General features: G+C 40.0%; 13 protein-coding genes and 3 long non-coding RNA genes across 27 annotated transcripts; 9 read left to right on the top strand and 7 right to left on the bottom strand.

Moving 5' to 3' along the window:
* Positions 1-15,064: 15,064 nt before the first annotated feature.
* On the top strand, positions 15,065-39,168 carry adgre5b.1 (adhesion G protein-coupled receptor E5b, duplicate 1). The gene is made up of 17 exons (XM_028018090.1): positions 15,065-15,588; positions 25,089-25,163; positions 25,421-25,567; positions 25,646-25,783; positions 26,810-26,941; positions 27,514-27,551; positions 27,759-27,869; positions 29,156-29,309; positions 29,389-29,508; positions 29,583-29,776; positions 30,590-30,757; positions 31,434-31,628; positions 32,117-32,334; positions 32,762-32,920; positions 34,937-35,105; positions 35,320-35,421; positions 36,318-39,168. Exons 1-17 carry the CDS (start codon positions 15,558-15,560, stop codon positions 36,357-36,359), a joined length of 2,193 nt encoding a protein of 730 aa, XP_027873891.1. The 5' UTR covers positions 15,065-15,557; the 3' UTR covers positions 36,360-39,168.
* Positions 39,169-44,106: 4,938 nt separating this feature from the next.
* Positions 44,107-45,135, bottom strand: LOC114144175 (uncharacterized). Its single transcript, XR_003595424.1, has 2 exons — positions 44,695-45,135; positions 44,107-44,616 (listed from the first exon to the last, which is right to left on the bottom strand). It is a non-coding gene; the product is annotated as an uncharacterized LOC114144175 (long non-coding RNA).
* Positions 45,136-46,280: 1,145 nt separating this feature from the next.
* Positions 46,281-56,764, top strand: LOC114144171 (long-chain fatty acid transport protein 1-like). Of its 2 annotated transcripts, XM_028016706.1 has the most exons (14): positions 46,281-46,469; positions 46,568-46,740; positions 46,827-46,965; positions 47,053-47,308; positions 48,518-48,685; positions 49,188-49,257; positions 51,563-51,654; positions 53,085-53,194; positions 53,309-53,518; positions 54,333-54,459; positions 54,577-54,714; positions 56,024-56,188; positions 56,261-56,407; positions 56,491-56,764. In XM_028016706.1, the coding sequence occupies exons 2-14, from the start codon at positions 46,571-46,573 to the stop codon at positions 56,646-56,648; spliced, it is 1,950 nt and encodes a 649-aa protein (XP_027872507.1). In that variant the 5' UTR covers positions 46,281-46,469; positions 46,568-46,570; the 3' UTR covers positions 56,649-56,764. The 2 variants fall into 2 exon arrangements, with proteins under 2 accessions (XP_027872507.1, XP_027872508.1); XM_028016707.1 differs by lacking the exon at positions 48,518-48,685 and having other exon boundaries at positions 46,282-46,469.
* Positions 56,690-77,344, bottom strand: LOC114144173 (tripartite motif-containing protein 35-like). Of its 2 annotated transcripts, XM_028016710.1 has the most exons (7): positions 73,549-77,344; positions 60,927-61,022; positions 60,610-60,837; positions 60,493-60,515; positions 60,275-60,393; positions 59,980-60,182; positions 56,690-58,116 (listed from the first exon to the last, which is right to left on the bottom strand). In XM_028016710.1, the coding sequence occupies exons 1-7, from the start codon at positions 73,771-73,773 to the stop codon at positions 57,520-57,522; spliced, it is 1,491 nt and encodes a 496-aa protein (XP_027872511.1). In that variant the 5' UTR covers positions 73,774-77,344; the 3' UTR covers positions 56,690-57,519. The 2 variants fall into 2 exon arrangements, with proteins under 2 accessions (XP_027872511.1, XP_027872512.1); XM_028016711.1 differs by lacking the exon at positions 60,927-61,022.
* Positions 57,716-60,495, top strand: LOC114144174 (uncharacterized). The gene is made up of 2 exons (XR_003595423.1): positions 57,716-57,825; positions 60,028-60,495. It is a non-coding gene; the product is annotated as an uncharacterized LOC114144174 (long non-coding RNA).
* A 2,827-nt stretch (positions 77,345-80,171) lies between the features above and the next one.
* Positions 80,172-99,932, top strand: LOC114144172 (procollagen galactosyltransferase 1). Its single transcript, XM_028016708.1, has 12 exons — positions 80,172-80,389; positions 84,871-84,981; positions 85,067-85,184; positions 85,927-86,061; positions 90,213-90,417; positions 90,517-90,636; positions 92,654-92,730; positions 92,820-92,926; positions 94,780-94,912; positions 96,048-96,175; positions 97,855-98,061; positions 98,142-99,932. Exons 1-12 carry the CDS (start codon positions 80,172-80,174, stop codon positions 98,410-98,412), a joined length of 1,830 nt encoding a protein of 609 aa, XP_027872509.1. The 3' UTR covers positions 98,413-99,932.
* A 3,560-nt stretch (positions 99,933-103,492) lies between these two features.
* LOC114144601 (uncharacterized) lies at positions 103,493-118,513 on the bottom strand. Its single transcript, XM_028017621.1, has 22 exons — positions 117,089-118,513; positions 116,838-117,000; positions 116,546-116,738; positions 116,170-116,271; positions 115,969-116,052; positions 115,587-115,658; positions 115,328-115,417; positions 114,649-114,720; positions 114,390-114,479; positions 113,711-113,782; positions 113,452-113,541; positions 112,773-112,844; positions 112,514-112,603; positions 111,830-111,901; positions 111,571-111,660; positions 110,886-110,957; positions 107,450-107,555; positions 107,008-107,069; positions 104,850-106,917; positions 104,414-104,614; positions 104,286-104,333; positions 103,493-103,745 (listed from the first exon to the last, which is right to left on the bottom strand). Exons 1-22 carry the CDS (start codon positions 117,192-117,194, stop codon positions 103,501-103,503), a joined length of 4,260 nt encoding a protein of 1,419 aa, XP_027873422.1. The 5' UTR covers positions 117,195-118,513; the 3' UTR covers positions 103,493-103,500.
* Positions 118,514-118,522: 9 nt separating this feature from the next.
* Positions 118,523-123,021, top strand: LOC114144671 (nucleoredoxin-like protein 1). Its single transcript, XM_028017747.1, has 4 exons — positions 118,523-119,232; positions 120,459-120,723; positions 120,832-120,921; positions 121,317-123,021. The coding sequence occupies exons 2-4, from the start codon at positions 120,488-120,490 to the stop codon at positions 121,687-121,689; spliced, it is 699 nt and encodes a 232-aa protein (XP_027873548.1). The 5' UTR covers positions 118,523-119,232; positions 120,459-120,487; the 3' UTR covers positions 121,690-123,021.
* Positions 123,022-123,115: 94 nt separating this feature from the next.
* On the top strand, positions 123,116-126,940 carry nxnl1 (nucleoredoxin like 1). Its single transcript, XM_028017748.1, has 4 exons — positions 123,116-123,384; positions 124,439-124,686; positions 126,278-126,367; positions 126,440-126,940. Exons 2-4 carry the CDS (start codon positions 124,451-124,453, stop codon positions 126,807-126,809), a joined length of 696 nt encoding a protein of 231 aa, XP_027873549.1. The 5' UTR covers positions 123,116-123,384; positions 124,439-124,450; the 3' UTR covers positions 126,810-126,940.
* A 4,023-nt stretch (positions 126,941-130,963) lies between these two features.
* On the top strand, positions 130,964-191,595 carry LOC114144595 (adhesion G protein-coupled receptor L1). Of its 6 annotated transcripts, XM_028017608.1 has the most exons (27): positions 130,964-131,124; positions 131,247-132,084; positions 158,521-158,640; positions 163,612-163,825; positions 165,980-166,089; positions 166,974-166,988; positions 168,292-168,499; positions 169,680-169,944; positions 170,027-170,366; positions 171,487-171,765; positions 174,029-174,132; positions 174,313-174,498; positions 174,595-174,633; positions 175,950-176,130; positions 176,245-176,367; positions 177,243-177,460; positions 177,590-177,763; positions 178,888-179,100; positions 179,187-179,407; positions 180,089-180,155; positions 181,042-181,130; positions 182,617-182,785; positions 182,870-183,019; positions 183,093-183,189; positions 183,283-183,393; positions 184,441-184,464; positions 185,420-187,395. In XM_028017608.1, exons 3-27 carry the CDS (start codon positions 158,571-158,573, stop codon positions 187,393-187,395), a joined length of 5,643 nt encoding a protein of 1,880 aa, XP_027873409.1. In that variant the 5' UTR covers positions 130,964-131,124; positions 131,247-132,084; positions 158,521-158,570. The 6 variants fall into 6 exon arrangements, with proteins under 6 accessions (XP_027873409.1, XP_027873411.1, XP_027873413.1 ...); XM_028017610.1 differs by having other exon boundaries at positions 130,964-131,508; XM_028017611.1 differs by having other exon boundaries at positions 130,965-132,084; positions 184,444-184,464; positions 185,420-191,595.
* A 1,120-nt stretch (positions 191,596-192,715) lies between these two features.
* On the bottom strand, positions 192,716-202,061 carry LOC114144655 (phospholipid phosphatase 3-like). Its single transcript, XM_028017720.1, has 6 exons — positions 201,686-202,061; positions 196,826-196,983; positions 196,379-196,665; positions 195,511-195,568; positions 193,586-193,762; positions 192,716-193,463 (listed from the first exon to the last, which is right to left on the bottom strand). The coding sequence occupies exons 1-6, from the start codon at positions 201,885-201,887 to the stop codon at positions 193,365-193,367; spliced, it is 981 nt and encodes a 326-aa protein (XP_027873521.1). The 5' UTR covers positions 201,888-202,061; the 3' UTR covers positions 192,716-193,364.
* A 3,861-nt stretch (positions 202,062-205,922) lies between these two features.
* Positions 205,923-208,055, bottom strand: LOC114144693 (uncharacterized). Its single transcript, XR_003595524.1, has 2 exons — positions 207,836-208,055; positions 205,923-206,075 (listed from the first exon to the last, which is right to left on the bottom strand). It is a non-coding gene; the product is annotated as an uncharacterized LOC114144693 (long non-coding RNA).
* A 6,980-nt stretch (positions 208,056-215,035) lies between these two features.
* LOC114144674 (uncharacterized) lies at positions 215,036-217,876 on the top strand. Its single transcript, XM_028017750.1, has 3 exons — positions 215,036-215,574; positions 215,702-215,735; positions 216,783-217,876. Exons 1-3 carry the CDS (start codon positions 215,341-215,343, stop codon positions 217,166-217,168), a joined length of 654 nt encoding a protein of 217 aa, XP_027873551.1. The 5' UTR covers positions 215,036-215,340; the 3' UTR covers positions 217,169-217,876.
* Positions 217,877-224,393: 6,517 nt separating this feature from the next.
* LOC114144667 (uncharacterized) lies at positions 224,394-227,555 on the bottom strand. Its single transcript, XM_028017742.1, has 7 exons — positions 227,068-227,555; positions 226,524-226,773; positions 225,745-225,813; positions 225,614-225,647; positions 225,402-225,458; positions 224,913-225,138; positions 224,394-224,782 (listed from the first exon to the last, which is right to left on the bottom strand). The coding sequence occupies exons 2-7, from the start codon at positions 226,719-226,721 to the stop codon at positions 224,602-224,604; spliced, it is 765 nt and encodes a 254-aa protein (XP_027873543.1). The 5' UTR covers positions 226,722-226,773; positions 227,068-227,555; the 3' UTR covers positions 224,394-224,601.
* A 4,491-nt stretch (positions 227,556-232,046) lies between these two features.
* tmed1b (transmembrane p24 trafficking protein 1b) lies at positions 232,047-241,083 on the top strand. Its single transcript, XM_028017746.1, has 6 exons — positions 232,047-232,336; positions 236,270-236,367; positions 236,493-236,682; positions 239,412-239,579; positions 240,266-240,364; positions 240,503-241,083. The coding sequence occupies exons 1-5, from the start codon at positions 232,139-232,141 to the stop codon at positions 240,314-240,316; spliced, it is 705 nt and encodes a 234-aa protein (XP_027873547.1). The 5' UTR covers positions 232,047-232,138; the 3' UTR covers positions 240,317-240,364; positions 240,503-241,083.
* Positions 241,084-241,731: 648 nt separating this feature from the next.
* Positions 241,732-265,564, bottom strand: dnm2b (dynamin 2b). Of its 5 annotated transcripts, none has more exons than XM_028017637.1 (20): positions 265,097-265,563; positions 261,670-261,743; positions 260,990-261,139; positions 260,695-260,898; positions 259,806-259,904; positions 259,536-259,696; positions 258,111-258,253; positions 257,893-258,028; positions 257,651-257,718; positions 256,157-256,295; positions 252,540-252,626; positions 252,368-252,438; positions 250,926-250,980; positions 249,278-249,388; positions 249,090-249,199; positions 248,889-249,000; positions 248,585-248,752; positions 247,514-247,740; positions 246,648-246,884; positions 241,732-242,429 (listed from the first exon to the last, which is right to left on the bottom strand). In XM_028017637.1, the coding sequence occupies exons 1-20, from the start codon at positions 265,255-265,257 to the stop codon at positions 242,390-242,392; spliced, it is 2,553 nt and encodes an 850-aa protein (XP_027873438.1). In that variant the 5' UTR covers positions 265,258-265,563; the 3' UTR covers positions 241,732-242,389. The 5 variants fall into 5 exon arrangements, with proteins under 5 accessions (XP_027873438.1, XP_027873437.1, XP_027873433.1 ...); XM_028017636.1 differs by lacking the exons at positions 241,732-242,429; positions 256,157-256,295 and adding exons at positions 244,352-245,216; positions 253,722-253,860 and having other exon boundaries at positions 265,097-265,564; XM_028017632.1 differs by lacking the exon at positions 241,732-242,429 and adding an exon at positions 244,352-245,219.
* Positions 265,565-267,548: the final 1,984 nt, after the last annotated feature.

The following is a 267,548-nucleotide window of genomic DNA, read 5'->3' as shown; positions in this document are numbered from 1 at the left end:
ATAATAAAACCTTTTATTCTCTCTCCATCTACATTCACAACGTGCAGTTGTGCTCACCAATAAAAATACGAAGAGTAAAATAAAGCTGCCAAAATGTGATTAAAAACTATAAACAAAAGTATTGATCCTATCACGCTGGTATCGAACCAATATCAACACTGAAGATTGGAATAAATCCAGGGATTTAATATTTTGTGCAGACAAATCAGTTCCTTAAATGTGATTTAAGTTTTTTTTTAATTATTATTATTATTTTTGTTTTACCTGCGGGGCCTGCTGTGAAGAAAACTATGCCTCCAGATGACGACCAAGTGAGGAGATGTGCGCACGCACTCACCCGGTTTGTCACACCTTCACAAACATCGCAAACGTTTATTCGGCTGCAAGATTCACCAGCAGCGCACACCTTTCACAGAATAACACCTTTCACAGAATAACAACATGCTGCCGAAGAGGTAACGTGTTGTTAGAACTCTTTGCCTTCCTGAGATTTATTATCGCCAAGATCTTTGTTTCTGATTTTGAAGAGGGCCACGACATTCATGAACTCTGTCCAACTTGTTCATTCAGGAAGGAACCAATGGGGTAGGAGCTTCCTCAGGAAGTGACAGGTGGGGGGCGCGCTCGAGCCCTGTTGCTATTGGTTACCACCTGTTGAGCACTTCATCGGAACAACAGGGACGGATGAAGGTAGGCTGATGTGTCCTGCGTCGGCTGCAGAGCCCTGATGAATGCCAGAGCAGAACACCTCGGCTCTGGCTGGGCTCATTTGTGTCGGGGAAAATGTTCCTGTTCCTACCTCGTGCTACAGGAAGCGGCAGCAATATGTCCGTCAAGCTAATTAAAAATAAAAAAAATAAAAAAAATCCTTTCATGTAAATGAGGTGATTTATTGAGAATGCAAGGGGCCGGTAATTCCTGCTTTCCCCGGGGGGGAGGAAAGGCCTTCAATGGGAGAAATTCCTGCATGTAGGTCTGTTACATTTGGAGAAAAAAAAAAAAAAAAATCAAAACTTTCTGTCTCTAATGTAAACAATCTCTAACCCTATAGTGACTCTGCAGAACCCACATCTGCATACGTTTTCTCTGATTGCTGTTGAGGTTTCAAAGCTTGAGCCTTTCTGTCTCCTCTGTTAACACCTTTTTTTTTTCTCTTCTCATTTTTAGACACAACATAGATTAAAAAAAATTTAGATGCAGGTGGCCTTTTAGTTTGTAAAACTGCAGACTATCATGTTCAAATTGGACCTTAGATTACAGAGATATGTATTCTGTGACCCAATACATTTTGACTATTAACCAATAACCCGCCTACAAAATACACTTAGATTTCAAGATATTGTGTGTCCTTGAACAGAAACTGTGACGTGAAAACCAGAGTACTGCACATCGTAGCATCCTGTTATTGTGAACGAGGCGCCGCTCTGAAACCGCTTTGGTTTAAAAATGCTCTATAGCATCTAAATATACATGTCCAAACCTGGCCAGTCGTAAGCATGCCAAAAATATCTATTTTGAAGTCAAAGCAGGAACATGGTTTTACAAAAAGATCATGCTAAACTGAACATGACTTAATTTAGATCATTTAGAAAGCAAGTAATTTTAAATTGTTGCTCCTTTCTATTTCTAGCCATGTGTAGTCCAGCTTGGGTTTGATTATAGATTATGGTGAATGTGGTGTATAAGCTGTTAATACAGAATCAGAATTAGGAGGAAAAGTTGATTTGACTGGCTTTGACTTTTTATGTAGCAGTGGTTGTTGTTACTAGACAGGCTGTTCCTGGAAACTGCTGATTTGACCAGATATTCTGGTTTACAGAGCATGGTTCTAAAATAAGAAATATCCAGTGGACTACAGTTGTGTGGAGGAAGATGCCTTCTTGATGTCAGAGGTCAGACAGGAAAGGCAGACTGGTTTGAGGCAACAGCAGCTCAAGTAGCCACTTTTTACAATCAGTGTATCAAGGAGCATCATCTCTGAATGCCCAATCTTGAAGAACATGCGCTACAGCATCAGAAGACCACACTGTGAGCCACTTCTGTTAGCTAAGAACAAAAAACAAAGGTCATGTGGTCAGGGCCGGACCAAGGCATAAGCAAACTAAGCAGCCGCTTAGGGGCCCCCTCAGTGGAACAGATTTTTTTTTAGTAATAATTTCTATGTCATTATAATATCAAAAACACACAATTTCACCATGAAGTGATTTGTTTTTACAATAATATATATTTGATAATGTATGTAGAAATTATTATTTTATTGATAAAAAGAAAAATAAATTGCTCTTGGGGGCCCCTGGTGGTCGCGGTAGGTACCGCAGCTTCGCGGTAACATGAGCTGCAGCGTGCAGAGCCTCCAAACGTCCAGAGCTCCGGTCAGAAGACAAGTTAGCAAAACAATGTCTCAAAAATGGACTTATCCTTCAGGGAGGGAGAAAAGAAAGAGGAAAAAAAAAAAAAAAGCCAAGATAAAGGTTTGTTTTAATATGCCTTCATATGTTTATAAAAAAAGAATTGTGAAGCTGCTAATAGAAAATTAGCTTTATATACTGAACCTTGAACGGTTCAGTTCAATAGCCAAACATTTAAGCCAACGTCTTTGTGTGAAACTGAGTTTTAACTTTAAATCAGTTGATTCTCTTGCTTGGCTCTTTATACTTCTGAGTTTCTTTGGCTTAAAAAAAAACAAAAACGGCGTGTTTGATAACGTTTGATAAGAATAACTAAAACTTCTCAATGTTTGACACTGTCTAGCAAAATGTTTTCCATCAGGCTACACGGATACTGCATTAATATATCAATGAGCTGCTCTAAGCTGTACTTGGTGACATGTTGTTTGCTGCTGAGCATTTATGTATCAAAAACAATATTTTACATCAACATATAATGTATGTGGAACTTCTGTTAAAATCATTTGAAGGCTCAGAGTCAACCCGGTACCGGTACCGGTCCACATTCTCAGTGGAGAAAGACTCACCTGGTGTAAATTACATTTTTAGCTATTGGAGTAACGCTTAAGAGAAAGTTATTTAATCAAAGAATGTCATAAATATGTGTGTAGAGCTGCACCGATTGCAGTTTTTTGGCCGATGCCCAGTTACTGATCTTAAGAGAACCTGACCTGCCGATTTTGATTTTGGTTGATATAAATTTTTTTTGTCTGAAATGTCGCTAAATATAGCAAGAAAGTCGATTCAGACATGACCTGGTGGGCCAGTCTGTCAGTCAAACGTCTCACTATAGAGCAGAAGAGAACAGAGGCTGATTTTTAAACCTTTGCTGAGGAAAATAAGATCAGTGGCTAAGATTGGCTTCACATGTAAGTATCGGCCGATTACGATCCCCCAAAATTAAGGACATCAGCGCCCAGAAATCAAATGTAAATGTATTGTATATTATACATGCATAGGATATAGTGTAAACAGCACCATCAGAGATGCAATAAGTTTATAACAGTGTGCGAATGATCTAATTGTCTAACTCTTGATTCCAGCCGATCCATATTGTTAGCAGAAATAGAGGGCCCCAAAACCAAATTTCGCTTTAGGCCCCATGGAGGCTTGGGCTGGCCCTGCATGTGGTTGCAGAACAATCACATTCACTTACAGCTTTCATACACGACACAGACCACCAGGGGGCACCTTTTTGTCACGCCCTAAGCATATAGGTGAGACCACTACACCTTTCTGCAAACAGCCTCCTCTGCGGACAATGACTTTGCAATTTCCGTCCAAGAGTTTTTAGCCATGTAGCAATCTTTGTAGGTATTTTGTGAAGAATCGTACAAACCTACATAATTCCTCACTGCGTCTGACAAAGGTTCCTCAAAGGTTTTCATGTCGCTTGCATGTACAAAAGTAGTAATAGATTGTAGGAGCAGACTTAGCCTGGTAAAAACCAGCCTCAGGTTCTATGCTTTGCTTCCAACAGAGGATGTGGACCTTCAGCTTGCAGGTTACCGGACATTACCCGCACTGTAAACAACCATCCTCCACTGCCCATCCAACCAGAGCCGAGCCAAGCAGACAGGAATGGTCTGTTTTTGTTACGTCAATATTTGGAAGCGTGGCCAACACGTACTGAGCAGTTTGGTTCACTTTTAGCACTGCCATTGCTAAAACTACAGACAGAATTGAATTGAAGTGAAATTTCAACATTGCTATCTGAGTGCATTTCTGTACAACAAACTTGTGGCCAATCACCCAAATAGTTCAACCCAAGCTGGAGTCGAGAAAGGGAGCAGGACACCTCCCTGTGAACAAGATGACACAACTTTTGTCAGCAAGGGGCGATTTCAACACTTCCGATGAAGTTTGGGAGAGCCTTTATTGAGACAGGCTTGCCCCAAATTGGACTATAATAGATTGGGAAAATGTTAAATGGCCCTATGAGTATTGATTCCAGCTAAAATTTGGTGTAAATGACATAAAAGCATCCGGCCTTGTATTAATAGTTCAGGCTGATGGGGTAATGAGTATGTAAGATACTCTCCATCTTCATTTACGACCACAGTGTAACTATTTTGTGGATCGGTACTTCCAGTACAGTACGGTATGATGTTCCGAAGCTGCCCTATTGAACAGAGTAAAAGAGTTCACTGCACTTTACTTCCATAAAGTAGAGATATCTTATAGGGTGCGGTGGACATAAAACTTACAGCAGCCATAAACCCCAAAGCGACATCCGCACGGCGAATTACTATGCTAGGTGAGGGAGGTGGTTTTTCTTCAACATTGACAAGAAAGCTGGTCAGAGTTGACTTGAAGATGAGTTCATATACATAACTACACATTTTGTTCACTACTTCAGTTATCGTCAGATCCTTTGCCTCATTGTGGTTTTATGCCCAGCAAAACTCCAGCTCTGGCAAGTTTCAAAAACAAATAAAGTCCCTAAAAAAATGTAATACTGCCCAGCTTAATGCAAACTTCAAGTTTGATGGACTTGCCAATGGAGAGTGTGCACAGCAGCTGCAGCATCAATTGCAAGGTTTGACACTTTGCTGCACCTGCTTTTCCAGTTCTCAGTTGAGGCTGTTACACATCTTCTTCTCACAGAGTTGCAAAGGAAGCTGAGAAATGTCTGTTTTGCATGGCGTTACTCTAGGTTGTGTTGCACAGTCTCTCTTCATGCAAACTCACAAGAGATACATGCTTGTTTGAGATAGCTGTGTAAAGTTTTACCAGGAGAACACGGCGCAGATTGGTGTGAATAACTGGGATCGAAATGATGGAACCAGTTTCATGTGAAATAAATGTAAAGGTATTCGGCATGTTTTTTTTAAAGGCAACATTAACACAAGCCATTTTCAGGATCCCCTATAATTACTTCTGCTTCACTTCGAACTCATAAACCACACACACACACAAAACGGGCCTGTCCTCAGTTTGTGTTATGTACCCACTGTACAGATGCTTTCACTACCCGTCTCTTCTTCCTGTGCTAAAGAACATCAGCGACAAAAAAAAAATCATGCTTTTAAAAACTTTTGAAACTCTTGCAGATTAAATTAAGCAATCCACCAGAGCTGAAACCGCAGCTGCGAGTGCGCGTACGCCTCGGCACATGTGGCGTCACAGAAAAGTCACTTGAGGTTTGGCGGGGAGCGGCGTACGCTCCGGGATAAAAATACAGGGTATAAAAGCATCAGCATGAGGGAGGCACACACACCATACGTGGCTGACGCAGCCCTACACACGTCTTCTCGCTTGCTAACTGCAAATTAATGTTTGTGCGTCGTTTGTAAAGCAGAAGCACACCTCAAGTATTTAGCAACGTTTGTGTTCGCACTGTGGCAGTGAAAAGAGAAGTAAACGAAACGGTCATTTGGATTGCTCTGACCATTGCACATAATGTTGTACAATTAGTAAACACACACACCCGTCAGACATATCATCTGCGCTGAAATTTTGTACATTTCAACTGAAACAGAGAAAACAACCAATGTGAGCAACACCTAAAACACCCAGCTTTCTCTTCTTTTTTCCCCCCCTCTTACTGTTTTGAATAAAAAAGAAAGTGAATAAAGTTAAATGCCTTAAAGGGGCAGCATGCTGTATTTTAAAGGCAGATAGTGATATTTCATAAGAGTGCTATAAGATTGCTGAATATGTCAAACGCAACTTCAAAGAAATTTGACTTTACAATTTAACGCCTTGAAATTGGGTCTCCGTCTCTTTAAGAAGCTCCTGCTCTTCCCAACATTCGGCCTTCAGCACCTCATGGTAATGTTTCTCCAGGCCGTTTGCTGGTGTTGAACTAAGAAGTCGTTTCTATGACTAGCTCAGCCGACTTTCCACGAGGTGTTTACTAATTTCTGCTGCCGCTAGTCTGGACGCTCAAAAACGTTGATTTTGCATATAACACCTCGTCACTTTAATAGCTTTAAAATACAGTATCTTAGAAAGATTTTTCATATAGCTCAAACTTTTGCCTGTTTTTTCAAGTTAAAAATTCCACCTCAATGCATTGCATTTGTGTATAACTTGGTGGTGCGTCATTCTGAAATGGGAGGAAATGAATGTGAGGATTTCAGACAGCGATCTGCTTCGACATCCCTAAATTATGTCCTCAGAGGTTTGTTAGAGAACATTGGTGAGCAAACACCATCGTGCAGACCAATGGACACAGCAGAGCGCTCGTGTGAATCATGTCGCCATGACAACTAACTATAAATCTAATATTTATGTGGGTGGCAACAAGAAAACCATAGCTGTAAAAAAGCCAGTAGAAGTCAAATGTGCAAAAATGTAGGAGAAAAGACTGTTGTGGTCCAAGGAGACCAAATCTGGACTTTTTTGCTCAACATGAAAAATACAGGTGTGGTTAGAAACTGATACCTCATGGCAATACACGGTGGTGGCAGCATCGTACCGTGGTAACATGTTTCTTTCACTGGTGGGAGCTGTTTGCGGTTGCAACGTGACAAAATGGGAAAATGTTGACCGAAGTATTCACAGCGCTTCACTTTTCTCACGTTACAGCATTGTTCAGAATTGTACTACTGTCTTTCCTTTGAAGTCTACACATGAATATCGTACAATGACAATGTGGAGAAAAAAGACTTAGAGATTTGCGCGAATGTATTAAAAACAGAAAACCAAGAAATCACAAAGAAATCCAAAACTTTTCTTCCACTTTGTCATAATGTGGAGATTTTTGTATGTAGAATTTTGAGGAAAGAGATTCATTTAGTACGATTCAGAATAAGACTGTAATGTAAAATGTGGAAGAAGAACACTTTGCCGCTTGGCGCCGCACACATAGGTACGGCGATGGCGCTGAAGCGAAAAATATGAGACAGAGAAGAGGACACAGGAAACGAAGGAGGATGTGGTTGCTGAAAGGGGGTTTTGGGGCTTGCCAGCTTTGACTCTCCTGCACCTCATGGAGGGAACATTAAATAACACATCTGTGTGTTGTTTTCAGGATGCCAGTAGCAACTGAATATGAGTGATTACGATCCACTTGATGTGTTTCCATATGGAAAGATGGGAGTGTGCGTCCTGCCAGCTTCAGGGCTCGGGTATTTTTCTACATCTGCTACCGGAGTTTTTCCACGGTGCTGCTGTGATGCAACGTTTTTTGAAGCAACTTGCAGACTGCCAAAGAGCCCTGCGTTAATCATTAAGTAGAGTGCGAAGAGTAAATATTGAATTCTTCTTTAAAGAATTATCGAGCAGCTGGAGAAAATGTGCTTTTCCCCTTGATGGTTGAGACTGAAAGCACACATGAGCCACAGCCAGATTTCAAATCTATCTTTAAGAACAGGAACTATAAATAACGTGGCCTGTCCGTAAACTCTCTATCTAACAGCAAAAGAAACCAATGAAATCTTTTGTGAGATCATAACGTTTTAAAAAATACATCATTTTTTTGTCCTTTTGGGTGTCATTGAGGTTATCCGGAAAACCATGGCTGCTGGGTTTGCACAGCTGCCATGGCAACTTGTACAATGTTACCAAAGTGTCTGATGTAAACACAGGCAACACGAGCCTTGGGATAAATAAAAACTGTGAAATCTACACCGCCGAACAACTTAATGATACAAACATAGATTATGTCAGCTCAGGATCGTGGCTCAGCAAGTTTCGGTTCTGCGCCAGCTAGCTGTCGTGTCACATGAGTGGAAAGCAGCTGAAGGTTCATGTTTTGGAAATTCAAGATGAATATTGTGGAAAAATGTACCAAGAGCCTAATCCAGTGATTTATGGTTGCAAATGAAGAATTTCTCTTGAAGTACGGGAGAAAAAAAATTAATTTTAATTTAGCTTTTTTATATCTCTGGAGGAGCTTTGGAGCCTTCATCTCCTATTTTTCCCCTATAATCTCCTGAAAGTTTTCAAGATTGGATGCCTAAATGTCCACTTTTAACGAAATCTACCGATTTACAAGTTTAATAAGAAAAACCTCTCCAGATAAGGTGCTGATGTTAATTTAAAAAAACAGCAACCTGAGGAATTAGGGGTCAGATCAAACAGCTTAAGCAAATCACTTTCTCACGTCTGAATTGTTGCCGTGCCATAAACAGGCACACACAACAGACGTTTGTCCGTTTGGCTCCTGAGAAACTGTTTAGAGGTTTCAGACACTGATTAAATAACAGAGCTGTCCAGATCTTCCTCCTCCACACGCTAATCTACAGTAACCAGCTCTGTTTTTCAGTATCTGGGAAAAATCAAGCACGGGGTTCCTTCACATATTTCATGTGAAAATACCACACTTTCATGGATTTCACTTTCCAGAGCTACCAGTCTAGTCTGTTCACCCTAAAATACCAGAAAATATACTTACTTAGTACTTAAAGAATATAAAAATATTTGTTTTGTGAAATGTTTTGTGTAAGGCATTCTTGTTTCAAGAAGCAGATGGCGCTGTAAGGGTGTTTTCACACTTGATAGTCCTGTAGACTCTGCTTGACTGAGGACCAAAAAGGCAACATTTGTTAAATTTTCATCTGGTGCTGTTTGCTTTCACGCTGCATTGTGTCCAACAATCCAAATTCATGGAAAAACCTGCTCCCCCACTCGCTTGTGTGGCGCTGCACCGAGAACCACTGAAAGAAATGACACAAAAACCTCAGAAGAAGACACGAAAATATGGAGTAGCGCCAGAGTTTAGTGGTTGTAGGATCTCTCTTTTGCCTTTGGTAAAAGACCTGAAGACATTTCTTGCGAGACATGTGCATTGATTTTTTTTCTGTATTTACCCAGAATGCCCTGCGCAATAGTCCACTTCCTGCTTCTGCAGAGTTCATCCAGCCAGACCAAGACCTTGGTTTGTCGGTGGACAAGAGTCCACTTTTTTGGTCTGCATGCAGTTGAACTAAAAGATCTGATGATTTTATGACTATAGTAAATAATGAGAAAAAAAGAAGAAAAAAAAAAGTCTTTGGGACGCCCCCAAAAACGTTGCGGCCCTGGGCTACTGCCCCTTTACGCCCTTTCCAAGAGCCTGTCCCAGGCTGCATAGCTTTCTTTTCTTGGGTCACTTTAGATTAGCTCACTGCTAAGCTGGTCCGGTGAATCACAGTAGCAAAGCCACACTTTCAGTTTCTACCGTCTTAATCAAGTGACACGGCGTCACGCTGTCACATGCAAATCACATTAAAAGGTACGTGGAGGGCTGCCCACACAAACTCCTGAAAACCGCTCACACTGCTACTTGTATAAATAACATTCTCCCTCTGACAGATCACATTTTTCCCACACAGCCCCTCCGTTCAGATGACGGATGATCACATTGCACAGACGTCAGTTAAAAGCATGTGGGATTAATGCTTACTGGCGAGAACGCTGGAGACTCACACACACGCACACGTACACACACACACTGGATAGATCTGTCCATATGGAAACATATGAAGCCCATAAGAGAGCAGATGCAGACTTAGATCCAGACAGTCATTAAAACTCAGGCACAAACAAATCTAAACAGGTGAAAGTCGCCTACATGCAGATATACGAATACACACACACACACACACACACGCACGCATATATACATACACACATACACACGTAGTGTGTGGTGCGTCTGCTTCTTGTTTATCGAAGATGCTGAAGCAACATAAACTCTTCCTCTTCCTGCCGGCAAGTGTGGATGATTTGTGTGTCTCCATGTGTCTCTCCGTTTGTCTCAGTGTGTCTGGCTCTCTGTCTGCACTAAAACGATGACAGGGAGTCAAGATGATGCTTCTGGAGGCCAAGACAGCATGAGACCATGTGAAACTAAAGGAGGGGTCAGGGGACAGAGGGAGACGACGAAATCTGGTCACATCAGTGTCCTTTCATTGAGTCCGAAAGCCTGCAACCGGCTCGACTCGAAAAAAAAAGCGAACCAGCTGCACCAGACCGATACTCTAATCTGCGACTTCCTTACACGCTTCAGAGATTGTTTATGAACACAGCACAGAAACCATGGCAACGGCAACCTATTTCCTCTCTAACAAGTGTTGGGGGGGGGGGGGGGGGGGGGGGGGGGAATGGTACATGTCATGATCTGAGTCCACACATCCTTATCTCGCTTTTAGTTGTTTACAGTATCTTCAAGCATTTTTGTCCTCCTCACACATGGCTAGGCATGTTTATGACTCTTCAAGTAGGATTGTGCGTCGGCAGATAGTTTGCAACAATCAAACAGCTTTAAAAGGCCCCACCTGTTAAAGGAGATATGGACAGTTTACCATGCGCAGTAGATTGTTTTACTTCCTGAACCCAAACCAAACGGAGGTTTGGTTATAAGTTATAGAGGTTTCAGTCTCTCCTGTCAGTTTTGTGAGCAGGGAACATCTGAAGTAGGAAGCAGGGAAAAGGGCAGCTACTTTAGATTTGGTTTGACTTTCTGCAGGCGACTGTAACAAGAGAATGTCAAACAAACAGGTCAATAAACCGCAGTCATCTGGGACTATTGATCAGCTTCTGGAAAGATTGTTTGATAGAGGAGCCAAAGTATCTCTTTCGCAAAGGCCAGACATCTGGTGATTGTTTTACCATTTAATAACAAACAATAATTCACCCGGTTTTAAATGCTGTGGCGGTGTTTTGATCTGACTTTGCCTCCACTTCTTTTCCAAACCAGACTTATTTCTCGTGATTCTTTCTCATCACAGTCGACATTTCCGTCAAATTTTTTTTATTTTATTTTTATATAAAAAGTTTAAAAAAAGATCAAGTTCATTAAAAAAAAAAATTAAGTTATCGGATAAAGTAAACAGCAAATTTCAATGTACTTTTGTTTTTACACCAATGCAGAGTTGTGCAAGATTATGACGCGGAAGGAAAACCACTCTAATCTAAACAAGTTAGACGAATAGTAAATAGAGTTCGCATGTGCATAACTTTGAAAGCCTGATAGACCGTTAATGTAAAGTACTCCATCATGGAGACTAAGTAACCGCTATCTGAGGACTGAAAACACAAGTGCAAACTTTCAAAGACAACGTGCCTGTCAAGAAAATTGTTCCTCAGAGAACCAATCAAGAGTTTCATGTAACTCAACCTCATCCGTGTTGGAACAATCCAGTCAAAGTACAGTGCCAAATGCAAATGAAAATCTATGTGAAGACTTGAATGTTCACAGAAGCTCGTCATTCAGTCTGACTGAGCTTCAGCTATTTTGCAAACAAATGTCAAGCAAATGTCAAGTCTATGGATGTGGGATTTTATTTAGGTATATCAGGGCAAATGGAGTTGAATACAGTTTTGCTGTTTTATTTGCACAATGTTAAAAATTGGGTATCAATTCGGCACCTGCGTAAACTCAGTGAACTCAATCTCGATGAAGTTAGTGGATGCAATGCGGAACAACTTCCACTGCCATGCTTTTCGCAAGGCACTGCAAAAACAAAAACCCAATATAAATTCACTTTATTTTTTTCCATTTGTCTTTCCCATGTCAATAAGCTAATTAGCTTAACATTAACTCACTTACTGATGACATGGAAGCCCAGTTTACTCTAACCAGCATTCTGTTGTGGGAAAAGAAACGATTGGAAACAATCCCGAGGCATATTTTCTATTTTTATTTTCAAAAATTGAAAATGTGGCTGGCTGTGATTTGCCTCAGACGTGCCAGACTGTCCTGGATGGGAGCCCAGCAACAGAAACAAAGCTGTTGCTGTAGTTCTCCTATTGTCGTGTAATTTCATTTACACACATTAAAACCGGCCTCGCCTGTTTTTCTGTTTGGTTATCAGTGATCGAACCAAAGGGGAAACAAAGGGAAACTATGTGGAGTTAGTGTGACGTAGTCTGATCCACGTAAACACTCAATTGATTCTGGATAAATGCTCATTTGACATACATGACTATTTCAAAAGGGAGCAAAACTGTAAAGATTTATGAGCAAAATCCCCAAATCTGGTCTAATCACTTAGTATTAACCGTTTTCTTCCTTTGATAAATGCTCCTATATGTTGATGCTAGACTTCAGAAGCACAGCGGTGAGCGGCTAGCTTAGCTTTATTTTTGTATTTCATACTGCGGTTCATGTTTTCAGGTGGTGACAAATTGAATTTGCAGCAGGGCTGCTTATAAAATTACAACCATGTGTTCTGGTGCCTGTGTGTTGTTCGCCGATGGTCTTGTGTTTGTGTTGATTTTGAGATTAAAGTGATTAAAGTGGCCAAGTAGGAGATGAGGAGGAGACGAGTATTATAGCTAATACTTTTTTAACAGTTTGGTGTGATACAGGTTATGCATCTAAGCCTCCTCACAGTGTTTTTGATAAAAACCAGTTGTTTTTCTTCTTCTACTTCTGGTTTGACTCACAGTCTTTGTGTTTTAGATTCCAGATCTTTCACAGATATTTTATCTGTGCATGTGTCACCGTGGGTGCAGGCCATGTAGACATCAACAACTATCTTCAAAATGATCTGACCTACATGTGTCTCGGCAAACCCGTACAGTCTTTTAACGGTACATACTTTACTCACACTTTTCTCATGACTGGACAACGAACCATGAAATGGGCCTTAGTATTAAAGCCTTGAATCTCCCCTGGGTTGTGTTATGTGTGTGTGTTATGACTGCCGGTGTTGTTTATGCCAACTATATCCGCCGATGATGGGATAAGTTGCCTGACTAGTAGCCTACAGTTTAGAGGAGAGTGAGAACCAAAAACCTCTTTCCTCCTTTAGAAAATAAAATGCTGTTATTTTCACCAGTGAAACTCAAACCAACCACTAACGACTGCATGCCCTTCTGCGTCGCAACTTCCCAAAGTATTTTACTGCACAGCTTTCAGCCATTGCTGCGTCTCAGAAAAAGAGATACAGTTTGGTAGAAGCAGATTCTACAGCCACAGCCCAGAGGCCTTCTGCGCAGTAGACCGGTTTAGAAGAACTTGTGTTGCCTGCGGAGGATCCTGACCGCAACACAACAGAACACATTTGGGATGAATTAGAGCAGAGACTGTAAGCCAGGCATTTAAATACCACTACAGGAGAACTTCCTGTCCATACCGGTTACCTTCTACAGTGAAGTTTTTGAACAAACCTGTGTAAAATGAGCTATAACAACATTTGATTTCCCTTTGAGATTAGTGAAGTATTTTTGAATTGAGTTGAAATGAGCTTCCTGTTTCTGTGCGGCATATTGTATGACAGCGCAAAGGTAATTTGTGTCTCAAGTCTAAAACATCTGAATCAAATGACTGTAGGAGTTATTTCAGTCCTGCTAATGACCTAATTATATGAGTCAGTGATGCAGAGACACAGTGAAATGTTGCAGAGACAACAGCCCTCAAGGATGGAGGTTTTACACCTGCTATATAGAGTTATTTTAATCCTTTTGTACAGATCCTGACAACGAGTACTTCTAATCGTGATAGGAATTTAGGACTTCAAATGGGACGCCATCAATGACATCAGTGGCGTAACGTTCTCCAGCTGAACAGAAACAAAACTTTACCTTTGGAACGACCAAAGAGTCAGCACACGGCTTCAGTTATTACAGCTAGGAACAAGAGATCAGGTCTGAAATCTGAATGTGGCGATGAACTCACACCCGAACCTTCAGAGTCACATGAACACGGTTACAAAGTCGGCCTCCTATCACTTGAAGGACATTTCCAGCGTTGAAGCAAGATCTAGAGATACTCATACACGTGTTTAATTTTTGCTGAATTGATCACTGCAACAGCGTCTTCACAGATCTGCTTAAAAGGTCAATAAATCACTGAACAGCTAAGCACCAAAATGCATTAACCAGAACCAAACTTGGAGAAGCAGCATTCAGCTTCTGTGCTCCTCTAATCTGGAACAAACATCCAGAAAACTACAAAACACTTGAGTTCCCCAGCTGTTCAGAGCTGCCTTTGATTAGCAGTACCGGTAAGTGGAACATGGGCCAACATTTTTCACATTTCATTTCATGTATTTGCTTGATGATTTGGATGATGGGATTCGACAAAATGTCATATTTACTGCTTGTTTCGTAATCGGTCGCTGTTGTATGTTTTTAATGCTGTAAAGCGCTTTTACCAAAACATGCTTTACAAATAAACTTGACTAGGTGCTTGTAAGGCTAGAGGCCGGTTTTGCTGTTCTTGAGCTACTTTTAAAGTACCAGAGTTGGAATGATTTGCAAGTTTTCGCGGGACATCCAAGTTTTGTTACCACATCACGCCGTGTCGTCTTATCCACCCAGCTGCCCTTCTCTAATCTACACCAGAGAAACCTCGCAGAGGTCAACCCCTACATCCGCCTGCAGCCGGCTTTCTTTGTGACCCGGCACTGGAAAATGGGTGAAGAGCTGAATGCTGCCGAGGGAAAGAAGGGAAAAAGCAGAGAGGGGGGAGGGAGGAGAAGTAGAGTAGAAGTCAGAGGAGAATGTGAGCGGATATTAGAGTACTTACTGGCAATTCTCAAACTCTCAAGCAGCTGTTTAGATTAAGTGTTAGTCATCATGCTCTTTTTCAATTTCTGTCCACCCCCACAACATCCTCCCACCCTTCTTCTTGTTTTTTTTTTTGAGGGGGGGTGGGCTGTGAATAGCTCCTGAAATAGAGGCCACTGGAGCAGCAGAGGATATTGTGATAGCATGTGTGTGTGTGTGTGTGTGTGTGTGCAACGTGATACGACGAGTGTGAGAAACTTGTTCACCAGGAGAGGATTTGGAGTGAAAGACGAAGAGATCGGGACAGAGCGTTGTTGAGGCACACAAGTCCGCAGAGATTAGAGAAAAAGAGGCAGAAAAAAACAGAGCGAGAGAGAGAGAGAGAGAGAAGGGGTGGGGAATCACAAAGGAGGCAGAGAGAAAGAGAGAGAGAGAGAGAGAGAGGTGTGTACTCAGACTGAAAGTCTGAATTAGTAAGAAAGAAAGCTGGTGACTGTTCCCTGTTTTTAGTGCCTTATTAGTAACTCCCTTCTTAAAGGACAGGGTTTATGTTTCTTCAGTTCCTCTGTTTTTGGATTTTCCACGACCCTCGGATTACAAATCGACCCAAAAGCTTTTGTGAGAGGATCCAGTCTTTGCGTTTGGTCTTTGAGTTGAAGCTCATTGATATTTTGTGCAGATCTGAACGAAATCTCCTGTGTGGATCTATTTATTGCCTCTGACATGGGGTTTGGCAAGGGGCTGCTGATTTTGGGTGAGTCTTTCAATGAGGTTTGTGTGTCTTAATGTCCCCGTCTGTGCGCATGGAGAAACCAAAACTAAAGACAGTTTACAAAATGATCTAATACTTTAGTCACGTACCTTTATGTTTTCTTTGCAAACCTTTCCTATAAAAATCGAATCACACAATTAGAAAGCAACTCTTTAAATTAAAATAAGAGTTTAAAGAGGATAAATGGGACTTTGTAGAACTCGACAAGAATAACGCCTCACAGTTTTAATTGCGTCCGGCTCTTTTCAGGTTTTGAGTTGTGAACTGTCACGAAATTGTTGCCAAAGTGACCTTCTGCAGTCAGAGGTGCTTTTTAGGCAAAGTGGATCTTTAAGGCTTTGTTAGAGTTGTGGTTGTGGATGAGGTTCAAGCTGTGAAAATCGTGGCTAATCTGAATAAACCACAGCTGCTGAACTTTTTGATCACTAGTATAAAGATGTTTTTTTGGGTTTTTTTTTTAGGTGAATCTCACATAGAAAAGATGAGATGTAACCAAGGCTGTTTAGCCGGTTGTGTATCTACGTATCTTTATCTCTTTACAGATATAAAAACATATAGTGTGTGTTAGTTAGAAGAGCGTAACTTCAGAAGTACCAGATATTATATTGTTTTCAAAGGATAGAATTACAGTGATTGTGCAGATTTTGTTGGCCGAATCATTTTCTTAAAGTTGCTAAGTTACAATCTGGTGACTGTCGAGGTCATTGCTCTCCGATGAAATCATCCCATTAAAAAAAAACATTTTGAGAAGATCTGAGCTTTGTGGCACGGTGTCTCTATCACACAAAAGACGCACAGCGATCTTACAACAATGTATTTGATAAGCACTGGCGCTCAGATAGTCTGTGGTGTTTAAAACAAAATTACAAATGGTACTAATTGGCCCAAAGTATAGCTGGAAAATATTCCCTGTACCATGATGCCACCACCACCAGCCTGACCCTTTGATGCACAGTCTGATGGATCCATGCTGTCATGTTGTTTAACTCTTTATTTCAGTTTGTACAGTTCAAAGCAGAACATTAAATGAGATCTTTTGTTGGAGCTCTTTTCCAAAGACAGAAGTATACTTTAATCATCTCCGGTTGAAAAGATTCACTTTCATTTGTAAAGATGCCGTCATTTTTCCCATCACACACATTTTTTATAGTCTCTGTTTCTATTCGGTTACGGCTGGTGATTTCAAACTAACATTTGTAATTTTCTTAGCAATCAACATTAAAATACACAGAGTCTAGCTTTGAGCTTTGAAATCGTCAGCAAACGTTTCGAAGGGACTTCCCTTTTAACAATTTTCTCAATCTCGTTAAAGATCATTTCTGACCATAACATGGCAACGTTGCTGCAGAAATCGAGACTGCTTGGAACAGGCAACATTTTTCCCGTCTTATAGTGTCCAACTATTGTGAGCCCTTATAAAATATGGTCTCAGATTTCTGCTCCTAGCTGAAGGAAGTGGCACCGGCTGTTGTTTTATTATATACCTTGGTCGTAATAAGTGGTAATTTAAGCTGCTGTTGCCTTTCTGTCATCTTCAGCCAGTTTTCCTTTTCCTCCCCGACCTCGAACATCAACAAGGAAAGAAAAGGCCGCGCGCGAAAATCCCCAGAGATCATCAGTTTCTGAAGTTCTAAGACCAGCATGTCGGGAATAAAAACTGTAACACATTTAAAGTCACTCAAATCCCTTTTCTTCTGCCTTTTTGATGCTCGGTTTGGGTTTCAGAAAGTTGCCTTTGAAATGTCTAGAGCAGGGGTCTGCAGCCTACGGCTCCTGGGCCGCAACTGGACTTTCCACACTGAATCTTAGTAACTTTGGCAAAAAGCAATAAATGACCAAAAAATATAGTATTTAAAATTTGTATTTGTATTTTTATTTTTACGCTTTTCTGATGGAAAAAATTGACTAAATATCCACAAAAGAATAAATTCAAAACAACCAGTAATCATTTTTTTTAGGTCTTTTTCTTTTTGGTCATTAAGTTGGAAACTGCGTGCTTTTTCAGAATCAGAATCAGTTTTGCAGGTAAAGATCGTGAGACCAAACAGGAATTAACGTAACTTTTTAACACTCACAGTTTATAGACATTTGTAAGGATTTTTTAAATACAAAGGTCAACATCCCATAGAAGAAACTTTATCCACCCACGTTATTGGGACAAATGCTAAATTTAAAAACATAAATGATGGTTCCTTAAACACAACGACACATTTTTTTTTAGTAGATATTTATAAATAAAATTATAAGCAGTCATTGTGTTTCCATCAGATTATGTAACATTTGCTGCCCTAATCAAGTTTTATTTAGCTGGACTGAAGACAAAATGGACAAAGGTCTCCCTGGATGCCTTAGTCATTTGGCTCCAGTCAGTTCATCCCTTCACCATTTTGTGCACCTATTCACCCAATGCAGCGCCACTCCTTTCATTTCCACTTGCATCTTTTATGAGTAAGCCAACCAGTTCATACACATGTGAAATAATACGTTTATTTCTAATTTTAGAGATAAATTGCTATAAAAATGCTGAATCTCAGGTAGAATTTAATCCAATCTTGAAATATTTGATGAAAACTTTATATTACCAATTCGTTACAATCCTGATCCTCGTCTGAAGTCGCTGACCTACGAAATATGACAAATTGTGAATCTGATTTACCACAAGCAGCTAAAAAGGACAGGCAGTGAATGCATACACCTTCATATGTTTTTGTAGGTGTTTTCATCTCGTAAAGTCACAATACGAGTCCCGTTTTCTTTGTTTTTACTGCTGGTGAAACAAATCAGAAGCTAATCGCGGCTGTGGGGTCAACTATTTCCTGTGGAGGCTTAATTCAGAAAATAGAGAGAACAGAAACTTTTTGGAGCTGCTTGTTACTGGACTCTGTGTGAAATGTTCATTGTGGTTTGTGTCTGCCTGCTGACAGCACTGACACTGTCAGGAGATTGAAATGACATCACTCTTCCACGTGATGATTTTTTTCATACGTTTGTACATTTTGTCGTGTGAAAATATTTTGTCACTGCACAATTTAAAAACCACAGAGGAAGACCAGTTGGATAGTTCATCATTTTGTCTCTTTATCCCACTGGGTTGGCTTATAGTTAACTTGTATTGTATAAATAAACTGAATTTAAAAGAAGTCGCCGCTTCACCTTCGTGTCTGATTTCAATGCAATGGATTCGACTTCTTCAGTACAAGCGACGTTATCCAAACTTTTGAGAAATATACGAGCTTTTCTTTTTGCCGTGATTGATGTTTCTTAGTCAGATAAAACTCAGACTAAGCCTGACAAAATGTTTTGAGAGAAACGCTGATTTCAGGCAGCTGTGTTTTCTGTCAGGAGTCTGTTTTCCGGAGACTCGGTAGCCATAGCATGCTGACTCATGTTCGTGAATCACCCAGCGTTATCTTAGTCCGCTTTCATTCCAACTGAGATCTTCCCCGTCAAGAGTGGTTTGCGCATCTGTGCTGCACGGATCAGATCTTGATGAGGTCTGCCGACACTTATTCATACACGCATGACACCCATGAATGTAGGGCCAAATATATCTTTGTGCTCAATTTCCACCGAGGCACCACATAATTTATTACGATGACACGGACGATTGAGGCACAATCGGCCTCTTTTCAAATGTCTTCAGAAACGTCCCGCCTTCTTTTCAGCGCGGTCATCTCGGCAGCTTCGTCTCAGCCTTGAAAAGATCATTTTCTCTTGGAATGGTTGTCAAGCGTCCGGCATGCCTCACTTCCCAGGTTAAATGAGACAAGCCCCCGTGTTTGCTTTGGAGCAACAGTGAACACAGGGGGAGGCTTTGTTCGTGCTCAACGCGGATATATAAAGTTACAAGACAAAATTTTGAAGATGCAAGGCATAGAAGTCACAAAGCTGTCTTTATGACCACCATTTGCAAAATTTCCACCTTCACCATATAATGGAGTAAATGATTTTAATAGTACTTTGAATTCCGGATGGAAATTTTTTCCTAAATGCTGAAGAACGCTGTAAAGTTTTCACACACTACAATCAAAGTCAAGTCAGGTTTGTGTCGCTCATTTCAGCAACGAGGCAATTCAAAGTGCTTTATACCTGGAAACTATGAAAAAAAAACAACATTAAATTTTGTCAAATGCCACCTTCAAAATCGAATATACATCAAATATGTTGATTAAAGTTCCAGATACTAAGAATCAAAAGCAGCTTTTAACAAGTGGGATTACAGCTGTGATGTAAATGAACTCAGTGTTTCGGCTTGCTGGCATGTTAGCCCCTCTAATCCCGGAAATGTTCTTCAGGTGATGGAAGGCCGGCTTTGTAATTGCCTTTATGTGTCTTTGAAGGTTCAGGTCAGGTTTTTGCACACATCAGATCAAAGAGATCATAAAACTCAAAGGGTTGAGGTGGATCCCATGACATCCTTTATCATGGGATCCACCTCACATGGTTTTATGCAACATCATCAGAGCACCAAATGTCATCGTGAAACTGATGAATGATGATGGTAAGAAAAAAAAGCCAAATCAGGTATCAAGGCTTTTAAATACATTTAGACTTTCAATTTCAGAACCGAGTTGTGCAGAGATATGAAGAAACCTGACACCCGAAGGACCTCGGTTTAACATCTTTTGGACTTGTAGCGGGAAGCCATATTGAATGTTTTTGTTTTTTATGAGTCAGCTAAGCAGAAAGGGGACCAAAATGCACGACTTTTATCCGTGCATCTTCCAGATGCTGAAGACGACAAAAAGGCGCATTCTTTACTCCTCCTCTTCTTGAGCTAAAGAGTTTGAGAGATTATCAGCAAAATGTGAGCTGACAACATAATACGTAAAAAGAAACACAACAGTAAACACGTCCGAGGTAGGTCATAAATTATACACTACAAAAAGCAAGCCACAGTTAGACCACATACCTCTACCTCTATTGCCTCTGCAATATTTGTACACAAGCCTCAACGGCAGATATTTATATGCATAGTTAGCATTTATAATTATTTATTGAAGGCTGTGAAAATGTTACAGCTGTAAGACAAGCTTGTCTGAGTAAATAAGGTACAATAAACAGTGTAATGCATGAAATAATAACTAATAGACGATGTTTACAATTTTTTTTTTTTCAGCCAAAAACACCAGAATCATGCAGCTAAGATTTAAAGATGCAATGATTGTACCCCTGCGATACGTTATGGGAAATACTGGGAATAAAATCATAAAAACAAAAACCCCAAAGAAATTAAATTGGCATCCGAGCTCTGAACACATTCTGCCCTTGTTCCCATCTGCAGACCATTTCACCACATAATCAAGCCCAGACACAGTTTTTCTCACTCTGGCTCAGTGAAACGCTGTCTGGTCCGCCTCTGGCTGACATTACGGGATCCCAGCGCTGTCACACTGCAACAGAAGGCTCATTGTGAACAAAAGGAGGGAAACGCAGCGAAAGGACCTTGGAATGTGAGCCGGAGCTCCGTCTTTAAGCAGTTTCATTCACTCCCGAGTCATGGAAATGTGACCGGCGTTGGTCTGATTCGAGGGGCGGTTCGCTGTTCGGTGTGTCACGGCTGACGTTTGTCTAGAAACACGGAGGAGAAAAAAAGTCAAGTTTATTTTTTTGCTGTTTATGTAAATGTGCATTCATTTCCAGGACTGGTTAATTATTAACATCAGATGAAGATGGGGCGAGGTTGAAGGTCATAAAATGCGGTTCGTTCCCATTGCTGGCACTTTTGTCAAAAACTGTGTGGTGACCAATTTTCCAGTCTGCTCCACAGTCCCGGTCCAGTACATTTAGTGCAACATACTAGATGTGTCTTCTACAGCTTGAAATAATCTCGAGTTCTATCTTTATTGGAATGAAATGAGTTGAAAGCAAGAATCATTGTGTTTGTGCATTTCTGTACACATGGCATGGTTTTCATTTCCTTGAGGACTGATGATAAGTCAGCCTGGGGTTTTTATGTGGTTCAAGGTCAAGTTGATCTGTGGCTTTTTTTTCTTTTCAGTTTCTCTTCTAGATTTTACTAAGTTCCTCCCTCTCTCTTTTTCTCTCTCTCTCTTTTTTGGCAGCGCTAATTAAAGGTGGGAGGGAAGCTTATTTTTAGCGAAACGTCTTCCTGTTTGCAGGTTTCAAAGGCAGACGAAAACAATGAATTTAATCGCATTCTGAAAAAGTTTGGATCTTGCAACAGGTCGTGCATGGTGCTCGGTGTTTCAGATCGCCAAGCAAATCTTAGTGTCCGAAAATGGTAGCCAGAGTAATTACAATAACGTGTATATTTATGCTGCTTTCAAGAAATCGAAAAACTGCAAACAACAGCAGAGTTGTAAACACAAATGATTGAGTTTGTTGCGGCTGCTGGGAGGAAGGATCTGCAGTAACGCTCCTTTGTGCGACTGGGATGCCGCAGTCTGTCAGTGAAGCAGCTGGCCTTCTTGGCTACAGCATGAAAACCTCATGTTCCAATGCTCTGTTTCAATTCAATGCGGTTTTACTTATTGAGTGCCAATTCACAACAAATGTCTTCTCAAAGAATTGTAAATCAAGTCGCTGAAAACATAGCAACATGAGGAAATTATTTTCTTTGCTGCACCTCTACAGAATGGCTATTGGATTTGACGTTAGCGTCTCGGTTGCCAAGCATCTATCAAAACTCCTTATTGTTGTGGGTCGTACGCCTACGACTGCAGCTTCTCTTGTGTCCTAGCAACGGTATCATTGTTGTTTTTACTGCCATGTTTACCTTTAGGACAGTTTTCTCCTCATGGCGTTACTTATGATCAACAATGATTTTCAGCTCTGGACTTTCCTGTGGAGACCGTTTTGAACCGGTCTCTCGTTCTTTCTCATTGTCGAGCCTTTAACATTTTCAATAACTATGAGGCAAGTGAGGTCTGCAGAGCCGTTGATGCTCTGTCCTAACCTCCTGGGTGAGTCATGGATCTGCTCTTTTCACAACTCCTGGGAAGGTTCATCACTGCTCCATGTTTCCTCCATTTGCAGATTATTTCTCTCGCTGTGACTTGTTGGAGTCCGAAAGCATCAAAATGACTTCTTCACCCTCTCCAGACTGATTTTTTAAAACTTTTTTTGACACGATAAATTGCCTCCTGAGATCTTTTAGCCTACTTCATGTTACCAAACATGTTCTATAAAACTTATATATTGATTCTTCTGCCTGCTTTTCTTGTAATCAGGACTCCAATGACTTTTTACTCTACTAATAATCATCAGACATGGTCAGATATAACCCACAATTGCTGCTCTCCTGGTAAATTAAAGACAAAACTTCATCATTTACTCAAGTCTGTCATGGCATTGTGTGACAGAAATATAATGTTTGAGACGGTTTCCACCAGTTTGCTCTGTTTGTGTTTGTCCCTCAGCATTTCTTTCTCACTCTCTCTCACCCCATTTCTTACTCTATCATTGTAACAACTCCTGATGTTTCATCAGTTCCTCTTTCCCAGCATTCATGTTGAGAGAATTTATTATGCGAGACGTTTGGCTAGAAAATCTGCAGTTTCTGTAGGCTCTATTCAGCTTAAACCTTTGCTGTCAGACCCCGGCGTAAGTTAAAAACCAGCGTCGCAGAAATCATGGATTTAATCAGTTTATCGGTTCTATCAGACATATCAGACAATTGATTACATTTGAAATGTAATCAATTATGGAACTTGACTTAATGCTTTGTTTTGATTATTGATTCTATATTGCATTGTGTTTCTGTGTTTGTAATGATGTAAAGCACTTTGAAATGTCTTGCTGCTGAAATGTGCTATACAAATAAAATTTGTTTGATTGATTGATTGATCAGTTCACGGCTAGGCTCTGATTCGCTGTTCGAGAGCACACACTGTGCTTCTTTTTAATTTTGACCTGACGAGGAGACAGCACGTTTCTGTTTCTTATCTTACAGCTTTGCTAAATGAAAATGTAGAAGGAGACTTCTAACGTTTTCAAATTTTTATCAATTCCTAAATTAACCAACATTTATAACCACAAATCCTCCTCCTTTTTTTTTTGTTTTTCAACATTTACTCTTTATTTTTTACATCTGCATTAACCCACCAGTAACCTGCATGTAATTCTGCTTAGATTTTTTGTTTCAAATCATAAAATGCATAATTTATTTGATTCAAAACTGCATGCACATAAAAACTATTTGTGTCAAGCTCCTTGACACTTATTCAGAGGACTCTCTGTATTAAAAAACTTGCTCTAAAGGTCAGTCAGTGTGTCACAAAATTCAGATTTAAATGTCCGCTGACTGTTATATTGGGGGTAAACATGGATCTGACTCATTCTTTTAAAATGAAGGAGTAAGACGGATGTTGTGGTTTAAAAACTAATAAGTTTTCTTCTAGTTCATATCCATCATTTGGAAGATAAGTAAACAAAACAAAACAAAAAAAATGTGCTAACCATAAAAAGCTCAGACAATTGATGTAAATATATCATCTGCTAGAGATGCGTAACTATCGTTACGTCTTTAATGAAACATCATAAAACATTTAGCTTCCCAACCTCCTAAGTAGACTTGTGCGATGTGGAAACATCTCCAGTCTGAGGTTTATGCATTTTTACAAGCATTTAGAAGGATTTACATTTAAGACTGTGGTAGGTCGCAGGATGTGAGAATAACCTTTCCATAAATCCACTGAAAACGCCGCATCCAGCCAAAGAAACCGACCTATGGAAGAAGAGTAAGACAGCAGTGACTCTTACTGGAACAGAGTTAAAGTTTCTTTAGCAACTTATACTTCTATCTTGAATTCTTCTCCTTTACGAAGTGTTTAAAAGGATAAGATAATCAAGCCACAAACAGCAATGGACTTCCTGATAAATAAGCTTTTACTAGTTTGCAAGAGTTTACAGGCTTACAAGCCTTCACATAAACTGCTGTGACATTTTGTGTGTTTTTTCTTTTTAATTGGACTAGTTTCAGCATTGAAAAAGTGTGCTGGCAGTTAGAAGGGAAACAAGATGTTTGCTTCATCAAACTGGTGACGCCAACAGAGTTATCTGCTGCAGGGAGGGTCTCTACTGGCCATCGTGCCTTTTAGAGCTGAACTTTCTGAGTGAAAGAGAACAGGATATAAGACAAAGTTTGTTATTTCAGCCTACAGGAAGCTGAAGTTTTAATCTAATTTTCTATGCAACACTTTTGCTTTCTAAAATATGTCCCTTACTGTAACGGTCAGCGCATAAAAATAAAAAAATAAAAGTCCGGTGGCAGTTCTGCATTCAGCTGTAGAGAAATTTAGGGACATTTCTACTGTAAGAAAAGTGCCAGAACAGCAAAAACGTTTCAGTGATTAAATCAGCAATACATTTTAATGGCTTTATTGCTTCCCAGCATTAAATGCTTTATAAACGGCTCAAGCTTTCTGTCTTCAGGCGTACCCTCAAAAGGTGTGAGGTAATAATAAAAAATAAAAAAAATCTCACATATAAAGTAATATTCTGTCTCTTTGTCTCCACAGGGTTTGTGTGTGCACTGCAGAGACCCGTTTTTGGGTGCCCCAATGGCTTCCAGAACAATGACGGCATATGCGAAGGTACAGTTCTCACAGACCACTTTGTCTGTGTTCTTCTGTTTTCTGTGACTCAATGATTAAGGGAAGAAGAGCCATTCAGAAATGGAGGTACGGTGGCAAAGTGTTGCTTTGCGGAGTAAAAAGTTTGTTTTTTCAATACTTAAGTCATCCTGGAACATCAGCCTCATTTAGAGTTCTGATATCAGGAAGCAGAAATGTTTGTGTTGACATGCTCCCTGCTTGCTATACGTCTCAAACAACATGTCTCAAAATTGCAGATATAGACGAGTGTAATGACCCTGACTTCTGTGGGAACCACACAAAGTGCATTAATACCATTGGAAGCTACTACTGTGAATGCTCTGCTGGTTTCCACAATGTAAAAGGGAATCCCAACTTTACTGTTGATAAGGGACAGTGCTCTGGTAAGTATGGTACCGACTGTGCTGAAACTGGATCTGAGAAATTGCTCTTAACTGTGTTTGCATTTTCTCTTCCGTCAGATATTAATGAATGCCTGGACAATAATACAACCTGTGGTCCTCATGGCACGTGCAATAATGTTATTGGGCACTATAAATGCGTCTGTAACGCCGGCTACGTTAGCGCAGACGCCAGCAACAAGACTGCACACTGCAGAGGTGAGTGTTATTTTCTCTCTTCTTTCAGTTCTGGTTGATAGGTGTTCTTACACAATCTGGAAAAAGAACAAAATATGACGCAAGAGCTTTTCAGTTCTAGTGAAGTGCGGAAAAACCGAAAAAGAAAAATAAGCTTTGCCTTTCCAGACTTTTCTCCTCTTCTATTGACTTTTTCCTTCCACCAACCAGAACTAAAAACACAGAGCAGTCATCCGCAACTGCAGGTCCGCTCGTTCCCTCCTCCCCTCCCGCTGTTATCAACTCATTATGAAATGATAGCAGAGCTTCCAGTCCCTACATACACAAACACTTTACGCTTAAGAGGCGCTCAGACATCACGTCACTCGGTTTATTCAACAGAAACCCCACTTGATTAACGCCGAAACAAGGAGTAAGTAACAATAACATTCGCTGAGAAGATTTATGAAAATTAAGAGGCTCAGTCGTCTTTGGTACACAGAACAAAATACCTCTAAAAACTATTAGCACACGAGAGCAGACCAAGTAAGGTTGCAATAACAAAACCCTGGAGGGCGCTGGTGGATTTAATTGATACTAGATGTAGGAAGGAAGGTGGAATAAAAAAAAAAAGCAAAAAGAAAAACACATTCCTCATCAAAAGGATTTTTTTTTTGTTGTAAATAATGGCAACTAGTCTTGGTTGTCAACAAAATGCTCCCAGGCTGAGGAAAAGCCAACGTTTTAAAGTTAAACTGTTGTGATAACTCTTGGAGAACGCTGTTGTTGCTGAGTAAGAAGTAAAGAAATTACACGCAATAAATGAATAATTTTCCAGAAAGAAAAAAAACAGAAAGAAATTTAAAAAAAGTCCTTCTTCACAATTTTCCAGTAACACTCTGTGGATAAACATCTTAATTACAAAGTCTTTCACTAAGTGCTCTATTTAACATTTTTTTTTAAAATGTGCTGCCAGCAAGATAACCACTGGCTCAATATACTGTGGGTTCAGAATTGCCCTAAACTGCAAATCGTTACTGAACGTCTCTCTTTCAATCTCTTCCACAGATTTAGACGAATGCAAGGAACACAAAGACGTTTGTGGAGAGAAAGGCGTCTGTGAAAACCTTAATGGGAGTTATCGATGCATATGTGAGGCAGGACACACCAACTACGGCCAGGAAAAAACCAGATGCTCAAGTAAGTGTAAATGCTGCTCTACCAATCGTAGAAAATGTTCAAGTCAACGTTTTATTGCTTCTTTGTAAACCATATCTATGTACTAAAGAGTATCAGGGTCACACTAAGAAATTACACAAGAATAAAGTCATAATATTACGACTTTATTGTCGTAATTTTATGACAGTTCTCAAAATACTATGACGTTGTTCTTACATTTATTCAATATTATTCTACTGTTGTAATTATTTTGTTTGTGTGTTACATCTGTGACGCGATCTGTACATGTATTTCTGAAGAAGTCCCTAGATTCTCATCTTCAGATCTGTTTGCTTACATACAGCCAGAACCGGTTCTTGACCGCTAAAAAAGGAAGCTGCGTCCATGTTGGGTTTCTTCCTGTTATCACTCGGCCGCAGATTTATTGTAAATGCTTCTTGAAATCCTTCATCCACTTCCTGTAGTAGATAATCTTACCTCAGATCGTCTCATTTCTACTCACACAGTTTTACTCGTCTGTTGTCAGGACAGGATTCTGATTTTAGAAACGCTGCGAATGTCCTGTAAATGTTTCACTTTTTCTTTTCTCGCAGAGCTCGAGTGTGACAGCTTTCATGCCGACCCGGGGAAGGTACGTCTTCTCCACAGCAGATATATTATACATCATCATTCTCATAATGTTGAGAATGAGGTGAAAAAAATGAGCACACCGACCATTAAATCTCTAATTTTGTGCAAAAACACGCGCTAATTTTCTCCGTTAACGAACCGACCGAAATAAATTGCAGTCAACAAGAAGTCGGTTGATCTCTTTATTCCTCTTGTCTGTGTCTCCTAGTCCTTTGAAGGGCTGGCGGACATGTTGTCCATGATGAGGAACAGCTGCTTGGCTCTGTCCGACCCAAGCTATTCTGCTGGTGGAAAGGCTGATGGCGATGCGCTGCTCGAGGTTAGGAAAACATAAAACTCAAACTCCCATACGTTCTGAACCTGCATGCAAATGATCTGCTGACGCCACGCCGCTGCTGGGTTTCTGATTTACTATTTGTTTCTCTTGGTGCAAGTAGAAGCTCATTAAACAGAAAATTCCTAACCACCAGTGCGGTGAGGGAAATAATCGTCAAGTTGAAATGAGCCTCAGAAGACTCGCAAATGGAAACCAAACGTTCAATGAAAGCAGATTAACTGCATGAGTTTGAGAAACAAGTCAGCTTGGGTTTTACATAATTTATCACTCTGTGGAGGGTGGCTGTTTGTAAATGTAATTTTATATGTTTTTGCAGACATGCAGGCAAGTGCATGTGCATTTGTGCAATAATGCTTCGTTTTAAGAGAAACGTTTAACATTCTCATATTAAGGTTTTAATTTTAAAACAGCAACAACACAAACAGTTGTTTATGGTAAAAATTGACCCCCTTGAGAGAGTAAGGCATGTCATGATTGGGGATGGTCATTTTTCCATTCTAACCATCTCCAAAGGTGACCCACAGGGTTCTGTGTTTGGACTAGTTACATGTATTTATGCTTTGAAAAAAAAATCAGCTTCAAGAAACTCTGTCATCCCCAACCATTCTCCACTCTTACTAAAGTTGTCATTTAAGGTTTTTGATGAAAAAGAACAGATGTCTAGAGTTCAAAAACTACAAATAAATTGCAATATGTTAACAAAGCACAATTTTAGATGTCTATAACACACTTCTTTGCATTTCCACAGAATCCTGTCCTTTGGAAAATTATATGCAGCTGTAGCTTTGTCTGTATTTGATGGCAACTTTGCATTGAAAGTGTCATTATTTACCGAATGACACTTCATGACAACAGTCAGAGACTTTCATAAAGACTCCTTCATGTTTATGACAGCGTCATGTCAGTCTTATGCACACCCCGTTGAATAAAGTTTTACCAATATGTGTGCTTAGATGACCCAGCTGGCTTGCAATGCCCCTGTTTATATACTATAAAATTAGTTCTTCTTTCTCAAAGGTCAATTCTGTCCTTATGCTGACGACACAGTTCTGTATTTGTGTTGATTTTTTTTTATTCCACCACTGCTGTTACGTGCTCTAATGTATTTTATTGCATCAGTCTTGAAAATCAGAACTCTTTCCTTATGTATTCTCCCATTATAAATAAATAAAATCTAACCTCCACCTACTAATTTTTATGTGACGCAACACCTAAAAAGGAAATAGAACAGGTTTTAAAAAAATGTCTCTGTCCTCCATCTCTGTTAGAAACTTCTGACAGCGACGGACACCATCCTGTCCCCTGCACACGTGGAAAACAGTAAAGGCGTGAGTGGGCTGCTCACTGCTGTGGAGAAGTCGATTTTACTGATTGGTCCTCAGCTCAAAGCCAACGACACCAAAATGGAGACCAAAGAAACGGGTATGTTTCAACCCATGAGCTCATGGTTTATAGTAATTATAATAGTGACAATAACATTGTGCCATATTTGTCAAAACAGAAGCAAAAATTACAGTTCGAAGAGGAGCTACCCGCCCAACCGGACAAATCCATCTGACCAGTGAACACGCTGACCTCAACACTGACTGGACAACAGCAGCTGGCGAAGGCCCATATCCTGGTGAGCGCTTGACTCTGATAAACAGGTCACGCTCACCTTCAAAAACATGAACTAACCCTGAGTGTCCCAAACAGGTTTTGCTCTGGCCGCATTGCTGAGCTACAAGAACCTGGAGGAGTCTGTAAACAGATCTTTTGAGGACCTGGCAGAAAAAGAAAAAGACGCCGTTTCCTTCCAGGTCTTCTCCAAAGTCGTCTCTGTCGTGGTTTCCAACCCATCGACTCAGAACCTGCACAGACCTGTCAACATTACCTTCAGACATCTAAAGGTAGGTCCAACCTGTTCGACGTCACATTTGTTTTTTCTTTGGTCCACCTTAATAGAACTCTGATTCGTTTGTCTAGAAAGCTTGGTTCATTTCGGGGAAGTGTGAATGCGTAACCAAACTCCGATGCGAACCAAAAAAGCGAACTCTGGTTCGCCTAAAAACCCTTCAATTCACTTCACTTCAATTCTTGGTTCAATTGAAGTGAACTCTGGTGCGGGCCGCCGTCATATGTGGATGCAAGCATTCCGGAGACCGCTAAAAAAGCAGGAAGTGGACAATAGCACAGGGCATTCTGGGTAAATACAACCAAAACAAACACGCTAGAGGGAGAAATGTCACATGGTCAAAAGACGAAAGAGAAATCCTTCAACCACTAAAATCTCATGCCAGTTCATTTTTGTTTACATGTTGTGAAGAAGGAAGTTCCACTTTTTCAGAGGTTTTTGTGTTGTTTACATCAGTTGTTCTTGTTGCAGCGCCACCACAGGCGAGGGGGGGAACAGGTCTTTCAAAGGGTTTGGATTGTTTGACAGTGCAGTGTGAAAGTGAACCGCACCATCTGAAAATGTAACAAATTTCGCAACTTTGGTCCCCAATTGAACCACGCGTACCAGACGATAAGGTGTGAAAACACCCTAAGAGATCCTCATTCCTGGTAGCTCTAAATCCAGCGTCTAATATCATGAGAGTCTGCAAGAAAACACCATATGAAGTCATTACCAGGCAACTTTCAGAGCTTTCTCTGAAATCCAATGAAGGTATAAATATACCACACCCTCTGTATTTAACTGCTGATTTTGGTTTGCACATTAGGACATAAAACAGACCCCTGAGGTGAGCTACATCTGCGCGTACTGGGATGAGAGAGGAGTCTGGTCCCCAGATGGCTGCTCCCAGGAGCTGTCCAACGACACACACACTGTGTGTTCGTGTGAACATCTGAGCAGCTTTGCTGTGCTGATGGCCCTTTATCCCATGAAGGTAAGTCACAGATTACCTGGACAAAGCGCATCTTTTTCTTTTCAAATGTGGGAACTATGCAGAATGTTTTTGGGTGAAGAAAATATATCCATGGCAGTAGGTAAAATATAAATATGTTTGAACTTGGTGTAATATAGTAATCTTTATTGGCAAGCAAATTGGTGGGAAGGTTTTGTCATGTTTGGCGGAGGAATTTGAGCCACGTGAAGACGAGAGGATCACAGTTACGTGTTGAGATTAAGTTTTGAATTGAAGAAATAGAGCTACCGATGTCAGGAATGGGCTCAAAGAGAGTTTTTTTAATGACTGGAAAGGTTACGATTGACTTTAGAACCACATCAGACTCAAACTAACCAGCAGAATCTAGAGGAACTCAGGGAAGTGACCAATTAGAAATGAACACAAAGGGAACCAACAGGACATAAAATGATTTTTTAAAAACTCAGAGATCTACACCGAAACACAAATCTGTGATAAAGATGATAAATAATGCCTTTCCAGACATACTCACCACGCAAAGTGTTTATGGTTTCAACTTTATGGGGTCTCAAGCATTTTTACAAGACAGGATCCATTGAGAGTCCGACGTAAACAACCAGATTCATTCAGTACGAGTCATGGTGTTCATCATTACTGAGGGGAGCTTCATTGTAAGCTGACGTGTGTTCTCTTGCAGACCAGCTTTCACCTCCAACTGTTGACCCAGATCGGCCTGACCATCTCCCTCGTTTGCCTGGTGCTGAGCATCCTGACGTTCAAGTTCTGCCGGTCCATTCAGGGGACGCGCACCACCATCCACCTGCACCTCTGCATCTGCCTCTTTATGGCAGACCTCGTCTTCTTGGTTGGGATTTCTCGAACTAGACCAGAGGTAAGGATTAGTAGTGTTACTTCAAAACAATATTACTTTAAGGGGGCTGTTATGTTAAATCAATTTTTTGGCATTTTATATCATGTTGCAGTGTTATCCCCTCATCAAAAACATACTTGGAGAGTTGCTGAGTGTTTGAGAAATATGTGAATCTCCCATGGCAACCAGTCTGGGTGCAGGAACGGACGTAAACGGCACATTGAGAATGATGTGCTGAAGGCAGAGGGTTGGAAAGAGCAGGAGCTTCTTAAAGAGACAGAGACCCAATTTCAAGGCATCAAATTGCAAAGTCAAATTTCTTTTAAGTCATGTTTGATATAGATAGCATTTGTATGGCAACTGAAGGTAACATAATGACGTGATTGTGCTATAAAATGGCACTAAAGTACATAATACTTCCCCGCTTCGTTTCCCTTTACAGAGACACGAACAGCAAGACATTTAGCTTGAGACTCATTCTTTCTTTTTCGTGTTATTTTGTCTTCCAGGGCGGCTGCAAGTTTGTTGCTGCAATGCTCCATTTCTTCTTCTTGGGTGTAATGAGCTGGATGCTGTTAGAAGGGGTGCAGCTCTACAGAATGGTGGTCCTGGTGTTTAACGCCACCATCCGGCCCCTTTACTTGTACCTCACCGGTTACGGAATCCCTCTGGGGATTGTTATCATATCCGTCATCATCAGACCAGGGGGCTACGGCACTAAAGACCAGTAAGTAAACACCGACGCTTTAAAAAAAAAAAGTTGCACATAAAAGAAGTCATTGCTTTAAAGGAGGTGTCAAACTCCAGTCCTCAAGGGCCGCTGTCCTGCAGTTTTTAGATGTGCCACAGGTACAAAACACTGGAATGAAATGGCTTAATAACCTCCTCCTTGTGTAGATCAGTTCTCCAGAGCCTTAATGACCTAATTATTCTACTCAGGTGGTGCAGCAGAGGCACATCTAAAAGTTGCAGGACAGCGGCCCTCGAGGACTGGAGTTTGAGACCCCTGGTTTAAAGTGAAACCAGGAAATTCATGTCTTGCGTCACATTATTTGCGTCAGAGGAATTCAAACACTTCTGTTATCAGGTTCTGTGACGTGAGCTTTTTTTTTTCCCCTTCTCCTTCTTTTTCTTCTTTCATCTCGCTACCAAAGCTGCTGGCTGTCCTTGGAGCACGGCCTGATCTGGAGCTTCTTTGGCCCCGTGTGCTTCATCATCGCCCTGAATGTCTTTTTCTTCATCGTCACTGTGTGGAAGCTCGCCCAGAAGTTCGCCACCCTCAACCCAGACCTCTCCAAGCTGCACAAAATAAAGTTAGTCTCTGCAGGCATTCATACATGAGCACCTTTGCAATGAATGGAAAATGATTTGAGTCAGAAAAAAGGAAGAAGCTTTCCTACTTCTATCCCATTTTCCTACATTGATAAGCTTTGTTTTTTTTTTTACTCCTTCTCACATTCTCAGAAAAAGTGTTCAACTGTAAAATTCATTGGCGTCTGAAAATGTCCTTGCTTGGATGCAGAAGCTCATAGATCAGGAGTTAGTCTGAGAAATTAATTTAAAAAATCATCCTCTTGCACAAAAAGCAGCTGCTTGACGAAGCGGCCATAAAGCGTGAGATTGGGATCAAGAAGGGGTCAGTGGCTAAATGAACAGATGGTTGAGTTGGTGAATGTAGCGACAAGCACCTTTTCAATTTGAAGAAGCTGAAATTACAGAACGGCCTGTAAAAATAGCTATGTTATAATTTGTCCCTGGGGAAATTACGGCACTTCCTTAATCTTATTTAATTATGACTTCTGCTTTTAAGTTGTTTTTTTTTCCTTTTACATTTCACAACCCAACTTAAAGTACACCATAATAATGAAGGAAATAGGAAGATTTTAAAATTGTGTTGCGTCTCCCTTTTACATCTTAACCCTAAAATAAGAAAAACAATGGAAGTAATTTCCTTCTAAAATCAACTAATTAGCAAATAGACTCAATCTATGTGTAATCTAACTGAGCACTGTGCCGGCCATCATAAAAAAGAAAACAATTTTAAGAATATGATACACATACAAACTGACTTGGCTGTCCATCTAGACCTGGGGTCTGCAACCTCTTCCATTCAAAGAGCCACTTTTGCCCCCGCTGCTACAAAATAAAACTGACGTAGAGCCACAAAAAGCGATTTTATAAACGTAACTATGAAAGTTGACAAAATGACACTAAAATTTATTTCTGTTTTTAGAACAAAGTGAATTACCTTTTGCAAAATAAAGAAAATATGCTGAATGAGATGAGCCTTTTACGTGAACATGGTAATAGGTAGCATAGTTTGAATCTAGATACTTTTAAAAACCTGTTGTAGGTATTACATTCTGATTTTGCATAAGAATTTCCAGGAAAAAAAAATCCTAAAACAATTTCTTTATCAAAAACATTTCCTTTTTGGTATTTTAAGAGCTACAGTTCTCTGGACACTTGTCCAGAGTGTCACAACTTGCACAGGAGAATCTGATGACGGGACGGCTATTATTTAGGGTCTCCAAAAATCTGGAAGACTAGAAAAATTAAATCCACTGCTGAAAGAAAGCCGTAAGAGCTACTCTTTCGTCTGACCGTTTTAAAATGGCCAAATGATCAGAAATCAAAAGAATCAGATGTCACGTCCTGGACTTTAATAGAAATTCTGATATTTAACATACATGTGGTTTTTTATTTCATCTTCCTTTTGAGTTTAAGGTTGTAAAGCAAAAAAAAAGTACAAACAGGTTCAAGGGGTATAGACTTTTCAAATCACAGTAAATTACAAACTGAAGCTATTAAGCAACAAATATATTCACCAGATCCTTAAATCCAGGTTTATCTCATAACTTTCTTTTTTTTTAATTCAGTTATCGGTTCCTGTTTGGTTTAGGCAGCAGATTTTAAACTGAGACAAATGTTCACCTTCAAGCATGACAATGACCCATAAGGTAAATCTAACAGAGAGTGAGGTCAAGACTTAAAAAGACAACTCTGTTCAAGGACACTGTCCATGGGTCCGATTGAGCCTAATTATACCACAAACACTTGTAAATGCAGCTAAAGGTGGTTTCTACTAATAAAATAAAAAAAGTCTCATGTTTTATTTTTCACTTCACAACACTATGCATGCGAGAACCGTAGAGGTTTGGATACTTATGCAAAGTTTTCCCCAAAGACATGCTAAAAGTCTTGGTAGTGGCATTTTCGTCTTCAGGGATTTTTCGCAGACGCTGGCAACATCTGAGTAACAAATGAGAAATCTCCGTCTGCGTTCTCTTCCAAGTCCCATCTGTCTGATTTGTTGTTTCGTCCCGCAGAGCTTTCACAGTCACCGCCATCGCCCAGATGTGCATACTGGGACTGATGTGGGTGTTTGGAGCCTTCTTGTTCAGCGAGGGGATGACGGCGGTCGCATACATCTTCACCATCCTCAACAGCCTGCAGGGTGCCCTGGTCTTCATCATGCACTGCGTGCTGTCTAAACAGGTAGAAAGGATCTGGAAGATGTTTGTGGGAGTGAATAGTGTCGGGAGGAAAAGGATAAGTTTAACATTAAAACAAAAGAGAAAACACCAACCAGACCGGCGATTTTAAAAAGAGAAGAAATGTTTTAGGAAGCTCTTCAAAAATGCTGTAAATGTGGGATTGAACAACGCACAGCGATTTGAATATTTCCCCGCGGCTCTGCTGCCCCCTGCAGGTGAGAGATGAGTACGTCCAGTTCCTTTCCTGCGTCTGCACGCCGCAAAAGAAGAGGTACTCAGACTTCAGCAGCACCAATCCGTCCAGCAGTCAGTCTCAAGTACGTGCCGTTTCCTGCATCACATGTATTTAATAAGCTATTTATCTGTTTCCGTTTAAGGTATTTTAAAACAAAAGCTACGTTTCTGCATAGGTATAATTTATGATCGACAACAAAAACTAGACAGCTATTAAAGATCCAATTAGTAGTCAAAAATATTTACTGTTCCAAATGTTTTGTCTAAGCCCAGACATCAAACCTCAGCAAAAAAGAAAGTAAATTTGCCCAATAAAAAAGAAAGATAATTTAACCTATTGTTGATGTTTGTTTTTAGCATCGTATCATTTTACATTTTTCAAAGAAACAATCGGACTTTAGGAGAATTTTTCATCTTATTGGCCGGTGTAAGATACTCGTGTATGAAAATCTTGAGTACCATGGTTATATAATATTTACTCCGCCTTTAAAAACCAAAATGAATAACATGATTTAATTAGTTTTATGTCAAACGTAACATAATGATATAACATACTGATTATCACAGTCTCGGTAATATGTTGAAATGTTCTTTCTTTCTTTCTTCCTTCCCTTCTTCCAAAGTTTTGCCTTTGAAACTTGCATTTGGTAAAGACTCTTGTCTCGATTGTTTTGGAAAAAATTTAACATCAGTCAGTGAGTAACACTGTGCGTCGTGTTACCAAGCGTCGACAATTACGATTTCGGTAACCCTTAATATTATTATTTGGATATAAGGACCTATCTGGTGAGGTTTGAAATGGAACCGTAAATCATAATTAGTGTCATATTTTATTATAATCAAAGACTGTGATCTTCCATCTCTCTGCCTTGCAGTACATTATGTCCTGCACTGCTGTCCATTGGGTTGTAATAGTTGATTTTAAAATCTGGTGAGCATTGTTCAATCTTTCCTCATGATATGACTTGTTTCCCTGTAGGGTTCCCGGAGTGGACAGATCACAGGAGAATCCCAAATATGAAGAGCTTCATCATTTTTACCCCGCCTCATGTGCAGAAAATCACTCCTTCAGACTGTTAGGGTTAGGGCAAAGACTGTCAAGGTTCAAATCACCTAGGAAAACAAACATGTCCTTCTGTGGCCTACATTTCAGTGATTTTTAAATTATTATTCTTTCAACCTGCCGTTGTTGACCTGTAGAAGAGCAGCAAGAGCGATCTCCTATTTAAAAACTAAACAGAAACGCTACAAAACCGAAAAAAAACAAAACGTTGAGTGAAACCATCAGCTGGTCCCAGGATTTGGACTTTTGCCGTTTTACCTTTTTGAGACTTGAGTTGAGGGTGATCAGACTGTGAATTGTTAAAACTGAACCCTCCATCTCACCTGCTCAATTCTGTATTCAGTTTCACCATGGAAATGAAAAACCATTTTAGAGCCAAAATAAAAGACTCATTCACGAGTGTTTACCGTGGTTTCAAGCCCTGTAAAAGGATGAATTTTTAATGTATTTAAACAACTTCTCGTGACTAAACGGCGCCCCCTGCTGACTACTAAAGCAAACCCAATGTTTCAGAAAATGTTTATTTGTCTTTTTGACAGTTCTGTTTAAATACTCTGTAATGTCTATATAAAATACCATTAAAAAAAAATCAGAAAATCTTATTTAATTATACACACCGACTTCAATTTAAAAAAGAAGAACAAGACACCAAAATATACTGTAGAGAGAAAAAGAAAATAGGTCAAAGGGTTTGATAGTTTTTCATGTTTTTACTGCCATTCACAACAGGACAAATTGTATGTGATGTGATTTATTCTGTAAAATGATCCAGGTTATATATATTTTTTAAAGTGAGCCTTAAAGAATGTTTATTCAGGAGTTTGAGTTACATCGATGCTGCGTTAGTAAGCAGAAGTAACTCGTCAGTTCAACCGGAACATATCACAGTTATAATATAAGCTGTACTGCCGTCAAGGCAACTAAAACGGAGTTTTATGGATTTACACATATTTATTTCAGAACGCAGACAACAGAAGTTAATACACACACGTGAGCAGATAGTTTGCACTGTATTTTATGTAAATGTTGCCTGTACAAATAGTAGTTTTTGTTGTTTGTTTTGTGCGTACCGTAGGGAAAAAGGTACAGAATACGTTCAAAAGTACCGGTATACTTCTAGTATGGTGATGGGGGTCATGAAATTCACACCGGATGTTGGTAACAATCCAAGTTATCCTCAAATGTTTACCATCACCTTGGATTAAAATACACTTTTTCCAGTACAGAGTGAAAAACTAAATATATAGCACTGTTTTCTTAAACATAACAGTGCACAAATAATTCACAATTTAAGAAAAGAAGAAATTCATTTGTTTTAAATAAAAATTATACTGTCTGTATGTTTCCGTTTATGTTTTTGGACATTTTCAAATATTTACAGATTTTCTCATGGCCCTCTGAAATTTCTAAGCTTAGTCCACTTTCAGCCCATCGACTGTTGCTCAGTCAATTAGGACTGAACCTGTCGATATCAACCATCGCCACTAGGGGGCAGGAATTCTTTCAAAACACTGAGATTTCGTCAAGTTTCTTTAGTATCTTAGCCTTTTCTTCTTTTTGTTTTGCAGTGTATTCATTTTAATCCATTTCATCCTTATTCTATGTCTCATTATACATGCTACTCATACTTTCTGACACATTGGTTACAATTTTGTTGTGTATGGACTAAGTTTGGCTACTACCAACGTCCGGTGTGAATGTTGTGGCAATAGCCAATTCAAAAACATATTCACATGGAGAAATGCTGAAGTGTTTCATAATTATTTACCCGGCTGTACTTCTGTGGTATTTGTTTTCATGTACTGTAATTAAATATTTTGCTTATAATGGGACAGAAACTCACACACAGCCTCTGATTTCAAACAAAACGAATGATATGTATTGCTTTAATCACTCGTGGCTCATGTTAAATCCTCCATCTTGGCTTATGACTGAGCTTTCCTGCTCTTTTATTATTATTATTATTATTATTGCAATTGCCAAATACGTAAACACATCTGGGACAGGATTAACAATTAATTAACAAAAATAGGCCCACTCTGCTGATAAGGTTGCAGCAGCTTCCCCCATCATGCAGTGTTTGTTGAATAAATGTCCATTTAATTACTGTGTTCTTATTTTAGAGCTTGTGTGTGTCCAGGAAATGTTAGTTACTGTAAGACTGAGGCTTTTATCGCTGAAATGAGAGCCACAAGATTTGTACAGACCTGAGTTTGTTTTGTATCATTGCACTTTTCTGTTGTAAAAAGAAATATTCAGTACAACTATAGGTTTTCATATTGTTATGTAATAATAGAAGCAGTCGCACTTGCAGAACCTTAATAGTTTTATGTATAGATAAGCATTTTAATTTTCCATCATTCACATCTGTTGAATTAGACATGGAAAATGCTTTTTCATAATAAATTAGAGGCTTTCAGAGCTGCGTTTTGTTTTATCTTCCTATTTATGTTCAGATTTCAATGTTAACCTTTTGTTTTACCAGCTGTTCTTTGGTTTGTAATTGTCATGGTTTTTATTATTATTTTTTACCGTTTTTATTCCTACAAAGCAAAAATTTGTATTTATGCTAAAAAGAAAAAAGAAAAAAAAGCAATGTGCAGCTTTTTAAAATGAATGTAAGATTCCTTATTGTTAGAATATAGTAGAGCTACATTTACAAATATGCTTATTTTTTTACTTTGGTTCACTTTACGCCATTTGGTACTTTTTCCTTCAATAGATATTGTCCACAGTTCTGAATAAAGCTTTTTCTTCATGTGAGAAATCTGATTTGTGTGCTCATTATCAAAACTGTCTTTACAGACTAATTCAATGGATTTGTGTCCTATTGAAAAGTTCATTTACTTAATAAAGCAAAACATTCAATCGATTAATTGCACACAGACTGGTGTTTTAGGACTTTATTTCTATTAACTATAATGATTTTTGTTCTGCTTACGCCTAGTAAAAAGACATCAGTGAAGGTTGGAATATCATATTAGACCAATAAAACGGCTTTCCAACAAAGAAATGTGGACTCAATGAAAAGTGTGTTTAATACCTGCTTAAAAGTTGTTATTTTTAATTATCCTTTTAATCTGATAAATCTCATCGGAAGCCCTATTTTGATTTAGTGAGTATGACTGCACGTCGACCTCTAGACTTGTAGGCCTCCCAGCACACACCGACGAGTCTGAGTGAGGAACTGCAAGTCTGGGTTTGACTGGAAAAAAATAAACTAAACAATAACCCACAAACTTATGAATCAGAGAAATACATCAATAAGCTACCTCACAACATCGCTGTCATGGAAATGATTGCAAAAGGTGTGTAAAAGCATGTCTTCTACACACCTGTACAAGTAATTGTCTTGTATTGTACATGAAGTGATTTGAATTTCCATGAAATGTAAGGAAATGAGTCATCTCACACTCATGAGTCTCAAAAAGTCTTAGTGGGCTAAATAAACTGAAGAAACCACACAAGGCTGCACTGACTCTAGATTTGACACAGTTTTCATTTATAAATTCCTAATTTGTATTCAGACGTCTGGTTAGAAGCTTACACACATCACGGGGATTATTGTTGTACAAATTAGCCTGATAAAACCCACCCTCTTCTTCTACGCTTTGTTTCGTTCTGAGAGTCTAGAAACGATTGTTTGAGCCTTTAAATTTTACCCAATTGCTAATATTTGTCCGTGACGTATGAAGCTTACCGGAAATTGCCTGCGCTGTAAAGAACCATCCTTCACCTCCAGGAGAGAAGTGGCTGAAGCTAATAATGGCTAATAATGTTAATTCAATATTTATGGAAGCGAGGCCAACACGGACTGAACAGCTTCATTCACTTCTTCTTCTTCTTCTTCTTCTTCTTGGTATTTATTGGCGGTTGGCAACAAACTTACAGTAGCATTACCGCCACTTACCAGTATGGAGTGTGGTTCGAGATGGTAAACTTTCACTTTCTACCTTTTCCCTCCATTAACTCCTGATTAAATATACCCCCACACATACACACCTGCTTATATTATCCAACTTGCTTATAGCTTTATATACCCCTCTTTGATATTCTTTACACATTCACACCCAACTTGCTCTACTCATATCCTATGAAATAGCTTTGTTTTTTTAAGATACCGAATAATTATTTGAATATGTCTACTCCCGAAATCTCTCCTCAAAAATTCTATTAAATTAAACCTTTCTTTAATACCTACACACTCTCTCAGCATGCATCTTCTCTCTTCTTCATACTTACAACACTCTAAAATAACATGCTCTATTGTTTCAGACTTCTCACAATAATCACACTTTCCAGTTTTATGCTTTTGTATTTTAAAAAGTGAATAATTAAGCCCTGTATGACCGAACCTTAACCTTGTTATTATTCTTTCCTCCTTCCTATTCCTTCTTCCTATTCTTTTCTTTCCTACAGCCACCTGAATTTTATAAAACCACCTTCCTGTTAATCCTTTATCCCACCTTCTCTGCCATATTTTCATCAGCTCTTCTTTGACTTTACTTTTCCCTTCCGATTTACTCATCCTAACTGTAAAACTAATAGGATTATGTATTGCCTTCTTTGCCGTTATATCAGCCTTCTCGTTTCCTACTATCCCTATATGTGCTGGAACCCACACAAATGTAACTACTAATCCCAAATGTTGTTTTCTAAATAGATTATGATATATTTCTAATAAAATGTCCATCCTACTGTCTGTATTATTATATTTTATGCTTAGCAAAGCTGAGCTTGAATCTGAACAAATTATTGCTTGCAAAGGCTTTACTTCCTCAATCCATTGTAAAGCCAAAAGTATTGCTAACATTTCTCCTGTATAAATTGATAACCCGTCTGTGATTCTCTTCCCTATATACACTTTGAAATCTGGAATTGTACATGCTATTCCTATTCTTCCGTCGATTTTTGATGCATCTGTATAAATTTGGACATGTCTATAGTAATTATTTAAATGTGATTGCACTGCATACCTTTCTACAACATTTGACTTATCATGTTTTTTTACCAATATTGTTAAATCAACTATAGCTTCTGGTAAAATCCACGGTGGTATAACTGATATTGGATCTGTTTGACTAATTTCCAGAGTGTCCACTTTAAGTTCCTTTACTTCCTTTTCAATTTTCCATCCATAACTCTTCATCTCTTTCTTTTCCTTTTCCCAACATGATTTTAAAATTTCCCGAGTTGGATGTCCACATTTATTGCCCATCAAATTTAGCCAATAATTAATTCCTAATGTAGTTCTCCTTAGATCTAGTGGCATTCCTCCCATTTCTACTTCTAATGTTGCTGTTGGTGTTGTTTTGAATGCTCCGGTACATACTCTTAGTGCTTGATGTTGAATCCTGTCTAATCTATCTAAGTGAGTTTTAGCTGCTGAACCGTACACTAAGCACCCATAATCAAGATCAGATCTAATTATCCCCGTATAAATCTGCTTTAAGGTTTTTCTCCCTGCTCCCCAATCACTACCCGCCAAACATCTTAATATATTCAATTTTCTCTTACATTTATCAACAATCTTTTGGATGTGAATATTCCACTTTAATTTCTCATCAAACCACAAACCTAAGAATTTTATACTCTTTACCTGTTCAATTTTCTGATTATATAATTTTAATTCTATAACCTTATTTGTTTTTTTGTTTTTTTTGGAAAATATAATTACCTTCGTTTTGTCCACTGAGAATTTAAACCCCCATTTCAATGCCCACAACTCTATATCTATAATAACCTTTTGTATTTTTTTAACTATAAACTCTATATTCTTCCCTCTTTTCCAAATAGCTCCATCATCCTTCATTCACTTCCTGCGCTGCCATTCTAAAATTAGCGCAGAAAAATGACGTCACGTCGCCCGCGACCTCTCCTTTTGTTCGCTGATTGGTCCAAGTACACCTCGCTGCAGCAAACAGAATGGGGCGGGGTCGGACCGCTGTCAGTCTCATACCTTATATGGAAATGGGACTATTTCATTCCGGAAATGAAGGGGGCGCTAGTGACACTATTTCCTGTACCGATCGTGTTATAATAATTATACTAATAATAACGTATTTTATTTGACAACGCCTTTTAAAACACCCAAGAAGACTTTCAACATTAAAAATACAAATTAAATAGTAAAAAAATGGCTATAAAACGTGATATGTCACGTGGTATGTCTGTCACGTGGTAAGTTACTTTTTTATTTCCAAATCTTTATTAAACCTTTATTTAAAATTATATTAGTAACAAACAATCTAGAATAAGCAACAAGGAAACATTATGGAGATGTATTTATCTATCCTTACACCCAATCTATCTCAAACAAAAGTATAAAACATGAATCAAATCAATATTTTGAATGGAATAGTGGGACACCAGTCAGTTTACTGACTGGTGTCCCACCAGTCAGTAATTTTGGAGACAAATGTACATTACATTAAGAGCACATTTATCCATCCATTAATTATCATGAATTATCCCTATAGTGGGTCATGAGGGCTGCTGACCCTGGACAGATCGCCAGTCCGTCGCAGATTAAGAAAACAGATATAAATAAATGAAGTTCAAATAATATATTTTGATGTTGTGAATGGTATTCTTAAAATAAATAAGTTAAAATCTAAAATATAATAGCCTCTGGCTTATTAAGTAAGAACTAGATGGAAAAGAGGTTTGGTCGGTAAAACATTTAGTCAACAATTTTGGCCAACTTAGTACGTCCAATCACAGCGCACTTTTGTTGCTTATTTGCCAAATATTTTTCTTATTATTCACATTGTGAATATAATTTACAAACAAACCAAAGGACTTCTGAACTTCTAACAAGTGCCATTCTGAAAACTAGAATATTTTTGGTTGCAGGTGACCTGGCTCAGCTATTATCATTGTTTACCATAATGTCTCATTGGAAACTTTTGCTATAAGGACTCCAGTTCAACCAGTAAACTGATTGGTGTCCCACTATTCCATTTAGAAATTCCATATCAATTCTACCAATTGCAATCGATTCATAAAATAAAGCCCTTAAATATCCAATTGTTGCAAAACCCAAAGAGATTCATTTAAAACTTTAAATGTAGCTTCAACCTGGAAAGACTCACACAGAGAGAAAGTAGGTTTTAGAAAGTTTATTTGACAAGAAATAATCTTTGGGGCTCAGACCGCGGCAGTAGACGCTGCGCTGGTAACTGCCAGAGAGAATGATCTTTTTTCTATATGAAAACCTTTTTGAATAACGTCACTGGTTACATAAATTAAACCAGTGTGTAAATTCTAACTATAACTGTCTTCATCTCACCTGCTCAGCCAATCACCTGATCATGTGTCTCCATCCCAGTCTAACGACGCCGGGCTCATCTCCTCCACCCTTCATAAAGTCCGGCTTGATGTGTGCAACTGCTCCTCATCTGAGCTTCCATCACCTCCACCCCGACTACACCTTCGCTCTGCTCGTTTAATCTTGTTTGTAACCGAACAATATGTTTCTGTATGTGCTTACTTTATTACAAAAAAACCCCAAGTTGATTCTGACTGTTAAAACATAAACAACTTGGCTGTATGTCAGGTTTGTAAAAAAATTTGTATTGATTCCAGTCATTGTTCAAAAAGCATAGGAAACATTGTATTTACACATATAAAATATTGCAAGATATTAGCTTTGCTTGCATTTAAAATTTTTAAAACAAGGTTATCCTATTGTTAAATAACGCTGTTACAATATATTTACAACTACTTTATTGGTTCTACTCTCTCCAACAAATTACAGCCATAATGTAACTTTGTGTGGAAACGGCACCATTTCTATGAAAACTAAATAATGCAAATCAACTGAGCTACAACAAAAGGAACATTCAAAAATGTAAATAATATTGAAAGAACACATTATTAAAAAGGATGACTGCACAAGTCAAAAGGCAAATATTCTTTAGCAGAAATGATTTAAAATGGCTTGTCACAAAAAAAACTAACAATGTGTGATAACTGAAATGTGTGAAAGACAGTGGAAAGCAACTAATATTCTCCTTGCATTCAGTATTGACAGTCAGTGCAGTGTCCAGGTCGGCCATCACAGTAGTAACCAAGGTACTCTCCTCGTCTTCCATCGCCGGTGAAGCCCACAGTCTTTATATCACCGGTGGCAGGAAGAACACGTTACAACCGCAAAAGGAATCCGGTTTTCTGCCTTGAATGTTTTTTGAAAATTTGTCCCAGTTGATCTCACCTGTTAATGAAAAATCGATTTCATGTAGTTGAAATCTAATTTCACATGTTTTAGGTGAAAAAAGTCAAAGGTCCTTACCATCCAGCCAAGCAAAGTGAGTCTTCTTCCTGAAAACTGGGTCAGACACAACGGCTTCAAAGCACTTGCAGGTCAATGCCAAGGTGAGGTAAGCTGAGTCTCCCTGTGCTGGTATCACCTCCTGGAGAACAGCTTCAAAAACAAAAAACCAAACAAAATAAAAAATCACATTGCACATTATGATCAGTAAAACAGTAGTTAATAATAGCCATTTCACCAAATACTTTGTTACTCTTACTAGTGTAGTTTATTGCAGTTACTTACTAAAACTATATTGAAGTTGTGCTACTCGTCATTAGAGTATCACATCTGGGTACAACACCCAACTATAATGGCAGCTGTTAGTTTATAAAATATATTAGACTTTCCAGAAATTTAACATTGGTGTACAAAACATATTTAAAAAAGATTAACCTTTAAAAATAAAAGAGAAACACTAGAAAACTGGTATGTAAAAAAATATTTTATATTTTTCAAGTGTAGTTATACATACCGTTATGTTGAACCATAGCAGTTTGTGCTAAATGGTTCTGTAGCTTGTATGAGCAAAGGGAACAGCAATAAATATGTTCATGTTGCAAATAGATACGTGGATCTGTATAATGAAAATAAAAAACAGTTTGAGCATAAAATACATTTCTCAATTATACATGTTATCTACTTTTCTATTTTTATCTAATGGTGCCCAGCGGGATAATAATTAGCTATGCTACATGCTAAAATTAGCCTTCCCCTGTATGAATTACGAATTTCACTAGTTTACAGCTGTTAATTGTATTTTCAACCTAATCTAGAAAAGCGTATTGATTTACTTTGTGAAAAAATTCAAGAAGGTAAAAATACCTTTTGTTGACTTTGTGAGTTTTGCATTGTTGATCGTGTGCCGAACATCAATGGAAGAACCTCAAACTTCTTTCTTTCTTTCTTCTTCCGTTCCTCTTAACTCCGCGTCTTAAGGTATTTATACTAGTGATTATGAAAATAGCGCCCCCTTCATTTCCGGAATGCAATAGTCCCATTTCCAAATAAGGTATGGGACTGACGGAAAGGTCCGTCCCCGCCCCTTTCTGTTTGCTGCAGCGAGGTCCTTCTCGATTGGTCCGGATAAAATTCTACCGGAAAAATCAAGTTGAATGGCAGAAAGCTCGGACTGAACAGTAGGAATCCAGCGGAATGGGTCAGGCTAATAAATTTGGGGCTTTTAGTTATTTATTTGAAATGTCTATATATAATGTGTAGTCCGGTATATTTATATATAGATAGTAATACAACATAAACTCGTATTTTTTTCCATTAAGTTCAGACATTTTTAAAAACACGAATTAGCTTCACAAGATTAAATCATCGTGGGTTTCCGCTATAATCCCAAAACTGGACAAAAGCATACATACAGGTTCGAATACACTATTTGAGTCAATATTTCGTAGCAAATTGCTCCTAAACCACATGCTTTTTGTTTGTTTTCGAAGCCATCGCTGCGCCCCCGGCATTATTCTGACAAGACCCATAAAGTAAAGAGAAAATAGCTCCTTGTTCCTCGTACAGACACAGCTCGGTCGTGGCTCCGGGGCAGATGAGTAACACACCCCACTGTGACGCTGGAGCTATGAGTTGCAACCTGCTCTGCTCTCTGCTATGCGCTGCTAATCAGGCACTTTACTTCTGACAGCCGCTCTGGAAACATCTGCTCCGAGCGGCTGCTGCTGCTCACCCTGTGCATTAATTACTTCTGGATCCTCCTTCCCAGTGGAGCCTTTTATAAAATCCCTGAACAGGTAAGTAAATCGTCTCTTTCTCTCCCTGTTTCTTTTGACCTATTTTTTTCCCCTCATACTCCTTTTGAATCCTGTTTTTTTTCTTCTTCTTCTTGCAGACAATGAAGCTGCTGATTTGTGTCCTTGCGAGCTTGGTCTTCTTGGCTCCGCTGAGGCTCGTCTCCGTCCCCTGGCCGTCCGGCCTGATTGCAGGGCTGGGCGTCCTTGTGGTCTGGATGGCGTCCTGGAAGAACATTCGTATTGCTGCATGCACCATCAAGAGAGACCTGATGTATGCAAGTATTCTGTTGTGCACGTCTTACTCCTGTTCTTCCTGACATTCCATCGCTCCCTCCACTTTTCCCCTCTTTTCAACAGGTGTCTGGCTGCTATTGTGAAAGTAAGACTTTCCATTAGCAGAAATGTGCGAAATAAAAGAACCATCCCTGCCTTGTTTGCTCAGAAGGTGCTGCAGCATCCAGACAAACCCGCCTTGATCTTTGAGGCTACAGGAGAAGTGAGGAAAAACATTTTGAAACTGGTGCAAAATAAAAAAAAAAATCTGAATGAAACTTATTTACTTTCCCGTGTGTATTTCCTCCAGGTTTGGAGTTTTAAAGCCCTGCAGGAGCGATGCAATGCTGTGGCTCACTGGGCTCTGGCCCAGGGCTGGGCTGAGGGGGATGTGGTGGCCTTGTACATGGAGAGTCATCCGTTGGTGGTCGCTCTGTGGCTGGGGCTGGCCATGGTGGGTGTGGAGGCCGCGTTCATCAACCACAACCTTCGGCAGGAATCGCTGCTGCACTGCGTTGGAGTATCTGGAGCTCGGGCCGTGGTGTTTGGAGCCGAAATGACTGAAGGTGGGAGGCAAAGCGACACGCACCCGACACAAAGATGCAGTTACTTTGAGTTAAAAGGACACACACCTGGTGGGGGCAACACCTCAAACACACTTCTCCTTTGGCTTAATGGAAACATTAAAAGCAATCAAGGTATCAGGAAATGAACTGTGAACCATGAAGCCAATCAGTGAGCCAGAGATGAAAATGAGCAAAATATAGAAATACACCTTAAAACAAAAGCAAAAAGACTTTAAGAAGTTGTTGGCTAAAGCTGGTCAGAGTGTCATTAGAGTGGAAGGAGTCCAATATCGGACAACACAGTGAGGAAGAATCCATTACTCCAAAAACTAGCGTACAGTTTGAAAATGCACTCATTGGAAAAAGACTGTTTTTTTGGAAACGCATCTTTTTTTTTTTTTTTTGATTAATTGAAATTTAAACATTTGACCACAATGACCCCTAACCCATCCCAACAGTAAGGCATGGTGGTGGCAGGATCATGTTATGTGGGTTATATGCAGCAGAAGGAGCAGGCGACATGTGAAACATAGATGATATCATGAAGAAAGGCTGTTGTGTGAAAGTACTGAAGCGAAATTTCAAAGGATCGTTCTTAAGAATACTTAAGAAGTGTAAGTTTTCTTCTTTATTTGAAAAAAAAAACAATAAAAAAATATCTAATATATCCTGGCAGTCTTAGTTCTTTCAGGAATCATTTTGGTTATTGAACCAAGCTAAAATAGAAACGTCTCAGTCTGATTTAATAAAGGAAGGAGGCTTTGTGTCTGCATACAGAGAGCATCTTAGATATCTGTTTTCAGCCGGACGGGAGCTGAATGCTGGAAGATGCTGATTAACGGCTACATCTTATTAAATTAGAATATGATCAAAAAGGTCATTAATTTGGCTCTAAAATGAGCCTCATTAGACTCACGCAGAGCAATAAATCTACAGGGTTTACTCCTGTTGTTAGCCAAAATCACCGAAAATTAACATAACCAAACAACTGAAACGTGTCACCGTTCATAATTAACCCATATTATATGTTAGTTTAATGTTATTAAAATGCATTAACCTTTCACTGAGATGCTCCCGTATCAAAACGAACCGATTGCAGAAGATTTAATCCGAAATACAAGCTATAAATCTTTTTTGCGCGCAATCTCTCGAGGAAAAGTGTTGCCCTCTCATCATTCCTATGCACGCCGCGCTCCGTTTTTCTTTCAGTGGTGTCAGAGGTGTCAGGATCTCTGCAGCCCGGCACGACTCTGTTCTGCACTGGCAATGAGGAGGACGAGGAGCAGCGCCGCAGCTTCCAAGCTCAGAGTCTAGAAGCCCTGCTGACCTGCTCGCCCACACACCCACCGTATTACAAGCTGAGGAAAGGCTTCAATGGTAACACTCTGCAGCTTGTGTTGCCCCAATGTGTGTGCGTAGCTGCAAAGTTATATTTCATGTTTTTAAAAATACTTTGATTGCACCACATTCTCTCAGCAGGTCTTTGCCTGCCAGATTGCCCTCTTTCTCTTGAGATTTAACCCGTATTAACGCGCAGACAACACAAAAACGCGCACGCAAACTTCACCGTCAGTCTCTTGTGCGATGTTGTAACACTTTAAATGTCACTAAAAGTTATATTTAAATAATCACTCTAGACTGGCAGCATCCCAACTATTCAGTTCTGTTTCTGTCTTGTTTGTAGTATCGCATTCCTGAGCTACTCTTCATGTCTTTGCTTGCTCAGTCTGTCAGGGGAGAAAGAAACATGTTTGCCGCTAATGGGGGAATCTGAGTGCGTGTCATACAAGTAAAAGCTCTGCTGAACGTGACAACAGACGCCGAAATCACTAGGAAGCTTTTTAACGTCTCTGCACATTGGGTTTCTGCTGGCTTGCAGACAGACTTTTCTACATTTACACGTCTGGAACAACTGGAATGCCGAAGGCAGCGGTAGTGGTGCACAGCCGGTGAGTTTATTTCATTCAATTTGATGAAGTAGCACAATGTTGAATGTCAACATGTTGCTCAAAAACAGCCAAAAATGTTTTAACTCCTAAATGTAGGTACAGCTGTTAAGCATTTTTATTTATTTTATACCGTCTTGAGTTCTCTGCTACTTTTCAACTAGAAAGCTTTATATTGCTTAGCTCGACTACTGCGATGGGGTTACGTTGAGCTTTTCAAAACAAAAGCCTTTCTTTTATGACCTTTAAAACAATGAATTAGGATACGACCACAATGAATGGGTTCTATATGACTAATAACCTGCAATCTTTACAGTATGGGGAGCCATTTTCACCCTCAGTCCTGTCAAATAAAACTTGCCACAAAGGCTACATGAGCAAATAATTAAAAAGGTAAATATCTACTGTAGGAATTTTGAAATACTGTTTTTTTTTAAAGTAGTATCTATCCTATTGTTTATCCTACCCTAAAGAAAAATATACATATATCTAAATATAACCTTCTGTTGCGAAATTCAGTGCTATTATTCAATGAGAAAAGAGGAATTAATACCAAAAACCTGTATTTGTTATTACTTAAAAATATTAGTTGGATCTTTAGTATTTTTAAGAGCCATTGTAAAAGGTGGAGTAGATGTATGGAATGGCAAAGCAACTTTATTTATATCGCACCTTTCAGCCTAAGACAATTCAAAGTGCTTGTACAAAAAAATTAGAAACATAAAAATAAACAAAATTAACATTGAAATTTTGAATATAATGAATGAATAGAATAATAAAAAAGTAAGAATAGGCAACGTCAAATAAGAAGGTTTTTAACCTTGTTTTAAATAAACTCAAGGTAGGGGCCTGCTTACAGTGAGCAGGAAGCTTATCCCAGAGTGTTGGAGCATTAAAACTAAAAGCTGCTTCACCATGTTTAGCTCCGACTCTCAGAATAGTTAGTTTTGATTCTGATGATCTTAAAGGTCTGAGTGGTATACAGGGTTGAAGATCAGAAATGTAGTCTGGGTTTCTATTATGAAGTGCTTTGTAAACCATTAAGGAGATTTTAAATTCTATTCTTTGAGCAACAGGCAGCCATGGAATGGATTGCACAACTAAACCAGCCTTTAATGAGCGCATTGATGACATTTCAAAATGAGTCCTATAGATGCTCTACAAAATAAAAGCCTTCATATCTAACAATAACAATTTATTAAAGCACTGCTGGAGATAAATCAGCGATGAACCTATATGGACAGCAGTTGCCTTCATGTCTGTCACGTATTTAGAAACGGCTGATATGATTAACTCAGACAAAAATGTTAATGTACAGGTGACCTTTGACCCACACAAGATTGCATAACACACAGAGGGTCTTTCATGAAAAGACTGCATGACACAAGGAAACCAGTTTGCTGCTGGCAAATAGTTCACCAGTGGTAACTGAGGGAGCTGCAGAGTTGCAAAGCTCAGGTGGAAGATTTTCTTGACAGATGTGTGATCTACAAAGCTGAAGTCATGAGATTTTCTATTTCGAGTTTGCAACGCACCTTTCAGGAGCTGAACTGAACACGTGAAGACGTTTTCTGGTCAGACGAAACCAAAATTAGCATTTTTTAAAATTCAAGATGTAAAATAAAACATAAGGGGAGAAAAACTAACACTACACATCACCCAACAATCAAAAAGAGCTTTTGTTTATTGATGTGTGGAGTAGATGTGTGGAATGGATTGAATGAAGAGTTCAGAAAAAATACAAGTATAAACCAGCTTTAAAAAACTGTTTAAAAAGGAACTTGTTGGGAAATATGTTGTATAAGATGAGTGTTTCAAAGTCCATAAATGCCATTGATAATATAATAAAATGTTTAAATAACTGTACATTTAAAGATGATAATGTGAGATTTAAATGTCATGCCAGGTGGAAATAATTTCAGTTTATCTGGTGTTTGGAGATTTAATTGTTTATAAGTTGATGAGCATAAAAGGGGCAGGAATTCATAAGACCTTAAATCTTCTATCTGCTCCTTTTCGAACAGATAATATAAAATTGCATGTCAATTGGGCACGATAATGTGTTTTAATTTTAATTTAATCTTTTTTTTTCTTTCTTTTACTTTTGTCTGTTCGACATAAATAAATATCACAATACCCTGAAAACACCATCCCCATTTTCAAACAAGGGAGTGGCGCCATCATGCTTGGGGAATGCTTTCTTCAGCGGTGACTGAAATCCGATCCAAACCTCTGTGCCACCTTAACTTCACCAAACGTACTCAGAGTAACAAATGCTGATTGTCTCTTCTTCCACTTGACTTGGCAGCTATTTCCGCATCGCTGCCTTCGGTTTTCATTCGTTTGGCTTGCGTCCCGATGACATCCTCTACAACTGCCTCCCTCTCTATCACTCCGCAGGTAGGCCCTGTTTTTACTGAACAATGCATCACACCCTTTTAGAAAAGTCTGCCATAAACCTATTTTATTTTGTTCAGGCTTTCGCTCCTTTTTGTTCCACTTACTCAAATTATCTACCTGCTTACAGCTTTCTTATTTCATTTATTAGAGGAACTAAAAGTCTTTCTAAACCCCAGCCTGTTGTGTAAAATATATTTCTCCCCAAGGCAGCTTTTGTCTAAGTCTATAAAATATTTTTCCAATAGTCTTGAGGATGACGTAGATGATTTTTTTTGGCAAACGTGAGGCGACACATTGTGTTCTTTTTCCTCTCGGCTGCCACTTTTGCCCAGTTCTATTTATTTTTGCTAAATCTTGAACTCTGACATTAACTGAGGAGACTGAGACGTGCAGCGCTTTAGATGTTTTCCTTGGACCTTTTGGATGAGTTAACGCACTCTCTTCACTGCTGGAAAGGTTCGTCGTTTTCTCTGTTTACGGATAATGTCTTTTTTTTTTTTTTTGAAGTTCGAAAGGACTCGAGTGCAGAGCTAAGCTGTTGTTAAATAAAGTCCTGTAACAATGGAAAACAGTGACATTACAGAGGAAATGCAGGGAAAACCAGTCATGGAAGACAAGCAGTGAAATGTAGGAATCCAGCAAGGAAATGGTGAAAAACCAGGAGCTTAACTACTGAGGCAGAGAGGTGGAAATTCAGGACCAGATGAACTAATCAGAGAAGATGGGGAGCAGCTGTAGAAAGGGGAAGGCAGGGAAACCGAGGGAGAGAAGCTAATTAACACTCAAGGAGCAAAACTAACGCCAAGTGCACACAGCAAGTGAATGCAACACAGATCAGATTTTTTTTCCCCCATATCCGACTTTTTCACGACAAGCTGAACGTCTCAATTTTGATCTTTTCACCCTCGTTCCTCCAGCTTCTCCCACCCCCCCCAAAAAAATCAGTGCCACTTGTACATGTGGGACTAAGCTGAATATGAATCCAGTTGTTTTCAAAGCATCTGCAGTCTGAACGACCAGGTCGCATTTAATCCAACTTTAGAATTAGAATGAATGGCAGCGCAAAAAAAATAAAATGAAATAAAAGAAGAATTTCAGCAAAAACTGAGCATCTAGATGTGCTGTGTGATCGCAGCCCAAGACTCAAAGGATCCACAAACTGAAAGGGACAAATCCTGACAATAAACTAAGAGGAATATATTAAAAGGCACCCAAAAGAATGAAGCAGTTTTTCAACACGTTTCTAACACCACCTGTGGTTTGTGACAAGTATTACATGTTTTTGATGATCTGAGACATTTAAGTGTGAGGAAAAAAAGCTGATGAAAAGCTGGAGGAGGGCAAATACGTTTTTCAGAGCAAAGTATTAGAAAATAATCTCTTGGGTTTGGCTCTTTGGTTGTTTTTACTGTATGTGTTTGTTTGCACAGGGACCATCATGGGCGTGGGACAATGTTTGCTCTTTGGCTCGACAGTCGTAATCCGGAGAAAGTTCTCAGCCAGTCGCTTCTGGGACGACTGCGTCAAACACAACTGCACTGTGAGCTCACGCCGCCGCCGCAAGCCGGACGATCGATTTTCTTCAGGCACGTCTGTAAACAACTCTGCCAAATCTGCTGTGTAATTTGTCCCTCGTTGTGCGTCAAAACCCCAGGTGATCCAGTATATCGGTGAGATCTGTCGCTACCTGTTGGCTCAGCCTGTCCGCCCATCCGAAGCTCATCACCGGGTCAGAGTTGCCATCGGCAACGGCCTCCGTCCCTCTGTGTGGGAGGAGTTCGTCCGCAGATTCAAGATCCAAAGAGTGGGCGAGTTCTACGGTGCGACCGAGTGCAACTGCAGCCTGATCAACATAGATGGAAAGGTGTGCTTTTACCACAACCCAACCTGGCCCAATCCAATAGGCCCAAACCCAATTTGGACTTATTGTTTTAATTTTTTTTTTTTTTTTTTTTTACTGCTTTTGTTTTTAGATAGTTATTTTAGTAAGTTAGTTTTCTTTAACATCCACCTTGTCACTTCTTGAATCCGAATCAGCCTTTATTGTCATCATACAGAAAGAAGCACAATGAAATTTGTTTCAGTACAACCCATCCAAAGAGCAAAATTAGACAAAAGAACAACGTAAGTCATGGGCAGGTGGCTGAGGCTTCATGAGAGGCGCTGGGAGGCAGCGTGAGTCACGTTCAAATCATCCGGGATGTGAGCAGCTGCACAAACTGGGATTCCCACAATGAATTAGCTTAATGGAAACGCGGTCATTTCTAAAAATAAAACCAAACAAAAACACTAAAAAGTCTAATGTTTTTGCGCTAGAACTAGACGGTTTTTCAGCTGTATTGAGATTAGTGAATTTCGCATGAACAAACTTCTTCATCGTGTTCCTTATTTGATGGAAGCACTTCCGTAGCGAAATTAGGTTTTTTTGTTTGTTTTGTTTTGGTTTTTTTTACATTAGCAGAACATCGACGAAGTTTTGCGCACATTTGCGATGGAGACACAGCTGTTGAATTTTGTTACAATCTGAATAACTTCTGCGTCCTACTTACTGTCTTTATTTTCTCAACTAGTTAAACCATCTACTCCTAGCTGAGCTTAAACTGGATGAGCTTAAGCTAGAGCTATTATAGTCTAGCTGAGCTTAAGGAATTCAGACGCGTCCCGTCTCACCCATCCAGGTGGGAGCGTGTGGTTTCAGCAGCCGGATCCTGCCCAACTTTTACCCCATCCGACTGGTCAAGGTGAAAGAGGACGAGAAAGAGCTGCTCAGGGATTCGCAGGGACTCTGCATACCTTGTCTGCCTGGTAACACAACTCTCTCTCTCTCACACACACACACACACACACACACACTTTAACAAAAAAAAAAGAAAAAGGTATCAAACAAGTTCCTAATGCACACATCTGCCTTTGCCTCTGCAGGGGAGCCAGGTATGCTAGTGGGCCGCATCAGCGACAAGGATCCGCTCAGGCGGTTCGACGGCTACGCCGATCAGGACTCGACCAATCAGAAAATAGCTCACCATGTGTTCCAGATGGGAGACTCTGCTTACGTCTCAGGCATGTTGCATGCGGTCCGCGTGTCAGTCTCTGAATAATAATGATGTCATGTCTGGGGTCTGGTTTCCAGCCTTGCCCTGTTCAAATAAAGGCTCTCAGTGGAGGAGATGTTGCAGCGACTCGCGCGGAGGTGTAAAGTATAAAAATTAGACAAGAACAATTCGTCTGTGTTCTCCGATTGCTGGTCAGCTCAAGATAAGGCAGGCTTCAGCTCCCTGTGACTGGAAGAACAGTACATGTTTAATAATAGATTCTCTCATGGTGTTTTTTTGTTCCCCCTAAGATTTGGATAACCTTCTAACAAAGAAATGAAAGCTTATAGTTTGTTGCAAGAGGCGCTGCAGTGACAGCTTGAAAAGAGAAAAAATACAACAGAAATAAAATCTGACACTGAACAATCTAGAAAAATCTAAGTATTTAATTCTACTTCTTAGTTTGTCAAGAGTGCATGGTGCCATCTTGTCACTGTTTTCTGATTGGCTCATTATTGTAGTGAAAGATCCAATCATGAACCATTTACCTCTAAGGCTTTTGGAATAAAAAAGAAAAAACAACAGACCCGCAGCATCACAAAACCTTCCCTGTACTTACTCGTGGACATGATGTGCTTTCCCAAATCTCATCCTTTGTTCCATGTCCAAACCCACCTGTGGTGTTTGTAGCTTATTTTTAGACTCAGCTAACCAAACCACAGGTTCCAGCTGCAGTCTGCAGCAAAGTTGAGCAAACTCCATCATCCCCTGCTATCATTATATGACAATGAATGTACTGAAATCAAAAGTTGGGCTTTTCTAAATTGTTGAGTCTGACAATAAAATATGATCCAATACCAACCAAACAGTGTCCGTATGTATGATATCAATACTGGTAACGATACTTTTTATTCAAGTTTTATATATAATCAAACTTTCTGACCTTTGAATTATTTTTGTTCCAAACTTGGACAGAATCTGGAGGAGGTTTATAGATATCTACAAAATACTTGAATAACTTAACATGATTTGTGTACATTTTTCCTAAATAAAGGGGAAAATAAAAAACATAATTTGAGAGCAAAGTGAAACAAAATCTTTTTTGAGGAAGTGCTAAGAAACCAATACAAAAATAAAATAAAATTTCAAGATGGAATCTGAAACTAAAGTATCGATAGTATTGATCCGATACTGAAACCGACATGGCATCGATATTTTGGATCAATCCACCCACCTTTACTCTGTTATTTCAGAAGGATAATTATCTTTGATTTCTAATTCACGGATGAAATTCTTGATTCCTTTTTTTTCCATCTTTGTGTTTTTTTGTCCATCAGGCGATGTGCTGGTTATGGATGAATACGGCTACATGTATTTCAGGGACCGCAGCGGGGACACGTTCCGCTGGAAGGGGGAGAACGTTTCCACCACAGAGGTGGAGGGGGTCCTCAGCGGGTTGCTGGGACACACTGATGTAGCCGTCTACGGAGTGTCTGTTCCAGGTACGGATGAGATGGAAAAACACACAAACGAACCCAAACCTGAAAACTCAAGAGCCTCCTGTGTTTGTGCAGGCGTGGAGGGCAAAGCCGGCATGGCAGCCATCGCTCACACGGGAGCCGGTTTGGACCTTGATGAGTTTTTGAGTGCCGTACAAAAACACCTTCCCTCCTACGCGCGACCCGTCTTCCTGCGACTCATGCCATCTGTGGACACTACAGGTGAGGCCGCGATTCAAGGACTAAAACATGCTTCGAAAAGAGCTGAAATACAAACTTTTTTTCCCCCCCATTTTTCCTGTCAGGTACATTTAAAATTCAAAAAATACGTCTGCAGAAGGAAAGCTTTAAGCCACAGCGCACGGGGGAGGAGACCTATTTTCTGAACAGCCGGGCTGGACGCTACGAGGCTGTTGATGATGAACTGTGTAAAGCTATCATTGAGGGCAAAGTTTCTCTCTGAGACAAGAGGACACCCATAGAGTCTGCTCTATATTTTATTACTTTTTTTTTTTTTTAGAAAACTCCATTGTACGATGGAAACCTTGTTGATTCTTTAAATAAATGTTCTATATAAAATGTTTGAGAAACTTCTTACATCTTGCATCTACAAGTCTTAAAATACATCAACTAAAAATCTTTAGATAGAAGGCACAAATAAACACTAGACACTCTGTAGGATAGTTGTGTTAAAACTATACATACAATACTATAAAGCTTAACTTCTGAAAGCAAAACTCCAGCTGTGAGTTGCATTAGCTTTTGAAACACTTAAATACAATTAACCAGAAGGTATGTTGTACTTGTAATTTACTATAAAAAAGAAAACCTAGACTAAGTTTTAATTTTGTTTGTGTAAAAATAGAATTTTGCAACAGTAAAAATACATAACGTATTGACGGACGTGAAAAAGCAACCCATCCGTTGTCCCGACAACCTGCATTTCATTTGGTAGTTTTACTGCAGAACAAAAAATCTAATTATATTTCCACAATGTAAAATATTGCACCTGATCTTAAATAATTTTTTTTATTACATTTGTCTAACTCTTTTTTTTTTTCTTTTATTTCTCACACTGTTTGCACTTAACTAGATTTATTTAAAGTTTCCACGGTGAGTGATGGTAAGGTAAGGTACATTTTATTTCTATAGCACATTTTCAGCAACAAGACAATTCAAAGTGCTTTACATGAATTAGAGGAAATGCAAACAAAAAGTACTCCATAATTTATAAACTAGTAGGGGTTTCTCTGGATTCTTGTTCTGATAAACTAGATTAAAGGTATAAAACTACATGTTTGTTCTCCATTATTATTAATAAAGTTATCGTTAAACTAGCTGTTGTTGCTCAGGGCTTTGTTCAGTGAAACATGGTAGCTCACGTTAAACCTGCTCTTTCTGCTCTGCTTCTTAATATTTCTGGTGCTTGGCGTCTTCTCCTTTCCTTCAGGTTTTCCTGGTTCCTCCTTTTTTGCACAACATAATTCGACCGACTTCCTGTCGGTCTCTCTCGCTGTCTTTGCTGCAGTACCTTTCTCCGTGGGAGAGTTGCCTTTTGCGGGCCGATCCTCCGAGTCCACGCTGATCTTCACTCTCCGTTCCAACACTGCAACACCTCCACCTGCAGACGACGACTCAAAGTAAGGATAGACTGCTCCCGTGAAGCAATGCGTGAAGGTAAAAAGAGGCGCGTCCGTGTCAGCATCTACGAATGTCACCGTCCCTCCTTCGAGGTCCAGTTTTACTCGGACTCTGTTGAGGTGGCGTGAGCTGCCGACGTCGAGGGTTTGAGTGGGAGTCGTGAGAGCTAGGTACTCGCCATCCTTGAGCCTGATGCACCAGAGTCCGGCTTCTGGAGATGCTTCACATGTGGTGGTTTTCAGCGCTGACAGAGCAGCTACACCCACTGTCCATCTGTCGGTCTCCCCAACCTGAGCAACAAAAAATAAACCTTTAACCTAAAATTTCGTGAAAGAATTGTTATTTCTTGCTGCACGTGAGGTCAACTAAATGTTAACACTTCACTTATTAGTACCAAGTCTTTATTTTCTGGACTTTCTCAATTGGTAAAATGTGCTCCAGCTTCGGGGCAGGAGTGCCGCAGGGTCGTATGCTGAAGCCCCTGCTCTTTGCACTTTGCAACCATGGCTGTATTCCCATCAAAACCCTAAAATAAATTGTGTTTATTTTATTTTATTTTGTTTATTTTAGGGTTAGCAAAGTTTGCATCGTTTCCAAAATTTCACGTACCGGTTTGGTTCAGAACCTGGCAGTGAAATGTTTATCCTGCTTTTGAACACCAAATGGAGATCTTAGGACTGCAAGGAAGTCCTATCCCATTTTAGCAAATGTCAAAACAGGAGCAGTGGAGTGTTACATTTTGAGAGTTACAGTTGCGTACCCACCTCTTCCGTGCTAGCAACCCATTAAAAGTTGTTTACAAAATACATAATTTAAGTTTTTAGACTAGCTAACTTCCCTCAGAATCTGTTAATAAGTTTCTATAGATGTCCTCCTGACAAACAGCCTGGTGGCTTAATATTCCAGCTGCACTAAAGACTCCACAAAGCTTCTCCAGCTTCTGATAAAATCAGGAAAAGGAAATGATCAGAATGGAGTTACCACGAGGTGAACAGCAACACAGGATGCGCGGGGAAAATATTATCAAAGACGTTTTTCTAAAACGAGATAAAACCTGTTCCAGCTCCTCCCATCAGGGCCGATGTTACAGAACATTTATGTTCCTACAAAAACAACTTTTCCTGAACTCCCATGAATTTATTCGACACCGACTCTCCTTCCTGCTGAGTGCATGAACCGTGCGTGTAAAAACACTGCATGTTTAGTCAAAATTTGCTGCAGGTACCTTATCTGGGTTTGCATTTGCTGTCTTTAAGCATACTGCGCAACATGTGGTTGTGGTGAAAGAAGCGAACAGAAAAAGACCGAAAAATCATCCAATGTCGAAAGGAAAACTTTTAAAAACTACTGATCAACTAGAAGCTGTTTAAAAATGTAAACGTACAAACACAGCAACTGTACAAATTAAGTACAGAAACACACAATTTCACCTTCATGACCTTATCATCCGAGTCATTTTTTGCCAAAAGGGATTTTAAATTTTTTTTAGCAAATGCTTTTCTGGTATTATTTTAGGAAGGTGACCACATGCCTCGTAGTGAAAATGTGACCTTATACATATACCTGAGTGAAGCTTGCCTCCCCTCGCTTTCTCCAAATCAGACAAAACTGGTGTCAAACGTTTGTGCAGCAAAAATGTTCATTTGTGCCGCTATCATTTTAAAGATATTAAGAAAAGTTTCCAGAGGTTAAAGGTCACCCAGCCCACCCACCTTCTTCAAACCAGACAAATTTGGTGCCAATTGACTCGACTATGTTTGTGCTGCTTTGGCTTTGAAGGTATTAATGAAAGTTGAAAGGTTAAAAGGTCAACCAGCCTTTCGAGCTTTTACAAAATCAAAATGACCTGTAAAATTTCATTCACATCTTCAAAGCCAATGCAGCACAAACAAAACCTTTTGCGGCACAAACCAGGACAAACGTAGTCGAGTTGATTGACACCAATTTTATCTGATTTGAATAAAGTAGAAGGTGGGGGCGGTGCGCTGGTTGACCTTTCATGACCTCTGGGAACGTTTCTTGATATCTTTAAAATGATAGCCGCACAAACGAACATTTTTGCTGCGCAAACATTTGAGACCGGTTTTGTCTGATTTGAAGAATCACTCAGCTTCACTCGGGTCATACATGTATGTAGGTTACAGTATAGATACCTCCGTGTCCCAGCAGTGCACCCCGGTGCTAAAGCCCTCTCTTGCCAGGATGCCGGGATGAGGGTGGAGGTGTTCAGACTCGGCCTCGTTTACGAGCCGCTCTGCGCTCCGCCAGGGTCCAGCGGTGACATGGAAACGGCTCAGCTCTGAAGACGACGCCCTCACAGCCCGGCCTGCTGTTCTGGGATCCAGAGTCACCGGAGCTGGAAGACGTCAGGTATTTAATGGACATCAAAGCGGGAAAACCGAGCTGACCATGGTTAAAGTGCACGCGCATGCGTGGGAGGACACTAACAATAGGGGGCGATTTGTTTCATCTTCTCCCAAACGGCGTATCGGAGGTTGCCTAAGTGTTTTGCCACGTTGATTAGAGGCCTGTGAATCCTCTCCGGCTTGGTGTTAGCGCACTCTGTGCTACAGTGAGTAAACATGGACAGAAAATCAGATGATTGTGATTTTTAATTTTTAATTTTTGCTTTGTATGGATCAACAAAATACGATAAATCCTCATACCTACTCATTGTATCTTGGTATTCCTGTGAAAAATAATTGATTTGAGAGAAACTCCTTTTTATTTTTTGGTAATTTTTTAACTGTTAAAAAAAAAACAACACAATTTGATGATGTAACCTGTAAGTATTCGGATCCTTCTCCCCCGGAGTGGAGCTCCCGTTCAGTCAGCCGGATCTTGTCCTCCAGGGATGTTATCACCTGGTTTAGCCGTTTTCCCCTCTCCGCAGCCTTCCTGCTCTTCTCCTCCATCAGCGCATGAAGTCTGGCTGCTTCCTCCTCTCTCAAAAACCGATGAAGTTTCTCAAACTCTTCCTTCACGATCTCCTCTGTGAGGTGGGAATCAGTCTTTAAAAAGATTTAAAAAGTAAAGCTTATTTACACACGCAGACGGGTGAAGGAATTTGTTGTTTTCTTTTTTTGACTGTTAGATGCACCTGGTTGCACTTGGATGCCGTTCTGCAGGCCTGCATTGCGTCCTCGAAGTTTTTAATCTTCACGTCTAACCTGGTTAGTGATGTTTTAAGCTCCTCCTAGTATTGGAAGGGAGAATAACTTTAAAACCAGACTTTATGGAGCAGAATACATACAATTAACTTGTTTAGGAAATAATTAAAATTCAATTTCTGACTTTGCATTTGATTACTTTATAAACAAAATATAACATTTTAAAGCATATATATATATATATATATATATATATATATACATTTTATACCATTACAAGACATTTCCCACCAAATTAAATCAAATCTGTTTCATGGTCAATGATTCAGACCTGATTTCTAGAAAAGATTATGTACAATAGATTACTAAAACTTGATCAGCTTTGTTGATAAAAAAACCCCCACTTTTTTTAATATGTCTTTTTCTCCATACACAAAAACAAAGAGAGGTCAAAGCGCAACAACAAACAACTGAGACAAAAAGTTACGGCTATCCAAAATTAAAATACGCACTAGCCACCTAATATGAACTTACTTTTTATTTTATTTACTGAGCTGCTTCAACCATAGATTGTATGCAATTGGTTTTGAATATTCCTTTTTTAATGTTTTTAATCCTCAAGATTGACATCTTAATATCTGAAGTTTAATACCTCTTATATTAAATCCCAAAGACGTAATCATATATCTGTGTTCCCAGGCTACACATATAAAGTATGACTTATGAAATTAATTATAATTTTCCTGGACAACAGTTAGCTGGATCCTTTTATTAAAATAACTGTCTGGCTCACCACATACAGCAACAATACACTGTGCTGAGCTGGCATTAGCTCTTTTTGGTTTTAATAGGACTCATTGATAATTTAGGGTTATAACAAACAAATGTGGACACATCTTACAGAAAGATTAGCTGTTGTGCTTCATAAACTCATCATTTTGTTTTAAATGGCACAATTATGACTCATTAGTGTTTTATCAGACTTAACCTACATGGCTGTTGGTTGAGTCTCGGTTGATCCAGCCCTAAAAATAAGGAGCAGACTGGATGTGAATGGACAGATGAATTACCAGATCCAGATCAGAGACTAAACTTTCAGAAACTCTGCTGTAAGCCTTTAAAAAAACACATGTGCTATAAAATATGATTTCAGAGTAGAGTGATTATTTAAACTATTTGTGAATGTATGTAATAAAACGGGAATAGAACCCAAAGAAATCTACATGTCAGGCTACGTTACGTCTTTTGCTCAAACAATCCAAAATCACATTTCTGGTTTTGGTGAAAACATGTCACGGCGGATGAATCTGAAGGTTAAAGTTTCTCAGGTAATTCAATATGAATTTTAATAGTAGTCTTTAATGAAAAGTCTGTTTTTCTACAAGACACGTTGATGAAAGTGTATTATGGCTCAATTCATTCGGCCTTTAATGTGATGTTGATACTCTGCAGGCAGGAAAATATCTCTAAAATGTTTGGCCAACCAAACCGCAGACAAAAGAACATGCTAATAAAATTTCCAATGAAGATTGAAAGTCAAGACGACCCAAAAGTATTAAAAGTAACCACTTTAGTAACTATACAAACCTCCCTCACACTGGCAGACGTTAATCTCTGCAAGCTCACTAAGCAACATGTCGGAGCTGCAAGGAGAAATTCACTAATCTAAGCACTAAATTATATAAAAAAATAACATTTCTGATTATTTACAGTGGATCCAAGAGATACGCTCAAAGATGAAATGATGATGAGATGGTGATGAAATCCTCGTGGAGCCAAATTTTTTAGCAAAGACAACCGCTTAGATTACCGGGTAAGCATAATTTGTGAAGATTCTCTCTTAGTAAATCAGGGCCATATTAAATTTAAACAAGGCAGCATCTGTTTGGAAGAGGAAATGCATATTTACCAGAAACTTTATGGAGGCCTGTAAAGAATCCTCCTTGTTTACACATCTGCCGGATGTGGCTTCAGGAAGCAGGCGGAGGAAAAAGTACACAACACTTGGAGAGGGCCTCAAGATGGGGCGGGGGAACAGACAGATCATGCAAGACTCTGCGCTTCTGGCAATTCATGACGACTTTTGCGAATGTTTGGTTTGGCTTTCTGGCATCATGGCTGCTGTGACTTGGGATACCAGTGCTCAGACATTATGGTTGGCAGTCAGCTGGTGTCCATGAGGGGAAAAGTCAATTCATGTCAGCTGCTCTGTTTCTCAGCACTTCGTGATCTGTTTTATTGCTTTCTGGGAAAAAGTAAGGTCTGTTTCCATTTTAATTTAACATATATTTTTTTAACTTTTGGAATATTGTCAAAGTAAAGGTGTAAGATAAAGATCGACACTGGAAACAGTCTAGAATAAATACAGTGCCAGTCACAGTTAATGTCATGTCGAGGGAAGAAAAACCCGTAAAATGAACTCATCTTTTATTTCAGCAGCCTAATCTCAAGATATAAAAAAACAACATTTTCAAGTAACTTTCATTAATAGCAGTTGAACTTTTTGTTTTCCTGAGGTATAAATATCAATTAACAGTATAGTTAGGCTTCAACAAGGACACAAGAGCATGCAATAAATCAGCAAGAAAATAGGTTGTCATCTTAACTTCCTCATATACACAATCAGAGCAAATTGCCGTGTCATGTTTTCCCCAGTGTGTTGAGGAAGCACGCCCTGCTTGCAGTGAAGCATTGCCAGACATTTTCTTTATGTAGCACTGCACTGCATTTTAGTCCCAGAATCTTTTCGGCGGCAGAGGGACGGGCTTGCCCAGGGCCTGAGTCAAGTGAGAACCGCCACTGTTTTAAGCACTCTGTGTCTGTGCTGCCCAATCACAGGAGCTCATTCAGTGCAGAACCGAACGCCACAGGAAATCATTCCCATGTGTGGCGATCGAAATGATATGAGTCCACCCTTTGACCACAACAAACAGACCACTTTAACACCATATACTGATTCAGATGTGTGCATCCTTTTATGTTTTTTATATTGATATATATATATATATATATATATATATATATATATATATATATATATATATATATATGTAACCCTCTGGGTTCCCAGAAATGTGTGTGTTATTGTTGTTTTAAAAATGACAAGGTTAACAAATTTACTGTATGTAAATTAATATCTTAAAGTAAGATGTAATTCCCAAGTCTTATGGTGGGAGGTGAAATGAGTATGAGTTCATTAAAAAGAACTTAAACAGACGTAAAAGACTTGTTAATATGTGTTGTTAAAATGTGGTGTTCTGTTACTTTAAGAACGAACCATACGGTATAGTTTATATGAAAAGTAGAGTTCAACACGAGGAGTGACGGACAAAAGTGCTGTGTATACGTTTGCTATTGGGTGATTGCTATTCTCCTGAAATCTGATTGACTGGGGGGCGGGACAAAGGAGAGAGCGGAAAAAGAAAAAAGAAGAGAGAGGACGTCAAGGAGGAGACTCGGTGAAGAGTCGCTGGAACTTTGAGTGAAGAGTCGTGGAGGAAACACTTGCTCGTTGGTGAAACCATGAGTCGTTGGACAACCGCCTAAGGACCGCGAATGGACCGAGAGTGACGCGTTCGGTGAGCTGAAGGCCGGGGTTTTACCAAGGAGACGGTGGACCCGGAGAGACCTGCTGCACCTGCGTTGGGCCGCGGTTTGGATTTTCCTCGCCTTCGTGGATAACGTAGTGCGGGGTTCGACTGCTTTCAGGAGACAGGAGTCGTCGGGAACTTACCTACATCAGTCGCTGTGGGTTGAGGACCCGGGGTGAGTGGAGTCAATATCAGGCCTGCAACGGGGGGTTTTAATGACTATTTTGCCAGCTTTTATTTGTTTTATTTTGTTTGGTGGGCCCACTCATTAACACTGGCTGTTATTGTATGTACATGGTTATAAAAAGTAAGAACTCATAGGTGTTCCGGAATGTTCTAAATAAGTTACTTCAGAACTCTTGAGGTGGTTAACACAGAGGGAGAGTCCCTATTTATCAACCTATAGGTTGATAAAGCCTTGTGTACTTTTATTTGTCATTTGTGTTAATATTTCTAAGGGTAAGGTCTAGATACGGTTCCCACAGTGATACCTGTGGTGTATTTTCATTTCCATTCTTGAGTTAGTAAATAAATTCTTTATCCTTATCAAGTGTCCTTATTAATGGGTCAGACCTACTCAGTTTCACTGGCTGGACCGTGGGGTGTTACAGTAAGCTTTACGAACCCTGAGCGTTAAATCTAGCATAGATGACAGAAAGCGCTACATAAATGGAGGCACCGCTGGGATTAAAACACATAAAACAATAAAAATAAATAAGTAAACAATAAAATAAACTTGTATGTGAAAGCTAGACCCCAAGGTTTATTTAGTTAAGCTGTTTTTTTATGTTAATGTCTGACCCACATTACTATCTTAGTTAATTTGAATCTGTAGTCTGAAAAAGGAAAAATAAGAATTAATTAGGACTTTCCAAAGCAGAAATAAGTAAGTAAACCATTATCTACAGAATGTCATTGTTGGAAAATTGGTGTACAGGGGAGGGCTTAGATGCATCCCATGCACTTGTAGTGAAACAGGTCCCTGTCGAGACCACAGTTAGGCACATTGAAGAAACTTTAATGACTATCAAAGCCCTAGGACGAGTTAGGGTGAGAGGACGTATGTTTAACCCTCAATCACAGTCATTGATAGTTTTATGCGAGTGTAGTGAAAGAGTACACACAAAAACTATACCTCTGGATGTGCCACCTATTGAAGGAGGTGAACTGTGGATATTGCACGGGCCTGCAGATGAAGAAAATGTCAACCCGGAAAAGAGACAAACAGATCCTCTCTCACAAGGAAGTTCCACATCAACTGAAGAAGCAGCAGCACCAGAAATGCTTTTCAGCAAATCCTATGCCAGGAAACTCTGCAGAGTCAATCATAAGAGCAGTTGGTGAACTGCTAGCAAAGACAATGAGGCCTGCCCAAGAAAGTAATGTCTTCAGGCGTCTCCGAGCATATTCTGGCATAAGTCCCACACCTCCAGGAGAGGAGAGTTTGGATACATGGATGGAGCAAGCACAGCTAATGGTGGATGAGAGTGACTGTTCCATTCGAGAAAAACGGAAAAGGATCGTAGAAAGCTTGAAAGGACCTGCTCTGGAAATTGCTCAAGCCGTACGGACTGATGATCCAGATGCATCCCCAGAGGAATATATTGAAGCTCTGGAAAGAGCGTTTGGATCACCAGAGAGTCCTGAGGATCTCTACTTCTCCTTCAGAGCCTTACGTCAAAGCGCAGGTGAAAGTCTTTCAGATTTTTTACGGAGAGTGGAGCGAAAGCTAACAAAAGTTGTTCAGCGAGGAGGGATAACTCCCAACCTGAGGGACAGTGCACGTGTGGAACAGCTCCTTCGTGGAGCCACAGAGTCCGAAATACTGCTACTACAGTTACGCCTAAGAGAAAGAAAGCGTAATCCTCCTCCCTTCCTGACACTGTTGAATGAAATCAGAGAAGAAGAGTTTCAACAATCAGTGAGGAAGAAAAATATGGCTCCTTCAGCTAGATCGATTGTCAGGCAGGTGAGGGTGGAAGATGAAAATAAGTCAGAATCTGAAGTTCAGGAGCTGCAGGCTCAAGTCAAAATGCTGCAGTCCCAAGTGGCTGAACTCACAACTGGACAGTTGAAAGCCACCTCGAATGCTCAAAAAGTATTCCACACAGATGAAATTAAACCCAGAGAAAATTATGAAGTTCAGGCTTTAAGAAAACAAGTTGAGGATGTGCAACATCATCTCAATATGATGACTGTGACACACACAAATCCTCCTCAGTCTAAAGGTGCAAGATGGAGACCGGAAAACCAAGCAAATAAAGTGAATAAAGCTCCCTCTCACCTCAGTAGCCCAAGAACTACTCACACCAACCATGACGAAGAGGATTTCTTCTGTTACAGATGTGGGGAAGGAGGACATGTGTCTACTCATTGTACAGCCCCTGAAGACAATGGCAAAGTCATTCAGAAACTGATTCGTTCTCTGAGAAGGCAAAAAAGAAATAATGAGATAAACAAACAGGAAAAAGAGACCTCAAGTACCAACTGCTCTGTCAAAAGAAATGCAGTTGAGACCCAACATGCTACAGGCATCCCTAAGGGACTAGTAGGAGAGGCCTCGCTCAGTAAAGTAATCATTGAAGGTCAACCAACCAATGCCCTGATGGACAGTGGTTCTAGTGTTACCATAATATTTGAAAGTTGGTACACAGACCATTTGTCCCACTTACCTCTTCATCCTATTTCCAGCTTGGCACTTTGGGGACTCAGTGAATCCTGCTATCCATACAAGGGCTATATAGCTATGAATGTTGAGTTCTTGGAGGATGGTCTTCACACAGAGCCAACGACAGTGTTAGCCCTAGTCTGCCCCGACCCTAAGGGTCCAGACCAGGCCCCAGTAATCATGGGAACCAACGCCTGTCGTTTTCATCACCAGCCCAAGACTCCAGATGAAGCTGAATGCCATGGACAGGCTCAGTCATGGCGAGTTTCTGTCAGTACACCAAAGACCTTTAAACAGAAACACCCCTCACGCCAGCTGGATGATAATGTTGGACACATAAAATGGATGGGTCCTGGACCTCTTAAGATCCCCCCTGGTGGTTCAGCCCTGGCAGCCTGTAAAGTCATTGCAAAAGTGTCTTGGGAGCAGGATATGTTGGTGGTTGAGCCTCCTGAGCAGCCCTCTCTCCCAGATGGAATACTGGTGCCACCATGTGTTCTCTTACCATCTGACATGAATGTAAACAACTTCTCACTGGTGCTAAAAAACGAGTCAATCAAGCCCAAAGCCATCCCTAAGGGCACCATTGTGGCATGTATTCATAAAGCCAACGTTGTGACCGAGTTACACAAAGGCCAAGAGTCAAGTCAAACAATAGATCCTGGATTGTTTGATTTAGGCGACTCTCCAATCCCAAGTGCCTGGAAGGAGAGGCTTGCTCATAAGCTATCAGAGAAAGCAGGAGTGTTCTCCCTTGAGGAATGGGATGTTGGACTGGCCAGAGGAGTCGAACATACCATCCGCCTCAGTGACTCACGACCTTTTCGAGAAAGATCAAGACGTCTTGCCCCTGCAGATATCGATGACGTGCGAAGCCATCTGCAGAAACTGCTGGCAGCAGGAATAATAAAGGAGTCACGTAGTCCTTATGCTTCGCCCATCGTGGTTGCAAGAAAAAAGAATGGCTCGATCAGGATGTGTATTGATTACCGCACCTTGAATGCACGAACAATCCCTGATCAATACACCGTTCCTAGGATTGATGAAGCCTTGGATTGTATGACAGGAAGCCGCTGGTTTTCTGTATTGGATCTTCGAAATGGCTATTACCAGATTGGTATGGCTGACCAAGACAAGGAGAAGACAGCCTTTATCTGCCCCCTAGGGTTCTTCCAGTTTGAGCGTATGCCCCAAGGCATTACAGGAGCCCCGGCTACCTTTCAACGGTTAATGGAAAAGGTTGTTGGAGACATGAACCTCCTGCAATGTTTAGTATACCTGGATGACCTAATAGTGTTCGGCCGGACACTAGAGGAACATGAGGAACGTCTCCTCAAAGTATTGGACCGACTACAAGAATATGGTCTAAAGGTGTCTATTAATAAGTGTCAGTTCTGTCAACCTCAGGTCAAGTATGTTGGCCACATTGTGTCTGCTTCAGGAATTTCTACTGACCCAGAAAAAATTAAAGCAGTCCTTAACTGGGAGCAGCCTACGGATCTTAAGAGTCTTCAGTCGTTTTTGGGTTTCTGTGGCTACTACAGAAGATTCATTGCCAACTACTCTTCCATTGTGAGACCCCTGACAGACTTAACCAAAGGCTACCCTCCTGTTAACAAAGGACAGAAAGCAGTTGACTCCAATTCAGTCTACCTTAAAAAATCTGAACCCTTTGGAGACAGGTGGACTTTGGCCTGTACTACTGCTTTTAAGAAAGTAATACAGTGCCTTACAAATGCGCCGGTCCTGGCATTTGCCGATCCAACTAAGCCCTACATATTGCATGTAGATGCCAGCTTTGATGGGCTAGGTGCTGTGCTCAACCAGGAACATCCAGAAGGATTGCGTCCTGTAGCCTTTGCCAGTCGAAAGCTGAGAAACTCTGAGAGAAACTATCCGGTCCATCAACTCGAGTTCCTCGCACTCAAGTGGGCTGTGGTCGATAAGTTACACGATTACTTGTACGGAGCCAAGTTCACTGTGAGAACCGACAACAACCCACTGACCTATGTCCTTACTACGGCCAAACTTAGTGCTGCAGGTCATAGATGGTTGGCTGCCCTGTCCACCTATGATTTTGGCATTCAGTACCGACCAGGCAGGGAGAATATTGATGCCGACCTGCTTTCCAGAAATGCAAACTCCGAAGAGGAGGGGTGGATACCCCCATCTGGAGTGAAAGCCCTATGCAAAACTGTAAGTGTTGCTGGGGTCTCTGAAAACATGCGGTGTGTGGATCAACTGGGTGTATCTCCATCCGCTATTCCTGATCTGTATGTGTACCCCATCTCTCTTGGTGAGAACCCAGTGCAACAGTTCAGTATGACAGACCTAAAAAATTAACAAGACTCAGACAAAGCTATTGGAAAGATTAAAAATGAGATAAAATCTGGAAATTGGCCCTGTAGCTTCCAGACGGATCATCAGGAGGCCATTCTGCTACAGCGAGAAAAGGAAAAGTTGCAGATAAAGAATGGACTGATGTATAGGAGAACTTTAAGGCCTACAGGGAAGGAAGTGTTCCAGTTGGTGCTTCCACCAAAACATCGGCTTCAAGTATTAAAGCAGTTGCATGATGACTTTGGGCACCTTGGTATTGAAAAAACAACCGAGTTGGTGCGGGATCGGTTCTATTGGCCGAAAATGGCACACGACATTGAGCATTATGTCAAGACCTGTGGGGTATGCGTGGCTCACAAGACCTTGCCTCGCAAAACCAGTCCCCTACACCAGATCACAAGTCGGGGCCCATTAGACTTGGTCTGTATAGACTTCCTGTCAATCGAGCCAGATTCTCGTGGGGTGGCCAATGTTCTCATTATTACTGACCATTTTACTCGGTATGCTCAGGCCATACCCACCAGCAACCAAAGAGCTACTACAGTTGCTAAAGTTCTGCTAGAAAAGTTCTTTGTGCACTATGGTCTGCCATGCCGAATCCACTCTGACCAAGGTCGTGATTTTGAGAGTTTACTGATCAAAGAGCTCCTTAATATGCTGGGGATAAAGAAATCAAGAACTACACCCTATCATCCCCAGGGAGATCCCCAGCCAGAGCGCTTTAATCGTACTCTCTTGTCTATGTTGGGCACTCTGGAGCCAAAGGACAAACAAAAATGGAGTCAGCATGTGGCCTCTATGGTTCATGCTTATAACTGTACTCGTAATGAGGCCACAGGATATTCACCATACTTCCTGATGTTTGGCCGGGAGGCTCGCCTGCCTGTGGATGTGTGTTTTGGTTTGTCTCAAGCTGGAGAAGAAGTCATGAAACATCATCAATATGTGAACAAACTGAGAAAAGAGCTACGTCATGCTTGCCAGCTTGCGACTGAGGCTTCCAACAAGAATCAACAGAAAAACAAGAGAAGCTATGATAGCAGGGTATGTGCTCAGAACCTGGAGGAAGGAGATCGGGTTCTTATTCGAGCCTTGGGAATCCCTGGAAAACACAAGTTAAAGGAGAAGTGGAATCTGCAACCTTATGTGGTTGTTGGGAAGCTCCCTAACTTACCTGTTTATCGGGTAAAACCCGAAAGTGGACGAGGTGTAGTAAAGACTCTCCACAGAGACCATCTGCTACCAATAGGGTTTCTGGTGAGGATTCCAGAAATCCCTGAAAGAAGCTCCCTGCCTCAGAGACCTTCCACCAGATCCACTGATGTATCTACAGCAAAGTATGAGGTGCAGCATCCCGCAGAGGAAGTGAGAGATGAAGATTCTGAAGAGGAGGAAGACGTCTCTCAGCAGTTCTGCAGAGGAGTTGTCCAGGATGCCTGGTTAACACGTCCTCCAACGGTCCAGTTATTGACCCTTGCTAATGACAGATCTGATGTCATCTCGGAAGGAGATCTTGGTGGACCAACTCTGTCATGCAATGAGGAGGGATTGCTTGATCACTACGCAGTTGTAGAAGAGGACCCTGTGGCGGACACAGGGCTGGAGGTGGGAGACGTCCCAACATCTAGTGTGTCTGATGATGAAATTAACTCTACCAGTGTTCCTGCTACTAAACGACTGGTTAAGCCTGTCATCCGTCTGAGCTACGACGAGCCGGGAAAGCCCACGGACAAGCCATTGGTCATTGTGCACAGGGGGGTGAGGATATACATAACCAGAGATCCTGAGGAAGATCCTACAATTTTCTGTCCTCCGCCCTGCAATGTCCCAGTTCATAGAGTAGCAAGCTGCAGCTTTGTGAGTTTGTAGCATACAGAACTGTCTGATGGGGACATCAAGACATTTAACCCGGGGAGGGTGTAACCTGTTGGGTTCCCAGCTAGGAGGGTTTGTAAGCTCTTTTAACACATAGAGTTGTCTGATGGGGACATCCAGACATTTAACCCGGGGAGGGTGTAACCCTCTGGGTTCCCAGAAATGTGTGTGTTATTGTTGTTTTAAAAATGACAAGGTTAACAAATTTACTGTATGTAAATTAATATCTTAAAGTAAGATATAATTCCCAAGTCTTATGGTGGGAGGTGAAATGAGTATGAGTTCATTAAAAAGAACTTAAACAGACGTAAAAGACTTGTTAATATGTGTTGTTAAAATGTGGTGTTCTGTTACTTTAAGAACGAACCATACGGTATAGTTTATATGAAAAGTAGAGTTCAACACGAGGAGTGACGGACAAAAGTGCTGTGTATACGTTTGCTATTGGGTGATTGCTATTCTCCTGAAATCTGATTGACTGGGGGGCGGGACAAAGGAGAGAGCGGAAAAAGAAAAAAGAAGAGAGAGGACGTCAAGGAGGAGACTCGGTGAAGAGTCGCTGGAACTTTGAGTGAAGAGTCGTGGAGGAAACACTTGCTCGTTGGTGAAACCATGAGTCGTTGGACAACCGCCTAAGGACCGCGAATGGACCGAGAGTGACGCGTTCGGTGAGCTGAAGGCCGGGGTTTTACCAAGGAGACGGTGGACCCGGAGAGACCTGCTGCACCTGCGTTGGGCCGCGGTTTGGATTTTCCTCGCCTTCGTGGATAACGTAGTGCGGGGTTCGACTGCTTTCAGGAGACAGGAGTCGTCGGGAACTTACCTACATCAGTCGCTGTGGGTTGAGGACCCGGGGTGAGTGGAGTCAATATCAGGCCTGCAACGGGGGGTTTTAATGACTATTTTGCCAGCTTTTATTTGTTTTATTTTGTTTGGTGGGCCCACTCATTAACACTGGCTGTTATTGTATGTACATGGTTATAAAAAGTAAGAACTCATAGGTGTTCCGGAATGTTCTAAATAAGTTACTTCAGAACTCTTGAGGTGGTTAACACAGAGGGAGAGTCCCTATTTATCAACCTATAGGTTGATAAAGCCTTGTGTACTTTTATTTGTCATTTGTGTTAATATTTCTAAGGGTAAGGTCTAGATACGGTTCCCACAGTGATACCTGTGGTGTATTTTCATTTCCATTCTTGAGTTAGTAAATAAATTCTTTATCCTTATCAAGTGTCCTTATTAATGGGTCAGACCTACTCAGTTTCACTGGCTGGACCGTGGGGTGTTACAGTAAGCTTTACGAACCCTGAGCGTTAAATCTAGCATAGATGACAGAAAGCGCTACATATATATATATATATACAGTATATTCCTTTTTTTAGACATCTTTTTGCTGTTTTCGATTTCTCTGATGTGCAATTTAACTAAGCAATTGTATCATATCAGCCTGGCCGTCGCTTTCCCACGCAATTCAGCACGATTCAAATCTCACTTCACTGCTCCGTCTGAGCTTTCTCCCACTGAAGTGGATTTCTCTAGCAGAATTTTTACCGGGCCAATCGGCGAACAGGAGAAGAAGTTGTGAACGATGATGTCGATTTTCTATGCAGTTTTATAATTGTAGCCTGCCTGTAGTTTTAGCAATGACAGCAGAGGAAGTGAATCAAGCTTTGCAGACCGTGTTGGCCACACTTTCAAACATTTAGTTAGCATTAACAGCCGCCTCCGTTCGGCTCGGCACTTCTCTCTTCGCATTGGAAGATGGCTATTTGCAGCGCAGGCAAGTTCCTATAAGCTTCGTAGCATCATACGTCATGGACAAACTGGCGATTGGGTAAAATTCAACACCTCAACCCAGTCCAAGCCTCCAAAAAGAAATAATTTCTCAATAGCGGAGAGTCCAGACCAGCTGTATGAAGCAAAGCCTAGAACAAGGATCTGGTTTTTACAAGGTTAGTGTCATCCTGATTAGGGTGGGAAGCCTGAATGTTTAAATGTTTCTGACTATTTAAACTTCCAACTCTATGTCAACACCTTTCTATTCCTAAAAGATTTACAATGCTTTCTCGTAAACATACAACTAAGAGTATCAAAGGTCAAGGTAAAATGTACAAGCAGCACCAAATTCCAGATTCCTACCTTGCAGTCGATCGCGGCCTCCGCTGAAAGGTACACCCTGTGGCCTGCGTGGCTGTCAGCTGCACAGTGTTTACATAAGGGCTCCAACTCATCCAGACAGAACAAGGACAGGTACTCCTCGTGTTCCTCGCAACATTCTGCAGACGCAAGCGAAGAGGGAAAAACAGCGTCTGCCTCTGATCCGGGCAGGGGCGAAGAAGAAGAAGAGGAGGCCCGGTCACTCATGGCTGTTCTGACAGATATGAAGACAGTTTAGTTTGTCAGAATGAAGCGGCGAGGGGGAAGCTGGGAACTGGAGAATGGCAAATGGGAGGCGTCCTGGTGTCAGGATTCCACGGTGGTGAGTTGGCATGCATCTGTTTAGAAGAAGTGAAGCTGAATAACAGAATATCTGCTTTCAGTCTTCTCATCTGACGGGTCTCTACCAGTGAAGGTCTGTCTTCTTTAAAGCTGATTCATAGATGTTCACATTCCTAATTAAGACTTAGCTCGTCCCTTTTTGCGCCTACTGTGTCTGTCATAGTAAAAGAAAAATAAACAGGTCTGAGTTATCCATTCTCCACCAGGTTGTAAAATTACTTTAAGTGTACAAACCACATGACTAAAGATCGATGTGTAATTATTCCCTAAACAAAGACAAACTGGAAAAAGTTGAATTGTAATTCTCGCTATTATGATTCAAAGTGCTTCCTCCTTTTCCGTGACTGTTAATCAGAATCTAAGTTAGCTTTTCACGGAGGTCGGCTGGTCATAAAGTTCTGCTGGTTGACATGTAACTCCTCTGTATGGATCCAATTTCGTTGGCCTTTAACACTCTGAGCTGCTCAGATCCTGAACTCATGATGCAGATCAGTTTCATGCGACTCATATTTCTTTGCTCGTATGCATCAACCGTTGACCAGTTTCAGGTGAAATTCAGTAAATGATTGGGGGCAAAAATGGTGTCTCATCTTTTTATTTTCTACAATATATATATTTTTTTATCAGAACAGAAGCATGTTTATAGACACATTACAATTAACACACATTACAAGTGACCATAAAGCCATCCTTGAAAAAGTATCAAAAATAATAATACACTATCTAACTTATTAGATGGCGAGTAGATAAAATATATATGTTTTTGATTTAATTTTTAAAGATATTTCTTGTAAAATGTGTGAAACCTCAGACCTTGTGGGGGAACACTGAGTCCTGTCATGCCTTTGAAGTCGACTTCAAAGGCATGAAGTTATTTTAATTTTACTTATAGAGCACATCTCATGCCATAAACATAAACTCACTATGTTTAAAAGGAAATGTAAATATTAAGGCAAGCAATGACGATAACATATCAAGCACATCTTTGAAATATGTATGCCTGGTTTGATGCTGAAAGCTGCCGATTGTATTTTTGTTTTTTCGTCATCGACTCACTGAAATAAAGCAGAATGAGTTGGTCTGTCTTCAGTGCGGTTTTCAAGAGGTTTTGTATTTTGTAAAATCGTGCAGGAAAAATTCATGCTTCATTATCCCGCTATGCACTGTCCACTTGTCAATGAGGGAATTTAAAACTATGCGGTAACAGATTCAAGAGCAAAGCAGATGATTTGGAGAAGTTCTAAAATAATTTTCATCTTGGAAACTTCAACTTTCGTCTCCTTTGACGTCACGCTTACCAGTTGAACAAATCAGATTCTTTGTGTTCTGAATTTTTGACCCACTGATTTTTAACAGAGCGTGTTACAGACATCCTGGGTAATCTGATTCCTCTCTGTAAGCATCATTACTGCTCTCATCTGCTGAAACATTTGAGGAGGAAACGCACAGAGCCCTCTGAGCCCCGTCCTCTCATTCAGCATGCCGTGAGTCACTTCCTTCCTGGGTTTCTCAAATCAGAAACATATCCCTACGGCGCATAAAACTCAACAATGGCACTGGTTCAGGACGTCCCGGCTGACGGGATTATCATGGAGGGGACTTTGCCTCAGTGTGTGGATGGGATCTTCTCATATTGCCACCTGCAGGTCAGCAGCGATTTTGCAGTGGGAAGTCGTAACGCCAGAGAGGTAAAGACTGGATCTGCATTTGGTTCTTCCACTGAAGCTTCATCCAGTGTCTTCAACGTTTCAACTTTGAACACATCAGGTGTTTAAAGGTGGATAGAGCTGTAAGACTCACCTTTTGTCCTTTCTGGCTGCCACGGCTGCACCTCCGTACCTGAGCATTGTGCGTTAGTGTGTGACATGAGCCAGCACATTACAGGTGAGCGCCTTCAAAACAGATAAATGTGCACAGATTTATTATTTTAACCGCCTAGTATGATTTTTTTGTGCGTGTGTGTGTGTGTGTTTCAGGTAAGTCAGAGGACAGACTGGCTTGTTGGGACTACAGAGTTTCCTGTCTTAAGCATGCTTACAGTAACCCAGCGTGTCTGTCTGGCTACCGGCTCTTGTGAAGAACAGACCTGCTGGGCAAACACACTACAAACACGACATCAAAGCTCCGGTATGGGCGGATCCCTCATCCCTGCTCCCAAATCTGATCCGGAAAACATTTTAGAGTCATCTCATTTATTCCCCTTATGTCTTGTTTTTGCCTGGTGCGGTTCAGCGCTCTGGTGTGAAAACTCACCAGGGTCCAAGACTTTCTTAGATGCTGTGCTTGCACTGGAAAAGCTCGGAGGACGATTTCAAACTGAAGCATATCCAGTTAGTTGTGAAGAGGAGGTGAGCTCTTATCAGAAACAGAGATATTTTATATTTTAGGATGTTTGCTCCCTTTTCTTGGCAGAGTTGTTGTAGTTCATCCAGTTGGCTTCCTGGTGCTGATCTGGGTTTCGGCAGAAATCATAAAAGCAAGAAAATAAGTTATCCGTCCCAAAACGAGCTTGGTGTGTGTTTTGGATTCATTTAACTACTGAATAACCCAGTGTTGTCTAAGTTTCAGCCTCTTATAGCTGTTGTTCTCAGCTAAAGTGGGAGAATTGGGAGTTAGACTATTGATCTAACTCAACTGCATGAAGTCAACTGTCATGCAGCTTTTTTGGTTGAACATCTTACTTTGACTCTTCAAAACGTTTTTCAGTTTTTCAATTTTTGCCTTGTCTGACCATAGCACATATCCGCCAAAGCTTAAAAGTTTAGAGTTTGAAGAAGAGACTTCTTTCTTTGCCTCACCTTACTCTGGAAACAGACGCTGGTGTTTCAGCATCCTCCAGCATCATGTCGTGCTTGGGCGGACATTTTTCTTTTCCCCCTTTCTACCAAATTGGTCTTTAGACAGAGCCAGCTACCAGCTGGTTCTAGTCCTGGGTTTGGGTAAACACAGGAAAAAACCTGCATTGTGACCTTTCAAACCAACTTTCTTTCATCCAAAGGAACATAGTCTGAGTTGAAACGTCTGGCTTTCTAGCTGGAGAAAGATTGGAACCATGATGAAGGACAGACTTTGGAATCAGTCTAACATTAATCTTCAGCAATGGCTTCCGACATCAAACCTACTGAAGTTTGTAAACTGTGTGTAAAAGATTTAGAGGGAACTAAATCGAAGTTCACCAAATCTGCCTGTAGACAGACCCGGTATCCATCTACAATTATACCAAAAACTCGTTGATAATCTTTACAGATTAAGTCATAATCTGTAAAGATTATGACGGAGGTACAACTCTCTAAAGGGTGTCAGGTTGGGGATATTTGTGCCTGTATTCAGTGGTGTAAAGGAAATGACAAATTTATAATAAAGTATTCTCACTTTTTTTTGTTTGCTAAATCTAAATGTTGAAAAACATTTCTGTTTTCTAAAAATAGAAAATCTTACAAAATGTTTTTGTGCCATTTCTAGTGCAAATATCTTAGTACGATTGAAATAAGACAAAACTAACTGACGAATACATTTTCAACAAGATATAGGATCTTGTTTTAAGTCTCTAATTCCTTAATATTGATGAAAAAGTACTAGTTCCACTGGCAGATTTTTTTTTATTTTTTAAATGGGAAAAATTTCTTGTTACAATTGAAGAAACCTGCCAGTGGAGAACTTTATATCAATGTTCAACAATTATTAACTTGAAACAAGCTCCTACACTAAAATGTTACTTGTCAGTTATTTTTGTGTTATTTCAAGTGTACTAAGATAATGGCACTAGAAACAGAAACAAATACACTTGGTAAGATTTTGCATTCTTTTAAATGCATGCTCCCTTTTAGGCCAGTTGGCTCTTGAGCTTTTCGTGCCTGTGTGTGATTTTTATTTAATTCCACTTGTCAAATCCCTTTAATGCACTCAAGGGACACAAAGGTGCTGGTGGGAATTGTGATGGAGGACCTTGAATCCTACCTGAGGGAGACGGTACTCCCCAGGAGTTGTGCATGTCGCAGCAGGAGAAGGAAAACATGGATCAAAGCTAGATGCTCTGAAAAACAACATGATAAGCAACGCGTTTTAGGCAGATGAATTATGCGACGCTTTCTTGTGTGATTCAGTTGCTGTCTGAGGTCTACAAGGTAGTAAAATGTCGGGTGTAGGAGGCCGTGTTGGGTCTGAAGGAGGAGTTTTACCATCTGAGCGTGGAGAAACGTGTCTCTGCTGGACTCCATCAGGTGGGCCTGCTGCAGGACCACTTGGCTCACATGATCACGGGTGAGTTTGACTGAACAGGCAGATGTCATCGTAACAGAGGCCTCCTCACTGCCATGCTTTGTTCTTTGTTCCCAAGAGGACACGTGTGCCTTCAGCACCACTTGGTCGCACTCTGCAAGAAGTTGCCCCACCCATCTGTGATGGATTTGCGTCTGTCTGGGAGCTCTTTCTGGAGACATCATACCTTTGGCATCCGCAAACACACCAGAGAGAGACGTTAAAAAGGAGGTAATGTGGAAATCTTTTGCATCTTTCGTATTTAAGACGATACATTCAGCTAAACCAGGGGTCTCAAACTCCAGTCCTCAAGGGCCGCAGTCCTGCAACTTTTAGATGTGCCTCTGCTGCACCACCTGAACAGAATAATTAGGTCATTAAGGCTCTGGAAAACTGATCTACACAAGGAGGAGGTAATTAAGCCATTTCATTCCAGTGTTTTGTACCTGTGGCACATCTAAAAACTGTAGGTCTGCGGCCCACGAGGACTGGAGTTTGAGACCCCTGAGCTAAATAGACCCACACTGATCATCCAACCCAGAAGGGTTTCTAACCCTAATTCTAAAAAGTGTGGACTTGACGGACTAAATAAATATCGCAGCCTCACATTCCTCATTCTCAGCCCATGTAAAAATCTTTCTGCTCACTCCACATTTATACACTACAACAGTCTATGTTGGTCTGCAATACACGTCACAATACACTGGTGTTTGACGTTGTAACAAGACAAGTTGCGGGAAAGTTCAGGGAATACGACTGCTTTTGCAGTGAACGGTGAAATGTTTGCTCTCCCAAAGTTAAATAAGAAGATATTTCAAATGCACCTTTCTTCTCTCCCTTTATATTTAGGTTGCCAGCATGGCTGCTAAGATGTTTTGGCGGCTCCGTGTTTTTCTTCTGACTCTGCACAGCTCACAGCAGCGCTGTGCAGAGTCAGAGACAAGGTAGTACAGGTGTGCAGGGAGGGAGCGGCTCCAGCTCTGATCTTATTTCTGAACTGGTGTACCATGAAGAGCTGCCCCACAGTGTGCCAACACACACCAAGCTCCATGTGTGAAGGCTCCTCGTCAGACTCTGCAACGCTCTGCCCGAGCACGCCGTCTGACAGGGAGGACACGCCGGACGACTCAGGGGAACATGTGCTGCTTCGTGGAGCGGAGTGGGTCAGAGCCATGGAGGAACTGCAGAACAGGAAGCAGGAAAAGTATAACACAATGCAAATCACAGCTGCAAGCATCATGGTCTCTGCAAAACACTCATGTCAAAATAATGTTGTTTTTAAATATGACTTTTTATTGCTCTAATCCAAATTAAGATTTTTCAATAGATTATTGGGAGGAGTAAAATGACCTTTTTAAAAATGAAATATAAATAAAGACAAAAAAGTATTACTTTCTCTTTAAGTATGTTGTTTTACCATCTTTTGAGGGATGCCTCTCTTTTCCCCTCCACTAAAAACAAACCTTTTGCAACTTATTAAAGCTTGAAATGGCATTCGCAACATTTTTATTTCTCCAAAGGTTAAACCTTTGGGTAAAAGGGAGAGAAAAAAAAAGAACGTTCCCCCCAAAAGGTTCTTAAAGCGTTCCCCAGAACAGAACATTCTGGTTTTCAGATCCGTCTGCTTCCTGAGTTTTGCTGTTGGGTTTGTTCTTAAAGGGAAAGAAGAAATAAAGCGCTCGAGATGGAAATCATATTTTTTTTTTGTTTTTGTTATTTATTTAAGTAGGGGGGATTCCGCCGTAAGAGTTTCTGAATTTGAATGCTGTTATTATTATCATTATTGATTTTCACTATAACCCGTGCACACGGTGCATTATATAGCATTAAAGTGACAGTGAGTTCTCCTTGACGCGGCCCTGTCCTTCCCCTTTAAATCCAGACCCTCCGCCATGTCGGCATAGACAGCAGCTTCCTCTGCTTCTGCATCCCCTGTCTCCCCCTCTCTGGCTGCCACTTTCTGCCGCGTCAGCTCCGTCTTTTTTCCTCTCTCTGCCCTCCCTGCCATGCTCCGGGTCACCTCACTGCTGCTCGCCCTGCTGTTCGTTCTGTTGCCGGGCTCGGGCTGGTCTTATTTCCCGGAGGAGCGCTGGAGCCCCGAGTCGCCGCTCCTGGCTCCCAGGGTCGTCATCGCGCTGGTCTGCCGCAACTCGGCCCACTCTCTGCCGCTGTTCCTCGGAGCCGTCGAGCGGCTGAACTACCCGAAGGACCGCCTAGCGCTCTGGTGAGTTTCACTGACGCAACTAAATGTTAATATATGTTTTAGTTAATTTATGTAACGGGGAGTAGTTAAGAGACGCTATCAATGAACGCGGACAACTTTAATGTTAAGGCAGTCGGCTACTTGTGGAGAAAGGACGTGCACTTTATCTGCACTAATCATATAATAAATGATTATATTTGATATGTTTAGTGAAGTTTTTCCTCTCCGCTGGGCGTGGACCAGTTTGCTCGGAGAACGGGACACATGAGGCGGCCTGCGCCTGCAGAGACGTGTCCGTGAAAAGTTCCATTCAGTCACAGATCATCCCCTCATCCCCCCTTCGTTTTTCCCCCTTCTCTCCTCATCCCCACATCCCCTCCTTCCCCCCTCCACACACCCGTCCTCTTGTCTGAACTAGAATCAGAACTTATAGAAATAAGCAGCTGAGTTTCAAACTCTTCCAGCCTAAATGACCATGAAACTTGCCCAACAAGTATTTGCAGGAAGGAAAAGCTTCGCTCCGGGGTATTCTGTCATCCTGCACAGATTTGAGTCAGCCCTCTCACTTCCCTTTTTCTGCTTTCTTTTTTATTTATTTATTCATCTTCCATTTTTTTTTTTTTAAAAAAGGTCTGTGTAATGTTTTAATCTTTTCATTAGCATTCATACCTGACAGGTTGAATCTGTTTCTATTTCATGGCCCAGCGGGATTAACAAGGAATTCATGGGCGCAAAAAAAAAAAAAAAAGCTCCGAGAGGAAGTTGTGTTCTGACTTTGAATTTTACTTCTGTGGATTTAAAAAAAAAATGTTGAAATGACAAATGCTGATGTAAATGTGTTGTTTTATCTGCAAGTCTTTTTGTAGCAAACGACAATGTTTACGTTGAGCTCTTCTTTCACAGTTTATGCCTAGCGGGTCGTCGACCTTTTATGTGGTTTACTACATGAAATACACAGACGTTTTATTTTGCTCCTGCAGCAGAGAAGCAGAATGCACAAAAATATGTGCTTTCATTTTTTTTCTAACACAAAAAAAATCTAAAAAGTGTGACAGACATTTGTATTTAGCCTCCTTTACTCGGATGCCCCTGAATAAAATCTGGAGAATTCAGTTTCCTCAAGAAGTGACCTTAGTGCTAAATTGTATTCTCAAAATATAAGCATAGCTGTTCTGTAAAGTTACATGTGAGGAAGAAGGCACCCCAGTCAGACGAGACGGAAATTAAACCAGACTAAACAACAACGACCCTAAAAAGGGCGTCCGCGCATCCATAAAAAGTCTTGATTTTATGTATCTAAAACATTGACCTTCAAATATCTTAAGTTCTTTAAAAAAAATTAGCGATGGTCTTACCTTTCGTAGCATGTTTTCCACTTTGTGATCACAAACTCCTCATGAAGCATGAGGATGTTTTGTGTTTCCCAACCCTGGTCCTCAAGGCTCACCGTCCTACATGTTTTAGAGGTTTCCCTGCTTTAATGTGCCTGATTCAACTGATTGCAGTTCAGCAAACGCCTGATAATCAGTCATCAAATGAAATCAGCTGGACTGAAGCAAGGAAATACCTAAAACATGCAGGGCAGTGAGTCTTCAGGACCAGGGTTGGGAAACACTGGTAAGGTGTGTGAATACTTCTGCAAGAAACTTTTTTTATTTCCTTTTGATGGAGGAAGAAAAAAAAGAAAGAAAACTACCTGCAGACATCAGTGTGACAAGTTGAGAAGGAACGCTTGGCAGTAGAGTCCAACCAGCATGCAAACTCCCAGAGGGCTTTTGCTGTCATTGGCACGACTGATGCCAATTCATAAATCAGTTTCCATCCTCTCTCTCTCTCTCTCTCTCTCTCTCTCTTTCAGCTCTCATATCCGTTAGGCATAGTTCTCCAATCCCAAATATTTACTCTTCAAAAAACACTTTGTGTTTTTTGTGTGTGTGTGTGTTTGTTTTCAAATCACTGCCTCTGGACATTGAAAACCTCTCAGCAGTCAGACGCCCCTGCCGGCACGCTGAGAGCTAGACGGATGCAGCGAAGAAGACGGATTGCGGAGTCGGTCGCACGTAGGCGTGGAGATGACACCGCTGTGTTAACGTGCCACAGACACATGGGAAACGAACAGCGGCAGCACGCTGACTGTCACTCGCTACGTGACAGGCTCGGGAGGAAATCCATTTCTGTCATTTTTACACATTCTTTCACTCGCCGGCTCTCGCTGCCGCTGCCCGTCCCTCAGACACACATTGGGATTTGTTATCATAACACAGACGGTAGACGAATGCCTCACTTTTTCAGCCTCACGGTCCAAATTTTTTCCCCCCCTTTTTTTAAGGGTGGCTACGCTCTAATAAACAAGACTTTGACCGAATGTAACTATCTCGGCTCTCCTGGGTAATTATTAAAACATTTTGTTTGCATTTTAAAGAAACTGAAGTAAATTGGTAGCTTTCGTGCCGATTGAAAGCATTTCTAAGGAGTTTCAAGATGCGGAAACTCCTTCATAGTTTCCTTCACCTTTTCTTTGAAGTCACAAAGAGAAACTGTTAAAAAATATTTTGTCAAACCGTGTTAGAGATACAGTTGACACTTTAAAAAGAAGGAGCTGCATTTAACTTCTAGATACAAAACTAGTCATAATAGGCTTTTTTATAACCAGAAAGTAATAAGGAATAAGATCCCAAACTTACAACGGGATGCCTAGTTATCTTATTTGAAAACAGAAACCTATGGTAAAGTAATTAAACATATTGGTTATTATAGACATCATAGTTTTCATAAACTAGTGTTTATTTCCCGCTTAACAATTAGTTCTAAATTCATTTCAGCAGGTTAAAATCAAGTAATTAATTTGTGAAATAATTCTTGCTTGTGGAGGGCATTTATTGTATCGTTCATCATTTATCGTGAAAAATTTCCTATAAGAATTTTGATTTATCGTTTACCATATAAATTAACGTTAAATAAACCCCCTGACAATATTATCAGAAATGTTACTTTTACTATTTTCTCCACGGTTGGCTCCATGAGAGGATTAATAAATATCACTGTATTAGAAAATTTGATGAAATGCGGTTAAGATGTGCAGTTTTAATCACACTTATGTAAAGAAGCCTGTTTCAACTGTGAATGCTTTTGAAATATCACATTAAATTTCTAAGTCCTTATTGCCCAGTCCTAGTTTTTGCAGATTTATTGTATTTTGCCTGAAATACAGTTTTTAAAAAATGCACAAATGCAGTTCATGTCATAATTTATACACATAAGCTGTATTTTTCCTTAAACAGCTGCTTTCATTCGTAGGAAAGCACAATAAGTTGCAAAGAAATATCTGGTTACAAAACAACGGCTTCATATGTTAGTTTGGCCTAATATGGCTTCAGTTTAAGATTTAAGCACAAGGAGAGACTTGGAGTATCAATATTCGTTCCCCACAATCACTGCATGTTTGTGTGTAAAAGTGTTTTTATAAAGATCGGTGGCTGGATATTTTTTTTTTCCAAAACTGGCATTATTAAGAAGGCGAAGGAAGAACTGAGCAGCATCTGTGTTTACATAGCTGCTTTTGTTTCACTCTCAGAAGATGCAAAGGGCGAATGAAAACTGTGAAAATTCACTACTCTGCAGAGATCGTGTCACTTATGGTGTGTGTTTAATGTGTTCGTGCCTGTTTTAAAGCAGACTTAATGTGATTTAGAGGAATGGGAAAATGTGAACAATTTTCACCAGCTGTTCATGGTTGGAATCCGGTAAACTTGATGTTAGCGACTGGCTGCCGTTACGCCGGATTTCGTCTTCCCCACCGGTGGTCATAACTCCTATATCTCCCAAATTACAATAATCCAGTGTTTTATGTTATTTGGCCTCATTTTGATAACAGTGGAATTTAGTTTATTGTTACTTTTTTAATATATTGATTACTTCTGAAGCTGTTAACTATGTCTTAATTTTTTTTCTCCCAATGATTTTTTTCAAATTTTATTTTTCTCTTTTAAGTTCTTAAAAACAAAAAAATTCCAAAACTTTTAACTTCATGCACTGTAAACTCCATTAATCTCTAAGAACAATTTGTCGCCCGAAACAAAGTTTGTGCACAAACATTAGCAGTGCACTGTCCCCCACTAGTGCATTAGCATTAGCCTTTTCCCTAAAATAAGCTTCTTAGCTATAAATTTATTAGCCATGTTTAGCACATTGAATTGAGGAAGTCAATATAAGACAACATGCTAGTGATGCCCCACATGCTACTGACAGCATTTAGGCTAACATTAGCATTTTGGCTAATTTTAGCTTATACACTAGTTTTAACATACTGCATGGAGTAAGTCCATGCTAGTCAACATGCTTGTGATTCTCCACATGCTATTAATATTACTTTAGCTATGCTTAGCCTTAATGCTAATGTTTAGCATCAGAACGCTGGGTTCCAACCAAAGGCTGCCACACGTTGGCAGGCCCTGTTGAAATTTCTTCAGAAATGTTCTAGTTCCTCTTGTTGTGCTCCACAGGGTGGCGACAGATCACAACATAGACAACACCACAGCGATCCTAAGAGACTGGCTCATCGTGGTGCAGAATTACTACCATTATGTGGAGTGGCGACCTGATGACGAAAACAGGTAATGTAACGTACATCGAGTGTTTTTTTTTGTTTTTTTAATGATTTTTTTCTTCTTTAAATGGGCCCATCTTTTTATGTCCCAGTGCCTTTGAGGACGAAGTGGGGCCAAAACACTGGAATAATCTCCGATATGAACACGTGATGAAACTTCGGCAGGCAGCGCTGGACACCGCCCGCGAGATCTGGGCCGACTATCTCCTGGTATGTTGGCGCCAAGTCATGGCACTTAAACTTCTGCTAACTATCAAAGTAATCTGCATTACTTTGGAAAACCTGTATTGATTTAAAGGGAGAGTTTGGATTTTTTCTGTGTTTCGTGGACAAGTTATTAGACATTAGTATCACAGATTAAGTAGGTACCACTTGTAGTGCAATACTTGTGAACTCAGCCACTAAATCCAGTATGAACGTACTTTTAAAGCCCAAGTGCAAAATAGCCCAAGTGCTTCAAGCATTTTCAGCATTCATTCATTTATTGTTGTAGAGGTTTTCTTTTGAAGTTAAATGTCTTTTGTATTCCCTATCAAACCAATCTTATTCAGAACACAAGCATAGTGGTTGATGAAATAGAGCAAATGTTTGTGCTTCCCTCTTTAAAAAAAAAAAGAGGCTAAAATGCCCTGAACAGCTGTTTGACTACCAGCTGCCCCGCAGTTGCTGACTGTTAATGCGCTCTGACAGACTAAGGGAAAATATGGCAAAACATAAACTAATAACATATCCTTGCAACAACACCCCATAAGGCCGTCTTAACCCATTACAACGAGAGGATCCACGCAGCGCCTGTGTGCTCGCTTCCCTCTCTCTGATCAAACCTCGTTGCTGATGAGTCATCCGCCGGCGGCCGGGGAGAGGAGAATGGGGGGGGGTGCTTTCTCTGCAGGCGCACACACGTTGATGAGTAATTGTATGTAAATATTTAGCCGCTCTCTTCGCTCTGTAGATGGCCGACTGTGACAACCTGCTCACTGACAGAGATGTGTTGTGGAAGCTGATGAGGGAAAACAAAACCATCGTCGCCCCCATGCTGGAGTCCAGAGCCGCTTACTCCAACTTCTGGTGCGGGATGACGTCACAGGTAATCGGAGATTTATTTTTAGTCCGCTCGAGATCCCGCGCATCTGTTTCAGTAAATATTCATTGCATATAGAAGATTCCTTGGTGCAAAGATTGTTATTTATGTAATAGAAGTTGAAGAATAAGTATTCTTAGAGTTGTTTTTGCCCTCCTGTTCAGCTGCTGCTCAAATATTACACTGAGATATTTTTCTCTGCAATGTGACACTCTAACCCATCCCGTCGTTCTTGAACCACTGCACACAGAGAGCCAACAGACTGTAAAGATTATGTATCCGAGAGCCTCAAAGACTCCCCAGATGGCAGATCAGATTTATGTTTCTTTTTTATGTGCCTGAAAACCTCTAGAGGAGGAGAAAGAGAACAGAGCAGCAAATGAGATGGAGACCAAACCCATCGCACATGTTCCAATTTGTGGTTTTTGGGGAGCATTGTTCCTGGGTCAAACTGCTGAGTCAAACTTAGCTGCTTGTTTGTCCAGATTGTTTCCAGAATCATCTTTAGAAAATTCCAATAAAAAAAAAGTGATTTTAATTATAAATCTAAACCCTTTTAAATCCATTTTAAAGTGGGAATATGTTTGAATATATATGATTCTGGTAAGAAATTTAGATATGCTTATGGTGGACATGTTGGTGTTTATGATGTATTGAACAGGAGACTTTAGTCTAACTTTTAAACGGGGGTAGACGGTTATGTATTCTCCAGACACGTAATGCAATTTGAAAACACAAATACCTGCAGCTGTTGTGAAAATTGAAAAAGAAGCTAATAGAAATTTGATGTCACTTTATAGCCGTATTTGACGCCTCTGTCTGAAAAGGAAATGACACGGGACACTCAGCAATGGGGAACTCTGACTGTGTGGTTTTGATGCCGCCATAGATAGTAGCTCTAAAGGACTGGAACTGGGTTAAATAAATCCTTAAATAAATTAGAAAATTATGTTTTTATATCTCACTGACTAAAAGTGTATGTTTGTTTTCTCACCTTGGTCATCCCATACTAGAGTGTTAAAGTAATAAAATGGTAAAAAAAAATAACAATACAAATAAAATGGTTCTTCAGATAGAAACTTATTTATGATGATTTTTTTTTATCAAGTATAGCTTTTATTTTGAGGCATTAGTGAATAATGAGGAACACCATAGTGCATGTCATATGAAAGAGAAATAAAGTCCTCATTATTTTGCTAACAAAAGAAAAAACATCGTTGAGGATTTTTGTGAGGATTGTTTCACATGCATTCATAAGGAAAATAATTTTTTGTAGAAAAAACTGAAAATTAATCACTGTTTCTTTAAGGATTGGTTCCACATCATGCAAAATTAATTTGTAAGTAAGATAGCTGATTTATTTCTCAGGTGTACTGAAATCTTTGCTCCATTTAGCTCTAAGGAAGCTTAAGGATATTAGAAAATTATTTGGCGGGTGTGCAGATAGCCCACATCCTCATTATGTTCCATTAGGGAGTATCTTCAGGGTTTGTCCACGCTAGCTTTAATAAAAACACCAGCTGGTTCTGCTCATTAAATTAAGTTAAATTAAGAGAAAGCTCTGTGACATGTGTTTTCTTGAATATGCAAACACTTTTGCATAATTTAGATTTCTCAAACTCATTTTACCTAAGGTGCAAGTTTTTGTTTTTTTTACATAGTTGGGAAAATAAGTATTGGAGACACTGCAGATTTTTCAAGCCTTTCTCTTATGATCTGTAATCTTCATCATACGTTCACCTCAACTGTGAGACAGAATCTAAAAAAAAAAATTCAGAAAATCAGATACATTTTTTTTTAGGAGTGCACCGATTTATCGGTGCCAATTTCCTTAATTTTGGGAGATCAGTGATCGGCCTATTTTTATGCATGAAGCCGATCTTATCCACCGATCTTATCTAGCTTGGCAAAGGTCTAAGAATCAACCACTATCCTCTTTTGCTCTCCGGTGAGAAAGGTTTGACTGACCGAGCGGCCCACCAAGTTATGTCTGCACGTTTACAATTAACAATAGTCACCCCACTGTTGCCAACTGCACAACTTTCTTGCCATATTGCGCAACATTTCAGACAAAAAAATTGGTATCGGCCAACATCGGAGTCGGCAGGTTAAGCTTTTTAAAAGATCGGTGATCGGCAAGAAAACTGCAATCGGTGCAGCCCTATTTTTTTAAAATAGTTAATCTGCATTTTATTGCATGAAATAAGTATTTGATCACCTACCAACCTGCAGTAAACCCCTCCTGTTCTCCATTTGGTGCTTGTATTAAACACATCTGTCCACACACTAAATCAATTGGACTCCAACGTCCAACATGGACAAGACTGAAGCGCTGTCTAAGGACACCAGGGATAACATTAGGATGGGCTACAGGACAACAGTTAATCAGTTTGGTGAGAAGGCAACAACTGCTGGTGCAAATGGAGGAAACTGTTTTATGAAGGTCAGACTCCCTCAGACTGGTGTTCCAGGCAAGATCAGGCCTTGTGGAGCATTAATGATCATGTGAAGTGTAGAGGATCAGCTCAGAACTGCATGGGAGGACCTGGTCAATGACCTGTGGAGGACTGGGTCCACAGTCTCAAAGGTTTCCATAGTAACGCACTGTGCTGTCATGGATTAAAATCCTTCAGGGTGCACGTGTCCAGCCAGGTCCATCTGAAATTTGCCAGTGACCATCTGGATGATCCATTGGAGGCGTGGGAGAAGGTCACGAGGTCAGATGAGACCAAATTAGAGCATTTTGTCATAAACTCCATTCTATGTTTTTGGAGGAGGAAGAAGAAGGATGAGCACAGTCCCAGGAACAGCATCCCATGCGTGAAGCTTGGTTGTGGGGCCATTAAATGTGAGAGTAAAGGTATCGAAGATGGGTCGTGGCTCGGTCGTTCAGCATGACGGTAACCCGAAGCAGTGGCTCCAGAAGAAGCATCTCGAGGTTCTGGAGAGGCCTAGCCAGCCCCTAGACCTGAACCGTGTAGAAAATTTATGGATGGAGCTGAAATGTTGCAAAATGAAGAGCTGTGTGGAGGAAAAAGGGCTAAAATCCCTGCTGCCATGGAAACCTGGTCAAGATTTCTGTGTCAGAATATTTTGTTCTATTGTAAATATTAAAGTCTAGAATTGGAGTAGGTATGCTACATTAGACGTTTATTTAATTTAAGCATTTAATTTCCTTTTAGAATTAATAAAGTATTTTTAATCTGAATAAATTTTTTCGGTTGATGCATTGCTTTTTCTTTTTTGACAATTGTTCCTTCTGTTTTCGGATAACTGTGCAGCTGCAAGGATTTCTACTCTCACTTTTTTGACTTTTGGACAGTTGCTGTGCGTAACCATGGCAACGAGGAGGCTGAAAAGGAAGCTTCATGGATGCAGAGCCAGACCAAAGAGTGGAGAAAGAGGACATTCAAGCCTCTCCTCCATCAATCATAAAGAGCAAGGATCATATTCCAGACTCTAACATCTGCCTGACTTTCTAACCATGCAATCAGACGGCATTAAAGAGGAACGGCAAAAGCAAATGAGGTGGATTAGCAGTGCTTGCCAACAACTGTCATCCTGGACAAGTTGCTGTGAAATATCATCTCTGCTGCCCGGCTATTTAGCATGAGTCAGTCTCACAGCAACAGTCTTCGGTCAGAGGCTTTTTCAGATTTGTTGCAAGACTGACTGCTACTGGAGATCCCTCCTGGCCACAGCATCTCTGTCCAGCAACTCTTTGAAGATGCTGTATGAGTCCCAATAACATTTAATTTTCCTTTGGGATAAATTAAGAATTTCTTAATTGAATGGATTTTTTTGAATGGATGTTGTATTAAATGCTTATTTAATTAAATAAAAATACTAATTAAATTAAAAATCATACAATGTGATTTCCAGAGATTGTCTCCTATAGTTGAGATGTACCTATAATGAAAGTGACAGATCTCTCTGTTATGTGCAAGTTGGAAAACTTAAGTCAAATACTTATTTTCCCTACTTTACATTAAACCTACTCAGCTGAAGCTGCAGACTTTATTTTTAATTTTTAATTCCATTTTTTTGCATCCTCTCCATAGTTACCCGTAACCTCAAGGTCATGCCCACTTCCCTTTTGTGCTTTTTCAGTTGTCAGCAAATTCCTTTCATTAAATCCAAACCATGTTGTTTTTCAGGGTTATTACAAGCGCACCCCGGCCTACATGCCCATTCGCCGCCGGGAGCGCCGGGGCTGTTTCGCTGTGCCGATGGTCCACTCCACCTATCTGGTGGATCTGAGGAAAGAAGCCTCCAGTCAGCTGGCTTTCTACCCGCCACACCCGGAGTACAGCTGGGCGCTGGACGACGTCATTATCTTTGCTTACTCTGCTCGCATGGCAGGTGGGGAGGAAAAATGTAGCTGAGATTGCCTCGTCCCGTTTTTAATGCGCCTGCACATGTCGCATCGTTTGTCTTCTTTCCGTTCCCTCCCCTCCTCAGACGTGCAGATGTATGTGTGCAACAGAGACACCTACGGGTATTTCCCGGTGCCCATGCGTTCCCACGCTACCATGCAGGATGAAATGGAAAGCTTTTTGCACACTCACCTTGAGATCATGGGTGAGTTAAAGAGCTCAGTGAAACTGGGCCTATATTTGTTTGTTTAATTGTTTTTTGTAAATGTCGACTGTCTGACACTGATTAGCACCACAGGGAAAGATGTATAAAAGAACTTGAAATAAATGTATTTTTGGATTGCAGTAGTAGAGAAACATAGAAACTCAACATCTAATGTTATTCAGTCAGAAAAAGAGTTTCACTAAGATTTTCTTGTATCAGAATAACTGGTGGGACCCAAACTATTTTAATTAAATGCAACTGAAGTATTTTTGTTTTAAGTTGACCGGAGTTTCTCTGAATTTTTAGTAATTAGTAATCAGTGATGGCATAGTTACTTTGAAAAAGTAACTTTAATCGGATTACTGATTACTCCTTGAAAAAGTAACTTAGTTAGATTACTGACTACTTGATTTGGAAAGTGACTAAGTTACATTAAAAGTAACGTTTTTAGTTACTTTCAGCAGCTGCTAACAACAGCGCTGTGAAAATTACATTGGTCTTTGCCAATACTTAATTGTAAGCTATTTTATAATGGTAACATCAACAATATGTCTCCACTTATAAGGTTGAACTGAAGGGGAGATTTTGTAATGGTTACAGTACAAAAAAAAAAGGTTAGTAATTTGTGCATGTTTTTGTGTTTTATGCCATTTTTCAGGCATCAGGAACATGTATTCACATAAAACTGGCACACAGCACATATGTAGAGGGTTTATTTCAAAGCTTTTAGGTTATTCATTTATAGCCCCTGCTGTCTTCAGTGTTGACATGCAAACCGACTGAAAGGAGCTAATGAGTAACCTGAAAGCTTTCACATCGAGTAATCGGTTCAAAGCCAGATTACAGAACCATGAACATTCAGGTGTAGTTGAACCTCTACTGCTCCAATCTACTGTACACCCTTATGATTTATTCAAATATAAATCATAAGGCTCCTGGGCCACTCAACAAAGTGCTTCACTTTCATTCGGCTGTTTCTAACTAAAAATGATCAGAGTTCACAAAGAAAGAAGAATGTTTGAGGTGAGGATTCTTTAAAGAAAAGTTCTCGTAATAGAGATCAGGATCATTAGCAGGGCTGCACAATATTAGTAAATCGTGATGATGTTTGTGAACGTCACTTTGAGTTCGTTGCAAATCGCAGAATGAGTTAAAAAAAAAAATTTATTGTGTCCATCTCGACATGCTGCTTCTGGCTACATCTGCTGTTTTCTCAAAGAAACGGCTTAGTTGTATTTTCTTTATGACTTTACCTTAACGCCTTGCTAAAGCACAGAAAGCTTCTCCAAATATAAATTGCACATATTAAGCACTTGACTGCGTGGTGCTTATTTAATTGTCTAATATTTATGGCAGTTCAAGCAGTTTTTGCAGTATTGATCGTGTGTGCAGTATGACTGCGAAAACCGAGCTTTATTCATTGTGCAGCCCTATTTATTAGTAATTTTAAAAAATACTATGACGTGTACTATATTCAGTCTGATATTTATCACTGCGCTATTTGCAAAACTTTACTACCATAGAAAATATGAGGGTTTATGGTTCTGGTGAGAAGTTTACATACAGAACATATACGCACATAATTGTTTACATCACTGGAGGATTTAGGTAATCTTTTAATTTTGGTGACTTGTTTTGCTGGTTTGGAAAACCAAATAATATTGACATTTTGGAGCAGCTCAGGCCGAGTCCTGACTTTAATCACCTTGTGTGGAGTGATTAAAGTCACTCCTCACAATACCAAAGGAAAGAGGCAAAAAGCTGATCAGCAACTTCAGGAATGTTTTGATTGCTGTAAAGCCTAAAAAATATTTTCTATTGATTAGTTAAACTTGCGTTATTATGCCATTATCAATATTTCACTAGGTGAGTGCAACTGAATTCTCTATACTGACAAAGTTACAGCTCTAATTTGACTGTTTTTCCTATTTTTACTTGTATAACTTATGATTTCACGCTCTTCATTTTGTGTTTTTGTAAACTTCTCTTCTTTTTTTCTTCTTCTTTTCTTCAACAGTGAATAATCCTCCATTGGAGCCCTCCAGCTTCCTGTCTCTTCCTCCCAAGCATCCAAACAAGATGGGCTTTGATGAGGTATACTCACACGCCACCTCCTACGGTCAGGAATACGCATTAGCCGAGCGTGCGTGCGTGTGTGAGCGTCTGCATTCGTTTGCACGCAGGTCTTCATGATAAATCTGGTTCGTCGAGCCGACCGCCGCGAGCGAATGCTGAGAACTTTGTACGAGCAGGAGATCAGCTGTAAGGTCGTTGCTGCTGTGGATGGCAAGTATGTTTCCTCGTCGTCTTCCTCTCCTCCTTCCTGTTTGTTCTTTTTTAGCACCTCTGGAACGTGTGCGCTCGCCTCCTGCAGAGCACCAAAAACTGACATAAACAATCAGGTGAAAAGTAGCTGTTTGCATGCGCTTACTGCTGTTCTCGCTGTTTATTCTGCTGGAGGTGGGTTTACATGTTTCATCTGTGTAAATACAGCCGAAACCTAATATTCAAATATTTCTATTTCTTTTTTTTTTTTGGCTGTGTCTGGTGTTTCATCAGTCTGAACTATTCATGTTTTACAACAGTTAGGATTACTATTATTTCTGTCTGCTAAAGGCTTAATAAAGATTAAAGATTTGTTTTGCATAACTTTACATACATGAAGATCACTGAGACTTTAAGCAGTTTGGAAAAGCCTATGGGATGATGTCATGGCTTTGTGAGCTTCTGATAGGTTCAGGTAAATTGAGGCAACCCCTCAACACATTGCTTCCCTGTGTGACATTGTGAAAAATTCAAAGAAATCAAACAAGAACATGGAAGATATTTGCATTTCCACTCCAACTGTAATAATCCCCTTTCAGCTAAATGTTGTTCTTTCGTTACTGTATCATTTTTTACTTCCTTCCTTTCTCTCATTTCCATCCAGTTACTTGTGGTTCCTTCCTTTCTTTCTAAGGTTGGTGGTGGCTGAGAAGGTAGACGTTTGTCCTGTAACCTCTGTCCTTACTTTCTTTTGTTTTTCATTTCTTGTCCCCTCCTTCTTTCTTTCCAACGGTGTACAAATTTTTCAACATTTTTTTCGATCCTTCCTTCCTTATCCTTCCTTTTTCTTGTGTTCTTTCTTCCTTTTTTCTTTGTCTACTTCTAAATCCTCCATACTATGGTGCACTGATAAATCAGCCCTAATTTTTGTTTAAGAGATCAGCGATCGGCTACTTGATACTCGATCGATAGACCCGCCCACCAGGTCTCACCTGCATGTTTGCAGTTAATAACCACCCGACTATTTTGAGGCTTTTCAGACTAAAAAGGATTGCATCGGCTAAAACTCGGAATCGAAAAGTCAGGCTTTTTAGACATGGGAGATCAGCCAGAAAACTGATCTCGGTGATTCTCCATGCTGTACAAATATCTTCCATACATTCATAGAGAATGTTTGGATTTTTGTTCTTTTAAACACATCTAAAGGAGTTTTAGGAAAGCTTGAGTTACAAGTATTGGGAGATTTTTACTTAATAAACAGAAGGTGGTATGAAAACCTTTATTTTGAAACTAAAATACCCCCTAATAATCACCGTAATGACAAAAAACGGCAGACATCTCCAGGTACCAACACCTTAGAGCTACTTTAGTCTGTAGAAAAGTGAACATAAGCTTTGCTATAGACAGCATATTGATTGAACTCTAAAGGTCGCACGGTGTAATTAGTTCAGCTTTATGCTCTTCCAGATGAGCGGCCGGTTAATGCTCCGGTCTTTTTCCTGCTCCATCAGCATGTGGGGTGAACTTTATGATCTAGCTTACACTCAGTTGATTGGGTCCAACATCGCTAGAATGAGGGTCAGCTGTCCGCCAAGCGAGTCCTCGGAGTCCAAGCTTAACCTCTGTGGGACCTCATCAGTCGTCCTGGAAACCATCCAGCCATTGGACGCCCTAAAATACAAAAACCTGACAAATGCAACGCAATTTTGGGAATAAACAAAAGTTGGTTAAGATCATATAAAGAAGAAAAAAAACTCCAGTGTAGCATATTTTATAAAGTTTGGACTGTGCGAGTCAATTATTGTTATTTTTCCATTCATGTAATTTATAGATTTAATCTCTCATCTGTTTATATTTAATCCCATCTCTTTCTGCCAGAGCTCTGAATACGTCTGACATAGATTCCATGGGGATTAAAATGCTCCCGGGATACAAAGACCCTTATCACGGTCGGCCCCTCACCAAGGGCGAGCTGGGTTGTTTCCTCTCTCATTACAACATCTGGAAGGAGGTGAGACACTTGAACGCACCAGAGGCATTTGGCTCCACCTGCACAAGGCTGATAACAGTTTGTGTTTAAACAGTAGATTGGTTCGTTGTTTGGAAACTCGGTTTTCTCAGACAAATTATCAGTTCAGGATAGTATTTTTATGCACTTGTTTACGATTGAGAAAGACTTTGGATCAGACATAAGAATATTACTTTATTACCTTTTTTTTATGATTGAGTAGTAGTGACAGAAACATACTGACTGTATGTGCCACCATGTTGAGGTAGCTCTATTAGCCACCTTCAGCTCGTTTCCATATTCGGATCTGTTTTTTTTATTTTTTATTTTATTTTTTTCCCCCCATTTTTCACTTGGCAGGTGAGTTTCCTGCCCAACCAGGCAGATCATGGTCTGCATGGTCATTAGACCAGACGGCACCAAGTCCTGCTGGGAAAATGAAAACGGCATCTCCATAAAGCTAGCATAAAGCATCAAGTTCTCTGAAGTGCTCCTGGTAGACGACCGTGTCTGGTTTTAGACTTGATAAAACACAATAGATCAGTTTTTCTCCCACATTTTTTTCTTCCACTCACCTTTCCATAAGTTTGCTGGCATACAACACAGTCGGCAGTGACATTTTGTAGCTTATGCTCTCTGCAGAGTCCCGCAGCTGTCGGGTCATTTGTGTAAGTCCTAAAACTGCATTAGAACAGTTTTTTTTTTTTGCTGAAATAAATTGCTTTTCAAATTTTACAAAAATAAAACATTATGCATTACGTGTACATAATACATCTATAAATGCTGTAGTAATGTTTGTTGAGATGCACCTTTTTAAAGCAGCGGTTTCACAAATCTAATACTTTTAAAAGAAAATTTCCTCTAGGAGGGAAAAAAACGTTCTAAGTTACAGTCGGTTTAATTGAACAAAATATAACAGGAGCCAAGTTTGAATCACCTTTTGTTGTTTTCTTTAGTCTTTCACAGCTAGAAAATAAAAAAGAGGCACTGTAAAATGTTATTTGCTTCATTAAATGCCCTACTAAGTAAACATTGAGCTTGTTACTGCAGCTGAGCGCATCGGTTTATGATTCAGAAAGACGCCTCCCGGTGCCTCAGCTGCTGTGAGAAATCTTTATTTCCCTGTGAACCTGTTCAGATCGCGGAGCGCGGCCTCCAGACGACCCTGGTGCTGGAGGACGACCTCCGCTTCGAGGTGTTCTTCAAACGCCGGCTCCAGGCACTGCTGCAGGAAGTGACCACACACAAACTGGACTGGGATCTTATGTGAGTAAATAGAAATAACTCGGATTACTCCAAAATAATCCCTCCTGTCATCCATGATGTCTCTACTGCTGGCCACCACACATTCGGATGGTTCGGAAATGTTCTGTTTTAGCGTTTTACTAGTGAGCACAGACGCTGAGCATCATCTCAGGGAAAAATTAAGTTGCCAAGTTTATTTGATTATCACATTTTAGCAGAAAGGCAGTTCAAAGTGCTTTACACCACAGAAATGTGATGCAGTGGCAAATTATGGAACGAGCAATAAAAATTACTGTTTGCCAAATGCCATCATCAAGACCGTAAAGCAAATGTCCCTCAAACATATGGATTACTGTCCTAGTTCTAATTAATCAAGGCCTGCTGAAAGCAGGTGGGGGTTTTAGCCTTGATTTACAGGAACTCAGTTTTTCTGCGGTTTTGCAGTTTTTTGGAAATTTCTTCCATATTGAAAACCGAATGCTGCTTCTCCATGTTGATGGAGTTTAGATATGTTCACAATGTTTAATCTGATATTTTAACAGCCATCAGTTTTGATATTCTTTATTAGACTGTAATGATATGGACGTGATATTTAAAACATACGCATAAGACTGTGGTGCCCATGGAAAAGATGAGTAAAAAAATTTAAAAAATAACTAAAAACTATTAAAATGAATGTTAATTCAGTTGGGGGGGAAATCAGGTTAGGAAAAAAAAAAGTTTTACAATAGCACCATTCCTTTTATACATTTATCTGAAGCATATTTTAAGTTTAAAATGTTTGTCCTCTGAGCAGGATCATAAAAGAGGTTAACAAAATCCTCATAGCTCTACGTTGAATCATAATGTTTCCATAAGAGCCGTAACATCTGCTCTTTATTCTAACCGGGAAAAAACCTTCGGTAACACTTTATTTGAAGAGGTGACATGACGCTGTCATGAACATGACATAACATCTCTTATGAACATGACGGAGTCTTTATGAATGTTTATGACTGTTGTCATGAAGTGTCATTCAGTAAATAATGACACTTTTAATGCAAAATTGCTATGAAATTTACATTAAATTTACGTTGGTAGGACTGTTGCCTTGCAGCAAGAAGGTCCTGGATTCGATTCCCGGCCCGGGGTCTTTCTGCATGGAGTTTGCATGTTCTGTGCATGGCGGGTTCTCCGGTTTCCGCTCACAGTCCAAAAACATGACTGTCAGGTTAATTGGTCTCTCTAAATTCTCCCTCGGTGTGAGTGTGTGTGTGGTTGTTTGTTCTGTCTCTGTGTTGCCCTGTGACAGACTGGTGACCTGTTCAGGGTGACCCCACCTCTCGAACGTTAGCTGGAGATCGGCACCAGCACCTCCCGACCCCACTAGGGGACAAGGGTGTTAGAAAATGGATGGATGGATTATTAAATCTCTAAATTTGCGTCATTATTTGGTAAATAATGACACTTTAATGCAAAGTTGGCAAAAATATTTTTTTTTCATGAAAAAATTTATAGTGGGAAAACATTTGGTTTGTTAGGGTTTCTGTAAGTTGGTAAATGTGTATTTTATGTTATTAAAATACTGGTTATGTGGTGAAAATACTTGCTTATTTCTAAGTCTAAAGGTTTTGCATGAACTATTGTTTCACAAGGTGAAACAAAAAAACAAACAAACTTTTTTTCAGTTTTAATTGGTAATCTGACCAATGGTTGCTCAGATACATCGGACGGAAGCGGATGCAGGTGGACCACCCCGAGAAGTCCGTCCCGAATGTCCACAACCTGGTGGAGGCCGACTACTCCTACTGGACGCTCGGCTACATGTTGTCTCTGCAGGGAGCCCAGAAGCTCCTCATGGCCGAGCCCCTGAGCAAGATGCTCCCCGTCGACGAATTCCTCCCAGTCATGTTCGACAAGCACCCCATGTGAGTCCAACCCGTGTTCTCTTTGTTGTCCTCCGGGTGGCGCTCTTCTTTTATACGACCCCCGTTTTCTGCCCCGCCAGTTCGGAGTACATGGAACCCTTCGAGCGGCGGGACCTGCGGGCGTTTTCCGCCGAGCCGCTGCTGGTGTACCCGACCCACTACACGGGGGAGGCGGGCTACGTCAGCGACACGGAGACGTCCGTGGTGTGGGACAACGAGACCGTCAAGACGGACTGGGACCGGGCCAAGTCGAGGAAGACGCAGGAGCAGGGCGAGCTGAGCTTCAAGGCGCAGAATTCGGACGTGCTGCAGTCCGAGCTGGAGAACGTGAGCGCACGGGACGAGCTGTGAAGAAGAAGAAGGAAAGGGAGAAGTAGAGCTCCGACACACGGATACAAGGGAGACTGAAAAAAAGCTCTGATGCAGAGTACAGAGGAAAGTATGGAGGGAACATGATCAAAAAGAGACTGAGAGGCAGAGCTAATGGAGGCTTAGTTCACCAGGAAAAAAACAGTTTTCTTATAGATTTCTCGCTCCACTAATGGATCTTTCTCCTGAGAGATTAGATGTCGAGTTAACTCTTGAAGAGTCCGCTAACACCTTCTGGTTTATTTATTGCAGTCGATACAAATGTCTTGCTTTAAGTGTGGTCCAGTTATTTTATTTTTGTACATCAACTTTTCCGAAACTAATACAAATGTTCACTTAGACTTTCTGTGCATCTGAAAAGAAAACGAGAATGTGTATATGTATATGTAGGGCTGAAACAAGTGGATTAATCGATTATTGGAATAATCATCTAATTTAGCAACCGATTAGTCGGTAAAGGGAGTATACAGATTTGTTGAAAGAACAACATGCTTAGAGCAGTAATGAACTGTAAAACAGAATATACATTTTGCCTTTAAGATGAAAAGAAAAACACTTTTTCAGTAAATATGTTCAAAACTCCTGAAGTGGCATTTTTAGCTTCACCTGCAACAAAGTCTAGTTTGCAGCCCTACAAATATGCAACCTTACCTTATTATTGTTAATTTAGGAGTATATTTTGGGTCAAAATAAATAATTAGATCACATTTTATTTTGCATGGACTGACTCTGCAGCTCCTCGGGTGTTTATGTGTGTGAGCTCCTGCATGTCCACAATCTGTGGCCATTTAAACCAAGAAATGTTATGTTTTGGGGGTTTTTTTTACTTTTTTTTATTTTTAGGATTAATGCAGATGATGAAAGGAATAAAAAAACAGTTGTAGAAGAAATATATTCAATTGTTCTTGCTTTCTGTTTTGGATGTATCTTGTTATGCCTGCCTGAGGTCCTGACACCAATGTTTCTCTGTTAGTGTCTCTTATCGTCTTGTTTAAGGTAAACCTCTGTCATTTCTTTTGTTTTTAACGATGAATGTATCTGAGTCTCTTCTTGCCAAAGAAACATTTTCACGTTTGGACAGCAGCAGATTTGATTGTCTCTGTGTTTTTTTTTTTTTTCTGCTCTTGACCTTTTGCCAGATTTATTCGCAAACCAGCAGCTTGTGTTGCGTGTTTGTATAAATTTGCAAATATAGATTTTTATTTTTAAAAAAACTAAGTCTCAGCTTTGTTTTCTGCACATTTTTCTTGCCGAAGGTTACCGCTTTATAGAAGCAGTCAAAGCCCTTTTAAACATTGTGTCGACAACCACAAAGTTCAATTTATTTTATTAGGATTTAATGTGACTGAGACACACAAAGCAGAGCATAGGTAAGACGTTTTACAAAATGTTTTTCTATTTTTTTTTCTTCTTACAAATAAATAAATGTTTGTCTGTACAGTGTGTATAAAAAATATTCATACTTTTACATGACCAATAAAATGTGCCTTTCGTTTTTTTAACAAAAAGTGAAAAACTGATTTCTACAAAATGACAAAAACATTTTTTAACTTAAAATAAGCGACTGTGTCAATATTCGCCCTCTTTACAGTGACGGACCTAATTCGACAGAGGGCCAGTCAACTGCTGCTAGCAGCCTCACAACAAGTTGAGTACAGACAACTTGAGTGCAGTGAATGTGTCTCCAGATTGTAGCGTAAAGAAAAAAAAAAATCTAAACCAAATGTACGCTGATGGAGATTGTCATTGATCCAGGACATAATTATCCTAAGTGGGTCAGTAGAAAGCTGCTGGACGTCTTTGTTTCTTGAGCCCTGAAAGCCATAAACACACAGAGCTTGACTGGAAAGGTCAATAAGGTGCATTGAGTTTTGTGGGAGAAAACACCTAAGCATTCAAGAGCGTAGCAATACTTTTGCCAGACACTTTAAATCAAACGGAAAAGAAAAGAAAACGTCCGCGGCGTCAGCTGAAGCTTCAGGACTAAAACATCTGGACTGAATCTTTTGGCAATCAGCATTTTTTTTATTTCAGCCCAAGCCAACCCACGGTGCAGCTCAGACTTCTTTTAATTACCACTGCCTGGTATTTGCCCTCTCCGTAATTACATAATGGTCAGTTTGGATTACAACAGGCCACAATTACTTATCTGCATTGTGTGTTTCTGTTCTCATTTGTTATTCATTGTTGACCCGTGGAGCTCGCTCTTTGTGTTTTGCCTGCTTTACAGATTCAAAAGGAGAGAGAAGAAAAAGTTTCCTACTTAATTCAGGAGCAAGAAAGACTGATAAATATATATATATATATAATTAGACTGAGAAATAATGTCTTTATTAAGTGTTGGAGAAACGAGTACACCACTGTGCATTATCTCTGTAATGATTCAAGTCGCTATCACCCTTCATGCAGTAATTGCATTTCTTCTCAGCTGAGCAGTGGGGTGTTTGCTCTGGTGTAACGTTAAAGCTTTCAGTTTGCATTTGATTTGCTGTATTAAAAAACACAGACCCCCGCTGTTGCAAATCAAACATCACTAACCCAGTGCTGCTTTGCGTTTTTTTTTTTTTTTTTAAAAAGATCTGTCCTGAATGAGTGCGTTGCTTTATTTTCTCCTTTTTAATTCAAATAACGGGGTTTTTTTGGTTTAGACTCTAGTGTATATTTGTATGTATAAAATGCTGCGATCGATTACTGAAGGCAAACACAAAGGACCACAACTGAACCAGCGCTGGTCACGGACCCCTCCCACTGAACACCAACAGAATGTCTCTAATAATGGACAAAATAATGTGAAATAGAGCCTTTCTGACAGAATGAAGTAGGCTGAAAAAATCCCCAGAAAGTCAAAACAATCTGCCCAGGTCTACAGAAAATCTAGAATAGATGAGAAACTTTGACATCTATCTGTCTGGAAAGGATTGCAAACACTTTTGGGAACATATTGACACAAATCCTTTGCAGTTAATCAGGAACAGAGCGTTTGATTTGTTTTTCTTATTATGAAGTGTCGTCAGAACTTGGCTTGTCAATGGTCATAATGTTTTGGCCAGTATTACTTGTAAAAATCAGTTAGTCTTTGACTCATTCAAACTTGGTCCCAACCTCAAGGTGTCCAAACATACAGGGGCGCAAAAAGGGAGTAACCCTATATCCATAGGGGCGCCCAGTTAGAGGGGGCGCCAAACGATGGAGGAAATGTATGTTTTATTGGCGTTTTCTGTATTTAACAGCTGTCTGTGAAGGAATTTATAACTGCATAGTACGATATATATTACACAATGTTTCTTTTGATTTTGATCTAGCTGATCACCTCAACCTGGACCCCGAAGTCCCCCTGAGGCCCCAATAATACACACAGTGAGAGTAGCTCCACTGCGAGCACGTGCTGGACATGTTGCCTTTCATTCCCATGTTTCTCCCTCGCGTGCGCGTGGCAGCCTGGATGAGCTGTTGAAGGGAAGCCAACAGGCCAACAGACGCTTCTGAAAAATCCCCCCTGACACACAATTTAATGTCATATTACAGCTGAGCGACAGGCAGAAACGCGTCGGCACCGGTCCCGCGAAGCGGAGCTAACGAGCTTTGGCATGCAATTGTGCGCACTTAGACGTTAATGTCCAAAAGCCACGTTTGTGTGCGTCTCGCCACGGGAGTGTTTCAGTGCGTGTGACGTTTGTGACTCAGATGAAAATCCTATTAGATCTCTTGCTTCTCCCCCACTTCTCTCTCTCTCTCTCTCTCTCTCTCTCTCTCTCTCTCTCTCTCTCTCTCTCTCTCTCTCTCTCAGATTAACCTGGGTGTTTACAGTGTTTGGCTGCCCCTGTGGATCAGTAAGCGTGTTTTCCAGCCTGCAACCCGGGGTTCACTAGAACCAGCATCAAACCGCGGCGACTTTCTTTCTCGGCTCATTTCCTCGCCTCTCTGCCGCATGCTGGCTTTTAAATCACCCTGATAGCCGGGCCCAAAAGATTCAGTGTTGTGCTTTAAAGGTTTAATGCGCAGACACTTCTGTGAAAGTGGGAGGTGTGGGTGTGTGTGTGTGCGCGTGTGTGTGCGCGGGGTGGGGGGTTGAAACAGGGTCATTGGTCTCACTCGACGCTTGTTTCAAACCTATCTAACTCCATTTTGCATTTTCCCACAGTGTTTCTTTCTCCCCCACTGTGCACGTCCGTCCTCGCGTTGCAATCCAATTTGTCCTCCTCTCCTTTATCCTTCCTTTCCTCCCCTCCCTTCTTCGTTTGAAGTAATAAGATTTTCTGCTTTTCAGCGGAGAGTTTTAGAAACACACACACACACACACACACACATACAGGTATATAAGGTATAGCCTGCCTTTTTCGCCAAACAGGCCCGACGGTGGTTTAGCTGGACTACCCTTTCCCAAGTAGCTAGAGCAATGGGAGGTGGCTTAAAACACTGCAAAAAATCTGAAAAAAATTTAGCTCACTTTAGGTTTCAGATAGCAGCTACACAGCCTTTCTTTCAGCAGCCTGACAACATGGTGGCTTGTATGGACATCAGCAAATGTGGTTTATGAGAACAAAACAAAGTATTGTGAGAACTTTAAAGGGACAACTACGTCATATTTAAAAACCTGCTGATTAGCATAAATACACAACCTGACAGCACAAAGCATTAACAGAACATATTTTATTAGGTAAATATGACCAAATAATTCAATTATTTTTCTTTAAAAAATAAAAGTAAGCCTCAAATTGAAATTACCAAAAGAAAAACAATCTAATTTAAGTGCCTCAACAAAACGTACACAAAAGTAAAATAAGGGCTTTAGGGTGCAGACTGTTGCCAAATATTCTGAATATAAATAAATAAGTAAAAGAATGTTAAATTAAAATTCTGCCACCTTTTCGAATAATTTTTATGCTGGACAACAGAAAAATGCCTCACCATTAGAAAAACGCTTTTCTGCCTATCAACACAAATACATTTAAACAGCCTCTAAGTCACGGGACTTTACAGATAATATTGTTCGATAGGCAACAAAAAAAATGTTTTAGTAGCATGAACAAAATGGAACACTTTTGAACAAATGATAACTTCACATAAAATCTAGAGCCTTTTCTTTTGTGCCTGCCTCATAGCAGTTATTCCACGGTTTCTCACAAAGTCCCTGATATTTTGTGCTGTTCTTTGAGCCAGCACAGGACCTTCCACCAACTTGCAGTGTTTGCACTCATTTTTAGTGGCAAGTTTTCCTTTACCTATGTGAGCTTTAAAATGCCTCATAACAGCAGAAACCTCAGCACTTGACCATGGTTTTTTTGGTTGTCTTCTGGGTGCAGCAGAGGAGGTCTCTGAAGGGAAAAAAGTAAAGAGAAAAATGATTAAAACAGTTTATTAAAACAAAAAATGAAAAACATTCAAGATGGCTGCTGGCCAAGCATGTTTGTAAGTTTCTCTACTAATCAACTAACTGAGAAAGTGGACAAAAATTTGGAATACAATGCTTCAAAAATGTGAAATTACTGGAAATTGGGTGGAGAAGAAGGACAATGAGAAATGTCCAAGCAGAAACAAAAGCAATCTCCCAAATGGAGGCATGTGGACAAAAAACAAGTTGTTTCAGTTTAGTTTTATTTCATGCTTGTGCTCAATAAAGAGCTTATTTATTGTTGAACTCCGTGTCTTCCTGTCTTTGGTATGGCTCAAAGAGCCGGTCGTAACACTCTTCACTAGGTTGGCACATGTCTCAAGCAAATGGCATATAGTTTGAGGTCATCTAGACTGCATGGCCTTTAAGCATGAACTAGTTAATATGGTCAGCGCAGTAGAATTATGCTTTAACTAAATGTAGCTAGGATCAAAACACAGACTCATAAGGAAACTTGACTTGCCTTCAACAGGAGGGACAGTTTCCTCTGCTGTCGATGACACTGCTCCCACTAAGACAAACAACAAAAGTTTAAAAAACAAAAAACAGATAGACAAAAAGTTATAGCATCTTTGGATTCAAGTAACATACACAAATCATCCATATTCTTGCTTTGCTCAGGTTCCACAGGCTCCACAGGTTCCTCAGGTTCCACAGGTTCCTCAGGTTCCACAGGTTCCTCAGGTTCCACAGATTCCACGGTTTCCACGGGTTCCTCAGGTTCCACAGAATCGCAGTCATCCAAATCACTTAAATCTTCCTTTTCTTCATCCTCACTTAGTTCTATTTCATCTGAAAGGCATTATTAGAATACAAATGAGTGCCATACATAAAATTATATCTAAGCATTACCAAAATGAGGCTTAAAACACATTTTGTATTTATTAGTATTTTCTAACAGAGAATCCCTACTGTAATATTTTCCAATAATAATCATTTATTTAAATCCACCAGTTTTATGAATGTTGATTATGTCAGACAAGTCCTACTAATGGAAATAAGATCACAAAAGAAATTCAGCAATAACCTTCGATTTCGATGTCATCAAGGGATTTTCCTTGCAGGGTAGATACGTGTCCTTTCTCCATGGACAAAAGAAGCTTAGAAATCTTTGCCAGTTGTGTTGTTGGCACAGGTAAGCGATAAAATTCCCTGTGGACACGAATATCATGTCCCAGGAAGTCAGCCACCTGGTCAATTTCATTATTTTTGAGGTTGAGGACTTGTGACAATGTGGCAACATGCTTCCTGAGTTGCGTGGACCTGAGGAACTCGGGATGCTTCGCCCCACATTGGCTTCCATAAACACGCAAACAGTCTTGGCCCCTGTAGTGACTTTGAGATCTTGGTCGGGCAAAAAGAAAGATGTTTGTGGAGCAAACACCACATTGCTCTCTTTTGCTGACCAGCAGAGTCAGAGCATCCACCACATCTGGAGAAAGGAGAACCGCAACTTTTCGACCTCTTTTTCCAATTATTTCAACACGGCTGAAGTAGCTACAGAGCCTTTTTTCAACCTTGGACAATCCAGCAGCAACATCTTCATGGAGCTTGGAGTCATCTCTCTGCTGGAAACCTCTGAGACGCATCTTTGAGACTTCTCCAGCTCGTCTTCGATTGAACACAATGACCTGTGCAAGAGTAACTTTTGCAAGTTCTGCATAATTCTGGGGGCTGACCTCTTCTTTCAAGTTAGAAAATGCATTTTCTCCAGATTTCTTAAGGTACCTATGAAGACTCTGAACATCTTCTGTGAATGGTAAGGTTAATGGCTTATTATATTTGGCATGACTCAGAGTGTTCAAGGCAGTATGTGACACTAACTCAGACCACTTGGATGTATACAGCTTTTTGAAAGTGTCTGTTGACTTAATCAGTTCTTCATCTTCTGCCATGAGCGCTCGGCAATGGATAATGTCACTGATTTTCTGTAGTGTATGTCCCAGTTTTAGTGCAAGACTTGGTGTTTGGTATGAATGCTTTTCTTCATCAAAACCGCAGACAATCTTTACTGCCTGGACAACTCTTTGGAAGTTAGCAGGTTTCACAGCTTCCTCCAAGTTATGTATAGAGAATTCAGACCGTAGACATATTAACAGACGTCCAATTTCACGGAGCTTCTGTCGGATGTACTCATACTTAGTAGGGTCTTGTCCATGTCTGTTGTAGAGAGACTGGGCAAACTGAATAATGGTCAGGTCATTTCTCACAACTGTGGCTACATCATCCTGCTTCATGGGACCGAGGAGCTTCCAAACCCCACTTGAAATCTCTTGACAGAATGCAGACTCTTGAGCCATAGCAAAACCCAGTACTTTGGTTCTTCCATGTCCTTGGTTCAAATCTTCATTTTGTGGCTTACAGGGGCATCTTTGCACATGTCTCCATAGTTCCTTTCGAATGTACATACCTTGGCAGTACATACAATGTATAAATGTTCCAGTCTTTGCTTTTGGCTTTCTCTTAACTTTCAACGATCCTTTCCCACTTTGTAAAACCTCACAGTTATGTTTGAAGTTCCCCTTGTTTCTCATTTTTTCTAGAAGAACATTGCGCTCTTTTGAGTCTTCCGGAAGGGAAAAGGCATAAGCAATTTCAGCATGTGTCTTGTGGGTTTTTAAATGGCGTGAAATTTTGCTCTGTGGCCTACCACATACAAAGCAATAGTTCTTAGCACTCAAAATATGCTGTGAGGATTCCTGTTTGTGAAGCTCCTTTTGACTTTTTGGTTTATTGTTTGAGTCTTTGGTAGACTTGGCTGGGCTGAATGTTTCGAATGTGCCATCACCCATATCATCTGTGTGAAAAGGAGGCCAGTAATTTGATGTGCAAGGTTCAACCACAGAACTTGAGTCTGGCAAGAATGAAGTGAGATCGGGTATTGTTGGGTTTCCTTGAAGTTGTCCAACTTTAGACTTGATGGGCTGAAGAGGGATGCTAACATCTGAGTCTTCATCAGCTTCTGCAGATTCTGAATTTGGTATGTAGTCAATATCAGATGCATGGTCATCATCTGACATTTCACATTCTTTGGAAGGTGATGTGTTGTTATCTGATGAGGAGTCAGCTATGGAATACTTAAACAGTTCTTTTGCCTGAAATTGGGAGTGGGAAGTGGGAAATATAATTTATGTTATAATGGAGACTTAGAAGGCAAAGCTAAAAAAACGTATGTGGATATTCACCTGAGATCCATCATCCTTTATAATTTGTTTAAGGCAGGATGAATGCCAGACTTTTGAACAACCTGTGAAAAAATTTAAATGTAAAAAACCACAGAAGACAAGCAAAATCCAAAATCTCAAATAAACCATTACACCTTACGTTTAGATCAGATGGAATAGTTAAATATAGATTAACAATTTTTTTTTTTTCAAATGTGCAAAATTGAACATTCTGGATAAAATTTTTATGTTCTGTTTTAAATAAAGATCACGGTTAAAGGCTTTAAGGTACTTTGAAAACTTCCACTGCTTTGAAAGTCACCATGATGACATAAATTGCATTGTATTGAAAACTATGTACTCAATTCTGAAACTGTAATTTGTTCATGGTCAACAGTTCAACAAAGACATACATCCTATTAAAATTAATTAATTCACAGTACAAATTAACTAAATATCTTACCTTTGCACTGGTAGCCAACCCACTTGAATGAAGAACAAGGTCCAAAACACTGAGTACACTTCTCCAAAGAGGATACTGTTGTGCACATCAAGTGATGTTTTTGACACTACAAAGAACAAATTAAACATATATTTAAAAATACACACACATATACATATATATACAGTCATATGAAAAAGTTTGGGCAGCCCTATTAAACTTACTTATTTTTATATCTAAATATTTGGGTGTTTGCAACAGCTATTTCAGTTTGATATATCTGATGGACATAAGTAATATTTCAGTACTGAATTGAGGTTTATTGTACTAACAGAAAATGTGAAGTATGCATTAAAACAGAATTTGACAGGTGCAGAAATATGGGCACTTCAACAGAAAAGTGGCATTAATATTTAGCAGATCCTCCTTTTGCAAAAATAACAGCCTCTAGTCACTTCCTGTAGCTTTTAATGAGTTCCTGGATCAAGGTATTTTTGACCATTCTTCTTTGCAAAACAATTCCAGTTCAGTTAAGTTTGATGGTCGCCAAGCATTTACAGCCTGCTTCAAATCATCCCACAGATGTTCAATGATATTCAGGTCTGGGGATTGGGATGGCCATTCCAGAACATTGTAATTGTTCCTCTGCATGAATGCCCGAGTAGATTTGGAGCGGTGTTTTGGATCATTGTCTTGCTGAAATATCCCAGCACAACTTCAACTTCGTAACTGATTCTTGAACATTATTCTCAAGAATCTGTTGATATTGAGTGAAATCCATGCAACCCTCAACTTTAACAAGATCCCCAGTGCTGACATTGGCCACACAGCCCCAAAGCATGATGAAACCTCCACCACATTTTACAGTGGGTAGCAAGTGTTTTTCTTGAAACGCTGTATTTTTTTGCTGCCATGCATAACGCCATTTTTTATGACTAAACAACTCAATCTTTGTTTCTTTTTTTTATTTTATCTTTATTGATTCTCAAGAAAGTATCACTTACATGAACTTAGGTCTCTACATCACAGGATTAACTTCAACATTTGTAATAAGGTAGACATGTAGACCATTGCATAATAACAGTCAAAACAAAAATGCAACTTCACTTCCCTGAGAAAGATTATAAAGCAAGGAATAAAGAGAGTGTGAAAGAAGAAACCAAAAATAGAGAAAGGAATCAAGTTAGAAATGTAAAGAGCAAACCAGAAAAAAAAGAAATACATAAACGAAAGACATAGTATAAAATAATTATGAAGTATGGCTGTCATAGGAGATTTAATCAAGTTTGGTCTCTAAAAATGAAATCAGATCTCTACCCAAATCTGCCACCACTGACAGAATTGTTCAGTCCTGTGACTGTTGATTCTTTTCCATTTTATACATGTTAAATGTTATGTCGATCCAGTCGTCGAAAGTTGGTTTGTCTTGTGATAACCATTTTCTTGTAATGTTTTTCTTACTTGCTATTAATAAAATAGTCATTAAATATTTATTTCTTTTTGAAGAAATTATGTAAAATACATAAGCTTGATCTCAAAAGGAATGTTCTGCTTGAAAATATCTTGTAAGGCACTATTTATCTCTTTCCAGTAATCTTTTATGATTGGGTAGTCCCAGAAGACATGATAATGGTTTGCGTTTTGACTCGGTCATCCGTCTCCTTAATTTTTTGGTGTATGTTGATGAGTTCTGACTTAATGTCATCAAGCTGTTGTTTCATATCTTTTCGGAAATCCCGTAACTCCCCCAGGATTTGCGCTAGTGCAGTTGAGTCAGTGGAAAGCTTATTAGCATTAGCTTCGCCGAGGTGCTGATGTGTTGGTGAGCTACCTGCCGTCTTTCTTTCTTTTGCCAATTCTTTATTCGTGGTTTTCTTATTCCCGTCCCTTTTCCCCATTCTAGACCCCCTTATAGATTCCATTTTACTCATTTTTTGTTATATTTGGCAATTAATGGCGGTCAAATTAAGATTTACTGGAGGTGCAGTCAGCTCAAGCTGCCATCTCGGAAGTTGACGTCACCGGAACCCCTCAATCTTTGTTTCATCAGTCCACAGGACCTTGTTCCAAAATGAAACCGGCTTGTCCAAATGTGCTTTTGCATACCTCAAGCGACTGTTTGTGGCATGCTTGCAGAAAAGGCTTCTGTCGCATCACTCTCCCATACAGCTTCTCCTTGTGCAAAGTGCGCTGAATTGTTGAACAATGCACAGTGACACCATCTGCAGCAAGATGATGCTGCAGGTCTTTGGAGGTGGTCTGTGGGTTGTCTTTGATTGTTCTCACCATTCTTCTTCTCTGCCTCTCTGATATTTTTCTTGGCCTGCCACTTCTGGGCTTAACAAGAATTGTCCCTGTGGTTTTCCATTTCCTTACTATGTTCCTCACAGTGGAAACTGACAGTTTAAATCTCTGAGACAACTTTTTGTATCCTTCCCCTAAACAACTATGTTGAACAATCTTTGTATTCAGATCATTTGAGAGTTGTTTTGAGGTGCCCATGATACCACTCTTCAGAGGAGACTCAAATAGGAGAACAACTTGCAACTGGCCACCTTAAATACATTTTCTCATGATTGGATACACTTGTCTATGAAGTTCAAAGCTTAATGAGGTTACCAAACCAATTTTGTGTTTCAGTAAGTCAGTGAAAAGTAGTTGGGAGTTTTCAAATCAATAAAATGATAAGGGTACCCACATTTTTGCACCTGTCAAATTCTGTTTTAATGCATATTGCACATTTTCTGTTAGTACAATAAACCTCAATTCAATACTGGAATATTACTGTTTCCATCAGTTATTAGATATATCAAACTGAAGTAGCTGTTGCAAAACCCCAAATATTTAGAAATAAAATAATTAAGATTAATAGGGGTGCCCAAACGTTTTCACAGACAGACAGACATATTTTATTATTTATATTTATTAGCTCAGATGGAGTAGCTTTTCAATGAATAAGCAATTTCCCCTTTGGGATCATACTATATTGGATAATAAATGAGACAAATAATTACAGAGGGTTCCAGTCATAAAAAACAACTTTTTCTGCAAACTTTTAAATAGTTGAATTAAAAATATTGTGTGGTAAAGATGTAGATAAATACAAAAGACAAAATTTATATATATATATATATATATATATATATATATATATATATATATATATATATATTTTAACTTTGACAACATTTAAAACATTTTTCTAAGATTATATTCTGTGCCACCAAGTCAACATTTATCAGAAGTCAAACCAATATTCTCAACCTCACAAGAACCAAAACATATGTTTTTATCTATTCAATAAAGCAAGGTCCCCATATATGAAATGGTTGATTACTTCACAGAGATATCTTCACTTAAATGATTGTGCTATGAGAGCCAACAACCATGGAAGGAAACTAGTTTTAAATCCAGCCAAAATGTTCGGTAAATTAAAAATGAAATCCAACTTCTGTACCTGTTCTGTGTTGCCAGCTGAAGAAGTTGTATGAGGACAGTCAGGACTTTGGGACATTTCTTCCTCCAATTCCTGTGAAAAAGAAGAAAAATTGATTTTTTTCACCCCAGAGAAATTCTGTAATGCAGCAGAGAAAATAGTCCGATTGTGACTCAAGTGTTTTGAATCCTGGAAACAACCTAAAGGATGAACGGTAAACACATTGACTGACAGCAAACTTTAACAAATATTCAAAATACTACAATTTCACCAGCACTGACCAAATTGAAGTCTGATTCTGTTGTGAAATTAAAAAAAATGTTACCGAAAATGTATGCATCTACTTTAACCTTTAAGAAATTAAAATATTTACTCTCCCAATATATTCTGTAATACCAAGTCAACATTTTTCAGAGGTCAAACCAATATTCACAAAGTCACAAGAACCAAAACATATGTTTTTATCAGTTCAATAGCGCAAGGTCCCCATATACAATATGGTCCTCCTGTATCACATTGGTGCCGGTGACCATGAAACACACACATACACACGCTGAACTTACAAACTGAAAACCATGACATGAGACTGTCCTTACAAACCAATGTCCAGATAAACCACATGGCATTCAGGTCCACACACAGACACACTGAAGTTGAACAGGTTGGCTGACTGACATCATTTAGCTGCACCTTAAACATAAAATACCTCTGAATTGATGGGGAGTGAATCCAGGACAGGGTCTATCTCATTTGGGACACTCGTTGTCATCTGATCCTGATCATTTTCAGCTCTGATCTGAAACAGAAAATAAATACAAGTCAACACCATACTGCCCTTGATTACTTCACAGAGATATCTCCACTTAAATGATTGTTCTATGAGAGAAAACACCCATGAAAGGAAACTAGTTTTAAATCCAGCCAAAATGTTTGGTAATTTCAAAATGAAAACCCAACTTCTGTACCTGTTCTGTGTTGCCAGCTGAAGAAGTTGTACAAGGACAGTCAGGACTTTGGGACATTTCTTCCTCCAATTCCTGTGAAAAAGAAGAAAATTTGATTTTTTTTCTCCCCAGAAATTCTGTGATGCAGCAGAGAAAATAGTCCGATTGTGACTCAAGTGTTTTAAATCCTGGAAACACCTTAAAAGATGAACGTTATACACATTGAATGACAGCAAACTTTAACAAATATTCAAAATACTCCAATTTCACCAGCATTGACAAGATTGAAGTCTGATTCTGTTGTGAAATTAAAAGAAATTTTAGCAAAAATCTATGCATCTACTTTAACCTTTAAGAAATTAAAATATTTGCTCTCCCAATATATTCTGTAATACCAAGTCAACATTTATCAGAGGTCAAATTAATATTCACAAGGTCACAAGAACCAAAACATATGTTTTTATCAGTTCAATAGCGCAAGGTCCCCATATACAATATGGTCCTCCTGTATCACATTGGGACAGATGACCATGAAACACACACATACACACGCTGAACTTACAAACTGAAAACCATGACATGAGACTGTCCTTACAAACCAATGTCCAGATAAACCACATGGCATTCAGGTCCACACACAGACACACTGAAGTTGAACAGGTTGGCTGACTGACATCATTTAGCTGCACCTTAAATATAAAATACCTCTGAATTGATGGGGAGTGAATCCAGGACAGGGTCTATCTCATTTGGGACACTCGTTGTCATCTGATCCTGATCATTTTCAGCTCTGATCTGAAACAGAAAATAAATACAAGTCAACACCATACTGCCCTTGATTACTTCACAGAGATATCTCCACTTAAATGATTGTTCTATGAGAGAAAACACCCATGAAAGGAAACTAGTTTTAAATCCAGCCAAAATGTTTGGTAATTTCAAAATGAAAACCCAACTTCTGTACCTGTTCTGTGTTGCCAGCTGAAGAAGTTGTACAAGGACAGTCAGGACTTTGGGTCATTTCTTTCTCCAATTCCTGTGAAAAAGAAGATTGATTTTTTTCTCCACAGAAATTCTGTGATGCAGCAGAGAAAATAGTCCGATTGTAACTCAAGTGTTTTAAATCCTGGAAACACCTTAAAAGATGAACGTTATACACATTGAATGAAAGCAAACTTTAACAAATATTCAAAATACTCCAATTTCACCAGCATTGACAAGATTGAAGTCTGATTCTGTTGTGAAATTAAAAGAAATTTTAGCAAAAATCTATGCATCTACTTTAACCTTTAAGAAATTAAAATATTTGCTCTCCCAATATATTCTGTAATACCAAGTCAACATTTATCAGAGGTCAAATTAATATTCACAAGGTCACAAGAACCAAAACATATGTTTTTATCAGTTCAATAGCGCAAGGTCCCCATATACAATATGGTCCTCCTGTATCACATTGGGACAGATGACCATGAAACACACACATACACACGCTGAACTTACAAACTGAAAACCATGACATGAGACTGTCCTTACAAACCAATGTCCAGATAAACCACATGGCATTCAGGTCCACACACAGACACACTGAAGTTGAACAGGTTGGCTGACTGACATCATTTAGCTGCACCTTAAATATAAAATACCTCTGAATTGATGGGGAGTGAATCCAGGACAGGGTCTATCTCATTTGGGACACTGGTTGTCATCTGATCCTGATCATTTTCAGCTCTGATCTGAAACAGAAAATAAATACAAGTCAACACCATACTGCCCTTGATTACTTCACAGAGATATCTCCACTTAAATGATTGTTCTATGAGAGAAAACACCCATGAAAGGAAACTAGTTTTAAATCCAGCCAAAATGTTTGGTAATTTCAAAATGAAAACCCAACTTCTGTACCTGTTCTGTGTTGCCAGCTGAAGAAGTTGTACAAGGACAGTCAGGACTTTGGGTCATTTCTTTCTCCAATTCCTGTGAAAAAGAAGATTGATTTTTTTCTCCACAGAAATTCTGTGATGCAGCAGAGAAAATAGTCCGATTGTAACTCAAGTGTTTTAAATCCTGGAAACACCTTAAAAGATGAACGTTATACACATTGAATGAAAGCAAACTTTAACAAATATTCAAAATACTCCAATTTCACCAGCATTGACAAGATTGAAGTCTGATTCTGTTGTGAAATTAAAAGAAATTTTAGCAAAAATCTATGCATCTACTTTAACCTTTAAGAAATTAAAATATTTACTCTCCCAATATATTCTGTAATGCCAAGTCAACATTTATCAGAGGTCAAACCAATATTCACAAGGTCACAAGAACCAAAACATATGTTTTTATCAATTCAATAACGCAAGGTCCCCATATACAATATGGTCCTCCTGTATCACATTGGGACAGATGACCATGAAACACACACATACACACGCTGAACTTACAAACTGAAAACCATGACATGAGACTGTCCTTACAAACCAATGTCCAGATAAACCACATGGCATTCAGGTCCACACACAGACACACTGAAGTTGAACAGGTTGGCTGACTGACATCATTTAGCTGCACCTTAAATATAAAATACCTCTGAATTGATGGGGAGTGAATCCAGGACAGGGTCTATCTCATTTGGGACACTGGTTGTCATCTGATCCTGATCATTTTCAGCTCTGATCTGAAACAGAAAATAAATACAAGTCAACACCATACTGCCCTTGATTACTTCACAGAGATATCTCCACTTAAATGATTGTTCTATGAGAGAAAACACCCATGAAAGGAAACTAGTTTTAAATCCAGCCAAAATGTTTGGTAATTTCAAAATGAAAACCCAACTTCTGTACCTGTTCTGTGTTGCCAGCTGAAGAAGTTGTACAAGGACAGTCAGGACTTTGGGTCATTTCTTTCTCCAATTCCTGTGAAAAAGAAGATTGATTTTTTTCTCCACAGAAATTCTGTGATGCAGCAGAGAAAATAGTCCGATTGTAACTCAAGTGTTTTAAATCCTGGAAACACCTTAAAAGATGAACGTTATACACATTGAATGAAAGCAAACTTTAACAAATATTCAAAATACTCCAATTTCACCAGCATTGACAAGATTGAAGTCTGATTCTGTTGTGAAATTAAAAGAAATTTTAGCAAAAATCTATGCATCTACTTTAACCTTTAAGAAATTAAAATATTTGCTCTCCCAATATATTCTGTAATACCAAGTCAACATTTATCAGAGGTCAAATTAATATTCACAAGGTCACAAGAACCAAAACATATGTTTTTATCAGTTCAATAGCGCAAGGTCCCCATATACAATATGGTCCTCCTGTATCACATTGGGGCAGGTGACCATGAAACACACACATACACACGCTGAACTTACAAACTGAAAACCATGACATGAGACTGTCCTTACAAACCAATGTCCAGATAAACCACATGGCATTCAGGTCCACACACAGACACACTGAAGTTGAACAGGTTGGCTGACTGACATCATTTAGCTGCACCTTAAATATAAAATACCTCTGAATTGATGGGGAGTGAATCCAGGACAGGGTCTGTCTCATTTGGGACACTGGTTGTCATCTGATCCTGATCATTTTCAGCTCTGATCTGAAACAGAAAATAAATACAAGTCAACACCATACTGCCCTTGACTACTTCACAGAGATATTTTCACTTAAATGATTGTTCTATGAGAACCATCACCCATGGAAGGAAACTAGTTTTAAATCCAGCCAAAATGTTTGGTAAATTCAAAATGAAAACCCAACTTCTGTACCTGTTCTGTGTTGCCAGCCGTAGAAGTTGAATGAGTGCAGTCAGGACTTTGGGACATTTCTTTCTCCAATTCCTGTGAAAAAGAAGAAAGATTGATTGTTTTATCCCCACAGAAGATTTTCTGATGTAGCAGAGAAAATAATTTGGTGGTTAACCCAAGTGTTTTGAATTCTGGAAACAGTCTGCAAGACGAATGCTAAGAAACAAGTTGACTATTATAATTTCACCAGCACTGACCAAATTGAAGTCTGATTCTGTTTGATTAAAATCACCAAAAATAAAAATATTTTCTATAACCTTTAAGAAATTAAAATTTTTACTCTCCCAATATATTCTGTGATGCCAAGTCAACATTTATCAGAGGTCAAACCAATATTCACAACCTTGATGGGGAGTGAATCCAGGACTGGATCTGTCTCGTTTTTGACACTGGTTATCATCTGATCCGGGTCATTTTCAGCTCTGATCTGAAACAGAAAATAAATACAAGTCAACACCATACTGCCCTAGATTAATTCACAGAGATACCCTCACTTATATTCAGATTTTGTCTTAAAACTTTCAATTATATCATTTTCCCACACCTTTATTTGGTCTTTGCTTGATACCGGTCCATAGTATGAAACCAACTGTGATGTGGATGGCACCTCAACATCTTGTCCAGTTGAAGACATCCCACTGGAGTTCTGTTGAATTTGAATATATATCAAATTCATTGTAGATGTAACAATGTTTTGAGAGTACGTAAAACACTACTGTAAATACTACTATACTGTAATTATTTATTATACATTTGTGGGCAACTGGTTAATTTGCCCAGTAATGTCTTGTATAGTCAGCCATCTAGTGTTGTGAAAAGAATGGTAAAACAAAGGAGGTTCAGGTTGTAAATCATCATTATTAGTGCATTTCTTAAATGAACATTGTCTTAAGATTCATACATTTTTATTTTTTTAGTACCTTGAGTCGCCATGGCCAGTCTGAGTCCCCATAATTGTACGTAATCTCTTCTCCCTGATTGATATCTCGAGTTGCAAATAAACACAAATGTGGTTTCTGTTGGACGGTCAGATACTTCATTTTGGCATTTGGGCTGATATTGTCATCGTTTATAAGCCTTCCAAGGGAGCAATCTTCTTTTGCTGCATCAACACTGCAAATACATAACATTTAATTTTAAATATTAAAATATTCATTTATATATATATATGCCATTTAGTTCTAATTAGACTTCTGATACAAACATACTAACCACCAGAGTTTTCCATTAAAATAGAATTCAAACAAGAATACTTTAAGGTTGTCATGGTAAACTCTCTGTCTCCTCTCACATTCCTCTTTACTGATCAGTTCACCTCGATATTCACACAGAAAGTCTCCTTTCTGAAAAGAGGTTGTGGCAAAGATACCACGACCTAAAGAAGAAAGCAAAAATAATAGTAGAAAGAGTAAACAGTATAAAGGCTTGATTGTATTTAAACCACTCCAAAGAAATCCCCATACCTTTAAAGGCATTGATGTACGTGACGTCAAGCCCCACTTTGTCCGTTTTGGTATCAATATAATATTTGGCATCTTCCTTCGGATTTATGCGTCTTCGCCTCTGCATGTTTTACTGACATGTATGAAAAGTTATAACAGTCAAAGAAGGAATTACAAGCTTCTTTGTAATTCCTACAAATGTTAAAGCTAAAAATTTAATTATAAATATGGAAACATGTTATGCATGCAAGACACACAGCTCAGATAAAACACCAACACTATAATTTATTTAATCACTGATTTAAAAAAGTGCTTTACCATCTACAAATAGTTCAGTGTTCAATATATTGTTGTTCAGCCAATAGTACAGCCTTACAAGAACATTTGAGCCATACTTTAAGGAAAAAGGGTAGTTTGTTGCACAAATGAATTTTATTAGAGAAGTCCAATTTATCTTTAATTAAACAGTTTTAATCAGTCTTCCAGGGACAGTCTCCTCCAACTTTTAGATGCATCTCTGCTTCAACACACCTAAGTCAAATAATGTGGTCAGAAATCTGGAGAATTTGGCTGCATATGAGGAGGTTATTCAGCTAATTGATTCAGGTACAAATACACATTTAAAAATTGAAGGACACCGATATTTGCCTAAATTTGAGGACTCTTGATTTACACTTTCAGCATTTAAGTCATGAAAGTGATTACAGTACACAGCTTTAAAGCCATTGATGCACCAGCCCTATTGCAGCCAATTATTAAAACCTTCAACCATTGGTGCTTTTCCAAAAGATAAACAAGTTTCACAGAAACCTGTGGGTTTGCTTCTTATTAATCTCCTGCTTGAAATCAAGCTTAACGAGCTTAACAAGCATCACTACGGTGCAATTAGCTAACATAAAGCAAGCAGTTCGCCAATATTGTTAAATATAATGATGAAAACCTTACAGTTCATCACCCAACTTTTATCACCAAAAGCTAGGTAGTAGGTACCACACAGGTACCACCTACCCCAAATATTGTCAACTTGTCAAACACCTGTTTCTAGCTAGGAGGCTAGCTCTAGCTAGGAAGCTAGCTCTCCTAGCCCAGCTAGTCTCTTACTTTAAAACACTCGAAATAAAAACTATACTGCTTCAGGTAAGTCTTTTCAGTCATAAAAGCATACATATTTAAGCTACTTGATGCAAATATCTAAAATAAGTTGCTTAGCTTTAATGTTACCTAAATTAAAATCTAAAATATTTCATTTTGCTCAAAAACCTTTCTTGCATCTGCAGTTATTTACTTGTAAATAACTTCATCTAGGCAAAAATTATTTTAATTTACCATTAATGCTTACCTGTGCACAGTTATTCCACCAACACGTCCATATTGAGGGCTGCGGCTTCAAATGAGGATTTAATTTTTAAAAACCTTGCGTCTGGGATGGTTTGGTAATAAGACACACCCACAGTTTTTTTCCAGCCAATCAGATGATGACCGGCTAAAAGCGCGCGTAGTGTATAAAAATGTGTGTAAAACTGCAATTCATACACTGACATCAGGTGGCGCTGTGTTATACACTGGAATACACAAAACTCAGGTTACAGGTATAAAAGGACAATTAAAGAAAGTGAGATATCACGCTGTTTATTCAATGAAAAGTACAAATACATGGTCCAAATCATGCAAACACTGGCATAGTTCCTATAAAACTTTAGATTTATGAGAAAAAGTGTTGTTTAGATACTCAAAATTTAAAATACACTCCATGATTTATGCGGACATTGGCACTGTCCGTGTATTACCCCTAGGTCCGCGTAACGTAAGTACGTATTCAGGTCAAAAGGCAGGCTAAACCATATATACCAACACACACACACACACACACACACACACACACCCACACACACACATTGAGAAGCAACCTCTACCCCTCAATTACTGCGCTGCCACACCTCCAGCTATCTCTAATCTCCGTCGGTGGACCTCGGAGTGCAAGGCTGAAACAAATTACAGAGCGGGGCGAGGAGGCAGCGAAAGGTGTCACTAAAAATAACAAACTTCTCAGGATTCAAAGAAAGAGAGAAAGAAAGCAGATCAAATAAAAACAAGGATGGTTTGACGGAGGAGGAGGGAAGCTGCGGATTTATCTCTCGCAGGAGTGTGAGGAGTTTCAAGGAAAGGTGAGTTATTTGGGAGAGATTTAGCTTCCGGGGCGCGCGCACAGATTGATGTGCTATTAAATTAGCAAAATGACAAAATGAAGCTGCAGCGTAGATCAGGCGCCATCGATCGGCTTCCAAAAGAATAAAAAGAAGAAGCTGGACCTAATAGTTGGGAGATTGCTTTTTTCTTCTTCTTCTTCTTCTTTTTCCTTCTTCTTCTTCCAGTTTTACAATTACAGCAAATTGTCATTCTCCGGCAGGTGAGGTGCGATGCTGCTCAAAATTTCAAACGTAACTCTCCCCATTGACGTCGGTCCCGGGCGCTCCAGTCCAGGAGCCTCTAACGGATTTGGCACAGCTCGGTGCCAGAGAGGCAAATCTAATTTGTGCAGTTATCGCTGTCAATTCCCGCCCTGCAGAAACACAAGGCTGGATCAAACACATCAAGCTTTTCTCTCTCTTTTTTTTTCTTCAGTGGTAAAAGCTGAACTTTATTTTTGTTACTGATTTTTAATTATTCTGAAATTTAGGTGCTTTTATTAGTTTTGTTGTTATCATACCTTACATTATACCCCCCCCCCACACACACACACAGAGATACAGCGTTGACTTTAATAAGTAACTCGGTTAGCCGGTGAGACAGCACAAGTGTCTCTTTCTGGTCTCTGATGACCTCAACTGACCCCAAAAACAAAACACCGATCAATGAAATCCACAGTTTTAATGAAACATCTTCAGCTAAATTTCAAATTGAACACAAAGCGCAAACTAAAAAGTAATCTTCTGACATAAATCATTTAAATCAAACCTCTAAAAGCAAGAAGGAAAAACTCTTGAATGGTGTTGAACAAGGAGGAGCGCAAATATTTACTCACAGAAAGAAAGGACTGAACTACCCAATCTTCCCGATCTCTTTGTATTGCCACGCTGTTCTTAATTCCTCCCTAACTAAGCTGCACATCATGTTTTCTTGGTTTTCAAATCCCTCAGAGTTAAAGTCAAAATGTAAGTCTCATCTTGTGAACTGGTGTATCAGGATGAAAGCTGTTGTAGTGAAATGTCTCCGTACCGCTCACAATGTTTTTTTCTCATTTAATAACATCGTAACTATAAACTTACGTGTTTCATTTTGTGTGATAGACCTGGAAATTAACCCATTTAGAGCCGCATGACAGCTGCTGGAGCGCGTAGTCGCAATGTAATCAAATGGAGAGACGTTTAAAGGTGTATTGACACATTTTTAGGGAGGACTTCCCCATCGCTGCCCGCCAACATGGTGGACCTGTTCCTAGGCCGAGTCCTTGTGGAGAACAACTCGGACCAGGACGAGCTCAACACGGAGCGCGAGATCATCGGGATCCTGGAGAACCGAGTCCTGCTGCTCTTCTTCGCGTCGGCTGAGTGTGAGAAGTGCCAGAGGTTTGTGCCCGTCCTCCACAGCTTTTTCAGGAAGCTGAAAGATCCAGCGTACATCGAATACCCCAAACTGCTCGCTCTCATCTACATCAGGTCCGCATCTTCGCCTCTCTGATGTTGTTGTTGTTGTTTTTAATCGCCTTTCTCAACACTGGCTTCCACTACTGACTCTCTGACATGATTTCTGTCTTTCTTCTTCAGCTTGGACCAATCTGGGGAGCAGCAGAAAAAAATCCTCAAAGAGCTCCACAAAAGGACTTTGTTTTTGCCGTTTGAGGACCCGTACAAAAAGTAGGTGACTCATGTTTTAAAAAAATATATAAACCAATCAATCAATCAACCAAATTTGATTTGCATAGCACATTTCAGCAGCAAGGCACTTCAAAGTGCTTTACATCATATCAAACACAGAAACACAATGCAAGATAGAATCAACAATCAAAACATGACATTAAGTCAAGTTCCATCAATAAATTTGTAATTGATTACGTTTCAAATACAATCCTGAAAAGGTGGGTTTTTAGTCGAGATTTAAAGGAAGTCAGTGTTTCAGCTATTTTACAGTTTTCTGGAAGTTTGTTCCAAATTTGTGGTGCATAGATGCTGAATGCTGCATTTTATGCATGCTGCTAAATGCATAAAATAAATTAGTTTTAATAAGTTTTGTGACCTCTCATGTTGCGCAGGGAGCTCCAGGCCATGTTTAAGGTGAAGGACGTCCCGGCGGTGGTGGTCCTGCGTCCCGACGGCTCCGTCCTCTCTCCGAACGCCGTGCAGGACATCTGCCGCTTCGGCACCGACTGCTTCCGCAACTGGCAGGAGTCGGCGGAGCTGGTGGAGAGGACCTTCATGCTCAACGAGGCGTTCGACGATCCCAACCTGCGGAGCGCCACCGACCCCGTGAGGAGGCTCAAGTACAAGACCGAAGACGACAAGAGGAACAAGAGATGGTGGAAGTTGTGGGTGAAGGGAAAAGACAGAAACGATGAGGAGGAAAAAGACGAAGCCTGGGACATGAAGAGAAAGAATGGAGATGGAGGAATTTGGCGAAAGAGATGAAATAGTTTTTTTTTATAATATAGGCTAACTTTTTTTTTTTTTTTTTGCTAATTCTGGACATCTAAAAGGAAACAACTCCTGTTGTTGCTGCTGTGACCCAACATTGTTTTCAAGAAATATGAGATTATAGACTATACATTATATGTTTAAGAAAAAAATTAAATGGTCCGTATATTTTTTTTATAGATAAAACACTCAGAACTGTACAAAGACAGTAATTTAAATTATAATTATTTTATAGGTTTTCTGGATAAAAATGTCAGCAAAAAAGAGATAAAATACCAAAGATAACTAAAAAGTAAAGTTCACTTTACATCAAACATTTTTGAAAAAATTCTGTTAAACAAAACAGAGATAAAACTCTTTAACCTTGTATACGCCAACGTTATAACATTTATACACTAAGCATAAGAATAAAACTGATACCAGTAAATAAAAATGTTTTAGTTTTCTGTCTATTTTTGACCTAATGTTAGCACTATAGCTGAGCTAGATATCATGCTAACATAGGGCTCAGCTACATTATAGCTAAGCTAGCTACTATAGGAGCTATACTAGCTAGCTCAGCTGCAGTAGCAATAGTAGCTAGCTCAGCTAAGTTCAAAGGATTTTTGTTTAATTTATTTATCTTGGTTAATATATGGAGATAACCATGGAAAGTGTGTCCTTTGGTTTTCAAGATTGTTGTTGCTAATGTTGCTTTACATATAGAAAGCTGTTAAAGTAACTCTTGGACAAAAGTAAAGTAAATATTAATATTTCATGTGCTAAAATGTTGTTTATAAAGAAAAACTGAATAATTTTGTTTTATGTCTGTGTGATTGAACCCACACGTTTCACTTAGAGCTTTTAGGATTCATTTTTGCTGTCAGATTCAACAAATAAGAACAATATTGAAAGTTTTACCTATATATGAAACTCAGTTCATTAAATGGAAGCAGTGTTGCGTTGGATGTCTCCACTGACATCCAACGAAAACACATTTATGAATATGATATTAGATCAGATCAATAAAATCATTAATACAGACGATTAATGAAAGTCACACATGACACCAGCTTACAGGCTGTTATTTCAAACTGTCCTTTTAGTCAGATAAATGTGTTTCTGTGGAACCCATACTCTAATTTATTGAATATGACACACTATTTGTTAAGCATTGGGCTTTTCCTTTGCAGACATTCCTTAACAGAATTCAAGTAATATTTTGAGAGTAAACTATTAAATCAAAACGGTTCATGTTCATTATGAGCTGCTGTCATTTGGATGAATCAAACTGTCCGTATCCTCGCTCCTGTACGAATCCCTAAACAATAAATCTTTTGTTGCTCACTTCGTTAAGGTCTCATTTCAAAACATTTCCAACATATCTCTGTGTTCAGACAGCTCAGTCTCTGGAAAGACTGTGAGCACTTCATGTCCCCAGCTCCTCTGGTCACCTTGTCTTTATGTCCCTCCTTTAACCAGACAGAGGACGGGGGGCGGAGCCTCCAGGACTGTAAGCCAAGACGGAGCCAGCAGCTGGTAGCAGCACCAAGAAGAACCAGGTGAAGCCAGAGGGAGAAAGTGACTCCGACTAATAGGCTGGGGCCTGTTTCTGAAGGCGTCCAGAGAGAGAAGGTTTGGGAGAAAAACAAAGCCAGATGTGAACGTTGTTCTGTGTCGGATCTGCTGCCTTGAGGGGAGATAATACAGGTGAGCAACTGTGAGGATTATCTGATTTAGCAGCAAGTGAGATTACATATGTGAATAATACATGTCTGTAAGCAGGGCTGAATGGAAATAGAAACTGACATTCAAAACAAAGCGGTTTTCACCCAGTGAGGAATCTTTCTTGAGTTACGTTTAGATCAAGAATAAATTTATTTTTAATCAATTTACTTATTTTTGTAGAACACAATTCCGTTTTGGTTCGCTGCCAAAATATCATCCTCCTATTAAAAGAGTGAATAAAATGGTAAAGTGCAGTGGGGGGTCTACTGCACACATCATCTCAGGCCTATGTACCACTTCAAACTACTTTAACCTTATGTAATGTTTTTTATTTTATTTATTTATCTAAAGTTGAATTTACAGTTACTACTCTGCTAAAAACACAAAACCTCACCAAGTATTTTTGGTCTAGTTTTTAGTGCAAATATCTTTGTTTGTACACTTGAAATTAGACAAAACTAATTGACAAGTAACTTTTCAGCAAGATGTAGGCACTTGTTTTAAGTCAAGTTTTTTTAAAATTAAAAGTACTAGTTATAAGTGAAATTATCATGTATCATAATATGTGAAAAATGTCTTGTTCCATTAGCAGATTACTTCATTTATGAATAGTACTTTTTCATGAATGTTAAAGAAATATATTATTACTTATAATATAGTATTCTTGTCTTGTTCCACTTTCTCAATATTAACAAATTCATCAATATTAAGAAATTATTTACATAAAACAAGCTTTTATATCTTGCTGTAAGGTTACTTGTAAATTAACTTGGTCTTATTTCAAGTGTACTAAGATATTTGTACTAGAAACTAGACCAAAAATACTTGGTAAGGTTTTGTGTTTATAGTGTAGGTACTTTCTTGACCCATTTTTGAAATTGTCAGTTCTTCTGCTTGTTTGGATGCGGTTTGAGCAAGACACAAACCAGGACAATGTAATATATCTACTGCATTCTGCAGCGTATTGTTTACATTACTGCTAACGTCATCACCCACAGCAGGATTTTTTTCTCTCTCTCTCATCTTCCTCGCCCAGCGACGCCTCATCATGGTGGACCTGTTTGCTGACCGGGTTCTTGTGAAGAACAACAAGGACCAGGACGAGCTGGACACGGAGCGCGAGATCATCACGCGTCTGCAGAACCGAATCCTGATGCTCTTCTTTGCCTCTGCTGAATCCGACACCTGCCAGCGGTTCGCTCCCACGCTTCACGACTTCTTCAAACAGCTGACCGATGAGTTCTACGTGGAGCGCTCCGCTCAGCTGGTGCTGCTCTACGTCAGGTGCTCCACTCGAGCATTCAGGGAGACGCTCCTTCCTTCCTCCAGCTTCGCCCTTGTAAATGCGGGATTGCTTTCCTAGAGTTTCTGCACCCGAAAATCTTACGCCTCTTAAATCGGGATGTGTGCGCCTACAGAGGCCCTATGGCTTACAGTTCTGATTGGGTTTATTGGTAATTCCAACTGTCCATTCAGACAGTTACACAAAGTTACATGAATGTTTGTGCTTCAGACAAACCTTTTGCACGATTGGACAAACTTTGTAATTTTTCTTTTTTGGTAACACTTTATTTGAAGGGGTGTGCATAAGACTGACATGACACTGTCATAAACGTAACACCTGTTATGAACATGAAGTTGCCCTCATAGATGTTTATTACTGTTGTCATTTGGTAAATAATGACACCTAATGCAAAGTTGCACTAAAAGTTGCATTGAAAGTCCCTTAAAAGAGTCAACTTTGCATTAAAACTGTCATTATTTCCCAAATAGCACTTCATGACAACAGTAATAACCATTGGTGAAAACTCCTTCATGTTCATAACAGGTGTTATGTCACGTCTATGACAGCATTATGTCAGTCTCATGTACACCCCTTCAAATAAAGTGTTACCTTTAAAAAAAATAAAATAAATTTAATGTGTCTGCATGTAGATTCTGCAGTGGCAGGCACCATATTTAATTTGATTTAAGATGACTCCTTATTGTTCAGTTTTACTGCACTGTCGTTTAAATAAACTAAGTCCTTATACACTGCTTCTGCAAACTTAAGAACTGACCTTCAGTGCTGTGTTGTCTTTAAAAGATTTTTTTTTATTTACCCAGTGAACACGATATCTTCTGCACATTTTATGCAATTATTCAAACTATGTTAGCATTAATTGCTGGTGTCGTTATAAATAATCATGCCAGTAGTTTTGCCAAGCATTGTGCACGTATTTACAACAATTTCTGCACAAAGTTGTACATTATTGCAAACAGAAAGAATAATAAGAATAATAATTTACTGAATAATAACAGTAAAGTGCTTGTTATTATCCATTTTAAAGGCTACGGCTTAAAGCTAATCAAAACACAAAATCCTAAGTCCTGCTTCATAATAGAGAAGAAGAATGCTAACTTTACAGTAGTCCAGCAGGCCAAAATCAAGACCCTCCAAAGTGTCGGCTGTAAAAGGTCGTTGCTTGATTAGGTTGATCACACAACGTTGCATCAAAGGTCGCTACTGAGGCAACCAGTTGATCATCTGCGTGCCACTTTGCGTTGATGCAGTAATTCGTGCTACGTATTGAGTGCATTCATACATTGCACTAACCTGGTATTTCTCTATTAAAAATCACTCTTTTGTTGATTTTATATAAAACACCAATTTGCCGAGACACTAAATTTTGGCCACAAATTAACATCCTGAAACACGTGGAACACTGTAAAAACAAATCTATATAATATGAATTAAAATAGTCAAATTACTTATCTTCTCATTGATTTTCAAAGTTAATGAAACACAACCGTACATTTGAATACAATAGGGAAAGTTATTTGGGGGAAATCTCTAACAATCTATTTCCCCCCCACTCCTTTTAATCCCCGTCAGTCTGGATCAGTCAGTGGAGCAGCTAGAAAACTTCCTGAAAGAGCTCCCAAAGAAGTCCCTGTTCCTGGCCTACGAGGATCCTTACAGAAGGTGTGTGGCGATGAATATATTCACGAGATGAATTCATAAAGTCATCACGCATCAATGTATGCGCGCCCGCAGGGAGCTGGAGACCATGTTCGACGTGAGAGAGGTTCCCACCGTGGTGGTCCTGCGTCCCGACTGCTCCATCCTCATCCCCAACGCGGTGGAGGAGATAACCCGCCTGGGTCCGGACTGCTACCGCAACTGGCACGAGGCGGCCGAGCTCATCGACAGAAACTTCCTCACCAAGGAGGACTTTGAGGACAAGTCCATGCGCAGCTTCACCGACCCCGTCAGACGACTCAAGTACAAGGTGGAGGACGAGAAGAAGAAGAAGAAGGAGGAGGAGAAGAAGAAAAAGAAGCAGCGGCGAGGCTGGGGCGTAGGAGGCGACGAGGGCGAGGAAGCCGGAGCAGACGATAGGGACGGTGGAGGGTCGATGTGGTGATGGAGAGAACGATGCTGTGAATTTGTCCCAAAGTTGCTGCTTTATTCGAGTTTGGAAGCTTTTTTTTTTCTACCCTTGTAAGAGTTTTGTTGTATGGCAAATTTCATAATAAATATGTTGTTTATGGCATTTTTAAAAAATGATTTTCTTTTTTATTATATATTAGGTGTCATGTTCCAAGCTTTTCTGTGTATTTATTTAGAGTTTTCTATGTCTCTGAGTCTCCGTGCTGTCCCGCCCTCCCCTTGATTGTTCCCTGGTGTCTCTCGTTTCCTTGATTACCCTCTGTGTATTTAACTCCACCTGTGTTCCTTGTTCCTCGTCAGGTCCTTGTCGTCTGTCCTGTTGCTACCAGTGCTGAGCCTCTGCCTTCCGCTCTGCTGCCAGGATTTTGGACTGTGTTTTGGATTTGTTTGCACCTCGTTTCTAATTATTAAATCACCATTATCATATCATCCTGGGTCTGCTGTGTCTGCCTCACCATTCACACCACTGCACTACATGACATTAGGTGAGTGGAAACAGATCATGTGCAGGCATAAATATCAAATCATGCCTTGCAAACGCATTGACCTCACATAAAACCTCTTCATGTTTTCACCTTAGAGCAAAAAGAGAAATATTGGGTTTTTACGCAGCAGATAAAGTAACACATGATTGTGAACAGGAACGGAAGTGATGATATTATTATTTTTAATATACTAAACATCATCTGAAAATTGTGGAAGGCATGTCTACTTACACCCCTTTCATCTGACACCCCAAAATTAAACTCCAAACATCTTCACCAGTCACCTCTTAGTAGTTGACCTGTGTGCAATCTGACGAAGAAATTTAGCAAATGTTCTAATTCTTTCATATGCACACTGCCATGAATTGTGCTAATGTGGATTAATGTGTGCTGTCCTAATCAAATTAATTAAATAAATACATAAATAGCTAATTTAATCTTGCAAGATAATTTTTTTACTGCAAGACAAATTTTTAGAGACGGCAACTGTCCTGAGAAAGCTTCCCAGGTTTGTCATTGAACATTAGACAAACATCGTCATAAAGATTAAGAAACACAATAGATTCACCAAAGAATGAAGTTGTTGAGAGGATTAACGCAGAGCTAGGTTATAAATTGAAATTCCAGACTTTGACCATCTCACATAGTTCAATCCACCACAAAAAACACAAACTTACCAAGTCACAATCATCTGTCTAAAGTGAAAGGATGGAGCAAACATGTGGAAGTGGCTGCTCTGTCTGACGAGAAAACGTGAAAAATGTTACATGTGGAGTAAAGCAAAACGCCGCAAATGACCCAGAAGGCACCTTCCTCACCTTAAAACAGTGGTTCTTAACCTTTTTTGAGGGACCGAACCCATCAGCTTCATCTGTGCATTCACCGAACCCTTCTTTAGTGATAAATCTTTTTTTTTTTTTTTTCAAAATTCAAGACATAGGTATATGTTTTTTTTGCTGGTGCACAAAATGAGCCGTGCATGAACGTCACTTTGTTCAAAGAACAAAACCATGAACTCACAGCAAGTTACAGTCTTACATTATTCTGGCCCCCCAAAAATATTTCGGCCCCATAAAAGAATTTCAGCCCCCAAAAATATTTTTTTACTAATTAAAAATAAATGTGGATTTTTTTCAAAGGATTACAATGTTTTTTAATAACTTTATTTTTTTTATTTTAAATTTAATTTGTTTTTTGTCGTTTTGAATCCACATAATACTTTTTTGGGGCCAGAATAAAGTATTGCACAAACTACATACCTGCAAATCAGTGTGACTTCTGCTGTTGTTTTTGGTTAAGAACCACTGCCTTAAAACATGGTTGACGCTCACGTATTTCGTAACCTCTGACAAAGCCCAGGGCTAAAACCTCTGCAAGATTTGATCACTGGTCTCAAACGCTCTTCATCAGACCGAGTGAAGAGGACAAATTGTTGGTTCCTATAAATTTGAAGGAGTTCAAGGTGTATGAATAGTTTCTCAAGGCACTCCACGACGTGTCAAGACTCCGTGCAACGCAGCTCTTCTTCCTGAAAGGCCTCTGAAAGCTGCCTCTTCTCGTTGCCGTGTTTGTTTGGAATCGTCTCAGTCTGACGCGTGAAGTTTGCAGTCAAGCAAAGGTTTGGTGTGAGCCGCAAGGAGTCCTCATCCTTGCGGCTTGTTTTTATCACACCCAGGAGGAATAACTGAAAGCCGTTCCTCCATTTTCAACAACACCAACGCTCGGTGAAGATGTCGTTTTCCCCGTGTTGCGTGCCGCCCAATCAAAGCTCGCCTTGCACAATTTGATAGCCAATGAATAATTCAGCAGGGTTAAAATAATTTCTAGAGACTGTTTTGTTTTTGAGTGCTGGTGAAGCCTGGCTGTACTTTATAGTCTGCATAAGCAGTAATCAGAGCCATTCAAAGAGAGTCAAGTGGAAATGGGGGAACTAGCTCAACAACATAATCAGTGATTTCCTTTCAATAAGCCGAGGTCTGTGTTTAGTCCCTGCACATTTCCCCTCACTTGTATGCTGCATTGATGATGCTTTTGTGCGATCAGCTAGGATTCCCGTTAGGAGCGGTTTCCTCAAAGGAAAATGAAGGAATCTGGTTTTCTTCCTTTATCCTGCTGTCCCATTACTTCATCACATGCTGCTGGTGCTTCTGAGCACAATTTTTAATTGGATTTTTATTTCAAAATTCCATATTTTTTTCATGCTCAAATGTTTAGGTCTCTTGTTCAATTTCAGGCCCGTTTATAAGATATAAATGAAAAAAGTTCAACATATGTCTACAGCCAAAAAGCTCTACAATCACTGGGGTTTATATTTATAAACTCCAAATGCCATAAGAAAAAGTCGTGGAGTACAAATCCCACTGCTCACCCTTATTCTGTTAAATTACTACTGTTGATGCGAGGAGCGGCCATATTGAAACGCAAAGTTAGCCTTACCAGTCATAACTGGGCGGGGTGGAGGGGATCGGAGTTGGAATTTCCCAGTTCCGACTACAACTGGAACGCACCATAACGCCGACTCAAAACTGCATAAAACAAAGATGAACGCTCCACTGTATTAAAAAGAATATATATATATATATATATATATATATAAAAACATAACATGTAACGATTCCTACAGAATGATTTGAGTACCTAAATTAGTGAAACTCCAGGAGGAAAATTTATCTGCCTCAAAGATTCGTAAAATTATGCTTTATTATTTAGCGCGCCGTGTTCCGGCCGGACCATTATTTGTGTTGGGCAGCGCGCTCACTTCCGCCTATGAGTTGTGGCTATTTGCTAGGAGCATAACGGCAAAGTTTCCGGGTTTGTGTCTTTTTTTTGGGAGGGACCAAGAAGCATTTTTAAATTTACTGATGTTATGTAGGACAGCTTTTGTCCTCTCGTAACTGCGAGGTCACCATTTGAAGGCGAACAGCCGGAAGGGCACTGCCGGAGACAGAGGTGCTTTCCGATTACTCAATTAGTCGTATAAATAATCGATAGAGTACTCGATTACTTTAATATCCTTTTACAACAGCCCTAAAAAACACGGTAAGCATGCTGCATTCAAAACATATGATTGTAATAACACCCTCTATGGTTACAGATATTTCATCAAGTGTTTTTCCACTCTTCTCCCGGGAAAATACTAAAATTGAACGCTATGAAAGCACAGACAGGAAGAACCAGCGAGGAGCATTGGAACGGCTGAAAATGCATCTGACGATGGAGGCGGAGAATCATCAGGTGCCATTAACAGCTGATCATCTTTATCGGTGTGATATGATGATGCACAGATTGGCAAATGTGTCTTGTTTCGAAGGAGAGCAGCACGGTCCAAAGTCCTTTTGTGATTTCCACGGAAATATTGCAAAACCCAGTGCTGGCTGGCTGGCTGGCTGTTCATGCAGCAAACACAATAGCTCCCATTCCTCCACGGCAGAGCTGCAACATGCACTCAGAGCTGGTCAAGAGGATACAGATGCTGAAGCGAACGCGCATATTCCTTTGCTTTTGCCAACACAGCAGCTTATTGGTGCTCACTCAGACAAACCCTGACAATATATCTGAATTCCACCCACCCACCGGCCATCAAAACACACACACACAGAGAGAGAAAGAGAGACACACACAGGACGCGGACACACACCCTCCCGCTCTTCTCTGCCTCTGTTCACGCTCACACGCACGAGCCCACATAGAAAGCTGAGACGCGTTGCGCGCTCTCGGGCGCAGAGCGCGCAACAAGCGGGACCAGCGGATGGAAAGAGAGAGAGAGAGAAGAGAGAGGAGGACGGATGCAAGGCGAGGCCAGGAGTGAGGAAACCTTATCTCTCCTGCTTTTCCAGCTGTTGTCTTTGTCTCTCTCTCTCTCTCTTTTTTTTTTTTAATTCCCAGGATGATTTTATAAAGCATTTTTTTTGTTTTCCCTTTTAAAGCAAGAAAACAGACGTGAGAAAATCTCAACGTCCGTCCTGATGTGTCGCCGCGTTTCATCACAATTGGTCAGAGATGCGGGAAGAGGCTCCTGTCGCGTCGATGCTGTTTTCCGTTAAAAAAACAAAGACGTGCTCGATGAACGACGTCGGACACATGACAGGCGACAACAGCCTGGCTCGGTGAAGAGAAGAAGAGGAAGAGGAGGACGAGAAGGGGCGGGGGGTGGCTCGACATCGACGGATGGACGCAAAGCAACCGCGGGTTTGTGCAATAATTTGCGCCTAATTACTGTTCGTGGCGGCTGATCGGGGAGCTATTTTTGCCCAGTTCTTTCTGACATCCATCCGTCCGTCCATCCATCCATCCCGGAGCTGTAAGGCCTACATAGCCCCGCATTATCTCTGGACATGAAACCCGTGGGAATTATGATACCGACGTGACGCACAGTCACACATCCACGCACACCCACACACCTACACACACACACACACACACACGCACACACACACGCAGCACAGCGCGGCGGGGAAGACATCGAGGGTGTGCGGTCCACACCGATCACAGGAAGGGAGGACGCCCAGTTGTTGTTTGACAAATCGCGCTAATGACTGTTGTTTAGAGCCAAGCGGATTGGGCCCAACATATTTTTTTATTTTTATTTATTTTTTATTATTATTATTTTTAATGCACTGGAGGCAGCGGAGCGGGAGGCGGGCAGGAGAGTACAGCGGGTGAGGGAGTGGAGGGACGGGATGCGGGAGACGCAGTGAGCGCGGAGGAGGAGGAGGAGGAAGAAGAAGAAGCAGAAGAAGAAGAGGGGAACCAGGAGGATTGACGGTAAGATATGAATACTGGCACCCCGCCCCTCACATTAGCTCCCCATCCATCCTCACGCACAACATGCACCATGTATGATGATGAACGCCCCGGAAGGCAAGAGAAGAGAAGAGCTGCTGCTGCTGCTTTTCTGCTTTCCGCCTCTGCAGCCTGTGGCCATTTGATCAGTGACAAACACGCGTCTGACGCTTGAAACTCCTACCTCTGGCTGCCATTAAACCTGGGTCAGTAGTAGAGGAGAGCTGCCGTGTGAAATATTCATAGGCATGTGATTGGCCTCAGAGGGCGACACGCTGGACAAACTGGCAAACGTCTGTCCGAGCTGGCACATCCGAGAGCGAGGCTGCTGCGAGCCTTGATTCAAAATGTCCTGCGTGGGGTTTTAAATGCTAATTCATGACGAAGGAGGAACAAAAAAAAAAAAAAAAAACAACGCGAGGAGGGCAGTATCAATATTTCAGAGCGGGAATGAGAAGACTGGGTCAGTAGGAGGAGGAGGAGGAGGAGGAGACCAACCTGGAGAGGAAGAAAGAAAGAAATTTGATGAATGAAAGAGGAAGAGTCACGCTGTCAGAGTTTCGATTTTAGGAGAGATTCGACTTTTCCTGACACATTTTACTCTGTTGTGAACACAAAATGTGCTGCCGGTTCTGCAGAATTAGTCTCTAACCTTTATATGATTTATTTTTTGGGGGGGGAGGGATGATTTTAAAACAGGCTCCTCAAAGTGAATCCTGTTGGTAGCCCTGAAAATGCTGGGAGTTTGTAGTTTTGATGTATTTATCGACTAATGAGGGGAAGAGGAAAAAGTTGGATTCTGTTTTATTTCACCCACAGAACAAGAGGGGGAAAAAACTGACTGATTCCTTCCTCTGGGTGACTGCTTTATGTTTCTGCAATGATGTGGCAAAAACGAGGAGTTTGCCACACACGACTGCTGATACGAAATCTCCACAAACATAGATCTTAAAAGCTGTCTCGTTAGGATGCATATCGAGAGAGGAAGCAAAGATAATGAGGCTTGTTTCTACATTTACATCAACTACAAGAGAAGAGAGCGATTTGTCTTAAAGCACACACACACACACACACACACACACACACACACACACACACACACACACACAGAATATGAAATGTACCATTTAGTGGCTTTCTGCTTCAACCATCTCAAACAGGCTCCTGTCACGTCCCTTTGAATCGGTCAGACACAATGAGTCAGTCTCCCTGTTGCGCTGGGAGCTTTTTACGCATTCAGGCCTGCGAACGCTGTGCAGAGCTGTGGGCGGATGGATCAGCGCAATATCAATCTTGTGGTACGAGACTGGACATCGGCAGGGCTTTCAGCAGGAATAGAGACACACGGCTGATGATTTTATAGTTCGTGCTGAATTGGTGGAAGATGTGTTATACATATATAAAGAAAAGCAGAAAGGCCGGGTGCTGTTAACCCAGTGATGTCTGAAGGTATCGCATTGAGTCGACTGAAGGTCTGATCGTTGCAACAGACAGTCGGTCATTCACTCCCCGGAAGCTTCAACACGTTTTGTCATGTTACAAATTTCATTGTGTAGTATTGAGATTTTTTTGTGATAAGAGGTGGAAGGAAAATCAGAGATGGTTTTTACAATTTTTAAAATTTATTTATTTTTTTTACAGTAAAACAACAAAAAACCTGGAATGTGTGGTGTTCATCTGTATTCACGGTTTCCAAGTAGAACCGCCTTTCGCCAACATTGCAGCTGCGACTCTTTTCGGGGGTTTATCTCTACCAGCTTTGCACATCAACAAACTCAATTTGTTGACAGTTTTTCTCTGAAAATCCATTGAGAGCATTTTGTAGAAAAAAAAAAGCCCATTGTCAAGCATTGCCGTTGATTCTCAAACGGATTTAGGCTTGGACTTTGACTGGGCCATGCTAACCCGTGACTGTGCTCTGGTCTGAACGGTTCCTCTGTGGTTCTGGCTGCCTGTTTGGGGTGAATCTGCTGGGAGGTCAAGTGTGTGGGAGTGTCTTACTGTCAGGGTCATGTACACTTGTTAGTTTTCTACCAAACATAGAGCGGCCGCACGGTTTCATTTTGACCTCGCCTTTCCCACCTGAGCCGTGGCTCCTTGCAGCTCCTCCAGAGTTACAATGGACCTCTAGGCTGCTTTAGAATGAGGGGAAAAGCAACAGAAATGGGACTTAAACCTGCTTTGAACTCCTCCACGGCTTTATCCCGGATACGTTTCATTTATTCCTCGGTGTTCAGGATGCTTTTTGTTCATTATTGGAACAAATCTCCAAAGCCTTCACAGAGCGGCTGGATTAATACTGAGATAATATTACGCATAACTGGACTCTACTTACAAATGGAGCGATTTCTGAAGACTTTTGTTTAGTTGATTATCTCCTAAAACTAGTAAAAGTAAAGGTTTACTGAAACAAATACAATTGAAAGAAACTGATTACCTTTATAGACAGCAAAGTAATTCAGTGGATTATCATGCTCTTCAGTTTCCACCAACATGTAATCGCTGTATAATTACTGTAAAATCACGTATTAAAGGAGTTCATTTCAATCTGTTTCTTTTTTAAATGTGTGGTTTGTGCTTGCATGACAGAAATGACAAGACATGACAGTGTGTGCTTTAACACAAGCGTTATGCAAAGGAGAAAACAAAGAAATGGCTTGTAAAGAGGTACTGTAAGTATGTTAACATTTGATTTGGATCTGAATGCGTCTCCTGCTAAGTAAAGCGCTGTAATGACATAGTTATGTTTTTATTAGCTGCATTTCTCCTCGTAGTGAGAAATATAAGCAGCTTATTTACAAATGCCTTATCTTAATTAGTCTTTAGCCCTTTGTTTTGTGGCAGTCAGTAGGAACATTTACTTCTGTTTGTAAACAAGCAAGTTTCACGTTTCTTCTGTTACCCAAAAAGTACGCAGGACTACATTATATAAAAATATTAAGAGCTGAGACTTAATTTGGTTGTTCTTGATTGACCTCAAATTGTTTTTGCCTTCAAAACATCTGTCTCTCATTTAGCGTGCGCTGTCTGAAATTGCTTTATTACAACGGTTGCACCAACTGCTTCACAGAAAGAAGAGTAAAATAATTGATAGGAATAGATAAAATAAATAAGAAAAACAAGTGGGGGTGGGGAAAGCACAGCTGGCTGACTAAACAATGTTCATTTAATAGCGATAAAGCACCTCATTTTGCATGTCTAACATCTGAAAAGTGCTTAAATCTGACACCAAATCCTGTCTGTTTTTCACCTCAAAGCATCTCTGGAGTTATAAATCAGAAATTCAAGACTCTCGGTTTAATTATCGGTTTGTTTAGATGCAGGTGTGACGGCTTGTTGGGATTAGGAAACAAAGCTCCCTGATGAATCTAACCGCAACAAAAAACAACAAACAAAAAAAACCGGATTGAAATGAACTCCTTTAATACGTGATTTTACAGTTATTATACAGCGATTATATGTTGGTGGAAAATGAAGAGCATGATAATCCACTGAATTACTTTGCTGTCTATAAAGGTAATCAGTTTGTTTCAATTGCATTCGTTTTAGTAAACTTTAATTTTTACTGTTGGGAATTTTTTTTTTTTTTTACGGTATATCTGGAACCAGTTTAAAGTGCTTCTTTCACTCATTGCCACCCCAGTAGCATCATTTAACACTAAAGACACTTAGGAAGATACAACATTAATTGAAATCCCATATTTAGAATTTTCTTTTTCCACAACAAAAATCACTTAAAGGTTGTTGTAAGCAATTGTGTAGGGACCCGTAATTAGTAACTCATGACTCCCTGTTTCCCAGGGGCATGAATATAATGTGACACAAAGGCCGTTTTGCCACGCTACAAAAAAAGAAAAGAGAGCACGCAGTTTCAGTAAAGCAGACGCGTGTTGATCTTTGTAACGCAGAAAATAGCCACAAGGAAGCAGCTTCCCACCTCAGCCAGGGCAAGAATCGTTTCTTAACAAATGGAAACGGTGACAAGACGGGATGAGGACCCATTTATCTGGGCACCACACACAGTGAGCAGGGGAGGCACAAAAGTCTCTGAAACTATCTGGTTCTGTAACACCGAGTCTCCAAGCACTGCAAAAACTGAAACCGAATTAAGTTCAAACATCTTGGAATAAGAGGGTTTGTGTTTGTTCCTTTTCTGACAAGATACTTTTTCTCCCTTAGAGGTTTTTATTAGAGATGCACCGATCTGTTATTAATATCTGTATCGGCCTCAATTGAAAAAAAAAGAAGTCTAGATCGGGTATTGGTGATGATTTTCCCAGTCCAGAAGACCAGATGTATTCAGTCTTATTCTATGGTTTGTGCTCTGAGCGACGTCACTCTTTATTTATTTTACATTGGCTGTTTCACTCCTAACTGCACTGACTGAACAAAGTAAAGTTGGGTTGTTTTTACATGTTTGACGAAGCGTGTGAAGCTACTTGTGTATTTAAGTGTGCTGTTCTGGTGCAGAGCTGTCAAATACGTTTCTAATTCAGTACAATTATGTTTGTATTTAAAAACAGAAACTATCTAAGTCAATTCAGCACTGTTTTTCTGTACCACATCGGCATCGGCCGATACTAAACCTCAGATATCGATATCGGAGGTGAAAAAAGGGTATCAGGTCATCTCTTGTTTCTATATTAGAACATTTCCCTTATTTTAAGTGTTTGGGCCACATATTATCTCAATAAGATATTAAACTTGATATTAAGATGTATTTCTTAATATCAAGAAGAAGAAATTGTCACTAACGTAATTTAATCTCTTCAGATAATTGACACAGATTACATTCAAACGTCAGCCAGTGTTCAAAAACATACCAAGGAAAAATTATTCCTTGGTCTGACCATCACAAATGTAAGAAACTCAACCAGGACTATAATCTGGAGCTGTGCTTTGGTTAGATTAGACTAGGATTGCATTTTTCTATAAACAAATACTGAAGGTGGGTTTGGCATCAAACACAGGTTGAAACTCTGGAAAAGCAATTAATTCTCACTGCGATACGACGCTGTGAACCGGTTTTTGCCAGTGAAATGTGCTGTACAGTCCATCACAGGGCGACACATGGACACACAACCAGGCACGCACACACTCACACCTACCAGCAATCTATATAGGCACGACTTTGGGCTGTGGGAGGAAACCAGAGTATCTGGAAAGAACCGGTAGATCCGTGCAGACTCCACGCAGAAAGGCTCCTGATCGGCTTCTTCTTGCTCAGATAGTCAGCGCTGCAATTATTCCTCCATCTGTTGACTCACAATGTATTAGCATTGGTTTCTGCGCTTCTCTACCTGCTTGCCACGCAACACCATTTTTTTCCCTTTACCCTGATGATTCCCACCACCCAGTTGCTGTGACTGATCAAGCCTGCGAAGGAAAGAGAAGAAAATGTGCCCAACACAATTTTAATGAGCCTTCAAATACACTTTAACTTTCAAACTTAGCAAGGCCGGGTGAGAAATAAGTGCTTCTATAAGATAATGAATGTGGGTGTTTCAAGGCAGACTTGTAACCTTTTAGCATTTCTCTTTAAAGCTACGTGTTCTTTTATCTGCGGTGATAATGATCTGAGACGAGACAGTGACAGATTCAAGCTATTATGTCTAACACTGGAATGCTCAGATAAAAGCAACAAAATGACAGATGAGGAAATACACTTAAAATCCTGCAGATTGTCTGGCGCAGAGAAAGTGCTTATAGGGCGTAAAAGGCAGGAAGTGCTTTTAACTCGAAGAGCATGTGCTGAGGGCAGGATTGGGATCTTGATAAATATGTGAGAAGCCTCATCAATGTTTAATAAACCTCCAAGCAGTTTTAAGAGACTCGAGGCTTTCAGTGACGGAATTTGAAATATGGTCTCATTCAGAACCATTACAAACTATTTCTGTCTTACACATATGATTGATGTCTGCAGGAAGGTGAAAGAGTTTTCTGTTTTAAACTTTTTAAGGCTCTATTGCATTAAACAGAGGCCAGGGTCTTTATTTACCACACCAAACTAAAGTATCAGGGTTATAATGAAGACAGTTTTATTTCATTGTTTGTGTGATTTGTGACTTCTACTTTTGCGTGTTCATATTTTTAGCTACTGGAAAAACTATTTGTCGTTATGGTAATACATTTGTTGCATATGTTTTAGAACGCTGCCAACCATTTTAGTTTTTATTTGCTTCAATAAATTAGAAAATATCCAACTTAGACAGTAAATTTCAAGCACAGACTGTGTTATGTAAAATAATACTAAAGAAAGCAGAAAAAAAAAAACAAAATAAAAAAAAGAAAGTCAGCTTTGCAAAGAAAGCTGACTTTCTTTGCAAGCTAATAGCTCTGCTTATTTTACAGGTTAAGCTAATTGGTTGGTCTCCTATCGTATGTTTAGATAATTAGTTAGCCTGTCAAGATAAACAGAAATTACTAAGACATATTTACTTTTATCAGAAGTATTGTCTAAAAGTTGGACAAGCAACACAAATCCTTGAAAATATTCAACTTTTGAAGCGTATCCTAAAGATAACTGTTCTCTTTTTTTGAGAAAAAAAGCTAATTAGCTTCATGGACTAAGTAGCCTGGCTAACTTACAAGTAAATTTAACCAGTTAGCTAGTTAGCCAAACACGGGACCATGGCAGAAAAGGGGGATAACATACGGGAAACTTGACAGGTATGCAAATTATGTGGGATTTATACATACTGGGAATGTTTGTTGTTATGGGAATCATTGTCAAACAGTTAGATAAAACTCAACAGGCATGTTATTTTTAAACCCTAAAGCCCAAAAGATTTAACTTTCTCTCTCTAAATAGAGACTTTTAATGGCAGCAAAACATAAAATAAACAAAGTAAATAAAGTCTAGCTGCACAGACTTAGTTAGTCGAACAGGTTAACCAAACAGATCAACCTGTTAAGGGAACTTGTTAACTATTTAGCTTAAGAAACAAACTGATTACTTTAAGCTGTCCAGCTAGTTAGCATATTAATATAGCTTAGTTGCAAACTTAATGGACCAACCAGCCGTTAATTTATTTTATTTATAAAATAAATTAATGCTGCAAGCGGCGTCGTGCAGCCCTCGCAGCTCAGCACCGCTCCGGCCTATTGGCCACCGCGGGGTGCCGGCACTGCCACCCGCCAGCCACTGTAGACCCTCTGGCACAGTTCCCGCACCCGTCCACCAGGCGATATGCACCTACGCATTTGGCAGTGCTCTCCGACGACGCACAAAAAATCTGGCAAATTGGGTGATGATATATAGCTGTTGCTATGAAAATTGAGCCCAGTGTTGCTGCGGCGCTAAAACAGCGAAGGGAAAAGGGCTAACGTACGGCTAATTCAATTCATTTTAAAGTTTAACAATAAAGCTGCACATGTGTTTGGGGTTTCTTCAAATCTTTGGGGGCAATTTGCAGTGACCAACTGACCTGACCGACATGTTTTAGGAGATGTGGGGGGAACCGGAGCACCCGGAGAAAACCCACGCAAACACGGGGAGACCATGCAAACTCCACACAGATGGTCTCTGTGAAGACGCAGCGCTAACCGCTGCACCACCGTGCTGCCCACGTTTTTTCCAATTGGGTTGGGAAGGGATCTATTTTCTAGTTTGTCAATGGGGGGAAGACCTTTATAAATTTGGTCTTGACGGAGCGTGGCATGGCGCCCCGTTCACAGAGGCTACAACCTCCACGCGTTTGATTCCAGTCCTCGGTTCGTCTCCTGCACGTCTTTCTCCTTCTCTAAATATCAAAATCAAGAACTTTAGACACGTTCTTGTTGGTCTTCACTTGTTTGTTTCTTTTTTGGCTTCTTCCATCGCAGAGTGTTTCGTACCTTCTTCCAAAATGAATTTTTAGACTTTTTCTTTTTACCATCTGGATTGTCCAAATCCTGCAGGATGGTTTCTCCAGCGACCTCGGTCTCTTCTGAGGATTCTGGATCCATGGAAGAACCTGATAGAGGTTCTCCTGAGAGATCCTCCTCTGAAGAAACCTCTTGATTTAATACTTTAACTTGGTTCTGTGAGTTTTCTTCCTTCTCTTGGGAAACTGTGATGGGTTGTTGTTGGAAACCTTCTTCCACGGCTCTCAGAGTGTCGGCCAGCAGCAGATCGTCTCTCGCTCTTTGTAAATCATTTTTCACACAAATGAGCTCCTCCTGGTGTTTTTCTACTTGATGTTTTAATGCAGTTACTTCGGTTTCAAACCGACTGTTTAGCTCCATGTACAAACCGCTAACATTATCCAGCTCAGCCTTGGCACTCCTTTCCTTGTCTTGCAGGATTTTCTTCTCCGTTGTTGTGGTTTCTTGGAGGATGGCATATTCAGCTCTCAGCTTCTCTAGAAGCTTCTTATCCTCCTCTGTTTGCTCCAGGTGAGCTTTTCTCTCCTGCTCTACCTGCTGCTGGTATGTCTCAACCTCCTGCTGTAAATCCATAATGTCTCTTTCAAACCTACGTTTTATCTCCTCGTGCGAAATGTGAACCTGATCCAGTTTGTTCAGCATCTGCTTCTCTCTCTTTCTCAGTATTATGATTTCTCTAGCCATTTTTCGAAAGAGCTCCTCCTTCTCTGCTTTCAGCTTGTTGACTAGCTTCAGAGTCTCTTTCTCTCTTTCTTTGTTTGCGTCTTTCTCACATTTCACCTCCTGCCTTACCAGAGAAATGTCTGCTTCATATTTACATCGCAGCTCCTTGTAGGAAGTCTTAAGTTGGTCCAGTTCTTCTTGGACAGCCTCGGTTTTCTTTCTCTCAGCCTGTATTCCAGCAACAAATGCTTCCCGGCTGAGGAGGTGGGCCACCTTTAAATCCTCAAACTCCTGCTGCAAGGTCTTCTTCTTCATGTTTTTCACACTGTCGTAAAATTTGGATGCAATGTTTGCAGCGTAAACTTCTCCTGGATCACTGGACATCTCTTGCCTCTCTTGTGTCTCTAGTCTCTCAAGTTCTCTCTTTGCCTCTTTGACCTCATTAATAAATCTCTCTCTGAGGGCTTCCTGCTGTTTTAGCCGGAGTTCCATCTCTTCCAGCTCCGCCTCCAGGTCGGCCATGTTTTGATCGTCTTCTATCCTGGCTCTCTCCATTTCCAGACTGGAGGCCAGTCTGTGGGTTTCCTCATCTAAGATATCCAGATGTGCAGGAGCGAAGCTGCCTTGGGGGTCTTGCTGGACTCCCGTTCTCGCCTGGGGTCCCATCATTTTGTTGCAGTATTGCTGAAATAAGTGAAACATTTCTCCTCAATACAATCACTAAAGTTGTCGATTGGTAAACTACCTGAAAGAGCTTTGCACACGTCTGAACTGGTCAGTGATATTGCAAGCAATGAAAAATATGCAGAATTGTGTCGCATACAATTCTGCAGTTGATGACATCACAGACTGCATCGCCAGTGACATCACAGAGTCTTCCTTTGCTGGCGGTGTGACATCATTCCACCACCAAATATCTCACTATTTATTCATGTTTACATTCAAAATAGTCCAGGATTCACTCGTTTTTATCCAAACTCATTTCTGTTTTGGGCCAGATCAAAAACCTGAATGTTCATAAAGGGCCTGTTGTGCCAGAACATATTGATGAAAACCAATTAAATTGTTAAAATATCAATAAATAGGTGTTTCAGCATCAATAAGTGTTTCTTAAAATAACATAATATTGAACATCTTTTCACACTAATCAGTTCATCCAGGATTGTTTTTGTGCTTTTCTGCAATCAACATCACAGATTTTGTGGCGCTAATTTAGAAATATCTGTAAGGAATTTTTTACAATATTTGCGCTAACATATGATGTTAAATGTGATCTTTTATTAATCGCTCTATCGGTCATGGACTATAACTTGACATCAGGTCAGGCTGAGACAGCAGGCACTTGATCCAAAGTGTTTATGGTCAATTTTGAGAATAAAATGTCGATAAACTCAGAAAACATGTTGATAAACTCAGAAAACATGTTGATAAACTCAGAAAACATTAGGGGATCTGTTGATTTTTGTGTGAATTTTGCGGTTATTTGTAAAAACTGGAGGGGCCCATTGCTATGATTTGGAGTCTAGAGGGCCACATAAAAAGCTATGGCGGGCCAGATTTGGCCCTCGGGCCTTGAGTTTGACACACGTGCCATATATGATAATCTATAGAACTTTTTTCAATATCTATACATTTTTAAGTTAATTTTGCTTGTTTAGTCAAACATTTATTTTCTTTTGTATTGTGGAAAAAGAGAGTGGGAAAGAAAATTTATAATAAATCGATAATAAATTTCAAGTTAAAATAAAAAATATTTTATTGACTCCCAAAGGGAAATTAAATAACAAATAACTTTTTTACATAAGTTTTAAGTTTACTTAGTTTGAAAGTTTTTTTTCCCCCTCTTAGTAAATGTAATCAATGTTAAAAAACAGCATTTTTCTCTGGTTATCTTTGATATTTAAGGTTTAAGTTCGCTGAATGTGTGTTGATTTATGGTTTCTGTTTGGATCAGACATTATGAACTCTTAATTAAAACCAAAATAACTGATTGCAAATATGACTCCAGAGAATTATACAACATTTTCTTGTTGTAAACCATAAGCAGATGGTAGAAATGTATTTTAAAATCACAAAAAAGACAAATTATTTTGAAAATATCTGTCACCAGACAACTTAAACTGCAAAAGTTTTAAAAAAAGGCGATATTATGAAGGTTATATTTTTACATATTCAACTCCAGATCATTCTGGTTCCTTTTAGTTTGACCATTTTTGATAGATATTGAAAAATAATATCAGCTACAATCATTTATTTTTCAACAGGAGACATCACCTAGACATATATTTTACTATGTTTAATCAAGCATGTTCTCAAAAGGTGCCGTTTGTAAAGTTACAGAATCAAAATTAAAAGCAAAAAGTTTATATTTAGCTTGTCATAAGAGGGAAAAATACATATTTTCTCAAAGTCACATTTTCACCACGTTATTCGTTCATATATTAAGATTACAGTACAAAACTAAGCTCAGCTAGCAGGCTAAATATTTACCACTAACCTAAATAATTAGCTCAATTTAATTAGTAAGCTAAATATTCACTAATATTTAGATCTCTCACTATTAGTAAGCTAACATTTAGCTTACTAATATTTACTAGCTCATTGGCTTACTATTAAGCTAGTGAGCTAAGTACTTAGCTTATCAGTGAAATATTTGTTCTGAGCTAAATATTAGCAAGTTAACAAGCTAAATATGTTTTTTTACAAACTGTTTAGTTTAACTAAATATTAGTAAATTAGCTAGCTAAATAGTGAGGAGTGAGGAACCGTTTTCCTGACAGCCCTTCCCAACACGTCGTACTTGTTTAGTTTATTTTTGATTCTCCTGACGTGAACTTTAAACACCGCAGGCCTTTACGGTCACTGATGGAGCTCCTGCACTGCAAAAACACAACACCTTATTCTAATAAGTAGTTTTTAGTGCAAATATCTTAATACACTTGAAATAAGAGAAAACTAACTTACACAGGTGCTGAAGGCAAAACATCCACGTACTGTTTTAAAAGAAGCCTTAAGACATTTTTTTTTTAGCAAAACTTTTGGTTCATTTTCTGAGATGTTGGTTTTAATCTCATTTATTGATTTATTTTTCTCCGCTAAAATTGCTTGTTTTGTTTTGGGTTTGTTGCCCTTTGAGATTTAAAGTTATAAAGGGCATTATAAATCAAATTTGTAATACTAATAATAACTATTATCTATTATTAGTTTCTTATCAGCAGATGTAGCAGCTACATAGTTCTAAGTCAATAATTCTTTGATATTGATGAAAAATTACTAGTTTCACTGGCAGATTATTTCACTAAAAACATGGGGAAAATGTTTTTAGTGAAATAATCTGCCAGTGAAACTAGAATTTGGTTGCTAGGTAACAGGCTGGGCTTGGCAGGTGTTGCTAGGTAACGGCTAAGCGGCAGTTGATTCCAGTGAAACTAGTAGTACTTTATCATAACTTCAATAATGAATTATTTACTTAAAACAAGCTCCTATATTTTGCTGAAAAGTTATTTTTAAGTTACTAAAATATTCGCACCATAAACTAGGCAAAACACCTTGGTAAAAGTTTATATTTTTTTAATGCAATCTTGTTTAAAGTGAAGTCTTTATTAACCTTTCACACAACCTCTTCCTGCTAGCTGCCGCCCCTGGAGGAATGAACTCAGACGTCTTTTATATGGTGCAGGTGGGTCTCATCAACGTCTGATTGGCTTTGCTGATCCAATGGGGTGGCTGCTCTCCTGCAGCCTCTAGGCAGCCAATCAGAAAGCTGTGCCCGCACAGCTGATCCTGCATAATATTAAAAAAAAACAAAGAGCCTGCACAGCCTGAAGAGGCCAGGGGCCGCAACAATGTTTATGTAACTTTGTTGTGTTTTTACACCAGTAAAGTAACTCAATTAAAGTGTGACAAAGGTACCAGATGGATTTGACAGCCCATCTGTCAGTACAGACACTTTCAGCTTAACATCTGATAGCAGCGTTGGAGGAGTTGGTTTGGCATTCGAGTACAAACAATAAGTAATCACGGTTCGGCAGTGAGCCAACAGGAACAATGAACACTAACAATGATTGCAACAGTGGTTTTTCTCTGAACTGGAACGTTTTTCCGCGTGTTCATGATTGTACTGTATTTAAAAAAAAAAACAAGAGAAAAGAATCTAAAGGTGCCACCCTTATTCTCAACCACAATACAGAGATTTCCCGGTTCACCCAAAGCTGCTGCTCTTACTGAAAATCATTCAGAGTTCATGAAGGAAAAGTATCACTTTATCAACGTCGGTGATTAAACTTTGTTTCGCATCCATACTCACTGCATTGTTTTGAGGATTTACTGCAATACGACTCCGTTTCTTGGTCATTGCAGCCATTACAGGTTTTACCTGGAAAAGCTTCTTTCAGCTGACTCACCTTCACCTCGACCTTCAGGTCAAACTGGATGTTTTCCTGCCAAACAGAAAAGGCTTTGTGGGAAAAAGATAAAGCAGAAAACAAAAACGGGACGAACCATCAAGATTTAAAAGTTTGAACAAATTGATGTTGCAGGTTTTGGTTTTTATGCTCCTCAGCTGTTGAACCAACTGCATGAAAACCTGATATTTGCAGGAACTGTTGGATGTTTGTTTAAAAACAAAAAGGCCAAAACTGCCTTATAATTTCTATGCTGTCTTTATTTGCCCCAATAAAGCTTGAAGATGAGTCATGTGGAAGATATTATGGTTTATTAGGGCCAATGAAGATAGAAACAACGAGAAAATACTTGTCAAAAATCTGAGAAACTTAGACATTAATCTTCGGGGCGTGCTGCGGTGGCGTAGCGGTTAGCGCGACCCATGTTTGGAGGCCTTCAGTCCTCGACGCGGCCGTCGTGGGTTCGACTCCCGGACCCGATGACATTTGCCGCATGTCTTCCCCCGTTTCCTGTCAGCCTACTGTCATATAAGGGACACTAGAGCCCACAAAAGACCCCCTGGAGGGGTAAAAAAAAAAATACATTAATCTTTGAAATTTTCTGAGCTCATAAAGGAGAAAATCTTTGACTTTGGAAAGTTTTAAAAGTTTCTGATTTCGTTTTCATTTTGGGATTCAGAAATTTCCCAGTTTTTTTCTCAGATTATTGAGTTTTGAAACTCAGAAATGCAGATTCTAGAAAATTTCTGCAATTAATAGTGTATATATATATATTTTATTTTTTTTACCGCCCTGCAAGGGCTCTTTTTGTGGGCTCTACTGTCCCTTTCTCAAAGTAGGCCGACAGGAAAGGGGGGAGGAGAGAGAGGGGAAGACATGCGGTAAACGTCGTCGGGTCCGGGAGTCGAACCCGCTACGTTTTGCCTGAATGTGGGTCGCGCTAACCCCTCCGCCACCACAGCGTATATTTTTAAAAAACTTTTCTATCTTCAGTTGCCATCGATTCTTGCAGCTTCATCAAACTTCATTATAGGCAAACCGTATTAGTGCTTGACCTAGATTGATTTAATTACTTCTGGCATAGATTCAAAAAGGCTTCTTTAACATTCCTCAGATATTAGTGCTTATTAAAAATAATGACATTTCCTGTTGGCTGCAGATTCGTCTCATCACACCGAAGGTGAGAATGTCGTGTTCCTCCACACGCCACACCGGTTCTGTTGAGAACTGGAGTTCTCTGGAAAACTGAACTAGTTATCGTGCTCAAGGAACTAGTTGGAGATTATTTGAGATTTGTGACATTTTCAGATACAATATTGTTCCTCCCTGGTTGTTATACCTCCACCTGCAGCCCAGACTGCTGATTCAATGGATCCATGATTTTCTATTGGTAGAAAACCCAAAAACTGTAACCAAGTAAGAATGTAACTAATTCAATGTGTTTTTACTCAAGTAAAAGTAAAAAGTGGCCGACCAAGAAATTACTCAAGTACTGAGTAACTGATCAAACTATCAATCATTTAACATTTAAAAAATACATAAACAGATGGACCAAAATATAAAGTACTGAAGTAAGAGTATAAATACTTTATAAAATTACTCAAAAGTACAGAAATAAAAATGATCAAAAAAAGTAAATTTTTTCTAAAGTTACTTAAGTTTATGTAACTGAGTAAATGTAACTAGTTACTACTCAACTCTGTTTATTTCCAACATGTCTCGATCTCTATCTTTTTCCATTTGCTACTGTCAGGTTTAAACACCTATTGAGACAAATTAAACAAACACAAGAAAGACAAGAGAGTTCGATTCTTTTGTCCTCGCGAGGAGAACAGCCAGAGATGTTTTCAGTCACACATCTCTTCCGTTCTGAAAACATATGTGTCCGTTCTCCCTTTTTATTGCTGTTAGGATCCCTGTTACAGAGAGCGTCTCAAAGGGCTGGGGAAAACACTTCAGTCACATAATTGCAACGCAAATGCTAGTCACTAACAAAACCCATGGTATCTACACACTAGATTATTCTGTTCCAGACACAGGATAACACAGAGCAAGTTGTACGTCTTCACAGCGATGGTTTTATAACTATCTAGCAGGTCAAGGATGCAGAGGGATAACCCTGCTGGTTGTCTCTGCTCTTCCTCAGAGAGGCCTTCTGAGAAAGGAATCAAAGTAATTCAACAACACAGAAACTTTCTTTATGCTAAGATGAAACAAATAAAGGCATATAAGACAAGAACATTATAAAGGCACATGAAACAACAAATATTTGATAATAATATATACAATTTACCTAACAGCTACCATTTGATTGGCTGATACCCTGTGTGTGTTAACAACTTGAACAAGTTTATAAAATGAAATGTAAATTTTATGTTGTTTAAACATTTTCTATCTACTCTTAGTGTCACTGTTGTTAAACTAGGACTGCTGCAAATAAAACAAACAAACTAATAGATGGAAATATGTAAAGCCAGTTAAAGTTAAATTGCCTTTGAATAACGACAACAGTAAACTAATTACTCTCAATTAGGCCCAAATGCAGAATCATGGATCTGGAGCCAGGATGATTTAGCATATTTTTCACACTGGCTACAATACAACACTGCAAAAACACAAAATCTTACCAAGTATTTTTGGTCCAGTTTCTAGTGCAACTGTCTGTGTAGCTACTTTAAATAAGACAAAACCAACTAAGATAAGATAAATCTTTATTGTCAGTGCACGTGCCCAAAAACAAAAAATAACTGTCTCACAATTCACACACAACGCAAGAATCAAGAAACTTGCAACATGCAAGTATCTTTAAGGAGCTTGTTTTAAGTAAATAATTCCTTAATTTTGATGAAAATGTCCTCGTTCTATTGGCAGATGAATTTACTTTTAATAAGACAATTTTCCATGTTATAAGTGAAATAATGTGACAATAGAACCAGAACTTTTGCTCCAATGTTAATGGATTATTTCCTTAAAACAAGCTCCTGTGTTTTGCTGAAAAGTTTCTTGTAAAATAGTTTTGTTTTAAAGTTTACTAAAACATTTGCACCAGAAATTAGACAATAAAAACTTGGTAAGATGTAATGTTTGTGTGAATCCACAGAGAACAAACTAAATGTTCTGATTGACTTGATTCAATCATCCCGTGACGCATTCTGGACTGACATTGTTATTCTAAGAGCTGTTCAAAAACATTTGTTGTTTCCATTAACGCATAGTTTCGCTTTACAGGAAAATGCTACACACCTCCTTCAAATATGTTCAGACCCGAGTTACAGGAACAAACAAACATTCAGGTAGTTTCACTGGGAAAGTCTCACAGCTGGAGGCTTTACAGCCAAAAACTGTTGGTGGACGTTTGTTGCTTTGGCATTAACAATAAACAATGAACAATAAACTGACATGACATTTTTTAAATAAAAAAAAAGTTTTTTGGTGATACTTTAGTTGAAAGGGTTTGTATAAGACTGACATGACACGGAGTGAGTCGTCATAAATGTTTACGACTGTCATAACGTGTCATTTGGTAAAGAATGACACTTTAAAGTAGCAACAATGAGCGTTACCCACACAGCTAACACTCTGTGAAGATCAAAAACATTTGATCTGATCCTAAATTTATCTGTTTAAACCGTCTTGTACTTTAGAGGGACTTAATTGTGAAATATGTGCAGGATCTCACTGACTCAGTGGAAGTAGTTCAGAACAAGTTAATTAAAATAACAATTTATTACCCAATACGGTATAATAGAACAGCGTGATTACTTGTTAAATTACAAAAACGGAACGTAAGAATTTGAAGCTTCAGAAAGAAATGAGATCCTATTTGGGAAGATACTCTGGTTGTATCTGCAATTTGTGCCTGTTTTTCCCTTTACGTCGGGCCAGACAGAGTACAAACTAACGCTTCAACAAGTGCCAAACATGCAATGCTTTAGCGCTATGAACTTGGCTCTGATTTGCAACAAGCAAATGATTGACAAAGGGTGACACCTTCGTTCCCTAGAGTCCTGCATCGACCAGACAAAGATAAAGGCTGTGAAACCCCTTAAGTGGCTTTGACTGCAGCTTGCAGGCTTTTGTCCACTGGGAGATGCCGAGGTCGATGGTTTGAAACTGGCTCACAGACGTGGAGGCCAATGTGTTGTGTCGTTTTATTCTAAAATACTATGAGCATTTATGAGGAAAAAACAAAACTTTCAAGTGTCAATGTTGAAAAGTATTCTGCTTCTAATGCTTTATATTTCTGTGTGCAGTCAATCCCTCCTCCCCTCCATCACCTCTTGATTGCCTTCTCTCTCCATCACCAATACACATTTGCTCACACACACACCCACGCACGCCCCCACACACACACGCCTTCAGCCATTAGAGCAACAATAACACTACAAGCCTGTTTTGTCGCTTAGCGCTTCATCACGATCTCCCCTCAGGCATTGACAGCATTGATGGAAGGGTTGATGTGATGTGGGGGGTTACACACTCGCTGCCAATCTTGTTTGTTGACTGTTTTTGCCTCCACATCAAATATTTGGAATATTTCTTCCTGTTGTTTGGTTTTTTTTTGACATCTCCATGTCTTTTTCCAGAAGCACCCATGCTGTAGCGAGCAAATCCCTTTCTGTAATTAATTGCCTAAAATTTTATACATTTTCAATCATCCAAATTTGCTGATTGTTTTGACTTGAATTGTTTTTGTGACCAGTCTTCACCATTATGTTAACTGGATAAAAGTCTACAACAACATGTCCAGAACATTTGACCAACTAGTTTGAGGCACGGAAAATCTTTGGCCGTCGATTGAATTGAGTTTACGTGCTGATAGCAGCAAGCATTTATCCTGTAGACCGAAAGAGAACATCCCGTTATGCTAATCACGGTTTTCCAAGGGAAACACGTGTCTGGTGTCGTGGTTCGATAAACAAAGCTGTTTATGTGCAGGCCAAAAAAATGAATAAAAAATCGCTTTTGGTACCATGTGACTAGAGCACCTTCTTTCACAAGTCTACAATAGGTGCATTCACACCAGCCCTGTTTAATCTGCTTTAATTGAACTCTAGTTTGTTTGCTTTTTGGTTCATTCGGGGAGGTGTGAATGCGCAAAAAAGCAAACTCTGGTCTGCGTACAAACCAAGGTTGAAGTGAAGTCTGGCGCGGTTCGAATGTGTTTGTGGATGCCAGTCGGACTGTAGACCGCTTCAAAGGCAGGAAGCGGACTCTAGTGCATGGCATTCTAGGTAAATTCAGCCAAAACAAATGTATGAGTGGTGTTTTTTTTTACCTACAACAAAAGAGAAAACCTACAAACAATAAAAATGACACTACTCTATTTTTCTTTACCGAAGTAAGCTGCGTTCAATGTCTTGTTGGGAGGTTTTTTAGTTGTTACTTTGCAGCCAAGACCTCCTGCTGTCTGTTTACCTTGTCAGGTGATAAGATAAACAGGGGTTTCAAAGGTTTTGGTTTGTTTGACACAGTGCATTGTGAAATCGAACCACACCAGCTGAAAAGGTAACAAATGTGGCAATTTTGTTTGGCAAATGAACCAAGTCTACTGGTATCTACTACCAGGTGTGAAAACACCCTAAGTCTTCGACATGGCAAAGTGTGAACAGGACGGCTAAAGGTTTCATTTAGCATTTTTACAACAGCCAGGTTAATGAAGAGAGACATTACCAATTGTCTTGTCAAGTAACTCTCCCACCCGAGCTTGCAATCTTGGCAGCGCCTCCAAAGTTACCATCGTTCTCTTGACTGCTTCTCTTTCCAATGCTATCCTTGCATGACTGCGTCTTAGCAGGTTCGCAGGTGTGTGCCACACTTTCATTTTGGGATAATGACTTTTTTACTACTAAAATGACCCCTGAAGGCATTTTGACTGGGTATATACAGTAAGTCACACTGTTTAGATTTTTACATGTAAAAAAATAGGAAAACACATTATTTTTCTACAAGGAAATTTTTTTCCCATCTTTACAGCTTGTCAGAATACTGGGTGCACCATTTTAAATTTTTATGTACCTTATTTTCTCTGTGTATTTTGAGGGTAACTAGGATTCTTACTAAATGCCTCACAGTTTACCTCGTTTATCTCCAGGCAAATCATTGCAACGCGCTGCAAATGCATTTTCTCTCGGTTGAAATTGTTAGGAGTGTGCATTAATGCTAGACTGTGTAAGTTTTTGCACTTCGGGCCGTTTACTCACACACGTTCCCACTAAGAGACCGCTGCTACTCCAAGTAGGCCGGCTGGTGGCCCCGGGCTGGATTTTGGTTGCAGGCGGGGAGGGGGGGACAGAGTGTACGGCTTTGTCAAGGGCCATCAGTGTCCTTGCTCTACTTACTCTGCATCAACACTTACAGGGTTTATGGCAGTGTGAGTGAGAGGAAGAGACAGACAGTCAGGAAAGCAAGCAGGAAAAAAGTAAAACATGCTGCCATCAGGGTTTTTGATGTCTGTGTGTGTTTTGCCTTTGTGTGTGTAGGATACAAAATGAAAATGTTTTCATTTTGTGTAATCTTTGGTGAGTGTGTGTGCGTGTGTGTATTATGGTGGTCCTGCGGCTTCTAATACAGTGTCGTTGGTTCAGTGCATTCAGAAAAGGCAGAGGTTTCTGTCCTCCCTCTTAGTTTTGCGTGTGCGTGTACAAGCCAAAGCCTCTGAACGCATTTTGGACATTTGTTGAGTAGTGACCTAAATCTGTCGGCCGACATTACCTAACAAGAAGAAACGAGGAAAAGTAAGTCACATGCAAACATACAGGCACACATATGCTTTTCTGTTTACAGAAAGTACAGTGACTTTAACCTGAGTCATCGTCAGGACTGAATAATTCAAACGTAGCCCTTGAGAAAGGAAGTTTTACTGCAAATGTCCAATTAGAGATTAACCCTGCGGACGCTCTGTGACTCAGCCTGAGAAACCACGGCACACGTGAAATAATCAAACATGATTAATATCACATTTTGTGGAGCAAAAATATGACATTTTGAGCCAATGAATTTTATTCCTTTATATCATTAAATCTACAAAATTTTGTCCAAAATTCATGGTTATTGCAAATTAGAATTAAATGTAAACTGATTTAGTAAGAAGTTTACATAAAAGTATATACACACACATATATATATATATTTATATATATATATATATATATATCCTCCTGAGACCCAGCAATACATTTTTGTCCTCTGTGGAGCACATAGGTTTTTTTGTTCATAACTCTGAAACCATACATGCCACTGTGTTAAATCCTGTTGGTTCTTAGAGAGGACATCCTGGGCCTCGAAATGTGTTCAAATTTAAGAGATCACTTAATATGCATCAGTTTCTCTCTCATTGTTCTTTCTTTCTATGATCTACTGACAACATGTGTCTGAAACTCCAAGCAAAAACTTAGTTTTTATTTGCAGAAAACAAGAAATGGTCAAAGTAACAAAAATGATGCAGTGATGCAGAGGACAAGCTCATTTAGAAACAACAATACTAATGTTTTATGTATTTGCCACCTTGAAGATTTATTTCTTTATTCTCACACTAAATGTTTCAGATCATTTTGATACCAGACAACCTGAGTAAATACAAAAAAATCAATGTTTAAATAATAATGTAAATTTTAAAGGGGGAATAAAAAAAATCAAAACCAGTCGAGCCCATTATGAAAACAGAATTTCCCATTATAACTAAAACCTGTTTGTGGAAACCTTGGCAGAAAAAACTCCCATCAAGCATTTGCTGATGACGGGCAGTCAGACTTTGACATTGCTCTGATTGAACTTTGGTTCATTCTTCTATGCAGAACTGGTGTAGTTCAGCCACTTTGGAGTATTTTAAAGCATAAACAGCCCATTTGACATCACGCCACAGCAACCCACAGTATTTAGGTTCAGACTTTGACGTGGCCACTTTTTTTTTTTTGAGAATTTCAAAACAGGCTTTACTTGAGCTCAACATCCTGAATCTATCGAGGATTCTTCTTCTTCTTCTTCCCGATTTCTGCTATGGTTTGGAGTTTCTTGTCGTTTCAGCTTGTTTGTTTAAGCCAGTTTTGTGTTGGTTTTATTGGCAGGTTTTCTTGTCATCCATCTATTTCCCCTTTTTGTTTATTCTGTGTTATTTTGTTCCTTCTTCCCTCTGTTGCCAGCACCCCTGCTGGGTAGCTCACTGACTGTTTCCATTTAGTTAATCAGTCTCACCTGTTCCTTGTAGCAATAATCACCTTCCCCATATATTCCTTCCTTGTCATTCATTGTCACATCCCCCCTGTTGTTTATCCTGTTGTGCTAAACTCCCAAACCATCCCATAATTTTGCTTTATTTTGCCACTCCTGTGCTCTTCCTGGCTGTTTACTGGTTTGGTTTTTCCCCCCTGTGTCCCCTCTGTTTGGATTATCATTTGTGATTTTTTTTTTCTTCTGTTTATTGTTTCATCTTCTTCTTCCAGTCTGTGTTTGGGCTCTTCGACACCAAAACCATGACATACACAGCCAGCGGCATCTCTTGGGCGCTTTAGAGAAAATGGCTCAGTGTAAACAAATGGACTTAATTACATATGATCCCTCACACAGAGTCAAACCACCTCAGTGATAGCAGCGTGTTAAAGTGAAATACAACAAAGCAGCGCGTCACAAATAAACAAATGCATTTATTTGTGCTTTAGAAAATAACAGTTGGTTTATTGCAATGTGTTGGATTTATTTTTTTGCTCTAGTTTTCTGGCCTTACTAGAGAGCTGGAACTCCGAATCGCTCTTTAGCAGCTGCTTGATATTCAACATTTGCTGAGAGGCAGAGCCAGCCCAAAACATGTTCGAACCAAGCGGCTGCTTATGGCCCACAAACCACGAGGGGGTTCCCAAAAATCCTTGAATTTATTCATATTGTCATATTTATTGACAAAACAAAAATTACGTTTGATTCAACAGTTTCAGCACAGATAACTTTTTTTTAAACTTTAATTTAGGATCTAAAGGAATTGGGACGTTTACTTTGCAAAAGTGCAAAAACTAATCTTCACTGTTAGTTGCGTTCGCATAGTTACAATCTGATGCTATGACTTTCATGTTTTATTTGTGTTTCATCTTGATTTGTTCACATGTAGTTCATAGCCAATAATTATCCGTAATGCTAGTTAAGCTAATTAAACTGGGCCCTTGGTATTGAAGCGGTGTTAGTGGTGGTGATGTACTTAACAGGAAGAGGGGACCCAAATAAAAGTTTGACCCAGGGCCACATAAAGGCTTTTTCCACCCCTGCTGAGAGGGTAGCAGGTTGCTGAGCAGCAGCACCAACCACTGAAGTAACAAATTGCCTCGTCAACAAAGTTGTCAAAACAACAACAAAACTTTACACAAAAGGAAAAGGGGGCATGTAGAAAGTTGCAAGAGTAATTACTCTACAAGTCTGAGTTACATCATGTAACTAAGGCAAAAATATATAAAAAATAAAATAAAGCCTTATTTTGTTCAGTGAGCTAGCATGACACATCTTTGCTATAAACATAATCTGTGTTACATACGTAAAAAGAGTAAGTTTTTGAGTAAGTAAAGGAGTAAGAAATCATCAAACCCAGTTATAAGGAAGCACCAGCGGTCCCGTACAGATGTACCAGTGTGTTCAAAGTAGCGGCAGCCGAACGTCACTTATCAATGGAAGAGGTGTGTTGAAAATAGTAACAGTAGAGTTCAGTCAATGAGGTCAGTCACAACAGATGTAAAACAGGTGGCTCCGATTTAAGGACGACGACAACAGATGCTGTGTAGGCTGACCATAGTTGTTTTTTTTCTTCTTCTCTAAAAGTGTGAATAAAACGACAAGAAACTTTGAGGCTGCTCACCTGAAATGATCTGAAATTATTTCAAATGAAGGACAAAACCAGAAAGACGTGGAAGAAAATGGAAAAATTGTCATTTGCCGTGAGCGCTGCAGCAATGAGAAGACGGCAACGTCGAGCTACGATGCTCTGAAGAGCTTAAAGTTTGACAACGATCGCAATGACCGGCCCAAAGAAAATACAAGATAAGAGTCTGTGGACCACTGAGAGCAACTTAGATTTTGTTTTATTTTAGAACTAGTCAGGTTGTCAGAGGACCCTCAGATACTGAATTGAAGTCACAACGTGAAGCAATTTGGTTCAGGAATGTTTGTCATGTTGAATGTTGAATTTACTTCCAGCATGTCAATGATTATGGTTTAAATCCATCAACATGCTTGTACAGTCGGTTGCCTTATTTCAAACAGAAACGTCTTTCTTTCAAATGAGTATTTCAGCAACAAAAACTCCAGTTATCAGACTAACATCCTGGTTGGTTTTACACCAAAGCAACAAATGCTGTGAAGAGCTCAGTTCACAAGAGAAGAAGCACAACTATGATAGACAGAAGTAGAAGACGTGTGGAATGTTGCTGAATCATCCAGGAAGTTGGTTGCCTTCAGATACAACTGAATAATTACTTCAGTGATTCACTAGAGGGCTAAACATTTTAGCTTTTGGAGCCCAACATCACCATATTTTACATAAATTAAATAACAGGCACCAAATTTGATCCTTTTTTTTCACATTTTGCTTGGGTTGGCGGTATTCCCAATGCTTCTGGATTTATAGAGATAAAAGTTAATGTAAGAATTTTGAGCTTTACTCTCCTTTTTAAACACAATTGCCGTTATTTTTGAACATTTTCCAGCTTCTTTGTTAGTGAACTAGCTGATATCGAAGTTAGACCAGTGTCCAGTTTAAGTGTCTTAAATCTTTTCCTGTCACAGTAACATGACACAGGGCTAATGTGGGTTAAAAATGGAAAATGTTTTTGGAAATTACAATCTTAGAGACGTTTAGGTGTAATTCTTTACTTGACTAAAAAGCTGTTAGCAGGGCAATTGTGGCTGATCCTTTTCTCATTAACCAGGTGGAGGTAATTTCAAACGTTGACACGGTTTTTAGGTAATCCATGTCAATACAGGAAACTCACTCCAAAAATATAATGTAAAAATAAAACAAGGCACATCTAAAGAGAGAGTGGGAACCACAGAGGTTCGGTCAACAGTTTGCTAGAGGAAAAATGAGACTCCTGAGTTCAGAGAAATTCGAAAGCTCGGCAGTCCGTTCAGGACCGCAGCAGTGAATAATCAATGGAAAAGGGTAAAAAAATATTTCCCAGCGTCCCAATAAATGAAGGACTCCTCAGGAGGCAGACAAATGGTTACACAAGGCTCTTTTAAAGGCGAGACGTCCAGAGTGCAAACACGGACCATTTTATCAAGGCTGAAAAATATTCAGGAGCCTGAAGAATACAAAGAACAGGTTTGACTTGTATATATATATATATAAAAAAATCTATTAGGTTTTATATTCATATAAAATAATCAGTGGTACAATATGTGACTTATCAACCAGAATGTGTATTTTTATAAAGATATTATGCAATAGACAAACACAAAACTTCACTTTTCTGTAAAGTCGTAGGAAATTTATGCCATCAAAATTTCTTTACGAATAATTTGTATTCAGTCTGACCGAGTCAACTCTTTCCGCTCCAACATTCGCTGCACCAGCATCGAATGTTGGTTCGCTGCTGGTGCATCATTTACGAGTCTCTTGGTTTGTCTTTCAATCAGCTTCGCACAAAATATCTAAAGCTCAGTCAGGTTGGACAGTTAATATCTATAGTTTTAAATGGATTTAGGTCTGGACATTAGGATCTTCACAACATAGGTGACTTAATATACGAATCAGGGAACCTTCAAAAGTATCTGAAATATTATGGAGCCCAACCTACATTAACTACATTACTGTTGGTCAAATGCAACATACATTAAAATTAAGGGTGTTTTCATGGGCTTAAACTAAAAATGCCTTCAATTGAACCTTTCTTAGGTATCTTTCTTTCTCTTTTCCTCTCCCTTTACTTCTGTAGTTTTACTTCACTCCTCAGAACAAAGCACAGCAGCCAGGTTTACAGGCCAGACAGGCAGGAAGCAGCAGTGTTGGTCTTTCAAAATAAAGTAAAGTCTAATGTTTCATGATGTTTAATTTCATTTCAATCTGATTATGATTTGTGGAAGTCTGCATATTATCTATCTATCTATCTATCTATCTATCTATCTATCTATCTATCTATCTATCTATCTATCTATCTATCTATCTATCTATCTATCTATCTATCTATCTATCTATCTATCTATATGGCGTACTTTACATAGGATGAGAAATACTTCATTCTGAAGGTGTGACAAAATGTGACATTAAATATATATATATATCAAGGAATACTTTTGTTAAAGGTACGAATATATTTGCAAAAAATAAAAAAAGCATCACAAAGCTGCTGACAGATATTTTGCATTGCACTACCTTTCGCACATTGTTCACAACCGCGCTCTGCCCCTAGTTTATTTATTTATTATTTATTTTACAATTATCTGTTTGTGTCATAACTTCCACCTAAACTATTCGCTTCACCCCTCGGCTCTAACCGGGACCTCAGGAATGATGTTTTCGCCTCATTAGAATCAGGCTCTGATCCCCAGGAGGACCGCAGCTACTGACAAGGTCAAAGATCATGCAAGTAAAAAGTTCTAATTAGGTAACAAAAAGCAACATGGACACACGCTGCCGCTCCTCCAGCCATGATGTCTGCTTCTCCCCCGACCAGACTGCGGCGGCCCGCTGATTAGCATGTTAAGCAGGAAGAAGAAACGCAATCCGCCGCATGTTGTAGTTTAGCCTCTATCTGCCGTTCTGTCTGAGGCCAAGAGTTCAGTCTATATTCAGGAATCATATTACTGTTGTTCTCTTGTAGCTCATTCGCCTGCATCCCTTATGTTCCCCCCTCATGAAGCTGCCCTGGGATCACCCTGGCCTCCAGTCAGCTGTTTACCTTGTTACGCCCGCTGTGGATGAGGCCGGCTCTGCAGCATCATTTATTTAGGATTAATGAAATGTGGCCTAAACTGAGTGTAGCCGTCTGCCTCTGCACACAAGGGTGTGTGTGTGTGTGAGAGAGAGATGGTGTGATGGTGGGAGATTAAGGCTCTTTCATGGGTCAGCAGGCCAGTTTTGCCTCTGGCTAATTGTGGACTTAAAACACGAACTCTCTCTGATAACGCTCTCACTCTCTCCCAGACAAAATAAAGGCGGCATATCTCTTCCTCGCTCCCCTTTTCCTCCGTCTTTCTCCTTGAGACTGCCCTGCGCCGTCGCCATGGCAGCAGCAGATTGAGTGATTTTTCACTGCACGGATTGTTCAATTGTTATCTCTGTTTTTTTGCTCTCTGCCTCTCCCTATTATTCTGTCTCCCTTCCTGCTCTGCCATGTTGTTTCACGTGCATCCATTTCATTTTCTGCGTGGGTTACCGATCATCCTGCATGAGCTCGCGCGCACACACACACACCCACACACACACACACACACACACACACGCAAACAGAAGACAATGCAGCTCTTCACTCTCATTTTTTTTTACCGATGCTCTCTCTGTCTTCCTCTCCAGGGTCTCAAATTGCAGCTGCTGGTGTGAAGTCCCAGCTCTTCCTGCTCAGCATGGCTGTGTCCCTGTGGTGCATGGCAGTGGGTGTTCTCACCCTGGCTCAAGTCGCCCCCTCTGGTCAAGGTAAGTTTGATCATAAGAAAACGTAAATAAATGTAAAAAATTCTAAATTTAGTGGTGAAACGGAAATTCAAAGTGCTAAAATTTGAGAAATATTCAGTTAGAGCTTTGCATTTCTTTTTCAATTTTGCGTGTTACTCTGATGTGCTCTGTCACCAGAAAATATCACTTTACTGAGATTGGGAAAGGTTGAGTACTAGTGAATGGAAGTAGCTGAAAAGCTCATATAATCCATTTCCACTCACAAAGGTTTAAACGCACTGCAATAGTCTCGCTGTCAAGCAGATATTCTTTGAACACAGTCTCTGTCACATCTCTGTATCTGTGTAAAGTTCGCTTCCTTACAAGACTTTGTGTTGTTTCCTGCCGTAGAATAGGATCAAATTACAATTTTTAACTTCCATTTACAAGTGAAGCTGGTTTTGCTGAGAATCAGCCAATCCCAATAATCACCTCAACGATTAGTGCATTGTAAGTTTGGCTTCAGTATTTACCTTTAAACCCACTTCATGACATTGCAAAAGGCAAACTATTTCAGTAAAGGCCCGCTCAGTCAGTCAGACAGTCGGCGCTGTGATGAGCTCAGCCTCTGTTTTTTTTTGTTTGTTTTGTTTTTTACCACACAAGTAAATCAGAACTGTGACAAATAAATTGTAATTCGGGACTAAAACTGTGACACTCAGATGTTATTTTGGCCTAAGTTCTGATTGGCAGCGTTTACTCTAATATTCACAGGTGTCAGCCTTCCCATTTCTACCAATTACTGTCGCTATAATCATTTATGTTCTGTGGTTATGTAAAACAATGCAGGAGGAAGTGGACGTGGCTGAAAATCTTAGTTTTTTACACATAACCTGTTGCATCAGTACAGTAATAACAAGTTGTTATTATGATGAAATCCTTTGTCAAACTCTAAGTCTGTCCAGAGTTATTTTCTCACAAGACTTTTAGGTTTTTGAGCTCTTAAAAGGTATTTGAATGAACCCTTTAGTGAATGGAAGCACCTGAAAGTCCAAACTTTCCACATGTAATTACTTATGATTTTGCTGACAACAGTCTAAGGGTCAAACCAGTCCACTGTTATAAGATCTGTGGATCAAGTCAGTTGATCCTGGCAACCTCAGCACAGATCAGCCAATCAGTCACATTCATTTATAAAGTACCTTAAAAACAACAAGTGCTGTACAGCAATCAAAGTAAAACATCACAATTGGGTTCATTTAAAGGAGTAACAAAGTAAAAAAACAACAACACAGATATAAATAAGGAGACTAGATGCCAATAAAATAATTCACTTTGTCCAAAAGGCCAGGGGATAAACATGTCTTTAAATGAAACAAAAAATAAAATAAAAAATGACAGAAGTGCATAAAAATGAGCTTACACCTAGAAAGATTTGAAGTGTGCAAGTTTGAGACGCTCGGAGCGTAACACGGTCAGCTGTTCAGCACCGTGGACGGCGAGCGACGCGACACGGCCGTTCTGGACCGAGTCTCAAGAGCCAGTCTCCCTGCCATGTGTGCACGATGCTGGAGCCGATGTGGGAAACCGAATTACGGTAACGATGATGGGATTTTCTCCTGACATGTAAAGATTCACTTTGCACAGTTCATGTTACAGTACGACCCTCGTACAAGGGGAGGAACTGAAACTTGCCACACTGTTTTGTTTTCACCACCTTCTGACAGAAAAGTCCTTCATTCTGTCAAAAAACAACAACAACAACAACAATAAAACTAATAAACTTGTCACATCTGATGACATGCAGAATCCAAAGTGCAGTTGCAGTCCTGGGCACCTTGTTTTTTTTTTTTTTTTTTTTTAAATATTTTATATTCATTAAGAGCCTGATTTGTGGGGCCAACATTGATCTTTGCAGGGTTTGAATTAGGCAATCTGAGCAAATTGTTACAGCATCCACAGGGGAATCATTAGCGTGTATCAATATTCAAAGGCATGGTAATTAATGACTGATGAAATCAGAACAGGTAATTAAGAGGAACTGGCTCAATTTCTCATGCAAATGTCTCTTTAGCATGAATATTGGGGCTCCTTTCGAAGCATAGAACGCGGCCTGGTGAAACCAAAAGAAACCGACACAGAACGCATGCAATAAACCCAAAGTTCTGTAGTAAAATTTATTTTAAAAGTTGATTTGTAATGCCATACTAGTCTTATACGTTTCTCACTTAAATCTTGCACACTGGTGTTCAAGTGGGACAAAATGTACAACCAGTACGCCGTAAATTCACTCTTTACCAGTTGTTGGTATTCATTACCAAAACAGCTCAAATTTGCCATGATTTATTCATGTCATGTCTTCAGATGGAAAAAAAAAAAAAAGCTTAAGTGTTTGCTTTACCTGGAGCAGGAACATTTATCACAGCCCCCAAAATATGATTCCAAAAAGGCTGCATATACACCCATTAGAGCATCTCGCACTAAAGGCTCCGAAACTGACGGGAGCACTAAAGTGTGGATAAAAAGAGGCGTGACGGATGCATTTTATCAGGCTTGGAAGGCGAGTGGCAGCTCATCCAGTGAGAACCAAGCTGGAATTTCAATGTGGATTTCATCTTTAAAGCCTGATACGCAGTCTCGGGGCGTTGCAGCTTTCCCTCCGTCGGTTTGAAGCAAAGTGTCACATACATTGACTTGGGAAAAGAATCCATTACCCTTGAACTTTTTCATAGTTTTCATGTTGCAACAAGAATTTTCAGTGTATTTCGTTGGGATTCTGCGTAACAGACCAACGTGAAGAAGTGCATCAGTATGAAGCGAAAGGAAAGAAACAAACCTTGTTTAGTGCCATCCATTATTGTCATCAACTCTGATCAGCTTCTTTTCTCCTCCTGAAGAAAAACATCACCGCAGCCTAATGCTGCCACCGCCAGGTTTTCTTTGACGCATCTTCCTCTCCACAGCTACTGCATGCATGTAATCGCAATTAAATTTGTGAGTCAGCAACCTTTGAAATTTGAAGAGCGATTACAAAAAAACAAATTTCGAATTACAAGAAGAAACATGAGCCTTCGATTAAAGAAAATCCTCGGTTTTCATGCTAAAAGAAAAGCTAGCATTTTATAGAGTTTAACGCTTCAGTATAAACACATTGAGCGCTAAAACGTATCTGATTGTGTTCCGCCTAAAAGAGGAATCATGACTTAAGCTTGTTTGCAGTTTATATTTATGCAAACTACAGACTAAAGGCTTAGTTTTGAGATGACTCAGTCTTTATTACAACAAAGTGTTTTAATGTTTCCCCTTTGCAAGCAGTGCTGAATATTTCATGTTGTGCTTCGGAGTGGGCCTCTACGTTCTTGTCACAAACGGGTATTTAAAACTTTGTGGCATCTTTAACCTCCACCACCCCTCTCACTAAAAGATTATTTTATTGCAACAAAAACAACGTTGCTGCATCCCTCCCCTGTTTACGGAAACTGGTTGCCAGACTCTTAAGGAGGTTTCTCCAACAGTTGGACCTCACAATTTTCACCATTACTAACATCAGTCTGACTTCTACTACAGTGCCAAATGATTTTCAACATGCTGCTGCTCAAACTCTGCTGGCAAAAAAAAAAAAAGGTTTTGGTCCAGCAGTTTTTGCTAATTTTAGACCTATTTTCTCCCCCCTTCCAGTTTCTCTCCCCTGGGGAGTACCGCAGAGCTCTGTGCTCGAGCCACTGTTTTTCGTTATTAATTTATAGCCTCTTGGCACTATTTTTTATAAACCACGACCTTTCATTTTCTATGCTGACGACTGCCAAGTTTATTTTCCCTTCAAGCTCAACAGGGCACCCTCTGTTGAACCTTTTCTGAACTGCCTCGGCCACATGTGAGGGGATGGAGGGCACTCGGGTTGCTGAAATTTAATGAAAGTAGTATTGACTCCTGCCTCCAAGTTGAGTCAATTCAGTTGTCAAATCCTGTTTTTGTTTTTCACCCGAGGCGGCTGGCCAAAATGAATTCTCTCCTTCCAAGACCGCCACACCTACGGAGAGCATTTAGTTTTCTGTAATTCTCTTTAAATTAGTCTTAACCGTTCAAAGTTGGCACAAAATGCTGCTGCAAGATTTCTAAATGATTTTTAGAAAACACATGACTCCAGATTTAATGTCTCGTCACTGGCTTCCTGTCCACGCTAGAATGTGTTTTGAGATAACTTTACTTTCAAAAGTTTAAATGGCATTCCCACCTTTTTTTTAAATCTCTTCTATATCTCATCACACACTCTGAGGTTAGCTCATCCGATGTTTTAACTGTCCCCAAAACCTCATCCATATTCACTTTCTCCTGATAAGTTGTCTAATTAGCTTTCTATGAAAATTAGCTATCGCTTGCCGTTTTGAAATCTTGTTTAAAAAGTCACTTTTGCTCTGTGGTTTTAATCACACTTTGCATGAAAAAAAAATAATAATAAAAAAAGTCCAAAATGACTAAACATTTGGACAGGACTTCCAAAAACGCTTCCCAATGTGAAGCGTTTTAAAATCTCCGTTTTTTTACACTTAACAAGAAATACCTTTAGCTGCCATCTTTAGGTGTTGTGCATCATGAAGCGCAGCACTGGTTTCATGAGTCATGCTCAGTATTTTTTTTTATTCCTTCTTCTCACTCAATTTCCATTAAGCTCAAAATATGAAGAAAAAAGCTGTCACAGAAATGGTGAGCTTCAAGTGTTTTGAGGGAACAACGAGCCTCTTTTAAGGCATTATGAAGATGTTCTTCTTTAGAATTTCTTTTATTCATTTACGTGTTTTCCCACCTTGTGCTGCGTCTGTATTTAAAATCATCTTGTTTTAGCACCTTTGCGACAACGATTTTTAGAATTAAAATTGTTCAAATAATTGCCAACTGATCATGAATTCGATTTTTCCTTATGTCTTTCTACATTCTCCACCATGCATTCCTTTGCCACGGCGCTCTTTGCTTATTTTCTCTCTCTTTCTCCCTCTCTCTCTCTCACCCCTGCAGCCATGTCTCGGGCCGCCATGCCGTTCGGGCTGCTGCGCAGGGAGTTGGCGTGCGAGGGCTACCCCATAGAGCTGCGCTGCCCAGGAAGTGATGTTGTGATGGTGGAGACAGCCAATTACGGACGCACCGACGACAAGATCTGTGACGCAGACCCCTTCCAGATGGAGAACACGCAGTGTTACCTTCCTGATGCCCTAAAGATCATGTCCCAGAGGTTTGTATCCGCTGAACTGTGTGATTTGTTCGTTCGGCGAGGAAAAATAATGTGCACTGCCTCTCTTAGCTTATGTCGCGTTACAAACAAGAACTTCCTGTTTCGTGTTGGGATCTTGTTTGACAGGCCAACTGAAAACAGCACGAAACAGCAAAGTGAAATAAAAGTATCAGATGCAGTTTTCAAATGTTCTTACTCTTAGTAGGGAAAAATCTGAAATTTAGGGCACACGCATTCAGCTACTAGATAAAATCCAGTGCAAGCAAATGCCTTGAAGGGGATCTGTGATGTAAAATTTGCATTTTGCAGGTTTTTGCATCTCAACTACTTCTAAAAACAGCCAAAGCTCCTAAAAAACACACTTAAACAATTAATGTTTTTTGGTATCTCCCAGTTGTTATGCCAGAATCAACAGGCACTGTAACGTTACCTAGCAACCCCAGCTGAGCTCCAGCACCTTTTGTCAGCTGGTTTTACCACTGCATGCACTGTACAATGGCTGCTGGAAAAGACAAGTGTTTTGTTGTTGACTTACCATTCAGAAACCACTTGCTGGATTCTCCTTGGTTGTGCACGAGGTTCCATTTATGCTTTTCAAAGATGCACGGTTGTAAAATTATGTGTCTGTTTTCAGCCATTTTCACATGCAAATGTAAAAGTTGAGTTGGGGTGTTAGGGGGGGGGGACCAGCAGCAACTTATTTGGATTTAAAGTGACAGGAGCCCCTAAAACAGCTCGTTATGAAAGGAGCTCATAGTAGATAGAACTGACCAAAGTTCAGGCCTGAATTGAATTCAGAACTTGAAAATGGATGTTCACATATTATCGCCATCTAATCTGACTGAGTTTGAGTTACTGCCAAGACTGTTAGCCCGTTTTACACATACATGAATTTGACTTTCGTTATTTGGCCTCGCTTTACAGCTGCTAGAGTTTCACCTCATCTCCAAAGGTGTTTTCCAAAGTTTGGAATCGTATTCGTGGGAATTTTTGAAAATTTTTTCAGATGACCATTTGTGAGGTCAGACACTGTTGTTGGACAAGAAGTCTCTCTGCTCTAATTCGTCACTACAGTCTTCTGTCAGGCTGACAGCGGGCCAGTCCAGCTTTACCAGACACGTCTTTATGGACCCTGCTTATATTTGAACAGGAAGGAGCCATTTTCAAACTGTTTCCACAAAGTGAGGTGCATAAAATCTTCCTAAATTTATTGGTGTGCTGAGGAATTAACATTTCCTTTCACTCAACTGATCTGAAGAACTGAGTAAAACTCCTGAAAACAAACCAGCTCACACAGGAGTTTACAGAGGTACTGAGAATATCCTAATTTTTTTTCAAATGTTTATTGATCGTTTACACAGAAGTGATCGGAAGACCAAATTGAATAGTTTTGTCCCCATATTTTTTGGTAATCAAGTGCAAAGAAAGAATAACATTTTCACTCTTCAGATCTGATCCAAAGGTCCTCCAGCTGCATTTACATCTAAAGGGCTTCTGCAAAACCTTCACTGAGTGGGGCTCTACACAAATACGTGCATGCCACACTTTTTAGACTTTTTTAAAATCATACAAAACTTCAAAAACCATGTATTCTTTTTTCTACATGTCACAGTTATACGCAACTTTCTGTCACCAGCATAGAAAAAAAACACTCAGTTTCGTTTCCGTATCATGACAAAATATAAAAAAACGTCAGAGACATTCAAGCAACGCCTAGAAATTCTGCAAATTATGACCTTATTATTTAAACTTGTGAAGGCGTTCTGGATGGAAGCAGGTCAACTGTTTAACGCAATTACTGGTTTGTGCGCAGCGGGTAGGTGTGTTGCCATACATAATAAATGTGGATTAGTTGGAAACACTACACCAAAACAATACTCAGGCTTGTGTGTCAGGTGGGTGTGTAAGCGCTGCAGAATGTTTAGCTGTGTACTAGCTGTGTACTAACTGTGTACTAGCTGTGTACTCAGCAGCATTTTCCTCAAAGAACTGATCAATATTCAGCGAGAAAGAGAGAGAGAGAGAGAAGGCCCATCCCTTGCCTCTTCTTTTTCTGTGTTACTCCCTCGACTTCGTCTTTCTTCCCCTCCCTCTAAACTCCATCAGTTTCATCGACCGATTCATCAATCCCAATCCGTCCGTTCTGTTCCTCAGATGTAACAACCGGACTCAGTGTGTGGTGGTCGCGGGGGTCGACGTCTTCCCAGACCCCTGCCCCGGAACGTACAAGTACCTGGAGATCCAGTACGAGTGCGTCCCTTACAGTGAGTACGCGTTAATATGCGACTGAACACATACACACACAAAAGAAGAAAAAAAAACAGTAACACACACGAAACACAGATTTAACCTATTTATGTCATGATGCAGGTTTGATTTTTGACTTTTCACCTTCTGATGTCAGCTATTTCCCTGGGAGATTGATGGCTATGTATATATATATATTTTTTTTAAGTGAGATGTTTTTTTTTTTCTCAGGAAGAGGGGGTGTGCATGTTGGTGTGTGTGAATCACAAACAGAAAGTAGGATGGAGAGAGAGGGGGAGAGGGAGGGACAGGGAGTGCTGAGAAAGGGGGAAAAGGGAAGAAAACAAACCGTGGGGCATTTGCAAATTGTCATAAAATGTCACGCGTGTCGGCGTGTGTGTGTGTGTGTGTGTGTGTGTGTGTGTGTGTAGGGGGGTGTGCGTGGGGGGGTAAGCGTTGGCGTGTGCACGCGTGTGTGTGCTTCTCTTTTGCAGATTCACGCCACAGGAGTTGCTCTCTTTTCTCCACAGGAGCCTGATTGAGGGAAGGACAGATCGGGGGAGGGAGGGAGGAGGAAGAAAAACGGGGGGATAATTGGGGGAGGAGGGTGGAGGGAGGTGGTGAGGGGTGAGGGAGAAGAAGAGCGGAGTATGTTGGAGTTTCTTTATCTTTCTCTTTTTTCTTTTAATTTTCTCTTTTTTTTTTACATGAACAATAATGTTTGTGGTGAGAATGAGCTCCGAAATCTTTATCTGTGCAACTTTTTCTTTCTTTTTCCTCCTTTCTTTGCTTCTTTCTTTCTTGCTTGCTTTCCTTTTCTCTCTCTTTCTCACTCCCCCCTTCTTTCACCCCCTGACTTTTCTTTCTTTCTCTCCCTCTTTTTTTTCCTATGCTTGAGTAGAAGTGGACCAAAAAGGTAAAGACAAAACATTGTAGCATCTTGATCTCTCCTTACCCCCAATCCTCCCTCTTTTCTCTTCTTCTTCTACCTCTCCACTCTCCTCCTCTTCCTCTATCCTATCATTTCTCTCCTCCTCCAACCCTAGGACGTTGTTTCGTAATCATGCTGGATGTTGCCCCTCTTCCTCGCCCTCCCCCCTCCGCCCCTCCTCTTCTTTTTTTCATTTATTTATTTATTTTAATTTTTCACGCAGTTCTTTGATTTTTTTTTCCCTCCACATTTTATCCATCTCTTGTTGTATCCAAAGCCGTCTTTTTGATCCAATTTTATCCAGGTTCTGCACCTATCTTCCTCTCTCTTCCTCCTCTCGTCTTTCTCTCCGTCTTTCTGTGCACACACACAAAAAAACCCCACAACTGGTCGCACAAACATGAACACCTTCTTTACCAACTCTTTCTTCCTTCCTTCCTTCCTTTCCTCCTTCCTTCTTTTCCAGTCATCCTCGTCATGCTTATTTTCCTTTTTCTTCCCTTATAGGAAGAGCCCCTTATTTATCTTCATAGGAAAAATAAGATGAAACGTGTGTGTGGTTGTTTATTCGTCTGGATGTGCGTGCTTACCAAGCACCGCTTACATGCAAGAATGCGTCTGGGCGTGTGCGTGCGTGCGTGTGTGTGTGTGCGTGTGTGTGCATGCATGCCTCTTTGCATGCCAGTGTGGGACTGTCCAGTCTACATATGTGTCCATGCAGTTATTGACATGTGGGTGGACCAATCGTTGTGCCCGGCGTAAACTAACCTGCCCTCTCATTCACTTCAAGGCAAACTTTAGCCCCGCCTTCTGCGTCCCTGACTCTACCTCACACTCTTCTTAACTCTTTTTGCACTAACCCCCTCCGTCCGCCCCACTCGCCCCCCACTCCCCTACATACACACGAACACGCCCGCGCACACACGCACAGACACACACACACACATAAAACACTTAAATGCGCTTATACAACTTTCATTGCAGTGTCCCTGTTGTATTAATCACCACACGCACAGTGTGTGACTTTTCAACTCTTATTCGTCTCTTCTGTCGCCTGAAATCAGAGGTGTTTTAAATCTCTCTCTTCTTCTCCCCGTTCTTTTTCTCCGAATCTCTCTGCACCATCATCTATAATTCAAATCATTTTTTTTACCCCCTCTTGCTTTCTTTCATCCTTTTTTCCCCCCCTCCTCACACCTGCCTCTGCTTTCTTCCTCTCTTCCTCTTACGTTGCCTCCGTTCTCTTCCCCGTTTCTCTCATCCTGCTTTCCTAACGCCCGGCTCTTAGTTTTCGTGTGCCCCGGCTCGCTTCTCAGCATCCAGCCGGACTCCTCTCTCCTGGAGGCGGAGCATCAGTCCGGGGCCTGGTGCAAAGACCCCCTTCAGGCCGGAGACAGGCTGTACGTCATGCCGTGGACGCCGTACAGAACGGAGGTCCTGTATGAGTACGCCTCGTGGGACGACCTCCGACAGAACAGAGTCACCACCACCTACAAGTGAGTTTGATTTTGTTTTGCCACCTGGACCCGGCTCCGATTACTGTTGGACCAGCAGCATTCATGTACAGAAACCCATCCTGGAAAGCATCATCGCCTTTTTCCCCTCCGGTGTTAACATACGACAGTGGGTGTCTGTTCCAGGAGAGAGAAGTTACGCACATTTCCACAAGACCTTTGAGAAAATGTTACATGGAGGGATGAGACAAAAGTGGAACTTTTTGAAATCTGCGTGTGCGCTTTGATACATCTGGCATAGAAGAGTAACACAGAATTTTCAATTATTAAATACAGAGTCAAAGATGGTAGTTATAGTGTGATGGTGTGAAGACGCTTTGCTTCATCAGGACCTGGACAAATTCCTGTAATTTATAACTTGGTGAATTCTGCTCTCTGGAACACAATAGAACCGAATCTGAACATTTATTTTGGCCACCAGAGTGGAAAAATGTCATTGGCTCACCAACGTACAACACAGGTGTGAGTCACATGACTTTTTTCTTGTATTATTAGGACTTTATTTTCATAAAATTATGACTGAGTCCATTTTGACTAGACGAGCTGGTCTTCAGATCTTCTTTCTCATGATTTTACGTGTTTCCTCTGGTAATATTGCGTCCCTACTAATTTTATGACATTATTGTCACAATGTTATAATTTTATTTTTGTAATATTATGGCTTTTTGTCGTACAACTTATTCTCATATTATTCTGGCTTTATCCTGGTAACAGTGTGGCTACATTTTTGCATTATGAAGTCTTTTTTCTCGTATTATTATACTATATTCTCCTGTAATTTCTACTTACTGTTGTGCGACTTTATTCTCATAATACTTTGACTTTTTTCTCACATTCTGCTCTATTTTTCTTAGCCTAGCCCTAACACTCTCTAATAAAAACAAGACAGTCTAACTAAAAATGTATAAATAACATATTTTTCAAATTAAAAAGTGTACCACCACTGGTACACTTTTTAATTTCTCTTATGTGGCATAGTTACAAACATTTTAGTATGAAAAACCTCCTAATAAAGAAAAATCAATGTCGTAGATGTATCATTTTGGCCTGGAAAAGGTTCAAAAAGTCAGCTATATTACCTAACTTACAGGATAACTTCTAGTGTTTGACCACAAATGAAATGGATATTATCCGTCCTCTTCAATGTGTTTCTCTGTCCTAGGTTGCCGAGTCGTGTGGACGGCACGGGTTTTGTGGTGTACGACGGAGCTGTGTTTTACAACAAGGAGCGAACTCGCAACCTGGTCAAATACGACCTGCGCACTCGCATCAAGAGCGGCGAGGCAGTGGTGGTCAACGCCAATTACCATGACACCTCTCCTTACCGCTGGGGAGGAAAGTCGGACATCGATCTGGCGGTGGACGAGAACGGGCTCTGGGTTATCTACTCCACGGAGGCCAATAACGGACGCATCGTGGTCAGCCAGGTAGGAGGACTGAACTCCGATCGATGGCAGGAGCGGGGGAAGGAAAGAAAAGCAGCTTAAGCGCCACTGGGTTTTATTCCAGGTGAACCCGTACACGCTGCGCTTCGAGGGCACCTGGGCGACGGGCTTCGACAAACGCGGCGCCAGCAACGCCTTCATGGCCTGCGGCGTGCTCTACGCGGTGCGCTCCGTCTTCCAGGACGACGAGGGCCAGGCGGACAGCCGCGCCAGCAGCAACATGGTGGTGTACGCCTACGACACCAGTCGGGGTCAGGAGCTGCCCGTCCAGATACCGTTCCCCAACCCGTACCAGTACATCTCCTCCATCGACTACAATCCCAGAGACAACCAGCTGTACGTGTGGAACAACTACTACATGCTGCGCTACCCTCTGAGTTTCACACCGCCACCACCAACTAAAGGTGAGGAAATAACAAATTATGTTACACTACATATATAAATATACTTGGGGGGAAAAAAATTAAAAACCTTTTCATATTCTCAAAGGTATCACCTCGAACCTCAGTGTGTTTTATTTGGATTTGGGCAACACAAGGAAGTGAACAACTCTGACAAGGATAGTAGAGAATATATTGCCTTTTTATTTTTACTTCAATAAAAATATGACTAGTCTAGCATTCATTTTCTTATTCATATCCATCCTCCTTTACCCGATACACCTAAATGAAATCAAGCTCAACTAGCTGCAGTTTGCCAGTGTCCATCTGGGAGACATGCTGGACATGAGGGAGAAGGCGCTCTGGTCAGACGATGGTTCAGATCAAGAAGCATATTTGTGTGGCTTAGTCAAAGCCCAGATTTAAATTCCACTGATTAGTCTTCACAAATGTTTCTTAGCCAGAAAATTTGTTTCTAGCTGAAGCCGAATTATTATATAAATAAAAATGTGGGCAAAAAAGTCTTGACGTTTGCCCCATAAATAAGCAATAAATCAGTAGTTGGCAGATAAATTTAAATGAGCACAATCATTTCCATTCTGATGATAATTTTTTTTTAAAGGGCAATTTTATTTACAGACTTCATTTTCTGTTTCATTTATGGTTTCAGTTGTGTCTGTTTTTTTTTTGTTCCGTTATATTTATTGATTTTGGTTGTTTTGTTTTATTTAAACAGTTTGAATGTTTGCTCTCTCTAAGGGTTCTTTCAGAGAGCAAATGTTGGCATTATCAAAATGCCAAACAGCAGCAACAATGTCATTGATTACCTCAATAATTTCTGGGAATGTTGTGATCATGACAGGCCACCTCATAATTCAACAAAAAGTTGTTCCTCATAGTATTGTGACAGTAAAATTTGAATATGAATACAAACACAAACCCGCAGCTGACCTTTTTTTAGTTGTTTTCTCAAACATTTCCATCTCTGAAAACCTTTTCTCATCCGTTGTGTCATCTATGTTCTATGTAGAAAATATCAACAATGTAAACTGAAGCTTGGGGACGGAGCATAGCAAAATGTGAAACGTTGTCACGGAATATGAACGCATCAGGACGGGACGGCGTGTTGTCTCTGTCCCTGCAGGTCCCCTGTCCTCTCTGATGACCACTGTGCGGTCCTACACGGCTACGGTCGCTCTCACCCCGGTGCGCCCGTCGGCCTCGCACCCGATCGGCGTCATCAACAGGGGTCCGATCACAGCCATGGTCCCGCTGACCCCGCGGCCTCCGCTGCGGGTCCCCCTGGCCCCCGGCGGGCCCGGTCAGGTCGGCGGATGCGAGGGCCGCGTTGCGCGAGGAGTTCAGTGGCCTCCGACTCTGAAGGGAGAGACGGTGGAGCGGCCCTGCCCTAAGGGGTCTCTGGGTAGGTGTGGTGTGTGTTTTGGTGTCTGTGTGAGTGTATCCCGTTTCCTTTTGAAACGCAGTCAGGTGTCCAATCTTTCAACTCAGACGAGACGGGGGGAAAACAAAAAAAAAACGAGAGAGGAGTTTCAGTGCGCAGAGACGCCGGATTGGGCAATTTTTCCTCTCACTGAGCAGCTGCCTCTCCATCACACCCTCCCTCTGAGAAGACGCTGTGATGCAGATTATGTTGATAATCCTGTGGTGCATTTTGCCTCGATAATCACGTCAAATCGTTTCAGCACGGATTTAGCACAGAGTTGACGATTATACTGGAACAGCATCACCGTATTTTATCTTTTAACTCGAACCAGGCGGAGATGCCGCCTCGCCTAATTTGCAGGAAGTGTTGAGTGACTGGCCATGAACTGATGTTTTAATAGATTTATGTGATATAAATCTGGCTTGATTCACAGTTTTACACTGAACTGTGTTGAAGTTTGTTGTTCTGTTTTCATAATGCATTCTCCAGGCAACAAAGTCTAAATGTGTAAAACTAATTAGAACTATTTTAATAGGTAAAAAAAAAAAAAAAAAAAAAAAAAGCTGCTACAAGCGTTAACTATAACCTCAACAATTCACACTCACGTCTCGGACTAAAACCATTATTCAGATTAATCACAATGAATTGATTACTGAGATAATTGTCAACTAGTTTAGTGATCAATTAATCATTAACTAGAGACTACAGACTCAAAAAAGATAAAATGCTGAATGAACAGCACAATCAGAGCAATAATTAAGTTATAACTGTACAAAAAATATGGACATTTTGCATTTAATCTTAGTCTGTAAAAATGTTACGCCTAAAATTTCATAGTTTTAGGTTCAACCGGTTCAAATTCTGATACAAAAAATCTCCTATTAAGTACCTTTTGCTGCCCATTATTAATCGTTTAATCTAAAAGTGATCAAGCCCTACAATGCATCGATGTCGAGCAGAAAGGGCCTTTCCACTTTTTACATGTTGATGTTAAAAAGTTTTTTCAACATTTGTTACGAATGATCGTGCTCACGCCACAGGAAGGACATGTTGTTGTATTTTCCTATTTAAAATAGGAATCCAGTTGTTTATTTGCGCCTTTCGACATATTTCTAATATCATAAAATATAAACAATTAAATGAAAAATCCGCAGAATGTAACAATATTTGAATCATATTATTCGATTAATTGTCGGAATAATCAATAAATGAACTGATGACTGAAATTGTCGTGGCCATTTATGTAAAAGTTTTGTAGTTTATAATTTCTACCAGTTTTGTTTTGTTCTTTGGGTAGTGGAAATATATTTAAGTTAATTTAGATTCAAAATTTGTAATTCATTTTTATATTTGGAATTATTTAGATTACATTGTTAATTGTCAGACCCGCCCACCAATTTGAGCGATTAAGAACACACCGGGTGCTTGGTGGAGGTGTGGATTGTTTGGTGGATTGTTTGGTGAATGTCTGGGGTGGACGGGAGGCTTTTGTAGAATGATTTTTTGACCACTTGAACATTTGAACACTTGAATATTAAATCGAGAGTATTTTTTATTTCAACTAAGTTACAAGACCTTTTATTTCAACTTTAACAATAAATGAATCAGTAAAAGTGCGTACAAATCCCAAACCACCCGTTACCACCCACAGCCTTTATTGGAGTTTCTTTTTGCTTTTTTGGAACGAAAGGCTGCGACAGAAATAATTGCTAGTTACAGCCCTACTCACGTCCAAGTATTTTATATTATCACAGTTATAAGCTGCATTTATCTTCAAATCCTTTTTATGAGCCTAGTTTCCATTGTTACTGTTCCACTTGGAAAGCTAAACACCCCGCAGCATCCAGGATGGAAATACAAATCGCTAACTTCTGCTTTTATCACTGGGAATCTGTCTGGTTCCAGTCCAGAGGATGGAAGTTCAGCTTCTTTTCTACAGGAGCTGGATTTGGTCCAGGTCTTCTCCTTTAGTTTCTTATTTAGTTAATCAAGTGATCAAACGCTTTTATTCTGGGTGTGGGCTCAGATCGGGAGACATTTTCTGTTTATTGTTCAGGCTCATATTATCTTACATTGAATGCAGAAACAATTGAATTTGTTGTGTATTATAATTGTTATTGTTAACATACAATGAGCTCCAGTTTGAAAACAGGAGAAGGTGTGGGTTTGGATTTTGTGTGCAAGACCTCGTTTTTTGTTTTCTGTTTTTTGTGACTTTGTCTCCCCCTTTCTGCCGCCGCAGGAATCGCCTCCTATCAGTGCATGTCGTCTCCGGTGGGCTGGAACTCCCAAGGGCCTGACCTTTCCAACTGCACCTCTCCCTGGGTCAGCCAAATCGCTCAGAAGGTCGGTGCCTCGCACAAACACACATACCCTGATCAGCAAAGACACACAAACATGCGCTGAGCAAACGCCCCACAGCTCTCTCTCTCTCTCTCTCTCTCTCTTTATCTCTCTATCCGTCTCTCTCTCTTTTAAATGTCAAAACATTTGACATCACAAACACCTGATGTTTGTGATGTCCAGATCAAGAGCGGAGAAAACGCGGCCAACATCGCCGGGGAGCTGGTCAACCTGACCCGCGGCCGGATCTACGCCGGCGACATCAGCATGTCGGTCCGGCTAATTGAGCAGCTCTTGGACATCCTGGACTCTCAGCTGCAGGCCCTGAGACCAGCCAACAAAGAGTCAGCCGCACGCAATTACAACAAGGTAAATTTATAACGTGGGTGACCTTTAGTGGAAATGAGATGCGGAAATGTCAGCGATTGCGGGTTTAATTGTTCTTTTAATTTTTTCTGCTTTCAGCTGCAGAAGAGAGAGCGAACGTGCAAAGCATATGTTCAGGTGAGGCTGATGAGTGGATGAATGGAGGGACAGTGAGGAAAGTATAGCTTCCTGCTATGATAATTGTCAGGTCGTTATCACAAACGTCAACGTGTGTTCTGAGGATTTTAGTCTGATTCCCCCAAAATAAATTGACAGACGGCTTCGAACATCACTTTGCTGGCAACCTCAGTTTGACGTAGCTTGTGAGACCGACGGACTGTGTGTCTGCCACAGGGTCCTGTACTCTCACCATTCCTTCCAACTCACAGACCTCCAGCACAACATTCTGTCATCTGCAGAAATACTCAGGAAGCCGAGCCGGTGGATCGCTTTTTAGCCGGAGACCTACAAAGGCTCAAAAGTCCGATAAATTGGGCTGGTTCTGTTCTGCTGGAACCACTGGAGATGATGGTGCAAAGACGGATTCTTCATGAAACCAAGACAATCACGGGCAGCCCTGAGTATTTTTTTTAATGGAATTGAAATCTAGCTGTCCTGTGGAGCTTTATTTGATAATATTAGGGGAGCAAACAGCTTCCTGCCAGCAGACAGGTCAGAGATCAAGCTGTAGAGAAGTTAAACCTTGGGTAGTACGTGAAATGATCTTTTAAGCACAAAGCCAGTGTTCAATCCGTCTGCTAATGGGAAGAGTATGTCATAACATGCTGAGACGTGTATGACACAAGACTGGGCAAAGAGTTCTTCTCTGAAGCACAAAGCTTGTTAAAACATAATCTAAAAGAAGAACCGCAGCCAGCTAAGCAGAAGAGTGTATTAAGTGTTGTCTCATTGGAAGTAAAGACAACTATATTTAGAATTTTCTTCCACTTCCCATTTACACAGTATTACACTTTGTATTGGTCTATTGTGGAGTGAAAATAGTCTGAAAATACCTGTGCATGTGTAAAATTATCTGTGTGTGTGTAACACTGGATTTGTAACTCGTGTAAGCATCTTTGTGTGTAACTTTGGACAGTTGTCTGTGAAATATGATTTGTAAACCGTAAAAAAAAAAATTGTGCGTAACTCCAGGTACTTGTAAATATGTGGTCACGCAAACTTTTTAACTACAACCTCACAAACCTTCTCCTACATCTACAAATGTTACATAAGGGAAGTCGCCTGGTACACACACACACAAAACTGCATTTGCGCACAGATCAGGTTACGAATGCACGGGGATTTTTGAGACTCATTTCACTCTTCATCAATGTGAATCCATTGATGTTTATAACACGACAGAAAGAATGTGAATACCTCTTCTACTTCTGCACTGCACAGACAGCTGAACAGACCTACTGACAGGTAACTTTCCGTGTGTGTGTTTTTGTCAGGCTGTGGTTCAGATAGCCGATAACCTGCTGGGTCCTGAAGCCCTGGTGTCCTGGGCAGACATGAGCAACCTTGACCAGTCCCGCTCTGCATCGCTGCTGTTGGACGCGGTCGAGAAAGGAGCGTTTCTGTTGGCGAACAATCTCTACGAGGGCCGTTTCAGTGACAGAGCGCCTAATGTCGGCACGTTGACTCTCCACTTTCCTGCATATTTTCCCCCGATGCTGCCTGCAAGAATCCTGAACTCATCCACAAACGTGTACTCTTGTTTTTTGGGGTTTTTTTGTCAATTCACAGATCTGGAAGTGTATGTACTAAATACTGAGGCTGACATACAGGACTTGACTTTCCCACACTCGTATGACAGCGACAGCATCCTGCAGATATCGGCGCAGGCTCTGCAGCAGTACAGCAACAACGGTCAGTGGCGCCGGGAAAAATCGGTATTAACGAATGTTCATGGTGGTTTGTGGAAGTATTACATGTCTCTATATCAATACTTTAAATCTCTGAACACATTCTCGTTAGGGCTGCAACTAATGATTATTTTAGAAATCGATTGTACTATCGATTGTTCTGACAATTAATTGATTAATTGGGAACAAATAATGGGCACTTTCTGCTCATTTTTCATTTAAGCCTTTTTTATGTAATATTAGAAATACATTAAAAGATACAATAAACAAATAAATAAACATTTATTGCCTAAAATACAATAATAGCAATCTTTTAGGGTATGTTTCATAATTTGTAGCAAATGATGCATCTGTAGATAATTTGTAGCAAATAATGTATTTGTACATCTTCTAACATCAGCATGTCCATGATGTTAGGAGTGTTGATACTCCTAACATCAACATGACGAAAGGTTTTGCCCTTTCTGTTTGACTTGTAGTGTTGAGCTGATTTTTTGATTAGTTTTGGAAGCAACCGATTAAAAACAGGACAGCAAACGGTGCTTAAAAATATATTTTTTGATACAGACTTTGAGCCAGGTGAAGCTAAAATGCCACTTTGTAAGAGTTTTGGTTAGACCATCTTTACAGACAAAGATTTTTCTTTTTCATCTTGGATGCAAAATGTATATATTTTTTGTACAGTTTCGGTTTAGTTACTGCTCTGAGAGTGTTGTTCTTTTTGAGTCTGGATACGCTAGTTAACGATTAATCAATTATCAAATTAGCTGGCAGTCGTTTCAGTAATCGATTAGTCACGATTGATTTGATTAGTCGTTTCAGTCCTAATTCTCTTAAACTTCACGAAGTGATTTTCCGCCTGGGCTTTTGCTTTTGCAGGTCAGGTGAAGTTGGTCCTTTCCCTCTTCAAGAACCTGGGCCCCTTCCTCACCACCCAGAACTCAACTTTGCGTCTGGGACTGGGACTTGCCCAAGGCCAAGAGCCCCGGCGCAGGAGCCTGGTGGTCAACTCCCATGTCATCTCTGCCTCTGTGCACAGAGGCACCAACCGGGTGTACCTCACAGCGCCGGCGATCTTCACTCTCAGACATCTCCAGGTATGTGTATTTGCATCCAATTACGTCCAGATTAACATTTAGATAGAGTAAATCCCTCCTGTTTGGGTCCTGAGTTTCCTTCGCAGCCTCTCACGGGATATTCGGCCGTGTTTTTATTTTCGTCCGCAGCTGGAAAATCACTTTGGTCCCAACTGTTCTTTCTGGAACGCTTCGGGGGTTTCTGGCAGCGGCAGGTGGTCCACGCAGGGCTGCCGCCTGCTGCACACAAACAACACGCACACGACTTGTGCGTGCAACCATCTGTCCAGCTATGCGGTCCTCATGACTTACCAGCAACCAGTTGTAAGTTGCACATCTGTACACGACAGCATTGGATACAGCTTTAGACACGGACACGTTTGTTGGGCCTCCGGTAGAGATCAGCGGCAAGCACGCCAAGGATTTGGGCCGTGTAACTGAATGTAACTGCTGCAAAGAAGCACAAAATGAATGCAAACCGCACCGGGTGAAAAAAATAAACAAAGTCCAAGAGGACCAAGGACTTTCCTGGTGTGAATGCACCCTAAAACATCACAACGTTTCTCATCGAGGTGTCTGCTACCTCATGAGCACCGGTCAGTTAGCGTCAGCTTGGCTCCTCCTGAGGCAGGTGTAATAAAAGAGCTAAAACGTTTATTTGCCTGCATTCGGTTCCGAGCTGGAACAATAAATGGCGGCAGAGTAATATCAGACATCAGGTTGTTGAGTTTGTAGTAAAAATCAATAAAAAAAAAGCAGAACAAAGACGTTCCTGAAGCGTAGCGTCTCGTTCCCATGAACTCGATATCGTGTCTGGTCTGGTCTGGAGAGTTGTTGTAGGCGTCGTTAGAGCTCTAGAAATAAGAGAGGAACTGATTGAAAGTGTTTTTTTTGTTTGTTTTTTTTACACAATCCAGTGTGGGCAATTAATTTTGTCTCTAAATTTGAGTTAGGTTTGATCTCAACACTTAAAAACTGTTGTTTGCCAATATTAATAAAGCATGTCATGTTCTTTTTTACATGTGTTAGAATAGTTGATTATAAGACATGTCACTGCTGTTGTGTCAAATGGCAATTTGCCAAATTTTGCCTTATTTCTTCCTCTTGCTCAGAGAGCTCAGACTGACACTGTGGTTTCTAAATTAAGGAGGAAATCAGACGCAGAATAGGCGTTGGATTGCTGCTGCAGACATGCAGCAGGATATTTTGTCCTGCCATGAAATTAAATTAAGTGTTCCCTGCGAGATGTTCTCTTCATTAGCTGTGATTTATTCACATAAGTAGATGTTATGTAACAAACACACACACATAAATACACAGCTCAAAACACAATACAATACATCCACATGTGCTCTAGGATCTGCACCAACGTTCTGCCTCTGCATTCGTTCGTTCTTGTTGTTTTTCCACACGTCAATCGACGCCCCGCTGTGACATTTGCTTCACAGTTCGGCGCCGGTGTGGAGGAGCTTCTGGTCTACGTGGTTTCCTGGGTCGGCATCGCCGTTGCTCTTGTGTGTTTGGCTACCTGCCTTATCACCCTCTGCTGCCAGGGGGCGCCCTGGCACACTGACCACAGCACCATTCACTGCAACCTGTGGGCCAACCTGCTCATCACAGAACTCATCTTCCTTATCGGTGCCAACAAGACTAAGTATACGGTCAGTACTTTGCTATCAGACAAATCAGCATGAATTGGTTAATTTAGTTTTTTTTGTGGTTGCTCATTTTGCACTCCCGTTTCCAGGTCCTCTGCTCCATCACCGCTGGGCTGCTGCACTTTTCGCTGCTGTCCGTGTTCTGCTGGTTGTGCCTGGAGGCAGTGGAGCTGTACCTTCTGCAGAGGGAAGTGTTCGAGGGACGCAACTCCAGGAGGAAGTATTTTTACCTCTGCGGCTACTCTGTGCCCGGGCTGGTGGTGGCCGTGTCGGCAGCCATCGACTTCAGAGGATACGGTTCAAAAACGGCGTAAGTTGATGAATGTGGGAATTGCTCTGTTTTCCCTACTGTCTTTATTTTTTATTTTTTTTAAAGACACCAATTAGTGCACACAAAACAACCACTACAGGCTGGCAGACGGACGTTTTGATCTGCAAAATAACCAATTAGATTAGCAGAGAGAAAAGGCAACAACAAAAATTAACAAAGAAAAGTGTGAGAGGGAAAAAAAACAAGTTAAAATGCACACATTTTGGACAAAGACAAAACACAGAACATAACCAAGCGGTGTCACGACACAAAATGCAAGTGGGTTATGCTTTTTTATTTTCTTTGCAGTTATTTTCCAATTATTGTTTCCTCCCCATATGCTTTTTTTTTTTTTTTTTTAAATATTCCTTGCTTTAACTAATCTAGTGACACACACACATATTTTGGGTAAAAGTGGGAAAGAAAAAAAAAAACAAGCCAGAAAAAAAAGAATAAATAAGTAAGGACAACTAAAGAACATGCTGTGTGAGCTTATTGGTTGCTCCTCCCAATTCCTATCTACTCCCCTCAGAATATTTTACTGAAATTGTCAAATTGATTTTTTTATCTATTACTGTTGTGTGAGAACATCTATCCATTTTGATGTACTGATCTTTTTCCTGCTGCCTAACATCAACAAGAGGAGTTTTATTATTTCTCTGGCTGTTGGTCCTGTTACAGGTGCTGGCTGCGCACAGATAACTACTTCATCTGGAGTTTCCTCGGACCTGTAGCTGTCATCATTACGGTGGGTACTGCTGCATTGTATCGTGCAAATATTTTTCAGTTGTCTCTCATTTCTTTATTTCTTGTTTCCAAAGCGTCAGACATTATTTCTACAATCAGGGTTTTGTTTTAAACTGGACTGGTGGCACTTAACAAAATGTTCATACTCAAATTGTTTTCAGCTTATAACTAAAGTGAAAGTATCTTAAATCAGACGTTGCGATAACAGATGATCTCAGTTCCGGATGCCAATAACTTATAAAATAGCCAATTGGGGCTTCAGAATGAGAAACTAATGATTGTTGCATTGTTTCACGATTTGTGGAATGTACAAATCGTGAAACAATTTGTACATTCCACAATTTGCACAAATTGTGGAATGTACCCATCCTGGAGTGTGTATGTCGCACTCCAGGATGATCTCTCATGAGATCATTATGATCTCATGAGATAAAAATTAGATCATTATTATCTCATGATCTCATTAAGATCATAAGATAATAAATGTCTTGCTGCTCAAATGTCAAATGCATGTTGCAAAAACGTTGACGTCTGAGTCAGGTTAGCAGGAACTCAGGATGCACTCTGTCAGCAGAAGATGTTTTTTAAAAAAAAAAAGTTTTTTAACGTTTGACAGTTCTGTTCTCCAGTTTACCTTTTGAGATTGTTCTGTGCAATACGCTGCCACTGTCAAGAACAACGACTGGATTGAAAATGATTGACAGAGCAGCCAAAGTCCAAGCGAAAACTTTGAAAGCCTTCAGAAAACCTGAAAAATGGATAAACAGCACTTTGAAATATTACAATGAAATGTTGCTGTTGTAGAGGGATAAAAAAAGAAAGTTACAATGTTTTGTGTCTCTCTAATGTCATTAAATAACATATCTGTCTTTGCTCGTTTGCCTCAGTTGAACCTGGTTGTCTTGGTGATGACCCTACACAAGATGCACAGCACTGCTGCACTCAAGCCCGACTCCAGTCGCCACGACAACCTCCGGTCAGTCAGACTGCCTCGTGCTGTTTGAATAAAGGTCACGGTGTCTGAATGAGTTTAAATCGGTACAATGTTTGAAGAATTCGTGGCGTGTCGAGCTTTTACAGCGCCACCTTTTTTTTTTTTCTGTTTTTTTTTATGTGTGAAGTCGGAAATTTCAAGGTTTTTGAGTTAACATTGACAAAAAGTCTCTCTGAGGTTTTGAAATCAGCATCACCTGGATGTTGGATAGAGACGAAATATGAAAGAATCAACTTTCTGCACGTAACAGGGAATATGTGTGAGCTTTGTCCGTTACCTTTGCTTGAGCTTGCCGTGTGTCTCACGGTGGGGTTCCCGCTTTGCTTTTATACAACTGTTCGGAGAAAAACTCAGGAACATTTTTGTTCAAGGTTTAGATTCGTTGTGAATTACACGCAGAGCCGAACATCCACAGAGGAAATAAAAAAAAAGAAAGTGTGGAAAAGTTTTCGGTACAGCAACAGGAAATCTTGTTACTGTGAATATTTCAGAGGTAGATTTATTCCAAAAGGTATTGAGTCATACGTAAGATAGTGTTTGTAACGTATTTGTTCAGGTTCTGCGGGAAAACAGAATTCATGTGACATTAAAATGTTTCAAAACCCCAGTGTGAGGTTTATGTCGACTTGTGCTGATAGACAAAAAAACTTATCTCTGTCCCTGTGACAAAATAAAAAAACAAACAGTTAATGTGGACAGGAACGCAGCTGGGGAATGTCAAGCAAGAGGTAATCAGGTCGCCATCTCCTCCTCAGTGTGTTTTGTCATAACACAAAACAGGAAGGTGAAACGTTTCTGTGGGGTGTCCAAGATGGCGTCCACTGATGATGTTCAAAACTCAGAACAGATCTGAAATTCAGGGATTTTCTTTAAAAAATGGATTTCTTTAAAGGACTAAGTGACAAATAAATTTAAAAAAGCATGCTGTTATTTATTGAAGCTTTTTTTTATGAGTTGCAAAATCCATTCTTTGTTTTATCACCTTACAGCCACAAAATGTAACGTATTTTCTGGAGCCTCTGTGTGGCAGACCAACAAAAGCAGTGCACAGATATAAAGTATAAAATATGAGGTAGTTTTCGGCATTTTGTTTTTGCACACATAAAGTGTCATATATTTGCTTTCACCCGCCCTGAATTAACACTTTCTAGAACCACTGCAAGCCTTTTAGAAAAGGCCTTTGCCAGATTTGAGATGTTTTTGCTATTTCATATTTGCAAAATTGGCTCAAACTCAGCCGCATACAATCAGTGGGGTCTGTGTACATTTTCAACTCTGCCCACAGATTATATTCAGATTTAGACGTGAATAATAATCTACTCCTGTTGTTGTTCTGCTCCACATTTACGTTTTTTGCAGGCTCTCTCTATCTCCATCACCACTGTGTTTAATTTGTAAAAAAATAATAAATAAAGTGAAATAAAATAACCTCCCTGTATCTTGTGTGACCCTGCTGTTTGGCCTGCAGGGCCTGGGCCGTGGGCTCCCTGACTCTCCTATTCCTGCTGAGCGTCACCTGGTCCTCGGGCTTGATGTTCCTGTCGGGTCCGTCTCTCCTGCTGGCTTACCTCTTCACCTCCCTCAACACAGCCCAGGCGCTCCTCATCACCATCCTCCACTGCACGCTCGCCAGAAAGGTCAGCATCCAGGAGTCGTTATGCAATGGCACACGTCCGTTTCTCTGCGACTAAACTCTCCGTCTTGCGTAAACGGCGGTTTAGGGTCAGAAGGATTACGGCCGATGCCTGCGTCTCTCCCAGTGCTGCGCCACGTCCTCCTCCAGCTCTCCGGACTCGGTGAAAGGCGCGGCGCTTCGCTCCAACAGCCGCTACACCAGCAGCCAGAGCCGGAGAGCTACGGCGAACAGACAGGTGCGTTTTACCTGCCGGCGGCTCTGTTTGACCCCCAGCCACTGTTTAACCGCGAGCTCATTTCCCACTCCAGAGCCGCATCAGGAGGATGTGGAACGACACGGTTCGCAGGCAGACCGAGTCCTCCTTCATCGCCGCAGATGTTAACAATACTCCGACTCTTAACAGAGGTGAGGTTTGGGGAATTAGCTCTGCTTTCAGCCTGCTGTGAAAATAAAAAAAAAAGCAAAACATTTTGACGCGTTTTGCTCTCTCTCCTTCAGCTGCTTTGGGAAACCATTTTCTGACGAACCAAATGCTGCAAACTCATGCTGGAGCTTCTCCCTATGACACGATGCTGGCGCAGGGATACAATCAGCCCTTCACTTCCACTGGTACGTCGCATTAAATCACCTGTGAGCTTTCCATTTTTACTGGTACATCTAAGAAAACAAGTGGGTGCTCTGGATCTCAGTGTTTTTTATAGGATATTTTTATTGTTGAGCGTATGTTCAGAGTCACTTTAAATTATTACTCAACTTCAGATGTGAATATTTCATGGGACAAAAGTTAATTGTGTCTCTATTGGGGAAGATTCCAGAAAAAAAAACACTTTTCAGTATTTTCAAAATATTAAAATAAACTGATATTATGTAGGAGTGTAAAAATTCAACATTGTAATTTAAAGAACATGTTTCAGTATCATTTTGTGAAATTAGGGATACGTCAGCTGCTAAATCTAAATAATAATGCTGTGAAAAACTATTTGCACTTTTTTTTGGTCACATTCTTTTAGATTATATGTGTAAAAATCAGGCTGTAATTATAATTGGCCTGGGAGATACTTGCAAATTTCCATTAGAGCTGCCTGGATGTTGGACACACAGCTGATATTACAAATCCTAAAAAGCAAAGCTGGTGCACTGGTGTGTCAACCACAACCCCAATGCTGACATTCATTGGCGAGTTCACGCTGCTACCGGTCCCATCGGGCCACCGCGCCCAAAAAAATGGCCGAAAAAAGGCAACAGACAGACCTGTTTATCACCTGTGCTAAGCCAATGCAGCTGTAATCAAAGTATATAAAATATAACTTTACGTCAACAAATACCAAGATTAGACAACAATATTCAATATGAAAGTTAGAGGTTAAAAGCTCATAAACTGAAAGCCTGAAAGAGTGGCTATAGATCATTTTATGTGTAATGTAACATAATTTTTAATAATGTACATCGATAAAGATTTGTGTGCTTGTTTTTGTTCATCATGTTTACTGTCTTATTCTGTCCCTGAACCTTATAAAGCTTTAAGTTTATTTCAGTCTGAGAAAGATGACTTTTTTTTTGCCAATTTCTTTTTTTTTTTCTTTTAATGTTTTTTGTTGTTTATAAATGTTTTTCACACTTTCCTTCTCTGTCTCTGTGTGTCTTTACGTGGACCAGTAGGAACCTTCAGAAACAAACAGAGTATGACCTCTTTTTCTTTTGTGCTCCTTTAAGTCATTGAGCACCATTTCTTTTTTCAATTCATTCAGCACAACAGCTGCAGAAAGTAAATTTGCACAAACCATGTAGTCTTCTTGCAAAATTATTCGTGCTTCTTTTTCGTCTCAACATTTTGTCACGCTCAGTCTGTCCTGCGAAAATGGAAGATATGGCCGCCCAACTAAACAGCAAACATGTAGAAGAAGTTTGTCCAAAATTGATCTTTTTGCCCTTAAAAGAAACAATGGGTCAGGAGAGCTGGTCAGGGTTGATAGGAAGTTGGAGCGAAATACAAGGTAATACTGGAAGTAAAGTTTTGGGAAGCTGAAAAAGACCCTCAACATACAGCGATAGTCTTCAATGGAATAGCTTAAAACAAAGCATATTCATGTGTATCATTGTTCCAATCAAGGTCCAGACCTGAATCTGACTGAAAATCTATGACAAGATTTAAAAGTCCAACTCAGCTTGAGCTATTTAGCAAGAAAAGGGAGACATTACAGTCTCACGTGCATAGATGGTAGAGTCATAGCCCAAAAAGCAGCAACATGAGCCTTCGCAAAGTATTAATTCAGGACAGATGAAAACACATTTAAAAAAATTGTGATGGTTATTCATTTAGAATCCCAACAAAATCCATTGAAGGTTGTAATGTGACAATGTGGGATAATGTTGAAGAGGTGGAAATACTTTTGCAAGGTGCTGTAAAGGCATAACTTACACCTCTCCATGTTTCAACATGAGCAGACATTTCATTAAGGAACAGCTTGTTTATCTCCCAAGTCCTCCTAGTAACGCTCCACCTTCAGCGACATATGAACGCCAATCTGTATCCATTCATAAATTCGTTCATTCATTATGTGCCTTTCCGTCTTTGTTTCAGTCTTCTCTGTTTTTTTTGTTTTTTTTACTTTAATATCTTTATTTCTCCTCACAGAGGGCGGAGTGTCACAGAGCCAGGAATCCTGCGCCTTGGACAGTGTTTGTCTCAATGGAGGCTACACCCCAAACACCTTCACCCTTCATGGTCTGGGTACAACGCCCGGGTCCCGAGCGGGAGTAGTGGGCAGCGCCGACCTCCTCAGGGAGGGGGGTGTTGGGCTTGGAGGTGATGACGTCTCGCCGGGGCTCCTCACGCCGCACAGCTCGACAGATCTCAACAGCGGAGCCGGAATGCGTCGTAATCTGTCCGATGCGGTGGCTCTGGAGAAGATGATCATCTCGGAGCTGGTGCAGAGCAACCTGCGCCCCTCCGTTCCCATGCCCGTTCCGCCCGAGCGCTATGGGAGCCTGGCGAGGCCGCATCACCACGAGAGGCCAGCTCTTACTCACACCGCTACGTTAACCCGCCACCCGCAGCCCTCGCAAGAGGGCTGGTCTGCCACGGTGCAGCCGAGCTCCCGGCAGAACGCGCAAGAGGGCTGGGCACATGCAAGGCCGCCCGCACAGGACGCCGAGGCAAATGCCGCCACACGGGGTCAAGAGCATGGCACCACGCCTCGCTTACAAGATGACTGGTCACACGGACGCATTTCTGGAGATTCCGACACCCAGGAGTTACTCAAAGACGGAGACCGCTCACAGCTGCAAGGTACTCTGGGCAGGCGTGGACACCAGGAAAGGCAGCCGGCTCGACCACCAGATGTCCAAGCTCGGCCTTATTCTACCCTAAGCCGCACCCCGGGTACCTTGTCCCGCCACCGCAGCACGGCGGAGTCTACTGGAGGGGCAGAGCGAGACAGGGATCGCTATCGAGACAGACCTCTCCCTCCCCCTCCTCCCCCACCACCACAGGAGTCAGAGTCGCTGTACAAGGCTCTGGAAGAGCCACTGCTTATGAAGCAGAGAGAAGCGGTTGTAGAGGCATGGAGAGGTGGCCAGGACAGGGAAAAGGAGGAGACATTTCTGCTGAACAGAGACGGAATGTCTGACGACTGGAGAGGAGGAACCGAGAGGGGAAGAGACGAGTCTTTTACCTCTCATAAGCGAGATGGCACGATGGATGAGTGGAGGGCTGGCATCGAGAGAGGCAGGGAGGAATCTAAAATGCTCGAGAAGAGAGACGGACGACTCGAGCTGTGGCGAGCAGGGGAGACAGAGCAGGGGGAGACTTTTATCACTCAGAAGAAAGACTTTGGTATGGATGGTTGGAGAAGTGAGGTAGAAAGAGAGTCGGACGAATCCTTTTTCCTGAAGGACAGAGATGGGTGGAGGGCAGGGATCGAACGAGAGAGCGAGAAACAGAAGGACAGAGCTCTGGATGTTTGGAGAGGCGGGATAGATTTGGACAGGGAGGAGTCTTTCTCATTCGAAAACAAAGATGGAGGCCTAGACGGGAGGATGAGAGGGAAAGACAGAGGGTCTCTGCGGTATCATGGCGAGCGACAGGATTCAGACAGCTTCACCCTACCTTTAACGCCCGATCTCGACTTGGACCCAGACTCCTCGCCCATCTACACACGGGATTCGAACCCGTCCCCTCTATACCCTGGAGACCGCCGCTCTCCGCCACTGAACATCTTCTCCCGAAACTCTCCGCCGACAAACATCTTCGTGCCACGAGAAGACAACTCGCCGCCGGGTAAACTCTACTCCCGCCACTCTCCGCAGGTGTACAGCCGCAGCGGCTCCCCTCCCCGCTTTTACACCCGCACCTCTCCGCCGACTCACATGTACCCAGACAGCAGCCCCGAAGGCCCAGAAGAAGTCAGCCCTACCAGTGGGCATCAGCCCCAGCGGCCCACTCTGGAGCTGCCCTACAGCCTGGGGCGCCCGCCGTTAGGCCCACGGCCCAATCACTTGCAGACCTTCTACCAGCCCCCGCCACTGGCTTCAAACGGAGAGACAGGGTACGCGGCAGAGCCCACTTCTGAGGGAGACGACGGACAGATGCAGCGGGTGACGAGCCTGTGACTAGGGCGGTGGTGATTGGGGTATAGATACCAGGGAGGAGGAGGAGGATGTTGACAATTTCAACAAAGTGAAGACCAAAAAGATGGAATCTAAGATTATGCTTTAGAAAAATAACAATGTTGGACTTCTTTAACAATTCTGGCATTTTACATGATGGCTCCTCCCTGCTTCTACGCCCCAATCACCACGAGATTCTCCCCCTTCCCCGTGTTTTGTTACTTTTGTACGACTGTGATCCATTTATAGCTGCTTCTCCTCCTGCTGCTCCCCTCTTCTGTCTTTCCCGAAACGCCCTTGTGTCTTCCCATATCATTGGTGCTTTCCTTAATCCGTCCTCGTCGCCTAGGTTTTGCTTCATCGGCTGGGTGTTGCCCCTCCCTGTAGCAAACAGTGTGTCAAAGAAGCACTTGTGTGTTGCCAAAACAAAACAAAAAAAAGAAATCCTTTCAAAGAACTCGTGCATGACTTTATAGTGGCTTTGCAAGGCTACATACTGTAGGAGGACGCGCTGAGTGAGTGTGCATAGCTTGATGAGCATGTGTGTCTGTAAGGATGGGTATATGTGCGTATGACAGAGAAAGTATGTGTATATAATACATTATTGAATATTTAATGTATCACATTGAAGCATTTTATCAATACCGACTGGAGGAGCTGGCCGTCTCTCTCCTCCTCCTGATTTTGACTCGACCCATTTCACATCAAGACCAAAAAACTTTTGTTCCCCCCAGAGCTGCCGCGAACTGCCCCGTGGAGGAACTCGCTGACCGCAGAGCTGGAGATTGTGTAAAACCTGAGAGATTTTCTGCAAACCCCTCCTGAGATCCTTGTACATATCGACCTCAAGTGTTCTGATTGTCTTGTATTGCTATTGAAGTTCAAGTAAACATGTGAAATAAATGTTCCTGTTTTTCTGTTTGTGTGCACAAAGAGAGATGGAGGCATTCAGAGAAATGATCGAAATTTTTGTTAATAATTAATCGAGGATAATTTTAAAAAATGATCTTCTGATGATGATGTTCTTTTCAGAAACCCTGGATAGCACATGATGAATTAGAAAATATAGTTATGTACATTTTAGAGTGGATAAATAAATGCTACTTTATACATCTACTGTGGAATCTGGGTCGATTTGCCCCCTTTGCCAATTCATGCCTTGATTTCATCTGTGCATGTTGCCAGTTTCTACCTGTAAACCGAACATGTATTATCCATCTGTTTACCCGTTTTATATCACTTTGTCTCTTGGTAGTTAAAGGGATAGTTCATAATGACTGGAGTGGGGTTCTGTTATGAGGCTGATATCTTACCTGCAGTCAGTAATTTAGCTTAAATCCAGTTGGACCCAGGGTCTAATGCCGCCACCATGTCCAAAAGGATCCAAGGCCAAAATGGACTCCAGCCCGTTTCAGAAACGGTACAGACGTTTATGTATAAACTGTTGTGTTTGCATTGAGAGTTTATTTATGAAGAAGTCAAAAGAGTATAGACCTGGGAAATGGAGGTAGGGGGTGGCAATTTGGGATTTCTATGTGAAGCAGATTTTAGGAGTGCATTCACACCAGTCCTTTTTAGTCCGTTTTCATCAAACTCTAGTTTGTTTGCCTAGAAAGCCCGGTTTGTTTGGAGAGGCGTGAATGTGCAATCGAACTCTGATACACCTACAACTTAGGTCTCGTTTTTGATAAATGTGAACTCTGGTGCAGTTTGAATGCACATGTGGACATAAACGGACCGGAGACCGCTTCAAAGGCGGGAAGCGGACTGTGCATTCTGGGTAAACACAACATAAACAAACGCATTAGTTTAGCGCAAGCGAAAGAAAAGGCTTGTGGTCTCCTACCAAAGACAAAAGAGAAATACTCTTAACTAAAACTTCACTTTTGTGTACATTTTGAGAAGAAGGAAGCTGTGCTTGTCGTCTTGTTCAGAGACTTTCGTGTCGTTTCCTTCAGTAGTTCTTGGCGCAGCGCCACCACAGGTGAGGAGGTGAACAAGATTTTCAAAGGTTTTTGGTTTGTTTGAGACACTGTAGTGTTAAAGCCACCTGCACAAGCTGAAAATGTAACAAATGTTGCAATTTTAGTCCCCAGTCCAGCCCAGTCTACCAGGTTATCAGATGTGAAAGCACTTCTGGTCAGAGTTACTATCTGATAGAACAACATGGCAATGATGAATAAACTGTATTTTTGCTTATCACCCCTCTTTATCAGGCAAGAAACAAGATATTTCACTCAGAAATATTTCACACAGGCGGATTATTAGTGGTGTGGTGCTTCTTCTACGCTGATTGTTGCACAGTTTCCTGTGTAACAATCAGCCATTTCTCTGAATATATCTACTGAATGCAAATGGCCTAAATGATTATAAAGCGGTGTTTGCATATATCTCTGTCATGTTCTTAATGTGTTCTGAGACGACAGACGTCTTTGGTCTCGGCCTTTCTCTGATGAGCTGTTAGCTTAATCTTTGTGATCAGATAATCTGGATTTATACTAAATGATAGTAATCTGACACAGGTAAGACATTAACCCTTTAGAGCATTTTTTAACAAAACCTCACTTTAAAATTTCAGTTTGAATAAGTATTTTTGATCAATAAGAGATGAATAATGATTAAATTGGACAAGTCTTACCTATTTAATTTATTGTATACAATTTTTTTTTTTAATTCTTTATATTATACCCTAATTTCATTCATTGTGTGTCTGGTTCTCATTCGGACCAGTTGACCCATGAAATGAGACATTATGACTCCTTATCAAATCAAAACTAATTATGACTGTAAGATATTAATGGCCAAACTGAGGGCAAAGGTCACCAAGGCAGATACAAACTGATGGTCGATACGAGGCGTTCAATGGCACACTGCTCTTTTACGGACCCAAAATATCCGATCAACCGAAACGTAAAACCAGGAAAGTATGAAATGGTGAAGGGATCTCATGGCTGACGGTCTCTGCTGTGTGGCATTTAGGACAACGACTCTGACATATTGCAACATCTCTGTACAAAACATGAAACGGCTGCAAAACAGTGCAAAAGTCTTAGGTCATCCTGTATTTCCACTCTAAGACTCTAAAGAAAAGTCACTTCTTCAGGCTTTCTACAAGTCTTTTAAATATTTTCTTTGGAGTCCACTCATTTCCTGTGCGGTGCTAGTACCTGACCACAGCAGCACGTAATAAAATGTTTTCTTTGAAAAATTAGGAAAATGCAGATAAAAAGTTTCTATGATCAGAAAAAAGGAGATGCATTGTCTTCTAGTTGATTGATTACTTGTTGCCAAGATCTCAGTTTTGTTTGTGTTAAACTGTTTAACCTGTTTTTTTTGTTTGTCGTTTTTTTTTCATTTTTAGAAAATAAAGGAATGGGAACATCTGAGTTCCTGTGCCTCTTGTAGCAAAGTGAAAACGTTTCATCACTGGTTCTTTGCTACTTCTTAAGTAGACACAAAACCAGTTTCGCCCATGAATTTTGAAAGCTTTTTGGGTGCAGAGGTCAAACAAATATCCTTTTAGATGTTGACAGATATTGGGGCTGTTACTCTGTGAAAAAGAAAATCTTTAAAAGACCTGAAGAAATAGAAAGAAATATTGATTAAAGCCATTTTTTACTTAAGAACTGAGGGATAACTTAATGACTTTTGCACCAAACTGTACAGAAACCAAGAGATAAAAAAAGAAAATTGTTGCTGAAAACATCCAACGAATCACTGGTGCGGATCTTTTTAATGAAGATAAAATTATCAATTTGAAATGATTATAGAGCAGCAGTGCAGAACGCATTCAGTGACAAATCACTTTAACTGGAAGTTTTATCAAAAGGATAACTTTACAAGTTCGATCGTTGTACATGATCATTACATTTCTGAGAAAATTTGAAAATATGGAAAAACGACATTTTCACAGGCAATATAAGTATAAAGAAACTGGTACATGTGACAATGTAGCCATATTTTGAAGTAAGAGGCGATGAAATCAGAGACACCTTGTTCCTGAAACTCCAGTGATGGAGTTGATGAGATTCATTTTAGGCAGCAGAGAAGAACTCGGTGAAACGATGAGTTCAGATAGTTCTGCTGAGAAGAAAGATTAACTACAAAACTTAATTTAAAAATGACTGTGTATGATTTTAATGACAGGAATAAAGATTGTATTACTTCTCTTGATCAAATAAAGATTTTTTTACTATTAATTTACTTCTATGGTGTGGTTTCACATTAATCTTTTGCAAAGTGTTGTATTATTGAGGAGGGTTTGGTTAATAGACTCATTTTAAGTTTAATGTAATCTCTCTCTCTCTCTCTCTCTCTATATATATATATATATATATATATATATATATATATATATATATATATAGTATATACTGTATATATATACATATATATAAACTTTTACCAACCATTTTCATTTTTAAGTCTTCAGTTTTCTAAATAAATAAAAATTGTTTCATTGTATTTTCATTTTCGACTTTTACGTAGATCATCAGACAAGAAAAGATGTAAAAAAAACAACCAAAAAAAACAATTCAAATGTAAGACTAAAAGAGAAAAGAACGAAGAGGAAACAGAAAGATGATCCGGTGCAGATGAAAATTTGGTGAAAACAAATTATGAAAATAAAGAAAAAACAAACACTGAAACGATTACCAATAGAATAACACACAATCAACCAGGTGCAAAAATTTTCAGATCTAAATATAAATTTACTTCATCAAACCTTTATAAATGAAGTACATGAAGTACATAAGTTTTTTATGTTTTAAAAATACAAAAAAAGGTTCGTAAAAACTTACAAACCTTATGTTTTTACAAAACATATCAGAAACTCTAAATGTTTAGATGGCAAAGCAGACCTTCCTGTGAATATTCAGGCCTAAGTATAAACATTAATGTTTATTATCAGCCTGTAATTTTGCATTCATTGTACAAAATCATATTCTTGCTTATCACGTTTTCTAAAACTGAAAATGCAAACACTTTTTTTGTGAATTTTCTAGTAGAATGAGCTTCAGATATTTGGAGTACAGTACGTTTTGGTAGAGTTTAATTTCACACAAAAAATGCATTATTTCCAGTGGCATATTATTTCACTTATATCAAGATATTTTTACTATGACAATAGCGACAGTATCTGCCAGTGGAAATAATACTTTTTCATCAATATTGAGGAATTATTTATTTAAAATAAGCTCCTACATCTTGTAGAAAATTACTTGTAAGTTAGTTTTGTCCTATTTAAAGGTTATTTAGATATTTACACTAAAACATAGACCAAAAATACTTTTCTTTTGCAGTAAGAGGAAAATAATCACAATCAAAACACAAAATATTTATAAAACATTTTACTTCTAGCAACACTGACACGTGTACATTACAAATGACCTCTGCTGATGATTTCAGTATTTTTCCTATATGTTATATTCTGTTAGGAAGTCTATTAGTCGTTTTCTTATGGCACAACAAATCCTACGACATCTGGCCAAACGCATGAAGAAAAAATGAGTACTTACATTCAGCAGCGTATGAAATTATGTAAAAACTGTTAAATAATACAATCTGTGTTTATAAAAAAATATATTACGTTCTATTCATTGCAACGTGGTAATGACACTAACACTGAAATGAAATGTGCCTTGACGTTATCCTTTGTGCCTTAAAAATATTTATACATGTACAAGTGGTGCAAAGTTATGGTGGCTCCTGTTTTCAGTCTCACCTCACAGGTTACCAGTCACAAGGGCAAAAGATCGCGGGCTCAGTCTGTTTACATAACAGATGCAGTTTTCAGTCTCCTTCTGTTGCTTCCTCTCAATCACTTCAATGTCTTTTCTCTCTCTCTCTCTCTTTTATGAGCTGCAGAAATTGTCTCCGAAAGTCTTTGTCTGCTCCCCCTGTCAAAACGCCGAGGTATGTCTTTTGATTTCAGAGGAAATTGCCAGGCGCTCCTCTGGCTTGTGGGGGTTTCAGCAGACAGTCTGCTGAGGAGACGGGGGGCCGTCCGGCTTCTCGGCCGAGGACGGGTCCGACGTACAGCCTTTGAACATCGGCGAGATGTAGAAAGCCTGGCGGTGCGGGGAGGTGGGGAAGGGAAACAGACAAACACAAACACGACTTGAGACACGAGCGGACTCTGACATGTGGACGCGCTCCGATGAACCAAACAGGGACGGTGAGGAATACTGACCACCCAGTACGCAGTGAGAGCCCCCTGCACGTATCCTGTCAGCACGTCCGACGGGTGGTGCCTGTAGTCCGAGATGCGGGTCAGACCCGTGTAGACCGCCAGGAGAACCAGGAAGAACTGCAGCAGCGGCCTCAGCAGCCGAGCGCCGCGCCACGTCAGCCTCGCCTGCAGGTAGAACTACAAACAACAACAACATGTTTAATGCTCTGGAGATCATTCAGCAATTCATGAGTAAATCAGGAAAGAACTAAAAAGCGGTTTAAAGCTGACTGTAATAAAAATGGACAGCACCAAAGATCGACAGAGCTCTTTTCCCAGGATGAAAGTCAGGAAATCTTTTGTTTTGGACTTTCAAACCTGTTAGCTTTCTTTCTTCTTCATTGATAATAAAGGTCGGCCTTTAATTGAAACCCCCACTTCCTTTTTGTAAGACTTATTTGCAAACCCATAACGTTCAGCTGCTCGAGAACAATTTGTTGTTGTTTTTTTTGTCATATGCATTAGAAATCTTAGAACAAACTTCCAGAAAACCGTAAAGATGTCGAAACACTGAATTCATCAATGCTAAAAGCCCTCCTGTTTAGAGCTGCCTTTACTCATAACTGGAACATTGATCAATATATTTGATGTGTATTTCCTGGATGATTTTGATGATGGCATTTAACAAAATATGTTTGTTGCTTCTTTCGTAACTGCTAACCGTATGATGTTTTTATGACGTAAAGCACTTTGAACTACCTTGTTGCCGAATTGTGCTCTATAAATAACGCTTAAAGTGTTTTATTATAACATTATGACAAAATTGCTCTTATTATGTGAGATTGTAAAGATGTTTCAAATTTTTGGTCTAAATATGTTTGAGACAGTATCGACTCTCCAAACGGAGTCTGATTGCTTCACTAATTATTACAACTACAAGTTTTAACCTTAATCTGAATTCAAGGTCTAAAGTTTTGAGGGGGTTGTTTAGTTTAGTCTTATTGAATTTTAAAAAAAATAATTACTGTAAGCTTGATTTGGAGTATTAAAATCAGCGAATTGAACTCGTTCTACCAACTTGTGATGAGGGCACCGGGGTTCACACACAAGCTCCCACATCCACATCCACACACATTTCACACACAATGCAGCAGAGCTGTGGGGGCCACAGTGACGCTCCTCCCACAGTGAAACAAAGCGGCCTTTGTCCGCCTCGTATCCTTCGCTCCCCGTCCTCGCTCATTATTTCACTTTATGTCGCTAACTGCACTGACGACAAATAAATGCCGCAGAAATGTTGTCTTTTCTTTTCCAATATATGAACACGACGACTATAACAGGAGAAATATAAATATTACGAGTTTGGCTAGTCAACGAGAGTGCTTCGTGGTGCGAAAGAACAGAGGAGTAGAAAAAGAAAAAACATGAAATAAATTCTTGATAATATAAGTGAAATTCGACATTTGATACAAAGCAAATACAGAAGTCTATCTAAAATTGTTTAAGGGGCTGTTAAGTAATTTAACAACAGTAGTTATTATTTATTTATTAACAGTATTTCTAATTCATTTAATGTGAAAATCGTCAAATAAAACTTGAATTTATCATAGTTTTAAATCTCTACTGATCAATTCATTTGGCTATATTTACTTCTGAAGAAAATTATTTAAAACGTCTTTAAAAAAAGACCCTGATGTCTGATTGGTGAACCTGCACAATAACATAACATTTAAGTTCATTGTGAACTCATTGGTGCTCGACTATCAAAGAATTAAACACACACTAACTAATGTGGTACATTTTGAAAAATGGTTTCTATGTGTGTTTACAAGGTTACACTTTCAGTAAGACATAGACAAACTTTAAATGATCATTTCTTTAGCTGACGTATTTCCATTTTTATGAAAAAAAAAGAAAAGATATTCATAGAAAACGTAGAAACTCACAGCTAAATACAGCATGGAGTACAAGGCAAAAGAAGCGTGGCCAGAGAAGAAGGACTTCCTACAAAAACAGAAAAAAGCATTTAGATTTATAGGTAACTGATGGGCATCACACAGAAAATTCATAAATACGCCATCCGCTTTTACAGGTGAACCTCAATAAATTAGAATATCATGCAAAAAGGGAATTTGTTTCAGTATTTCAATACAAAAATGGATAGTTATATAGATATATTGTCGCCTAGAGAAATACATGGGCAAGAATTACTGCATTAATGAACATCCTTTTACTTGCACATCTTTTTTGATCACAGTTTTTCCATCCACTCAACTTTCCACTGATTTGTGGTTCACCCTCTGAAGGCTGTAAATAACAAACGTTGGTCTTTATGTGAGATTTTCACATTTTTGTGAAACTAAAATGTTGGGCTTTCATTTGATGAACGAATCTACAGTCATATTCAGTAAATTATAATACGAGTTCCAATGAGGCTCGCCAGTCAGATTTAAAGTAAATTTTGAAGATAACTTCTTAGCAGGCATTAACCACCCTTTACATTAAAACCCACATTTCTTTATTCATTTTTTATTGGTCTGATGTAATATTCTTGTCTTTAATGTTGCATTTTCAGTTTTGGGTAAGTGAAAATCATCATAACCAACATAAAAACAATTGACTTATAAACTGTCTGTCTGTCTGTCTCTATTTGTTTTATTTAGTGAGGCGAATTACTGAAAAGAATAAAAATTTACAGACTGTATTTAATGAATTGATTAAATAAATTAACTTTTTAATGACAGTTTAATTTATTAACCCACACCTGTATATCTGTATAGTTTCTGACACACACACCATCAATCAGATCCTCACCTGGCCTCTTCCACTAAGCGGTGGTCAGGGTTGGCACAGTTCACTTTTGGCACGTAGGTTCCCGGCGTGCAGTTGAGCGACGCGTACGTGACGCCGCACACGTGCAGGAAGTGAGGCCGCAGCCGCCCGATGCTGAGCTTGGCCATGTTGGTGAGCGACTGGCAGACGCAGCAGCCGAACAGGAAGGAGCCCAGCTCCTTGTACAGGCAGGAGACGTACAGGTTCCTCACGAATGATTTGGAGCTGACGCTGCGGAAGCGCGCCCGGTGGCACTCCCCGAGCGCAATCTGAAGGTTGGAAAAAGTTCAAAAAGGAAGCAAGAAACGGTTTGTTTTGAAAAATGAGCTGCTGTGATGGGAGGAGGGGTGTGTGGGTGTGTGTGTGTGGGTGTGGGTGTGTGTGTGTGTGTGGGGGTGTGTGGGTGTGTGGGGAATCTTGAAAACTCACTGCAAAGCCTGTGATGATGATTCCACCTGCGATAAGAAGCTTATCTGAAATGACTTCGTTGGACAGATAAGGGTAGGTGATGCTGGGGTCTCCACATGTGAAGCCCCTCTTGAAGGGTTTCACTACCTTCAGCTCGCATACGAGGAAAGGAATCGATGCTGCGTGGACAGAGAAGAGGCGGACACTGGGTTAGCCCAACAGATAACCGTACAGACTCTGCTGGTTTAAAAAAACAACAAACACACACACACACAAATGTCACAGTTCATGTGTCACAGCGACGAACATCTCTGATATGCTGAAAAGCTGCAAGTGTTACGACCGGACATGAATTTTAATTGACCCTCAGGCAAGAACACTTCAGCTTTACTCTGCTTCCAATAAAAACATTCCTAGCTCTCACTCCATTCACTCATTATTGCTGTTTTAATTGAATTACTTTTGTTGCTGTTTATTTCTCTCTCAAAAAGGAACACCCGTTGATTCTCAATCAAATGTCCACACCTGGCATTTTTAATGAAAACTCACGACAATTTGTCATTTGTGCAAAACCTTGCAATAAATATGCTGGAATGCTAATGCCGAGTGCATCATTGAATGTAGCGCTGAAGTACCCGCTAATTCAATCGCTAATTCACAAATAAAACACTGCAGAGGTTTTGAATCTCTTCGATAAGCTTCTGCAATTACTTTTTTCCAGCGCGGTTTAAAGGTCTTGGAGGAACGGCTTTGTTTGTGACTCGCCTGCAGTAAACCACTGGACAGCCACTCTTATTTTGAAAAGACATTTCTGTGTGTCCTTAAGCCACTTCAGATTCAAAAATCCAAAGTGTTTCGTGCAAATGTTTTGATAAACCTTGAAACCACTATCACGATTACATGCAACAGTTATTTAAGGCTCTTGGTTGTTTGCAGTGGTTAGCTTGCAATGTTAGCTTAACTAATTCAATTTTCTGTAGACTGGGATAACTTATGCTAAAAATTTCAATTTTAAAAAAATACTACTCTGATCTGTTGGTAGATATTTCTCATTATGTTTTAATACAGAGTAGGATTGCAGGCAGCAATTGCAGTTTTCTGGCCCATCGCCAATTACCGATCTTTAAAAAGCCTTGACCTGCCGATTCTGATTTTGGCCATAACAATTTTTTTTTGTCTGAAATGCCGCTAGATATAGTAAGAAAGTAACCGAGTCAGCATTGGTGGAGTGATACAATGGCTGGCCGATAAATCAGAGTAGCCCTGACACAAAATAATGCTAAGCATGTTAAAAGTTTAAGCCAGAGTTTTCTTTTGGGCCAAATCAAAATCATGAAGTCTCTTATAAACGGCCGGTTGTGACAGAATGTATTGATAAAATCCGTTCACAAACTGATAGAATATCAACGAATTCTTAACATTAATATTTTTCAACATCTTTTCAGTATTTTGTGATTCTAATTTCGAAACATTTGCGATATTTGCGCTTATTTATGACGGTAAATGTAACTTCACGTACCATAATCTGACATCAATTAAGACCGAGGCAGACGTTTTGTACAAGTAAGAAAGTTTTGGACAATTTTAAAGAAAAATCTGCAATAAACTCGCAATTATTAGCGCAAAAAAAGTGCGGGGTTTTGTTAATTTTGCGTGAATTTCCACAATAATTTTCAAGAAAATGGAGGGACTGATTAATATAATTTGGCAGTAAACAAATACAGATAAAAACTGCATTAATTTGATTGATAATATAATATTCAAGCACACCTAGTGTTCAGTCTAGAATCTAGGGTCGCATAAAGAGCTACGGCGGGCCGGATTTGGCCCACGGGCCTCGAGTTTGACGCATATAGTCCAAGCCAATGGCGAATGCTCTGTTGTATAGGGGATTTGGGAGAGGAGAAAAAGTCAAATGTGGATTATTTTTACAGGAAAACAACAATCAAGAATGTGCAGGTCACCAAACCGCTCCACTGGGATGTAAAAGACTCTTAAGGAAGAGCAGCAGAGATCTTCTGTTCCCCGAATGAATACAAGCTGAATCCACTGAGACTGGAAAGAAAGCAGCACAGTAAGGCAGAGCCCCAACAAAGACCCAGCTCCCACTGCGCATGTGTGTTTCTGTTGTTGAGGAGGAAGAGGAGGGTGAGGGGGTGGAGGGGATGTTTATGACTCCAGTTCAACTCTGCCGAGCAAAACAAAGAGTAAATGGAGCAGCAGAGCAGAGCAGAGCCAGCTTCACACTGTCTCTGCTTGTCTCTGGTCGTCCGACCCCTCTCTGCCTCTTCCTCCGTTGTCTGTTGTGCATGCCTGCGCACACCGAACAAAGCAGGGAGTGGAGAGCTAAAGGAGATACAGGGACTTATCACGGTGCTCCCTCTCTTCTCGACTTACCCAAACTGTTGTTAAAATGAATCACTTCTCCATACAGCTTTTCCATTTGACCAATAATCGGCCCTTGTTTATTGCTAGCGGGCCGGTCAGCAATAGGCGATGCACACAAACATGCAGTACCCATGAATGGTAAGCATATTTCTTTAAACCAAATCCTCCCCAGACTTTCCCCGAGCCCTGAGAACTGGGATGTTGTCATGGAAAGAGCAGAAATCCCCAGGCAATGCACAGACCAGCTGGTACAGCGCGCTCAATAGGCCACATGAAGAGGGAAGGGTTCACATGTAGATGAAGGGAGGACATTCTCTCAATCAATTTAAACTAAATGCCCTTTAAATAGACCCCAGCTGGAATAACGTTATCAAAGAATCACAATATTCACTTAAAACATGACTGCTTTTGTTTTTATGTACTGTATGCTTTTGGGCATAATAATACGCATTGGGGGTGTCCCGATACAACTTTTTCACTTCCGATATGATACCGATATTACAGCTTTGAGCTTTGGCCGATACTGGTATTAATCCGATACAATATCAGCACAAATCATACAAAATGTTCTTACTTATTTTGTAGCGTGGAATGTTGTTGATCAAGTTATATTACTCTAACAGAGAACAGTAGTCAACAACAACTGGTATGTGACCGACTGACTCACAAAGGTCTGGGTGAGGGATAAAAGAGTGGCTGAATGGAAAGGCAGGCCGATATAAGCTGATACCGATATCGGATCGTTTTCCAATATCAATAACAAATCGGGACAACCCTACTATACATTTTGTCATTTTGCGTGACAGAATAGTATATGTCTAGCAAGCTGATGTTACCTGGTTCAGCTAATATCTGCTTGTTATCTTGAACTTGGTTAGTAACTAGTGAGGCTAGCTGCTCAGGTAGCTAGCCATCAGTCAGCTGCTTTACACTCAGCTTGTACAGTGTTAGCCTAATAAAAGTGATCAATAAATGGGTGTGTAACAAGATCTTGGGACACCGTTTAGTCAAAGTAAAGTCTCTCTCATAAAGCAATATTTAGTTAGTGTGAGCATGTGACTCCTTCAGTTGAAATAAGTGTGAGATATGTTGCTTGAGACTTATTTTGAAGGACAAAAGGAACAAGTTTTGTATTTCTGACCTATTTTGTTAAAGTAGTCATTATATTTAGATGGGTTATCCATGACATTGTTTTAGTGTACATAGCAAAAAACAGAAAGATTGGTTACAAACATCTTGTTAGAACTGCGACATTAGCACCTTTAGCTAACGGTTGGCACTAACAGCAAACAGGTTGTATCTGCTCCGGGGCTTTATGTGCACGATAAACTGAAAAACTATTTCAGTCTTTTAATGATTTGAGCAAAGCTTGAAATTCATGAAAACCTTTTTTTTCTGTTAATTAAAAGAGAAGAAAGGAGTATTTTCAGTGTATTTTAACGGCAGGATGACCGATCATAAATACCAGAATGAATGGACGAGTCAAATCTGAACCAGAGTATTCCATCCTCATTCATGACAACTCTTAGAAAACAAACAAAAGGGGGTTTTAATATGAAAATTGTGGTTTAGACAAAATATAGCTAAAATTGATATTGAATATTATATCGTCTCTATAGCCCTAAGAGTTTCCATATCAGCTCTGTCCAGGTTTTACTGGAAATATTTCCAGTCAGCTAAAAGTGTTGCTTGGCCTTCCTTCAGTTAGCAGTTTTCAGCAACAAGAGTTGGAGAGACAATCCTGTTCTACTCTGTGCGCCACACAGCCGAACAAAACACTCTGCTCCTCTCATTACAGAGCCCCGAGGGCAAAGGAACGATGTGTGATGGAATATATTTTTTTGTGTTTTTGAAACCGGAACTTTTTAAAACTTGGACATATTTTAAACTAACTTGCAAACCAAACCTGGAGTCATTTTAGTTCTAATATTCTGATTATCCCAGTTTCAGCTGCTGGGTGTCTTCTCTTATCTAAAAAAAAAAATAGGAAGGATTTAGAAACTAAGCAGAGCAGAAGATAACATGAGTGAAGTTACAAAAAAGAGGGAAGTATAAAGAATCGTTTCAACACTAACAGTAACAGGTAAAGCCAAGCAGCATGTGAGGTTTTATTTTTATGCCCAAGTGATGTAAAAGATATAATATAATAACGAATATAGTAAATGAATATTACAACTGTTAAAATTGGAAGAGAGAAACCACAAGGTCACAGGGGATTCAGTCATTTGAAAATGTTTCAACGTATTGAAACATTTTTTTAAATTTAAATTTGAATTCATTTTTTAATAAAAAACGTTTGTTTTTTTTTCACAAACAGCGACACAAACATTTGATTATGATTGCGTCCACACAACCAAATAACTTCGCTATATTTCCATAAAGAAAGGTACCAAAAACTTTCTGAACCATGATTTTAAGCGCTGCTGCTGCTTAAAAATGCACTCAGCTGCATGAGCCTTTCTGAATGCATGTTTAGAGTGATCGCTTATTTACCGAGAAGGAGGCAGAGCAGGTCTAATCCCACCAGGAATCTCCTTTTTGACAGAGCAGGTCCCGTTATCTCCAGGAGTTTCTTCCCGCTGTCCATCCCCATCACCGCCGGCGCCGGGCTGACCTTCCTGTCCGACACTTTGAGCTGGAGCTCCGCACTCGGCACGGCCACCGTGGTGCTGTGCGTCCCGAACGTATCCAACATCACGTCTGCCTGGCTGCGGGTTGAAGCTCAGCGTAGAAAAAAAACAAACCCAACAACAAACTTGAAGGCAGGAGCTTCTTGAGTGCGTAACCCGGACCGTGGCTGCGTGTTATTTAAACGCTCCCAGGAGATCCACTTGCTCACACGTTGCAGTGTTTCCGTTTTATGTGTGTGTGTGTTTTTTTAAAATTTTTTACTTTCATTCATCACTGTCTGGCCTGGCCTGCCCCGACCTGTTGCTGCTGATTCATCTGGAAGATATGGCGTTGCTTGCGAAACAAACCGGGATAAGATCTTTTTCCCTTTCTTTCCCCTAAGAAGGAAAGCTACGAGATTCGGAGAAATTTCACCTCACCTTCCTCGGAAGGCTTGCAGACAAATGCATCAGAGATTTGTCAGTGTCTGGAGGAAAGATGGCTTTCTTCATCACTGTTCACTGCTCGTTTTCATAAGCCAACATCATCAAATGCAGTAGATCGTTTAGTATAAACAGTGCCGTGAAACAGTATAGCTTGCAAACTTAAAAATCCGTCGTTTTTGGTTCTTTGTCCAATCACCAAGCAATTATAGACAAAATAAAATCCAGTAAATTAAAAGGCAGCTGTCTAAAATTTCGTTTATTAAGTGAAAAGTATTTCGCTTAACGGGGACATATCATGCAAAATCCCTTGAATACATTTTATTTGTGTGCGCTGTCTGGGAGTGCAACTAAATGTAATTTATTCTCTCCCAATTGATGGATATATATTTTTTGCGTTATATTTGTCACTGTTCATTTTTCTCATTAGCTTGTCTATGACATCACCACTACGTTTACTGTGGAACTGCTAAACAAGGTCATGACTTCCGGCTAATCAGTCGCGTCAATCCGCCATTTTTTCCCCCCTCTTCGCAGTGATTTTGTAGTCTAAGTTCAGTTTTGCTGCAGTCGCTTAGTTGGTAAGTCAAAAAGTTTTGGTTCTGGGATTCCTTACATCACCCCAGTGCCTGGCTAAATGTTATTTTTCTCAGCAGCTATACCCACGTGAGTGGGGAAAGTCCGCTTCTGTTAGCGCTGTGTGCTAGCTTGTAGCTCCCTCTGAAGACATAACTGTACTGCATGTTTTGGATATAATTATTTGGCTGTATTTTTTTTTTTTAAACATAATTCAAATGCATTCAGTGAGCTAACTCCTTCATTATGTCGAGGCTTTGTTTACTTCATTCACCTTGTGCTAGCGTTAGCACAAGATGCTAGCACATCTTAATACCTATCTGACATGCATAGACGCTAGAGTTAAACGACACTCCATGTTGTAGACAGGACAACTCATCTTAAACTTGGGAATAAAAAGGTTCTCTGCCGGTGGATAAAACATATTGCTGCTATCAAACTACAAATATGGCCAAAAGGGATGAAGTGGTGCGTTAAATAAGGGTAAACGATGGATCTGTATGGCAAGCCGTTTTAACATAAATTCGGTTGTACCACCCTTACATTCAAGATATCTCAAATTGTTTTATGACTAGACGTTTTAGCGATTTAAGATATCTCTAATTATACTTTGACTTGACAAAATACCTATTTGAGATATCTCTAATTACATTCTGACTAGTCGAAATGACGTCAGATTTACCATTGACTTGTATGGAGACTTCACTTCGAGATATCTACAATGAATTACTGACTATCTGGAATACACATTTCAGATATCTGCAATTAAATTACGACCAGTCATAAAGTAAATTCAAGATATCTCAATTTTAGTTTTGACTAGTCATAATTCTAATTAAAGATATCTCAAATTACACCATAATTCAAGATATCTTAAATGTATTTTTGGATAGGAGAAATGTAGTTTTGAGTAGTGAAAACTAAATTTAAGATATCTTGAATTGTAATTTTGACTAGTCAAAATTCAATTTTAGATATCTGGAATGTAATTACGGATAGTCAGAGGAACCCGAATTTATGTTAAAACGGCTTGCCATAGAATCTGTGGAGCTACAATATCGAGAACTTCAAACCAAAGCATTGCAGTTCTACTGTATATAGACCATAAGAGAATGATTTACATGTGAAAAGGAAGCATGTAAAAGCTCAACGTGTTCACTTGAATAATCAAAATTGTCATTGGAAAACAGTTTTTTTGTGTCTATGTAGCTTGTCTGAGTGATCTGAATGTAAAACGTTTGTGACTCTCACCCAGTGGCTGCTGGACCAACTATGGTCGTCACAAACAAGCAAAAAAAAGAAAGAAAAGAAACCTGTAAGGATGACATTTTCACTAAACTGTAAAAAGGCTAAAAAGGTGATTTCTGGACAATTTCAGAGTTTGCTTTTAATTAACCACAAGATTTATTTAATTCTTGAAACAGAAATGAAGCTGTGTCATATCATGTATCTGCATTTTTTCAACCTCATTGGAAACAAATTAAGATATATAAAAAAAATACATTTTAGTAAATGACGAAAGACATAGTGAATCACAAATGAGCCAGTCCCGAGTTAATTCATATGGCCTGCAGGTGCCTCCAGATGGTTCTTAAAGGTGTGGCCAAGTGCAAGTCATGGATGGCTCATAAAAACTAACCAATTCTGGTTTACCCCTTGTTGGGGCTTTTACAAAATCATATTGGGTTTGTTTAAGTAGTGCTGTCTCTGATATCCCATGGAGCAATGCAGGCAGTCACTACACAACTAGGATCCTCACTAACCTGATAGTTTCAAGGGTAAATATTGTGACTTCTGAAGTATTTTTATATGCATATGTTTCTCAACTTAGGAGCAACAGCGCCACCTAGAGTTACAATTAAAGTCTTCAGAAGTTGCAGACTTGTGTCCTTGTCTGAAAATGTGAGAAAACTTTTCATTTCTCTTTCTGAATGATTTTAAGTGTTTACTATTTTAATTATTATGGGAGAATACAACTAAAAGTGACTTTCTACAGTTTAACTTTTTTAAAATTTTCTTTAAATAAAGACCTGGGAGCTTCACTTGTAAATACACTTTTAACTATAAGTATTTTTTTATCACTATTATTACTGTAATAAGTTCAGATTTATCTTTAGTCGCATTGATTACTGCAACAGCGTCTTCACAGGTATGTCCAACAAATCAATCAAACAACTGCAGCTCTCACTAAAACCAGGAAGATAGAGCCCATAACACCAGTTTTAAAGTCCCTCCACTGGCTCCCTGTAGCTCAAAGAATAGACTTTAAGATACTGTTAGTTTATAAATCACTGAACGGCTTAGCACCACAATACATTAAAGATCTGCTGTTGTTGTACCAACCTTCTAGACCCCTCAGGTCTTCTGGTTCTGCTCTGCATCCCCAGAACCAGAACCAAACAAGGAGAAGCAGCATTCAGCTTCTATGCACCACAAATCTGGAACAAACTTCCAGAAAACTGTAAAACAGCTGAAACACTGACTTCCTTTAAATCAGCGTTAAAACCCACCTGTTTAGAGATGTATTTGAAACGTAATCAATTACGAAGAAAATGATGGCACTTGACTTAATGTTATGTTGTGATTGTTGAGTTGCATGACTTTGTGTTTGTTAGGATGCAAAGCACTTTAAAATGCCTTGCTGCTGAAATGTGCTATACAAATAAAATTTGATTGATTGATATTTTAACAACCAGCCTGTCTTAGCAAAAAGGAAAATACTAAGAGATGATACTCAGCTCTACATCTCAACATCACCATGTCACTCCGGACCCATCCGAGCTCTGAACAGAAGATCAGAACCAATCGGGTCGTGGAGGTGTCACAACATTTTTTTCAGCTGAACACAAACTGGGTGTTCAGCACCTGTGTGTCAGAGTAAACTTTCCTGAACTGTGTATCTACAGATGTCGACCGTTTTACATGACCAAAATCCACAACTACTGCTCCATCAAATAATATCATGTAGGAACTGATTAACTCTAACCACATTATTAAAAAATATTCTATAAACATTGGTAGAAAGTCAACCATAAGCTTTTAATGTTTGAACCATGTAGTTGAGTGAAGTGACACAGAAGAATGACCAGGCCCCAAAGGTATAACCTGAAAAGATTTATTGAAGGAACTGGATGAAGGGGACGAATGAGCGAGAAAGCTGGAGAGCTTGGGCGATGAAGACCCAACGTGGAGGTCTTCAGGAAAATGTGTGCCACTTTTTTTCCAGAGCGCTCTTGGGACTCTGCAGACGAAACCTGGGGCAAAAAGGAGCAAAGCATGGCTATGAGATGGAGGGAAGGAAAAGGGGGATTAGGATGATGGGATGAGGAGGGATGGGGTAAAAGAGGTAAAAGGTAAAGAGGGGTAGGGTTGAGGAAAATTAGCAGAGTGAGAAGAACGGGTGAGCAGAGTATAAGGAGTCTGCTTGGGAAGTTGGAGGTGTGGTTTCGGCCGTGGCCCTGCTCCAGAACCTAAGTTAACATATTACCAACCCTCAAAACCCTCATTTTGAGGGTTTCTTCCTTCTTGTAATTGTGTTTTCCTCCGCTAGGTGGAGCCTGTGGTCTGGTATTCACCCACTTCTCTGCGTCTCCTATCTCTATCAATATATACGTAGGCCTAAAGTTAATTGGGATATGGCTGTGAAATAAAATCTTCAACCTACCCAATGTGTCTGGTCACCTTTAGAGCACATGTTGCATTACAACTGTGATAGTGTTGTGCGTCTAAATGTTGAAATGAGTGACTATATGAATGACAACTGTTTACTGAGAGCAACACGTCTAAGGTGGTATTTTGAGAAATTGAGAAAGTTTGGTCCAGTAGCAACCAAGTACTGCAAACCGAGGAATTTTGAAGAAAGTTGTCAGGTTTTTAATTTACAAAAACTTCCCAATGCTTTGACCTCTGGGACATTTGAATCCCGCCCCTATTCCGTACTATCACAGACTTTAAGGTTAGGTGTAGAAACCATACTTCTGCACTTATTTGTTTTCTCAGTTTTCTCCTGTTGCTTCATGCTAAAACAGTTCCTTTTAACATCCTGATCAAAGTGGAACTGAGCTTTAATGGGCAAACACTAGACTTCTCCCTTGACTCAACTTAAATGTACGAACAGATCTAAATATCATCTTCCTTCCTAGTGTCATTATCCAAAGTGAAACGTGTCCTGCAACAACATCTGAAGACATCAGGTCGTTAAATCTTAGTCACAGATGGATCTATAAAATGAATAATAACCCTGCACATCCAGTGGTTATAAAGGTCAACAAAGTGAATGTTTTGGTGTGGCCGTCACATAGTCATGATCTCAATCATGAGGAAAAGTTGTGGGTAGATATGACAAGGTGGGAAAACCAAAACCTTTGACCCAAGTCACACAGTTTAAAAGATAATTATCCCCTGACTCTGATTTAACTTCTGAATTCAAAAAAAGTTGGAAAAAAAAAACTCTTAACAAAAATTGTCCTTGAAAGTTTTCTTGCATTTGGCAAATAGACATAATTTTAGTAATTCTAAGTGACCTAAAACAAGAGAAGTTCGGTCTGATTTAACTTTGATTTGGTTTCATTTGAACTGTTCAGTTTAGGTGACACACAAGAATGTGTTTTAGTTTGTTTAATTAAGGATGAATCAACAGGAAGTAGTTGACTGACATTTTTACGCCTGTCACGCAGGACTTGTAACTTTTTTATTGATCGGATGTAATTTTCTAATCTGAAATGTTGTGTTTACATTACCTGTTATTAGAAAACCATCATAATTAAGATGACTAAAAAATCATATGAAGTGTTTCACTTGGAGAGACTTGCTGAAATAAGTACCCCCCTGCAATGGCACTGCGCCCCACACTTTGGGTACCACTGCGCTAACTTAATGGAAGAAAAAGTTATATTTCTTTACTCCTCCAGGGGGCAGCAAAAGCTCTTGAACTGGAGGTTTTTCTGTTTCTGTACATACAGTAGAGGAGCATTGAGTGACATCACACAAAAACAAGAAGAAAGAAAGCGAATACCTTTCTGAACATGAAGTGAAAGCCACGGCAGTGACTTCCCAGGGAGAAAGCCCAGCGCATCACTTTGCTGTTTTTGTTTTGATTGAAAAGTGTCAGAACAAAGTCCTGACCGCAGAAAATCCAAAACAAGATCCATGTGTCCAGATTTATGATGCTCCGGTTGCGGCAAATCGCTCGTATTCCTCGCCTGAGGGAAATGACGTGCGCCTTCCTTCTGTATGTCAACACTTACTGTAAAAAAGATTTCATGTCTAAACGATGAAAGGTATGATTCTTATTTCTCACGGTCAGTACTTCATCATTCAAGGCTGACGACGAAAGACGCGACAACAGATGTCTGGACATTTGCAATCTATAAAATGTAATAACTCCCTTGGACGTTTTACCTGCTTTAAAATAAAATACAATAAAATAATAATAATAATACATTAATTATGATCAACATTTTTGTTTTATCAAAAAATTATTTGCTAAAAAATTCTACAAAATAATGATAATTAAAGAACAATATGTCACATGAGATAACAGACTGCATTAATACTCACGCCCTTCAAGTCTCCACCAGGCTGCACATCTGGATGCTGCAGTTTCACTCCATTCTTGCAAAGCTGTTCAAACTCTGTCAGAGACTTTGACTGGGCCATTCCTGAACATTCACCTAGATTGTCTTCAGAGCATGTCTGTGTGTCTTCGGGTCGTCGTCTCGCTGTAAGTGAATGATGGAAACCAATTACTCCTCCTGGATCGCTTGTATTGTTTTTGTTGTCTTAGTGGAACCCAGGAACACTGATGAACCAGTGAACGGACCTCCCAGACACAGCAGGTGTCCTCATACTGCGACACACTGCACTCCGGTGATCTCCATCCCACTCATCGTCAGACTACAATCACCAGTTGGCTGGACCTCTGTTGAATTAAGTCTGTCACTTTACCGAAGAGAAATATTCACCAATCATTTTTTTTTTTCGTCTTACAAATATTTATGTATTTTGGAGATTAAAGAGTTTGTTTTAATCAGACAGCCATTTTCTTTTTGTCTGTGATTGATTTGTAAACTCAATAAAAGAAAAAAACATCCGAGGGAGTGAATGCTTGTTTAGGTAATTCATTTCAGTCAAGTTTGAACACATTGAAAGACCTTCAGGCAGTTTAGACATTTTTAGAAAAACAGAAAGTGATCCTGGGTTTTATCCCAAGCTTTAAAAAATAAACATGGACTTTTGAAGATCTCTGTGTTCTTTAAGGAACAGAGTTATGTGGGGGGTTTTCTTGCCCCCACAAATGCTTATATGACATTTAACAAGAGTTTGTCCTGTTTCCATTGTTAATTTTCTCATTTTCTCTGTTTCGTAGCTACTTCCTCATCTGTCACTCCTACGCAAAAAGAGTCCCTTCATCTTTTCCCATCACACCGCTGCATTTCTCAATGTTCATTCCTTGTGATGTTTTTTTACTACTTAGGCACTTTTTGTTCAGTTTGTTTAGAAAGCATTCTGTCTCTTCATGTGATGTGTGGACTTTTGCGGAGCTGCAACAGTGAAAGTTCCTGAACCGTTTTTCATCTTCGAAAAAGATGAAAAACAAAAACTCCCGAGAAACCTCAGGGAATAGAAAGCGCATTACAAAGACACGTTCTCTCCAAAGTAAAAGTCTGGTATAGAAACTTATTGTAAAATGACAGCTTTGGAGTTTATGTGGACTCTTTTAGCCTCTTTGAATCACAATTGACTCAAAATTAAATACATCAACTGTAATGTCTGTATGAATGGATTGAGATGACTTGTTGTAAATTGTAAAGTGTATAAATAAACTCAACTGAATTGGTTTCCGATTTGATCCAAGATGTCAAAAAAAAAGTTCAGTTTATTGTCCAAAGTGGTTAAAACATTTTTCTATTAAAGGAACCCCACTTCTACAAGTGTTTGTGACGCCCCCTGAAAACATGACGCCCTGGGTGGTGAACCAGCTGACATGGATCAACATCAATTACTTTTGGTTTGCACTTGAAATACTTTCTCCACACTGAGAAAATGACTTTTGGAGAAGTTTCTGTTTGTCTTTGAGTTACAGTCAGAACCAAGGCTTGAGCCCCCGCTACCCAAGATGTTCTCAAGAAGACCAGGCAATAATTGAACTTGTTAAATAAATAAATGCATTCTACACAGATATCAGTTTTGAAAATTCCAATATTAATATATAACAATATTATATAGTGGTAATCAGAATTGGCTTTATTGGGCAAGACTGTTTGCACAAACAAGGAATTCAATGTTAGTTTTCAAGCACAAAAAAGCTGGAATACTAATAGCTGCAACATGCATAACATGTTGAATTGTTAGATAAGCATATTTTTTATAGATTAGAATAAAAACAAATGCATTAGGGGAGTCTGGAAAATTCCTTAATTTGTGGAATGGTCCACAAAAACGTCAGTAACTGCAGTCGCTCCAACAGATTCCAGGCTCACAGAACCTCTGGGAGAAATTATGAACAGACTGTGCAGTTTTGCCAATTCAGAAGTTTGTTTTATCAAATATGAGATGCCTAACTGAGGCCAGGAAGCTTGTGATGAAGGCTGCTTTCTTGAAGCACTCTGATGTATTTTTATTTATAATATGCAGGCTATGTGGTACTGGTAATCTGCAAACTTTCAAAACAAACAAAAAAAACATCAGAAGAGAGAGAGAGAGATAAAAATGTGACGGCATCAGAAGCGCAGCACTTGTTAGGTTGCTGAAATTTACATTAGAGTTACTCATTAAAGTTAAGCCCAAGGCACCTTCTGACTCTTGTTTTTCTTCATGCAACAGTTCAGTTCCCGTTTTTGCGGCTGACAAACATTCCTGTAAAGCCAGCATGCTGCAACATCAGCGGATTAAAAATAGAGTCTGAAGATGATTACCATAAATGCCACGAGTAAAGCTGTGGAAAATTAGTGCTTAATTTACTGTGGGAAGCCCTCACCATGTGCAACATTAACCGTGAGCGGTGCGTGACTTGTCTTACAGTAAGAACGCCAAAGTCCAGACGGGAATCCAACAGATCAAATCGGTTCAGCCACAATGCAATTAATGACTAGCACCTACTTTCGTCTAATCGGATCGAATTACAAAATGTTATTCTGACCCAGACAATGTACATCTGAGCAAAAGCATGTGATGAGACGCAAAGCTCTGAGATGCTCCTTAATGTTTTACAGGGCCGCATTTAGAAGAGTAAGGGCCACCGGGTCAGAGCCGGTCATGTGGCCACATCTGTATGAAAGTGTCTGTTTGCAAATTTTAGTAAAGTCATACGTAGGCCTTTACATCAGCAGGTGGTTTGAAATGTCCCGTGTAACCCGGCACCATGCTGGTCCCTGAAAGACGGAGTATAACTTCAGAATTTTCCAATATTTGAGCATTGCAAAGAGTTTTAATGCAGCATTAAAACTCCACATTTTAAAAGGGCCAACTCAAGGCTCCAAAAATGAAATACACAGATTTTATGTTAAAGGGGTTCGTTTACAAAATGTAATATGAGCATCGTTTGCAGTCAAATCACCAAATACTCAATTTGTTTTATGTAAAAGTAGACCCACACAAAGTCACCAACTCAGTAACCAGAGGTTGGAGTTTACACAGCTACATCTTATGTCCTCTTTTTAAAACAGTAGATAAATCTGGGGATTCTACTGAGACACACAGAGCTGCTAACGGATTCATTTTTGTAGATGTTAGACGCAGAAACAGAGAAATTCCTGAAACCTGGAATTTATTTATAAACAGGTTTCCTCTTCTGTACTGGAGCCAGAATGTGCAGAGGCACAACCGGTTCAGCTCTCATTAGGAAACGTTCTGATGTGAAATCTCCTCCTCCGTTTGATTTAAATACAAGCCTGAAACAGAACCAGCGCCAGCACCTTCACCTGGAGAAGGTTTGCGAGATGCAGTGTGACATTCTCTCGCCACAAACCTAAACCTATTTTTTTTGTCCGTGTGTGTCAGAGGGCAGGTGTGTGTGCTTTCACTTATGTGTGGTCTGTCTGTGTTTTTTTTTTTTTTTCTTTCTTCCTGCACCACCTCATCTCACCAGACTTTTTCTTAACCAGAACCTCAGAACATAAATGTTTTCCATGATGCAGCTGCGGCGCCTGACCAATGAAACACCTTGTTTCATAAAGAAGACTTGACCGCTAAAAGATTAGACCTGCCCTGTTCTACACGAGAAACACGGCAAACTTTAACACAAGCGAATGTTTGAACTTTTCTTTCCCATAGGTGACACGTAAGAGCTTTTTCTTGCAGTTAGCAGATGCCCTGTTCTGTTTAATGCAAACAAAATAACAGCAGCGTGAACATGTTATTCTTTGTAAATATATATACTGTATATATATAGAGAGAGAGATTTTTTTTTCAGCTTTCACACACATTTTCTTCACCACAAACCTCAGTGTATTTTACTGGGAATATACCGTGACAGACCAGCACAAAGTAGAGCAAAACTGTGAAACTGAAGGAAAATCTGACATGATTTTCATATCCTTTACAAACCTGAAGAGTGCTACATCCACTTGCATTTTCAGCTCCTTTCACTTTGACTCTGGTAAATAAATCCCAATGCAATTGGGATTACTGTTGAGGCAACTGTTCAGAAGTTGCCTCAACAGTAAAGAGAGTCCATCTGATCTCACTACAAATCCAGCTGTTCTCTGAAGGAGGTTAGAACAAGCAGCATGTGGGATGGGCACGGCTAGCTAAACAGTTAGCTGTGCCAACCCTGAAGCAACTAATCACAAACATTAGTTTCACAAATGTTAAAACCCTGTGCTGGCATGATGTTTAGGGAAAGCTAGTGCTAAAAACATCCATGTTGATGCCTTCCTGGTCGATCCTAAGCGTACAGCCAGAGCTACAGTCAATGCAAATCCATGTTCTAGAATGGCCCAGTCAAAGTTTAGACCTAAATTTCATCGAAAGAATGAAAAGAACTGAGAATGGATGTGAGCTTGATGTATTTGGCAAAAAATAACTTCTCTTCTGATGCACAAAACTGACATATGGAGACATCTAAGTCCCGAAACGCTGACAGCTGCAATTTGATGCTTTCTACAAAGTATTGACTCAACATTAACGCATGACACACACACACACACCCACACCTACACACACAAGATTTGTAAAACACAAACATGAGACGTTTCATCTGCTTCACAGTTATGGAATGGTTTGTGGTTGCCCATCACATGATCCCCAAAAACACATAATGCCATTGCAGCCATTGAGCAGCAAGACGTGGAAAGTTCATGGACTGTGTTTTCTTTTGCAATGCACCGCACAGTCCAAACTTCTGTCCACACAACAGACTTTCCCTCTGACGTAACCCGAGAATCTTATTTTAGGATATTTTTCGGTCACACGTCCTCAGGTTTGTTTTGTTTTGGTCGAAATGGATTCCTGTGTCCCGTCGATCAGCGGCCTACGTCACAGAGTCTCGCTCCGCTAAGTAGTCCGGTAAATCGCTGCTGAGCGCCAGATAAGAATCTGATTTGGAAACGACACACAGCAAACATCAAAGTCGGGATTTAAATTTGGCCTTTTGAGTTTTGGCTGTTTGATGAGACATTACCATTTGAAATGTGATTTTTTTTTTCTTTTCTTCTTCTTCTAGCGAAAACGTCAGTTTGGTTGTTTCTAACATGAAAACTCCCAAATGGAAACAGGAAAGAAAGAAGTTCTTTTTCTTTTTTATTTCCTAATGAAGTTGTCAGAGTTTAGAGGAACTTTAAGCTTATGCAACCAGTTCATAAAATACCTTTTGCAGGAAAAATGTCAACAAAGTGCAGTTAGCTATAACCACTGCATGTGGCTGACGTCAACCTGGTCGCATAACGTGCAAAGCGGAACCGAAACGATGTTCCCGTGAATATATTTATTACACAGCAGCAGGCAAGAGATGAAAAGGCTTTAAACAAATTCATCTTCCACATGAGTGTCATAATCCCAGGAAAAATGGAGAAATCAGATGAGAAATTCAGGAGCACTACTCAAAGAGTTGGTTTCTCGTGTTAAGACACGATTGTTTTCACAGTTACTGCGAAGCCTTCGGTATAAATGTGATATTTTCATATTGCATCACGTTTTGAACCAAGTAGATTTGATCTGAGCTTTCCGTTTAGAATCCAGAACTCCACTATTTTAATGGAGCCATTTATGTTTAAAAACAAAAATCTCCCAAATGTTTGGAGACATACGACAAAGAGTGGAGTCTCCTCCCCCCCGACTGGGACAGAAAAGGCCTTTTCTGCCCTACCATCACAAATGTAAACATCTCAAATTCATTTTGCTCAGACGAGGCCAAGATGTAGCTTTTCTGCGATGCGAAACAGAGAGCGTCACTAAAAGCTCTCTGTGTTCATGCTGAAGCAAGGAAGAGGATCTGTGATGCTGTGGGTCCGTTTTCTTACAGAAGGTGAAAGGAAGCTGAACTCTTTCCGAAAATGGAGGATGTGCAATAACTGCATGACAACTGGTCCAATAAAACCGAATGGCTCAGATCAACACGAAATCGTTCCATAAAGTCAAATCTCTAGTTGATCTTGATTACTGCGCATCCGGACACATGTCATTTTATTATTAAATTTGGGAAAATCCTTCTCCCTTCCTTGGAGTTTCATCCAGCTCCATCTGATAACCTGCCTCTCTAAATAGCACAGCGTGTTCAAACCCATCACTCTATCTCTCTTTTGCTGACCTGGCCTCTTTCTCCCACGTGTTACCTAAACGTTATCGTGTTGGAATAAAAAGAGAGAGAGAAAAATCCCTCTCTTTCTCATCATGTTCAACATCCACCCACGTGCGCTCCACCCTTCCCATTAATAGAAAATACTTTGAAGCGTCTCTCTGTCGTGTTGGGGCCCCTATAGAGAGGGCCCCCCTCCATGTGTTCTGGTAAAAGTTTGTATATATATATTTTTTGTGACTGTATAGGAATGTAACCTGGTAATAAATACATAATAATAATGATAATAAAAAGCCCTGGGGTGATACTTTTTCTCTCTTTTCCTTTCGGTTTCCACGACACACGCTCTCCTCTCTGTTGCACTTGCGCAACAGAGAGGAGAGCCGCGGAAAGTCTAGTTTTCGCACCTCCAGTGAAAGCCGCTGAGCGAAAGCAGGGAGGGGAGGGGAGACAGTTGGCGTGTGTGTGTGTGTCTGTGTATGGAGGCGGGGAGGGAAACCCATGACTTCCGTATTTTTTTCCTCTATCTGAAAGCGTGCTCTGGAGAGGCCCTATAAATGACCCTGTCATGGTGCTCGGAGCCGCCACACTCTCCCAAACAGCAGGATTGAGCTGAGGTGATAAACAGAGCGGACTAAACTCCCAGGAGGTAACTGACCCATCAGCTGGAGGACTGTCTTTAACTTCTTCTTCTTTTTTTTTTTTTACTTCTTTTTTGTTTTTACAATTCGCATCTTTTGAGCGTTTCGCGCCGCAAGACAATCTCGACAGCCGCAGACAGACCAATGGAGCAAAGCAGCAACCAAGCGGACGTGGAGTCGCTCCAGAAAAGCGTCGGACGGCGTCGGAGCTTCGTGGATTTCTTCCTCGGCATGTCCGTCGTGATTCTGTTCGTGGCGGTGACGGCTCTGGCTGTCGGCGGGCTGCTGGTGGTGAAGGAGCTGCGCTCCGAGCTGCGTGACCCCGCATCTGGAAGCGCCCGCTTGGTGGACAGTGGGTCCGCCTCTCCAGGTTACAAGGTAAACCGCGTTTTCGTTAATGACAATCTTATAATGCCTTATTATAATGCTTATAATAAGTTGGTTTTTTTTCCTAATCTTTGATTGTTTTCTGACACGTGTCCTCTTCAATGTTTTTTCTCAACAGATGCACAATTTTGCGTACTTGAAAGCCGCAGAGAGTGAGTATTTATTTTTATTTGCCCTAATTTCAACAAAGCTGTTGCTTCTTTTTTAAAAAATTTTTTAAATGAGTTCACATCCAAAATTAATTCAACAAAGCAACAATAACTACGTCAACGGTTAATTGGCAACGAGAACATGAATTCACTGTGTGTTATGTTAAAGTGCCACAGTCGAATAAAACAAATAAATAATATGATAGAGTGAAAATATGATAAAAAATAATTATAGTTTTTATGTGGAAAAATTCGATGCAATTATTTGACATTCTGCCAAATAAGGAGGGTCAAAAGCACTGCAATTGAATAAATAAATGTAACTGTGATAAACCTGTGGTCAATTCCTTAAAAAATAGAAAAATGTGTCAATATGTCAGTTTAATAGCAAAATAGAATAATGGAATGTCTACTGTTCGTCATGCAATGAAATTAGATTGAAATTCAGATTTTTGGTAAATATGGAGCACGAAAAGGGACAATAATAATAATAAATAAAGGTTTATTCGTCTAAATATTAGTTTTCAGCATGTACTCAGTCGTGTCTTGTAGGAGCTGCAGCTCAGTTTGTGTAGGCAGGATTGACACGATCAGTCTGCACTGCTGTGCAGGTCAGCCAATCAGATGTCGAGTCTATTGACAGTGAATAAACTGCAGAACATTAAGAATAAAATGTTTATGCATAATGTCAGCATGAACTAAATGAAAAGGAAACTCTGACTTTTCCAATTGTGTATTTAAGAAAGTATTGACTCGTTTAACTACAGATTTTAACAAACAAAAAAAACCCATTTATTTAATGTATTGATTACACTTTTTTTGAATTGTTGATGTTACATGCTATCACATGCAGAAAAATTTATTTTATAAATATATTTCGGGACTTTTGGCCCTCAGTCCCTTTCTCCCTTCTCATTCTCAAAGCCCTCTAAAGGGTGTTTTTCTTCTGCATGTGAAATGTAAAAAAAATGTAGGTTTAATGGATATTATCTGTGCTTACCAACCCCATGTAAGCATCTTCTAACCCCCCATATGTTTGTCTTCTCTTAGATAAACTAGACAACACTACAATGTCTTGGAAAGTCGCCCAGTCCGCTCTAGGGCCATCAGTTGGGAGCAACTTCCAGTACGACCCATCGAAGCGATCCCTGACGCCATCGAAGACGGGGATCTACTTCATGTACATCCAGGTCACTGTCCACTGCACCCACAAATGCCAAGCAGGCACCCTCAAGCTGGAGGTGGCCGACAAGCTAACCTGCCATGTGGAGCTTACGGACGACATGGAGAAAACGTCTGTGAGTAAAAAGTGCTGGACGGTGACCCCGCTGGACAGCCAAGACCTGATCGCTCAGATGACTGTACCGAAGGAGACACAGGAGAACTGGAGTTTGGACCACGACAGATCGGGCCTCGGGTTGTTCCTCGTAGAGTGACGATCTGCAGCCGCGGATGTCCGGAAGAGAACGGGACCCTGACCCTGTGGGTGGGGGCGTCGTAACACAAACGTGAACACCAGTGAGTTCTGTGTCTAAGCTCAGGAAGGTGGAAACGTGCCGGTGCCGGTACCAGTCAAGAGTTGAGGTGGGATGTTTTGTTTTTGTATTGTTGTCTTTTTTTTTTGCACTGAAGATTTAAAACCAAAGAGTCTCTGCAAGGACTTTAAAGAAATCTCAGGAGAACCATCACTCACCTGTAAAATCCCCCTCCTCCCAGAAAAAAGTCGGTTTTCTTGCTGTGTATTTATTTTAAGTTTTATTTATGTATCTATATTTATAACGCTGCGGGAATGTATTTCTGCTGTAGATGCCACTACATTTGTGTTGATGTGCAATGCATTGTTACCGCACTGATTTGGTTCAGTTTTGAACTCGGGGAGCTGGATGTTGTTTCATAAAAAAGGGCAACACGTTGTCAAGGAGACAAAGTTCTGCAATCGCGACTAGCGATTGCGGACGAGACGCATTCCATGTGGAAACTCGCGAGCCGGGAAAACGTTCCGCCTGTGAGAAAAATGTAAGTCCTGTGGACAAAACTATTCAAACGTGAATGTATGTTGTTGTGATCCATGTCAAACATGGATATAATGTTGTTAACTTTATTGCAATAATGAATAAATAAATAAAAATTAAAACGTAAAGTCACATCTGCAACACTTCAAGTGGATTTTGTGAAGCTTTATTTAGGTGAGGGAAAGTTCCCCGGTGTCACGGAGGCTGTAACGGGAACTGGACGCACATCACATCCTGTTTGTTGATTGCAGCGAGTGGTTTTGAAAAAAAAAAAAAAAAGAAGAAGAAGAAAAAAACCTGTGGGCCAGCAAACATACACACTTTTTTTTTTCTTCTACACCTCCTGTGTTGATGTCAAGCAAAACATTTCCGGCCACAAGATATGAGAAATACGCTTTTAATTTAGCCAGCGCAGGCAACAACAACAACAATTAAAAAAAAAGTTTACAGATTGCTGCGTTGCTTCCTATGAAGATGCAAAACTGCCTCTTGAAGGAATGATTGGTTTAACACGTCTGATGGATTTATTGCATTTAAAGGGCGCTGAATGTGCAACTCTTCCGTTTTGCCACATGCTTTCACTTTATGGCCCCAATTCATCGAAGGTCATAGGTCATCATAAATATCAAAACTCTGATTGGCTTATTAAGTAACTTAGTTTTAGCACAAATAGCACCTTTCCACTGAGTTTCTCAAGAATTGCATTTCTAAAAATATATAATTTCAAGTTTTACATCTTCATAAACTCATTAAAAAAAGTTCAGATTTAGGAATCCCTGCTGAAGAGTAAAACTCAGAAATGCAAGTTTAGAAAAAAAAAACTAACAAAAAACATCAAAAACCACAGACTTCTTGCTGTCTGACAGAATGAAACTGAAGTTGTTGTTTTCTGAAACAAGCCGATCGGTACCCTAAACGTTTTGAAGTGTTTGTTTTTACTCTTAGATTTTAAGAAGTGGATTATATCCAATAGTCTAATTTGAGATTTCATGACTTAATGGTTATTTTAAAGACCGGCATCAGTTCTAGATGCGTCTCAAACGGTCCAGTGAACTCATCAACAGCACAGGCCTGTTAACGAACCATCATTTGATTTTAAGTGTGATGAAACAGGGAGACAACTGAGATCTGCAGGACTCCAACCTTTTGGACTCCACTGGAATAAGGAGATGAAACAGGAAACGTTTGCTGCCCAAAACCCCCAAAGGACAAGGAAAAGTTCTTGCTTGGTCCAACTCACATGTTGACTGCTGTCAAATGATTCATGGCATTGGACAGTAGTGGTGGGCACATGGTGGTCACCTGGAACTGGACGGCGGTGGAGGTTGTGATTTCCTTCGCTTTGGATTCCGGAGCAGGTCAGTGCGAAACTTTTCTGAAGGCTTAAAGACACTAATGAGACGAGGATAAAACACAAACTTGGTGTCTCGCAGGGATTTACCTGAACAAGAAAATAATTATCCAAACCACAACGCACAGGCTGCCGGACTGGCCGGACTGGCCGTTTTGGCGAAACCAAGAACAACCGATTAAAAACAGACTTTTGAACAAACACACAGCAATTTGGAAAAATGAGGAAAAAATGCTTGTAATGTCTTGAGAAAGATGTTGTATTTGATCACACAGAAAATAGTCAAATTCAAGGGTTATCTTATATTCTAAAGATTGTCACTGTATGCACCGAAGGTGTGTGGTTGATATCAGCTATTTGCAAAGACATGTTACACATATAGAGCCAAAAACTGCTTAATGCATTTCACTGTCAGTCAAACATCAAACCAACCCCAGGAAACGCCACATTACCAAATTTGGACTTCCTTCACGAAATGGGCTAGCTAGACAGAGCTTGCCCATGTGCAGAAACTGAATATGCATTACTTCAAAAAAAAAAATATATATATATATATACATATATATATATGTATATATATATATGTATATATATATATATATATATTTTTACTATTTTTAAACATTTGACTTGGAAAGTCAAAAAACATTCACCATTTTGAGAAAATCTAAGTGTTAAAACTGAGCTCTGGGAATGAATGCGGAGAGTTTTGGTAAGTGAAAAGTCAGAATCAAAACCTTAACCCGAGAGCAGAAATTAAACAAAATGCCACAAAACACGTCACACCTTGTTAAAAACAATGCCGAACACGTTTTTATTGAGTTGATGCGTGAAAATAAAATTTTTTAAAAATCATTTCACCAGCTAAATAAACTGGCTCCTCGTTGTCTAAAAGTGTCCGATGCGAAACAGCAAAGCAATGGGAAGCTATTCTTTCACTTTCTGAACTGATTATGCAAAAACATTTTTAAAAAAGTTTCAAAGAGTCGAACATCAGAGGCACATCAAACACCTCAGCATCTGAAATTACTAGCGTGCTGAGCTTAAAGGAACGCTGCCTCAGTTTCTCCCTCGGCGCTTGGTTCAGTAACCCACAGCCACGCAGTTCTGAGTCACTCTGAGCATCGTTTTTACAGGTAGCTGCTTTCACACCAAAAGCCGTGCAGAAAACAGGCTGAAGGCAGAAACCCGGTGAACCCGGCGGGAGGCTGACAGTAAGCGTTGCACGCAACATTTAGAGGAAGAGCGACGGCGCAAGACGACAGGTTGCAAATCTCAGACTCGCCAAGTTGTGGTCCCCTTTTGTGTGTTTTTTTTTTTTTTGCTTTGGAGCGACAAAAACCCACGCTGAGAAATTTGAACGGGCGCATTTTCAGCGTGTCCGTATCTCATGCAAACTTTAGTGTTCAGCGTGGAAGCTAACAAAAGATTAACAGCACACACGATTTACAGCCTGAATTAAGCTGATGTACTTACATTTACATTCCTTTTGTCTTCTCCGTGTTTTTGTTTTTGTTGTTGTTTTGTTTTTTTGGAATTTTAGATCTAAAATTGGTCACTTTAAATTAGAAATCCACCTGTTCCTTTCCACATTCCTGCATCCAGCATGATGGAGGCGTTAGTGCAGCAAATCAAAAAGTCGCTTTAGGTGGTGATGTGAATGCTCCCTGTTAAATCCGCCCGCAGTGTAACGCAACAAAGCTCAACCTTACCTTAAAAGCCTGCTGAGAAGCAGCCGTAACACCTTTTGCCTTGACGCCACAACACCTGCCGTTACTTCAGCAACGCTTCCATATGGCGCAACACCCACTCTATGGCATCCTGCCTACTGCAGTCTGCCAAATATAAACCCCAACCTCTCTTGAAAGGAAAAGGACGACAGTGCATTGCAAAAGAATTCACAGCCTTTAGACCTTTGCTTACCCAACAACCCCGCGTTTCTAGATATGCTACAGAAGAGGAAAAGGTTGCATTCTTTTCAAACTGGTTTGCACGCAAAATCTCCAAAGCGTGAGATTTAGCCCCTTTCAGTCTGGTGCCGTTGAAAGTCATCATTGGTTGGGTTGAGGTGTAAAGCAGGTTTAGGCTATGAAACAGCATCCCGAGCTTTTGCACAGAGGATCTGGTCAATGAAAAGACTACAACACAAACTCAGTCCCATCGGTCTCGTAGGTTGATGGGAAGATGCATTGGAGGCAAATACAAGGTGATACCAGAAGAAAACCTGTTAAGAGATTTTAGGGGAAGTTATCATGAGATTTAGTTTTTCAGTAGTTGGTTAGGAGTTTAGCAAAACCTCTATTGCAATAAGGGCATGTCTACTTGTTTGTAGTTTAACCTTTAGCTTCAGGATGATTGGCTTGCACTAAAAAAACAAAGATTCTTCCCAATCGAGATGTGAAGGCTGATGTTCCTACATGCATCTTACCCAAGTTTGCTCTGCAAGAGACCGTTTATTTACATGTGCAAATGCCAGGACCTGCAGCTCTGACATGGTGAGTTAACACCACAGGTCTGTGACATCTGGTTTGTAAAGAATTGCCTCTCTAAGTAGTTTTAACTCAAAGACTCCTGATCATTCCTCACAGCAGAGGTTTAAAACTTGATTATCATAAGAAAGGGTGCTTGGAATGTTGCTTCGATATCTACCAAAGTTGGGCGCATTTTTGTATTTCCTGGGCGGGCTCCAAAAGTATTTTTGAGGTCAACCGTGATAATATTTTGCAGAAACCGCTTGTCATAGTAAACTTACTATGAAAGAGCACGCTGAGTCGACTAGCAGCACCTTTGCATCAGGTGATCGGGGGCGGTTGTGGTTTACGTTTCTTGTTTAAATTAAGGGGTGTCACTGCTGTTTTCACAGTCAGATTGGGGTAAGACTAGAGTCTTTTATGGTTTGGGTATGAAACTCTCCTGTTTCATGTTTGCCAAGTCCCACAGTGCAGAGTGGTGACAGTGCTACCTTTGCATGCAGGCATTTTTTGCATTTGTCAGCTTGTTTACTGACTCATTTCTGCGGTTTTGTGCCTTTCTGCAGCCTGCTCTGTGGGATAGTGTGAAAGCATTGGAGCACGTTGCTCTAAGGACGATGGCACAGCTGCACTGCTTTTCTTTCCAGTGTGGTTATTTTTGTTGTAGCAACGCATGTTTTTGCCAAGGTTTTGTTCAGAGCCACCATTGTTGTCTCAAAGGGCGTCCTCACACCTGATAGTCAGGTGGACTCGGATGGATCAGGGAACAAATTTTGCAGCATTTCTTACATTTTCAGCTGGTGCGGTTTGCTTTCTCACTGCCCTACGTCAAACAAGCCAAGCCATTTGAAAATGCTGTTCCTCTCGCATTTGCTTTGGTTGTACTTACCCAGAATGCCCTGCACTACAGGCCACCTCCTGCTTTTGGAGCGATGTCCGCCAGTCCCCTTGGTGTTCACATATGAATTTTAAGCACACAAGAGTTCACTTCAACTGAACTGAGACTGAGGTTTTTAGGTAGACTAGAGTTTGTTGGTCTTTGTCCGCATCAGAGTCCAGTTGCGTATTCAGACCTCCACAAACGAACCGGACAGATAAATTACAGTTGGGTTATAGTGGATTGTAAAGGGATGCTGTGAATGCTCCCTGAAGCAAGTCTGAGCTCATTTTGTTCTGAGCGTTCTTACAGAACCTTTAAGAATTTTGTCACATTTCAACAGCAGACATCCATCTACTGGGATTTTATATGACAGATCATACAAATGAGTGCATAATCAATACTTTGCGGAAACAACCTGCAGTCACAGCCGCAAGTCTTTTTATTCAAGTCTATACCGGATTTCCGGATCTATGGACTGAAATGTGAAACCATTCCTTTTGGTTTTTTTGCAGAATAGCTCTCTACCTCAGTCAGATTGAAATCTACGAACATAAATGTCAAACTTCACCACAGATTCAGAGTTGAAATTTGACCTGGACTTTGACTAGGCCATTCGAACAGGTGGATATGCTTTGATCTAAGTAATGCCGGAGCTCTGGCTGTACGTTTAGAGTTGTCCTGCTGGAAGGTGAAGAGAAGCATCCTCACCCCGTGATGATGCCAGCGCCATGTTTCACCCGAGGGACGGCGTTTTCTTCAACACACAAAGCGATAAGTTGGGCCAGAGCACCCTCTCCCGCATATTTGCTGTGTCTTGTGGAAATCTGTGTAGATTTCTTAGGAGTTCCTTTAAAAAATGTGTTGTTGTTTTTTTGCTGTTGACTTTTCCATACAGGCCAGATTTCTCCCTGCTCTTCAAGATGCTGTTCGTTTACTACTGATCTCTATTTAATAATTAGTTGATTTCTGCCTGCAGTTGGTTGCGCAGTTGTAACACCATACTTCATATGTACAATGTACACATATAATCTAAAGGATAGTTTGTGTGTTTTTGAACACACCCTCTTTTGTCTTGATTGTGACTATATAATCTGGTCGGCGCCGCAGGCTTCAAATAAAATGTGTAAAGAATCCAGCATTTTATCATGCAGCTGAACATTAATATGATGCAACAAAAAAAAAATAGAAATATGTGTAGCACATTTAGTCCAGAACAGTTTTCAAATCAAAGCTCTTGGGCCAAGCATGCACAGTTTCTTGCACAAGAAGCTTTTATATGTTTGTTTACCAGAGCATCTAAATGTGTAGATGTTTATCGAGCTCTCGCAACAGGAAATGACCCAAATTTCTGCCAAATGCAGAAACCTGGTCGTTCCTCTCACCGGTGTCTCTCAGAGGTGACCTGCTCCTCCACCTGGCGGCTTTTTTTTTTCTTTCTTTCTTTTCGTTTCTGTGCTCTCAGTTCAACTTGTTTCCAAGTGTGCAGAGTCGCGTTTGTCTTTCTTTTTGCTCTGGCGGTTCTCGACAGAGAACCTTAATCACTGTCAAACTTTCATTTCCAGACTTCTGCACTGTCGCGCCTATTTTTTTTATTTTTTTTATTTTCCATCTGAAACTTTGCTGCGTTTCTGAAACTCACTCACTGTGGGAAGAGCTGAGTCAGCAACAAGTAGCACTTTATTTCACTCCTCCTCCTTTCTGCGTCCTTACTCAACCACATCCTGCTCCTCACACACACACGCACACACACATAAATACAGTCATGCATACATACACAAACTCTCCCTTAAGCTGGTTGCACATTTGTACACCTGCAGCCCTGTAATGTGGGTTGACTGCGGTTTAAAGTTGTCCAAGTTAATTTTTCTCTCAGGTTATCATCTAAACAGAAAAATAAACAATATATCTATGGCTTGTGTTTATGCTACAAAGAAAGAGAGCCTCTTATAATTTGGTTTTTTAGCATTTTTTTTTTATTTAAACACCAAAATATGAAGAATAATTACAATGTAAATATATATTTAATCTGAATATCAGATACTTTTATATCAAAACTATTTGTTTTTTCATTGTTCTCAGAATTACATCCATCAGTTGTGGTGTACATATTATTAGACTGGTCGAAGAACTAGCACAGAGGTATTTCCATTCTTGTCTAAGAGTCTATCCAGATGGCACCCAGACAGTTTTCATTGGCCTCAGGAGACAACGTTTCCATGTTGCTCAGAGTGACATAAATTTCATCTTCTTCTTGCAGGAAGAAAATCCCAGACAGAAAACTTCTCCATTTGTTCTCGCCTGAAACGCCGTCCGAACGTTTCTCTAGGCCCCAGTTACTGGAAGAAAAACAGTGAGGAGAGTCAGATTTGGTTACATTTGTGTTGCATTCAGGGGGCTGGGGGGGGCTTATGCAACGACAGCAAATGTGGAGAATTGAGGAAAAGCTAAGTAAAAAAAAAAGCCCACCTTTTGGACTTCAGAAGATCTATAGATGTAGCATAGCCACTGGGATTTCTCACGATCTTGTGGAAGATAGGTGACGTCGCCTCCAAAACATCCACTACCAGCTTGGAGTAGACGTAGTAGTAGCCTTCCTGCTTGATTATCAGTCGGCTGTTGAGGTACTCCATTCTTCTTCTGTCGTCGTGACCCTGTGACCATTGCACTACATTGTCATTCGACTTCTGAGCTCCTGAAACACAACATTCATAAATCACAAAACTGAAACGGGAAACTGAAATAAGGTTTTTACTGGACTCCATTCAACTTTTTACACTTCCCAAACTGATTCTTGAATAGACCAAGCAAAGACCATGTTGCTTCCTCAACATGAAGTTGTGTTAAGAAAAACAAAATAAAATGCTTAAAAAGTGAAACGTCAACATAATAAGCTGATCTGATGACCAAATGTGGGTTGAAAGCTGGTTGAAATTATGACATCATGGGGGTTCTTACCCATCAAGTGAGCAAAGGGCCGTTTCTGTGGCTGCAGTGGAGGAATTTCATTGGATTCTGTTGAGGAAACCAGAAATCATCATTTGTTAAATCAACAAACTAATCAACTAATGTGGAAAATGATAAAGTTCTTGGGGAACAAAGGCAGTAATAACAGCTGCATCTCAATGCTTTCTTTGAAAAAGAAAAAACACATTAAACATCTTTCCAACCTGGAGTTCCTATTCGACTCGATGTCCTCCCATTCTGGAAAAAAAAAGACACAAAAAAGTGGATTGGTTTAAGCAGACAAAAATAACTCAGTGTCTGACGATTCACAATCTGTGTGCACATATATATTTACCTGCTGCTCAGACTTCACAGAGTGGGACAGGTTGTGGCACAGATTATTAGACACGCAGCCAGAAAAGGCCTGCAGGGAACGAGAAGGAAAATGAGCGTGAGCGATCTAAAAATGAGCTGGCGAGCCAAGTTGACTATGAATGACTGAAAGGAGAAATCGTTGCATGTAGGAACAGAAATGCCTGGTGACAGTAAATCATTCTGGAAAAGTGACTAAGAAGTGCAAGCCCTTTTTTTTCCTCCTAATTTGGAAAATGGAAAATCTTTCCGTTTAAAAAAAAAAAAGTATTTATTATTATTATTATTATTATTATTATTATTATTATTATGTAAAAAGTGGTAAAAATAATTACCACAATGAAATACAAATAGAAACTCTAGAGACAAAATCAAATCTGACCCTGGTTAACCCTAAGATCCACAAATTCACAACTAAATTTAGGTTTTAGAGAATCCAAGAGAGCACGAAATAAAATAGTCAAAGTGTCATAACAAAACGTGAAACGTGGCTTTAAGACGAGGGTTAACGCTACATATCTGCAGTTTATAGAGACAGAGCGAGAAAGGAAGTACGAATTCACACTGAAGTCTTATGACGCCTTTGTCAGCTTTGACCAGAACTTCACGAGTAAGAGATGACCCAAGCAGAATCTTCTTCTACGCTGCCATGTGACGTAGGAGAAAATATGCAAATCGCCACGCGGAGGAATTTCCAGTTTCACTGAGCCCTAGAGGGTCTCCCCTCATTCGAGCAGACATGCCAAGAGACACTCTCCTTACCTCGGTTCTTTGGTAAAGTATGTAGATTAAATATCCCTCAACAAAGATTGACAGCGCGAACAGAGCAACGAGAAGAGGGAGGAACTTCTGGCCCACTCTGGCCCATGTTGACTTCTTGCTTCTGGGCACGGATAAGTAGCTGGCCTGGCTGTCCACCACAAACACCTGCGGCGTGGGGGCCGAGCCGTCCTCTGACATCCTAACTGGATCACAATCCGCCTGTGCTCTAGCGTAGCTTGGAGAAGAGTTACTGAAAAGGAGAAAAATGGGTCATAGCTTAGCAGGTAGCCGGAGAAACAAAATGTGAAAGATAAACGCCAAAAACAAGACAGCAAAGTAATAAAAGTTACTTAAGTAATGTCAGAAGAGTCTAAGTTTACAGCAGACACATGTGGCGCAACCAGAGCCTGGAAGCAAAGTGATTTCTTCACATCCTCACTACTACTTTGACAAAGACAGTCATCACTGGTCTAATGAATCAAAAGAAAGACAAGGCATACACATAATTGTACACAGTCCTCCAAGTTCTTTAAATGAATATTACCTCAGATGTAAGTGTCCGTCCACAGCTTAGTCAACCATCCAGCTCTTTCTCACTCAGATCTCTGAAGATTGTTGGCGATTGTTGGCGACCAGCACAGGCATTCAGAACCAAAAAAAAAAACCCCAAAAAAACAACCCGAAAATAACCAATAAATAATACTATGAATCTGTTCTACCAAGAGCTATTTTACGTTTCTGCCAGATCTGTCCATCTCTGAAGGGAAAGGTCCTGTCAGTGTTCAAACTTAAATCCTTCCTCTGTAGTCGTATTTGCTTGCCTGCTGTCAAATGTCACTTATATTGCTTTTGAAGCAAGCTATTGTAAGGAGGAAATGAAGATAACATGGGGAAAAGACATGCAGAGAGCAAGAGAGAGAGAGAGAGATCCGTCTATGTGTTTGCATCTGTGAGGGACACTCCCTGCTGTATATAGCTGTCAACTAAAAACTGACACTTCCCTTTTGCTTTCTGCAGTGTTTTCCCTTCTTCTCCCTCCCGATCATGTGCACGGTTTCTCTGTGTTTCTTTTTTCTGACTTCGAAACTGCCTCGATTTTGTGAAGTCTCTCTTGAGCCTGTGATCTTCCAATGCGTTGGGCCGTGCTTGTTGTTGTTGTTTAAGCTTCACATTATCAGTAGCCGTGAGGTTGAAGCAGTCACATCCTTTGTTTGACCGCTACACATCTCTGCTACCACAGGTTAGCACTATGACCCACAGTGCAGCTCATCTCTGTCTCCTCAGTCAGCCTGAGCTGATATATCTGCAAAAACATCTCAAGTTGTCTTGCATGTTGCGAGACATTGCTAATTGGACAGCAGCCGCCTGCAGTGGATGTAGACGTGTTGCAAAAGACCAAAATTAATGATGCAACTTGTCCTCCGTCTTTGGATTTCTACATATAATTACCGTCATTGTCTTGTCGAGGAGTTGCTTCATTTTACTTTTCTGCTCTCTTCCTTTTTTTTCCCTATCAGTTTTACTTGTGATTCATTTTGATGTTACAGCATGGCCCAGTCAAAGTCCAGAACTAAATCCATCTGAAGATCTGTGACACGACTTGACACAGATTTTAAATATACAAATGTAAACCAGACTGTTCACATATAAATTTTATGTTGTTATTATTCTTGTTATTATTAGCTAGTATGCTAGTTTTGGATTATTTAAGCTGCATAATTACTGTAAAGTTTATCATGTGATTCATGCGTACGAATACTTTTTGAAGGCACTGCGTTCACTTCAACAAGATTTAATCTCTCACTGCTAACTTCCTCTTCTCGTTCTCAACATGTGTGAACTGAAAAGATTCTTACATCAACATTTTCACAATGTTGATGCAAAAGGTATTTTTTTATGTTAACTATGTCCTATATTTAAGCTAACCTTTTCTCTAGACCTTGTAAGTTTCCCTTTTCTCTCTCTCTCTCTGTCATTGGAGGGAACAGTTTGACAAGACAAACTCCATACGGCGAAACCTCACAATTCACTCTGGCTTACTCTCTACCCACACACTGTAACCTCTCACACAAGCCAGACGCGTACACTGACTGCCTGGTGCAGATGAAGATGCAGAGAGGACTGACGGAAGTCGGCATGCCGACCAAATTAGGGGCCCTGCCTACAGCGCCTGCGGCTTCTGCGTGTCGAGTGGAGGGACAGTAAGAACTAGAAATGCCCTGAGACACATTAGGTCTCCATGGGGTTAACCTTACTGTAAGGCTGCTGGCTCAAAACAAGAACTCGTTTTGGATAGTGGTTTCACACCATTCTTCGCTAAGACTCAAATAAAGTTGAGCTGGAAGTTTCCTTCCACTCATCATGGCCGTAAATGGCTCCCTCGTTTTGGGTTTCGAATGTTTTATTTGAGCCGAGGTGTTACGGTTACATAACATCCAAAGTCCAATCATGTTTCTAAAGAACAACTGGGCACACGAGCTTGGGTTGGTTGTAGATTTTGTACTCATCAATACAGGGTTAAAGTTATAAACTTCAAATTTGCTTGTATTTGTAGAGAACTTTATCAAGTCCAGAGGACTCCGAAGCTCTTTACGCCACATTCAGTCAATCACTATTTCACACACACACATTCACGCTGTAATACCTGTAAGCTACAACTATTAGCGTGTTATTTTGCCCATTAGTGGGTAAAATATGTATTGGACACATCACAATTTTACATTTTAAACATATTTCTAAATATGCCACTGGCAGGACATTTTCACCAGGTGTTCTGATCTAAATTAATAATTTTCAGACTATTGTTAGAATGTCATGACCTATGCAGTTTCAGCAATGATATCTTTAATCACAAAAATACATTTTGTCATTAACACGAACACTAAAATTAGACTTACTATAAGAAATGTAAGTGTTAGTGCTTTATCAAGTAGTCGCAGGGGAACAAGTTCATCCTGACATACAGGTATCACCATGAGGTCACATATTAATGACATTTACTTTGAGGTCTACAAATGTCGACTTTACCGCATAACATTTTCCACCACACCAAAACAAATTCCCCACCGTCAACATCAACACGGTTTGTTCTTACTTTTTCATGGTGACTCTTTGAAGAAGTGACAACCTGCTTACTTCCTCTTGGTTCGAAAACGGACACTTGTTTTCACGGTTAGTGACATATGGTGATTTCCTGGACCAGCGGTGGAGTGTCGACTTGTTCAGGATGTGTGCCCACCTCTATACAACTGATGTGACCCTGAACAGGACACAGTGCGTAGAAAGCAAGGGAGTGGATGATTTATACTGATTAAATAGCAATTCGCAAGAACTTCCCCGCCCCCAGCAAAATAAATCAAAGTAGCAATGTATACTTTCATAAACTGACAAACTATATTCAAAGTAGGAAACACTTTATTTGACAGGGTGTGAGTAAGACTGACATGACGCTGTCGTAAACAAGACATAACACCTGTCACGAACATGAAGGAATCTTTATGGACGTCTATGACGTTGAAGTGTCATTCGGTAAATAATGACACTTTAATGCAAAGTTGCTTTAAAAGTTGCATTGAACGTCCATTAAAAATGCCAACTTTGCGTTAAGGTGTCAATATTTACAAAATAACGCAAAGCTGGCACTTTTAATGGACTTCTTTTAAAGCAACTTTGCATTAAAAGTGTCATTATTTATCGAATGACACTTCGTGACAACAGTCACAGCCGTTCATAAAGACTCCTTCATCTTCATGACAGATGTTATGTCATGTTTATGCACACCAGGTCAAAAAAAGGTTTCACCAAACGGTTAAAAAAGTAGGAGTCTCAAACCATTTAACCCAGTGGTTTCTTCCCCACCCTCTCACATCCAGCTAAATAACATTTCCTATTTCCAAAAGACAAATTCCCCAGGTGATTTCATCTACCTTAGTTCCCCATTTGACAGCATTTCTACCCTTTTCTAATTGCTGCTCTCTGACAATGATTTATGTTGTTTGCATTACGGTCAGATACATATTTGTTTGGGTTGTGGTTAATGTTGCGTGTAAAAAAAAAAATCTCTGTTCCTGAAGGTTTGAAGAAGTTCTTATTGTCTTATATTTCTTTATCAGTTTTAATTATCACTATGAGGCGAATCGCTGGCATTTCAAGAACCACACAATGGCAACAAATAATTACTACAAACCTGCCTTGACATTTTTCAATAGAGAAACATTGATGTCAGATGCAGTACTAAAATCAGCCTTCCTGTTTTATCTTTTCCTGTTTAGATATTTTTGTTTGTTTAGTATTAAGTAAAACTGGTTAATAGCTGATTGTAAAAGAATATATGGGAGGTAAAAACTGACTTTTACCTCCCATATATTCTTTTTTTTTAGTTATTTATTAAAACCTTCACTACCACCAATGTTTTTCCTTCATCATTGTGCTTTTGTAATGTTTGTAAGAAAAAACACACACATTAACCCCTTAGCATTTCTCAATATTATCATAACAGCAGTTAACACTTTAGCTTGTTCTTCAGCTTGTCTCCAATGTAAATCCATCTATTTTATAGTTGAAGGTTGAAAAAGATTCTTGTCTGAAACTTTAAATAAAACATATAGTTTCAGACATGTAGACATATAGTTCATACAATATGAATAAGTATATTGTTATGTTATGACAGTATACTTATTTATGTTGTATGAATGTGATCTGTTGTGCAAACTTCTAAAAGATATTGTCAGAACAGTATGTTTCTAGTAAAGACATTTTACATTCAGAAATGCCATCAATTGCTCCGTTTGTATGTTGAAAAGTTCAGTTTGCTGTAGTCAGGATGACGCATAAATTTGGAATCATTTTTGGACAATTTTGTCTCTGCGGCAGACATACTGTATCTGTCAATGTCCTCCTCCAGTGTAAATAAAGCAGATATGATATATATCATGAATCTGAATCTGAAGCTTCCTGTGCTCCTCTAATTGAGTAATTTGAAATGAGGTCTCCTTGATCACTTCTGGCTTATTCTTCCTGATTTGCTGAACCTTGCGTTTTAAGTTCCTGTCTACGTAAATGGCAGCAAAATCTCACCATGACTCACAATGAAAACATAATCCGTTCCAATAGATGATGCTTTCTCAGTAGCTTATCTTTACTGTCATTGACTTTATTATGTTACAGGGTAAGCACATTGTATGTACTAGCAAAAAAAAAAACAGTATTACGTTATAACATGAAAACTTTATTGTGAAAACAACATTTTTGCGTTTGTACAATGTATTATAATTATATGTCCTTACATTCATACCATATAAATATAAAATTGCTTATGTGATAACAACATATATTTAGTAATAATGCTTGATATGTTTTATAACAGTATTTTTTCGTTTGTCTGAGGCGCCAGCTCTACACTTCCGCACGATTCCCGTCACTCTCCCTTTTAAAGACGTCGGGTTGCTCTGATTGGTTAAGGGCTGCTACTCTTCCTCTCGTGATTGGTCGCAGCCGCTGCCTTTGTCAGCTGGCATCTGTCCAATCAGAACGTCGTAAAGTTGTTCTGCGGAAGACGGATGCGAGGAAGATGTTTGTAGTCAGATAGCCGAGCGTTTGAGCAAATTTTCACCGCCATGGAGGCTTTCCGGGGCAGAATGAGCTGCAGGGGAGGACTGCTCGGCCTGACGGTAGCCTTCCTGTGCTGCGTGGGTTCCGTGCAGTGTTTTGGGCAGAGCCAAGACAGCGAGTTCACGTTTCTACTTCCAGCCGGAAGATCCGAGTGTTTCTATCAAACGGCAATAAAGAACGGCACGATGGAGGTCGAGTACCAGGTAAATGCTCGGTGGTCAGTGAACACAGTCACACGTTGTCCTCACAAACATCTACATACACATCTTTAAGTTATTGCCCACTAGTTGAATTAAAGCGTTGTCAATTCTCAGAAGCTGTAATGTGATTAGAATATTTAAAATCGCTATTTATCAAACCCAAAATGTATAATTTTTACTCCAATGTGGACTGCACCACTTACAACGTGTGTATTGTATACATAGTATAGTGTGTATAGCAGGTTCGTTCATATAAGTAATAGTTTTAAATTCACAAGACGACGAGGGAATTGCATAATTATTGCATCCAAGCCTATACAGGTCCTTCTCAAAATATTAGCATATTGTGATAAAGTTAATTGTTTTCCATAACGTAATGATAAAAATTGAACATTCATATATTTTAGATTCATTGCACACTAACTGAAATATTTCAGATCTTTTATTGTCTTAATACAGATGATTTTGGCATACAGCTCATGAAAACCCAAAATTCCTATCTCACAAAATTAGCATATTTCATCCGACCAATAAAAGAAAAGTGTTTTTAATACAAAAAAAGTCAACCTTCAAATAATTATGTACAGTTATGCACTCAATACTTGGTCGGGAATCCTTTTGCAGAAATGACTGCTTCAGTGCGGCGTGGCATGGAGGCAATCAGCCTGTGGCACTGCTGAGGTGTTATGGAGGCCCAGGATGGAGGCCTTTAGCTCATCCAGAGTGTTGGGTCTTGCGTCTCTCAACTTTCTCTTCACAATATCCCACAGATTCTCTATGGGGTTCAGGTCAGGAGAGTTGGCAGGCCAATTGAGCACAGTGATACCATGGTCAGTAAACCATTTACCAGTGGTTTTGGCACTGTGAGCAGGTGCCAGGTCGTGCTGAAAAATGAAATCATCTCCATAAAGCTTTTCAGCAGATGGAAGCATGAAGTGCTCCAAAATCTCCTGATAGCTAGCTGCATTGACCCTGCCCTTGATAAAACACAGTGGACCAACACCAGCAGCTGACATGGCAGCCCAGACCATCACTGACTGTGGGTACTTGACACTGGACTTCTGGCATTTCCTTCTCCCCAGTCTTCCTCCAGACTCTGGCACCTTGATTTCCGAATGACATGCAAAATTTGCTTTCATCTGAAAAAAGTACTTTGGACCACTGAGCAACAGTCCAGTGCTGCTTCTCTGTAGCCCAGGTCAGGCGCCTCTGCCGCTGTTTCAAAAGTGGCTTGACCTGGGGAATGCGGCACCTGTAGCCCATTTCCTGCACACGCCTGTGCACGGTGGCTCTGGATGTTTCTACTCCAGACTCAGTCCACTGCTTCCGCAGGTCCCCCAAGCTCTGGAATCGGTCCTTCTCCACAATCTTCCTCAGGGTCTGGTCACTTCTTCTCGTTGTGCAGAGTTTTCTGCCACACTTTTTCCTTCCCACTGAGGTGCCTTGATACAGCACTCTGGGAACACCCTATTCGTTCAGAAATATCTTTCTGTGTCATACCCTCTTGCTTGAGGGTGTCAATGATGGCCTTCTGGACAGCAGTCAGGTCGGCAGTCTTACCCATGATTGGGGTTTTGAGTGATGAACCAGGCTGGGAGTTTTAAAGGCCTCAGGAATCTTTTGCAGGTGTTTAGAGTTAATTCGTTGTTTCAGATGATTAGGTTCATAGCTCGTTTAGAGACCCTTTTCATGATATGCTAATTTTGTGAGATAGGAATTTTGGGTTTTCATGAGCTGTATGCCAAAATCATCTGTATTAAGACAATAAAAGATCTGAAATATTTCAGTTAGTGTGCAATGAATCTAAAATATATGAATGTTCAATTTTTATCATTACATTATGGAAAATAATGAACTTTATCACAATATGCTAATATTTTGAGAAGGACCTGTATTCTATAACATGCTAAGCTAAAAGTACACGTTATCGTGGTTGTTGCCCCAAAATTTAATAAATGCGTCCAAAGTTATATTTGGATGCATTTAATGAATAGATAATAAATAAATGAGTAAATTTCCAAGCACAAACCAGAACCTCTCAGCGGTAAATTGTTAAATTCATTAGTACATTAATAAAAAAAAGTTTTAATTTGTGTGAAAGTCCAAATGATGTCTATTATCCAGGACTCTAAACAAATCTATCAGTATCTTTTAAACTATTCAATATATGTAGAGTTACTCGTTTATGTAAAAAAGCACACATTTCTGTTTTGCATAATCCAAAACGTCTCGTTTCAAAAATCAGTCCACAAAAGGAAATTATAAACTTTTACTACCAAATATGTAGAAAATTCACAACGGTTCAATATTTTTAGCTGTCCTGCTGTGACAAATATGTCCAACGTTGAAACAGTTTTAGCTCCACTGCTGTCAGATCTGAGAGGGAGCCGAAAATTACAACCGCATCTCATTCGTGAACTCATCGCCACATAAATAGGAAGTTGCTCTTCAAACCGTGTATTTGCTGAGCTTGGAGGTCTTCGTGTCGGTGACGTCATTGTTCTCACCATAGAAAGAGGAACTTGAGAATATTTCACTCAAGCATTTATTTCTCATTTTGTTATGTAGTGGTCATTATATCCCAGTGCTTTTCAGTGCAAGTCCTTCTTTTGGTGTATATATATAATTCAATACAACTGACATCTCAAAGCACTGTACAATATTACAGTCAAGCCATACAGTCAGGCCAGTTACAGTCCAAATAATAACGCAATACAATCAAATTCAATTGATTATTTATTGCCGGTTGGTAAAAGAAAGGTATGTTTTAAGCACAATCCTGTAAGTAAACAGAGTGTCAACCTCAAGGACTTAAACCGGGAGCTGGTTCCAGATAACTAAAGATCTGCCGCCCATTTTACCCACAGAATACCATTTTTGCGTTTCTTTGTGTCCCCGACGTTTGTTCAGTAAATCTTCACTTTTGCAACAACGGATTTAAGAGATCGATGCCAGAAAGAAGCAGAAGCCGGGAGAAACCAAACCCAAAGAATAATTTTTTTTGGTTTCATTGTGGGAGTTTGAAGATGTGCTGAAATGCACGCTGAATGCAAAGGGACAGGGACTTATGTAAAACCCTTGCTGAAAATATTCTTATATCTTCTGCAAAAGATATAATAATATTATTGAGTTTTACATGTTCTACACTGGAAAAAACACAAATGCTTGCGAAGTATATTTAGCCTAGTTTCAAGTGCAAATATCTTACTGTACTTGAGATAAGATCAAACAAACTAACAACTAAACTTTCCGCAAGATATAGGAGCTTGTTTGTAAGTAAAACATTTTTTATTATTATTAAAAAATACTGGTTCAACTGGCAGATTTTTTCACTTATAACAAGACATTTTTCCCATCTTCTAAGTGAAATTATCTGCCAGTGGAACTAAAACTTTTTCATCAAGATTTAGAAACTGTTGACTTAAAACAAGTTCATATATCTTGCTGAAAAGTGACTTCTAAATTATTTCAAGTGTGCGAAGATATTTACACTAGAAAAGAAACAGAATTCTCATTGAGATTTTGTGTTTTTTGCAGTGTACCGTCCTTGAATCGTTTAAAATCGCCACTGTGTTTGTGAATCTACATTTTTAAGAGCACATTCCTGTTGCTTTAGTGTGAATAAAAGCAGTTCTGCAAAAAAAAAAAAACAGTGGAGTCTTCCTGCTCCACAGACGGTTGGTCCGTAACGCCATGTTTGGAGAGCGACCTTTCTGCCAGTAGTTGACATTGTCTGTTTGCTCAGTATGTAGATCACCTACTGGTTTGTTGAGCGCACGTTCAAGAGTCAAGGAGGGTGTGGCCGAGCCTTTCACTGTTTGGGCATTTAGGAAAAAGGTTAATAGACACGGTTGAAAGCGTAATTTCTAAATCAGATTGTGAAACGAATCTAAAGATTTGTCCTCTTTTGACTGTATGATCCGCCTGTGGTCCCAGGTGATAGCAGGAGCAGGCATGGACGTAGACTTCACCATCATCTCCCCTCAAGGAGCCCGCCTGATTATCGAGAATCGCCGTTCTGACGGAGTCCACGTGTAAGCAGGCTTTAAATCCTTGATCAAGTTTCACCTTGCCAGCTTTACCATCTGTTTTCTCTCTTTGTTTTTTTGTTGTTGTTGTTGTTTTTAAAACCTGTTTGTCTGCGTCTCTGTTGCCGCAGGGTGGAGCCCATGGAGGAGGGAGACTATGAGATCTGTTTCGACAACGGCTTCAGCCGCTTCTCGGAGAAGATGGTGTTCTTTGAGATCATCATCGAGGGACAAGGAGGGGATGTGGGAGGAGACGACGAGTTCCCGGGTGTAGAGGAGCCCGACGGGAGCCTGCTGGAGTACAAGCTGGATGATATCAGGGTGAGAGAGAAACAGCAGAAGAAGGTCTAGCGTCTAAGATTGCGATGCACGCGACGTGATAGAATGCCAGGTGTTTGTAATGTCAAGAAACAAGACGGTAATAACGCAAATGCTGTAAAATTGAACTAAAAAATCATATGATTTGTTACGAAACGATCGTGAAGGGATAGAAAATATTGACCCACTGCCAAAGAAGATGTCTTGTCTATCGTCAGTGAGGCACAAGTACAGCTCAGACTCAGAACTTTCTGCTTAAAAAAAATCTTTTATGTAGGTAGAATGAAATCATTTCTGTTTTGTCACAATATTGCCACAGTATTTGTGTAGCTAGTTGAAAATAAAATAATAATTAAAACTATTTATAGTCTTGGACACGTTGCAGAAGGCGGTGAAAGAAAAACAGGGTTATTAAACCACAGAGTGTGGCACGCAGCTGAACTTTGGACTGCAGCTCTAGAAGGAAGGTTTTTGAAAAGATGATGTCCTCACTGTGCCAGAGGGAAACTCCTGAAGCAGGCCTCTCCTTCAGCAGCTGCTAGCTAGCTAGTGATTAATGCTACGTGAGTAAACCTTTAGCTGGTCTGGCTTCAGAATGGTCTGGTATCTATTTAGACTTGTAATTAATTATTATATAGGGTCAATGCTGCAAACTTTGACATTAAGAGCCGTATACAAAGCAGTGTGTCTGCATATCCTTAAAAAGTCTTAAAAACACTTAATTCATGTAATCATGCCTCAGAATGTCCTGAATTCATTAAAAAACAAAAGTTAAATGTTGTTGTGGTAGGATTAGTTAATGCTATGTAGAGATCCTACTCAGATTTCCGTTTTCACGCAGTTAGATCACAGTTTGAGTCACGCACACATACCTTCACTGCATTGTGTGACTCCTACGGTTAGCTAGCTGCTAATATGCGCTTGCTAGCTAGTTAGTTTCTTTTCTTTTTTTTTTTACATCCATAACGGATAAGTGCAGATTTATTTCCAGTTCATCTTTGCTATTGTCTCACTTCTGTTGTTGTTGTAATTGTAAAATAATTGAATTACTTCCACTACCAAAAGTAACGCAAACATTGATGCTGATCTTCAACTGTTAACTGATGAATTTTACATGAAAAATGCACATTTTTCACCGTTATTTATGTACAGTAGAAGGTGGCAAGAGTGAACTTTATCTGAGTGTTTCTTTCTTTTTAGTTTAGACATTTGAATCGTTTTGAATTAGGCATAACATTTTTAGTTACAGTGTATTCTTGTCTTTCAGCGCAATGCTTTTAGATAGGGAAAATTATAGCTTTGTCATATCCTCCTCTCTTATTTGATAATGTTCTAAACAGTAGGTCAAACTTGTTAAAGGTGGAAAAGGTTATGAAATGATTGGTTTTTGCTCTCAATTCTTCACAGATTCGCTCTATTTGACCTTTTTCAGTATAGATTTATGGAAGCGACGTGTAGAAAAGGCATCAATTTAAACATTGTGGCCCTCTTGTTAGCAGCACCGTTTACTGGTAGTAGTTCTCATCTGAAAAGGGCAGTTGTTGTTTTTTTTTTTTTTTTTTGGTTATTTAAATATGGAAATAATACATGCCTGATGAATTGTTCCTTTGTCAGGAGAAGGAACATGTTTGGCTCGTGAGCCGCAGAAAGTCTGAGGAAGTGGGAAATTTAGAAAGATGGACTAACGCAAAGTTGGTTTTTGGTGTTTACGTGAGACCTGCTGACATTTAGGAAAATGTGCCCTTGTGGCCTGCTGGATGTGGTTAGATGGCTCCCAGTTTATGCTGAACTATTGTTTGTAATCTTTAGCTAATGGGAACACGCCTCAGTGGCTGACAACTTTAGGTAGGAAATAAATCCTGATCTCAAAGGCATGCTTAGAATGCCATAAAAAGTTATTGATGCTCAACCTGCTAAAAATATGACTAATATTAGTCATTTCTAAAGAGGACGTATGTTTGGACTTTGAGTTTATGTACTTAGAAATGTGTGAAGAGAGTAATTTGTTTGGGGCAGTCCCTCCAGAGGTTAGTGATGTAACTTGGCATCTCTTGTTTAAGGTCATGTTTTAGGTCTATATGTATAAATATAAATATAAATTAATAAATATTTTATATATATATATATAGAGAGAGAGAGAGAGAGAGAAATGTCATCAGCTATACAAGCAGACTCAGGGTGTTTGCACATCCTTAAAAAGGCTTAAATTTGTGTATCTAAAATTAAGGCCTTAAAAGCTTTAGTTTCAAAAAGTGATTTGGCCTTTAATATATTTATCACAGGTCTTAAATGTTATAACACGATTGTTTAATCTTGTATATTCTGTTTGTTTTGTTTCTTTTCGTTATTTTGTTTCCTTTCTGTCAGGTTGTGTTTGAGTCGCACTCCGATATCTTCATTGCGTTTTGTCTGAGTCGAGATGATGGAGGCCACCGCTAACTCACTGCTAATACACCTTTGGCTGCTAGCTAGCTTTTTTTGCGTCTATTGCGGATAAGACCAACTTTATCGCCTTCACCACTTGACGTGACCAAAGTTTAGACATTTCCGTTAAGATATGGGTCTTAAATTGCATTCATGGTGGTCTTAAAAAGTCTTAAATTTGAGTTGGTGAAACTTCAGAACCCGGAGACGAGACTTGTCCGTGGTGTAGTTATTCCTTTTTTCTTTTGTTGTTTAGCATTAGCTTGTGTGACTTGAACACCGTTGCTCTCTGCTCGGTTTCCCCTCAGGAGACCATGGACTCTCTGCACAAACGCTTGGAGCGTAGCCGGCAGATGCAGACGGTCTTACGGGCTTTTGAGGCGCGGGACCGAAACCTCCTGGAGGACAACCTGTGGAGGGTCTCGTTCTGGTCGTGTGCCAGTGTGCTGGTGATGCTGTGTGTGGCCGTAACCCAGGTGACCGCGACACGACTCGTTCATTCACTGCATTTTAACCAAGCGTCGCAAAGTATGACGCACGTTCATCCTCCTTCAATCTTTCTTTCCATTTCACTGATTTTGTAAATTTAAGTAATGGTCAGTGTGATTTGACATTTACATATTTTATTCCACTTTATTAGTAGTAATAATGTGAAGTGTGTGTTTTATTCTGGATATTTTAAATATCTTCCAGTACCAGTGTTGGGTGATCTTTTCAAAATGAAACTTTTATTTCTTGGTCTTAGATGGAGCAAATTTGCATTATTACGCAATTATCAATGTAATACTTAAAAATACTCTCAAAACAACAGCAATAAAGTCGTTTCTGTGACAATTAATCGTCCATCCAAATAGATATATTTATATGTAATCATCCATCATTCATCAAAAAAAAAAATATATATATATATATATGTATATATATATATAAATGAAGGAATAAAATAAAAATTGGATCATTTATTTGTAACTACAGCCAGTAGTGCATCTATTCAGTACTGACCTGAATAAATATGCATTTAACTAAAACATTTCTATTTTAATCATTTTGTACGGATCTTTTTTTTGGCTTTTTCTCCAAGAATCTCCTGCATTTACGAACCAGTAATGGGACGGTCTTACTGGCGTTTTCACTGATTTCTGTGCTTGTTGCCTTTCCGCAGGTCTACACCGTTCGCAAACTGTTTGACGACAAGCGGAGAGTCTGCACATAGAGGAAGCATGCCAGACAGACGGGTAAACAGACTGTGAGCAATAATGACATTTCTTCCATCCATCCATTTTCTGTCCACCCTTGTCCCTAATGGGGTCGGGAGGGTTGCTGGTGCCTATCTCCAGCTACGTTCCGGGCGAGAGGCGGGGTACACCCCGGACAGGTCGCCAGTCTGTCGCAGGATGACATTTCTTTAAATCACAAAGTGTAACCAGAAGGTGAAGAGGTATGACAATGGGGAAGTTGAAATTCATTTTGTTTAGTGCCTTTAATGCCACGTCTGGCCACAAACCAATAAGGAAATGTGCGTCAGTGCAGTCCTACGCCTCTGAAACGGGGCGAAGGGGTTGGGATTTTTCGGTAAAGGTAGACGGTTCGCCTAGCTGCCACGTTGCTGGTTCAGAGGATAATAACGTGCAACTGTGCTGACTCTGCAGTTGCGTTTGTTTTAGTTGATGCTGGTGTTTTTCTTTTAAGGGTCCTGTTTAACGAGTCACATTTTTAAGTCTTTTGACGCGCGTGGGAAGGAGGGAAACTTTCACAAACTGACTGCCGGTCTCTGCCGTAGACGTCTGAACAACGTAAACACACCGACTGTGTTTGTGTTTTATACTTCAATCATGTGTTTTTTCTTTCAGATGACAAAAGGGTCCTTTTTGTTCATGCAGACACATTTTATGTTTACATGTTCTGTAAGATGTAATGAATCAGCTTTTAGTGAAAGACGTTCGTGACAATAAAATCATTGTTTTACACTGAAAGAACGCAGAACTGAGCAGGTTTTTGCTTTTTGCCGTATGAAAGTTGGTATGAAAGACTTTAAAGTGTTAAAATATTAACAAACTATCCAGTTTGGTTTAAGTTTGTGACTTGATTTGATCAGTTGTTCAATCTTTAAACTGTGGAACAGAAACTGGATCGGGTCTCAGGTTTTCTCAAATGTCACTGGAATTGGGAGGATTCTAGTTCTGAGTTGGAAAAAGTTCTGAATATTAATCATTGATGGTAATTAGCACTATGAATTATTAATATTCCTGGTGCTAATTACTATAAGCAACTTGATAATAGAGGGGTTTTTTATGCATTAAAACCCATGCAAAGTGGACCATTTTAATTGACTTTTTTTTTATACAACTTTGCAGTAAAAGTGTCATTATTTACCAAATAATGCAAAGTTGGCACTTTTAATGGACTTTTAATACAAATTGTAATGCAGTTTTGCATTAAAAGTGTCATTATTTACCAAATGGCACTTAATGACAACAGTCATGTTCATGACAGCTGTTATGTCACGTTTATGTCGTCACCCTGTTAAATAAAGTGTTACTGACATCTCTACAGAGTCGCAGTTCCTCATGAAGAGAATCTACAGTCATAAAGTCAAATTCCTTCCTTAAGGATTGAGAATGAATGTAATAACTTCAATGTTTTATTTATATATACTGTATATATGTATATACACACACACACACACAACATATACATAATATGATTTCATTTTCACAAATGTTTTGGAGCGTTTGTGGGTAAATCCCGTGTTTGAGGGGCTGAATTTTTCCCACCTAAACATCTTATTCGCATCGCCTGAATATTTCCCCAGGCTGTCTCGAAGTTCTGCAGAAACCTAAATCTTTGATCAGGTGTTGTTCGAGCTGGAAAGCATCTAAAAAAAATGCAACACGAAACCTCTTGGGGGCTGTAATTACCAACTACAATTATGACTTCACAGTCATAAAGTTGCAACTTTATGACTGTAACTTTATGGCAGTAACGTCATAAAGTTATCACTACCAAATAGTTTGGCCCCAAACGTCTGAGCAGTATTTATTTACCCACAGAACATGATTTACAGTATATACAGTGCATATTTACTGTTGATGTTACGATACATACAGAGCAAATCAGTTTTTTTCCTCATTATGTTTTAGTTTCTGTAGGAAATTCTTGATATCTCTTGTTATTTTCTTTAACCAAGCGATGTTAAAGCAACTACAAAATAAAAAAAAAGAAGAAAAATAGAGTTCTTCCAGCAGAGTCCTGCTGCTGATTCTTTGTGGCCGGGTTGGAGGTTTCTTCACATGGGGTTCGGACGAGAAGGAGCGTGTGGCGGCCGCCTGTGTGAGAGGACCATGAACACAAACACCTCTGGTTAGTTTCTGGTTCTGTTGAAAACCAAACCTCACTGGAAACAAAGCATTCACACCGAGATCTTTATCGTCTGGGAACCACGTTCTGAAAACATTCTGAAATGTTTTATGATTTACAGCCAAAGCTAGAACTTAGTGGAAGAAAACAGAAAACTGCCACTTAGAATATTAGCCAAAATGCACCAAGACGATCAAAACAGATCTGCAGCAAAAGTAATAATTACTCATATACTCACAAACCTGGGAAGTTTGAAACTTAAAACGTTCTCTCTGAGTAAAAAATTCAAAGCTTTCTCATTCATTTATGTTTTAGTGATGAGCTCCAAATCTTCCAGGTTGGAAAGCCTTCTTATTGACTGAATAATTGTTTCTTTTTTTAGTTTATTATGGTTGCAAAATGGCTGCACAGTGGCGCAGTTGGTAGCACTGTTGCCTTGCAGCAATAAGGTCCTGGGTTTGATTCCCGGCCCGGGGTCTTTCTGCATAGAGTTTGCATGTTCTCCCTGTGCATGGTGGGTTCTCTCCGGGTACTCCGGCTTCCTCCCACAGTCCATAAACATAGACTGTTAAATTCTCCCTAGGTGTGTGTGTGCATGGTTGTTTGTCCTGTATGTCTCCGTGTTGCCCTGCGACAGACTGGCGACCTGTCCAGGGTGAACCCCGCCTCTCGCCCGTAACGTTAGCTGGAGATCGGCACCAGCACTTCCCGACCCCATTAGGGACAAGGGTGTACAGAGAATGGTTGGATGGTTGCAAAAGCTTTATCAGATATCATCCAAAACTGTAAAATCCAGCCAGCTGTGAAGCACGGTGGCTGAGGTATCATGATATGGGGACCTTCCTCGTGTCGTGTCAGGTTTATGTCTATTATATACCATCATTTCTGAATACACCAAAACTCTTGAAGAGTTCACGTTACCTGAAGCAGGAGAACATTCTTAAAAATGGCCGCTTCAACAAGATAATCTGGACACACCAGGAAGCAAAAAAAGATCCAGGCTGAATTGGTTTTGATGTCGAAATCTTCCCCTTTTTTGTGTGCTATGTTGCATTGTTTGAGTTCATATTGTAATCCTGTAAAGCGTCTTTGAGTGATTGGAAAGTGTCGTGCTATTAAAATGTATTAGTCTTATTGTTATTCCAGCGCCGGGGTTTATAACCTGAGGCTCTGGAGCCACAGGTGGCTCTTTAAACCTTAAGCAAAGGCTCTTAGTAAGTTTCTAATAAGACTTTTAGTAGTTAGAATAATTGCATTGAATTTCCAATGAAAGATGTTTTTTAGAACAATTTCTTGTCTTTAGGTTTGAAACTATGTAAGATTTTTTTTTAACACAAATAATATCCGACAGAAGAAAATGTATATGATAAAGTTTTATGTTTTTCTGAATATTAAAACCTAAAAGCTGAAATAAAAACGTAGCTCTTTAAAAATGACTCCATATTTCCTGTAGTAAACATTTCTTTTTGTTCAGCACCTGAAAAAAAATCAAAACATTTGTGACTCAAAACAAGTTTTGTTTCGCTGGATTGAGGTCAAAACCGGCTCTTTGGGTTGAAAAGGTTGCAGAGGAACTTGCACAGTTCAATCTCCACACATTCTTCAGTTTATGCAGTAAATGTTTTGGTTCGTAAACAAAGCAGCGACTTCTATTCCTGCTTCTTACTTAAATCACTGCTGTTTCGTTTCCCTCCTGTGGCTTGATCCCAGATTTCCCACATCTTTCCCGAGTGCGTTTGCTCCATCACCGAGGAAACATTTCAGTTCTGCTCAGCTGCTTCCAGGTTTGCACCATGCAAATATTTAATAAGCATTTGCTCACATCATCTTGAGCGAAAAACAGAAGCACGAGAAAAGGCATGCGGCCAGAAGAAGCACCAACCACCAGAGCTTTTGGTCTCGATTTGTTTTTTATTCATAAACATAAAGGCGACGTTTCTCAGATTTATTTAACAAATGGATTCATGCTCTGAGGAAATTTCAAAGACCTTGTGACACTTTTTCCATTGACGGTAAGCTTTGTGGAAACTCTCAGGCAAAGGACATTCTTACATCAACATCTGTGTAGTTATTAGTGTTACATAAGACGTCAGCACTTCCCTTCTGGTTTCCATCTCTGATTTAGGTTTGCGTTTCCCACAGAGGGAGAAATGATAAACCTAACAGGAGTGTATTAAGAAAAAGCTACTTGGTAAGAAGCTGAACGTTATAAATCAGCTTAAGTGAAGAAAAAAAACAACATGAGAATAATTATTTTTGTTAAATGCTGCTATCTACTGAGGTGTTTAGTGTGTCAATATTACAGATTTAACATTAGCAAGTGTTCAACTCAAACGTTTCTCCTACGTAAATATATATATATAAAAAAAACCGTTGTACATCATATGCCGCTTTAAGATGGATTTTATTACAAAGTTTCTGAGGAAGGCTTAAAATTTGTCATCAAATTTATATCTTTTCATTTTGCCTTCATGTCGTCGTTGAAAGAAAAAAAAAAATATCTACACAAAAATGCCTCTGAAAAGCACAGACCTAAGAGCATAACAGTAGTTTGTAATCGCAGAGTGGAAACTATTTTTAGTAGAACATTTCTGCTAGTAAGTGATAGAAAAGTGTAAACAGGGTCTGAGAGACCAGATGGAGCAAAAAAAAAAAAAGAAGGAAAACAAAATGACGTTTGGGGGAGTTTCTAGTCGAGCAGGGAGGGCTCTGAAGGACGTATGATGGTGGGTCTGTTGGGTGCAGCCGGCGGTCTTCTGCTGCAGGAGAAAATGGTGGAAGAGAGGAAAAGGGGAGGGGAAAAAAAAAACATGCAAGGAGAAAATGTTACCATGTAGTCATGCAGTGATTGCTCCCAAAGCACCAAAACAACCCCCCCCCTCGAAAAGACCCCCAGCAACACAGACTGGCAGATACGTCATGCGTGCAGACTCGTGGGCTTCCTGGGCTCGTCACCATGGCAACAGGGTCACCTATTGTGTCCGTGTAGATGCAGACGGAAAGCCAGACATGTAATGGGTCTAAATTCTAGTCGGGATTACTGACCCTGAAGCACAAACGGCGCTGGCGTTCCCGCGCTTTAAAAGCTTCAAAACGGTTTTTCAGGTGTGTGTTTGCCAATTACCAACAAAATGGTGAAGCTCAGTCCAAATGAGACCGAGTCTCAGCCGGACCCAGACTGATTATAAGCTGTTCATGCAACATTTCTATCAGCTCGTCTTACATTCATGTTGATCAACAAGGAAGATTTTGTCAGAAATTTTAAATAGGATTTATTTGTTGTAAGATGAATCTGAAACGAGAGCCCAGATCGTATGTTTACATGATGCGCTGAGCCCACTGGGCCTTTAATAGTTATTACCTCAGCTTAATTGAATCCTTTATATGTAGGGTGTGATAATGTTACAACATGTAACTGCAATCGATAATAAAAAATGATTAAGTGTAGAATATGAATATACATAGCCTTAAAATCGCATTATTGCTCATTATTTTACTCGTTGATGCTAATTTTACATTTTTGGCTTTTTGGCAGTTTGGCTTTTTTGTATGACTGACATTCAATGCCATGTGTTAAAAAATTTTTTTGAGTGAACTTCCTGAAATATCACAGCATGATGAAACAAGGTCAGGTGAAATAATTATTGTATTGGTAATCATTTATTGTGATAAATTTCTTAATATGACAAGAGTTTTGATTTACAATAAATTTCAATGAATGAATAATGAAACCCCACAAACTGTCCATGCTGTTAGAAATGTTGTTTTTACTACTTTCTGTTTGTTCAATGAAAGCGTCAATAAGTATCAATCGATTTGAAAATAGGATTAAATACCGTTGCTGCGTGCAGCTTAGTGATAGAAATTTCACTTTTAAATTACAAATGGAGCATTTTTCAATTCCAGTATGTGTGCTTGTGATGATGTGATTGCTGTGCCCCTAAAAAGTAGCAATAAATTCCTCTTATTGTCACTTTTATCAATAGTATCACAAAATGTTTCCCACATTTACATTTGCACCAAAAAAGAAAACAGAAGAAAAGCAGTGACCCTCCAACTGCCAAAAATTCCTCACGATATGACATAAACCTCACAATATGTCACAACAAAGCTCTAAATCACGTAAGGATGTGTAAGCGTGTGTGTGTGTGTGTGTGTGTGGGGTGTGTGTGTGTGTTTCCATCTACCTGGGAATTCCCGGCGGCAGAGCTGGAGGCACGCGGGGCGGCCTCGAAGGAATGAGGGGCACAGCCGAGTTGGCATCGTACGGCGACGGACCGCCGGGACGAGACGGAACGGGCGGCGCTCCGAACGCCGGCGACGGATTCAGAGGAGCGGGCGGACCCGCGGTGGGGCCCCTCGCTGCCGGGGGCCGGTTGGGAGGGGCTGCGGTCGATGCGAGAGGTCGGGACGCCGCAGGAGGACTGAAACAAAGAGCCAGGTGTTGCTTTTAAAATTTTATGTTCATTATGGATAATCTGAACAAATCAAAGCAGTTTATTGTTTTAAAGAAAGAAAGAAGCTGCTGGTCTCATATCTGGCAGCTCTTGGGGGCCCCCTGGTGGACATTACGGATTATGATAAAGGCAGTTTGCTCTCGTTTTGATTTGTAATAAACAACAAAAATCTTACAAAAATAATTAAAAAAAATATTTTACACATATTTTTTAAAATAAAACACGAACTCTTAATTTATTCAAACTTTTTACACTTACACTAATATTACAGTTTTACTCATGCTCACCCGATTTTTTTTAATGTTCAAAAAATAATTAATATTTCACCCGAAGTCGACCGCCGTTATATGCGAACATGACAAAAACAAGACAATGCAAACATTTCATCACAATTTTACACTGCTTTTTTTTTTTTTTGCAGCGTTGCAGCACATAGAAATAAAAACATGCTGAAACAGAGATGTGTATTTTATGAATGACTTAATATTTTCTAAATAAATGTTCTTTTCAAAGCTTTGACTATTAAGTAGGTTGAAAACCGTCTAAGTTAAAAGTATTAACTTTTCATGTGTTCCTTTTAGTCTAACATTTGTCACCTTGGTTCTTTGGCGATCCAAGTGTCGTCTACGGGTGGCGGCACCGGCGTGGAGATAGTGGTGGTGCTGATGTCTCCGATGATGACGAGCGCCTCCTTCAGGGCGTGGTACATCCTCAGCATCTCGTCCCTCCTCTGAGCCTTCTCCGCTGACTCCTCCATCAGGCTGCCCTGGTCTCCAGCCGAGTACAGGTAGGCCAGCAGCTCGGAGTGGATGAAGTCCTTCGTCTAAAGCGTGAAAAATGAATTTAAGAAATGTAAAGTGAGGAATGTTGAGCACCTCACAAAGTTATTCTTTGGTATCCTTACAAATAAGGACGTGTTTAATTTTTAACAGCACCAAATCGTCATCAGTAGCAGGGCTTTGAAACGATTGTGAAAACTGAAGAAAGAAGCAAACAGATCTGGATAAATCTAAAAGGTTTTTTCCTCACTAAAACAACGATTTTCTCAGACGTTTATGACTTTCTTCTGGTAATAATTCATCTACTCTACTAACAGTAAGACTTTATTGTCATCATATTATGACTTCATGTTAGCAATTTAAAAGGAACGTCTTAGTTTGGCCCTATTAAGCTTGGGTTTGTCACATTTAAGCATCAAAGTCGTTCAAAAACAGATTTAAACAACAAATCAGACCAACATTAGTACTAGCACTAGGAATGCATTTGACTTTTTCTGCAAACCTTCAGTGGTGATGCTACGTGCTAAATGGATTAGCTGATTTGCTGCAGAAGCTAAAGAGAAGTGAAAACACCCGTCAAAGACAAGAAATTTGCAAAAATTGTTAAGAGCTTTTTTACTTTAAACATGTTGACAAAATAGAGTCGTACAATATTATAGCTGAGTGTACTTAAAGGAGTTTTATACACTGAAATCCCAATGAATGTCTCTGGGCTTGGTCAAATTTGTGAAGTTAGAAGAAAACAGAAATCAAGTGTGTTGGCTTGTGTGTGTGTCTGTGTTTGGCCTCATTGTGAAGTTTCCTTAAAACCCGTTTAAAATGCACCAAGCAGAACCATCTGGCAGCAGAAATGCTCAACTTTACATGGAAAAAAAAATCGGGACGTACGTTGTTGATCATGAGGTGCATGATGGTCTTGGGCATGAGGTCCCTGATGGACTTGTTGACGATGCTGATGTACGAGTCCACCAGGTTGCGGATGGTCTCCACCTGGCGCTCCAGCTGTGGATCCATGGACACCGTGTCCCCGGGAATCATGGAGTCCTCGTTCTCGTGCTGAGGGACACCAGAAGCGGACATGACGTCATCCACGCAGAGGAAACGTTTTTGGAAAGTCAAAAGAGAGTCTCTGCTTGCAGTGTGCCTGAAAACTCAACAGGGAACATCTAGTCAGCGGTAATCTTTTGTGCACCTGGTCTTTCTCTGGGTAAACACCGGCTCTGAGGAAGGAGGCCTTCCAGCTGTCCACGTCTTCCTGGGTGTCGCAGGCCAGCTCGATCTGACGCAGGTCTTTGTACACGTTCCTGTAAACGAACAGAACCGAAACATAAAGATTCAAATCCAACGAGTTTAACAAAAAACAACAACAACAGACAAACAAAGACGTCAGCACCTTTGTTCGGTGTTAAAGATGGCGAAGACGTGCTTGCTGGACATGAAGCCCTTTTCCACGTCTCTCAGCTTCAGATTGTCGAGAGGCAGCATGAACTTCTTCTCTTTCTCCTGATGAAACACTCTGTGTGACATTTTGCCAGAGACTGACAGCTACACGCTCATTCCCTGTTGTTTCTGCAGGTTTACCTCCTCGTCTTTGTACCAGGAGAGAGACTCGGCGGTCAGGACGAACCAGTAGTCCTTGGATCCGCCCTTCATGATGCTGATGTTGATGGTGAGCCAGCCCCTGCGGATCACCTGAGCGGTCCAGAGAAACACCTGGTATTTAAAAACTCATCCTAAAAGAGGAGGCAGAATGCTACAACCAAATGAAAATGCAGCTGAGAGAGTTTGGTGCTTCAATTTGATATTTGATTTGCCACAGTTTTCTACTCGCTGTTGTTTCTGTGTTAACATTGGTAACTTTAAATCTGCAGTACGTAACTTTTATGAAGAAATATGTTTTTCACACATTTGTTCAACATACTATGACAGTATGCTTTGAGAGATAATATATGGGGAAAAAAAACAAGCTTCTCTGCCTCCTTCCTGTTGTCCTACAGTCACTGGAGAAATACTCTTCATGGTCAGAAACAACCAATCAGAGCAAGGAGGACGATCTTAACGCTGTCAATCATGCTCGTGTGCACGCCGGTCACACTCTGCCATTCGCTTTCTGCTGTGATACATCCCCTTGCTTTCAGCGGAGCCTGCTATGAATGTACGGGCTAGTTAGCATAGCAACCAATGACAATAGCTAAACGGTTTTTCTGTAACTGTAAGTTGCTTTTCCGCCGTTAGCATTTAGCAGCGCCTACACGAACATGATGGACAGTGCTAAGACCCTCCTCTGTGTTCTGATTGGCTGTGTATGAATAGAAGTGGTGCATTTCTGAAGATGGGAGCAGGACCACAGAGAAAAGGAGCTCGATTCTTTCACAGATCGACTGTCTCATGTTATTCTGTCAAGATTCCACAGCAGTTTTAACAAATATGTAAAAAAAAAAACATTGTTTATAAAGTAACCTACTGCAGCTTTAAAGAAATACATAAAAACATACCACAGAAATGCAGCACTCTGGCTAAAATGGTGGACTGAGTTTTATTTGCAGAGCTACAGTACAGAAAAATGGGAGAAAATAATCTTCACAGCAGTCATGGTGCAAGAGATTTTAGGTTGTTTTTGACGTCTAGCGTAATGTAGAGAGTTGGAAAATGTCTCTGTGCTCCTTCAATAAAACAATACTCAGCATTTCAAATTGTGATCCGACGGCTGTTTTATTTTTAGGAGTTTTTTGCAAATCAGATGATCAGAGGAAAACCACTCCAGCCTTGTGATGTAACGGTTTACAGCGTTTTACAGACAAGCCTCACCATCTGCTGCCTTAAATCTGCAACAATTAATCTTAGCTTTCCCGTATTTCTTCTAATTTCACCCTCATCCATAAATAGATGCAGAACAAAATTCTTAAAAGCTCAGAAGAAGCTGTGATGTCACTTGTTTACACTTAAAAGCTGACCTGTGAGTTCTCATAAGTCTGCGTAATTCTCACTTCCCTCTTCCCTGACGGGCATGAAAAAATATTTTTCGTCACTCATGGCCTGAGAGAGCAGCGACTCCCCCCACCCACCTAAAGAGGAACCAGGGGCCAGGTGCTTACTAGAATCTCCCCTGAGCGGTTTAGAAGGAGGAAGAGAGGAACAAAGAGCCAATGGGGGCCAGGAAGTAGCATGGAAAGATGAACAATAACAGTGGAAAAACAAAACATTGCAGTGATGTGAGAGAGCTGATTACCTGGTTGGGCATGACTCTCTTCTTGGTGGCGTTGGCAGCGGTCCTCTGCTGGGCGCTGCAGGAGAGAGGCGTTCAATAAAATCAGAACAAAAACTGGCAACTATGAAGCGTTTTAGGGTTTTTATGAAGCGGTTTCTTTTCACACATTGGAAGAACCATCAGTCGACTCTTACACATTCAGTCTGATCCAGTTACAAATGAAAGAACGTTCAAAAAAATTACTCTGATCAATATAAGTCCAGAATATATTTCTTTATTTACCAATATTCCATTTATTGGTTTTAATTATTGCATAGTTTAGCATTTTTATGGCTGGTTCAGTTGTATTTTATGACTACAGCATATTTCATCAATTATTTTATCAGTATTCGTCCCCAAAGCAATAAAAGAGTATGGATGAATGAGGGAATGTTTTATTGCTTATATATTTATTCTAAACTTTTAAAACTCAGGTACTCTATTAAGTATAAATAATATTCCTATGCAGACATCAGTTACACTTTGTGGTTTAAGCATTAGTCTTGCAATGTGCAAATCTCTACTTATGCTTCAATTTCATTTTTATGTATTTTATATGCAGAAAAGCTCTTAAACCTGACAGTAATCCAATGAGACACCAGAATCATCCAAAAGCAAACCTGAATTTGATTATTTATTGAAATGAGTCATCCAATTTTGACAAGGCAAGATAAAATGTGTTTTAAATGTAAATAATTAGTTTTATCTGCTGCACGGACATTTACATCTTCAAAATAAGTCAGTTGTGCGTTAACATAAATTCCTTTTAACTTTGCTAATTTAATGCGCAATTAACGCACAAGCTTCTGTACCATTTGGACCTCGGCAACAATGTGATTTGAACGCTGTGTTCGTCTTTGTTTTGGCTGTTTCTTAGAAAGTCATCTCTGAAAACAGTTCCAGTCTCTCTGTGAACATCGCTGAGTTGCGGTTGATAGGGACAGAAACAAGATGAACTCGCATAATCATTTTACTGTTGTAGACAAAAAAAATTGCAGCAGAGCATCTTTATACATGCAGTTATTCACTACTGAAGCAACACTAACCTGCTTTGCACAAATAAAAAACTGTAAATGCAAAAGCAACAGATGATCCCAGCCTTTTGATCTAAAATAAAATATAACATAACGTAGAACATATCATCCTGTGGCTTTTTAACTCTGAAACTGAGAAGTTTTTGGACCCACGTCGTTAGAAGTGATGAATTCACTTAAAGAAAGAACGCTGGCTGAACACCGCAGAGCCTCTTAAACATCCACCATGAGCTATGATGCGACATCATCCTTGAAAATTTTACAGTTATCCACAGACCAAATCTATCTTAACAGCCAATCAGAGCAGTGAAGCTGGATTTTAGTCCCTGGTAATTATCTGCAGATTCCCAGTAAGAGTCCCCATTAATCTGTATCAGAAGTTTATCTTACTTTGCGAATCCAATGAAGTCTTCATGGTTGGTGTTGATGTAGGAGAGCTCAATGTCGATCAGCAGCAGCACCTGAGAGGGAAAATACGACACGCTACATTACCTGCACAAACAAAGCATAACTACAATATCCCAGTATACTGGAAATCTTTTTACTGCCAACAAATGCAAACCTGGTCTTTGGTCTTGTTGTCTCTCTCTCGGATGTGAGTGGTGACGATTCTCTCCGTCTCTTCTCTCAGTCGAGGGTACGAATCCAACTGTAAACACCGACGTGTATGCAGGAAGAAGAAAAAAACAGCTGCAGACTGACGCAAGTAATCCCAAGCTGCACACCTACACATTAGCACATCGTGCAGAGCTCCTACAGTGCCTTGTAAAGATATTCAGACATTCATATTCCTTTACGTTTTTCAAATTTTGCGACATTGGAACCACAAACCTCTGGATGTTTTATTGGGATTTAATGCGACACACCAACACAAAGTAATGGATGATCACGAAGTGGGAGGAAAATGACACAACATTTTCAGCTGCTTGATAAATAGCTTTTCACTGCACCACTCTCGCATCAGCAGGAATCTTTGTTTAACTTGCTGGATTTTTTTGTTGCTTTTGTATTTTTTCTTAGAAGTGTTTATTCTAAAACAAGTGAAAACAAAAATTTTGACCAAATACAGTTTTGCTGCTGCAGATGAAACTTTGTGTCTGACTGTCTTTTCCTGACATCTCCGGATTCCAGTTGAGTCCAGGCCAGTACCACGGTGTAACATATGCACTACTTTACGTTGATCACATAAAATCCCAATGAAGTGGATTAAAGTTTGTGTCAAGTTGGCAGAATTGGAAACAGAATTGGAGGACTGAAAACCCCGCAAGGCACTGTAATTACAAGCTGCATGGATTGTATTAGTACACCTGCACATTCCCGAGCAGCGACACTTTTACAGATGGTTCAAATAGGACAGCATGCACCAACACGTTCGCCATCTGCTTGACGTGAGTCTCAACAAATCGGTAAGTAAATCAGGGGGAAGGTGACTCAGGAAGACAGGAAGACTGAAGAGTGTGTGGGAGAGGTTTCTAAATTTGTGTGTGCGGGGTGGAGTTTGATTTAAGAACGGGAAGGGGTGAGGACTTGTAAGAGAGCTGATCAGTGTGATGACGGGCTGCGTTTAAATTCAGTTGGTCATTAGATTTATAATTGAGGGTCAACATTGAGCGGTGCCTTGAAGCGGTGGTGAAAAGTGACAATCAACAACGATGACGGTGGCTGGTTAGTCCTTTAAAAGCTTTCGATTTTGCTCTTTCGCTTATTGCCTCTCACTCTTCGTTCTGCTTCTGTTCACATTTACCTTCTCCGAGCACTTCCTGATCAGGGTGACAAGCTCGGTGACGACGAGGTCTACGCATTTCAGACAGGGGTCTTTCAGCTTAATGACCTGCTTTTTCACTATGGCCTCAAAAGCCAAATCTGGGGTGAAGAGACCTGTCCTGTGGTGAGGCATCATGGGAGTCGGAGTTTCAGTGTCAGGTAAAAGAATGAGGTGAGCATAGCGTGGGTCATAGTAGGACAGAAGGGAGGAAAAAAATGGTGGAGAAAAGAATAGTTGGATGGGATATTGTGGGGAAGAAAATAGAGCATTGAAGCATGTGAAGAGAGATAAAACAGGAATTAGGTTAGCTCTGCTTCAAGTTCAGGACAAAAACAAGCTGCAGGTTCTTAAATCTGCTTTACGGGACAAAAACAGCGTTTTAGTGACACTACAAGTGTAGCCAAAAACAATTAAGTGAACTTTGAGAATCCAAGAAAACTTCAAAGAAACTAAGAGAAAGTTTGGCTGATTGGAAAGGAAACAAAGAGAAGTGATGGACAACTTAAAACTTTCCCTCAGTGCTGCACATACAGAAAGGGAACCCCCCTCCCTAAAAAACAAACAAACAGGAAGCAGCAAACCAGAGCATGCCAAAAAAGGATGACTGTGCAAAGACAAAAACTCTTGTTTCAACCCAGTTCAAATGAGGCCTGCAGCTTGTTTTGCAGTGAACCAGCACAGAAACATTTCACATCTGCCTGTAAGCACGCAGACAGCATTCCACCGCACTGCAGTCCAGCCAGGACACCAAACCCCGTCCACAGACGGTTATACATGCTGTGCATGGACTGGACGGTCAAACGGGACCGAAAATCCAGCTTGAGCTCATTTGTTGACAGCTAGTAATTGACCTACCCACTAATTACGAGTTAAAAGGAAAACCATGCAAAAAGGAAGATGCAATAGTTGTTATCTATTAAGCAGAACACCATCTTGGTGACTTCCAGTCAGATTGGGTAAAATATTGGTCATTTAATGCTGCAGTTCTAAAAGTTAGGGTTATGAAACGCAAAGTTTGAGGCTTCGACATGATCTTCCCGTGGCGGTGTGGCTCTCGTGGCACGATATTTCTCGTCAAAGTGAAGTTTGGTGAAGTGGAATGTTTTATCATGCGAATGCTTGACGTGAGGCCAACATCTGAGTTTTTATTTTGCGAAAACGGCCGCTGCGTCTCTGTGAAATAAGTCGGCTACTAATTGAACCCAAAATTATTTAGAAGTTACTGACGGGTAGATTTAAAAAGCCTCAAATTATTCTAAACAATTTGGGTTATTTTTTTCTATTCAACAGCTGAAATAGATTCTTTTCAATGTGCATTCCTTTCAATACAATGAATCAGGAAATTCTTTACTGAAATTTGGGATTAAATAAAATTCAGTAGGGGAAAGTATATAAATATACACTAGTTTATCTGAGTAAAAGTTTCAACTCAGCTGCTTTGATGTTATTGAACAGTGTTTTTCAAAGTGGGGACCACTAGAGGGCGCTAGAAGGGAAGCTCATGGGGAAAAATTTTTAGAATAAAACAATTTAATCTAATAAATGTTTTAATCGTAACTATTTAATCACTTTTTTTATGAGGAAATCTAACGTGTTTCAGTCACTGTTCTAAAATATAAGTACAAATAATTACTTGAAATGTCACTTGCCATGCTTCTCTTTCTGATTGGCTGCCAGTCAAGTTCATCAAGCTGCTTTGTTCCTCACTGTCCCACACTGAGGCTAAAAAAAGCCCCCAAGAAGTCACGGTCGATTAAAATTAGAAGGTATGAGGCAGTATTTATGCTAAACAAATGCAATAATTATTAAACAGTAAATAAAAGTTAGAAAAAACACAAAGAGTTGACGGTTTTTACTTGTTTTTCTGTGGCTCTGTAAAGTGGGTCCTCAGCAGAAGCTGAAGCTGACTGGGTGAAGGAGCCATGGCATGGAAATGTTTGGTAAAATTAAAACAGCAACACAATGTTTTGCTGACATTTATGCAATTAGCTTATTCTTGTAAAGAAAGAGAGTGTGTTGGCTAAAACATCAGAAGTAAGGGTCACATTGTAGGCATCACTGTTGTGTTCTTTTGGAGACCGTTGATCTCACGTAGAAATCTTATTTGACTCGTTTAACATGGACTTTGAGAAGCAATTGGATTTTTGGAGGTAAATGTTTAGCCACACTTGTTGGCACCTTTCTCAATGAAAGCAGATGTTCTGTCACAAAGTAGGATTTTATCGATTACCGTAGTAGTTTTGTGATTTTTTTTGTGATTTCAAGGTCTAAAGCTGCTACTGTCTGCCTTTTTCAGAGGGTGTTCTTCTCAGTCCATGAAAACAAATAAAAACACAGCGCTGGACAGATATGGCTCCTGGCTGCACTAACTGTGCGCTGGCACGACAGTCCGACAGGCGGCCATGCAGCGATACCTTATTAGTGCATTGTCTGACTGTGTTGATGAGTTCCTGGATGACCAGGTCGATGGATTTCAGACAGGGCTCTTTCAGTTTAATGATCTGCTTTTTCACAATGGCTTCAAACGCCATGTCTGGGGTGAACAGGCCTGTCCTGAAGGACATACAGATAAGACACATGGACACAAGGACTGAAAACAAAAAAATCAAAGACAGGGAAGACATGAGCAGACGAGACGCTGTGGAGAAAACCAGTGAGAAGGGGAAGGAAAAGAGAACCCGGAGTCAAGGCAGCCATGTGGCAGACAGACAGAAGGTTAAGAACATAAACCTCATTTCCAGAAAAGTTTCTTTTAAGGCGACCATTTTGTTTATGTCAAAGAGTGAGACAGATGTGTTTGGTTTGTGCCAAACTGTTGCGGTAACAGATATCAGAGTTCATCTGTGCAATCATTCAGCTGAATTGGTCAGAGGTGATTACCACTTTTATCCAGAAGAGGGCGTGCCTGTGCTTTTCTTGTATGAACTGGAATGAAAGCCTGATTGTTGAAAGGATTGTTAATGGAATTATAATCACGCAATAATGGACCCAATCAGACATGTTAATGGAATTACCATTGTTCAGTAAATGTAAATAAATGGAACTACTTTACTTGAATAACAGAGATGCTTCTTTTTTAACATTAGTGGAGGAAAACAACTTTACAGTGACACTAATAAGCATCTGAAGCATTTCTACCGTTTGTAACAATGCAAAATCACTTTATTTTTTACAATTAAATCTGTTAATTGTGGTTCTTCTGGCTAAGACGATGTTTAGAAAGCATTAGAACAGAAAAGCGCATAACATTTTACTTATTTTCTTTTTCTTAATTTCACAATAGAAACAGTTCTGTTTTGTCTCTACTTTTCCAGTAATTCAAAGCCAAGTCAACTGACACAAACAAAGCCTTATAAAAAAACTAAATTATACTATTTACAGATCAAATGAGAAGAAACGTCCACTTTCTGACTTTATTAAACTTATGTGTGCTGCCACACACTTACTAAACACACAACAGCACAAAATAAATATCAGAATATTCACTGATTAATGTTGTCGTATTTAGAAAAGATAAACCAACACATTCAAATATAGATATGCAACACAATGATAAACATTTATCTTCCCATTTTTTGTGATTTTCTGGTGAGTGTTGGTCATCTCACACTATTATCTTTGATATGAAAATGTTTCGTACAAGCCGTCCGTCAGATGCACCTGACAGGTGACTGAAAGTCATTTTCAATACTCCGCTCATCGCCTACTTTCTCAAAAACATAAATTGATTAGCAAATGGGACGATTTGGGTTTGCTGCATACTGAAAACCATTTCTGGAAGTGAGGTTTTCAAAAGTGATGACGAAAAGAAAACAGAAAAAAAATTAGAATCGTGTAATCTGGACAGCTGACAGAAGGGCAGGAACTAAAATGTGGAGTAGTTTTTTTGGCATGCTGGCTGAACTTGCCTGACTCCGTGGATGTTCTTGATGGCGTAACTGATTTCTTTGCGGAGCTCCTTCTCATCAAACTCCATCTGAGACACAAAAGCCGCGTCACATTTTACTTGTTGTCAAAGGGCTTCTTTAGTTTTAATTGGCAAGCAGGAAAAACCTTAGATGCAAAACGTTTTCATTCTTAGTCAGACAGGAAGTCTGTCCTTAAATCCCACTGCAGTTTAGAAACATGTCAGAGAAATCTCCAAAATTACCTTCACCAGCTCGAATGGGAAGCGCTCGTGAAAGATTCGGTTGATCTTCGCTCCGCCGGACAGGTTGGAGGTGTCCACCTGGTCTCCGGACCCTTCAATGCACTTCTCAAAGTCCACACCAAACTGCTGCACCATCCTACAGATTCAGGCAACATCAGCTTAGCCAAAGAGTTCAAACATGTTTTCATTTGTGTCCGTCTGTATGTGTTTATACGAACTGGAGCAGGGCCTTGGTCTTCCGGGTCGGGTCGTCGGGGCGGAAGTTCTTGTACTCCTCCACTTCTTTCTCCAGCGACAGCATCTGGCTCTGCAGCTTGCTGCGTAACCCCGGCAACGTGTCACGGATGTGGTTGGTGAGTTGCTGGAGGAAGAACAAAATTAGGTGGAGACGATGTTAATTTTTCAATTTACAGGCACTTAAAATGTAAACTCCGTCTTAAATATGTTCTCGGAAGTCCAAATTTACAAGTTAAGAAAAGAAGAAAACATTTTCTAATGTTCAGAAGGATGGTTTTGTTTTCACCAAAGGCAACCTTGAAATCTGAAATGATTGTCGGGTGTTTAACATGATGACAGCTTCCGTATTAAACTGTTTACTTGCAACTTTAATGGTTAGTGTTAATTATGTTACACAAATTCCTGAGCAATAACTGTTTGCAAATGTTGCTAAATGTGCAAACTGATAGGAAATAAACTGTTATTAGCCTTTGATGATTATAGTAATTAGACTACGTATTGAACTTCCTTTTCAACTTGGAACGAAAGAAAGCAAAGGAACTCTGGAGCTCATTGTGTAACAAAGATGATTCAGAAAGTGAAAGGTGATAGGTTTATTTTAGGTCCTAACCTGCAAAGAATCAACCAGAGACACAAATTACTTTTCTGCAGAAGAGGAGAGCTGAGCCAGACGCGGAGAACCGCCATCAAACACAGTCTGGGATCAACTCTATCGGCTCTTTGTTTCCTCTGCTCTTTATTATGTTTACAAGGAAGGAGGTTGGGCTTTTGGTCATTCCGTATTTCAGAGTGATGTCAACATACAGAGAGCCGCCATCTTGTTTGATGAGCCAGTTTTACTGATTCTGTTTATTTGGACTCTGAATTCAGGTCAAACAATTGACCAATGACCTTTACTACAGGATGTTCTGGAACCTTCTGTGGACATGCCCTTACAAGAGCACGAGGCTGACCGCAACCAATCAGTTTCACAGAAAGCTGTTAACACAGGAATGTGTTAACGTTTTTAGCCTCCAGGCAAACATCCTAAAATAGTTAATAGTGTACTACAAAAGAGAGAAGTCAAGTAAACATCAAACAGAGTAATAATATGAAAACATAACCTTTCAAATAAACTCACAAGTAAATGAACTTAGATAATTTTTTCTAACAAAAGGCTTTACTTCAGACAGGGGCTTTTTCTGATTGGCTGCAATACAGACTGCTACAAGAGATCCCTCCTGCTCACACTATAGAGACTCTGAAGAATCTTGGATACAAATATCCACGTTCCTTTTGGGATTAACAAAATATTACTGAACAGAACAAAATGTACCAGAACATGGTTTGGTTGGGTGTGACGCGTCTCCCAAGCAACACTTTCAAGTCAAACGACATGACAGTGTTTAAACCGGGCCGGGTCTGACCTGGTTGAGGGTCTTCTGCAGGTGCGGGGTGCCCATGCGCTCGGCGATGTGTCTGTATGCCGGGTGAGACAGAAAGAACTTCCTCTCAGCCGCCAAAGCAGCGCGGATATCTTTCTTTCCATCTATGTCCTTCTGACTGCGATTCACCACCCCGATGTAGCCTGACGAAAAATAAAAGTGAGATCTTCTAAGATCACATTTCTAAGATCTGCTTAGAGCCAGACTGAGAGAGACCGGCGACTCTGAGAAAAATCACGTGTGCAGAGTTACCTCTGCGAAGTGGCAGCAGTTTGTTTTCCAGGATGTCTCGTGCATCTGTCCCCTCGTCCATCAGGTCCAGCTTCGTGATCACGCCAATTGTCCGCAGCCCTAAACACAAAAGTGTCACAATGATTGTCTTAAAATTGCAGCTGGAGCTAATTCTACCTGAAAACTCCTTGTGATCGTCATATATACAACATGTCGTTGCAATCCAATAAAGAACAGCTAACTCACTGATGATATCATCGCGCTTTGAAAGATAAAGAGCTAAAGATAGAACTAATTCACTCATTTTATCTCTACTTGCTTCCCCTTGGCTACCAGGAAATCTTTTAATAATTGAATAGTTAATTAAAACTACAATCCAGCTTTATTAGTGAGGCAACGAATGACAAGAGAGCGGAAGGGAGGAAGTGAGAGGAAGCTAAGAACAAGGACCATATTCATTTTATCCAGTACTAAACCAAGTTAAAGTTAGATTGAATGACTACAGGGTTTCTACACGTTTCACCAACTCAAATTTAAGACATTTTAAGACCAGTTTGATTGGAATTTAAGACCTTTATATCCAAAGAAATGTACAAACTTCATCCAGCCAAACAACAGGAGATAAATTTGCACTTACCCATGAAAGATGCACAAAAAAAGCTAGCTAGCGAACAAGGGTATGCTAACAATGAGTCACAGGATATAATGCAGGTGTGTGCATGTGAGTCAACCTTTTGCCTGATAAAAGTCCTAATTAATGGTCCTACTAAGACCAAATTTAAGACCTCTGATGAACAAATTTAATGCCAACTAACTTTTTAAATGAATTTAAGTCAAGTTAAGGCTTTAATTTGAATTTTTAAGGATCCACGGATTAAAACGTAATCCAGGTCTGAAGGGACGGTCTCACCTTGTGGGTCCACCTCCTTGGCGATTTTGAGAGCGTCTGAGTTTGCCAGGTCTGTGTTGGCCGGAGTGACGGCCAGGATCAGGCAGCTCTCCTTGACGATGAACTGCAGCAGCATGTCTCTGATCTGGTGCTCGATGTCCGGAGGCTGGTCGCCCACGGCTACCTTGGTCATCCCCGGCAGGTCAATCAGGGTCAGGTTCAACACTGAGCCGAGAGAAAGACGAAAGGAAGGCTGAAGTCAGCGGGGGGAAGTTTAAATGCGTGGAGTAACGGTTTTAATGTGTGGAGTCGGTACCGTTCGGGGAGTAGACGCGGAGGTTGATGGGGACGGGGGAGATCCCTTTGTTTGACCCGGTGATTCGGTCAGTCTCTGCTTCAATCTCCATACGGACCTCATCAAAGTCCACAAACTTGCGTCCCTTGCAGTGCAGGAACTCCGCATACTCTACAGAAGGAAACGAGTGATGAAGGCGGCATTGAGCACAGATGACTGGCACAAAATGAAAGTAAAATCAAGGACACAAAAATGTGCAGAATAGCAGCCATTACTACAGAAAGAAAAATGTAAAAAATTTTTTACAATAATAAGGATAAATTACAAAATAAATAAATAAATGATAAATAATTTAAATGAGAATGTTGTGAATTCTTATTTTGACCTAATTTGATGCAGCTCCCATGAATCTTTTTACATTTTTGACAAATTAAGATGTAATATTTTAGAATATTACTAAAAAAAAAAACTATTTAAATTTTTTTTATGATGATGACTTTATAAAAGACAGAACAATAAATTTGATTAAATGCACAGCCACTCCAGGCAAGAAGGAACAGAATAATCCAAATTGGTATCAGGTAACACGGTTGCAGCGAGGGAACAAATTTTTTGATAAATTCAGGATTCAAATTCTAGCTTACTGCTGCTATTCACGTTTTAAAATAAACCCAAAGTTTTGTACAAAGACGGAGCTTCACCTGCTTTACTGTTAACCAGCTGGAGGATGAGCGGACGGCGGGTGACGATGCCGGATCCTCTGGGTAAAAAGTCTCTGTCAGACAAAAAAAAGATTAAGAGTTTAGTTTCTGGAAACACAAACTAAGGAAGAACATTTACATGTTGATCCTTCATTCTTAAACAGAAGATAGACGCTGCAGGGTTCTTGTTTATTTTCTGTTTGTTTTTTGAAGGTCTCTCTAGCGTAGCGCCTTTGTGATCAGCTGTGTCCCCTTTCTGGAGGAAACCATTGCTAACCTATTGCTGTCTCTAACTTGGTGAACTCTTTTTGTTTGCATAGAAAGCTCCCCTGGCTCAGTGTTTCTCTGATTAGCTGCGTCTCTTTCCTGGATGGAGTCTGTAACGAACATTTATTGTGGCGATTGGTTCTATGGACTCTTTGTGATTCTGCATTTCATCTCCTTTCTATCCTCCCAGGCCACCAACATGGCTGCTGATCCTGAGGACGGTTCTGCTGGAGGTTTCTTCCTGCTCAGAGTTGTTTCTTTCCACTTTCACCACATGCTTATCTATTGCAAAATCATTGACTCAAGGCAATCTTCTGGGCTCCTTTACCTTGATTGACTTTTTCCTAATTTGCATAAAAGGTTTGGCTGAGTTTGACTGTACTTTATGATGTTTGGATTAAATTGTTGTTGCTGTATTTAATTTAATATGATTGCATCTATAACTGGGTTTTTGAAGATTTAATTTCTGGAAAATCTTGATTTTTTCCCCCCCACTAATGCCCTCCTTGGGTTTCCGTATTTCAAAGTGATGTAAACACACAGAGAGCCGCCATCTTGTTTGATGAGCCAGTTTTACTGATTCTGTTTACTTGGACTCTGAATTCAGGTCAACTCTACAACAAAATACAACGGTCAGGCTAAGATGTTTTTCTTTTTCCATTATAAGAATAAAGTGAAGATATTACAAGAGTACAGTCATAGTAATTCAAGAAGAAAATCATATGACTCAAACTGGAATAATATGATATTGGAATCATAATACAACACAACACAAAAAATTGCTTTTTTCTCATAATTTTAAGATGTTTTTCTGGTAAAAATGTTGTCTTTATTCTGCTAATATTATGACTGTGTTCCTACAACTCACAGAAGGAACGACTGAAATAAAAGCCACTTTTTGAAACTGTTTTCTGCCATTTGTAATTACTTTGTTAAGAGAATAAGCCGAGAACAAAAACAGACTGAAATTGCAAATCGGTTTGACAGAAATTAGAGATTTTAGATGTAAGCCACATCGCCCAGTCCTGGTTTTACTGCAGTGACTGAGATTGATATGAATTATTTAATCTGGACCAAATTGAACTGCATGTTTCCCCGTGAGCTGGACCTGCTTCCGTCTTCTGAAGTGACTTTAAATGACATTCACTGTAAACGAACACAATCTAAATAAAGTTGAAGCATCTGGCTGTGTTCCCTCTTCTCATTGCACACGTGCTCATCGGAATGGAAACTTCTGCTCAATACAATCGCGATCATTTCCAGGTCAGTGCCCCACATCTCTGCAGGCGAGGAGAATATGTCTGTTTTTCTGTCCGTCTGGCTGTCAGGTCAGCAGGGAGACTCAGCATTTTATTCAAAAGACAGCAACTAGAGCGAGTAAAAAAAAAACCAACAACCTTCATATATGCACTAAGGTCAATAGCGGAGGACATGCACATATATGTTCCCGCTGCTCCTGAAGTTCAGCGCTGACTGAGCAGTTAGGATGTTGCACAACTTTGATTTCCATCCGGTTTCCTCAGTCACTTCAGATCATGAATCATTATTCTGGTAAATCACTCAGAAACGCCTTTTATTGACTGCCATTTCTGGAAGAATGTTAATGAGTGATCTATTTCACGTTACAAAGGCTAAGCAACAAGAAGTGAGTCATGGGGACTGTTTGATTTAGTCAGATAAGACCAAAACTCCAGGTTATAGAACAGCCCAGTCAAAGTCAAGACCTAAATCCAATTGATAATCCAATCTGATTGAGCTATTTTGCAAAAAAAAAGAAGAAATTGTTAAATCTTTCAGGTCCAAAACTAGAAAGGAAAGACAAAAAACATGCAGCTGTAGTTGCAACTAAATGCAGGTCTATAAATCAGTGACTCAGGGCGACTGAATACAAATGCACCACACACTTTTCAGATTTTTACTTGCATATTATATTATCCTACTTAGCAACCGTCAACTAATTTGTGTGCAACAGAAAACACTAATGACCAAATGTGGACAACTCAAAGGGTTAAGGTCGAACGTCTTTGCGAGGTTCTGTCAATTACAAATGAGGAGAACAGCTTATTTGGACCGGTCAGAAACCAAGAGCCACTTATTTAAAAACTAACACACTGGAGTCAAAAGCCTGCATGATTACCGAACATGGGAACAACTAGCAGCTTTGTGGGTGTCTGGTACCCGGTGTGTCATGTACGCATGACGGTGCAGCTGGTGACATGACTGACGACCCGGGCGCAGACACATCAATGCCTCCACTGTCTCCCTGTGCGGCTGCTGCGGGGCTCAGAAACAAAAGGCGACAGGAAAAAGAACACGAAGACGTGGCCGTCCAGTCTACTTTCACTCTCACACACACTGCACTTTAGCTGAGGTTAAGAAAAACTATGCGGATGCACCAATCTTCAGCAGATTCAAAGCAATTCAATCTTATTTTAAAACAGACGTTTTCTCACCATTTCTACCTCCACAAAAAAAGGGATTTTTTTTTTTTTTAAAGTCACAATTGATGTTTGGCTTTGTCAGGATTTCCTTAATCAGCCCCACACATAAACACAAGATTATGCAAATGGGTGAAGCTCCTGTTTCAATTCCTGTGTGGCTGAATGATAAGCTATTATATCTGCCAATGACCTCAGGAAATCTACAAACTGACCTTTTTCTGCCACACCCTTGAAATTCAAACAGCGACCTATGTGACGTGAGGTCTGTGTTTACAGCCAGGCAATCTTATGATAAAGCAGGCTTTGTGAATGTTTGACAAGACATGGCTGATAGGAGGCCCTGCTGACAGCATTAGATTAGTCACACACTCGCAGTCACTTTTTCACCTACTCTCAGTGCCTGATTAAAGTGCATTTTGATGTATTTTACACTCATTTTGCAGAATTTCTGTTGCCTGTCAAACATCTGTTTTTTTTTATGCGTGAGCTACGTAGGAATGGACTGTGAATAGCCCCAGGATGGAAAGAATCAGTTTTGAGGGAAAAAACGTTACAAACTGGGAGGGACCGACACACTGGGCGCCGAAACAACTGCTTAGCTGGCGAGTTTTTGGTGGGGTGTTTTTTTGTAACGCAAGTGTTTATGAGAAACTAACAGTAGCTAAACTCGGTCTAAAAGCAAAGAGATGAAACGGAAGAGCAGACACGGGCTGTACAACCTTCCAACGAAGTTCTCCAACACGGAGCTTTTCCCTGCGCTCTGCCCGCCGACCACCGCGATCTGCGGCAGGTCCAAGTTGCAGCTCTGGCCGATGGAGCTGAAGGCGTCCTGCAGCTTGTTGATGAGGGGAATGAGGTCCTCCATCCCCCGGTTTCCCATAGCGGTGCCTCGGTGAGCCCTGCGGGCTTTTTATCCCAGACACCTCGCTGGTCAAATTACGGTTCGCTCTTCCAAAGGGAGGGGGAAAAAAATAAAAAAAGTTTCCAAATTTCTCAGCAACCTGCCACTGTTTCTTTTTGAAAGTCTGTCTTCTACTTCTTTTTATTTATTAAGGGAAAAAAGGACGGGAAAATTCGGCGAATTTATCAGCTAGTTAACGGGTCAGTGAATAATAAAAGTAACTGGCTTACAGTGAAAACTTCTGTCATCATCCGGTCAGGCGACACCCAGCCTCCGCCGGAGGTCGAAGCCCCGCCTTTCGAGGTCTGCTCGTCCAATCATTGGTCAGATTGAGCGTCCGTCATCGCGTACGTACGTAGACTCACGCACGTCCATGTTTTAATTTACTAACTGGACGTTTCTGGACTTGAACTTCAAAAGTAAGAGCATTATTTTATTATCGCTTCAAAAAATATAAACGTTTTTAGACAGTGAATGAGGTCAACAGTTTTGTTTTTTCAAATTATTTTTGATATTTGTAACTACTTTTGTTATCATTATTATTAATTTGGTGACATGTTTTAACATTTGAACTGATTTATTTATTTTTTTAGATTTTTTTTAAATTATATGAGCTATCTGGAAATCTGTTATATTTCTATTTCTGGTCTGATACTTATGACAGAAAGATATGGATATCTAAAGCTTAAAGACCTAATAAGAGTAAATAAAAATGAGTATAAAATATTTATTTTAACAAGATATATAGACATTCTGAATACCCAAAATGTTTATTTAGACTTGGCAGAATTTTATTATAAGCATCTGCTTTGAAGCTTTCTGACTACCGTAGTGAAAAAAATACTTTAGTATATTTCAAATAAACTTACATTTATGAAAGTACATTTTAAGTATATTTATATTAAGTGTACAACCTATAAATATATACAAAGTATACTAAAAGTATGCTTGTACCAATTTTGACATATTAACTTTAAACATACTTAAATAAAATTGTACCAAAATACACTTTTAAGAAATATATTAAATAAAAGTGAACAAAATATGTATATACAAAAATACACACTTATTCAAGTGTATTTTAAACATTTTAAAATATCTTTTAAAGATATTGTGCGTATACTTTAAAATATATGCTCAAAATAGAATTTTTAAAAATTCACTTAAAATTCCCTTAACGCTTATTTTAAATGATTAATTTCAGTATGTTTTAAATTACATCTCAGTGTATACTTTAGGCTAATAAAGTATGCATTTTTAGGTGCCTTAATAATCTTTTACTATTTTTGTTAAAATGTCAAAGAATAGAAAAATAACAATCTTAATAGTGGAACTTGATGTAATGTTGTTGAACAAAGCAAATAATGTGTTCATTAGTTTCACCTGTAAAGTGTTTTGTAATGGATCCTCCTGTGTTCTGGTAGCCTGATATGTTTGCAGTACCATAGTGTGTATGAAGCATGTAATGTACAAAGTGGCAAAGCAGAATAATAAAAGACATTAAGTAACTAAACAGTGTACTTCATTAGCAATTATAATAAACCAAAAGTGTAATTGTAGCATACTGTAATCACACTACTAATATAGAAAATATGTCATATATACTTAAAATACATTCTAAGTATATTTTATATGTAATTCAATCACAAAAATAGTACACTCAAAATATACTAATCAAGCATGTTTATATTACATAAAAAGCAATATACTTAAAGTACACTAAGTCTAACTTAAGTTGTCCAAAAAAACAACTTAACACTTAGTACACTTTAAATTGTGATTTAATACAATTTAAATACTATTAAAATACACAAACACAAGATTAGTTGTTTCAAAATGTCACACTTTAAGTTAACTAATCCTAAGTGAACTTGAAGTATACTCATGACTAGTCTGACTTAAAGTATGCTTAATTTTCATCAGGGCAAAATCCTTTCAATAAAACTTAGGTTGTATCCTCTGTTGAAAGGCAGGGTGAGGATACAATTCAGGTCGTCTGGCTGAAACTTGAGCGTTTGCTGAATCAATTTTCTTGAGAAATCCAATCTCGACTTTCCAGTTGACTTACCTTGTTCCTTGAATAAAAAGCGAACACTGTGGTGCCTCCGCATGCCGGCGAGAGTAGGCGCCATGGTGGAGGCACCGCCAGTTAAAGGCTTAAGCCTTTACTAAGAACCAATAAATAACTAAAACCAGATACACAAGTATATGCAACACTAAAAGGAGGAGATATTTTCCAGTATTCAGCGGTCAATATCTCAACCAGGGAC

Source organism: Xiphophorus couchianus, chromosome 5 (genome assembly GCF_001444195.1).
Source record: "Xiphophorus couchianus chromosome 5, X_couchianus-1.0, whole genome shotgun sequence".
In the NCBI taxonomy this organism is placed as follows: Eukaryota; Metazoa; Chordata; class Actinopteri; order Cyprinodontiformes; family Poeciliidae; genus Xiphophorus; species Xiphophorus couchianus.
The sequence above is the reverse complement of the archived record's forward strand: the minus strand, read 5'-3'. Positions and strand labels throughout refer to the sequence as shown.

Excerpts from the sequence above, each read along its gene's own strand:
- adgre5b.1 (XM_028018090.1), top strand. The coding sequence starts at position 15,558 with ATGGGGTTTGGCAAGGGGCTGCTGATTTTGG. Across the intron at positions 15,589-25,088 it reads CAAGGGGCTGCTGATTTTGG|GGTTTGTGTGTGCACTGCAG; the intron begins GTGAGTCTTTCA and ends TTGTCTCCACAG. Across the intron at positions 35,106-35,319 it reads ACTGCGTGCTGTCTAAACAG|GTGAGAGATGAGTACGTCCA; the intron begins GTAGAAAGGATC and ends TGCCCCCTGCAG.
- LOC114144171 (XM_028016706.1), top strand. The coding sequence starts at position 46,571 with ATGAAGCTGCTGATTTGTGTCCTTGCGAGCTTGGTCTTCTTGGCTCCG. Across the intron at positions 53,195-53,308 it reads GCGTCAAACACAACTGCACT|GTGATCCAGTATATCGGTGA; the intron begins GTGAGCTCACGC and ends TCAAAACCCCAG. Across the intron at positions 54,715-56,023 it reads AGACTCTGCTTACGTCTCAG|GCGATGTGCTGGTTATGGAT; the intron begins GCATGTTGCATG and ends TTTGTCCATCAG.
- LOC114144173 (XM_028016710.1), bottom strand. The coding sequence starts at position 73,773 with ATGAGTGACCGGGCCTCCTCTTCTTCTTCTTCGCCCCTGCCCGGATCA. Across the intron at positions 60,394-60,492 it reads TACCAAGATACAATGAGTAG|CACAGAGTGCGCTAACACCA; the intron begins GTATGAGGATTT and ends TACTCACTGTAG. Across the intron at positions 60,183-60,274 it reads GAAACAAATCGCCCCCTATT|CTCCGGTGACTCTGGATCCC; the intron begins GTTAGTGTCCTC and ends GACGTCTTCCAG.
- LOC114144172 (XM_028016708.1), top strand. The coding sequence starts at position 80,172 with ATGCTCCGGGTCACCTCACTGCTGCTCGCCCTGCTGTTCGTTCTGTTG. Across the intron at positions 94,913-96,047 it reads ATTACAACATCTGGAAGGAG|ATCGCGGAGCGCGGCCTCCA; the intron begins GTGAGACACTTG and ends GAACCTGTTCAG. Across the intron at positions 98,062-98,141 it reads ATGTTCGACAAGCACCCCAT|TTCGGAGTACATGGAACCCT; the intron begins GTGAGTCCAACC and ends CTGCCCCGCCAG.
- LOC114144601 (XM_028017621.1), bottom strand. The coding sequence starts at position 117,194 with ATGCAGAGGCGAAGACGCATAAATCCGAAGGAAGATGCCAAATATTAT. Across the intron at positions 111,661-111,829 it reads CAGCTGGCAACACAGAACAG|ATCAGAGCTGAAAATGATCA; the intron begins GTACAGAAGTTG and ends TTTCTGTTTCAG. Across the intron at positions 107,070-107,449 it reads GGTTGGCTACCAGTGCAAAG|GTTGTTCAAAAGTCTGGCAT; the intron begins GTAAGATATTTA and ends ATTTTTTCACAG.
- LOC114144671 (XM_028017747.1), top strand. The coding sequence starts at position 120,488 with ATGGTGGACCTGTTCCTAGGCCGAGTCCTTGTGGAGAACAACTCGGAC. Across the intron at positions 120,724-120,831 it reads CTCGCTCTCATCTACATCAG|CTTGGACCAATCTGGGGAGC; the intron begins GTCCGCATCTTC and ends TTTCTTCTTCAG. Across the intron at positions 120,922-121,316 it reads TTTGAGGACCCGTACAAAAA|GGAGCTCCAGGCCATGTTTA; the intron begins GTAGGTGACTCA and ends CATGTTGCGCAG.
- nxnl1 (XM_028017748.1), top strand. The coding sequence starts at position 124,451 with ATGGTGGACCTGTTTGCTGACCGGGTTCTTGTGAAGAACAACAAGGAC. Across the intron at positions 124,687-126,277 it reads CTGGTGCTGCTCTACGTCAG|TCTGGATCAGTCAGTGGAGC; the intron begins GTGCTCCACTCG and ends AATCCCCGTCAG. Across the intron at positions 126,368-126,439 it reads TACGAGGATCCTTACAGAAG|GGAGCTGGAGACCATGTTCG; the intron begins GTGTGTGGCGAT and ends GCGCGCCCGCAG.
- LOC114144595 (XM_028017609.1), top strand. The coding sequence starts at position 158,571 with ATGGCTGTGTCCCTGTGGTGCATGGCAGTGGGTGTTCTCACCCTGGCT. Across the intron at positions 170,367-171,486 it reads ACCGCCACCACCAACTAAAG|GTCCCCTGTCCTCTCTGATG; the intron begins GTGAGGAAATAA and ends CTGTCCCTGCAG. Across the intron at positions 176,131-176,244 it reads TGACAGAGCGCCTAATGTCG|ATCTGGAAGTGTATGTACTA; the intron begins GCACGTTGACTC and ends GTCAATTCACAG.
- LOC114144655 (XM_028017720.1), bottom strand. The coding sequence starts at position 201,887 with ATGTTGGATACGTTCGGGACGCACAGCACCACGGTGGCCGTGCCGAGT. Across the intron at positions 196,984-201,685 it reads CCTGCTCTGCCTCCTTCTCG|CATCGATTCCTTTCCTCGTA; the intron begins GTAAATAAGCGA and ends CTGTCCACGCAG. Across the intron at positions 196,666-196,825 it reads TCATCATCACAGGCTTTGCA|ATTGCGCTCGGGGAGTGCCA; the intron begins GTGAGTTTTCAA and ends TCCAACCTTCAG.
- LOC114144674 (XM_028017750.1), top strand. The coding sequence starts at position 215,341 with ATGGAGCAAAGCAGCAACCAAGCGGACGTGGAGTCGCTCCAGAAAAGC. Across the intron at positions 215,575-215,701 it reads CCGCCTCTCCAGGTTACAAG|ATGCACAATTTTGCGTACTT; the intron begins GTAAACCGCGTT and ends TTTTCTCAACAG. Across the intron at positions 215,736-216,782 it reads GTACTTGAAAGCCGCAGAGA|ATAAACTAGACAACACTACA; the intron begins GTGAGTATTTAT and ends GTCTTCTCTTAG.
- LOC114144667 (XM_028017742.1), bottom strand. The coding sequence starts at position 226,721 with ATGTCAGAGGACGGCTCGGCCCCCACGCCGCAGGTGTTTGTGGTGGAC. Across the intron at positions 225,648-225,744 it reads CTGTGAAGTCTGAGCAGCAG|AATGGGAGGACATCGAGTCG; the intron begins GTAAATATATAT and ends TTTTTTTTCCAG. Across the intron at positions 225,139-225,401 it reads GCCCTTTGCTCACTTGATGG|GAGCTCAGAAGTCGAATGAC; the intron begins GTAAGAACCCCC and ends GTTGTGTTTCAG.
- tmed1b (XM_028017746.1), top strand. The coding sequence starts at position 232,139 with ATGGAGGCTTTCCGGGGCAGAATGAGCTGCAGGGGAGGACTGCTCGGC. Across the intron at positions 236,368-236,492 it reads CGTTCTGACGGAGTCCACGT|GGTGGAGCCCATGGAGGAGG; the intron begins GTAAGCAGGCTT and ends CTGTTGCCGCAG. Across the intron at positions 239,580-240,265 it reads TGTGTGTGGCCGTAACCCAG|GTCTACACCGTTCGCAAACT; the intron begins GTGACCGCGACA and ends GCCTTTCCGCAG.
- dnm2b (XM_028017632.1), bottom strand. The coding sequence starts at position 265,257 with ATGGGAAACCGGGGGATGGAGGACCTCATTCCCCTCATCAACAAGCTG. Across the intron at positions 261,744-265,096 it reads TTGGAGAACTTCGTTGGAAG|AGACTTTTTACCCAGAGGAT; the intron begins GTTGTACAGCCC and ends TTTGTCTGACAG. Across the intron at positions 257,719-257,892 it reads TCCCATTCGAGCTGGTGAAG|ATGGAGTTTGATGAGAAGGA; the intron begins GTAATTTTGGAG and ends TTTGTGTCTCAG.